This window comes from Tachypleus tridentatus, chromosome 2, assembly GCF_004210375.1.
Source record: "Tachypleus tridentatus isolate NWPU-2018 chromosome 2, ASM421037v1, whole genome shotgun sequence".
NCBI lineage: Eukaryota > Metazoa > Arthropoda > Merostomata > Xiphosura > Limulidae > Tachypleus > Tachypleus tridentatus.
The window spans coordinates 33439959-33716798 of NC_134826.1; the positions used below are offsets into that span (position 1 = coordinate 33439959).

Here is a 276840-nt window from a genome sequence, read left to right on the forward strand (position 1 = left end):
AAAAAGGAAGAATACTGACAATTTCCACAAGACATGTGAATGTTCAAGGAGCATGCTCATAATCTGTAAACATACCTTTGAATGTGAATGCTGAGGTAACTTGCACAAAACAGGACCCCTTTACTCACTGTTGTTGGAATAAAATATTTTCTTTAGGTAACAAAATAACTCAACCATTTTAGTTTTTACTTTATTGCACATTCTGAAAAATAATACTGAGTGCAAAGTGTCAAATAATGTGAAAAATAGCAGACTGGTAGCAGACTGAAAAATAGCATAACTGGTAAAAGTATTAATCTTCCAGTAACATTAACCAAGCTAACTTTAGTAAGTTAGAACCTTAAAAACTAGATGTGCAAGTCATAATAGAATATGAAAGAAATAACAATGGTAAATATGACTATTACAGTAATTAAATGAAAGTAAAGAAATTTGGTGTCAGCAGTACAACTTCCAAACAGAACAAACTACCTAATTAAAGCAAAATTAAACACTTGGTAATGAGTACAGCTAATTAATATATAGTATAGAAGGAATAATTATATAATTTATTTTGAAGAACAGATAGGTTTAACTAACACAAAGTTAAACCTGGTTGTCTTACCAAAGTTGTTCATTACTTTCACATATAGTTAACATATTAAGGTGTAAACAAAATAGTTTTGGAAAGATATAATCTACAAAAGAAAGACTGTTGAACTTACCAACAATAAGATGACATCGTCTGTACACCCGTTGGTCAAGTTACATTCTCCAGAAGACAGAAATACTACTGACCAGTTGCGAATAATACTTTATAGTTATAGCAGGGTAGATACCGTTATACTTGCACATATTACTGGCGTAAAATATACGATAGTATATAATTATTAACTCAAAACAATGTTATAAATATAATGAATATCGCTGAAAATAAACATTACAATATCAAAGAAATAGTTTGTTTTTAAGCACCACGCTACACATGAGGCTATGTTCTGCCTACGCAGGAACCCGGTTTCTAGTGATATAAGTACACAGACATAACGTTGTACCAACTGGTTGCAAAAACAGAAATTAGATTTATAAACAAAAAAGTGTATCTAAATACACATGTTTATAGACGGTTTCGTCATTTTTTCGTGCAGCAGAACTGCATCAGTCTGATTATCACCTGTTAAAAAGACATAATACTTATATTTGAAATGTAACATTTAGTGTTTATTGTAGACAAATTAAAAAAAATTGGTATGTTTGAACTTATAACCGAGTTTATCAACGCTCGTTGGAAACGGATAACTCTGTCACCATTCGAATGCATAATTCGTTGTGTAATGAAATCTTGCAGATTTTACGTTTATTTAGTTTAAATATATATAAAATCGAATCGACCTTTTATTTTGAATACTATTCTAAGTCAACTGACAGAGTCTGAACTTCTGACCAAAGTACGTAATAATTGTAAGCTAACTGTAATGTTCCGTCAGCTATTGAGAATATACATTTAGTGTTTTGTATTACTATGCAAAATGGAAAAACTATATTTAATGACTTAAGCGGCAAGTATGATGAACATTATACGTGTGTTGAAAATTTTCGATTATGTAGAGGTTGAACCATTTATTTTAAAGTCCATAGAGAGAGAGACTGTATTATAACTGGCTTTTCTTTTATGCGAAAAAGACTTGGCTCACTCGGAAGTGACTTTTTCTCATTAGTTGCATATTAATCAGCCATCAATCTATAAATTTTTCTCTGTCTACTCTTCCCGCGTGACAGACTGTATTTTTTAACAGACAAAAATTAGTTACATTGACTTCAACGATGTGTGTGATATTTTACTAATAGCAAGTCATTCATTTATTATATTTGTTGCGAAATGAATTGGACTCATTTAAATATTGGATAATATGTATCATTGGCTTGTGGAAACGAGCTATGGAACATGGTCTGAAAGAAGCTTGAACACTTTAGAAATTTATTGGATACGATACTATCATAAAATTTGTGTACACAAAAGAAGTTTGGAGGTGAGTTTGACAATGATAAACTACATGCTCATGCAAAAAAATAATTTTACATCGTCAAACTGGATTCGAGTTATAAATATTGTACTACTTCATGCTTTGAAGTTTTGCTTCTGATATCTTATTTAGATTCATGAGCCAGACTCTGAGCAACTAATCACAAATGTTTGTTACAATGTTAACTGCTCAGTAGTTCTGAGATTTATTTAGATACATTTTGAGTTCTGTAGTTGGGAGATAATCATCAGTTTTATAAAAGTCTGGTTAAATCTCAAGTTGAAGTACTGTTTACAGTTTTGATCCTTTTATTACATATTTACTAAAAACTTCGAGATAGCTTAACAAAATTCTTTGTCTGAGATATAAAGAGCTAAAGATCACTTGAGAAGAGAAGTTCAATTAATTGCTCATGGGAGGATTGTTAGCATTGTGGAGAAAAAATGGTTATTTGTTGAATTTTGCATAAAGCTACTCAAAAATATCCTGCACTAGATGATCCTAATTTTGAAGTAATAGACTAGACAGAAGGCATCAAGTTAACACCATCCACTGCAAATTCTTATGCTACTCTTCATCAATGAGTAAGTCCGGCATGGCTAGGGCACTAGGCGGGTTCTAATCTTTGCCCTACCAAACATGCTTGCCCGTTATAATGTTAGGGTCAATCCGATTATTTATTGGTAGAAGGATTGGCAGTGGGTGGTGTTGACTATCTACCTTCCTTCTAGTCTTTCATTGCTAAATTAAGGACGGCTAGCGCAGATAGCCTTTGTGTAGTTTTGCGCGAAATTCAAAACAAATACAAACCAGTGAATTGTGGGACTTATAGTCAGGGTTCGATTCCGAAAGTATCAATAGCCATCAAAAACACAAGGACCTGGAGAAGATGGAATACAAGCCATCCTTCTAGAAAACGGTATTCAGAAATTATATGAACATCTAACAACTTTATTTAACTCATTATTTACAGCTGATATATCCCTACTCCTTGGAAGAAAGCTGTAATTTTAATGTTCCAAAAAAAAGGAAAGCCAGCAAATAAACCAAACAACTATCGACCGATTAGTCTAACCAGCCGCATAGGAAAAATATTAGAAAAATTAATTAGTAACAGAACCCGCTATTTAGAAGCAAACTTAAAATTACCCGAAATTCAAAGCGGTTTTAGGAAATGTAGACAAACTACAGGCCACCTAATCAGATTAATGGAAACAAATCACTAATAGTTTTAACAAGAAAGGATGCACTGTCTTGGCATTGAGAAAGCATTCGACAGTCACCACGGATTACGATACCGCTTAACGGAAATGGACGTACCCCAGGGAACTATTCGTTGGCTATTTAATTTTCTGGCCAATAGAACATGTAAAGTCGATGTTAATGGGGCCTACTCAGAGTTTTTTTTTTTTTTCACCTGAGGCAAGCGTCCCACAAAAAGGGGTTTGCTATCCCAATCTTATTTATCGTGTATGTGAGTAATATGACACTATCGGAACTGAAACTTAGGTTTTGCGTCACAATGTGCTGACGATGCAGAGGTCTGGAAAAGTGCCCCCACTCCTTCAATAGCAGCAGCAACTCTCCAACCAGTCCTGAATAATTTAGAAGAATACTGTCAGAAATATAGAATAAAAATAAACATACCGCAAAATCACGTAATACTATTTCCCAATTAAATAAACTGAAAAAAGATCTACCGAAGTTATACATGAACGGATCATTTTTACAGACTGTTACCTCGGCAAAATTTTTAGAATTAACCTACGATATCAAGTTAACATGGATACAGCATACTAACAATATACTTACTAGAATCTGGAAAAGAGCAAATTATGCAAGAAGCCTATCGGGTGAAAATCAACGCACATTTCCAGATAATGTAAAAAAAATCTACAAAACATACATTAGATCTATTATAGAAAACGTATACCTATCCTGAATAAACATATCACAAAAACTACCACGCAAACTGCAGAAAATACGAAATTCAATCATCACCATATAAAGTACTGCGCACCACTTCAACATTCGTGAACAAGTACGCAAACTTAGAAACAGAATCCGAAAAACTATTGTATAGTATACTAAATTATTTTACTAAAAATTGGTATAAAATGATTTATTGTGTGACCACAGATACCATGTACATGATGAACATAGTCCTAAGTAGCACTCTCCTGTGAATACATATTTAAGAAGTAGAAATTAGGCAGGCCACCAAACATAGACTTTTAGATTTAGTACTATATACATAGTTGATAAATATTTTTATACAATTTGATTTAAAAAATAAACAAAAATTGTGAACAATATATAGACATTGCCCTGAAAAGGGCCAGAGTAAGTGTGGGTTACTCTGGCCCTCAAACACTACAACTTCAAAATAGTAGTAGCTGAGAATTGAAGTTAGAGATGGAGGAAGAGGTCTTTTTGCACCTGACCCTCTTGAGTATATAATTATCAACTGCCCAAATACCCATAAAGAAAAAGCGAAGTGGGATTGAAACGGAGAATGTGTTTGATGATGAAATTTGATAATTAAGTGGATACGAGAAGTCATTAAAACGAAGCTGGGTGGTTTTTTGATAGAATTGGTAAAAGGTCCACTGGCATTATTATGCTTATTTTTCAAAAATTACACTCTTTTTTTACAGTTACAACACTAACACTTCTTTTACATGCACACTTTACTGAACAATTATTTTTAATGAAGTTTTATTCTAAATACAACTTAATATAAGAATTTACAATGGTTTGTTGTTGTCATTGTTGCCATCATAGGCATTAAGTTAGGTTTAGGATGAGTGAGGATGAAATGAGAACCTTACAATTTTAAAATAAATTAATACACACATATATATATACATACATAGAAAAGTGTGTGTGTTTTCGTATAGCAAAGCCACATTGGGCTATCTTCTGAGCTTATCGAGGGGAATTGAACCCCTAATTATAGTGTTGTAAATCTGTAGACATACCGCTGTACTAACGGCTGGCGTATAGAAGAGGGAAACAGAGATAAATTGACTTCTTAAATTCAAATATCAGTTAAGAACTTTTACAAGTTTTATATTAAAAAATATTAATATCAAAATGAAGTAGCGATCTTCTTATAACAGGTAATGAAACAAGAATTAAAACAATCATAGTCTTATAAAACTTATTCCTCACACTGGCCTAAAGATAAATGCATAAAGCTGTCAAAGTAGGAATTAAATTTTGTAAATTTGTGATAATGGTTTTAATTCTTGCTTCATTATTTTTCATATCAGGATTTCTACTTTATTTTAAAAGTAATTGTTCTTAATGCTCTTGTTTGTTTACGTTTTGTTATATCTGTATGTAAATTATACACTTAATCTTAAGAAACTATCCATCAGTATGTAGCGTCATCCGTTGGATTGAAGATATTTAAGCAGGTGTATGATATGTTTACCATTTATATTATACCTGTATATAAATGAATTTTTATCGAAGTATCAAAAGCGGATGCCCACAGGTCACACAAGCAACCTGGCGAAATCTTGTAGTGATAATCCGAGCTGTCTAAGCCCTACATTCGTTGACGTGGTCATGTAGATATGTAGGTAGCAGACGAAAAAGTTGCTGTTTTACAAACTTTTGAATTGTTATATTGGGATGCTAGCGACCTTTTTAGCGTATTATTAGTATATATGCGCATAAATATATCGTAACCAATACAATGAATCGTCGGTTTTGTATGTAGAAATTCAGTTGGGTGTTTTTCGGCGCGTGGTTTATTTGGAATCATTGTCGATACCTACAATTGAGTATTACCATACTTAAGAAACTCCTTTAAGAAAAAAAGTAAGTAGTAGACGCTCTTTCTCACAAAAGGCGAGAAACAAATATTAAATTCTTATTCTTTTCAAGCGTTGGGCATGATAACGGTCTGTTAGTCAGAAGGCCCGATAGTCCGAAGATCCAAGTTTGTTTGATTTTTTTTAAACCGTTAGAATGTTAAATTTACTGTTTGGTTAAATTTGTGAAATTTTATTACAAAACACCTAATAGTATAACCTAAAAAGGCTGCAATATCTTATGAATAGATGGATAATGTTTTATCACAACTTCCCCGATGTTATTTGCTTGTGTAGCTTCATAACACTTGTATAAGTATTAGCTGTATATCTTGCGTAATTACGTATCATGATTGAATTTAGAAATCTATCTCTCCTAACAGAATAAGCATTTCAGATTTTTATTCCATAGTGCTGTGACAATAAAGAAAGAAAAAGCCCGAAAAAATCCAACGTATTTGTTTGCCGATGTGTGTTGTCTGTAGAATATACATTTAGTATCAAAATACCTAGTTATCGGCTTATTTAATCTATTGACTACCTAAAATGAACATAACTCACATGCTTGTATGCCTGTATATAGGACCCATAAAAATCCAACGTAAATTGACCCCAGTACGTCCAAGTAATTGTCAAAATCCTTAAAATTATGCTTTTTGTGGCAAGCTAATCCCCCTATAATTACAAAAGATGGACAAGTCCATTAATTTCGTTTGTCAATGTAGAAATGTTAGTGTTTTTTTTTTATTTTGCGTAAAGCTACTCGAGGGTTATCAGTACTAGCCGTCCCTAATTTAGCAGTGTAAGACTAAATGGAAGGCAGTTAGTCATCATCATCGCCCGCTACTATTTTACAACGAATAATGGAATTGACCGTCACATTATAACGCTCCCACGGCTGAAAGGGCGAGCATGTTTGGTGTGACGGGGTTCGCACCCGCGATCCTCGGATTACGATTCGAGTGCCTTAACCAACCTGACCACGTGGAAAAGTATCTTTGGACCAATTGCTATGTACATTTATCAAAAATGGCCGAGTAACTGATCAAAAACCCCAAAGTTATGGTTTTTGTGAGTTCTGACCAATCTACAAATAATCAAAATGGATAAATTTATGAAACTTTATATTTATGCTAAAGGATCTTAAAATATACATTTTTGGATTGTTTGCCCTTTGACACTACAAAAATCCTTAAAAAAAGGACTAAGTAAAAAAAATACCGAAAACATTGGAGCAAGGTACAATCGTACCAATTTCCAAGTCAATCCGCCGGTTCAAATGAGGGAAAGGCGATTGATTGTAAAGTGTTTTGGAAGAAGAATAAATAATAGAAAAACAGGATGTTTCTCTAAGGAAATATGCAGTATTTTTGAGGTAGAGGAAAACATCTTATCATGATAAAATACTGATATTGATATTTATCATAATAAAACAAAATTATATTTGACCCTATAATGCTGTCCTTGCACACACAATTAAAAATCATTCACCATTAATATTTTTAGTGAATTATCGGTTTTCCTAATGAAGGTGCTTGTTTTCAGTACTAGTGATAGTAGCTGTATTAAAAAGAGTCCCTCAAATCCTTTCTAACACTGGAATGAACATTATAGATCTCCTCTGATTTATTTCTAGTAAGATCTTTATTTTAGGTAAGAAGACCAAAATGTATACAGTATTCAAACTTAGATCAAACTAGTGATTTGGTTAAAGATAATTATCTCTTTATCAACAGTAAATATATTTCTCGATACATATTAAAGCCGTTAACATTACCGAAAACAGAACATTGTTTCAATGGTTTGGGTGTCTTACTCACCACTGTGCAAAAATTGTTTTGTTCAGTCCCGGCATTGAGTTTAGATTAAATGTGTGATTAGAATACAGTAACCCAAATGCATTACTTTACAATGACTGCATGTAAACAAAAGTACTATGTTTATATATTCCTTGTTTATAAAAACTCCAATGCAAATTACATTGGTATATTCATTGAAACTGAATTAGCATTAAAGTTTCTCTGGATAAACCAACTTAAACCCAAGCGTATCATATACTTTCTACCTTCTTTAGTAATATAGCAATTTTTAACATTTTCGATTATTAGGTTTTTCATTCTGTAATTGTGGCAACACATTGTGCAGGAAGAGTTTAGTGTATAGTATTCCAGTCACTCTCTTTTCTTTATATTACAATAGCTATAATTATTGGTTTCTCCACTCACGGAGTTTCTGCAGGGAGGCGTATCTCCACTCGTCAGGACGGAATTATGCAGTTCATCAATGTTTTAATTTTCACGTTTGCATCATCACTTTGTCAGAGTGATTTATCTGAACTGTAAGGTATGGCCATATATTCCCAATCGTTTCATTGTTAGCAGTTTGATCACTCGAAGACATCATGTTGTAATTCTTTGATGTGTGCTTGTTGTGGTGGTAAAGACCATGATGCCTACGAGTGTGAATTGGATCCTCACTGTGTTAATTGTAGTAGCTCTCATCCCCTCTTACTTTCGTTCTTGCCCTAGGTGGGTAAAGAAGAAAGAGATATAGCATTTGAAAAAGATTAACATTTCTTACTCTAAGGCTCAGAAGTTATTATTCTCAACTCTATCTCAGACATATGCTTCTGCACTACGTTCCACTGATACAATGGGAGTGCAGACAGATCTTTTCATACTTTCAACAGAGCTGTTCTCAAACCATGTGAGATTTTGTTCACTAAGCGAGTTAACAAGTCAATGTCTACTTCTGTCTCTCTTCCCATCATCTCTTCCAGTGACTGTGCAGGTACACTTTTTTACCTCAGCTTATGGTTTCTGCTTGGATCCACTTTTTTGACCCAAAGATGAAGAACGATTATTTATTCATGTCCTCAGTTGATCAGTCTCCATCTACTGACAAAACCTATCCACTCAACCTAGGAATGAATCCATGGAGGTCAAGAGACAAATGGCGTGGCTGTCACCCAAAGGGTTCTTCACGCAGTTCTCCTCCACCTATATAATAATTGTCATTTTGATAGAGTGAAACTTTCGAGATTTCCATTCTAATTTGGATAACATTAAGGCCTTAATTGATTCCTATCATTCAGTGTCTTTCCTTACAGGAAACATTTCTGAAACTGCTGATACAACACTTCTCTTTATACTAGAATGACAGGTTGTGTGATTGATGGGCGAATACATGGATGGGTGGCAGACTGCTGATCAACCAGCAAATGTCCACCCTATATTTACAGATTGATACATCCTTGAAGGCTGTCACAATCTGTGTGTCCTTGCGTTATACCATCACTGTTTGTCCTCTCTATCTACCTTTTGGAGATACTTATTATCACTCAGACTTTGATGCTCTCATTGAACAATTGCCATTTCCCTTTTTTTAACCTTAGAGACTTTAATAGAAACAATCCCATCTGGGTTTGTGTTGATATTGATGGGAGGGATCATTCCATACAGCATATGCTTTCAGATCACAATCTTTTTCTCTTCAGTACTGGTTCTTATACTGATTTTCATGCACCTAGTCAGTCTTTTACTGCCATTGATTTCTAGATATTTTCCCGTTCACTTTTCTTAGATGGTTGACTGTGACTCACGGGGAAGTAATAATTTTCCTATTCTTTTCAAGGAGACTTGATATGACTGATGTCACCCAATCTATGTATCTCGATGAAAGATGGACAAAACCAACTAGTCCTCTTTCATTGTTTGCTCGGAACTTGATCCTGTCATGTCATCATTTGTTTGCCAACAATAGGTGACTGTGTGGTCGTGGTGACTGATTGTATTATCCAGGCAGCTGCTCATTCTATTCTTGAAACCTTGACATATTTTCCATGGTATCATCATTTACGGTAGAGTCCTGTAATTTTCAAGAGTTCGCAAAGACATTTTAATTATTTTTATCAAACAACATGAACAGTTTTTCGGTAGATATAAACTTATTAAGGGTAATTACTAATTTTATTAATATTTGAAAACATAATTCATGCAATGAAAGTTATTAGTAACCTTGTCAAATATAATGGCCATCTTTTATACTGTGCAGTGTGTAGGAATAAATTCATGTGGCAGTTAATTTATGACACATTTGTCTTTATTCTTTTAACATTTTGAAAACTGTTCAAAACACCTCACTTATACAAATCTACATGAAAGCCTTGAAGATCGTGGCAACAAGATTACTCTGTGACTGCATGTTTACAGCTTTCAGGGTTCAAGTAATCAGAGATTACCAATTTGCAAACTGAACAGTTCATATAAGTCGTTGCAAAAATCATCCCCTCATTGGGTGTAAAACATCTACGCTCCTGCAGAAGAGCATCACATGTTTGTAACTGTAGAGATGCTTACTTCAACCCCAGTTTCCCTTACCAGTTTCTGTATGTCATTACGTGTTAAACGAGGGTCCCTACTAACTTCTCTGAGAGCCTTCCTCTTGGTTCTCTCTGGAATTTTGGTGGGGCGTCCGGAACGAGGGAGGTTAGCAGTTGATCCTGTAAGCTTAAACTTGGCAATTATGCTTTGAACAGTAGATTTCGGCACATTAAGTTGTGTAGCAATACCGGAAAGAGACACACGAGACTTGTATTTTACAATAATTTAGTTTTTTTAAATCACTGGACAGTTGTTTCCTATTTGCCATGATGACCAAGCAGATAATGACGGAGACGGCGCTAAATTGCGGGAAGTACATTTTTTGCTGGCTAAATTCCAATGATTATGAACCAAGTGTCTAATTCTGGAATGGTATAATGTAGTTTATTCGCAAAACCAAACAAAATTTGTACGGGAATATCAGTTTTTTCACACGTTCTGAAATGTATGAACACTTTCTGCTCCTCCTATTTTTGGTTATTTGTTTATAAACAGTTTATTTGTCGTGTAATTTACATAAAAAATTATGTAGATTTGTTTTATCATAATTATTATAATATATACTATATGTCTATTACCCTAATCGTGATACTTTTTAAGTTATGAGCAAAAAACTACTCGGGGGTACGAACATCCTCTGTCGTAACTGTAGATTTGAGTCTATTTACGATTGTCTTTATTTTATATTTTGAAGTTACGACAAAATTGCATGTTTACATTTAAAAACATGTTTAAAATATATTACATTGCAAAGCCCCCCCAAATTTTATTTACGAATCTCGAAAAACATATCATATAGAACATTTTTTCAGTGTACGTATAAAAGTGAAGGAAACTGGTAATGCATTTTGTATACCTAGAAAACTAGAGGGAGCAATATTTTCTGAGTAATTTATCTCTTAAGATGTTATTTATCAACTACATAAAATGTAATTTCTTTAGCCAGTGTGTATAATATTAAAAAAACAACAGTTCTCTGGAATTCAAGGTATCTCTTTATAATGTTTAATTAGTTCAAAAATAATAATTTTGGCTGCTAATTACAAATCGTCAGGAGGTCTCGAGAAAGGAAAAAGATCAGAAAGTATGAGCAAATATAGACTTATACTAGAGAGAAAAGTCAATCTACATAAGTTATTGAAATGTTTCATAACTGATATTTGTAATTTGAGTATTTCATAAATGTATATAAATACTTAAAATAGAAGATTGTAAGAAGTTAATATGCATTATTGTGTAAAATCGAAATTAAGTTTATTTTCATTACGTATTCTAATATTTTAAGTTATTTAAAACTAGCATAATTTTGGCAGTAGGAAACCTAAAACTTAAATTTAAAATACAAGTTAATGAAACTAAGTTTAAATAGTTTAATTTGTTCTTGTACTACAATTTACAAATATCTTAGTACAACTTATTATAAGTTGTAGTGTAATTTGTATGAAATCATTCTATGTAGTAAATTATGTGAGAAAAATAACTTGAATACTTCTACCACAACAACAGGTTTTTGAGAATCTTGTTTAGTTCCTGCCAGAGTTGCGTTTTTTAAAAATAGGAAAATGTTATTAAATGACTCCTCAATAAAGTTCAGTGTTGTTGTTTTTATATTATCAAAAGAGATTGAGGTTTTAATTTTATAGTTTTAACCAGCCAAGGTACATGCCCTATGTTATTGGGTGTAAGAACTGAATATGCTCTTAAATCTAAAATTTGTACATATATGCATAATTTAATTCACACTTTACAACTACTTTATTTCATGCCTAATTTATTCTACATTATTGCACATTTACCTTATTCAATTTAATAATCTTTGTCTACAGCTTCAGTGTTCATATTCTGAGTACTTCTTGATAGACCATGTTAAATATTCTTCCTGGGTCAGAATAGAGATCTGATCAAGTGAAAAGCAACAGTTATCATTATGTAGTCCTGCAACTTTTAGGATTTAACTTTGTGCTTTGGTTGCCATTTTTCCCATTAATGTGATTGACTGACATTTTTAATAAAATAACTAAAATATTTTAAGAATAACTCAGAAAATTGGCCCAAGACTCTGGAATCAATTGTTAAACATATTTTTGCTGTGGGCCTTGCCCAAGGTAAATGACATTTCCCTTAATCCAGTGTATCATCCTACATAGTTTGTGTGAGATTGGTCTAAAGAATACTAAGTAGCTCACAGACAAGCAAATGTTTTATTTTTATAACTATAGATAATTTGAAGTAGCTACATTATAGAATATACACTGCAACAGTACCATGTAAATGTTGGTTATGGTTTACAAATGAGAAGTTATAATTTGAGTTTAATGTAATGATTTAAAGTTTTATTTACTCTATAGTTTGGAATGAAGATGATGACAATTAAGATATTTCACTTTTGATGCTATAATTATTTTCTAGTATTTCAAAATCAAAACACTGAGGAGAAAATGAATGGTTACAAAGAAGACATAAATTTACTAATTAAACCATCCAAGAAGTTAGTTGAAAAGATGACTATTCTTCAAGACTTATGCACTTTAGAAGTGAAGAATGAGATGAGTTGTTATAAATTAAAGGAAAGACCACCAATACCTTTTAGACTTATTAAGTATTTTCTTCAGCTGAGTAGTGGTAAGTAGTAGATGAGTAATCTCAGTATGATGTTTTACACAGTTGTAAAGTAGAATGTTAAAAATGAAGATAACCTGTTTTAAGTTCAAAGACAATTGTAACCATATAGAAGCCTATTTTATTGTAGAACTGTAATTTAACATAGCTTAGTGGTTTATGCACTTGGACTTTAAAAGGATCAATAAATTTTTTAAACTAGTGTATGCATTGTACATGGTTTGTCACCGGTTTGTTAAAACAACAAGACTTGGAACTAGTTCTCTATAACACAGCAGCTTAAATAGTACATTAAAATAATTCACTATTCTTATATATAACAATATTGATTTCTTGAAATAAAATTATTTTCAGTGTTATAATTACAATGTGATTTCAATTACCATTATTCTACATTATGGTAACAGTACCATCCACAGAAGGAATGAAGTAAAAAGAAGATTTAAATTTTTTATAAAATGTACAGTCTTACTTAACAGATATAATGCTTCATCTATTGCATTTCTAACAATCTACTGCTAGAGTGATGAGATTGGGTAGTGATTGTTTTACTCTAAGAGTTTGTGTATCAAATACAGACTACAAAAATGTTTAACATTTGAATTCTATTTGTTGTAGGTTGGATTCATTTTTTATTTTTATAGCTGAGTTTCTCTAAAACTTACTTAGCTGTTATTTAGCTCAGTTTGCTCATATAAGTTTAAAAAATTTATTTTCAAAGCAAACAGTAAATATTTTCATTTTCTGGGTATTGATACATAGCATAACTATGTTCATAACACTGTCTGTTTCTTAAGTTTAACAAGCCATAAAGTAAATATTTTGTATGTATATTCTTGCACAGATATTTTAGATTCTGTCTTTCATTATGTTTATTTCATGTGATAATTTTGAAAGATGTAGAATATGAAAGATTTTCTGATATTTTTTTAACATTCATGCAATTCTTCTGTAGCAGAACATGACGATAAAACTTACCTTCATGAAATGATGGAAGGATGCGAAGTGTTCTTACGTAGTCCAGAAATTCCTCCTAGGGTATGTTACTAGTTAAAAAATGTTGTTCGAAGAAATAGCCAGATAAAACAAAATTTTACTTCAATAATAATTTCCACTGAAGTTTCAAATAGATTACTACTTTAAAATTTAAGATTCAACAATATTCTACTAGAATTGAGGAATGGTTTTAATAATGCCACAAGATAAGAGAGCAAAAATGTTTCATAGCTCCAGTTCATCAACTGTCATCACTCTATTATAAATTAACTAGTATGCATTTACACTCAAACTGCAGTACTTTTACAAAAAGTAATTTTTGTTAGTGAATGAATATGTGTAGTTTTACTCAATCAAGTTTTTCACTAACATTTCTGCTGCACAATGAAATGGCCTGTTAAGATGGTATATAACCCTTGCTAATTGTTTTTGAATTTGTGTATGGGTGTCTTTTCTAAATCAAAAAAATAAATTTTAGTGTCAGATAATTATTGAAGAAAGGTCCAGAGATTGAAGGAAAGCAAATTAATGTGTGTATATGAATTGAGGGAGGAGAATTAATAAGCATAGAGGGTCTATGGGAATATTTGCCCTGGGTGTTTTCATACCACTGCTATGGCATCAGACATATATAAAGAAGCTGGCTTAACAAGATCATAGTTTAGCTGGAATAGATTGAGTGAATTAAAATTTAGTTTTATGATAATAACAAAATTATTAGTTTTCTGATTTATGTCTGTACTGACTTTTTTCCTTTTTTACAAACTATAGAAAACTGTTTTAAATAAGGCTCAAAACTAGTTTTAATTTATCAGTTCTGAAGAAGTCTAGTATCAAAGCACTCCAACTATTTGGAGATCTAATGAGGTTCCTTTTGTAGTTAGAAGTAAGTATTTACCTATTTCAGTCTATCCTTTTACCACAAGGCATCTGCTACAGTTAGGTACACAACTAATTGTAGTTTTCATAATAAAGTGTGAAGAAAGCCACAAAACAAATACCTGAAAAATAGACAGTGATAAATAAAATTGCATGTAGTTGTATTTTCATTCAGTTATTATATTAAAATTGTTATTCTAATGTATTTTATTGATATTATTTATATATTATATATATATTAAAAATGGCTGCTACAAAATTGAACTATTTTGCAGTATGCTATTAACATGTATGCAACACTTCATGTGAAAGTACTGATCTGTTTACAGTTACGACAGAAAGTGTTCGTACCCCTGTGTCTTGAGTAGTTTTTTGCTCACAACTTAAAAAGTATTATGATTAGGCTAAAGACGTATAATATATTAAAAATATTATACTAACGCATATCTACATATATTTTTATGTAAATTAAATGACAAATAAACTGTTTATAAACAATTTTGTTTAGTTTTGTGAATAAACTACATTATACCATTCCAGAACTAGACACTTTGTTCATAATTATTGGAATTTAGCCAACAAAAAATGTACTTCTGGCAATTTAGTGCCACCTCCGTTATTATCTGCTTGGTCATCATGGCAAATAGGAAACAACTGTCCAGTGATTTAAAAAAAACAAATTATTGTAAAATACAAGTCTTGTGTGTCTCTTTCCAGTATTGCTACACAACTTAATGTGCTGAAATCTACTGTTCAAGCATAATTGTCAAGTTTAAGCTTACAGGATCAACTGCTAACCTCCCTCGTTCTGGACACCCCACCAAAATTCCAGAGAGAACCAAGAGGAAGGCTCTCAGAGAAGTTAGTAGGGACCCTCGTTTAACACGTAATGACATACAGAAACTGGTAAGGGAAACTGGGGTTGAAGTAAGCATCTCTACAGTTATGAACATGTTACACTCTTCTGGGTTCAAAGCATGCTGTCCTCATAGAACTCCATATTTAAAGCCTGTTCATTTAGAAGCACAATTGAGGTATGCAAGAAAGCATGTAGATAAGCCCTTTACCTATTGGAAGAGTATTCTTTCGTCAGACGAGACTAAAATCGAGTTTTTGGCCACAATGATGTTTGCAATATTTTCTATAAGAAGGGGGAACAAAATCTTCCAAAGAACATTATACCTACAGTTAAACACGGAGGTGGCTCGATCATGCTATGGAGTTCCTTCAGCTCTTCTGGTGTAGGCAGCCTTCACCGTGTCAACGGAACCATGAAAAAAGAAGAGTACGTTGATATATTAGGCATTTATATCAAGAATGATGCTCGGAACTTGCAGCTTGGGCATTGTTGGATCTTTCAACACGACAATGACCCTAAGCACACATCAAAATATGTGCAATCCTGGTTGCAGAGGAACCATATAAGCATTCTGGAGTAGCCATCGCAGTCACTTGATCTCAACCCAATTGAAAACGTTTGACACTAGTTGAAGAAGTTCATCAGCATCATCTGAAAAACTTGCAAGAGTTGGAGGCCTTCTGTAAAGAAGAATGGAAGAAAATATCAGTCGAGTACTGTCAAACAATCATGGAGGGCTATGAGAAGATTGTGCCAGGTAATACAACTGAAAGGCTACACAACTCACCATTAAAGTAGATACACGTACACTTTCTGCCCCTCCTAAGTTTGGTTACTTGTTTATAAACCAACAGTTTATTTGTCATTCAATTTACATAAAAATATATGTAAATGTGTGTTAGTATAATATTCATAATATACTATACTTTCATTATCCTAATCATGATATTTTTTAAGTTATGAGGAAAAAACTACTCACGACACAGGGGTACGAACACTTTCTGTTGTAACTTTTACGACACTTAATCTGAATAATTCTTGTGACTCATTTGGAACAGTTGTTCTACCTTTGTTATAGACCTTAAATTTAATGAGAATTATCTTTGCAATTTATCTTTAATGAGTGATAATATATTCTGTTTTAGTAGAATCCTGAACTGGAAGCAAGGATTCAGCATCTTCTAGCAGAACAGGCTGAAAATGAGTATCGGCAAATGACATACAATGTTAGGCAAGAAGAGAAAACCACAATGAAGCTTTGTTCAGAGGGTAAGAAGTGTACACACATCATCTGTCAGGATCATTCAATGTTTGAAAACCACAATGAAGCTTTGTTCAGAGGGTAAGAAGTGTACACACATCATCTGTCAGGATCATTCAATGTTTGAAAACCACAATGAAGCTTTGTTCAGAGGGTAAGAAGTGTACACACATCATCTGTCAGGATCATTCAATGTTTGAAAACCACAATGAAGCTTTGTTCAGAGGGTAAGAAGTGTACACACATCATCTGTCAGGATCATTCAATGTTTGAAAACCACAATGAAGCTTTGTTCAGAGGGTAAGAAGTGTACACACATCATCTGTCAGGATCATTCAATGTTTGAAAACCACAATGAAGCTTTGTTCAGAGGGTAAGAAGTGTACACACATCATCTGTCAGGATCATTCAATGTTTGAAAACCACAATGAAGCTTTGTTCAGAGGGTAAGAAGTGTACACACATCATCTGTCAGGATCATTCAATGTTTAAAACCACAATGAAGCTTTGTTCAGAGGGTAAGAAGTGTACACACATCATCTGTCAGGATCATTCAATGTTTGAAAACCACAATGAAGCTTTGTTCAGAGGGTAAGAAGTGTACACACATCATCTGTCAGGATCATTCAATGTTTGAAAACCACAATGAGAGCACACATCATCTGTCAGGATCATTCAATGTTTGGAAGCTTTGTTCAGAGGGTAAGTGTACACACATCATCTGTCAGGATCATTCAATGTTTGAAAACCACAATGAAGCTTTGTTCAGAGGGTAAGAAGTGTACACACATCATCTGTCAGGATCATTCAATGTTTGAAAACCACAATGAAGCTTTGTTCAGAGGGTAAGAAGTGTACACACATCATCTGTCAGGATCATTCAATGTTTGAAAACCACAATGAAGCTTTGTTCAGAGGGTAAGAAGTGTACACACATCATCTGTCAGGATCATTCAATGTTTAAAAACCACAATGAAGCTTTGTTCAGAGGGTAAGAAGTGTACACACATCATCTGTCAGGATCATTCAATGTTTAAAAACCACAATGAAGCTTTGTTCAGAGGGTAAGAAGTGTACACACATCATCTGTCAGGATCATTCAATGTTTAAAAACCACAATGAAGCTTTGTTCAGAGGGTAAGAAGTGTACACACATCATCTGTCAGGATCATTCAATGTTTAAAACCACAATGAAGCTTTGTTCAGAGGGTAAGAAGTGTACACACATCATCTGTCAGGATCATTCAATGTTTAAAACCACAATGAAGCTTTGTTCAGAGGGTAAGAAGTGTACACACATCATCTGTCAGGATCATTCAATGTTTGAAAACCACAATGAAGCTTTGTTCAGAGGGTAAGAAGTGTACACACATCATCTGTCAGGATCATTCAATGTTTGAAAACCACAATGAAGCTTTGTTCAGAGGGTAAGAAGTGTACACACATCATCTGTCAGGATCATTCAATGTTTGAAAACCACAATGAAGCTTTGTTCAGAGGGTAAGAAGTGTACACACATCATCTGTCAGGATCATTCAATGTTTGAAAACCACAATGAAGCTTTGTTCAGAGGGTAAGAAGTGTACACACATCATCTGTCAGGATCATTCAATGTTTGAAAACCACAATGAAGCTTTGTTCAGAGGGTAAGAAGTGTACACACATCATCTGTCAGGATCATTCAATGTTTGAAAACCACAATGAAGCTTTGTTCAGAGGGTAAGAAGTGTACACACATCATCTGTCAGGATCATTCAATGTTTGAAAACCACAATGAAGCTTTGTTCAGAGGGTACAGAGGATCATTCAATGTTTGAAAACCACAATGAAGCTTTGTTCACACATCATCTGTCAGGATCATTCAATGTTTGAAAACCACAATGAAGCTTTGTTCAGAGGGTAAGAAGTGTACACACATCATCTGTCAGGATCATTCAATGTTTGAAAACCACAATGAAGCTTTGTTCAGAGGGTAAGAAGTGTACACACATCATCTGTCAGGATCATTCAATGTTTGAAAACCACAATGAAGCTTTGTTCAGAGGGTAAGAAGTGTACACACATCATCTGTCAGGATCATTCAATGTTTGAAAACCACAATGAAGCTTTGTTCAGAGGGTAAGAAGTGTACACACATCATCTGTCAGGATCATTCAATGTTTGAAAACCACAATGAAGCTTTGTTCAGAGGGTAAGAAGTGTACACACATCATCTGTCAGGATCATTCAATGTTTGAAAACCACAATGAAGCTTTGTTCAGAGGGTAAGAAGTGTACACACATCATCTGTCAGGATCATTCAATGTTTGAAAACAATGAAGCTTGAAAGAAGTGTACACCATCATCTGTCAGGATCATTCAATGTTTAAAAACCACAATGAAGCTTTGTTCAGAGGGTAAGAAGTGTACACACATCATCTGTCAGGATCATTCAATGTTTAAAATTTCTATATTTCAAAGTATAGAAGTTAAATTGAACTTCTAAGTAAGATGAAATGTAGTGATTGTAACTACACGTTGATGTTGAATTTCTCTTGACTTGGTTTAAAACGTGTAATACCATTTTAATATTAAAGAGTCATATTTTTATTATAGCAAAGTAATTTTCAGTGTAGACTTAAGTTGTAAGTATCAATTGGAATTTATAAAAGTCAAACTGAATCAGTTAAAATTTCTATTAAAAATTCAACTGCTCTGTTGTTTTATAAAACAGAGGGCAAAATGAAAATAATTATGAAACACTGCTTCTGACATATTCAAAATCCATGCCATCAGTTTTATAACAATTAGCTGATAGGACTGTCCATTTTACTTGAGAATGCACAAGTTGTTGCCTACATGACCTACTTGCTGTCACACAATCAGACAAGTACTGCACAGTTTATGCTAAAAGCATTAAGCAAACCATAAAAGCACTTCTACATCATCACAATTCAGTGTGAGTGGATCTAACCTGAGGCCTGTTTGTTACTTTACTAATGATAAGAATAATAGATCTAGCAGGCCTACTCTCTTAACCTAGATCAAATGTTACCATACTGTAAATTTTTTTACTATTAGGTTGAGGAATAATTCGTGAGCATTTTTAAATAATTTCATTCAAGCATTACATGCAAGACTATACAATACTTCAATGCATGAACACATTACACCCAAAACATTTATTATGATACTTTATTTCATGTAATACCAAGGTATATAGTATGCATTGTTTTAAACGAAATTGCAAGAAATTAAATGCGAAAAGCAGATGGTGTCGAAAATGCTCGATTTTGTCCACTTGACATTCCATTTAATGAGCTGAAAATGAAAGCAAAAATTAAAGACATATGAAAATCAAACACACCATCTATTAGAGCAAAAAATTATCTACCAAATGACATGAAATATTTTGCAAAAGCGTTTCATTTATGAATATATTTTTTTAACTTGAAAAAACGCTCACGAATTATTCCTCAACCCAATATGTAAATACTAACATAAATCTACTAGGTCTAGCTAGAGTATGTGTAGGTCTTACTCATCAGGTAGATTCAAGCATATATCAAGGCAGTTGTAACATGTGCAACATACAACTCCCAACAAATTAGCTGTGGATTAACATCAAGAGTGCATAATAAATAAATTATGGATAACAAATATGTAGGACAACAAATTATTGTCATAGGTTTGAATGTTTCCATTTTGTTTTAATGGTGTAACAATGCAATAAATGTTTTTTAATGTTCTTTAGGTTTTAATTTGTTTTCAGTACATAGATAAATGCTCTCATGATAATGTACTTTATTAAGTTAGTATTACTGCACTAGTATGTAAGATTACACATATTTATAAACAATTACATAAATATGATTAAATTCATTATGCATATTTATATTGCAGCATAACTCATAAGCTGTTGCTGCTACATGCAGTCTGCCTAAACAGACAAAAGTATAATTTAAGACCACAAAAAGAAAGAATTAACTGTATTTTTCACTTAGAATTATCTATTGCTGATTGTGGTATGTCTAGCCTTAGATTTGCAATAATTTGAGGGTTTCTTGCTTCTGATATGGTACTTCCACCAACAAGATTAGATATTCTCTCCAGTGCTGCCTTCTATATCCAGATTTTTTTTCTTTATGCTTATCACAAGCCTTCTACACTTTCCCATTAGAATCAAATGATTCCAGCATATTTCTCATATAAATTGTGCATCATTTCTCCACCAGTAGGAGTGTGACATTCAACTCCCTCTATATGCCTGTACCAAATTATTATTCTTCATTTGGTAGTGCTTGTGTTTAGACTTTCCATTTTTGTTTATTTAAAGTTTCATGTTTGTCTTTATTTCTTTCACTTCTACTTTAGGGTACTCAATTTTCAATCTGCTGGTCACAGGTTCAAATTGTCATCCCACCAAACATGCTTGCCCTTTCAGCCATAGGGGCATTATATGTGATGGCCAATCACACTGTTCATTGGTAAAAGAGTAGCCCAAGAGTTGGCAGTAGGTAGTGATGATTAGTTGCCTTCTCTGTAGTATTTTACTGCTAAATTAGGAATAGCTAGTGCAGATAGCCCTTTTATAGCTTTGCATGGAATCCATAACAAAATAAACCACTTCTAGTTTCTATTAAAACTATTTCTTAACTTCATAATTTATAACACGGAGAAGAGTCAATCAATAATCAAAGATATAAATAACAATGCAACTGTAATAAACTGGGATTAAAATGAAGTTCATGGTACCACTTTGTGGATCACACCTGTTACTATCACTATGTCTCAGGCCTTAGGTGCAAGCAAGGTAGCATAGGATTTATCCATGTTTATTCACCAAGACCTTGCCCCAATTTTTTTTAAACAAACTGAGCCTGTTCAGGTGGATAAGGACTTGGATTGCCTATTTTCACCTTCTGATTTTTCCATGCCTTCTCCATCAGAGAAGTTAGAGAGGCCTAATATGGTCTTTTTGGACTTTGTTTCTTAGGAATATGATGTTTTATCATTTTTTTCCTTTCAACTGTGACCTTCTTTGCTACATGGCCAGTCTTCTCATCCTACCCAGATATTTGAGTACATACTGACCAATTTGTCTCTCAGTTAAGTGAAGGGATTAGCATGCCTCAACCTCTGTGGTCTTTGAATGAACTTGATCTTGTATATCATCAAGCAGACTGTCCTTTTCTGGAGCGACAATTGTTACTTTCTATTTTGCATTTTTGGGGTATCACCTCCAAATCTCCTGTAAGCCTAAGCCATGCCCATATTTCCTGCCTTAATTTTACCCTCGCAACTCTTTTTACAGTGTATCTAACATCCATCTCCTCTCTGAAGCTCTCCACTGAAATCCTTAGGAGTTTTATGTGAACATTCTCTCCCTTCTTTCCTCCATGTTGACTTTTTTGTCGTCTTATGCTCTGGCTTTGTATAAATGTTGTTTCCTGTTGTCAGGATCTTCTAAGTCATGATACAACCTTAACTCATGTCTGTTTAACATCATCTTTTCTTTGTCATTTACATATGGCCCCATTTCTTTGTTGATACATCTTTGATACAATCTCCAAATATTTAGAATCATGAGTTGCATCAATAAAACAACATTCTGTCCTTTCCAACCTTTTTGCTTGTTTGTCTAAGTTGAAGCACAATATACCATTTCCCATCCCTTCCTCTTGTGGTGCCTCGTTTCATTTTCTTCAATAACACGCATCACCAATGATATCGGTGACCATCCAGTGAGTTCTGATTGGAAGCTTGTCTTGTCAATTTGGTTCATCAATAACATCCTTTCATTTAGGATTATTAGAATCTTCTAGTTTTTTCAGAATTATTTGTCATCCTGTTTTTTTCCCCAACTCCTGCATCTCCTATACCCTTTTCACCTCCTTTGTCTCGAGATCACTTAACCAACCAGCATCTGTTGGGGGTGGTTTAGGAACTACTATCCCAGCAAGCCAATACACCTGTTCAACATCCTTCTTTAGGATTTTATTCCAGACTCTTTGTTGTTCACATGAAAGCTGGGTATTGGAGAACTTTTATGTGTTTTTCCCACCACAGGGTTAGAAATGACTTCACAGTAAAATAGGGCAGTTAAATGAAGTTAAATCATTCACTAAAGGAAGACAAGTCCACTCTAATTGATGGATCAATCACCTCATAGTCTACTTTCATGAGTTTAATAGATTATGCTGCCAAATCATTTAAAAATTGATGTCTCAGGACCAAAAGTGTGGTTGTACCCAACAGCACAGTTGTTCCAGAGGGTTCCAGGCTTTCTAGTTGCTCTAATTCTTTTAGCCAAATTCCCAAGACATATATAGACTGAAAACAGCAGTTTTTCTATATGTTCAAAGCCCTGTAAGTTTTAATTACTATTTTCATTGATAATGCAAAAGTCATTAATGTTAAACAAGTAATGTTGATAGGGTTAGAAACAATATGGATCTAATACAAGTTGCTAAAAGTGTAAACTATTATGTAATTAAAGCTGTTGTTTTTCATTCATAAAAGCCTTATTTTTTTGGTGTAGAAGTGGACTTGGTATAATTTATTCCATACTTGTAAATTTCTAGTTGGTTGATTTGGGTATACCCACTCATGATTGCATTCTCTAGGTTTTTTAAATAAATATATTGTAATTGGTGTCTTTTTCATTCCAAATGATTCTCTCTCTCATTCCCATGATAGAGCAGCCTTGTACAAATGGAACTTTTCTGTGGATCCCTTGTCAGCTCCCATTACTCTTCTTCTTACTGTGATGGGTGATCTGCTTTGGTGGTTGGATCAGGCCCATATGTCGTCAGGCATCCTACTACCCACTTCTTATCTGGATTTACATCTTTTTAGAGATGCATAGGTCAATTACCAGGAGGATTTGGGTCATTGGAAAGGTTTTTGCATATCATGTCCTCAAACCTCTTTGAATTAGTTCCTTCCTCTCACCAACTGCAGGTTGGTGATAAATTGTTGTGATAGTTCTATGGTGGTATCCATGTCAATCACTGAGGGAGAACCCAGTTGGGATCTCCATTTTTCAGATGTTGGATTCACTGTCTTGGGGCTCACATGCACCACATTTATCTCATTGCATGTCAAATTCCAGATGCTTTCAGTCTCAGCATATCGTCATTCCTGTCCTGATCAAATATACTCAACAAAACGTTTTTTTAGATCCTCTCATTTTCTAGTTGCTTTGCACTCTGTGGGTTTTTCCCCATGTAGGTGCATTTATTACATACCTCAAAAACAAGTTCCCCCTCTTTTGGTTTCCACTACCTTATCCTTGGGCTCTGACTGTTGATGTCTTTGGGCCATGATTGATTCTACAAATTCCTTTATGTTTATCCTCCTATCTAATTACTTCATTGGGTGATCTCTCTCATGCATGCCACTTGTTGAGCCCTTCTAATCACTCATTATTGGCCATTTCAACCCTGGTTTCCATGGTTAGGACAACTGCAACTTTTCTTTTCGGTACTTTTTTGTTTTCATCCAGGCCCTTTGAGGAAATCAGGTTTCTTCTATCAAGTAGCTTTTCTTTTTGCATATTCCATACGTCCTTCTTCAGTGGAGGTGTATCAGTGCAAAGAGAAGGTATTTCACAGTTGTTCTCTGACTTAGGGATTCTCTGCTGACTGACATACTGTGGCTAAAGTGGCAAAGTTTCTCCCATGGCTTGTCAACCAGAAATCTTTGGTCTTCACTCTCAGATTATTAGGCTGCCTTATCCTATACCTTTCATTTTTCTTGATACTGTCAAGTTTTTGCTTCCCCTGTCCTTACCATACTAATGCATTCCTTTTAGATTCTTTGTCTCTAGAATAGCTAATCTTATGAGTAGATGGAAATACCTATTGGAAGTATATTTTCAGTATAGGAAAATTGTAACTTTGACTTGATGTTGACATAAATCTCTTCATAAAAACTGAAAAGTCGGAATTTAATTACTTTTTGGCAAAGAATTTTCCAACAATGCAACTTCCTCCAGAAAGTGACCTTATGAAAAAATACACTTGATTAAGTATATCAGAAAGTAAAATTGAATGTTGTTTAAGAATTAGGAGAACTAAAATACTGATGTTTGAAGTGACAGATATACTGGCATACATTACCTAGGTCTAAATGTTTGCTATATGAGCAGTGATTGGGGCACTTCTGTTGTTACACTATTAGTAAAACATGTACTCAAAACTCTGAAAGCATGGCTAATTGTTTGAGATCAAAATTTGCAGAATTTTTCATCAACATTAAGGTCAAGCAATTTTATGCTACTCATAATGAGTAATAGTAAAGAAGACAAGTATAATTATTATACTCTTTTGGAATTAAGGCAGTGCATATGTTGCATTTGTTCCTTCTAACTGATAGCATGTCAGTAGTGTTCTGCCTGAAGAATCTTTTTAAAAAAATTGCATGAATGCTGTTCATGTTCTTCATTATAAGTGGCATTTGTTGCAGAGGAAATTGAGAACAAAAATGATTAAGACTTAAGATGAAAAGAAAAATTATTAGAAAAAGTAATAACTTTAGCAGTCACAAACCAAGATGATGAAAGAAATACAACTCATATTTAAAGTAGTGTCTTACTTGTGCTTCTCAAAAAGAAGTAGACAGCATGATCCATTGGAAAAATGTATCATTTCAAATTTTCTTATGTAATGCATTTTCTATACAAGTTAAGACCATGTTTTCCAGCTCCAGTTAAATAAACTTCTTTCAATTTCTGATCCTGACAATCGGAAACTGTTTTCTAAAATATAAAGTAGAAACTTTTTTTAGAAATCCATCATTATTTTTGTTTATTAGTAAATGAGACCATTGATTAATTTATTAGTGATTTTTTTGTTACATTCAGTGTTTGTTAATGCTGTTTTGTATTTAATACATTTTTCAACAGTTTCACATGCATGAATTATAACTAGTGCAACACTATAATCCCTGAAAACTTAATGCTAGCTTTTTTTGCTGAGTCATACTTGTTGCAGGAAGAGAAAATCCCTCTTTCATATATGCATGTGCACCTTTACCATGCAATCACCAACCAGTACCTCTCACTTCTTAGTGAAGCTGTCATATTATGTCTATTTTAATAGTATTATTTGCATGTGTTTATTAACTCTCCATTATTGACTACTTTCAATTTCTGAGAATAAAAACCAATTATCTTGTGCATAGCCTACTCAACACACTCAGGGTAACAAAGAAGTTGAAAAATGTGACTCAAGGGTTATAAAACTTCAACTAGTTAAATTAGTCAATTGAAATTTAGTGCAGTTGATCAGAAATACATTTGTGACTGAATACAGAGACATAACAAAGCCAGTATGGTATGGTCAGCATATTTAGCAATTGCTGTTGAAACATAAATAAATTAAGATAATTCAGTATCTTTATTTCTCTTTTACCACACTCAGCACAGCCCCAATCTCACAGACAGATCTTTTAACCATTTTTACTTGTTATAATTTGCATGTATAGTTAAATTAGTAAGCAGAATGTCAATAAACATTATAAGACTTTCATACTCAAAATATCACACTTTTTATTAAGTTTTAAGATTTCTTAAGTAATATTTTTTTCATACCTTACTTCTTTTCAAATGTTGATCCAACATGCAAAGTAATTTTTGTTTTAATTTTAAGATTAAAAATACTGTCATGCATCAGAAAATTTTCATATTTCAGATGCAAAATCTTTATAACCTCTATATAATTATCAAGTGTTTTTAAGAAAAACTTTTGTTATTTTCACTGTTGTATCTCTGTACAGGTTCTGTTGATTTGACACACTTATGAACCACCATTAAAAAAACAAAGGAAATAAATATACATTATGCTTTCTTTCATTCTAGAAATACCACAGATTATAACCTGGAAAAATGAATTGTTAGCTTAAATCTTACAAAATTATATATTTATATATAATAATTACTTTTTTTTATTATATTGAACTTTTAACTATGCTTGTCTAATATTTCAGAAATTGCAGTGACGTGGCACGTGCACTTATTTTGCTGTATCGACGAATATAAAACTAGCCTTTTTAAAGTCACCTGTCTTGGCTATGCTTTAGTAGACCAGTATTTTGTTAAATAGTCACGTTTCAGTTATGTGTATACATAATTACTGTTTACAAATAAGTTCTTAAACTTATTTTTCTTAAAACATAGAACAGTAACTTTCAGTTACAAACTTTGTATTTGTTTACTGCTTGCCATGGGTTGTTAATTAAACCTTATCAAATTTCATACATAGAGGATAGAAACAAAATATTTTTTTTTGTTTAGATTTTATATAAAAATATCGAAATAACCAAAGATTGTAAATTTCTATATCAGTACTATTGCATTTTACTATAATTTATCAAGTTTAGTAACTGAGATGTTTTTGGATTTAAAAAAATATGAAATTTTAAGTTCACTAATGTCTTACCTTAGTGATTGGAATCTAGCATAAAAGAAAGAATTTTCTGCCCAAAGAGGCTGAGAAAGCCACTCAGAGAACATTCTGAGCTTTTGATTGGTTACACAGATGTCAAAAACTGACTAGGTGGGTGGGGCTATTGTGGTTGATTCAATAAATATATTAAATCTCAGAAAATATAAAGATAGAAGGTTCTTATTTTATGTGTCAGCTTATCAATATTGGTCTTTTGAGTATGTAATTCACAAGAACTTATAAACTTTGTATTTTAACGTCACAAAAATCTATATTTAAGGTTCTATATATGTATATATATATATTTTTGCATTTAAATTAAGAAATTAACTAAGATACAGTACTAAAATTTGAAGTGTAATCTACAATTTAATATCAAACTTATTGACATAAATCCATAAAATAGTAGTTTATTAAAATTTTGAATGTGAATCAACAAATACAATCATATGGCTTTCAACCTATGTCAATAAGTTTAAACAAAATCAACAAGTTGAAAATTTAATATCTTTATCAACAGTAAGCTCAGTCCTCATTGTCTAACTTGTGCACATTTCGATTTAAAGGGTTGTAAAAGTACCCTTAACAAATGCAACAGTAGATACAATAACTATCTTCCTGTGATTACGTGCGAGTTAATCATTTTTATAAACAGATTTTTTGTTTGGGTCCCTAAATAACTTAGTAGTATGCTTAATCACTTGTAAAACTAAAATTTTTACTCAATCTCTGTTGTAGAAACAGCACACTTCACTCAGTTGATGGTTTTGCATTTAAACAAACTTTTTTTGGAGTTATGTTTCAGGAACAAGATTTTTTTTTTCTAATATGTCAAACTTACATATGGTATGCCATGTATTTTGAGACAAACCAAATCCTACTTTCTAATTTTACTTGTTTTAAAAATTATATAATTTTTATTTGACAATTTTTTCTCCCTCCTTCTCTAGCAAAAGTTGTACGAGCTGAAGTGATGGGTGTACTCAACTTCATTCTTAGTGTAGCTGGAACATTTGTTTTTGGGTACAAGGCTGTGGAGTATTCCTTGGAATTGCCTGCAGTTCCTTTAGTAAGTAACATTTGCAACTAGGTACTGAATAATTAAATTTTAATTAAAAAAAACAAACTAAAATGACCAGTGTGTGGTAAAAATCTGAGTCTGAATTGTTTCTTTCCTTATAGTCATTTTTCTTTTCAAACATTATATTGTACTTGTTTTATTTTTTTCATAAATGATTGTAAACAGTTAACTTTAATAATTGAATTGTCTTAATGTATGAAAACCTATGAAAGTACCTTTGTACTTGCAAACTTAAACCCATGTGATACCTCATTGCTGTTGGAAGGCACTTCATCACATTTTAAAATATATTATGGTAATAGTTATGGGAAACTTTTCTAAAATACAAGTTTGCTGCTTTAAATTAATAGTTATGACAGTTCCTACTATTAGGGGTATTTAGCTATAAGCTGGTTTGTCTGCCATAAAGTACTAGAGTTATGATTGTTTTTACTGTTGGTATCTAGGTAGCAAAATTGTTTGTTTGCAGTGAATTACTTGTTGTGACTATTCTGACTTATCTAGCTATTAAGTTGCTTGATGTACCATAAGGTGATAGTATTATGACTAGCTAGCAAATAATGTAATGATTAATTTTTATTTTTTCATTATAATGCACCACAATGTATCCATAACCTTTTTAGTCTCAACATTAACAATTATTCCCAATCTGAATGATTTTTTAGATGGATAGATTATCACAGTCGGAAGTTTAATCAATAATCTAGCCATTTCTTACCACAAACATTCATTTTCTTTCACTACGTGATTTAGTAATCTGTACAAATTATGAGAGTGAAGTAGACCATAACAAGAAGAGGGGTCATAATTACTGACAACAAATCACTTATGCTGTGTGTACCAGTTTTAACTCAGTTTTTCTGAGAACAACCTTCAGAGTAGGGATGTATGTATAAACTATAGCAAATGTCAAGGGGTATCAGAATGATTTATGCTACTCAAGACATAGTGCTCCATGACAAAGGAATATGCAAGTATCAGCATCATTAAAAAGTTTCTTTACCAAAACCTTTATACCATCAGTAAATATTTTAGTGTGGAAAGAATGTTCTTATGTGCAGGACTGATGTCTTTGATAATTTGAAAAACTACTACATTTTACATATGTTTGGATTAATAAACAACAGGTTAAAAATTTACATTTTAAGTTTCCAGATGCTTATGTTTTATCTATTTTTCACAGCAAGTACTGGTTGGGACAACAATGGCTTCAGTTGTTGCTCTTGCAGAAATTTATTTCTTACTAAAGAGTTTGTGATGAAACATTCCCATTGAGAGATTGGAATATTGAGTACAAGTCTTGTGAGTACAATAACATCAATACCAGAACAAACATTTGTACATAACAAAATAGCACTTTAAAGATGTTGGTGATATGTCTTCTGTCATCATAATCAAAGTTTTACAAATACTTTGAAATGTAATAGATATGAATGCAGTGTAATGTTAAGTACTTCATTTGAGATTTATCTGTCTTAACCCTTTTTCTACTGCCTAGTTGGATTACACTGACCATTAGTTTCTGAACTATAACTTCTAAAATTTTGTGTATATCCATATATTTTTGCAACCTTATATTAGACATCACAAGTCTTTTTTTTTTTTTAGGCAAACAATAAAAAAAGTTGGTATTTTTACCAAAATTGTGTCCATGAATGTATGGAGTCAGCATGCAATGTAATTTACAATTTAAGATTAGAAATACTTTTCTTATTCTGAAAATTGTTAGATTTTTGTGAAATTTTGTGAAACTTCATAATTACTAAATGCTTTGTTTAATTAATATTATATTTTATCTGTTATTTTCTGTACCCCAACTCTCTCTACGCATTCAGATAGATTGAACCATTAAAAAAGTGCAAATTAAAATTAATGGTAGTGTTCTGTGTGAGAGAGAGTTGTCTAAAGTAATAGATATGTGGAAAAATGTAGATGATATGGCTGTGTTCAAAGTTTGGAACAATCCAATAAACTGAGTAGGTATTTGGATGTTAGTTATGTTTTCAGGTTGGTTGAAATTTTGTGGTAATGGCAGAGATGCCAACTATTTCAAATGACTGAGTGTAATGATTGCAGACAGAGCCCTTTACCATATGTGGCTACTAGGCCTGACCAATGTCTCTAAGCTGTTTATTATTATATTATTATTATTATAACTATTATTATTTATTACTGCTATAGATTGCTCATTTATGACTGTGTTTTGTGTATTTAATAAATAAATTTTAAAAAATTATTTTGAAATTATGTCTTTTTAACAGAGTAACAAACATACTGGTAAAACAACATTGAACATGCACAAACAGTAAGCAGGAAAAGCCTTTGTGTAAGGACTAGTTTATAACTCCCAACCATCCAGAGACATTCTCATGAAAGCAAAGGCTGCAACAGCTGCGAAACTATTACAATAAGTGTAATAAACATGATATAAACTCAGTTTTGAGCAGTATTATAACACACAAAATGTGCTCAAGTTTGGTCTGAACTTGCTTTTGTTTTTAGTCACTAAACTAAATATCCTTTCACTGTCAGCATAAGAATGGAATATTTTAAGAATTACAAGCATAACCCTACACAGAATGTCATACTTCTGGTTGCCATTTCCATCCTTAACTGTAGACAGATGAACCCAAAACTTGTCAACATTCAACTGAAGGACAGTTTCTGAGAAAGTATCAATTTGATAGTTCAAATATTGCCCTTCCAACTCATCAATAGTGTCGTGCTCATGTGTATTGACAAGGACAGGATACCTGTCTCTGAAGAAGCGTAGAGAAAAGAAATCTTTGCTGACCTTCAGTTTTGGATCAGCAACCTCTGCATGAATCAGAAGTTCATCATTTAAAGGGAAATGTTTCATCATGTAATTTGTAGCTGCAATATAGTATTTCTTAACACTGGTGTAGAAGCTGATCAGGTCCAGGTCCTTTTCATATTTAACAATGTATTCCTTGGCAGCATTTCCAATAGAAACTGTCTCATCAGATTTGTGTAAGGATTCATTGTTGTAGTCAAGTTCATGGCTTGATGTATCTGACAAGTGTATTTTTAACTTGTGTAATCAGAGTTCTATGCATAATGTGTATGCAAGGTTCTTCTCTTTGCAATATCAAATTTGCTTGCTCAAATAGAGAAATTGCAGACTGAAGAGAAAGACAAAATAACAAGTTTATTTTATTGTCCAAGAAAACTGTTAACTTATCTAACTTGCTCTGCACATAACTTCTCTTGGTTACTTCCTTGCTAGCTTTCGTTTTCTTCTCTTTTTTATTGATTGTCTCTTCTTTAGTTCAAGGTCAGACTGCCTAAACATATATTGAGTTATATAAAATGTTTCTTTGTCTGCTTTTGGAGACTGTTGTCTTGTGCCCCTGTCTGGCTGAGAGGGGATATCTTGAGCATGTCCCTGTGTGGCTGGGAGGGAGTCTTGACTGTGTTCCTGTGTGGCTGAGAGGATATCCTGATTGTTAAAATCTTGCTGCCTGACTGAGCTGCATGTTTAGATTTTTTTTAATCTAGTTTTTCCTTTTCACAGTGAAAATACTTCAATGGCTTCCACATGTTTAATATTTTGTTGAGACACAACTCAAGTGATAGCCATCTTGTGTTAAGAAGTTGTATTTTTTCTTGTTTCTTTGTCATACAATCCTTGAAACTCTCTGAAATGTTGTTTTCTGCTAGCACTTTTGTCCAGAAAATAGTAGATATCTATCAATGTATCAGAAATTGGGCAGGGCAGTTCTCTGGAAGCTTTCTGGGCAGCAATATTCATGAGGTGACAGGCACAGCCCATGAAGTAAATGCTAGGCTGCTGTCTTGAGATGTGTCCCATCACACCTTTACCTATACCAGACATAACTGAGGCATTGTCTGAAGAAAAACTAAGGCAGTTTTCCCATGGAATTTTCCTCTTTGTCAGTTCGTGGTCCAAAAGCTTGAAAATATTCTCTCCCCTTAAGCTTCTTTCCATTCCACCATTGTCAAAAGAGAACAAACAATTTTTCCAAGCAAAGTGTCAAGATATCATACAACCAATGAATACAGTTTTGAGTCATCCATGTCTCTAGATCCATCTGTGGCTAAACTGTATACACTGTTAGTAAGTATGCTTGAAATCATTTTGTCATCTTCACAACCCAACATTTGTACAATGGCTGTAGTTTTGGTTCTAGCACAGCCATATTTTTTCGCTATATCAGAGTCTGGGAACATTTTTCTGAATAGATGTCCTGCATGATTGGCTACAGCTAGGGGTAAATTATGGAGCAATGACAAATTTCGTGGACATCACTTCTGCATTTATGGTTTCATATTCTGAATTCTTACTCATAAATGTCGTTATCTTCATCGTTTTTGTCTTCGCCTCAGCCTTTTGTTGGTGAGATGCCAATTTTGTGTCTGGAACAATCGTTTATCCTGCCATGCACCACAGAAAAATCGATATGACAAACTGTACAAAACACATGACTGTCACTGACTTTTTATGCAATGACCAGATATTTTGCACCATACTCTTTCCTAAATTTTTGATTCACAGTTTTAGTCCTTTTAGATTTGCAAGAAACAAGACAATCTGGTGAATGATGCCTCTTTTTTTTTCCATCTTGTGAACGATCACATTGGTGTTTCTATGCCGCTTAGAAAACGAGAAATACCCATTTACGTGGGTGCTGATTGGCTGACAAGCACTGATGACGTAATTATGGATTCTCACACGTACCCAGTATGGAGAAGCACAGCACTCAAAATATTTTATAATAGATTTATAATAATGATTATTACAAATAGTTATCACAAATACTGATTTATATTTTTAAAAATTTACAAATTTACACAGGATATTGAATCTTCTACAGTGCCAGATTAAGGGCAACTGATGCCCTAAGCATAGCCCAACAACAGTGCTCCCCTTGGCCTCTCCACTTCTTAACTGACAGAGAGATTAGTGCTGAAAGTGAAATAAAAGTTTGAAAATTTATAACCCTTCTTCAGTTTTCTTTCAGGTCAGACCCCATAACTACATAAAATAAAAACTTTTTTATTTTACTTATTTAACAGATTGGGCATGGATCAAAATCAAGCAATGACTGAGGCCTTTTATTTAGAAATGATGAGAAAATCTCTTCTTTGATTAACAATAATGAAGAATAATTATTTTTTACTGTATATTTATTTTCACTCTGAGTTAACATTTCTCACTTTAATGTCAACAAAAATGAAAAATTTACTCAAAACCCTTTTATTAAAAAAATTATCATTTTGATGTTAACACTTTGTCACTTTGAACTTAAAACCCTGTAAGCAAATTATTTACTAACACCTCAACATTTATTTTAAAAAGTTTTCTTCTAGATTTTTTAATTGCAAAGTCTTTGATCAATTCCTCAAAACTAATTTGGAGTAACAAATCTGCTTCTATACTTAGCAGAGACAAGGCATCCAGCATGTCTTGTCGCATAGTTGTTCTGTTGAGATTTTTAATATGCTTTAGTTCAGAAAATTAATATTCAGCTCTGCAATTTGTGACCATTAATGTTAAAAATATACACAATGCAATGTCTACGTTTGGAAACTCACACTTGATTTTGTCTTCTGAAATTATTTTATAAAGTGCAACATGACTGAATCTAGTTTTTTACAGTTTTTGTTGCACTGGACTTATGACGCACATATGAGTGAAACTGCTGAAGCTCGGCAGAGAGATTAGTGTCCAAGTCCTCTGGGTAAGCATCAATTAGCTTTTGGGAACACTGAGAGTACCTTTCAGTTACAGCAGATGAAGTGACATAATTTGGCACAGCACTTACGAAAGAAAATCTGTTTGTTTCTTTGTACACCTCTCCTTCTCATCTGGGTTTTTAGTTTGTCAAGAATTGTATAGAAGGTGGTGTTATGAAATTCATCTCTGGCATTCAGATCTACTTCTTGTTTATCTTTGTCACTGAGTACCTTCTTTCTGACGCATTTGCGAGTTTGAGCTGCATTGTAATCATCATCTGGTAGTATTTCCATTGCAACTGCTTCAAATCTTTCAAAGTCATCCCTTAAAGTGTGTAGTTGGTCAGCTAATGACCCATGTCTTTACGGGTAAAGACCTGCACATGTTTTTAAGTTTACACCCTCATTTTGCAGAACTTTACTTGCTTTATGAAACTTTTGCAAAATATCATCCCACGTGATCAACATAAAAACAAATTATATTTCTTTGCATCTTATTTGCGATATTGTCTGATTCTCTTTTTAGTGTCTCCCTTTTGTGACTGGTCTTCAACTAGACATTTTGAAGCTTCCAAAATGTTAAAGAAAGACTTCAAAATTGCTGTTGTTGCCATAGCGTGTGCATTCCATATAGTATCAGAGAAGGATTTTAACACACTTTCATTTCCAAGACAAACTTTACGAATTTTCCACTGGCTAGTTGAGACTGAAAAAAATGTATAGGGCAAATGCATTGTAGAGAAGGAATTAACTGCTACTTTACAGCAGTCCACAGTGCTTCAGCCTATAAGATTTAGTGAATGTGCTTGCATAGGGCACATATATGGCAAACTTATTTTCTTCTAAAATCTTTTGCTGCATCCCCTTATAACGTTCACACATGTTAGCAGTGTTGATGTAAGACTGATCTATACATTTGGAAAAATTAAGTTTGCAAACTTCACATAAGTACCGCAATTCCTGGTTTGCCATTTCCTCACTGGAATGGTTTTACAGTTCCAGAAAGGTTAAAAAGCGTTTAATAGGCTGCCCATCTTTTAAGTGTCGAAGTACAACACTTCATTGATGTATATGTGATAACTTTGGCATTGAGTGAACTGACAAGCTAAAATAAGTAGAAGAATTTACTTCATCAACTTTGAATGTGTGAACCTTTTGAGTCATTGGATAAATGAGTTCTTCACAGGTGGTTTTGGACAAGTAAGAAGCATATCCTTTTCAAGAAATTCCATATTTCAAAATGTGCCCTGCTAAAAATGGATCAAACTGACTTATGAGCTCAAGCACCCTAAAAAATTCCCATTATGTAGTGAACCAAATTTTTCATCTGTTTCTCGAAAAGCCATGCCACGTTTAGTTGACTTAAAAATAACAGCTATTACATGCTCCAAGGCATGTTCCCAGTAATTGCACTCTTCTTTAATTTGTTTTTCCAATTCTTACTGCAAGCCTAAATCTTGTCTGTAAATTAAGTATGTTAGCATAACGTCTTGGTGAGTAGTACTTTTTTCATGATGATCAATTACAATTGTATTTTGCCAGTCACTGAACCCTTCTCTTTCAACAAAACGTGAGGAACATATAGGGGCAAAAAGTTTTCAAAGCAGTAAACTGACTCTCTCTTGTATTGCTCACCATTGACTTTTATCCCAAAGAAAAGTTTTTGCAAACAGTATCTCATTGGTTTGCTACTATTGAAAGTCTGGCAAGATTTACCAAATGGCCCATTGTGGTATTGACAGTCAGTGGGTTCACAAGCAATCCAATAAGCCACATCATCAACAACGAAATCGAGCCACAACCCTGGACCTTTAGCTTTAGTTTCTTTATCTTTTGTAGACTGAATCACTTTACCATAGTCCAATAGATTTTCATTTTCAGCAATTATTTCAACTTCAGACTATCTTGTAGAGTAACTTGCATAAACATTAACACTAGAGATATGAAGAGAATTTACAGGCAAAGTGAGATCAGCTGTGACACTTACGCCAGTTGAGCCAACCTCTGACACCTCAACGTCAACATGATGTTCTGACTTTGAAGTGGACAAAGCAGTACTTGTAGGTGTGAAGCTTGGTTCAACTTCAATCTTATCAGAGTCAGATGCAGTACAAGTGACTTTTGATGGTGGAGATTGGTCTCGAGTGAAAGTATTAGCTTTCCAGTCTTGACCACTAAATCCAAAGTCTTTTGTTGGTTCTTTTTTGCTAGTTTTACCTTTTGTGTTCCTCTTAATTAAACACGTTTCATCTTGTAGTTTGAAAAATACAGAAACAAAAATTAAAAAACACACAAAAGAATATGGATCATATGTATATAGTTATAGTGATTAGAAAAACAAAGAACTTCATAAAGAAAAACAGTGGTAAGACAGTCAAACATACAAAACTCTAGGTCTACATTTGGACAAAGATTGTCAGAAAGTTATCCTAGGATCTTGGTCCATCAGCACATAAACATGAATTCATAAATACCTTTATTGATTTGCTGCATTCTGATTAGTTAAACCATTCTAGACTGGCTTCAATCCATTTTAGAATAATTCGTTTTCACTCATTGCAAAAGTTTTATGAAGGTTGTTGCTATGGTAGCTGTATGCAAGAAGCAATGTCAGTAGCAATATGCAAATCCATTGTGAGCCAAAAAGTATTCGAAGACAATTTATGATCAACAACCCGTACTGTAGTTGCCTATATACACAGTGACCATTCTGTACTGGTACACATAAGTAACATACTAGGTGACTCGTAAGTCCCTACCCATCCATATAACTTGTGTATCCAGTGTATCTGTGTGCTGTCCCTCATTCTCGCTGCATAATATTATGCGACGCCATGTTCTGTGAGACATTTTCCTCAACATAGCAGAGGTTATTATTCCAAATGCCGCGGTAACAGCTGCCTTCAACTCATCATTACTATTATAACGTTGTTTATAATAACATATGGATGGGTAGGGACTTATGGGCCACCCTGTATAAGCAATTGTAACCTGTATTGCACATTGAACTACTAAATACTGTGTTAGGCCTAGGTTAGAGTAATTTAATCTTAATCAAATATCTGTAGAATGAGTTGTAACCTCAACCTTGAGCTTAATTTTGACTTGGGGACTTTAGATGAGCCAACATACCATACATCAACAAAATAGGCATATATATGAAACTTTATCTGTATGCCTGTATGCGAAGGAAAATTCAAAACGACGGCCTTAAATTGGGAATAGTCCACTTCATTATTCCAGACTATAGTAGCGTTTCCAATGTATTTCCACTAAACAAGTTAAAGTATTTAGGCTTAAGGTTATTGTCACTAAGTTTTCAGATAACAAGACTAAAGTTAGGCCTAATGCTAATACACCGCAACTGAGGCCACTAACGTTAAGTCTAGTACTCAGTACTAGCCTTGCTCGCATGAACTTTTTCAATTCATGCATTTTTTTTCAGACAATCCTAAATTGATTTTGTTGAATTGTCGGTTCATTACAGTATCTTTATATGACCACGGTGAACAGCACTGTACTGCTACTAGCAGTATTGTGTATAAATAATAACGTTGAGAATCATGTTGTAGTACATGTCGAAGTCTTATGAAATTTGACCTAAAAGGTCGAATTATCGCCTTTAGACTGTTACTATCAGTCAGTTGTTTTCCTAGCTTTTCTGAAGTGTAATAGAACAAATACTGATCTGAATTTATTGTCGCAAAATCGTTAAATTACACCTAAAAGTTTGTCGTCGTTGTCTCTGTGTTTCAGTTTCGGATTGTTCGTTCGTCTCGCAAGAATATCGCCAGGTAGCCGGGCTGGGTTGGGGCATTATGACGTCAGGATAGGAACAAGGAAAAAGTAAGGAAGATGTAATTGCGATCTCCATTTTTGGGTCTAAAAATGACATATTTGACAAAATTTTGTTGGCTATTTATGAATAGGTATAAAAACAAGGGTGCCCGGTTTCAAATCACCTTTAAGACTGGGCACTCTTGTATTTATCCCCTAAATAAATCTGAGCTTCAGATCTGTTTATATTATTACATAATCACTAGGGAATACATACATGCACAAATATTCCTATAGGTTACATGTCATTTATGAATGGTGGCATTGCTATAGTGGCATTCCTTTCTAATTTTTTTTTTTTTTTGGTATGATAAATCTCGAAACATGTATTCACACAAAAGGACGTTTTTTACAGCAAGTTGTTTGAAGCCGAAAAAATTACGGCTCAGAAACGCTTCAGTGAGAAACACTTATAAAAATATTACACAGCACACATGAATAATGCAATAGTAACACAAATAAAACGAAAACAAACGAGACAGTGACCCAAATATAACGTACAGATACAGAAGCCGAAAAAAACATGAAACTAATCATGTCTTTGTACACACTTGTCACCATTTCGTTTGACTTATGTTTCTGTGGTATTATACTCTTAATTATTTTTTTTGTAGCTGTGACAGAATAAAAAAGTAAAACAAAACAGTTTCACTGCCTATAATTTCTTATAAATAGCCACAACAGAAGTTATGATTGATAAAAAAATATTTCATCTTCAAGGTCAGTTTGTTTGTTTGTTTTTGGAATTTCGCACAAAGCTACTCGAGGGCTATCTGTGCTAGCCGTCCCTAATTTTGCAGTGTAAGACTAGAGGGAAGGCAGCTAGTCATCACCACCCACCGCCAACTCTTGGGCTACTCTTTTACCAACGAATAGTGGGATTGACCGTGACATTATACGCCCCCACGGCTGGGTGGGCGAGCATGTTTAGCGCGACGCGGGCGCGAACCCGCGAGCCTCGGATTACGAGTCGCACGCCTTACGCGCTTGGCCATGCCAGGCCTTGAAGGTCAGACATCATAACACATGATCATCTTTTACCTGAAGTTTTATCAACATTTTGTACTACTCTTTACAGTACTCTTTCGCAAATCACTGACTTCTTACTTCAGATACAAAGTTTAGTAGTTTTTCGAAACCTTAGTCACTCACCGACCCAAAGAAAACATTTTTTGTTTTTTTTAACAATACAGAGTAAAGTCGAACACGGCAGAAAAGACAATTACAAAAAATCGACTAAAGTTGAGTGTGGCAGTGAAAGAGTTAATGTATGATAGCTAGCGGAAAAACTCTGTGGTGCCTCCTTCCCTTTGTATTTTTTTGCTTAATGGTTAATCCAGGGCTGAATTATTCTATTTTATCGGGAACTTCATTGATTTCATGTCGAAGGTTCACGACGAGTGAATTAATTCTAAGCTGATATAAGCACAGTTCACTTGACGGGTTCTGATTAGCTCTTCAGTGATCACATGAGTTTTTCACAGCTGAAGTTATATAATGTCTTCATAAAAATGTTAACGTATGATGGCAATCCGATGAAGTTAAATGGTTTGTAATGTTCGAAACCTGTAAACGTTCCTAGTCAAATATCTTTAGTTTCCTGATAAATAAGCGTTAATCATTTTCATAGCTTCTGAGGTATACCAACTTCAACTGATCGCGTGTTCAAAATCCCGTCATACCAAACATACTCGCCGTTTCAAATGTGGGGCGTTATAATGTTATGATCAATCCCACTATTCGTTGGTAAAAGAGTAGCCCACGAGTTGGCGGTGGGTGGTAATGACGAGCTTCCTTCCTTCTAGTCTTACACTGCTAAATTAATGACAGCTAGCGCAAATATCCCTCGTGTAGCTCTGCGCGAAAACTCAAAACAAACAAGCAGTATACTAACTGTAGCATATAAAAATATGTATACAATATACATTCTCTCTACGTGTTGTGATGGCTACCTTTTATAATCATTAGGCGAGATTCTAGAAGGTTCAGCTACAGCTACAAAATTTTCGACAAATTTAATTAATAGACGGGAATTTCACAATATGTATTTAACAGAATGAATTGCGTCATTTCAAAGTATGTATTTGTTTAGAATTAAGCACAAAACTACACAATGGGTTATTTGCGCTCTACCCTGCGGTATCGAAACTTAGTTTCTAGCGGTGTGAGTATGCAGACACACCTCTGTTCCAGTGGGGAGCAAATTCATATATTTAACTAAAATAAACATCGATATTAAATTAAATATATAATAGTAAATGTGACGCACTTGCAATACAAATTTGCACCCACAAACAAGACTTAGTTATTGAATTAAACTACTTAAAGAGTGTAGCACTATCTTGGGGGTTTTGACCCAAACATCATAGATAGGGTTTGTATAAAACTTCAGGATAGTAAAATATATCATGTGAACTCTAAGCTTTCAAATGTTAACAACAACATAAAACACAGCAAATTAATTTTATTTCCATTTTGCCAGAAATTATTAGTGAATATTATATAATCCTATTTAATCATTTGAGCATTGATTTAATTTTTTTATTCAAATCTTTACATAAAATTTAATTTTTACCACCTAACCTGAAAGAATCCCAACAAAAGGAACAAGAACAAGGCATATATAGTATCTCGTATAAATGTGAAAAGAAATGCGTAGTTCAAATGACTTGCTTCGGAGAAATAAGAGGCAAATTTCTCCGAGGTCACAGATGTAGGTGAATTACGTAACAGATATTTCTGTGAGTAGCATGACTTATAATATCCTACCTAAACTTTTGAAACTAATATATTACTTTTATCAACTTCCTACAGATGTTTGCTCTAAGCATGTTGAATACGAGTGGTATAACAATTCGTTAATCTCCATTGTTCTGTGCTAATATTGTTTATGGTTTTAAATTAAGTATTTTTCAAGGTGTACACGCACTTTTCGTTCACAATAACATTTTGGCGTTTTTCTGCATATTTTTTTACAAAAAATGTGGTGATTAAAGAATTACTTTAAAATTAATAAAATAAGTGAAGAGTATGTGCATTTTGGAAGTACAGACAAATTTCTTCTAATTCGATTCTGTAATTTTTGTTAATCATTCAAAAATGGTTTCCCGTCATTTTTGACAAGTTTTATACTAATAATAATAATGACAGTAATAAGTGTTAATACACAAGAATTCAGTGTTAAATTTTTATTTTAAAATCATATGTGTACCAGAGGCCAGAGACGTAATGATAACTTTTAGGGGTCGGTCACTTTAAACTGCTACCCTCCAAAAAAAAAAAAAAAAAAAGACAAACAAAGGAATTTTCGTTATTAAAGAGAGTAAAATAACTGTTCGATGTTAAAACAAACAAAATAACTATACAAGCAGCAAAGAGCCTAACTCCTTTGTTGTAGACTCACATTCATCAATTATACAATTTTTCTTGTTCCGTAAGTTGATAACAATGTCTTTTTTTTATCGCAATGAGCATCAATGCCCCCCACCAAATTTTGCTGTGTTGTTAATACACTTAAGCGAGTTTTTAAAACTTTTACTTTGGTAAAAGCATTTCTCACATGAACATTAAGTAACACTAAGTGTTATAATATACTTGTATGCTTCATACAAGTTTTCACGAGCAGAAGAACACAATCTGTAACTGCATAAAATTTTAAATGCACAAGAAAAAGAGTTTCCACATAAATGTCCCTTCATGGGCGGATGTCGTTAAAATTTCATCCAGCACTTCAATTTTTGTGACATCACTTTCATACAAGCCTCTTTTCACGTGCTTATAGCAAATGACACCAACTCTTCATGCAGTGAAACAGAATCGATTTCTGGAATTACTTCACATATCAATTTTTTGTGCCTTAACAATCATTTCTTTAAACCGATTGGGATCTAAACATGAAACTTTTCTGTATAGATTTTTATAAAAAGTAAATCGATTCAGAACTGCGTCAAAAACTACATTGTGCCAGGAGATTTTCAAAGTTTGTTTCGGCGTCTTGGACAAAAACAGATGTTCTTACTTTGGTAAAAGCCTGTTGTATTACAAGTTATTCTTCTAGAACTTTTTCATTGATTGAGTCAACGAATGTAGACATATTTTCAAACGAATTATCAAAATCTCTAGAAATAATTTTCAAATTTAAAGTAGCATCATCTATCACATGCCATGTTTGAAGAAAGTCAAGCCCAGGTGACTGTAAATAGTCAGAAACTGGGGTTGTAATGTCAAACATTCTAATGTAGACGAAAACCATCAAAACCATTTCAAATTTGGTCTTATTTTCATATAGATTCTTGGCATCATATCGCAATAAATGATCAAAATCACTGACTTGTTTCAAGACTATGAGCACATCAGAAAGCATCTCATTTAAATACTTGCCATAACTGTCTAAACCTTTTCTAAATGCTTCGGCTCTACTGGACCATTTCGTTTGCCTAACAATTTCAAGCTTTCTAAACTTCTCTTGTCCAAACTCAGAAGATTTCATTTCTTCCAACCATACATGCATGTTTTTGTATTATTCTTTTAAAAACTTAGACAGTTCATTGAGTGTTCCAAAAAGGATAACTGGTGCAATACAAGCATTACTTGCATCACCAATTACCAAGTATGTAACGTGGACATAACACAAAGTGTGGACGTGACTTGGACATACTTCTTTCATTAGTGCTCGCTTGTAAGCCATTTTATGCACTGCTCTTATTAGCAGTCCCACAAAATAAGTCTCCAATGCACATTTTTAGATCAAGTTCTAAAGCTTTTCCCATCAAGGACTCTTACGACAAAAAGGCGCAGACATCTTTCCTTGGTCTGAGCATCTGCAACATATTTTAGAACAAAGTCACATTTGTCATGAGCAGGATATCTTGTGTACAGTCTTGTTATATTGAATAAATTCCAGTTTTCTTAGCTTCCATAGCCACAATATCTTTGATCATTTTTTCAATCAGATTATAAAAAAAAAACATTGTGACAGTTGGTTTGCTTACGAATGTAACCACTTTTTCTCCAATAATCTTGGATGGTTCCCGCTTCTTTGCCTTCTGTGTGATATCTTTCATGTGATTTTTCAGAGATGGGTTATATTCTGACATCAGTATAAAAGCTCTAAGAAATTTCCATGATTTTTAAAATGGTCTTCATCAAACACGTGTGCTGCTATTTTTGAATATTTGCTTCGAAAATACAAAGTTTGAAATGAAGAAAATAATGTCGATAATACAATTATAGACTGTTCATGTTTGAAGCACTTGATTCTGTTTGACTAACAGTTGGTTAGGCCACAATATGTGTCAACAGTTTTTGTCTTGGATGTCCATAAAATACGCTTGTGTTGAGTCTTGTGCTCAGATATTCCTGTAATGATGCGTGTCCAATCCGAGCTTTCTATTGTCAGTCGATTACCACAGTTTCTTTCAGATGCAAACATAACAATATTATCAATCAAACTTTTACTCGTTGTTATTGGTCATCAGGAGTGCTTGACATAATATTCATTACTATGAACATCTTTGCGATTGTAAACCACTCTACTGTTGTAAGGTAAATCTCTATTTGTGTGACGTGGATGAAAATTCAGTATTTTTTAAAATAATTTTCGGCTTTTCAAATAAATTCCTTGGTGAATGAGAAGCCACACTTATTTCTGGGACATTTCAGCAGGAAACTTTTACAGGCGATTCTTGTGTAATTTGTTTTGGTATAGTGGTATTTTTAATTAATTTACTAATACTACTACTACCACCAACAAACACTTTCTTCCGAAGCATTTGAGGGTCAAGTTTTAAGAATATGAAATAAGACTCCCTGCTAGTACAGCGGTATGTCTCCGGATTTACAACGCTAAAATCAGGGGTTCGATTCCACTCCGTGGGCTGAGCGGATAGCCCGATGTGGCTTTGCTAAAAGCAAAACACACACGCACGCATGTAAAACGATAATATTAGTTCTTCTTCGATCTGTATAACTGATATTGAAAGCACCTGCACCTAAGAGTATTATTTTCTTTTGGCGAATTTTATCAAAGTTTTCAACTTTATTATCTCGTCTTGTCTTTGTTTGCGATTCTGAGCACCTTTTTAGTGTTTATATTTTCATCCAGTTTTATTCATTTGTGTTATTTTTCAAAAACAATGTAATTTCCTTCAAAAAGATATTTTCATGTCATACTAATATCAGATCAGTAAGAAATTATTATTGATTTACTCACGATTAAAAAGACTAGTAAAAATTTCATGAACACCTTAAAAATAGTAAGATAAAATTACGACTATCAGACATAACATCTACACTTAGAAATGTATACTTTTAAAATTAATTAATTTTAGGATCTTAATTAAATAAAAAAAATTCCATATAAAAGATGTTTGGTAATTCTAAAGTATAGTGTTGGGTTGATTTCAATTATATAAACGTAAGAACAAATTTAAACAAGTAAATTTGTAAACACAATAAATGTAAGTGCATTATACAGTACGCTGTAGTGTTTGAAAGGGTGAATTGGCGTGCCAAACTAACATGTCACCTACACAATTTTTAAAAGTAAAAGTCAACTTCCGACTGTTATTTTATCTGCTGTTCAACCATCCTACATCTTTCCATGGTAATGTCAGAAAACATACACATAACGACTCACAGAATCAAAACAATTATTAAATATTCTTCATAAGAATCAATAAGTGGCCTAACGACATTAGTTACTCATTATTTAATTTTTGTTGCGTATAAAAGAAATAAATGACCTTTTAATACCAAATCCTTTTTTTATATTTGACACTTAATGTTTCACTTAACAGTTTCATCAGGAACGTCTCACAAAGATATAAAACACAACAGACAGTAAAACGATTGAATGTACAATTGAATAAAAACAACAATTTCATATTATTTGCTAATAGAAGTTCGAATCCCGTCACACCAAACATGCTGCCTTTCAGTCGTGGGAGCATTATACTGTAACGGTCAATCCTATCAGTCGTTGGTGAAAAAGTAGCCCAAGGGTTGGCAGAAGGTGATGCTGATTAGTTGCGTACCCTCTAGTCTTACACTGCTAAATTAGGAACGGTTACGTAGATAACCCTCGTGTAGCTTTGCGCGAAATTCAAAACAATAAACAATACTTATAACAACAAAATCACTAGAAGTAATTAGTAGCTTCGATGTCAGTCATTATTAAATCAGTGAGGTCGTTTCATCTGGCTTTACTAAATACATGATTGGTCAATGAGGATAAACACATATCATATATTCAAATAACACGTTTTATAGAGTAATGCTGTGATCTGTACCTGCCACAAATATTAGCGCGTGTAATATATCTTGGTGTAAGTTTCAATTTTTTTTTAAATTCAGGCGCTTTTTTAATAAGTATCTGTATCAAAACAATGTAAATTATTTTTATTTAGTGAAAAAATTACATATACACTGCTGGCCAAAATCTTAAGGCCAATGAACATAAAGAAAAATATTCATTTTGCGTTTTTAGACTCAACCACTTATTTGCGTAGAGCTTCGAAAGATGAAAATAAGAAAAGGGAAAATAAAAATAAAAAACTGTTTTAGCATTTAATAGGGAAAATGTGAATACTATGAAATTAGCCTAAATACTAGCTGATCAAAAGTTTAAGACCATACTGAAACGAAGCATTAATCGGGAAACACGTAACGAAATTTAGTCATTTGTGTTCAAGCATTATCATTGTCAACATCTCCCACTGACATCTCCTGTGTTACATTGGGTAAAACATGGCAAAGGCTAAAGAGAAGACAGAGTTTGAACGTGACAGAATTGTCGAGCTGCAAAAGCAAGGTCTCTCTCAACATGCTATCGCTGGTGAGATTGGGAGTCGTAAAACTGATGTTGAAAATTTCTTAAAAGACCCTGAAGGACACGGAACGAGAAGTTCAAATGGTCGGCCCAAGAAAATTTCGCCGGCGTACAGCAGGAGGATTCGATGGGTTGTCCGGCAAGACACCAGCCAATCGTCGAACCTGATTAAGGCCCTTACGGACGCAGAATGCAGCTCAAGGACAATATGACGACATTTACGAGAGAAAGGCTTTAAAAACCGTAAACGTCTTCAAAGGCCAAGCCTCCTTCCACACCACAAAACAGCTCGATTAAACTTTGCTTAGAAGCACCAAACATGGGACGTAGAAAAGTGGAAGAAGATTTTGTTCTTTAATGAGAAAAATTTAACCTGGACGGTCCATATGGCTTTCAACGTTACTGGCTCGACAAGGATATCCCACCGGAGACATTTTCTACACGACACAGTAGAGGAGGCTCCATCATGATCTGGGGTGCTTTCTCCTTCCATAGAACAATGGAGCTTCATGTTATACAGGGGCGTCGAACAACAGCTGGCTACATTGGTATGTTGGAGAGAGCAACCTTATTGACTGAAGGCTCTAGCTTGTATGGAAATGACTGGATTTTTCAGCAGGATAATACTGCAATTTACAATGCCCGTAGAACAAAGGACTTTTTTATGACGAATAACGTGATTCTTTTGGACCATCCAACGTGTTCGCCCAAAATGAACCATATTGGAAATGTTTGGAGGTGAATGGCAAGGGAAGTCTATAGAAATTGATGTCAATTCCAAACAGTGCATGATCTTCGTGAAGTCATCATCATCACTTGGAATAATATTCCAGCCAGCCTTCTGCAAACGCTTATATAGACCAGGCCAAAGCGAATGTTTGCAGTTATTCGTAATGACGGCCGTGCAACCCATTACTGAGACCTCTTGTTGGGCATTTACTACCCTATTTAGGACTTCTTTTTGGTATGGTCTTAAACTTTTGACCAATTAGTATTTAGGCTGATTTCATTGTATTCACATTTTCCCTGTTAAATGCTAAATTTTTTTATATTTTTCCTTTTCTTATTTTCAGTTTTTGAAGCTCTAATCAAATAAGTGGTTGAGTCTAACAATGCAAAATGCGTATTTTTTCTTTATGTTTATTGGTCTTAAGATTTTTGCCAGCAGTGTATAATTGATAGTCATTTTTTCTAAAGTTTTCCATCGAATAGCATACTTTTTACATTAAAAAGTACCGCACGCCATGGCCAGGTTAGTTAAGACGTTCAACTCGTAATCCGAGCGTCGCGGGTTCGCATCTCGGTCGCATCAAACATGCTCGCTTTTTCAGCCCCGGGGGCGTTATAATGTTACGGTCAATCTCACTATTCGTTGGTAAAAGAGTAGTTCAAGATTTGGCGGTCGGTCGTGATGACTGGTTGCCTTCTCTCTAGTTTTACACTGCTAAATGAGGGACGGCTAGCGCAGATAGCCCTTGAGTAGCTTTGCGCGAAATTAAAAAAACAAACATTAAAAATTTTGACTAATCAAAAATAGGTACAGTGATTCTGAATGGAAAAGACAATATACATTCTGGATTTTATAAACAAAGACCTTTCTAACGCTATGAAATTTGAAGCGTTTGACTGAGAAATTTGCAAGAAAAGAGAGGCTAACGCAAGCGTATTATTTAAATAAATTTACTTTTAGAACTGGTCTGTTTTAGTAGCTTACTTTTGATTTATGAGTTTCGGAATGCACTCATTCCATCTTCAGTAAAATTTGAAAATAGTGTTACGAATACATTATTAAATGCAACTATAGTATCATCAATCACTAGTTTACTTATTTATTAAGTAAAGTTGTTTTTGTTTTATCCTTCTGTTTACCACTTTACTTAATACCTCAGTAAACTGGCGATAAATGACACTATATTAGCAGTTAATAAATATCTTTGTAACACAGTTTTCAGATTTTGCTGAAGATGGAATAAGTGTTTTACGAAACGTTCGAACATTGTTTATAAAATTTTAAATGTTTTTGACAACTTTTTATTAGAATGTATTGATAATTAATATTATTTTATTTCAATCTTACAATTAATTGGGTTTATGTGATTTCTTTCTAAATCTTACAAAATATTTGATGCGTTTTTCTTTTGTAAATTAAACTCGTCGGACACAACTATGTGACAGAAACGAAGGGACGAAAGGAATAAATTTTAGTTAAAAACTAAACTTGTAACGTTGTACCAGATGGTGTCGCTGAAGTATAACCGTTGAGGCCATTCATTTAGAAGTTTATAGTTCATTTAATAATAATTATATTGTTGATCGCAAAAATTAAAAAGTTTTAATGTTATGTAAATTTTAAATGTCATTTTCGATAAGCAGTATGTATATAATAATGCTCTGAAAAAACATTTTCATGTTTAAGCTTGTCAACGTTTGTAATTTATAGCGAAATGTGAGTGTTTTGTTGATTGTTAATGATACACATTTTTGTGACAAAATGAAACATAATGTGTTCTGTATTCTTGTAATAGTAATAGCGGTAATTGCCCAGCTAACCAATAAAAATAACTAATTGAAGACTTACGCTAGTTGAATGTAAATACTTACCAGTTTAATTTTAATATCACTAAGCAATGCAAAGTATTTTAAAATTAAAGTCAATAAACTGTAAGGTTATTAATGATGAAAACTCAATTTTTATATTGAAAAAGTCACTGAAAACACAGTTTTAAATTGCTATGTAGCAGTAATACTAATAGTACTAACTGTTATTAGTGTAATAGTAATCTAATCGTAGTCTAGGTCTTGACTTTGACCTTAAAAATTAAATATGCGATTTTTAAACATCTATGTTGTTTTGAATTAAGCACAAAGCTACACAATAGACTATCTGTGCTCTGCTCGCCACGTGTATTGAAACCCGGATTTTAGTGTTGTTAGTCCGCAGACATACTGCTGAGCCACTGGGGGGTAAAATCGAGTTCAAGTGTGTTTTGTTAGAACAAAGCCACATTGGGCTATCTGCTGAGCCCACTGAGGGGAATCAAACCCCTGATTTTAGCATTGTAAATCCAAAGACATACCGCTGTACTTGCGGGGACAAACATCTATGTCCTTTATTTGTTGCTAAACAAATCCTATAATTCCCATTTACTCGAGTTATTATACTTATAATTTTTTAACACACAATTGTGACTATTTACTGGCTTCCTTTTGATAAATATTATTTTTAAAGTGACTTATTGTCAATCACAAATAAATGTTGCAGGCATAGAAGTGACTAGTATACAAGTTAAGAATTACTGTGCACAATTTACTAAAATGTTTGAAACTTGTATTTAACAATTCTATTGATCTGCAAGAATGCAGTGTGTACTCATTTATTCTTACTGTATTTGCAAATTATTTTCATAATAATATATATTATTTGTTGTGATGAAATGCTGTGTTAATCTTGCAATAATTTGAGAAAAGGAATCAAGTAATTTTTGAGTAAGTGTGATATTTTAGAAATAAGGAATAATGAAATAAAGCTTAAAAGTTTTATTAAGTGTTAAAATAGTAGCAGTCATGACTGTGAGGGGGATGTTACCATTGTTTTTATAAAATCAGCAGACTGTTAAATAATATTTTTAGGTAACTTGCTAGTCCAAAGTGTGCTTGTCAGTTATTATGGTCTAATCATTAAAATAAAAGAGAACTAAATTTGAAAAATTAAGATACATCATGTCATTAGTTCAGTTTTTCATCATTTCTGTTTTTGCCTCCAGTGACCAACTAAATTCACACTTTGGCTCTTCTTTGAAGCAGTAGTAAATCTGATTTTTAATTTGAAAAAATAATATAATCCTTAGCAGTAATAGCAGGCTATTTGACCCATAGAGTTTACATAATCTAATACATAAGGCTCAAGTTCTCATACTGAATATGAATGTATTGTAAAAAATATTTTGTTCTCTCATCAAAAGACAGCTTTAGGCAAATGTAAGGAGTGCAGCCACATCAAACCACATTCTTATTGAGGCCCTGCAATTAAAACTTTTCTTTTCACTTATGATATGGTGTTTTATTTATTATGTTGATTAGAGTTATCATTGCTGTTGTATAATGATTTAAGTTTAATACTATACTAGCCAAACTCAAAGTAGAAACTTGTCCACTGACATAGAACTGATATTTTATCAGTTATTACATCAGATGCATTATTTATAGGTGTGGGCTGTTATGCACACTATTAAATTTTATTTTCAAATCATTATTTACTTACAAGAAAATGCATGCTTAAAATGTTTATTCAGTCTGTAACTTCTGTCAGTATCTTTCCCTCTTTTGCATAATAGCTTTTCTCCATTTGTGCTCCCCTACATATGCACTCATATTCATTCCTCATTATCTTTAATATTTACACCAGTTCTCATGTGTTTTCAAATGAGGCAGCTGCATGATAGCATGCAACAATCCTCTACAGCTCTTAGCACAGCTGACTCCCTGTATGCTGCATGACTCAGTTTCACTTTTTGATTTGAACTCATGATGTTTAAGCATGTTGCTTGAGCTTTACTAACAGAATTTTAATCAATTACTTGTTTCTTTTTTCTGATAATTTAGTTTTTGTTTTACTTTGTTATACTTTAATTCTTTTACTTTTTTAACATGTCTTCAATTTTTTAGCCCTCTGTGTGGATATTTTATTAATTTCATTCATAGTTATTACAAATTCTGAGTTTGTTTCAACTGTAACTGCTGCTGCTTCTACAACAATTACTCTTTGATTCGTTAGTTATGGCCTTAGTTTACCAGGAATTGGCAGCTTTCTTACAGGCTTCAGATTCACCTGAAGATTATGTTGTTGAAATCATTGTCATTTTGACTGAATAAAAAGACAATGATTTTACAGCCTATTTTTCCCCTATCTTATGACACGTAGTAATGTTTAGCTGCAGTCAATGTGCTCAGGCCTCCTACTTCTTTTGTGGCATTGATAAACCAGGTTTGTTATGTTTTGTCTATGTTTTTCATATTTTTTTAAATGAGACATTTACATTCTGAGGTCAGTATGCCTTGACCTCCTTGTAATATGGAAGTCCAAGCTTTGGCTTACTATTGATGCGAGTTTCCTGTTTTGGACTTGTAGCATTTGGACTCTATTCTTGATGACGAGAAACCAAGTTGAAGTAAAAATGTATCTCAGAAGGGCCAGCATGGATATTAACACTTTTACTAATAACATAGAGAATGATGTTATGACCATTCTAGGTCACCTTCAGGTTAACAGTAAGAGAGTTTGCAACTGACCATTGCCAGGCACATGTCTTAGGAGCCCTATTTATACAACAATTAAAACCAATTAAACCAATATAAAGGAACACCTTTATACCTATGCTAATTAATAACCTAACATCTAACTACAGTACCCTATATAATCCTGTACTCTCGACCTAAGACGTGCTTGGCAGGCAATAGTCAGTTGCAAACTCTCTTTGTTAACCTGAAGATGATATAGGAAGGTTGAAACATTGTTCTCTGTGTTATTAGTAAAAGTGTTAATACCCATACTAGCCATTCTGAGATACATTTTTAGACTATTCTGCCTCTGTGACATTTGGATCCCAGTAATTTTGCTATTTTTCCAACCTCAATTATACCACATCCACCTTCTTTGTCTGTTCTTTGTTCCTTTTTTCAATTCACCTATTGTCTAGGCCCTTTGTTGTTTGCCTGAGGGGTTTTTGGATGGAGACTTGTGCACTAGTCTTTCCCACTTTGGCACAGTTCTTTTCTATTCTTTCTTTTTAAACAGGGCTCCTCTGTTGCTAGGATCTTTTGGCTTAGGATGCTCTTTTGTCTCAAGTCCATATACTATTAACTTCCATAGGGGACTTGTGTGTGTTTTCCTTTTTAATGCAAGATTTCTTTAGGGACTTTCCTGTCTCATTATAATCCAGAGTTCAGTCTGCCTGTTTGCACATCTCCCTTTCCTCATTGCCTTTCTGTTCATTTCAACTTCCTCCTAAACTTGTTCCTGTCTCTTGTCTCCCTCCTACTGCTGACCTAATCTAATCATTATGGCTGGGACAAATTGATTGACTTTCACTGTGATAGTTATTTTATTAAAAAGAAAATTAACAGTTGAAGAGAAGTCTGTTTCAGCTTTCCCAGCAATCAAATGATGTTCATGGTACAAAACATGCCTTACACTGTGTGATTGCTACTTGATTATTTCAGTGCTGGGACAATGATTTGATCGAAAAACCAGTGACTGATCTCTAATGTATAATGTGACTTGTAATAGAATGTATATGGAATATATTATGTGACAGCTTATTAATTACTTTCACAGTTAGGATGACTGGTTTAAAAATCTTAAACTAAAAGGGCATTATTCAGAAAGTTGGTTGATGGCAACATTGGTTGCTATATAAAAAAGGTTAAAATTAGCAGTCAAAGATGTGTTGGAGATAAGAAAGGGATGATAGTACAATGATTGAAATAATCAAGAATTTTACCATTTCTTAACTTCAAAATATATTTTTATTCAGAAAATATGGAATTTTTGAAAGTTTTGTGCAGATGTTCTGTAAGTTAAGTGAAATTCTTATTGATTGTATGTGAGAAATCTGTAAATTTGCAGGAATTGTTTTACCAGTGAGTCAGATAAAGCTTGTATATGCATTTGTTATAAGTTTGACATCACATCTGACCCATCAACCTTAAAAGTATATGATTTAGGGTTTTTTTGTTTTTTTTTACTGTAAATGTTGTTTGCAAGAGTTGGGAACACACAATGGTGAATTTTGGTAAACATACTTTAATGTACATTAAAAAAATACTGTATTGTTCAGTATTTTTTGCCTTCCATTCTTCTGTGAGGGTTTAAATTTATAAGAGTATTATCAAAGAAGCATTTAACTGTACATTGTTTAATGATGCTGTAACATTAAGTTTTTTTGGCTTTGTAGTTATTCTGAAAATAAAACATGGCTGGTGAAAGTGGAATCCCTTCTGAACTTGAACAGTATCTTCCACCTGTGTATTGTAGCTCAGATAAATGTACAGAAGACAACACACCTTTTGAAAGTTCCTTTCTAGTTGAGGCACCAACAAAAAATGATTCATATGCATATTCCTTCTGCTCTAAAGAAAATATACACCAGTCTTTATCATTCTTAGCTCGTGTAAGTATACATTCTATTTCATGCAATTTGTGCTCATTATATTGTTTGTCTGTATCCATTTTTCTGTTTTTTAAAAGAAATATTTTATACAAGCATTTTTCAGTGATACTAAATTTTCATGAATCACTAATTACTTGTGATTATTTAAAAGAAAACTTCTGACATTTCTACTTTACAGGGTTATAAACATCAGTAAATAATATATATTAGAGAATAAGAAATTTCTCATTTTTTCCAAAAAGTGATCTTTCTCAAAGACTTGTATAGCAATGTTATGCTAAAGAGATTCAGGGCTAAGTTTGGAGTCACAGATTAAGTTTGGAATGTTGTTTAAGCATGACATAGTAATTGAAGATAAAGTTAGTGCCTGTATTCTTAAAACGGCTGGTATGGGTATTAAAACTTTGATTGAAATAAAAGTACAGAACAATGTTTTGACCTTTTTAGGTCATTTTCAGGTTAACAAAGAGAACTTGTAAATTCTCTTTGTTAATCTGAAGATGATCTTAAAAAATTGAAACATTGTTCTGTACTTTTATTTAATACCCATACCAGTTGTCTTGAGAATGAATACATTTTTACTTCATGTGGGTTTCTCATCATCACAAATTACAAAAGTTAGTACCTGTAAGTGTTTTTGTTCAAAGGATGAGAAAAGTGGGAGTTTTGAGTGTGAGAAAGCACTCTCTAGCATCACATATCAGAGAATGGTGTGCAAATGTGATTCTGATCATATACAAGAGTTACAGTTTTTTCAATGGTTTTAAACAATTCCACCACGAAAATTGTTCTAGTGTAAATATGTAGATTGAGGAAAATTCTAATAATGGAAAAATGATTCACAGCTTAACACACTGTTCAAAAAGAGAAATGTACAAATTTTCAAAATTTACATGTATAAAGTCTTAAGTTGGAACAAATAAGAAGAAAATTCAAATAAATGTAACTGTACTTTACTGACATTTTACTGACACTGAGAATATATTTTGAGAAAGTATTTAGAAGTGTGCAAAAAATTGATGTTAATCTAGACCTTGTTAGAAATAAATTGATATTTTGAAAACAGGTGAGGCTCCTGGACCTGGTAATATTTAACCTAGAATCTAAGAAGAGGCTAAGAAACAAGTTTCTAAGCTACCAATTGTCATTTTTAGTATGTTATTTAGTATAAAACAGGTGTTGGATGACAGAAGGGTGGATAATATTACTCCACATTTTAAAAGCATAAATAAGCATAGTTCAGGCATTTTCAGCAAGTTAGTATTACTATGTTAGTACAGAAAGGTATAAGAGAGTTTCATAAAAGTTGTTGCAGATTATTTGATAAAGCTCAAAATTTTGTTATACAGACAATGTAGATTTATAAACAGAGTTTTATCTTGCTAACTACCACTTTTTTGAGGAGGCTACTTATCTGGATGAAGGAAGAGGGGTAGAGGGATGGATTTTCAGAAAAATTTTAAAAAGATTGTTGACAAAAAATATATCTTGGCATTGGTGATAAGTTTAAGTATATTGATTGTTGGTTTATTCTGAGGAAACATTAATCTAACTAGAGTAATGTTAGAAGTAGTGTGTAGCAGGGATTTATGTTGCAGACCCTTTTACAACTCAGTTACATTAATGACATAGAGCATGGTTTAAGTTTGCTGATGGTATTGATTATAAGACTAAGGAGACAAATTTTCATAATACAAATTATTTTCCTTATTTGGAGTATTGAGTTGGAAAAGTTTTAAAGGAAGGATCCTATAATAATTCTGTGTAGATAGGTTGTCATGTGAGGATAGGTTTCAGCTTTCATCTTTCAGCTTGTTCTCTCGTGAAAGTAGAAGATTCATAGTGATCTAATGGAAATGTTCAAAGCTAGTGAAGGAATCAGCTAGATTTTTCATGTGAGATTGTAAGGGTAATAGGACAAGCAGTCATAAGTTTAAGACTTGGACAGATATAAACACACATCCAGTTATTTTACTGGTAAGGTAGTAAGTCTGTGGAAAAAATTTCTGTTTAGAATGACAAAGGCTGCAACTATAGAAGATTGTGTGTTATATCCAAATTACTTTGAGTACACAAATTGGCAACTCTCGGTGCAAACACAGTTCAAATGAAGTCACAGTGAAATGATGTGTATTAGAACTACATTTTTTCAAGGTTTAGCATTCAGTAGGAAGAAAGATACCACTGAAATTTAGTTATTCTTGTGAAGGATATGTGATATTCCTTTTTATTTCAAAACATTCAACACTCATGCCATAAGGATGTGTTCAAGTTAGGGATTTAAAATTTCTGAGAGAGGGATGTTTGTTGTTCTTAATGGCATTTGAGAACAAATGAATAGGGACCATCTTCTTCAACTTGGACTATTCAAAGAATGCTCAGAAAAAGCAACATCTTTTTGGTAAAAGTGTGTGGTAAAAGTAATCTGTAAACAACATAATCGAAAATGATCTTTACATAGAAAAATTACACACTTTACATGTACAAATTTGCTTCCTCAAAATATCATTTCAACTGTTGTGTATTTGATTTTCAAAGTTAAGACATTAAGTTCACAGCACAAAAAATGCCACCATAAGTACATTAATAAGAATAACACCATGACAAGCATCATTTATTCATCCACTTAAAGAAACATTTAATACATGATTGGATATACAAGGTATATTTTTCAATATTAAAATATATAATTTTTGACATTTGTCAAATTAAACTTATATTTCTTAATAATATTAATATATACTGTGTTGTTGAGCTTAGGATTCTTCTACAGTAGGTGTTTGTGACTTGGTAATGATAAATTCAGGGATACATGAACAGCATGCACTTTATTTGTTTTCAAAATAATATATATATATTTTGAAGAAGTTAAATGTTTGTACATCAAATTCTTCACACTAAAGTTATTAGAGGCATATCATAAGCACTATATACATGGTTCTCTTCTTATTGAAAGTCCACTTAGGCCTATTAAATTGCTATAGAATTTTAGTTGGTAAGCTAAACTATCTTCTCTGTTACTATTGCACAAGTATTTTGTATGTGATTCATTTACAACTGTAGCGTGAGTTATCGCAGTCATATACTATTCTTGTGGTAATTGTATGGTCTTCTTTCTTCAAAATACTCTGTTCTTTTGTCAAAGTGTGCTTAGGTTGATCCAATTACTTTAGAACCTTGTTTTGATGTAATAAATTTTTCTTGTTTCCTTTTCTACTGTTAGTCTTACATTAACATGTTAAACATTAGGTTTGTCACTTCAGCAGTTAATTTTAAACTAAACCTTTCAATGGCCATAACATTGCTCTCTTCTGTTATTGTCTGTTTGCTTATCTCACACTATTTATATTTTTGTCACTTAACTGTATGCTTGCCTTCTAGAAATCCATATTTTTAACATCAGTGTATTGCATGAAACATTCAGTAGTCTCAGTATCAATGAATTATAAACACATCTTCCAACATTTCTTTGCATTAAATCCTTATTATAACAAAACTAAATCATAAGGTATTAACTTACAAAATAAATCAGCCCAGCATGGCCAAGTGGTTAGGGTGGTCGACTCTTAATCTGAGGACCATGGGTTCAAAATCCTGTCACACCAAACATGCTTGCCCTTTCAACCGTGAGGGCATTATAATGTTATGGTCAATCCCCCAATTTTCTGGTAAAATGAATAGTCTAAGAGTTGACGATGGGTTATGATGAGTAACTGTTTTCCCTCTAGTCTCACATTGCTAAATTATGGATGACTTGCACAGATAGCCCTCATGTAGCTTTGCATAAAATAAAAGAACAACAAAAATTAATATCTAAACAAAGTCTTTTATGTCATGACAACCCTCTTCAAGATGATTTTTTTAAAAACTATATACAAAGACTGTTTATAGTTTATACACAAAGTCTGCTCTACCTTTTGCAGTGCCTTTGATAGTTTCAGTGTGGAACTTGTTATTTTGAAGCTGTAACACCCACCTCATGATCCTCACACTGTTAATCTTGTACTTTTGAATGTGTGCTAGTAGTTGATGGTCTGTCTGCTGTATGATAAACTCCTTCCTGTATAGATAGTTCTTTAACTTCAGAATGACAAATATGATAGCCAGGCATACACATTCAATCATGGAATAGTTCTCCTCACTAGTTAATGACTTGTTACTTATGTTTTACCAGAAATAATTCATCTTTATGTTCTTGTGATATTTCTGCCTCAAATCTAATGCCTGAAACATTAGCCTGAACAGTGTTTTTTTTTTCTTAAAGTTTGGCATTCTAAGAATTGGTGAGCTTCCCAACATGCTCTTTAATTTCCAGAATGCCATCTGGAGTGGTTGTTCCCACTTCCCTGTGTTTGGTAAACCTTTTTTGGTCAGGTCAGTCAGTGAAGCAGTAATTTCATCATAATTTGGGATGAATTTTCTATTGAGTCCCACTAGCCCCAGGAAGGATCTGGCTTACTGTTTGAACATCAGAACTGGTATATCTTGTATGTAGATTATCTTTCTTTTTCCAAAGCTATCTGTTGGTCTTCCACTTTACATCCAACAAACTCTCACACAGAATATTCAGTGTAGCACTTGGATGGTCTGATGGTGAGGCCTGCTACACTCACTTACTGGAAGAACTGTATAATTCTCTACAGGTGGTCTTCCCATCTTGCAGTGTACGTCAGAATGTCATCCAAGTAGTACTCAATGTTGGTGGTGTTGTGCAGTATCCTACTCATCATGCTGTTGAATGTTGGTGATGAATAGACTAACTTAATGACATCAACTTAAATGACTAATATCCATCTGGTGTCACAAATGCTGTCCTCTCTTCAGATTTCGTCTTCATCAGAATTTCTCAGTAACCTTTACTTTTCTTTGAAAAGTACCTGGCTCCATTTAGTTTTGCCATGATGGCCTTTGGGTTGTCCACAGGTTTGGAGCTGAACTTTGTATGAAGTTCGGCTTTCAGAAGTCTGTGCAGAAATGGTTTGACCCGTCCTTCTTCTTCATGATTACAACTAGTAAACTGTAGGCTGAATTTAAAGGCTGATTCCAACTTCCAACAACAACTTACTGTTTTATCAGGCCTCATTGCATGAGGCATCTGATAGGGCTTCACTTTGATTGTATTCATGATTGTGCTCTCAATCTTATATTACTCAAGATCTTTGTTTCTTGATTTATCTGTGAAGATATCTGCATACTCAAACAGTAGGTCTTGTAATGCTTTTCCTTTGCTAATGTTGACATCTTTATATGTCTCATCTCCACCAAGTAATTTTAGGTCTAGTACAGGGTTTCCCAACCTTTTGGCACTCGCGACTTGAAAATGTAATTGATGAAATAAAATTAATGTTATCCCAAGCTACTTCTAACAAGGCTTCGTGACCCCTTGGGGGGTCACTACCCACCGGTTGGGAACCCCTGGTCTAGTAGGTCCTCATTTTCTAAGACAAATTTACTGTCTTCTGGTTCATTAAATTTCCATGAAACACTGTTTGAAAGAAATAATTTAATTATAATTGTTATTGAGGCCTAACTTGTACTCAATCCAAATTTGATAATCTTTTACCAAAAATTAACCATCTTGTGCACTAACTTCTATTAATATGAAGCTAGAAATCAAATGAAACAAATCATAAGAGAAAATTGTGAAATCAGTATTGTCATCTCAGACTAAATAAATATATGCATACATACATGTTCCTGGAAATTTAACATCTGTAAAACAATTTTGATTCTAGGTTGTCTTCAAAAATTAGTTTTAATGTAACTGAGCACAAAAAGATATATAATGTTACTAGAAACAGACTTTGGTCTTATTTAATAACAAATAGGTTTTAAGTTCACAAATAAAATGGTTAATTTTGTGAAAATTTGTGTAAAATTTAATTTTTAATTCTAACTTTGTTTACAAAAAATTATTTGTACCATTTGGAAATAAACAAACTTCTGTTAGCAAGTATTGTCACAGATGTTTTTGATAATTCTTTTAATAAATGTAAACAGTCTATCATTATAAACTTAAACACATTATGACACACACACTCACACACATTTTGCAGACTCGCACCACTAGAAACTGGGTTTTGACACCCTTGGTAGGCAGAGCACAAATAGCCCATTGTGTAGCTTTGTGCATAATTCCAAACAAACAAACACTGCTCTTATTGTAACTTCCAGGTATAGAGAAATTAACATTCAAGAAAAATTAGCTAAAATACAGGAAAGTAATCTTCACATTTTTTCCCCTCTGTGTGGATTCCTGTACATGGTGAGGGGACCTCCCAGAGGAGGTAAACTGAAAGAACAGAACTGTCAAAGGGAGGAGAGGATCCTGATGGTTGAGGGGTCCAACCTTAACACACCACATTGGCCCTTGAATTCCTGTAGATGGCAGTCTTGGAGTAGTCCTCCTAGGGTCAATTGGCTGGTCCACTTAGGCTTGGGACAACCAAGTACCAATGTTGGATGCTCCTAACAGGTGTTGTGGACATTGTCTGATGTTGGTGTTTCAGTGAGTAGTGCTCATGAAAACCTGGAGTTGCTGCAGTGTTTTTGTTTGGCACTGTAGTGCTTCCCCTTGTAGAGCTTCATGGTGGGTGTGGTCAGTGTTGACTGAAATGTAGCTTTTTTATTATGGATACCCCTCTTTCTGATAAAATAAATAAAAATGAAGAAATAGAAAAAAAACAGATCATTGGAAAACAACCACGCATGGATGACCCTGTTGTACAGTCAATATTACAGGTAAATTCTGCACCTCAATTTCTGGTTATCCATTCCTTATTTGAAAAATCCTTGGGGTAGATGTCTCAATTTTTCATTCAGAAGGGATTAGAGGGACTTGCTGGATCCCCAAAGTCAGTAAAGAATATGTTCTATGGAAATATCTTGACCACAACATACCAAACTTCTCTTGAAATCAAAGGCCATTGGAGATATACTTCTTGAAAAGTTATAGTTGAGAGGGATTTAAAGAACATTCCCGAGTCAGAAATTCTCACTAGTTTCTACAGCCAAGGTGTTACTGCAGTGCTCCAAATCTTCACTCATAAAGACGGAATTATGGACCCTACCAATGTTCTGATATTAATGTTTACATCACCACGTCCTCCTGCCACAGTCAAAGCAGGTTATCTGACTGCAAGGTATGGCTTTACATTCTTAACTTTCTCAGATCTTTCCAGTGTCAGCGTTTTGGTTACTCAATAACATCATGTCATTTTTCTTTGATGTGTGCTGGTAAAGACCACAATGGTTACAAGTGCAATCTGGAAACACACTGTGTTAATTGTAGTGGCCTGCAACCCTCTCATTCTGTTTCTTGCCCTAAATGGGTTGAGAAAGAGGTGCAATACTTAAAGACCGTTAATAATATCACCTATCCAGAGGCTTGGAAATCATTGTCCCAAACTTCCTCTTGAGCACCTGCTGTTGCACTCCATTTCACTATTGCAGAGTTGTTTGCAAAACATCTTAATCTTGTGTCATCCATAATTAAAAAAGTTGATGCATCTATGTCTAATTCCATCTCTGCCTTTACCACTCTATCACCCTTTGGAAATTTTCCTTGTATGGAAATGACAGGTCATGTGATGGACTAGTGCATGGTGGGGTGGCATTACTGGTTGATCAGCATGTGCCCATCCTGTCTTTGTCACTTGATACACCCTTGGAAGTTGTAGCCATCCATGTTTCCTAGGGTCATACCATCACTATTTGTTCTCTCTACCTGACTCCTGAAGTGACCTATAGTCAGTCAGACCTTTATACCCTTATTGACCAGTTATCATCCCCCCCCCCTTTTACTATTGGGGAATTTGAATGGGCATAATCCCCTGTGGGATGGTACTACTATTAATTGGAGGGGTCATGCTATAGAGGATATGCTCTTGGAACACAACCTGTCTGTCTTCAGTACTGGTTCTTATACTTATTTTCATGCACCTAGTCTGTCTTTTACTGCTATAAATTTTTCAATGTGTTCCCCTTCACTTTTCACTTACTTTTCTTGGAGAGTCGACAGTAATCCACGGGGCAGTGGTCACTTTCCTATCATTTTGAAAGAGACTGGCCATGACCAATGCCATCCGACCCATGTGCCTCCAATGGAACTTGATCCTGCCATTGTGTGTAAGCTATTGATAGATGACTGTGTGGCAGCAGTAACTGACTGTATTGTCCAGGTAGCTGCTCCATGTATTCCTGAAACCTTGACAAATTTCCCACAGTATCCTTGTCCTGGTGGAACCCTGCCTGCCACATGACAAGAAAACCTTAAAACCCAGCTTGAGATACCTACAAATGGTATCCCACATTTCTAAACCCCATTGTATTTCAGCAGGCTCCTGCACGTGCTTGGCAGGTCAGACGTCAAAGCTGGAAGGAATCTTGGATTAAATACACCTCTAGCATTTCTTCCACTAGTTCAAAAGTGATATAGGACAAAATTCAAAAGGTTAGTGGCCAGATAACTTCTGCTCCTGTTTTGATCTTGTATACTAATGGCCAGGATGTTGTTGGTGCCTAGAGCATTGTCAATACTCTTGGCAAAAGCTGTTGTCAAACATCTAGCATTTCTGCTTCATCACTCATCTTCTTAGCCATTAAAACATGGGCAGAACAATCACCTCTTTCCTTTTGGGTTGATTGTCTCTATGACTATAATTGCCCCCTTACACTGGTGGAACTTACACTTGCTCTTCATAGGTTTGACAGTACATCAGTTGGACCTGATGATATTCATTACAAGATGTTACACCATCTCTCTCCTGCCTATTCTGCAGTTATTCTGGTTGTTTTTAAATGGATCTGGCAGGAGAATGTTTTTCCCAGTGCTTGGTGCCATGCTATTCTACTCCCTTTTCCTAAACCTTTAAAGGACCTCAAGATTCCTTTGAACTACCATACACTTGCTTTGACAAGCTTCTCTGTAAGATCTTAGAGAGGATGGTTAATGCTCGTCTTGTTTGGTTCTTCAAATCAAACAACCTCCTCTCACCCACTCAGTGTGGGTTCCAAAGACAGCGTTCCACCATGAGCCACCTGATTCGACTTGAAACATCAGTCAGAGAAGCTTTTCTCAAGTGACAGAATCTTGTTTCTGTATTTTGTGACCTTGAGAAAGCTTGTGATACAACGTGGTGGTATGGTATCTTGAGAGATTTCCACTCATATGGGTTGCAATCAATTTACTGATTTTTATTAAACAATTTTTAATGAATAGACAATTCCAGGTCCACGTGGGTTTGGCACTTTCCCACAGGGACTTAGTCTCTCAGGGCTGTGTTTTGAATGTCACACTTTTCATTATGAAAATTAATACCATCAGTGGATAACTACCCTCTATAGTTGCAAACTGTCACTTTCTCAACTACTTCCACATCTCTTGTCAGTCACCAAATATGAGGTATATTGAGCAGCAGCTACAGACTGCCCTTAATCATTTACTGAATTGGACCACAGCAAACAGTTTCAATCTTTCTCTCTCCAAAACTGTTTGCATGCACTTTTGCCATTGATCAGGTGTTCACTATAATCCTGAACTCCATATTGGTGAAGTTGTGGTCCCTGAGGCAAAGTTCTTGGGCTTATCTTTGATCATAAGCTGATCTTTATTCCAGACATCAAGCAGCTATGTGTCAACTGTAAAAGGGCACTGAACATCCTCCATGTCCTTCCTTCCACCACTTGGGGAGCAGATTGATGTTCTATGCTAAAAATCTATCATGTTCTTATTTGATCAAAACTAGACTATGGGTCTCTGGTCTATGGCTCTACCAGGACTTCAGTCTTGAAAATGTTGGACCCTGTTCACCCTCAGGGGCTTCAGCTCTGCACAGGGGCCTTCCACACTTCTCCAGTCCAAAGTTTGTACATGGAGTCCCATGAACCCTCTCTATACATTTCGTTGTTTGCAGTTGTCTTTAATGTGTGCTTCAAAACTTCGATCCTTACCACAGCATTTCACATGGAATTGTGTTTACCTTCCTCAGTGGGCCACACTTTTTCATAATAGATGGTCTGTCATTGTTCCATTTAGCCTTTGTATCCAGGTGCATTTGGATGAATTGAGTCTATCTTTGGATGACACAGCAGAATCCACAGATCAGCCCATCCCACCATGGCTAATTACTATCCCCAAATGCGATCTTTCTTTGAGTCATCTGAAGAAGGTAGATACTCCTGATTGGAAGTATTGCCTTTGCTTTCTATTTGCTGAACATCTTTTGAACCATCCTTCCATTCCCATTTATACAGATGGTTCAAAATCAGATGACTCTATGGGCTCTGCTATTGTTTGCCATGGTTTGGTTGTTGCATGCAGAATCTCGTCTAGAGTTTCTGTGTTCTCTGCCGAATTGCACTCCACATCTCTTATCCTGGATCACATAGAAGCTATGCAGTATACAAACTATACTATTTATACTGATTCACTTAGCTCTCTGTTACCCCTGGAATTGCTTCATGTCAGTTCTCACCAATATTCAAAACTGACTGGCCCATTTCTCTTTAACATCTACTTCTATCCTGTTCCTCTAGATTCCTGTCATGTTGGTATTCATGGGAAAGAGCTTGCTGACACCATAGCTAAGTCTACTCTGGCACTATCACTGCTGTGCCTATTCCCTACATAGACTATAGTCCTGTATTCAAGGCTCAGCTACGTGCTAGTTGGCAGTCGATTTGGAGTGAGCAACATGAAAACAAGCTTTTCCAAATAAAACAATTTATTGGACTATGGCTATTTTGTTTTAGTAAGGATCAGAAAGAGGAAGTTGTCCTAACTAGGCTACACATTAGTCACAGTTTTTTAACTCATTGTTTTCTTTTATTTGGGACTGATGCACTAATGTGTTATCTGTGTGACAGTTAGGTCATAATAAGCCACGTTTTACTGTCTTGCCTTCGTAATGACTCTCAATAATCACATGTTTTGTCCCAAAGTTTATCCATAACATTGGACAGTGCCATCGATAATGGTGACACCATGCACTTTACAAATGCTTTTAGTTTTTTAAAGGCCATTGACTGTTTTAACACTAAGTTTTTAATTGATAAATTAGATCTTGTTTTTTAATATGATTCCTAGTTTGATATGAAGTTAGAAAATGACGTTAATGCTGAAAAAAAACAAACTCTAAACCAAGACTGGAAAGGCCAACTTCAGGTGACTAACACTGATGTTTGAACTAACCCGTTAATCATCCTGGCGAGTTGTAATAATTAAAATTATACTACAGAAAATCTTTTAAAACTTCTATTACTTTACTTTCTGAAAATGGCTGTGACATCAAATAACTCAACCAGGATTGGAAAGGCCAACTTCAGGTGACTAACAATGTTGTTTTAACTTATCCATTAGTTATCCTGGTGAGTTATGATAGTTTAAATTATGCCTCAGAAAGTCCTTTAAAACTAGTATTACTGTAGTTTCTCTCTCACTGCTGTAAACAAGATATAAAAATTGGATTTAATGCTGTTTACGTTGTTAATTCAAAAATTAAACTTTTTGTTTTACCTTGATTCCTTTTTGTGAATTTTAATAATTTTACTTTACTTTTAACTTTTTAACAGACATTTGACACAGATAGCCCACTTGCTTTGCACAATAAAATGCCAACCAAATCAACTTTTTTTTTTTTTATGGTTCCAAGCAACTACGCTAACTGCGCATTAAAAGCTCTGGAAACTTAAGTACGTGTGTGCATATGAAAAAGATAAATCTGCTTTAGCTTTATCATGTAAATGTAACTAATTTTTAATTATTACAAACTATATTTATATATATGACTTTCACTCACCATTCATTTCTTTCTCACTTAGGTTTTTTTCTCAGGATAGTTACTTAAATGTTTAACATTTTTTTTACTCCTTAAGTCTCTATAATGAATACTTTAATTATAGTCATGTATTTACAGGAACTTTCTAATATTGGATTCCCAACTATAAAAATCAATGGATCTTCGAAGTTTGACATCATTCAGCTCGTTAATGCTACTTATGATCTCCTTCAGTTGAACAAGCAAAATATAAAACTAAGGGATGATCTGGAGTATAGGTAAGATGGGTAATTTTTTAGTTTAAACTTTTCTCTGAAAATTTTGCTTTCTTAAAGTGTCTTCATATCTTGCTCTACACCTTTATCTTTATCATCAAATTTTTATATTATGACAAGCATAAATTAATTTGTTTCTTTTAAGCCTTTTATTTTTGCCTTTCTGGAACCTTTCCTGAGGATTAAAAGTCTCAAATTCTCTACTTGATTTACTTTACTGGAAACTTCTGTCTTAAGATATGTTATTTTTAGTATTCCAAATGTTATCTGTATAGCTTATTTTCAAGAGGATTCTATTTTGTTTTTTGTGAACATTATTTTAAAGCTGAGGCTAATTTTTCTCATAAACATCCTTGCAAAGCTTAATTTTGACAAGTGGTTTCTGATAAATTGACTCCTCAGTAGACTATTTAAAACTTTTTTTTACATTAAGTTACCATTTTTGTGATTTAGTAAAATTATTTTTGATCTCAGTGTCATTTCTGCTGTTAATTTCATTGGCACATCCTTTACTTGCTACATCTAATCTAGTTTGAAACCTATTAGCAGACATTTTAAACTTATTTTTCTAGCCAGGTTTATATTTTATACTTGTAATTATTTCACTAAAGTAACAACATAAACCCACTTTTAATAAGTATGTACTCCTTTGGTGTTTAACAGTTTAGTGTTGCAAACTTAAATTACTGTCAGCATTTTTCTCAGTCTTACAGTAATACTGGAGTTGGATAATGTAATTGATATTATCAATTGCCTGTCAGCCACAATCACATTGAGTAGGAGAGTTTAAGGTAGTCTGGACCCCCCTGTTGTTTTTAGAAATTATTTTAATGTTGTCTAATCAGACATAGATGTGTGGGAGTAGCCAAATCTACTCCATCCATTTCTTGAGGATTTAATTACTATATTGTTTAACATATAAGTTGGTACAGGTGAGAGGGAGTTTGAACACTCTCCATTCTTTTCCAAAAATTATTAAAACCAAAAGTCGTTTTCTTACGCTAATATTTCATATCAGAAAAATTTTATGTCAGTGTTTTTATTTGCTTGAGTTTTTAATCACCCTTAAATCTTTTTTTTTTTTTTAAGTTTTCGGAAATCAACACATTTGGAGTCTGTAGCAGTACAGTTAAGATTTCAGTCAATAATTACTTCTAAAGTACTACAATAATAGAACATTGGTTAATCATTGCCACTTGAATTCTCATGCATTGGCTTTTTACATACTCTAACAAAATTTCTGAGTTTCAAAGATTCATACACGTGAACACTTTTCTAATCCTTGAAAAATCCAAAGGGTCAACATAAAGAATGTATTGTTTAAATATATATAAATGAATAGTGTAATTATAGTCATGCTTTGCCAGCTTCCAAAAGGCATTAACTCCCTAGCAATTGTCATTATTATAAAAAATAGTTTAAGTAATATTTCAGTCACTTCTATGTTTGTTGTATCACAGCCGGCTGAAAGAACTCTAGTTCAAGGAAAACACATCATCAACAGTGAATGTGGCAAATACAGTAGGATAGGAATACTATATTTTTAATCCTTTAAAATTTCTAAGGGAGTAGATAAAGAGTGTGATGTTTAGGAAACAAATATGTATGTATATGAAATAGGCCTAATTCTAATGTCTTATTACAAATATAATTATAATATTGGCTGAAATTTAATTGAATGGACAGCAGCTGCTTTATTGTAGAAGCACACGTATGGAGGACAACATTTTAAAAGATTTATGCCATTTGTCTTCAGGTTGGTATGTGTATGGTGTCCTCAATCTTTATAGTATTTTGGTGGATTGTGGAGAGTGTGTTATGATTACTTGGATTATCCCTGTTTCTGATTGATGGGGAGACTTACTGTAAATTCATCGAATGGTAGCCAGAGGCTACTCAGCTTTGTTCTGAAATCTCTTTTACACGAAGGTTTTATTATGTTAATGGAAAAGGATTCTTTAATTTTCTCTTGTCTTCCAAAATTTGTGTGTAGAGTAGATGATTCTAGTTTCTTCCCAGTATATATGGTGTGTTCTGCAGTGTAGGGTTTTCATGAGTCTTGTACTGTCTTTATGTTCTTGTTGTGAGTCTTCTTCCTATTTCTCCAATGTATGTTTTGTTGCAGGAACACAGAGTTTTATAAATGTGATTCTTGTGTCCTTCATTGGTTGGTTACTGTATGTTTTAATGGATTTTAATGTATTGTAGGAGTTTCAATGACAATCTGTGTTGAACTTATTGGCTTTGTGTTTGATTTTTCACTAAAACTTTCCAAATATGGGAGGTAAATGGTTGTAGTGGTGGTATTTTTCTTATTTTTCTTTCTGTTGTAGTTTTATTCAGCGAGTTTTTGATGAAGCAGGAAGTGTTACCATTTTGCTTAAAGTACTCTTTGATCTTTATTACAAATATGGTTGGTCTGTGTGATTAGCTTGGATATCTTGTTGCAAATGTTTTCTGCTCTCTTGTTTGGACATTAGATGATGCAACATTTTATTAAGATTGGATGATAAGACTGGAAGTGTCGGTATTTGTATGTGTGTGTGGGCTTTCTATATACAGTGGTAGTGATTTTTCTCTCTTGTCTGGTAAGTATGATAGTGAATGGTTTGCTGTTAATTCATTTGCAAATACCACTAATCACCCAGTTCTAGATGTTATATTAGTTAAGTATCTCTGTTATAGATTAAGTTGTTGAATGTTGTTTGATAAATTGTTTTTGCTCTTTGTTATACATTTATGGTAAATTTGTTTAGACATTGGTAGTTATTTGGATGTTATGAATTTTTTATGTATACGTAAGGCTACATTTAAATCTTCTACTATAAACATAGAAAAGGTTTACTTTGAAACTTTTAACAAGTAAATATTTAATATACACAATAGTTTTCCAGTAGCACTAATTGCTGTTGTAAACATATTTCTCATACAGGTATATACAAATTCAAATTTGTTTTTAAAACTAGTTCTGATTTTCCAAATGTCATATAATGTATTCATGAATGGAAGCTCCACTTAATATTGCTATGCATAAATATAGTTCTTTGTTTGAAAATTATAATATGAATAAAATTGTGCATAACGTTTTATCTAAAAGTTTTTTCAAGAATGTTTTTTTTTGTTTTGTGGGATAAAATATACATACTGAATGGAGATTTCATGATATTACTATACATAAAATAGGCTGAACTGGCAATTATTACATCTGTATATGCATGCTGAAAGGAGTCTTTATGGATAAGTGTGGCTTGAATATGTAAAGAATCATTTGTAGATCTCTATACTATAGTTCACATTCACTTGTATTGAATTTTTGTTTACAAAACATATTTGTCCATTCACACTACAGTTATTACATGACTGTTAAAGTTTCTTCACCTTTGCCCCCTCTAAGTATTTGTCTGATTTTTTCTTACATGCTCCAGTCTTTTGTTCCCTACTTTAATTGTCTTTAGCAATATCTGTCTCAAAACATTCTCCACCTACATCAGTGTGCCTTTCTATCCTGGTACTGTATACAAGTCACTTTTTTTTGACAAAGCATTCTGTAAATAGTTTCTCTGTAGTACATCCATTGGACATACTTTAAATGTTCTTCATAAAACCTACTTTATTTTGGTACATAAAAAAAAAAAAAAAAAAAATTGTTTGCAAGCTGGTATTCAGCAAGAATTCCCAAATTGATGCATCAGGTATGGAAGCAAATCAAGTCTTTCCTGTTTTACCTCTGACATCTAGCATTACTCCAGAATTGCAGAGGGGGTTGAGACTGTCTTTGAGCAGCTATGTCCTTAATGAGATGAGATATACATTTGGTCTGGTGGTGTTTCTTTGAGAGGCTCTGAGTGAACTGCACTTGTGGTGATCCTGGATGCTGTGGAGAGAATTTATATTTGCTTTTACAGCACCTTCTTTTATTATGTTGGCTTCTTATGAGGCCAGTTTGGATCAGCTGTGTGCAAGTCCTTTTCTTCAGTTGGTAAATCAGTTGTGTGATTTTTTTTTAGATCTTTCCACTGTTCTTCTGCCTTCCTAGATAGCAGAATGGTCTCAGGGTTAGTACTTAGTTCTCTCTCCATCCCTTGATATTATGGTTCTTGAACAGAATCTGTAGTCAATTTGAATAAATCACAATTTTCTAGGATTTGTCTCATCTTAACTACAGTGCTGAGGTATTTATTATCTTTATACCTCTCTTTTCTAAGCCTCTCAGTGCTCACCACTTCAATTTGATTATGAATTGGGACTGTTTTATCATTCATCTTGGTTTGATTGATAACTTCTGCACTTTCCCTAGTCTGTTAGTTGGTATGTTGTGGGCAGTTCTTGGATAGAAATGCATATTGGAGGGCATTCATCTACCTGTTGCCACACTCTCTAAGTTACATTAGGTCACCCTTCTCTGAATATTGATTTTGTGGACATTCTAGAGACTTTGGAGCCAAGGGTACATGTTGCTAATCTGCATTCATTTCTTTCATCATTGACTTCTTGATTTTCCTTAGCTTCTACAGAGGGTCATAGTTCTGCCTCTATTCAAGTACATTCTGTTGGTAGCACTGGATTGGCTGGCTCAATCCTGGTTTCCACTTTAATGGTACCTTCAGGAGTACCCACCTCTTCTACTTTCTTTTTGATTCTCTCTTCTAAGGCAGTCATAATTCAACATCTTGATGCTCAAGCTTTATACATGGAGACGTAGTCCTTTACATGATATTGGGGTTTAATTTCTAAGAGTGCCATGTTCCTTTCTCAGTCACTGCATTGTCCTACAATGGTCTTCATCAACAGAAATGGCACACATATTGACACTGATGTATTGTGAGGAGGTTGAATCCACTTTGTCCAGACATGCTGACTATAGTTCATTTTTTGGTCTGGCTCTTTGAGAGGGGTTTCATATCTTCTGCAATCACTCTATTTAAAACAGCATTATTGGCTACCTCCAAGTATTAAAAGAAATGCAACTTTGAATTCCTGGTACTCTGGTCTCTTCAAGTTATTTTGGGTTCTTCTTCCAAAATGACCATTTCAATTACCTGAATGGTATGTAAAAGAGATATTACATGCTCTTTCTCAACATCTCTTTGAGCCCTTAGCTTCATGTACCATATGTCACCTTATCCTTAAAATTTATTTTGTTGTTGTTTCTGGCCTCTAAATGTTGCTGGTCAGAGTTGTTTGCACTGCACATGCACAAGATGCTTTACCATACTACCTATGTCCTTCTATATCAAGACAGGTTCTTATCCAATACACTAGCAGCTAGAGGAGATAATAAATTATTTTCACTAATTGATCTGACTGCTATTTCTCACCTCTATAACCAATCAGATCCTGATTATTTGTTATGCCCATTAAGGGCCTTAGTGTTGCTGCCTACATGAAAGCTTTATGAGGTGCTAGACAAGGGCTTTTTAGTCATTGTGATCCTTCAGTTTCCCAGAATGAAGTGAGTATTAAAATTGATCCATATTGCTTATTCTGGGCTTGTGAAGAGGCTTCTGCAAGTCACATCTCATCAGATTCATCACATTGTTATCTCCTTAGTGGTCCAATTGAATTGCCTGTCAGAGGACATTGTGTGGACAGGTATGCAGACCTCCTTCAATACTTTAGTCTCACTTTATTTGCATGATCTGTTAGCATTTTACTCTGAGAGGTATTAGCTACCCCCTATGGCTATATTAATCACATCTACTGGATTATAAAGAGGAGTGAGTACTTTCATTTCTAATCTTGTCCCTTTTTTCTTTTTCAGGGTCCCTTACCTCTTTGTCACAGGATCTTACTCTGTGGTAAATGTCACAATCAAGTGTGCTTTTATCAAATCAAATCCACACTAGTAACCACAAACACAATATACCTTATCTAGGTTGTAACAGGCTCTGTAGAAATAAAATGTTCCATAACATCATCTCGAGGCAGACCAGGTGATATTACTGGACCACCAATCATGGATTATTGTGAGTAAAGCATAAGGGAACCCTACCCATCCCTGCTGATTGCTACATTTAATAAAAATCAGTTTCCTTTTAAAGATTTATGGAGCAATGTTCACCTATTCCACTGTTTCCAGAGCGTTATTATTCAGAACTCCTTATTGTTCATATTCCCCCTCCCCTGGTATTCTACTAGTGGACCACTAAGGAGTCCTTATCATTCCTGGTTTCCAGTCACTGGGGCAATAGAAGAGGTTATTTCTTTAAAATGTTCCAGTAACTTTTCTCCATTTTGGGGGAAGAGGCCAAAGTTGGGAACCTTTCTACCCATGACCCTGGATGCTTTTTCCCTAGAAGTTGCAACAGCCTACACAGGAGCCTACTTGTAATACTAGATCAGATTTGATGCTCATCTGTCTGGTTAAATTAAACATGGTATTTCATTTGTTATCAGTATTGGTTCAGTACATTGTTCATGGAAGAAGGTTTATAATCTCCTCATAATTGTGAATGAGTAGTCCCATCCTGAATTCTTGGTTGGGCACAGTTTAATTCCTGTCCTCCACATAATTCTGGGAGGCAAGTGAAATTTACCTTGTCCACATGGTTAAAGAGTGAGGATAAGTGTTCATAATAACAGACTGGTTGAATTCTGCTTCTTCAGGTTAAGTACAGCATACAGAATCCCATCATGTCAAGTTTAGTGTTTGCCTTTTGGGTTTCTTCAGGTTGAGGAGAGGCTTTGCCCACTTTGGTGTTATTTACCTTCTCATTGTAATTCAGGTGGATTGAATTGCATCACTTTATATAAATATATATATATTGCAGTTCGAATATGCTTGCCACCATTGTGGGATTTAAGGGCCAGGCTGGTATTATTCCAACCCTGAGCAATGAGACCTTGGCCACAAGGTTGAGGCCTGCCCAGTGGTGATGGATCACGTCAAATTCCACCCTCAGTGCACGATTTAAGCTCTGAGTTAGGATCATAACTTTTCTGGTTGTAGTGAAATTCTCCCTAATCCTCTTTCTTTTGGTATGCCCATGATCTATGTGAGAGGAAGTAAGTATGTTTTGTAAGTTAACATTTTATTAAATCAAAAATATATTTCTAATAATACTTACCTCCACTAACACTATCCTGTCTTTCTTCCTCATTAATAGTTAGTGTTAAAGATTGAGAATTTGATCAATCTCAGAAAAGTGATAATATTATCTGAAGGAAGTGCTTATATACAGTACAAGGATACGCTCTGCACTGATGTAGGTGTAGAGTGTTACAAGACAGATTTTGCCAAGAGCAGGTAAGTGGGAGGAATAAAGTGTGAAAAAATCAGACCAGTTCTTATATGGGTAAGTGAAACCCTAACAGTTGAGTAATAACTGTTGTATGAGAGAAGGTAAATAATTATTGGAAACACATTTTCAATTTAAAAAATGCCTTGTGATGCACTCATTTGATTGCCTGTTAAGGTTATATTGCCATCTCATAGTTAACCATTAAAGTATGTGGAATGTACAATGTGAAGTATTGTTCAGTATTCATAAACAGTTTGGTTCATTGCAATTATTTGAGAAATGTTAAATATTTCTTTTGAATTACATTAGTATTTGAAAAAAAATCTAGAAGACTGCTTCTTGTGAATTGGAAATTGAGTTTTGGCAACTAGGCATGACTGGTGTATGTTTGTTTATGATACTAAGAAACAGATTGATACATTGTAATATAATTGTTATTATATTACAATGTATTATTCATATAATAGTAACAGTGTCATATACTTAGTATCTCCCATTTCTCAAAGCCCGTTCCCTTGGATGTGGTTTCGCTAGAAAGTAGATAGGGACAGTGGGAATCTCGTTAATCCATTCATGCCAAGGTTGGCATTTGAAATTGAGTTTGTGGCAACTAGGCATGACTGGTGTATGTTTGTTTATGATACTAAGAAACAAATTGAAATATCACTTTTAAAGATGCACAAGATTAAAAGTGTTTTGCACAAAAATCAATAGTGCAAAATAAATAGGAATGGAGCTTGGAATGTGTTATGAGCCAATGTATTTGTCATTGCTCCAACAGAAAGTAATTGGATTATTATAAAGGATAAGAGCCATTAGATAGATTATGTTAATTGCATCTTAGTAAATGTTAGATGTGTACAGCTATAAAGGAATTCTTAGAGCTTACAATATTCTTTGAAAGTTTCATGCAAATTTGGATTTCTCAAAGAATTAGTTAAGTAAGTAACTAAGTTGTTTAGTAATGTGTAATTCCATTTTCCAATACCAGACATTTGAGAACATCAAGTGACCTAGATCAAGTTCATAAGTCCCATAACTGCCTCAAAGAAGAGTTGGAGCAGAATAAAAGAACTGTTTCTTTTTACCAGGAAAAAGAGAGGCAGTTATTAATGAAGAATAAAGATTTGCAGATCAAACTGAAGGCTGAAAGAGATGAAGTAAGGTTCTTTTTTTTATTAGACATGTTTGTTTTATTTTATGTATTACATGTCTTGAAACTGGTATTTGGAAAACTAAAAATATGCTTTGACACCCCTTTGTCTTACAGTATAGTTCATTTTAATATACATGTGAATTATAAGGGAGATTCTGAACACCAGAAGTGTTTGTATATAATATACAATTATCTACATGCAGTGTGGACATTAAAATAATTTGTCATCTTATGACTAGTATTTTGTCAACTCTTATACGTGAGAATCTAACTTTGAGAGTCAACAATTATTTATCATTAAAAAATACACTATTTCAAAAAATGTGTATATGTATATATAAACCATAGGGGTGTTGAATGAATTGATAATTCCAAGCAACATTGTATCTTAAATCAATTATATTGGTCATAAAAGAGTAATATTAAACTAACTGCATTTTCAGACAATATTACATATCTAATCCCTTTGGGTTTCCTGAAAAGAATAATGTACAATTTCTCAGGACAGCTGGTTGGGGTATTAACACTTTTGCTAATAAAGCAGAGAACAACGTTTTCACCTTCTTGGGTGATCTTCAAGTTAACATGTGCAGGGTAACAGTCAGTTGCAAACTCTCTTTGCTAACCTGAAGATGACCTAAGAATGTTGAAACATTGTTCTCTGCTTTATTAATTAAAGTGTTAATACCCATACCTGCCATCCTGAGATATATTTTTACTTCAGTTGAGTTTCTTGTCACCACGAATGTACAATTTCAGTCACAGTGTATCTTGCTCAGTACCAAAACTTCTCAGGCTTGGTGAGATACAAGATAGTAGTGGTTGGAATGTTATCTTTAAAATAACAGTTGATATGGTATGAATGTCTTATACTTATTGTATTTTTAAACTTTCTTTCTTTAACCAAATCCTCAGGATAGATGTAGTGGGTTGGTTCAAGTTGAAGAAAAGTAAAGTGGTGTAAAGTTGAACTGAAATAAGCACTTTGTTTTTTGGAAACAGGAAATATAAAGGTGACTTCATTAAATGGAAAACTATTGAATTGTAGCATGGATTGAATTAAAATAAATTGTAATTGATTAAAAAATAAAGGAAACTGTATTCAAATAAATAAAATAGAAAATAAAAAAAGACTTTATAACAAAGACTTTTGCTTTTCTGAAACAGAAAACAACTTGTGCACAAGACTTAATTATGAAAAATGTTCACACTGTCACAAAGGTTTTAGCTAAACATCTAAAATTTAAAAATAAAAACAAATTGCAAAATAATTCCCATTTAATATATTAGTATCTCAAAATATTAAATATTTACCTTTACACAAAAGGTAAATCCTCTAAAAGTCTAGAATTTAAACTTAATGTGCATGCAGCCATAGCTGCAAATCAAAACCTTTCACTGTACATACAGCAACTACTATAATGTACATTAAGAAACTCTTGACTAAATGCTTTCACATATATATAAAAAAATTATAATGGTAGTGAAATATGAAAAGGAGGAAAACATATTAAAAAGGGTAAGACACCTCTGATTGTGTCAGTTATTTAACAGAAATAAGTCAAGCATAACACTGACAAAAAATAACACATTTACTCAAAAGCTATGTTTAGAAAAAGAATAAAATTGCAAGTTTAAAAAAATCTATCATATCAAATGTGCTTATACAAATAAAAGTTTAAAATACTGCATTAATTGAAGTATCCATTTTAAAGCTGGCAGATATGTATGTGTATGTGTCAGGCCTTGACAAATCCTGAAATCCAGGTTACCTTGGTGATCAGAAATTTCCCTGTGGAGAGGCTAGTCTTTTTCTCTCATGTTATTCATGTGTAGGGATGTACTAAGTAGAACTCAAATCTAGAACAGTTCTGGACTCTTGGAAGTTCAGAATGAAAGTTATTTTTTCCTTACCTTCCTTGTCATTTCAATCTCCTTTGTTGATGAGGATGTTTCCATGTGACTTTTGAGGGGCTCTGTGATTTTTTTTCAATTTCATCAGCTCAATAAGTTGTTGATTTGGTTTCTTCAAGCTGAGACAATCCCTCACTACTTTGGTTGTTTTATCCCTGTCTACTCTAACAGACATGAAAATATATTTTTTAGATTGTGACCTCTTCCTGCTGCTACAAAGGTCAGGATATTACATTTGATTTGAAATATGAATTACTTGAGGCTTGTGAACCCCTAGTGCAACTCCACTATCCTTTATCCTTGTCTCCAGAAAATGGAAATACCATTAGCAAGAAAGTTAATGGCACATCCATATCAACAAATTTAATGATAAGCTATCTCTTACCAGCAAGAAAGTCCTTCAGCATTTCCATGTTTGTGTTGTACAGTGAAATTATACTCCGACAATGTTGTGATCCATGTAGTCATACTTTCCAATTATTTAAAGCTCACCAGCGAGTTCAATGATACTTAGTCTACTCTAGAAGTAAACTATTTACCATTCAAATAGTGTTTAAAGTGCTTGATGAATACTTTGATGGCAAGCATTTATTTTCAAGTAACAATATTTGGCTGATGTGTTCAGTTCATGTCCACTGTAATATGTTCCACAACTTCATGTACCTATGATAGCTTTGTTATGCTCTTACTTTTAAAGGCATTTTATCCAGGATAAAGGGAACATTTGTTCTTGGATAAGCTAACACTAATATATACCACCCAAGTCATATTTAAGAGACTGAATGACCTCTGATGATCATCAGTATGTACAAAATGAGATTTTGTCTCAGCACTAAAAGTGGTGCTACTATAGTACAAAAGTAGGCTATGAGGTACTTATAAAATGGCTCAAGACTTTGAAAGATTTGAATTCCATCATAAATTTCAGTCAGTCTACTCTTGCTTCTGTGTTAGTAATATGTAGAGTCTGTACTTATTCACTGTATAGTTTAGAAACTTTGCCTGCTTTAGATGAGAAAAGTAAACCACTTTCATTTGTAGACTTCAAAAATTGATAACTGCTCAAAAGCAACTGGCATTTTGCAGAAGCTGAATTTTGTTATATAACACTTATTTATATAAATCTTGCCGATGCTTAAAGCAATCTTGATTCTGCTTTTGGTATCTAACATGGTCTGTGAGAAGCAAAATTTATTGAACTTAAGTAGCAGAATCTGTCCATTATTGAGAGTTTCCTCCATACAAAGCAACTGAAACACATCTGTGCACATTACCACACTGATACATCTGAAGTGCATAAAACTTCAATGTGCCTCCATTCTTTCTAATAGTTACTATTTGTAATGATCATAACCTCAGAAGGTTTAATGATTTCATGTTTCATCATCTACTCTTTTTCAACAGTGACTGTATCCATTGTGCTTCAACTAAATCTGTGTAGCGTTGCTTTGCAGAAAATGTATCTACATGGTGCTGTGTGAAATTATTTTTTTTGCTGACATTTGTTTTATCAAACAGTACTAGAAATAATTATATAAATGGTGAAGGAAATACTATGACAATAAAACCCCTTCACTATATGAAGATGAACTGCACCAGAATGCAGTCACAATTTGATAAGTGTACATTGTGAATGATGGACATCTAATCATTTGGAAAGTGCCATATCAGTATGAAACCTATACAAATTCAGGCAGTAATTCTACACCCAGTAATAATAATGTGTTGTAGTTATGATTCCCAGGGCTTAAATAGCATATAAGAAGTATGTAGAAAACAAAGTTTTTGTTTCTGGTCAGGGATGCCCAGTATGAAAAATTGCAGCAAGACTGAAAATGATACATGAATCTGGTACTGTTAATAACAAAAGTGGTCAAGTTACAAAACTGAAACTCTCTGGAAGATGTGTTTTTCTGTGAAACAAGTAACAGGCAGATACAAGCTGCTACACAAGTCCATCAAGAATAGCTGATAATGTTGTCATTCTTAATCATATTTACTGAGTTTGAAGAGAATGGTAGAAAGTCACAAGAATGGAGTAAGCTGTAATGAGTGTATGGTCAATCTGTGGGTTTATTTAAGGAATTTTACTTTACACTTGTTGCAAAGCAGTTTATTTGGATTTTGGGCCATACTGTCATGAACATACAAGCCCACCAATGTGAGGAGTTTCACATGCTCAAAGAACTTGCTCAGAAACAACTAATTACAACTTGAATAACTTGTTTATTTATACGCTGTTGAACAATTTACTTAGAAACCCTCAAGGTTATTTTGAGATAACACTACTTCTGAGTTATTGATTTCTTCATGTCGAAAGTCTAGATGTTTGTTAATATGTTCTTTTATTATATTTAGTAACATAGAGAATTCTCCCAGTAACATAGTGGTATGTCTGCAGACTTACAATGCTAGAAACTAGGTTTCAATACCAATAGTGAGCAGGGCACAGAAAGCCCATTGTGTAGTTTTATGCTTCAACCAGTAACAGAGAGAAAACATTAGTTAAGCTATTGATTAGGGTAACATGAGAAATTCATTTGATCATAATCTGTATAACTGCATTAACAATTCTAAGATACCCTTTAGTAGTTCCACTGTAAACACCATTAAATCCACTACTACTTTAGTATAGAAACATGGATTCATATTCACAATTTTTAGTGCTTTTCCTATTGGTCAAGAATTTTAGATCTCTATCCAAAAGTTCTTTTAACTAGTGGGATCTTCCAGCAACAAGTGAACTATTCCATCACTGTTACCAAAATGCACTCTTATCGGTCTTTACAGAACTTATTTATCTCTTATCTAGTATTTGGCAAAATCATCCAAGACAATTAACTTATGGCATATAGCAATAAACTGTATAATACTGGACTTTTCACCCACCTCTCATCATTGCCTTTTCATTACTGCTTTTCTTTTACATTGGCTCATTTCATCATGTATTTTATATAACTGTTGAAGTTTTTTCAACTTCCCACATCTATGAGCTGTGAATTCTTGCCCTTTGGTTCATAAATGGAATTTTGTTATGGGTCTCAAGACAGCATCTTCTCTAGCTAGTATTGTGATTCATGCTTTTTTTTTTATATAACATTTTGTATTTGCTATACATTATAGAATAAAAATGTGCTTTTTTTAAATTTGAAAACCTTTACATGTTTAATATAATTAGTATTTGTTTTACATAAATACCTCAAAGCAACTGCAGTTATGCTAAAATCATTTAGAGCAGTATGTGAAGCAAAAGTTATAGGTCAGCATTTCACGTTCATGAAATTTCAGCTTGAACAGATCCCTTAGAAGTGGCTAAAAATTAGTTGCTTTGGCTACAGTGTTCATCAGTCTGAACCTATTCCAATGACTAATGGTAAGTTAGCAATGCATCCAGGGCATGATATACTGTGATTGTGGTTAGTTATCTTAGTAAACCTCCTCATAAAGGTATATCATAAAGAACATGGGGTTTGAATGGCCTCAGACAGTGATGCTGATCTGTGTTGATGAGCTGTACAAATAAGCATAAACATTTGATATTTATCAGAAAATTCAAATTTTTGCTACTAAAGAGGAGTTTATGCTTATGTTTTATTTATTAGTACAGATAGGCATAAGTAATAGAAGATTGGCCAAGCTGTAATCAGCAGGAAGTAAAAGAATATTGCATTTTGTTATTGGTTTAATTAAAAAAGGATAAATTATATAATTTTATAAATAATAAAATTTATAATTATTTAATTTTATAAATGTAAAGAAAAACAAATTTACATTAAGAGAAATAAAAGTATGAATGAAAATAAACCAAGAATTGTTTCTATGACTAAATGATTAAAAGAATAATACACACAATCAACAGGTCATAATTGATGCAGGAACTGAAGACAAAACTTCATAAACAAGCTAGAAATAAATGTGTTTGAAAACAATAAAAGTTGATTTGGAACTCAAATTTTGAGTTATTTCTGTGAAAAACTTTCATTAGCATCTATATAAATATAATTGTACCATTTGTTGTATATTCATAGAACTACTTTGCAGGGTTTGGATGGATATCCACCAAAACTGGTGTAGAGGTTCATTAGGTCCATGCAGGAAAACATACAAAGTTTCAGTTTTGTGTTTTTTTATTTTATGTGTTTTATGGAAATTTTTATATCTTTTACCACTGCTTTGCCCTTCATACATGGATATTCTCCAAATTTGATATGTATGTGTATTGAGTGCATGGGAAGATAAAAATATTTAGGTTTGTGTTTTCCAATTTTTATGGGCATTTTTGCATTTTTCTACAACTGTATGTAAGAAACATGACTTTCCATTTCCTGAGATAGCTTTACATTAATCTTGAATTTACATTACTTCTGTCCAGGAGATGAGTACTCCAGTTAGTTCTTAAATACGTAATCCTTTTTTATGCATAAGTATAAAAAAGATAAGGTTTAATAGAATAGTGTGTACATGTTTCTTCATGGTATTTTCATTCTGATTGTAGGTGAAAAGATTAACATCTATAATTCAACAAAAACATGCCCAGTACCATCATGATCTCCGGAAGAAAGAAAGAGAAATTAATCAGTTAAAGGAACGACTTCACCAGTCTTTTAATGATAAAGGTTTGGAAAAAAGACTAGGTGAGTTTTTTGGGGTCTTTTCAGAGATATTTTTAAAGATAACATTTAACAGACAATTAGCTAAAGACTATGATTTTAAGCATTTGGAACTTTGTTTAAAAATCTTTTTTTTTAAATCTAAGAAGTTAGATCACTTTTTAATTTATGTTTTAAATTTATTATAAAAGCTATAATCTATCAAAGTTCCTTCAGCAACCATTGTAAAATCTGAAACATTGTCAATTGCTATAAATAGTAATAATTAAATTATCAATTCATTTAAGTAGCAAATTTAAAAAACAGTTGTATGTAAAATGTATCATACTTGTTTTATAGCTACATGAAAGTAAAACATAAATGTTTTGAAAATTGACAATGTATCTTGATCAGAAATAGTTTAGTTGATATATTGTCATTAATTGTTAACATGAAACAACTGCTGCTATTCTATAGCAATTTAACTAGGGAGATTTTTTTTTATATATATACTTCAGTACTTACAGTTCCCTCTTCCTTCACTAATCTTACTTAAAAAGAAGAAACACAGTTAAGGTATTGATATGGCTTCACAGTCAACCTTTGTCACAGATTCTGTTGGTTTGCTACCAGATGTTGTTTGACAAACTTTAAGGATACAAGTTGCTGCTGTTTCTCAGGACTGATAATGAAGATGAGAAGGCAGTAAGAGTGTATCTCAGTAAAGAAAGTTACTAGAAAGCATAAAAAAATTTTTTTAACATGTATCAAGGGAATAGATAAAGGAACACTAGTCTAGTGATGATGAACAAGCTTTGTAGTATGTGGCAATATTAAGGTCATTGGTTGCCTACCAAAAATGAATTCAAAAAGCATTGCTTTCTTTATTCAAAATGCCCATGGGAAGAAGTATGTATACTGCTATTTTTACTTGTGTATTACCACCTGTAAGAGACTGCAAGTTATACCATATTTCATAAACACATACATGTGCTTAGCATTATTAGGAATTACATTGTTTAGTTAACATAATTTTTATAGAATTTCCTGTATTAGCTTTCTGGATAAAAAAGTTGTGATTATTTCTAATATCAAGTATATTGAATAAAGATCTAAATTGATCTAATCATATTACCTTTTAAAGAAAAAATAAAGAACCTGACGATGACCGGAGAAGGTCGAAACGTTGTTCACTCCTTTACGTAAAAAAAACAAAAATCTTATAAGTTTCAGTCATTTTCTTCCAATACAAAGAGTAATACTTTATTTAGCTACATGTATCAGAAACCATAGCCTCACTTTTTCCACATCACATTGAGCAACGTATGTTACACATCTTTACAAAAGCTTTTGTTTTTATTTTGGTATACGTAAACAATGCTATGTTGGCTCACAAATAACTAACACTGTTCTTGCAATACATGAAAACAAGATCATTAAGATGTGATATTCTCTGCTGCAAATGAAAATAGCTTCACAATAACATTCCTAAATGGAAACATGATATAAACTTTCCAAGCTTTCAACAGAAAAATCCCCATGAAAAGTATATGTAAGGGAAACTATATAAACTGATTTTATAACCGTGTTAATGTAGTACACTGTGAGGCTTTCTAAGTTTAGTATGTTTGTTATGCATTTACATCTACGTTGATAAAGAAATCATAGACTTAATCCATTGTTTCTTTCCCTAATCCCATCTAAAATATTTATATAAACAATAATTGGAACACTGTAGACACAACAATATTAACAGACAGGAAAACCCTAAAAAACATGTGGTCAAACTGACTAAACTTAATTATAAGCATTCTTTCTTTTGTAGAAAATGTTAGCATACTCTTTAACTCTCTCTCACTTTTGGCTCAGTCCAAGAGACTAACTTCATGACTATTTTCTGCTTCTTTTAGTTTTCATCCTGTACCTTTTAATACAGTAAGTGTAAGTGTATCTTCATGAAATTGTGCAGATTATTAGTAAGCATTACAAGGCTTTTGTGTGTAAAATATAAGATTTTATAGTAAGTTGTTTTTTTTATACAATGTTTTTCCCATGCATTTTTTCTTCTCAAATGTTAACTATCCAACATGCAAAGTAGTTTTGACTTTAAGATTAAAAATATTTATAGAGATCAGAAAGTTTTCACATTTCAAGTACAAAATCTCCATAACCTCTAGATAATTATCTAACCTATTTTTAGAAAAAAAACTTTGTGTTAATTTTCATTATTGTATCTCTGCATGGGTTTGGTTAATTTTATCAACTGTGTTTGCATTTACATCTATGTTGATAAAGAAATCATAGACTTAGTCCATTGTTTCTTTCCCTAATCCCATCTAAAATATTTATATAAACAATAATTGGAACACTGTAGACACAACAATATTAACAGACAGGAAAACCCTAAAAAACATGTGGCCAAAGCTACAATAAAAGCTATAAAAGTATAGTTTACATATCAACTAAGCCATTGGAAATGGATAAAAATTATACTTCTTTTGTTGTTGTCCTAAAATGACTACAGATTATAACATGAAAACACAAATGTTTAATTTAATATCTTAAATTTCATAACATTATATATATAATATTTATTATTTTTATTTTATTGATCTATCAGCCTTGCCTGACTGACATTATAGAAGTTGAAATGATGCAGTGAATATGCATTCATATTACCATATTTGATAATATAAAACTGGCCTTTACAGTGTGACCTGTCTTGCTTTGCTGTGTTCTAATCAACTAGTATTTTGTAAAATGTAGTCACATTTTTAATATATTATACACCTGTATATATTTTTGTTCTTTACAAACAAGTGCTTAAATGTCAATTATTCTTCTTAAAATATAAAACAGTAAATTTAAAATAAAGTATAGAGAAAATTCTCTTCTAGTTAAAAACTTTGTACTACTTTGCTGCTTGCTGTAAGTTACTAAGCCTTATCAACTTTACCACATAGAGAATGTGAAATGAAATATTTTTAGATTGCATATATACATTTTGAAATTTTAAAAAAATCATAAATTAAGATATCAATGTAACAAAATTCCACTATAATTTATCAATTTTAGTAACTAAGCTGTATTTTTAACCTCATCAAGGTCTTACCTTACTGCTTGGAATCTAACATGAAAAGGAAGAGTTTCTTGCATAAATGCTTCACAAAGGTTTAGAAAACCACTAGGGGAGCATTCTGAGCTTTCAATTGGTTATACACATCATTAGGTGAAGTAAATGCATGTTAGGAAGTATTTTCAAAAATGTAAGAGATGTGCAGGGCCAACTTGGTTGATTCAATAAACATATTAATATCTCATGACACAGAAAAAATAGGTTTGTATCTTAAGTTCTAACTTGTCAGTATTAATAAGTTGAGTATCTAATTTGTAAGAAATTATACACTATGTACTTTGACATCACAAACATCTGCCTTCCACTAGTAGAGCAATGTCTTTGGATTTACAATGCTATTATTAGTGGTTCGATTCCTCATGGTGGGCTCAGCAAATAGCTTGATGTGGCTTTGATGTAAGAAAACACACACACACAAATATCTAGTTTGAACCAATTCCATACCATGTGACAGAAAAATCAATATTGAGGTGTTTTTTTATATATTTACTTTTAAATTAAGAAATTAACTAATGTATAGTACTAAAATTTAAATTATAATCTACAATTTGACACCAAACTTATTGTCATACTTTTGTAAAATAGCAGATGAGTAAAATTTTTAATGTAAATCTACAAATGTAATGAAATGGCCTTTGACCCATGACCATAGGTAGGCCTGTGTTGGTGTGGTTAAATAAATCAGGTAAAGGTTAACATGAAAGACAGTAATGAAATCATAACTTTGACATAACTAAATTCCAAAATGTGCCATCTGCTGAAAATAGCCATTTTTCAATGTCGGCTTTCCAGTGTAAGCATTGGTATTGCATGCTTCACCCATTTTATACACCTTGACAATATCTAATTTGTAAATTTTTTTTACCCTCGTCAGCATGCTCTCTATCCTGGAACTGTATATGAACACCTTACTTAAATAATGTAATAACTTTTTTTTTTTTGACAAACTGTCATTCATTGCTTTGTCCAACAAAGTGTTACATGTTGTCCCTTTATGGATTGTAATGTTTATACCACCTTGTGGATTTCTCTATGGTCATAATTTAAAAAACTAAACCAAATTAAATGTGATATTTGTGAGTGTGAATTCACATATTACTGGTGTCAGCAATGTGAGTAATCTGATATTTCCTACTCCTTTGTTTTCTAGTGTTTCTCTATGGTTAGCAGGGTTAGGGGATCACTTTAGACTGGAGTTGTCCACATGTTTATCTGCTGAGTGATGGCCTGGAGTGTTTTGTTTTTTCCTAGGGCTTCTGAAATTACATATTTTGTTGATCGTGAAGAGAATTTGGATTCTGTTTTCTAACACTTTTCCTTACTAAATAGGTTTATTGTGAGGTCATTTTGGATCCTATTCCTTTTCCTCAATTAATCATTTGGATTTGTGAGATTTAGGGAGATTTGTTACATTTGAGTTTACTCCTCCCTTGTGAGTGGTAGAGGGAGATTCTCCTTCTGTCTAAATTTCTTGTTCAGATTGAGAGATTTTACTGTTTTATTACATAATGGGACAGACAGACCTTATACCCTCCTTTGTCTTTTTGCTTTCCTTGGTTTTTAGCCTCCTGGTTGAAGTGTATTTTTTGGCTGATGACAAGTTGGAATTGTTGTCCACGAGGAGTTATTGTTGAGAGGGATTTGAAGAACTTCCTGAGTCAGAGATTCTCGCTGGTCTCTCCACTCGAAGTTTCTGCAGTGAGGCACATCTCCACTCGCAAATATGGAGTTACACTGCCGACAAATATCCTCGTTTTGACATTTACATCACCACGTGCACCTGCCACCATCAAGGCAGGTTATTTAATTTGCATGGTACAGCCGTACATTCCAAACCCTCTCCGATGTTTCCAATGTCAGAGGTTCGGCCACTCAAAGACGTCATGTCGTGGTTCCCCAACATGTGCTCCTTGTGGTGGCAAGGCCCACGATACCTATGAGTGTGATATGGACCTACATTGTGTCAACTGCAATGGTTCTCACCCTTCCTACTTTCGTTCTTGCCCAAAATAGTCAGAAGAAAAAGAGATGCAGCGTTTGAAAACGACCCATAACATCAGTTATACTGAGGCTCGGAAATTGCTGTCTGCCACTCAATCTCGGACATATGCTGCTGCACTTCTCGTTCCACAACTACAGTGGAAGTACAGACAGATCTCTCTGTGCCTCCAAGAGAATTGTTTTCAAAACAAATGAAAAGCTTTTTGACCTCCATGGTTAAAAAGGTTGATGAATCAACTTCTACACCCATATCTTCCTCCCACACATTCCAACAAACCTCAAGATCCACATCCTTCAGTTTCAAATACAGGCATTTCTTCTGATACATCTTTTTCTCCCACCCAAAGATGCAAAACAATCATTCATTCGCATCCTCAGTTACTGGAATCCCCTTCCAACAACAAAGACCTGCCCAGTCGACCCAGGTTAGGATCCATGGAGGTCGATAGACCTCCTATGAATAAGGACAGTAAGGAAAAAAGACATGGTCGTAAACAGAAGGGTTCTCCATGCACTTCGCCTACCCATCATTAAAAATGGCCACCTTGATACAATGGAATTGTTGAGGTTTATGTTCTAATCTGGATGATATCAAAACACTGATTGCTTCCAATCATCCTGTATGTCTTTCCTTACAAGAAACATTTCTAAAACCTGCTGATACAGTCACCATTCAGCAGTTTTCTCTGTACAGAAATGACAGGGTGTGTGATGGACAAGTACATGGAGGGGTGGCACTTATGGGTGATCAGCATGTGTCCATCCTGTCTTTGTCACTCACCACACCATTGGAGGCTGTAGCCATTCGTGTTTCCTTGGGCCATACCATCATTGTTTGTTCTCTCTGCCTGTGCCCGGGAGAGACATATGATCAATCAGATCTTGATACTCTCGTTGAACAGTTGCCATCTCCCTTTCTAATCCTGGGGGGACTTTAATGGACATCATTCCCTCTGGAAAAGTGCTGTTATTGATAGGAGGGGTCGCTTTGTAGAGCATATGCTCTCTGATCACAACCTTTCTCTTTTCAATACTGGTTCTTCCACTTATTTTCACGCACCTAGTCAGTCCTTTACCTCTATTGATCTATCGGTTTGCTCCCCTTCATTATTCTCCCATTGTTTCATGGAGGGTTGACAATAATCCACTAGGCAGTGATCATTTTTCTATACTTTTGAGAGAGACTGGTCATGGCTAATTCTACCCTACCTGCATGCCCCTGTTGAAGCTGGATCAGGCTTTCTCTGCTCATACAGAACGTGATCCTGCCATCATAAATCAGCCATCAATAGACAACTGTGTGGCAGCAGTAACTGACTGTATTATACAAGCAGCTGTTCAGTGTATTCCTAAAACCTCAACACATTTTCTACGATATCCTTGTCCGTGGTGAAATCCTGTTTGCCACTAGGCACAGAAGGCTCAAAAACGGGCCTGGAATACTTTCCATAGATATCCCACACTTTCAAACTGCATCCCTTTACAATGGGTCCATGCACATGCTAGATGGGTGAGATGTCAAAGCCAGAAGGAATCTTGAATTAAGTTCACAACTAGCATATCTTCTACCACCAGTTCCAAGGTCATATGGGACAGGATTGGAAAGGTCAGTGGGCACTACAATTCTGTCCCCCTCTCGATCTTACTCACTGATGGCCAAGAAGTAGCTGATGTCCGGAGCATCGCCGATACTCTAGGTGAAAGCTTTTGCCAGGTATCTAGCACTTCTGCTTGTTCCTTCACCGTCTTGGCCATCAAGACTGGGAAGTGTTCACCTCTTTCCTTTCGAACTGTCTGACTATAATCGTCCCTTTACACTAATGGAACTGAAAATGGCCCTTCATCGGTCTGGCAGTACATCTGTTGGACCTGATGATGTACACTATGACATTCTGCACTATCTCTCTCCTGCTTCTCTTGATATTCTTCTACTTGTTTTTAACCGGATCTGGCAGGAGAATGTTTTTCCTGATGTCTGGTGCCAGGCTATTATCTTACCCTTCTCTAAACCTGGGAAAGATCCCAAGATTCCTTTACACTATTGTCCAATTGCTTTGACGAGCTGTCTCTGTAAGACCTTGGAGAGGATGGTTAATGCTTGTCTTGTTTGGTTCCTTGAATCAAACAGCTTCCTCTCACCCACTCAGTGTGGGTTCCAACGACAGCACTTCACTACAGACCACCTAATTCAACTTGAAACGTCAATCAGAGAAGCCTTTCTCAAACGCCAACATCTTGTATCAATATTCTTTGACATTGAGAAGGCTTATGACACAACATAGAGGTATGGCATTTTGCAAGACCTCCATATATATGGGTTACGTGGCCATTTACCCATGTTTATTAAAAAATTTTAATGGACAGGAGATTCCAAGTTTGTTTGGGTTTGACACTTTCCCATTCTTTTGTACAGGAACTTGAAGTCCCTCAGTGCTGTGTTTTGAGTATTACACTTCTCAGTTTTAAGATGAATGCCATCACTGAACAACTCCCTCTCACTGTTGCGAATGGGCTCTATGTCAACGACTTTCACATCTCATGTCAGTCATCAAACATGAGATATATTGAGTGGCAACTACAAACTGCCCTCAATCGAGTACTGAAGTGGACTACAGCGAATGGCTTTAATTTTTCTCTCTCTAAAACCGTTTGCATGCACTTTTGCTGCCAATGGGGTATTCACCTTGATCCTGAACTACGTACCAGTGAAGTTTCACTGCCAGTGGTCTCTGAGACCAAGTTCTTGGGGCTTTTCTTTGACCATAAGCTGACCTTTATACTGCACTTAAAGCAGCTACGGGTCAAATGCACAAGAGCCTGAACATTCTCCGTGTCTTCTATACCACCAGTTGGGGAGCGGATCAATGTTCTGTGTTAAAGATATATTGTGATCTTATTCAATCAAAACTCGACTATGGATCAATGGTTTATGGCTCAGCCAGACCCTTGGCCTTAAAGATGCTAAACCCCATTCATCATCAAGGACTTCGACTCTGCACTGGGGCTTTCTGCACCTCCCCACTTCAAAGCTTATATGTAGAATCTCATGAACCTTCTCTGCACTTTCACTGTTTGCAACTGTCTTTACTATATTCTTTGAAACTTCGTTCCTTACCAAAGCATCTCACCTGGGGATGTGTTTTCCTTCCTCAGTGGGCCATACTTTTTCAGAACATATGATCTGCCATTGCTCCTTTTGGCCTTCGCATCCAGGCACAAGTGGATGAATTGGGTCTGTACTTGGATAACATTGCAGAATCCACTGGTCAGCCCATCCCACCATGGCTTATTACAGCTCCCAAATGTGACCTTTCTTTAAGTCATCTGAAAAAGGCAGATACTCCCGATTGGAAGTACCATATTTTATTTACTGAACATCTTTCAAACAATCATTCCATTCCAATTTATACGGATGGTTCCAAATCAGGTAATTCTGTGGGCTCTGCACGCAACCACTGAACTGCAACAAACCATGGCAGAGTCCCCTCTACAGCTTCTGTGTTCACTGCTGAACTGTATGCCATATCTCTTGCCCTGGATCATATTGAAGCTGAGCAGTACTCCAACTGCACCATTTATACTGACTCGCTTAGTTCTTGACTGGCCCTGGAATCGCTTCATGTTAGCTCACACCCTGTTCTCGCTGATATTCAAAACTGACTGGCCCATTTCTCATTAACATCTACTTCTATCCAGTTTTTCTGGATACCAGGTCATGTTGGTATTCGTGGGAATGAGCTTGCAGACACGGCAGCTAAATCTATCTGCTCCGGCACTATCACCACTGTGCCTATTCCATACATGGACTATAGTTCTGTATTTAAGGCTTGGCTCCGTGCCAGCTGGCAGTCCACTTGGAGTGAGCAACGCGACAACAAGCTTTTTCAAATAAAACCCTATATTGGGCTTTGGCTGTCTAGCTTCTGTAAGGTTCAGAAGGAGGAAGTTGTTCTAACTAGACTATGCATTGGTCACAGTTTTTTAACTCATTGTTTTTTTTTATCTGGAACTGTTGCACAAGTGTGTAGTTTGTGTAACACTCAAATCACTGTAAGCCACATTTTACTTTTTTGCCATCATTACGACTCTCAATGATGGCACTATTTTAAACATGTTTTGTCCCAGGGTTTGTCCGTAACATTGGACAGTGTTATTGCTGATGGTGACACTGTCCACCTTGATAAAGTTTTTAGTTTTTTAATGACCATTAATCTTTTTAATCTCATTTAAGTGTTGGATATTTATTCATTACACCTTTTTAATTGTGGTTCCCTTTTCAGAGTCTCAATCTCTCTATTTCAATTTGAAATTGGAAAATGGACAGAACATTAAATAACTCAACACCAGGACTGGAAAGGCCCACTTCAGGTGACTAATGCTGCTGTTTGAACTATTTGTTTGAACTACCTGTTAGTCGTCCTGGCGAGTTGTTATTACAGTTTTGTTGCATGTCTTTTAACACTTTTATTACTTTACCTTTTGGTACTGGCCATAATGACACAACCCGGAACCAGGTCTGGAAAGACCAACTTCAGGTGACTGACGGTGGTTCTTATACCTACCTGTTAGTCTTCCTGGTGGGTTATGATCATTACCATTTTGCTACAGGAAGTACTTTACAACTTTGTAGACTGGATGTCAACATTGGTTTTATGCCATTTCCTGTTTTTAATTGCTGTTTTGTTTTTACCTTTGCTTCCTTTTACTAATTTTACTACATTTACTTTACTTTTACCTTTTTACTGGACATTTGGCTAATTATTATTACGATTTTGCTATATGTCTTTTAAAACTTTTCTTATTTTACCTTTTGATAATGGCTGTTATGACAACATAACCCAGAACCAGAACTGGAAAGACCAACTTCAGGTCACTGATGGTTGTTCTTGTACTTACCTGTTAGTCTTCCTGGTGGTTATGATCATTACCATTTTGCTATAGAAAGTCCTTTACAACTTTTCTTACTCTGCTTTCTCTCTTAACATTGTAGGCTAAGTGTCAACATTTGGTTTTATGCTTTTTCTGTTTTTCAATGATGTTTTGTTGTACCTTCATTTCCTTTTATGTATTTTACTACATTTAATTTATTTTAACCTTTTAACCGGACATTTGGCGCAGATAGCCTAGCTGCTTTGTGCCATAAAACACTAAATCAATCAATCAATCATAATTCTAGGCCTCATAAGTTCTATTATTTTGATTTGAGTACAGCATGCATGTAATGCTGTATTAAGATAATGTGATTGTAAGGCCTAGGCACCTTCTGTTTGTAGATCCTACCATCCATATAAGTTAAACCAAAAGTTAGATAAATTATAGATATATATAAATTATGAATTATTGTTTGAAATTTATGTATTTATATGTGTATAATGTATACTTGCTGTTTGTATGTTGATGTTGGCTGTATATTTATGTGAATGTGAGTACACAAACTAATGCATATAAACAAAAATATATTGTATAATTTAAAAATCTAATAAATTTTTTACAGTAAAATGTGTATTTCATATTTTTATGCTTATTATTTTATTGGTCCTCTAAGATTAGTTTTAAGGAACTTTTTCATGGGTCCATAGTTTTTGTAAGCCCTGTTGTCCCTAATAAATAATCTGACCCTGCATATATGATCCCATCATTCTGAGTCTGAGATGTTGCCTTTTAGACTTCTTCAGCCAGAGGAAAACATTTTTCCATTGCTATGTTTCTTACTTTCTCATTGTGATTCTGGTGGTGCAAAACACATCACTCTAACCAAAATTTCTTAATTCCAGCCATGAATTGTAGAATGTTAAATATCTTGTTGCAGATGGCCTATAATTATGATTACTCCTGAGTTATTCCCCCCTTGATACAGGATCTCAGTTCCAGGTGAAGAGCATATCTGTCTTGGATATAGTTTGGTTCCCCCACTTGTGTACCATTTTCATTGTGGTGCATCACTGTTCTATGCAGACAATGTCTATATGGATAATGTCCCCACCAGTCCCTTCACCTTCTCAGTCTAGCTATATTTTCAGCACATGACACACTAAACTGATAATGTGGTTTCATTAATATTTACATCTGCTGACACTCTCCTGCTCTGGCTCCCTACTAAGTGCCAGTGTCAGTCTCAAAAAGTGATTACATTATCTAAGTGAGTGCTTACATATGATACCAGAACAGAGGGTGCATTGACAAGGGTGAAGAAATTTGCAAATCAGATTATGCCAAGGACATTTAAGTGGGGTATAAAGGACTGAAGCATGTGAGACCAATGCTTACAGAGGCAAAGCTGATGTTGACAAATAGATCTGTAATCAGCAGAGAAGTATTACTGGAAATACATTTTCAGTTTAGATAGATGTTAACTTCTTGTTCACCCCAGGAATAAACTTTATACACATGCTAAGATAACTGTACAACAAAATCAACCCTTCAGGAAATATTTATAAAATACAGTGTAATAACTGCTTGGCCTGTTTTATTTGTGAAGCATGGCATAATTTATAAATGTAGATAGGAAAACACCAAAGTTCTCTGTCTCTAAAGTACATTAACACAATAGTAAAAATCAAAATTTTTCTATAATATACACCACCATACTATGTGTCAGGCATTAATAAAAGAAGAATTAGAGAGCCCTTACTAGTTATATTTAATTAACCTACTATTAATCAACTTCCAGGCACTCCTGTAATTTTAATTACCATTTCCTCAGATTATTTTAAACTTAACAAACTTGTGATGTTTAAAATACAAGAAGTTACATTACATTTTAATCTTATCTGTATGTACATCATAATGATTGCAACAGTAATTGAAACTTTGTGAAAATAAACAAAACTGAAAAAGAAAATACTGAAAAAATTGTAACAAATAGATTATTTAAATCATGTTAACCACCACTCATTGCTTTTAAATTTTTTAATGTTTAATCTGACATAATGGGTGCATGCACTGAAAGAAAATTAACATTTTCTCAAATATTATGTTTAGTCATTGGATGAATTTGTGTAATATTAAACAGTGATGTTAGAAAATAATTTTAGGTTAAGCAGTTGTGGGTGAAAGGTTAATTTGTTAAAGAGAACTTACAAGTTAGTCAGTCTGCCCCCAGAGCCTTTTAGAGGCAGTTACATAAAGTAAAAAATAACTGCTTTATTTTCACATACAGATTTTCATCATCTGATAACTGGTTTGAATTCTTCAGCAATCAATTAAAATTTCTCTTATTGTTGCTTCCATTTATCCACTTTTTTGGGTGTGTGGTCTAAATAAAATTAGTACTGACTTATTTATGTCTTTAAAGTACATAACTTAACTTATGTTTAAATTTGTACCCATGCACTATTTATCAGATTCATTTATAAGAATATTTTAAATATATGTTCTGTTTTCCAAACAAAGGAATAGATATTATAAATCAATTGCCAAGAAAAGATGGAAGGAGAGGCCAATGGAAAACAGGATTAAAAACGAATCTGTAAGTCACTATTTTTTTTAAGTAATAAAATGAAATGTACAGTATATCAAAAAGTTATGCCTCACTGGATATTATATTTAAAATGTGGGCCACCTGCTGACAGAATGAAAATGCATTAATATTTGGACAGTTTTGCCATTCATCTTGCTAATTATCTTTGTATTTGTGTTCATTAGTAGTACATGAAGAGGGCATGAGTGTGAATATACACTGAATTAAAGATTAACAACCTTTCTTGGTGTTTCTGATGTCTATGCATGTTGCAATTAGCCATTCAGGGTTTTATTAACCATTATCAGACAGGTAGGTTGATGTAATGCCTTCCTTCCTGTTTCTTTTCTCCTTGCATTTAAAATGTGAAATTTAATTGCATGCAATTTGACACATACATTCTACATAATATCTAGTCTATGTTTATAAAAAAAAAAAGACTGATTAGATTAAGTACTTGTGTAATATTTTGTGTTGTGAATTATTAGAAAAATTTGGGCAAAACATTAATCTGTTATTGATGTAAAATATTTAATGAATGCTCCTGATGTTTAATTTTCTTGTATGGTTCCAATTGATTTCTTGAAAATCAGGGTAAACCAATTTGTACCATTTGGTAAATCTCCTTCTATTCAAAATTAAATATTTAATCTAGTAATGTTAAATGTGCACAAAAATGGGATGGATCAATAGTGAGTAAGAGTTGTTTTGTTATGGAAAAATATGTTTTGGTAGCTAATACTTTAATTGTGAAACTTGTATTCCTGAGATTTCCCAAAAGTAAACTTATAAATAAATGTGTTGGATTTAGACCTTTTCAGAAGGATGTCAAAAGGGGAAAATTGTAAAAGGTTTCTTCAATTCAAAGTAGTTATTACAAGTTTTAAACATTCTTTACGACAGAAGAAAATAAAAATAATTTGGATGGCTTATTATACATCAAAAGGATAGTTGCAGCATTTTGAAAGAAAGAGTAAAAAAAGGATAGATAGTATGTGTATATAATTAACTGGATAATAAAAAATTAGAAATAGTAAAAAAACAAAACATCCAAAAAATTACTTTAACACAAAACATTCTAATACATTTCTCTTTTTAGGATTCTGATCTGGTTATCATTAGTTTTCTGTATATAAGTGAGGTAGAGATTAGTTTGGATTACCACCTAAAAATTTGAGATCTGCAGAGAATTTGGTAAATTATGAAACATTTTTATGTGAATTTAAAACTGTTAGTAAGGAATTGTATAGGTTATTGTAACACAAAAGAGAGAAATTGCTTTGACATCTTTTCATAAATACAATGAATATAAGAAACCACTTCATGTAAGTGTGAAATAACTAGAGACATTTAAAAAGTTAAGAAAAGTGTAAAAGATACAATGACAATAAAAAAAATAAAGGAAAGAGAATTGTACTAATGAGTTAAATGGATTATGTTAATAAAGTTCAAGATATTTTAAAATATGAAACCAAATTGAATAAAGATCCTGCAGAAACAAGATAAAATAATTTACACACATAGGCACGGACGTATTTTTGTAGTGAGCTGCTTCTATAAAAGAATTTAACACTGTACAGCATAGGTTTTTTTTTCCTTAGTAATTTAATGTAAGAGACATGAACTAAAATAAATTATTAGCACTCATAGGAAGGTACCAAAGAGATCCATATATAAATTGTGCCTATAATATCAGTTTTGATAACAAGGTTATTTAGTTTGTATATAATGATATTATTTTAAAATAAAGGTGAACATTATTGTGAATTTTAATTAAGTGTTAATTTACATCTTTTGTTCACAAATAAAGCAGTCTCCTCAAAGAGCTGTACTTTAATCACTGGTCACACCAACAGTTTACAATGTGAACACATCTCATAAAAACAGTAGTTTTGGTTTATGAGTGTTTAATTAATGAAAGCTTCAACTGAAAACTTACATTTTAATCTTTGACTGCTATGCTATTAATAATTGCAGTTTATGAAAGTAAAATAAAAACCAAAAGTTATGTTGATTGCTGATGTATATCTTAAATTTTACTGAGAAAGATTTTCTGTGTTAGACACACAAAGGAAAATTTAAGATGGAAAAATACATATTCATAAAATGCCATTTATATTTAAAGTACATGCAAATATTTGGAAATATTTGTGACTTGTTCGTAAAATGTATGATTTTAGCTTATCCTTCACAGTGAGTTGTACATTTTGTAAGTTTTCTAAACACTACATACTTAACCACAATTGGTGTCAATGATGAAGCTGCATTTCAAAAATTCAAGTTCAAAACCTGAATTTGCAGTATCAAAGTATCAAAAGGTCTTACCATGTATAGCAGGACCACATAAACAGTGGGAAGGTCCTACCATGTATAGCAGGACCACATAAATAGTGGAAAGTTACATCATAAGATGGGAATTGAATATATGAGACTTTGCATATTTTCTTCAGTTTAACCTATCTGTTTAAGTGTGGATATGTTAAAAGAAGTTGTATTAATTTTGACTGATTCAGTTATTCTACAGGCAGTGCTGTTAAAATGCATACTATTAGACTTATCCATGGAAGGGTTTTATGTACATGAGGTTGATGCAATAAGCAGATAGCCTGTAAAGTTGCTGATGTAATAAATAGACAACACTGCATCATCTGTAAAATACATTTACACCTATGTGCATTAGTGCCTCAAAGTATATGGTGATTATAAAGATAAGTGTGCAAAAATTAGATGATGCAAGAAAGTTTTCATCACTGTATTTTACTTTTGAAATGTTCATTATTTGTTCTTGTTGGAGTTTTATTTGTGTGTGTGTGTATATGTATATATATTATGTTCTAGACAGGAAGAACAGTTTCAGCAGGAAGTCTTTGAAAATTATGAATCTAGATACCAGGAACTCGTGGAAGAAAATGCTAAGCTTCGTGACACTCTCTGCTATCTTCAAGATCAATTGCAGGCATTATTTGATCAACCTTTAGAGTGTGGAGAAAATCATAATGGAGTGAAAGTAAGAGAACAGATACATTAAATATTAAAAACAGGAATTATTTTATTAGCAAAATATACAGTGTAACTATAATTGCAAGGGTATCATTTCATAAAATATCATTTTTACATATACTTACATTTCATATTAATTTTTATCTTTTAATTAATTTTCATCTTAAAACCTGAATACCTGTGTAATATTTTTTTTATTAAATTGCTCTGATTCTTCAAGTTAAAGTTTAGCAAGATGCATCTCTAATGGTCTTTATCAAGCTTTTGCTGCAAAGAATGACAACTGATCTTTTTTGTTTCTGGGCAAGTTGTTAAGACACTTGACTCATTATCTGAGGATTGTGGGTTTGAATCCCCATCACATCAAATATGCTTGACCTTTCAGCCATAGGGGCATTATAATGTGACAGTCCATTCCACTATTCATTGGTAAAAGAGTAGCCCAAGAGTTGGCAGTGGATGATGATGACTAGCTGCCTTCCCTCTAGTCTTACACTGCTAAAATAGGGATGGCTAGTGGAGATAGCCCTCAAGTAACTTTGTGCAAAATTCAAAACAAACCAAACCTTTTTGTTTCTTCTTTAGCCAAAATTATATTAAATATCAAAAAACAAAGTGCATAAATCTCAAATCTCACAATTTTGTCATTATAGGATTTAAATTTGTAACAGCAATATCAGAGTTTAAGTCAATAGTAAATTGTATGCTTAAATGTTCAGTTATTTACATTCTCAATTGCCTCCTGCTGGTACAGCAGTAAGTCTACAGATTTACAATGCTAAAATCAAGGGTTCATTTCCCCTTGGTGGGCTCAGCAGATAGCCTGATGTGGCTGTGCTATAAGAAACACACATTCTTAACTGAAATATATGACCCTGCTACTGAATACACATGAATAAAGTGGGTTGTAAGTTATTTAGCATTTAAATTTAACCAGGTATGGAACATTTGGAAGCTATCTGCATTACGTAATCACAGTTTGTCAAACTAATTGTATAGATACCATTGAAATAACATTCTACAAAAAATGAAACACATTAATTGTGAAATGAAAAGAAAACAAATCTTAAGTTATCTAATAAAATAAAACTTTTGGTTTTTAATATTTTAATTGCATTTCCTTATATAATGAAAATAACTATTAAACTGTTACTTTTATAAGGCTATATATTTGTCTTTTAGTTTTATATAATTCACTGTCTGTGTGTCACATAACTCTTTTTAAATCACTAGCTCTTACCAACTACTCAATTGTACCAAATAAATCATTTTGCTCCAAGAATTGCACAAGGATAAAATGTTTCACTCTATGCCTTGGGGAACATGGGGATTTCCCCAAAAAACCTCTTCTACTAAACTGTTGGACTTACTAAATTCTAAATAGTGCTAAACAAATTGCCTCTGCCCCAAGGTTTGGTTTGCACAAAGGTAAAACTTTTCACCCAACCAAGGGAACATAGATATTTTGTGAAATCACTTTTACAGCATTCTCTAATAGCAGACCCCAAATTTGGCATTGATGTAGATGGTTATAGGATTTTCAGCTTGTAGATTAATCTCTTTTCAGTCATTTTCTTTTGTGAATGTCTATTGGAACATGAATAAATTCTAGAATTGATAAGTCATCAACTGTATGATTATTGGTGGTGAAATGTTGGCCTATAGATGTCTCAGTTCCCCAGTTTATTATGATTTAGGTGTTCTTGTGGTCAATTGCTGAGTCAGTGACCACTGCATTTTTTTTGCAAATTATGCACTGAATTATACTTCCGATACAATATCTTATCTTCATTCACAAAATAGCTTTACTCAATAGTACTGTCCTCTGTCAATGCAAATTTAAATGCTCACCTTACCCTTTTACCTCCCTATTCTGCATATCCACATGTAAATAATTATGCAGCAACTTTACACCATTAGGAACACAACATAACCACTATTGAAACTAGTGCCTTCTCCGTGTTTGCATTTGTTAATCACTTCTCAAGTGGCAGTAGTACCATCAGATGTGCTTGTGTTTCCTACCAATTTTTTTGGTATTTTCCATTATACTACAGACTTTGTTTTTCATTAATTTTTCACATCCTTAAATTGTGAAAAATTGGTTTTCTTAATTTTCTAACTTATTTTCTTTAAGTTTAGAATTCTCACTATGTGCTCGCAGTTGCCTGTAGTTACAATTCTTCAGCCGTTACTGCTGTTGTGGGCTTCCCAACTGCTACTATTGGGTTGAGGACTCAATTATTGGCTGTGGATGTGACAGTAATTATTCAACAAGAAATGTCCACATTCATCCAACCTTCACCATCACTATGAGGAATATCTTGTCATATCTCTGGGGACAAGGATTTGGGCATTCTTCTCCCTCTCTCCTGAAGTCATAAGTGATACCAGAGGATTTACTCAGCCCTCCTTCATCCTTTGTAAAATTAATTAATCAGCTCTGTGTTGTCTTGTCCTTTCCTCCTATATCCTGTGGTTCTCAACTTAACCTCCTGGGTGAGGAATCTACAAGTCAATATTTAGTGATCCTTCCCTTTTTTTACACTGATTTTGTTCACACTTCTTCATGTATTTGCTGGCTCAGGCAATTCACTTGTCTTTTGAAGAGTTTTCAGATAATGATCAGAGCCTTTTGTTTACTACAATGGCATGTGTTTTATCTTTGACCCTGGTTCTTTATTCATGGCTTATATGCTGTTCGTAACCTTCAGGGTTGAAATGTCATTCTTTCATTTACCTGAATCTTTTAGGGTTCTATTTTTTTTCCCATGAAGATGTGTTTGGGTGTTTTCCTGACTTATTGGAGGCCCAAGTTCCATCCAGTCATATGTATAATTCATTATCCTTGTTAGTTACTTGTTTGTTCTAATCTTATTCTGTTGTTTCTGTTTTTCCCTCTCCATCTAACTAAGCCTTTGCTGGTGCTGTCTTCTCATTCTTCATCTATTTTAAATCAAGTTTTGCTTGGGGCCAGACAGAGTTTTTTTGTTTTTTTTTCACTATGTGTGGGTCTGGCCTTTCACTTATGTTCCCATCCTGCTTTGCCCTACACCCAGCATCTACAGAAGGCAGTTTGGAACTTACTTTTGAAATAGGCCATAGGATTTGAGGAACCTTCTCAACTGGAGCTTTTACTTTAATCTGTTTGTCAAACCAGAAATATGAGACATTAGCTACTTGTTATAGATTTATCATCCTGGAACCATTTCACGATCATATCCAAATTCAAGTTGAAATCTTACGTAACCCTTTGGTGAGTTTTGAGTCCAGATTGGAGATGACAAAGGTTGACATGTCAAATGCCTATCTATACATTGCCATCTCCAAGGCGTCCTGGTACTTCCTTATTTTATTATCAGGGGTGTGTGTTTATCAGTTTCAAGCTCTTCAGCTTGGCTTGGCCTCAGCTCCTTGTGCTTTCTGTAGAGTAGTGAGATTGTTCACTCAACTGCTTCATGCTAGAGGCCTGGACAACCGAGTCCTTTTCATTTCTTCTCAGGTCGAATCTGTTGTTCATACAAAGTTGCTTCCCGGTTTTTGGTCATTTTTTTCTTATCCTTTATCAGAAGCTGTAAATGCTCTCAGCCAGTACTATAAATGATATTACTAGTATGCATATCCTACTATTTGTATTCCTCTTAGGGTCCTTTCAGTGATCCAGACCACTCCATGTCGTGTGCTCCTAGTAGTTTCATTTTGGTGTGTTCAGGCATGGTTTCCACTTCTGCAGAGGCTTTCAGTTTGACTTCCACCTCCTTTGCTTTTTTTCTCCCACATTACTTTATTTTCTTCATTCAGTTCCACCCTCCAACTTCATGCATGGATTTTGTCCAGTCCCTTTCCTGACAATCTGGATTTTCCTTATCCTCCAATTCTCACATTTATGACCGTGCTTATCCTGACTGCTTCCTGTGTCTGGTCTGGGCCTCTAATGTTATCTTACTTACACTGCTCCTTTACATGGTTTCTGAAACCACTTATTTATTACATAGAATCCATTCCTGTCCTGGGAACTCTCTCCCATTAACCTGACAAGTTGTATTCATCTGCTCATTAGGTAGGTGTATTCTTCTTTTTTTGCCTTAAGGATTTTGCTTTTTAAAAATATCTTCTCATCAAATCCTTCACATCACCATGTCCTTGGCCACCTGTTTCTACCTTTGTTTGAAGGTCATAATTGAATCTGGTATGTGGACTACAGCTCATATCTGTATTTCATATCATTTACATCACTTGGCCATTTCTTGCTGAGCAGATTTTTGTTTACCTCCAATGAACACCTTGTACACTATGATGTCATTATGACTGGTGAATAGTATGTTTTAGTTATTTCTTCACTTACAGGGGCCTTTTTGCTGATGTATTGTGAGTGGTGAGTGGTGCCTGATATAGTTTTTTTTTGGGGGGGAGAGGGGAGGGATATGCACAATCCATCCTGTGGCCAGACTCATGGAAATTACATTGTATCTCTACTTATTGTAGAGCTAATGTACAATTCCAGATGCTGGCAGGTGTTAATTGTGTGTCTCCATTCAATTGTCATCTTTGCTAAACTAATTATATTGTAAGATTAGATTACATGCACCTTTTAGGGGGGGGTGTTCCATACAACCAATAGTGGTCTTTTGCTTCACACGTATATTTTTTCCAGACTTTACACTTGTGGATAATCATTATTAAAGCAGAGAGGGATCACTACCTTCTCTCGTACTCTGTAGCCTTAAGACTCTTTCTACCACAAACAGGATACAGATTTCCAGATGCCACCAGATGTTCATTGATTGACTTCAATGATGTGGTAGCTCTACTTTTCAAAATAGGATATTACAGTTGCCCTTTGCACTTTCTCCTGTGATTGGTCCTTCAGATTCTCTAACACATTTTTTCCCTTTTATCTTCTAATGGAGTATGAGAGTCCTTTCAATTTACCATTTCCTAACCATTGGGGTGATGGACCATAAAATCCAGTTTGCTTGAGTGGTGAATCATACAATTCAGTTGACAATAGGTAACATTCTGCAGGTGTTAATGGCATGTTGTAATTACCACATTCCTGATGTACAGTTCTAGATGTATTCAGGTTTTGGTTGTAGTATCATGCTATATTAATATTTATACACTTCTGGCCAAAATCTTAAGGCCAATGAACATAAAGACAAAATATGCATTTTGTGTTGTTAGACTTAACCACTTATTTCAGTAGAGCTTCAAAAGATGACAATAAGAAAAGGGAAAATAAAAATAAAAACTTTTTTAGCATTTAATAGGGAAAATGTGAACACTGAAATTAGCCTAAATACTAGCTGGTATTTAGCTGGTGTCATATCCTCCTGCTCAACGCCAGCAAAAATTTCTTGGGCCGACCACTTGTAATTCTTGTTCCATATCCCTCAGGGTCTTTTAAGAAATTTGCAACAGCAGGTTTAATATGCACGATCTCACCAGCAATGGTACGTTGAGAGAGACCTTGCTTTTGCAATTCAACAATTCTGCCATGTTCAAACTCTGTCAACCTTTTAGCCTTTGCCAATTTTTTACCCAATGTAACACAGGAGATGTCAGAGGGGGATGTTGACAATGCTAATGCTTGAACACAAATGACTAAATTTCATTACGTGTTTACTGATTAATGCTTCATTTCAGTATGGTTTTAAACTTTTGATCAGCTAGTATTTAGGCTAATTTCATAGTGTTCACATTTTCCCTATTAAATGCTAAAAAAGTTTTTTATTTTTATTTTCCCTTTTCTTATTTTCATCTTTTGAAGCTTTACTCAAATAAGTGGTTGAGTCTAACAATGCTAAATGAATATTTTTTCTTTATGTTCATTGGCCTTAAGATTTTGGCCAGCAGTGTATATTGCAGATTGCTTTTTCCCACCATGACATTCCTCTTTCCTACCACCTTGTGGTCTGTGGTTGGTTGGAAATGGCCTTGCATAAAAAAATAATATATAATTAATATAGAGATTCCAAACTTGGTAATGTAATTCCATAATTTTAAGAAATTGCTTAAAACATTGGAATAGTTCCTCTTTGGCCATTCAACTTTCAAACTTTGAAGTATCACAATGTATAAACACTTATAGTTGTTGAGGTTGCAGAAAGTAAGATGCATTAGTTGTGTTTTATGAAGTTAAAACATATTTAATATATTAATGAAGTTCTGTTGAGTAACATAACAATGTTCTCAAACACCAAAAACTGTTTATAAGATCATTACATTACCCAATACATATAGTTGTTTAATTTTAGTAACCAAATGAAACTGTAACTCTGAAAGTATCATGTATTTTCTTGGAATTTTATTAGTGCTTAATATTATATTACAAGTGTGTTGTACAGAATAATTCAGCAATTTTAATAAAGTATTTTACCAGAGATTAGTCTGTGAATTTTTGAAGACTTTACTGAGTGAGGTTGAGATTTCTGATTGCATATTTTAAACACAAAATTCATTCAATGCTGTGGAAATTCAACATATTATAGATTTAAAAGTTTTACTGAGGATCATGGCCTATTAAAAGTTTTCAACTTAACACTTGAATTCCTTGGGATATTATTTAGTGTAATGGAAAACCATCTTAGAATACTGAGTACCATTGTTTTTACCTCCTGTCAGCTAAGGTTATTATTATTATGTACAGTTATTATTAGTTATATGAATAATCCTGTACTTAGTATGACATTACATCATTAGTTATTTTTTGATAACTGTATTCTTTGCTGAACTAATCAGTGCTGTAACTTTCTTTTTTAAGTTGCATTTTCATTGAACCTTCAAGAATTGTAATGGGTTTTCTTTTTTGCTTTTACAAAAGAATGACCATTATTTATTTCCTCCTGTAGCTAATTGTATGTGTTTGTTAAGAATAATAGTGTTAAACACACAGCCTTGGGATGCTCTTCTTTGTATTGCACTTAAAATTTTATATTTTCATGAATTTTATGAAGTGTTTTGTATTCTTATTTATTATGTCTGTCTTCATGAACATTAATTTATGGTTGTACTATAGGGAAATTACTGTTACTATCTCAATACAGTTTAAACAGTAATGTATCATCATCAATTTGTCAAAAATGTTACAGTAAGAGTGGCTTAACTAGTTTCATTGGTAACATTTTTCAAAGAACTTCAAGTCAACAGCTAGTGTTTCTAAATAAGGTATACTACATTATTTATTTATTGTTACTTTATTAATAGTATTGGTTAAACTATTAAACATATGAAATTATTTTTTAATTTTATTTTGTACTATAGAGATTTTTATACATTCTTAAATTAATACTCACATTTAGGACTAACCTGAACTTAAGCTGACCAAACTCCATTAGTTATTAATGGGATTACAGCCAAAAATATTTTTAATGGCAGGGGTGACCAACTAATGAAACAGTACATTCTAATTTTTTTACAAGTAGAAGAATAAGAAAAGTATACTTAAGGACATCTGCTGTTTGTGAGGTTAATTTTAATTTTACTCTAAGTACATATCTTGATGTCATAAGAAGGTAACATTAATTTATCAACTCCTAAATACTAAATGAGTATTTCTAATACTAACTGTAATAAAAGGAAAAGTTCAAAAATGTGAGATAAAATCAAAATAATTTTTTTTCCAGAATAAGTACAGATTATAACAAACAGATACAGTTAGAAATCAAGGATAATTAATTGTTTTACATCTTTTATTTTAATTTTATGGTTTTATTATTGTACTTCGAACCATCTCTTGGCAGTAGATTAAAGAGTTTGAGGTTGCATCATGTGATATCAAACCCTGTACATTCTTTGAGGAGTGATCACAATAAATTTTTCTTTTAAGTTTTTTATCTAAGCTAATAAGTTTATCATTTTTACATTTTAGTTATTTTTTTAAATATACTTTTAAATATATGTATATATCAATATAAAACAAGAAATATAGTACTCACCTTAGCTATGTGCCTGTTTGTACACAGGAATGTACTTTGATAAGATTATTATTTTCACATTAAGTTAGCTATCCACAGATAATTCATGCAGCTTTCAAATAGACATTTAGGAACTTAAAAAGTTTATCAGGCACTAGAATAGAATATTGTAAAACTACTATAATTTATTTGGCTTTTTAACTAAGCTATAAATAGGTTCAAACTTTTCCATTACTGCCCAGAGCATTGACTTCAACACACATCAACATTTTATTGGAATCTCCTGTGACTGTCAAAATATAAACAAAGGAATATAACAGGGTGGTATATTGTATTGTTGTTTTTTTATTGGTTAAAAATATGTATATTTAATATACACTGTGTGAGCTAGAAAATTCACTAAAACTCTGACAGAATGGAGGAACTTGGTTTAACGGTTGTGTTTATAATTGATTGAAAACTTTGAAACCTATAAGTGATTAAAAAACAAAACAACCTAAGAAGATCAGAGCATCAGATTCCACAGAATAATGAATATTTAGAATTTATTAAATATTTCATTTTAAGATTAAGAAATTATAACATGAATTATAACTGTGATTTGCTTGCAGATTTACTGACATAAATTGGTTAAAAAAAAATTAAATGCTAAATATACCTCTGTAGAAATGTCAAAACATGTACACATTGACCTATCTGTAAAAACGTTGAAGTATTTTGAGGGAAATCATTTGTTACTTACTGTTTAAATCACTGAATATAATAGATATGAAACATAAACTTTCCCACATATGAATCTCAAAACAAAGGTAGTCTCATTACTATTTTAAGAATATCACTAAGTTTTAACTGTGGCAGTTCAGTAAATAAACATTCTAGCTAAACTAGGATCATGGAATGGCTTTGTGGCTAGGGACTTACTAAATTTAAATAGTGAATGATACTAAGAATTAAGGAGTTATCTGTACTCGTATTAAAGTCATGCCTGATGTTGCTAATACTTCTTCCAGTAAAACTTTGTACAAGAAAAAGTTAAACAGTTTTTAGCAACTTGGAAATTTATGTAGTTTAATATTCAGATAAAATATATTATTTAATTTGCTTTGACAAAAATGTGAACATTTTTAGATTGAATAATTTACTTTTTCTAAGAGGTAGAATTTTTGTTTTCTATACACACTCTTCCTGGTAAGGCTTTAAAAATAATTGTAATTTGCTAGAAAACATAAAATAAAATCTTGTGTTGTTTGAATCATTGCAGTCTCATGGCAGAATAAATGCTACTTTAATGACTTAAGTTTTGAAAACTATGTAAAACACAACTTATGTTCGTCAGGTCTTATACTTTAATGCAAGTCTAGATATCTGCTTTTACTTTGACTATAATGTTATTGCAGCATGTATTTCCTTGTGGATTGGCTAAAAGGTCTTTGCCTTTGGTCTCCTTTCATCTTCTGTATATGACATAATAATTTTAGATACCCATTTCACTTCTGTATTTCCTTCATCTTGTACATTTCTGAAATGTTATCTGCCTTAATTTTTTTTCTCAGAAAGCTCTATTTGTGTAGGAAAAGGAATTACTAAATTGTCTGTGAACAAATCAGTGAATTGCATATTCAATGAAGTACTTAAAGTAAATTAGTAAAAGATCTTACATGCAGGTAGCTACATCTATCTTGTATCTTCTTTGAGCTATTTAAACAAAGTAACGTGTATTAAGATAGAAGTAACTCTTGCTCTTTACTTCAGAAAGAAGAAGAAGAATTCTCAGAAGTAAAGTTGCATTCTGCTAGTGTAACATCCAGAAATATACTACCCAGTCCACACTTCCAGATGCCATACAGTATTGTTTGTAACAGAATTGAGGAAATAATCAGCACTAAGTGTCAAAAGATAAAAGAGATCCTCAAAGAAAAGAATAACAATCTTGGTATGATTTGTTCAAATTTTCTCTTGTAATAGTTATGATATTCATAAAGAACTATATTTCTCTGAATGAAAAATTTGCATATATACATTTATTATGAGTAATAACTGTTTATTTAAATGTTATCAACAAAACCTTGTAAATTATGGTAACTTTCACATCTTATCTCCTCGAGAATGAGTACATGTGCGTTACAATTGTTAGAAGTTCTAATTTCCACCAAATAATTTAGACAAAACCATAAGTAGCAAAGTTTTTTAATGACTTCTTTAGTTATTTCAAGGATCATAAAATTTGTTTTAAGTTCACATTTAATTTTGCTTTAAAATCTGATGGTCTCCACTAACTTTCAAGAACTATATCATGTTCTTTTTTTTATGGATCTCAACTTTTTTTAATTCTGTGTTTCTAACTTCCATGAACACAATTACTTATTCTTCACTTTGTAAGTTTCTGTTTTTTGTTTAACTATATACATATAAAAATTTGAGAAAAAAAGAAAAGGTTTTCTGACGAAATGTGCAACATTTCTTCAACTAAATAGTATCCTATTCCTCGAATGATTATGATTTCCAAAACATTACTTTCCCTACTTACCCAAAGCTATCTCAACCTTAATTTGCCATCTAAGCATTGCTGAAATTTTCAACAATAAACCAGTCTTTTAAACTCATTCATTTTTGCAACATTGCAACAACATGTGCTTGATCATATAACTAGTTAACTGATAATACTGGACCACGTATACGAGTGCAGATAGCTCCCTCTACTGTTCCCCCTCAGTGTGGATTCTTGTATGTGGTAAGGGGGCCTCCTAGAGAAGTTTCTGTTCTTTCAGTTTACCTCCTCTGGGATATAAACATCCACTCACGAGTTTGACATGTATGTCAACCTATGAAGGGGAGGAGAAGATCCTAGTTGTTGAGGGGTCTAACCCTAACACACCACTTTTGCTTTGAATTCCTGTAGACGGGCAGCCTTGTGGTGGCCCCACCTAGGGTCAATCAGCTGGTCCACTTGGGCTAGGGTTAACCAAGTACCAGTGTTAGATGTTCTCAACAGGTGTTGTGGACAATGTCTGATGCTGTTGTTTGGGTATAGTCCTCACTTCCTTCCACTACTACAGTGGTAAAGCAAACAGATCTCTCTGTGCCTCCAAAAGAATTGTTCTCAAACCATATAAAAAATCTTTGACCTCCATGGTTAAGCAAGTTGATAAATCAATATCAACATCTACCTCTGCCCCTAACATTAATTCCAGCAAACCTTAAGATTCATTTCCTTTGGTTCCAGGTATGGGCATTTCCTCAGGTACATCTTCTCCAATCCCAAGATGCAAAATAATCATTTGTTCATGTCCTCAGTTTTAATGGCAAAGACCTGCCCAATCAGTCCAGGGAAGGATCCATGGAGGTCGATAGACCTTTCTCAGATAAAGAAAAAGGACGTGACCCGAAACAGAAGGGTTCTCCACCCAGTTTGCCTATGTATATATCAAAACAGCCACATTGATACAATGGAACTGTCGAGGTTTATGTTCTAATCTGGATGACATCAAAGCAGTCATTGCTACTTACCATCGTGTATGTCTTTCCTTACAAAAAAAACACTTTTAAAACCTGCCAATAAAGTTATCTTTCAACAGTTTTTTTTGTATAGAAATAATAGGTTGTGTGATGGACGAGTGCATCAAGAGGTGGCACTGTTGGTCAGTAAGTGTGTGCCCACCCTGTCTTTGCCACTCAACACACCCTTGGAGGCGTAGCTATCCGTGTTTCCTTGGGTAGTACCATCACTGTTTGTTCTCTGTACCTGTCTCCTGAAGAGGCCTATGATCAACCAGACATTGATGCTGTCATTGAACAGTTTTCCTCTCCCTTTATAATATGGGGGGACTTATGGATCCAATCTCTTCTGGGGAGGTGCTGATATTGACGGGAGAGGTCACTCCCTAGAACATATGCTCTCAGGTCACAATCTTTTTCTTTTACTATTATTGATCTCTCAGTTTGCTCTCCTTTACTATTCTCCCACTTTTCATGGAAGGTTGACAGTAACCCACAAGGCATTGATCATTTTACTATCACTTTGAAAGACTGGCTGGGGTTGATGACACCTGACCTGCATGCCCTGGTGGAAGCTGGTTCAAGCCAGCTGGCCATCTTTTACTGCTCTCACAGAACTTGATCCTGCCGTTGTCTGTAAGCCATCATAAGATGACTGCGAGGCAGCAGTAACTGACTCTATTATACAGGCAGCTGCTCAATGTATTCCTAAAACTTTGACACATTTTCCACAGTATCCTCGTCCGTGGTGGAATCTTGCCTGCAACGTGGCAGATAAGATGTCACAGCCAGAAGGAATCTTGGATTAAGTTCACAACTAGCATCTCTTCTACCACCAGTTACAAAGTCATATGGGACAAGATTTGGAAGGTCAGTGAACAATATAATTCTGTCATCTTTCGATCTTGCACTCTGATAGCGAGGAAGTATCTGATACCTAGAGCATTGATACTCTACGTGAAAGCTTTTGCTGGGTACCTAGAACCTTTGCTTCATCCTCCACCTTCTAAGTCATTAATACTCAGGCAGAGCAATCACCTTTTTCCTTTTGAGCTGATCGTCTCTTTGAAAATACACTGGTGGAACTCAAACTGGCCCTTTATTGGTCTGGCGGTACATCAGCTGGACCTGAAGATATATGCTACGAGATGCTGCATCATCTATCTCCTGCTTTTCTTGCTATTCTTCTGATTGATTTTAACTGGATCTGGCAGGAGAATGTTTTTCCTGATGCCTGGTGCCAGGTTATTGTCCTACCTTTCTCTAAGTCTGGGAAAGATCCCAAGATTCCTTTAAACTACCATCTAGTTGTTTTGATGAGCTGTCTTTGTAAGAAGTTAGAGAGGATTGGTAATACTCATCTTGTTTGGTTCCTCAAATCAAACAACCTCTTCTTGCCCACTCATTGTGGGTTCTGGCAACAACACTCCACCATGGACCACCTGATTTAATTTGAAATGTCAATCAGAGAAGCCTTTCTCAACTGCCAACATCTTGTATTAATATTCTTTGACCTTGAGAAGGCTTGTGATTCTACATGGAGGTATGGCATTTTGCAAGACCCACTTATATGGGTTGCATAGCCATTTGCCCATTTTGATTAAAAAATTTTAAATAGACAGGTTGTTCCAAGTTTATGAGTTTCACACTTTCCCATTCATTTCTACAGGAACTAGGAGTCCATCAAGGCTGTGTTTTGAGTGTCACACTTTTCAGTATAAAGATTTAATGCCATCACTGAACAACTCCCTCTTACTGTTGCAAACGGACTCTATGTCGACGACTTTCACATCTCATGTCAGTTGTTGAACATGAGGTATATTGTGCAATGGCTACAGACTGCCCTCCATCATTTACTGAAGTAGACCACGGCAGACGATTTTAACTTCTCTTTCTCTAAAACCATTTGTATGCACTTTTGCCACCAAAGAGGTATTCACCCTGATCCTGAGGTCTGTGTCAGTGATGTTGTGCTTCCTGTGGTTCCCGAGAACAAAGTTCTTGGGTTGAGGCTTATCTTGGATCGTAAACTCGCCTTTATATCACACGTTGAGCAGCTATGAGTGAAATGTACAACAGCACTAAACATCCTCCATCTCCTCTCTTCCACCACTTAGTGTGAATCGATGTTCTATGCTAAAGATATATCAAGCTCTTATTCAGTCAAAACTAGACTATGAGTCTTTGGTTTATGGTTCTGCCAGGACCTCGGCCTTGAAGATGCTGGACCCCATTCATCATCAGGTACTTTGTAGCTGCACCAGGGCTTTTTACACTTTCCTAGTCTAGAGCAAACTTTGATCCTTACCATGGTATCCCACATGGGGATGTGTTTTTTCCTCAGTGAGCCATGCTTTTTCAGAACAGATGATCAGCTAATTTTCCTTTTGGCCTTCATATCCAGACACAGTTGGATGAATTGGGTCTGTCCTTGGATAACATTACTGTATCTACTGGTCAGCCCATCCCACCCTGACTTATTACAATCGCCAAATGTGACCTTTCTTGAAGTCGTATAAGAAAAGCAGATGCTCCTGATTGGTAGTGCCATCATGTATTTGCTGAACATCTTTCACACCATCCTGCCATTCATATTTATACAGATGGTTGAAAATCAGTTTGACTCTGCCAAGGTTTGTTGTGGTTCAGTGGTTGCATACAGAATTCCCTCTACAGTTTCTATGTTCACTGCTAAAGTGTATGCCATTTCTCTTGCCCTGGATCACATAGAAGCTAAGCAGTACTCAAACTGCACAATTTACACTGACTCGCTTAGTTCTCTACTAGGCCTGGAATCACTTCACGTTAGTTCACACCCTGTTCTCGTTAATATTTAAAACCGACTAGCCCATTTCTCTTTAACATCTACTTTTGTCCAGTTTTTCTGGATACTGGGCCACATTGGTATTCGTGGGAACGAGTTTGCTGACACCACAGCTAAATCTATCTGCTCTGACACTATCACTACTGTGCCTATTCCATACATGGATTATGGTTCTCTATTCAAGACTCAGCTCCATGCCAGTTGGCAGTTGACTTGGAGTTAGCAATGTGAAAACAAGCTTTTCTAAATAAAACCCTCTATTGGACTTTGGCCATCTTGTTTCCATAAGGATGAGAAAGTTGTCCTTACTATACTACACATTGGTCACAGTTTTTTAACTCATCGTTTTATTTTATCTGGGACTGATGCAACAGTGTGTTGCCTGTGTGACACTCAGGTCACAATAATCCATATTTTACTGTCGTGCTTTTGTTACGACTCTGAACAACGACACCATTTTAGATGTGATTTGTCCTAAGGTCTATCTATAACATTGGACAGTGTCAGTGGTGATGGTGACACTGTCCACCTTACAGATGATGTTATTTTCTTAAAGGCCATTGGCCTCTTTAATGCTATTTAAGTTTTTAATTCATAAATTAAACTTTCATTTTATTTCTTTTTACAAATTAAACTACAATTAGTTCAGTATGAAATTAGAAATGGCTGTAATGTCAAATAACTCGAAATCAGGACTAGAAAGACCAACTTCATGTGACTAATGCTGATGTTTGAACATACCCGTTAGTCATCCTGACTCGTTATAATAATTAAAATTATGATACAGAAAGTCTTTCAAAACTTGTATTACTGTACTTTCTCTCTTACTGCTGTAAACTAGATATACAAATAATTTTACTTTACTTTAAACTTTTTACCAGATGTTTGGTGCAGATGGCCTAGTTGCTTTGCATCATAAAATGCTAAACCAACCAACCATTCAAGCACAATCCTCATTTTCTTGATTTGGCATTTTTGTGTATAAATGTATGTTTTAACTCATTCTCTATGTAACTACAACATTTTGATTGTGCTTGATCACTTATTTTGACTTATGTTTAATTTCCCCTGTTTCTTCTCACTTGTTTTAGAAATGTTTCTGTTTTTCAAATCCTATTTTGTTCACATGAATTCCACATCTAATATGGCTAATGATAAAATTCCTGCCATAAGTAGACAATTGTTCTGATGCTGGCTCTCAGAGTCAACAATTTTGCTGAGAAAGCACAAGCTTTAGTTTATGAAGAATTCACATCTTACATTCAATTGGCAATTTTTTTTCCTTTCACATTGTTTTTATGAAGAGGGATATAACTACTGTGTGGAAACTTTCTTTCTATGGCACTTTTCACCCATTACCACACCTTCACCTAATGTGCTAGGTTAGGTATTTCTCAGAAAATATGAAGTACATTTTTCAGTGTGTTTGTCACTCCCCATAGGTGTACCCATGTTCATTGAGTTTATGAACTTATGGGATAAACCAGCTTTCTGCAGTAATTTAGGCCATTCATATTTTCTCTGCTCATTGATGGCTAAGTTAGATTTTTATGCTTATTTTCCTATCTTGTTTACTTTAGTTTAAACTTGCATTTGGAATTTAATTACTCTTTTTTTCTTTAATGTTTACTTCTTTTCAGAGCTAATGTTAGCTAGTTTGTAAGTTCCTTTTTCTGTGTACTAGCCACTAATTACAGGTTAGATTTGACTCAAATTTTGTTTCTATTCTGAGCAAGCCTTTTTATTTGTATGTTCTTCAGAGTAGGTTTTAATTTCTTGTTCTTTGTCTTATAAATTCATTTGATGAACTTACCTGTTTTATATATCAGAATCATTTATCTTCTGTACTTTAGGTTAACTTGTTATTTTATCTTTTATGTACTTTTATGTACTTTTTTAGTTTGTAAGTTTTTTGTTAGTTTGTTAATGAGTACTTTATCATAAGTTTGTTTCATTTATGTATCTTCACAACAGTTCTGTGGATTCTACCAGAGGGTTTCTGCCTTCCATTTTGCTCTCCCTCTATTCACTTTAACTACTTCCCAGACTTTTGCCCTTCTTCTCAGGATTGCACCTTGTCCAGCCATCTTGTCAAGTGTGTTTGAGACCTACTACACAAACGAGCTATTTAATGGGTAGCAGCCACTCAACTGGGATTATACTCTCATGTATTTGTTGTCTCCTCAAAAGTGGGAGATTGGAGGCCCATCATAAATCTTTCTTGGCTATATACTTCTCTGGTGACTTCTCACTTCACCATAGAGTGAAGATTTATTTCACTTATTTCACTCATAAATCACATTCCACATTCCTCTCACTTCTGTGGAATTTTTGCTCCAGTGTTATGGTGTATTTCTTCAGTTTGTCCATGCGAGTTCTGTTTTCCAGTCTTGGGCACTGCCTTTTAGTCTGTCTTCAGACCCATGTGTATTTTGTCAGGTGGTATGCTCTTTTGCATGTTATCTTCAGTCACTGGGCCTTCAGACTCATTGTTATACGGATGACTCTTCTCATGGCCTAGTCAGTAACTCACACTTGCTGACTTGATCAAGAAATTACTCGGGTGGTGTATCTCATCAAGCTGGAGAAGTCCTTTATTATCCCCTCACAGTATCTTATTCATTTGGAGGGTTCTCCTCACTTCCTCTCTCAGTCGAGCCCAGCTTTTTCTACTTTAGCTCCAAGCTGTTGTGAAGGCTCTACCTTTTCTGCCTTTATACAAGAGGTTCTATCTCTATTTGGAGATGTGGGCTTCTTTGGAAGCTGTTATTCTCTTGGGTTTAGTACATATTTTTTCATTGTATGCTACTTGTTCTATTGAACTTCCCCCACAATCCCTTTGACCATCTCATCTCCCATCTGGAACCAGGCTCATCATTTTTTGGTAGCTTAACAGCATTGACCACAGTGGAGGTGCACATTCCTCTGCCTGATTATAGTTCATTCTGACAATTATACTATAGTCAGCTGTGTCACCAAGCAAGGGCAAAACCAAGTTCAGAACTGTGTTTTCAGACTCTGGATCTTCTGTACATGGCCAAATAACCATGACGTAAAAGTTCTGGCATGTCTTGTTCCCAGAGTTATGAATCTTGTGGTAGATCACTTATCACATTCCAATTAGTGATCCCTTTATTCTCAGGTTTTTCTGTGGGTGTATTCTCAGTTGGGAATGCTGCATATGTATGTGTTTCTTATTCATTGGAATGCTAAACCCCCTTCTTTTTTGTCTCCTGTTCCTCACCTCTCAGTTCTGGAAATAGACATTCAGCCAATACTGGTGGGTCTTCACCTATAAGCCTATCCTCAGACTCGACTCATCTCCTGTTTCTTTTCCCTTATCTGGACCTCTCTTTGTTGTATTCTGCTGGTTGCTTCATTTTGTAGAGCTTAGATGTGATTCCCTTTTCTATGGATTTACCCCTGATGCTGGACAGTGTCATTGGTGCCTGTGACACTGTCCAACTTTCTTGTGTTTTTATCTTTTTGCGAACCATTGGTCTCTTTAATTCTAATTAGATCTTTTATCTAAACTTTGGACATTGTTTTGCTTCAAAATGATTTATTGTTTTAACATTTATAATACTTTTACCCTTCTTACCAGTTGTTTGGTACAGATAACCAAGCTGCTTTGCACCATTAAATGCCAAACAACCAACCTTCAATAGCTTTTGCTAGAACAACAGCTCCTGCCCTTATCTCTGTTATGGTTGTTCCTCCAATGACTGCAATTGAACGTTGTTCATCCCAATGCCACCACACTTCACCTTCCCATGTGACTTTTGTCTGGTTCCATGCCTCAGCTCAGGAGTTTGACATTCATGTAGAGCCTTTCCTTTCCTGTACCATTTGTCTTTCCTCCCTGTGCATGTACCAGAGGTATTAGACTTACTTCATACTTTAGTCTGTATGCCTTGTCTTCTGACCATCTTGTCCTGTTTCTTTACCTTGTTGTTTGATCAAGGTTTATCTGTTGCAGCTATTGCTACTTAAAAGGTTTCCCTGTGAAACACCTTCTGTTGTCGAATTTCTGGAAAGTCTTCTTTTCACCATGTATTTCCCTCCTTTCATTCTTCTGGACTGGGATCTCCATGTTCTCTTTCTTGCCATGTCCATTTCTCCCTTTTAATGCATTGCATTGTGCTCCTTGTACTATTTTTCCTATCAAACCTATTTCCTCCCCCTTCTGGCATGCAGTTATCATTCCAGTATTTATGCCATTAATGTTTCCTGCAACCTTTGCCATTCCTCTTATGTTATCTGCTATCTAGATTGGTCCTTCTATCCCAGGACATCATCTGCCCAAGAAGGAGGTTGTTTAGTCTTCTATTCTAATTTCTCACCTTCATTTTTCTACCTGTTCTCCCACTCAGAGCTGATTTGTCTAATTTATCCAGTTTGCTTTCCCCAATATTATATGGTTGTTACTGACTCCTTTTGTGGTTCTTTCTCTTGTCTATTTGTTCCATGGATTTTACCTGTTACGTAAACTCACTGGCTTTGTTCATCAACTCATACAACTGGCATATTCTGACATATCTATGGAAGGGTCACTTTCAACATAATGTTTCTTCACACAAAATTCATTATGTGGATATGTCTTTTGCTGTTTGACACCACTGTCTTTTGGAGGAAATTGTTCAGACTGTAATATGGACAACTGCCAATACATTTGTTGTTCTTTATCTGCACAACATAGCTGTGTCTTCCTTGGGCAGATATCATCTTCCTTCTTGTGGTGATTCTACACGTCTATTCATGTTTGACTGGGGTAAGTTAACATTTTATTGTTTAGTATCTATTTTGTTGATAAACATCATATTTTAGGATCCAATCTTGGTAGCAAGTATTGCATTGGAGCTTTTGTCAATACCTTCTCTATTTGGCAGACCACCAAAGAAATATATGTTTCAAACTCTGGATCTTCTGTACTATGCCAATCTTCATGACATGTTAGTTCTGGCAAAACATGTTTCTGGAGTTTTCATTTTGGACTTGACTTGGACTTCTTTACATCTGAAGCAACTATCTCTAATATGTCATTAACAGAAGGTTTTTTTGCATTCTTCTTTCTCTTTATGTTGATATAAACTATGAGGCAATACTGCATCACATCTTGATAGGTTTGTTATTAATCCACAATCTTTGTGTCACTATCATCTCAATATAAAAAATTTAGTGTCTTTTCAAATCACAGTAATCAGTCGTTATTCGATCACTATCAGTATTCAATCACTGTTACTTTGAATCAAAATAACATCTATTAACATGTAACATTAAGTAACATACAGCACAACTATTGCATCATGTTAGAATCTAAATGAACAGGGTAATGAATTAATTGAAATAAGGGATTGAATGGTACTTAAATTCTGTAAGAAAGGAAACTTGTGTTAAATATTGGAAAAAACCTGTATTTAGATTGTATTGCATTAATCTTGTATTTGTCTATGATGTGAAAATAACCATTCCTGTACCTAATACACCTATATTGTTTATATTAATCATATACAAAGGAATAAAGTAATATTTGATTAGAAAATTACTCCATATAAATTCTATGGGAAAGTTGTATAGTAAAATGCTGCAGTATTAAAGAGTGCTGGAGCAACATGAAAATAATTTTCAGTTTGTCCACACATTGAAAATTAAGTTTCAAAAAATAATTCTCAACTCGCCCTACTTACCACATTTATTGATCTAACAAATTTATGCAAGGAGCTTCCACTGATGTTTTTGACTTGATGGACCACACTTGGCATAATCCAGCATATCCTAAAGCCCTTCCCATAGATGCTTTTCACTTGGCCTATTCATAAATATTTTATGCTTCTTTAGCTCTAACCATGTACACCTTTCTATATTCTAATTCATTATGTCACATGCTTATGCTTGTTCCATGTACGGACGACTTAACTACTATCTGTTGTCCATGGATGGAATGTGTATTATATGGCATGGTGCCTGACTATTATTTTCCACCTTATATGTTTTATAGTGTCCCTTACTGGGAAAAGAGCATACCTGTTTCACAAGTAATGCTACACCCCACTGGTGTGCCTTCTTTTCTAATTATGGTACACCTGTTCTTTTCTGACAGTTCTTCACTTTTTTTGACTACTGTTGAGCCTTCACCATCCCTTTCACCTTTACTGTTGGGTGTTCTAGCTTAGTATAAGTGGAGGTAGTAGTGTTTTGGAAGTTTTAGTGAGTAAACAAATTCTAAACAAATAAAATAAATGGAGTAACATCACCAAACTGAAAAGCTTTTATTGGATAAAGGTTTCTTGAGAAATCAAGTCATGATTGCAAAATAGATGAATACTTACACTAGTAGTTTAGACAGTTACCATTGTCTGGACAGTGGCAGCATGTTTGCCATGTGTGCACAAACTTGAAATGAGCTAACAAATTAACAGTTTGACCTGGGGGTTTGCACTAATTAAAATTTTTTTTCTTTTCTATTAGGCTTTACTCATTCACCAAGAAGTAGTAAATTTTCAAAAATAATTGCATTTAAAATATGTGGGTAGCATCATATCATATAGTTTTCACCAGAGTTTTGTAAACAAAAATTGAGAGTGCAAAGTTTGTGAAAATAAAATGAGCTTAATGGGTGCATCTTTACATACTTGAAGGTATATTTTTTCAAAGGAACTCTACTTATAAACATTAATTAGCTAATGTGCAGAAGTTTGTACATCAGTTAGTACTTAAGATGAAGTTGATTGTAGAGAAAAAAGTTTTTCCAGTGCATCCAAATTTTTATAGGCATTTGACACTGTGAAACACTTCCCAGAAAGATTAATTTAAAATATATATATCATAAATTGACTAATATATGATTTTCTCATTAACAATACAAAATTGTTTATTTGACTTTTATATCGTTTGTAGGTTTGTACTTCAAACTTGTAGTACTTGTACTAATCAAATTTTAAAAGTTAAAGAAAAACTGTCAAGATATTGTCTCAGTATATGTGACGATTATAAAGAAAAATATTTTGTTTCTACCCTGCAGATCTTGTAAATTAATTTTTTTATGCATGTATGTAATGACTGTAATGTAATAGCATATTTTTATATTATTTTTGAGCTAACTCATATTCTATACTTTGGTAATTTTTCAGTAGCGAAGGAGGTTACTCAAGAAGAGGAAAACCTAAGTTCAGAAATCCTAGCTTTGAGAGAAAAGATAAAGAAGTGTGAACAAATCATTGATCAGCAGGAACAGTTGTTGCAAGTTAGATTAATAATCACTGACTTGTGTATTTTTTACTATTAGTACTGAGAGACTAACAAACTGATTGTCGTGCTCATTAGTTGATTATTCTCATATAAGACTTTGATAGTTCAAATATTTGAAACTATTAATAATGAGAAACATTAAGTTTGGTTACTTGATTATTTTTGGTACATTATCCTTTTAAAACAGTACTTTACATGATCTTCTAACCAACATATAAGTAACTTGAGATCATACAAGAGTACATACTGTAATTCTGAAAATTTCAGTAAACATGATTCTTTTGTAGACAATAAATCGGAATATCTCATTTACACACACACACACCCTGCATGGGCTTGGTCGAATTGGCTGATAGTGTGACCTCTTTGTACTTTTTTAATGTCATTATGGTTTATACTAAAAATGTTTAATACAGTATGCATAGCTTCACAAAATGTGGAAAACTTTCAGTAACTGTTAAGTCTTATTTACAGAAAGCCAGATTGTTTTAATGAAATATTTGTAATAAACTAGAAAAGACTTGTTTGTAAATATATTGAGTCTTTTTTTTTTTAAGACTAGTCCATGTGTAAAATGACTTTCATGTTAAGATTAAAAAATTTTAACATCTCAAAAATCTGAAATTTCATTTGTATAAAATCTAAAACCACCTTCCTTCTTCTTTTCTTCCTCCTATTCTTCTCTTCAGTAAAACTGTAACTGATATAGTGGTGGGTGTAAGGCTGAATTTATCTCTTGAGATTCAGGCTGTGTCATGAAAATATAGGCTAGAACTGGTGGCATGGGATTCTCATACTTAGCCTATTTATTTGAAGGTATTTTTGTTATTGAATAAAAATATAGATTTGGTGGTAGTGAATTCTATAAGGGTTGCTGGGAATGTGTAACAATGGGTTGGGTGGGGTCTTGGATATATAAAGTTCTGTGGCTATCTTGCAGACTTCAGTTGTTGGAACTTTCTGTGAAGAGGGAGATTACATCAAAACTGTTCATTATGGCTTTAATTCATTAAGAATATATATAAACTTTAAAGAGTCTTTAAAAAAGGCATGGTTAATAAATTAGAGAAGATGGAATGCCTAGAGAAAAAATGTCACATTTTTCACACTATGGAAAATTCAGAATTTTTCTAAATATTGCCTCATAAAATTGAGAGCTTAAAACTTGTATATTATTAAAATATGAATTACTAGCTATGGTTTATGCTGTACTAATTGGTATAACATAAACAAAAAGTAGTTTAATTCAATTTTGAAGATAGCTCACAAAAACCTCATGACATGTATTAAAGTAAAAGAACAATGTTTCAACTTTTGTAGGTCATCTTCAGGTTAGTAAAGATAGCTTGGAACTGATTGTTACTGGGCATGTCTAATGAACGAGAGTGTGAATGTGTAAGATATTGTAGAGAACGTTGCAGTTATATGTTAGGTGATTAATTAATATAGATATAGAGATGTTCCTTTTGGTAGATTCAGTTTTGGTTTGAGCTGTTGTATCAGTAAAACTTCTGTCATTTTGCATTTTGTTTGATGTGCAGTGTTCAAAATATGTGGGAAGGTGCTTTTATATTCATTGAATCTGGGTTTGTTTGTTTTTTTTTGGCTTATTTCTCCAATATAGAAATTGTGGTAATTGTTAAATTGTATTTTATAAATAATGTTGGCATTACATTTGTCAGTGTAGTTTTTACTTATTATGGGGTTCAGTTTTGTATCCAGTTTTTGGATGAATTTAATGTTTACTGGAATGTCATGTTTCATTGTAAGATTTCATTTTAAATGTTGATTATTTTATTGCTGATATGAGGAATATATGGTTGCAACAGTGCAGGGTTTTATAGTGAGTTGTTTCATTGAATTTATTATTTGTATGCTGTTGATTGTGTTGTTGGCCTAGTTGTATGTGTATGTGTAATTTTTTCAGTTTTCAAAGGAAATTTATTGAAGTTGATGAAATGTTGTTTTAATTGATTTCATTGTTAACTTTGCTAGTTTTGTGGCTGTATTTATTTGGTTTTGAATGTGTTGAGTTTTTGTTTTGTTTTATGTGCATAGTCCAGTATGATGCAATTTTTCTGTGGATTTCTGTTTTGATTTGTATGTTGGTTCTTGTGATCTCGAGTTTGAGAAATAGTATTTGCTTAAGTTTCTTGTGTTCACAGGTGAACTTAATGTTGAGGTGTGTTCTGTAGATGTGAATCCAGCGATTGTAATCATCAACATACTAACAGGTACTCTATATTCATACACTCAGTTACACAACCCCTTCAAACATGTGGTCAGCTATTGGCCAGTTACATCTTTCTTTCTTTGTGAACCTGACGATGACCAAAAAAGGTCGAAACGTTGTTCGCTCCTCTACATAAAAAATTTTCTCAACCCACACCAGCCGTTTTTACATATATATGTTTAAAATACTGTTTCAGGTGTTTCTGGGAAATAAGTATTTACAGTTCTACCTGGAATGATAAGTTGTCAATGGAATTACTGTTGATACTGTTTTCTTTCCAGTGACTTTTTTCACTTATTTTGTTGGTGTTTTTGCTTTATGTAGAATGGATCACTAGCCTTCTATTTTCAATAGATGGAATACTTCTTGGTGTTCTTGCAAAGTTGAGCAGATGTAGCTCTTCAGTGCTTACTTGTCAGTCAGATCTGTTAATTGTAAGGTTGGTTTATCTTGTTTGTATCTTTTCTATTGTTGGTACCTTAATTGTTTTATTCTTTTGTTGTGGCAAGTCATTTTTTCTTTGACCTACTTGCTTTTGATTAGATTGATGCTGCATTGTACAAGTCCATTAATTTCTGAATGAATGCAGCAGGCCAGTTGATGGTGTAGATTCATTTTTTGTATTTGCATGTCATTACTTGTATTTTGAATTTAACATAGCTTTTAACAATTTTTTTTTTTTTTGTAGGCTGTGGATAATGTTTGTGTACTTATTAAGATTACTGGGTCCTTTTACAAAATTAAGGATAAGTTTTACATTTTGGCACTGTTGGATAAAAGAAATGCTATTTCTTCTATTGATGACTTTGTGGGTTAAGTTCCTTTGTTTCATTAAAATTGCATGTATAGTTAATAATGGGGTAATGTAAGTAAGTTGAAAGGTAGTTTATACAGATACACAGTAAACAAAGAAACACTATAGGCTTACTCATTTAATTTAATTGTCATTGTGAAGTAATTTGTGATGACGAGAAACCCACTGCAGAGACAGCTAATAGAATTAAAACTTATAATTAAAATAAAGTATGAGAACAACATTTTGACATTCTTAGGTCACTTTCAGGTTGACAAAACAGGTTGAAAGTGACTGTTATTCAGCACATCTTGGGGATGAGAGCATAACATGTATGACAGTGTAGGGGCATAGCACCTGACTCTAAATAATCTCTTACATGTTCAAACTCTTGTCCCAAAAATGTGTGCAGTAACAGTCAGTTACAATTGCTTTTTGTTAACTTGAAGATGACCTAAGAATGTCAAAATGTTGTTCTTGTACTTTACTTAAAGTTTTTAATACCCATACCAGACATATCTGCAATACATTTTCACTTCATATTAATTTTTCATCATCACAAAGAACCTTGTGACATGTGCAAAAAATGATGCTCATGGCAAAAGGGTTAAGTATGTTTGGAAAAAAAAGTATTCAAAGGTATGAAGTGAAAGTGTTGACTTCTCTAAATTAAGATTAAAAATAGTTTTCTTTATCTGACAAAATTTTGAATTGTATTTGCATTATCTATGAAATCTAAATAAATATCAGTTGTTTTTTTTTTTTTTTTACAGAAAAACAATATATTTTATCTGTTATTTCCTGTACCATAACTATGTTATCAACCAATTTCACCAACCATGTAACCACTATTAAAAAAAAAGAGAAAAATCTAAATTACTATTTCTTTCTAAAATGACTTCAAATTATAACAGGAAACCATAAATATTTATCTGAAACAGCTTAAAGCTTGTAACAGTATACATGTGTGTTTTCTTATAACAAAGCCACATCGGGCTATCTGCTAAGCCCACCGAGGGGAATCGAACCCCATTGTAAATCTGGAGACATACAGCTGTAAACAGTATACATACCTGATTTTATTATTTTATTGCTCTTTGAAAGTTGTGTATAACTAAAACCCTGACACACATTGTTAATCATTCATAAAACATGCAGCTCACGTTACTGTATCAATTTACATAATGCAACTAATATGTTTTTTATTTGTACCTCTTAGTTTTATTATAATAAATAAAAAAAACTCATGAGAAATAAGAAATGCAGTACTTACCTGGGCCTTTCATTTTTGCTGTTGATGAAACCTAGCCTTTTTTTTAATACTAATGTTATTAAACACAAAATAATTTTTTCTTCAGTTATATACCATATCTAAAAACAAAGAATAATAGCATGCAAAAAGCAAACAATTCCCTATAACTATTGTGATATTTCTGGCTTTCTAACTGTGCGATAAGAGCTTTTAAAATTCAGTTGAGCTTGTCAGTGCATTTCCCAAATTTGAACAGTAAAATGCTCTTTATAGAAACATTATATATGTTAGTTTGATTAAAACTCTAAATTTCTATTATTTGTAAATATTATTACAGTGTTAGAGAAAAGTATCAGAAATTTGTGAATGAGAGGATGTGACAGGTAGATGTAAATGTTATTTACCTCTGTAAACAAATAAGATTGAAGGCCATAAAAATATTGATTTGCCACAGTAATATATATTAAAATCCATACTTCTCAGAGGGGTGGTAAATAAATTCTGCAAGAGGGAAGTCCTAAAGAGCAAATGTCACAGTTCTCCTACTAAGTGAGATTATTTTTTTTAATACTTCATTATAAAATTGAAAACTTTAAAACTGATATATCATTAAAGTCTGATTTATTGACTATATACTGATGCTACATTTAGTTGTATACATTCATAGTAAAGTAGTTTAATTAAATATTTATGTAACTCTAAGAAGTTTTGACACACTGACTTTGACCTGCTATTTGTGAAACAGTTATAGTTTATCACTCAGCTCTAGTTACTATTGTATAATACATCAACAAAAATCTGGAAATAACAGTGAATATACTCCCACTAACAAGAGTACTTAATAGTAGCATTTTTATATGCAAAAACGGCTCGTTTGGGTTGAGAAAATATTTTACATAGAAGAGCGAACAACGTTTCAACCTTCTATGTAAAATATTTTCTCAACCCAAACGAGCCGTTTTTGCATATAAATTTCTCAACAAGTGGGTTTCTCGACATCATTAATAGTAGCATTGTTGTAGAGGAAATTATTTTGGTTTACTGTAACATATAGATATCCATTTTGGTTTTGTAAGGGGTAGGTAGCCTCATGTATTGCAAATTTTACTGGAGTTAACATTAGAATAGGCTGTAACTATTGTTGAAGCATTATCTATTGCAAGCTGTTATACATGTAAACCAAAATCAAAGTTAATTTTTTGTGACATTTGTATGATGTGTAGTTTTTCATAGTTTTCCATATTTTCCATATTCTTTTTTGATTTTGCCATGAAATCAAAGCTCTCCAACCTGCTACTGTTAGAATTCATTCCATGTTTGTTAATTGCAGAGTTTTTCTACTTGTATCTTTGTTACGTATGCTACACTGTAATTACAATTTTGTAAATCCTAAGGCTGTTGTCCAGGTATTTCAAATAATAAACCCTTCAACTTCATTGCAAAAATATGTAAATATCATTATTGAAATAGAATTATTAGATATTTTTCTTTGAGCAAATGAATAGTTTCAAAAACTATGTAGAACAGTAGATGGTTATGTTTAATGTACTATATCAATATCTTTTATAAAGTATTTGTGGTTTGTGCAAAAGATGGTGTAATAATCACCATAAATGTGTAGTTGGAAGTAAGATGTCTATTATTATACAATAAAAGAGGTAATCTTAGTAGTTTCATTTCATGAAACTGTCTTGTTGTGTGTATAATAAATTCTAGTAATAATATCAGTAATTTGATCTTAGGTAAAAGTGAGTGATGAAGAAACTGAAAATCACAAACTGAAAGGTGAATGTATATTAAATGAAGAGGAGAGATTCGTAGAGGAAAGAAAAATGTTTATGGGACAGAAAAGACACTTTGATAAGGAGAGAGAAGTTTTCACAGAAGCTGTAATTCGTCTTGGTCAAGAAGTAAGAACTAATTTGCTATTATTCAATGAAGATAATTCTTATATATTAACTGAGTTTTACCAATGTCATAGTAATAAATGTCTACAGAGTTTTTTATATATAATTGAGTAATTTTAAGGATGGCCTAGTAGTTAGGATGCTAGACTTGGAATCTTCAGGTTGTGAATTTGAATCCCATCACTGAATATACTTCTCCTGTCACCAGCAGTTGCATTATAATGTGACAGTCAGTTGCACTATTTGATTAGAGTAGCCTAGGAGTTAGTGGTGGGTGGTATTGACAAGCTGTCTTCCTTCCAGTCTATCACTTTTAAATTAGGTACAGCTTGTACACATAGTCCTTGAATAGTTTTGTGGGAAATTCAACAGACAAACCTTCATGGGTAAAATATTTATCAAGATGTTAGAAGAAACATGAAGAAAACATCTGTTACTTGAATGAATAATTTGTTTCACTGTCTGCCATCTTTTGATGTATAAACTTAAGTAATTAGAAAAAGTAGTTCAGGAAAATGTTAGTATGTGAAGTTGTTTAGAAAATTCAAACATTTATTGTGCTTGTAGATTACATAGTGTGAAGACTAAACAATTTTAATTGTTACCTGTTGAAATTTCAAATGATCCACTAAGCTTGTTTTATTTTTGCAACTGATATTATCATAATAGAATGTCAATTGTAAGTAAATCTCAATATCTAGAATTTTTTAATTTCTAATCATCAGTGAACAAAGGATGTCTTTTATGATAATAATACATTGGTGTGTATTTATTGGAGGTCTCATGTTAATAAATCATTCAAAGCAAATGTTATATTCAAAGTTTGGCTCATAGATAAATACACTTATTTGTTAATATCTACCAGAAATGTTTTTTGGAACCCAAAGTTCTTCACTGACTTTGCAAATTAGAGAAAAATATACCTGTATTAAAGTCATGACTTAAATCAAAATTAATTGTAAATGAAAGATACTTGGAGAAATACATTTATAGCCAAGAGCACAAAAACATGTGACAAAGTAGTAAAATAATTCATAATAGTTATTCACTCTGTTAATATAACTGGAACATTTACTGTTATTGTAATTCTTTCAGTGGCCATACCAACAGCCAAATCTATTAAATGAGATTTCAATTTCAAACCAATTCATAGCATTGTAGATATTTTCGATAATATTTTCACTTCTATGAAGGCTCTTCAAAAAGTATTAGAAGTAGGTCAAGAATGTCATCAGGACAAGCTTATAAGGAGCAGTAACTTAATGATCTACTAAAAAGAGTAACAATTGGCATTTTGAAACAACCATATCTCACGTGAATGAACAACTGGATCTGTTACTTCAGGTACTTTTCTCCAATCAACAGTAAATTTTGGTATGTTACTATATTTCGAAGCTGTTTGTTTATGCAGAATGGAAATGAGTTTCAGATACAAATTCTTTCATGTTTTCAAAAGGATAATGGACAATGTTTTCTTACTTATTGGTTAACTTTATGAAACGATTCTCCAAATGTCGCTGACACAATTAGAAGTTATCTTAAGAAGAAAATGATACAGTCTGAATTAAACTTCCTAGGGTTTGCAGACATTGAAACCTAAAATATGTCATATATTTGTCATAATACATTTGTTCAGAACAATTTGGTAGGAATTGTGAAAGCTTTAGCAACTCAACATAATCCTTTTAGCTATTCTGTAGCAAGAGTAGAAGATATTGAAGATGGATTTGAACCTTGAATGCAAAATGCTTATAGAACACTCAAATTTGAGATTTTTCTCTTTAGCCCTAAATGAGAAAATCATATCATTAACTAACTGATGTGAAATTTGTAAGAAAAAAATTCAATGCATGTTCCATCAAACAAAGACATAAATATCATCAACTGAACAATTTTGTTCCAATGTTTCACAGATTTTACACATAAGAAATCTCATCTACACATTTTGTATGAAATGCAACACCTCATAAAACGTAAATCTTTAAAATCCCTGAACAACTAAGACTTGCATTGTGAGACCAAATCATTAGCACATGAGGAGTAATAATTATTGGTGAAATGAAATTAAAAGAGTTCATGAAAATTAAAGTCGGAATATCACAGAAAATCTTCACTATTTGGTATTATGGAATTTTGTAATAGCATCATGAAATATTAAAGGTGAATTTTCAACAAATTTAATAATTGCCCTAGAAACTGTACTTTGGTTAGGTATAATTCCTGTGCGGTTGCCATATTTTTAAACACTTTAGTTTTTGAGTAAAAAATGAAACAAAATATGTGGGACCTTGAACTCAAGTTCCTCTTGGTCGTTCAGCTGTTTCCGTGACATTTTACAACTATGATGTAATAGTTGCCAAACACGCTTCGTTGCACGCACCGACCATTTTGTTCCTTTCAGAGCTGGTGTTTTATGTAAATCTATTGGTCCTTTTTTTCAGATTACATATTTTGTGAGACACCTTGTTGTATGAGCAACAACAAATGCATTCTCTCCTGGTTGGCATCTGCTCGCATAAACCACACCTACACCTTGCACAAACGTACAGAATATGTCATATAAATTATACATTTATGGTAAATATTAAATTAACTATTCAGACTGCTACAACTAGTTTGATTTTATAGACAGAATTATGATGTATAATTAAAATTCATTTTATTACGAGTCATAAATACCCGGTACAATGATTGTGGAAGGGCTGAGTATTAGTTACCATAGTCGACAAAGTATAAAGAAATAAAATCCAGTCTGTAATACCAATAATTTATTAGCACCAGACAGGTTTAGAGATGCTTATAATTGCACATGAAATAATACAGACCATATTTGTTGTCATGACTTAAGCTTACCATTCTTCCACTGGAGATATGACCGACTTGCAACCAGCCTGAGCACTATCAGTATCACTCACAGTTCCGCTACTCTCGCTCGTGGAACTGTCCTCCTCACTAGAACTTGTCAGACCTGTGTCAAAAGTAACTGTTCTAGGTTCGTTCAGAGTAGGTTTGAATTGATATGGCGCTACTCGACACTGTTCAGAACACAAAGTCAAAACAGACTCCACCTCTGTTTCTCCGTATGCACTGGCCATGTTTATTTACATTCAATGCACTGGCGCTGGCATTTTGTTTGTCAACTATTACATCACAGTACTTTTCCCAGCAGCAAACGTAAGAACTAAAACGCTTGGATTGCTGCTCGGAAAGGGCTCTTTCTGCACCAAGTTCTACGTTTCATTTATTAGCACACATTTTTTATAAAAAAAAAATGTGAACCTGCAAAATTAATCAGTATGAGTAGTTCTTTTGACTACAAAGTTTTCTTTTTTTCTGTAAAATTCACCTTTAACAAACATTGTCTCATTTAGATAAATATTTGTTCAGATGTGATTCAACTTACCAGTCTTAATGTGACACTTTCACACATGAGTGTTGATCAGGATATCGTGCATTGACAGACTAAGCATTTTACATTAGAAACTTAAAAGATTTTTTAGAGGCTGAGAAAGTGAAAGAAAAGTGAAGACATTATTGACAAGGACAATTTAGGAGAAATGTCATTTTAAACAGGAGGAAAGGGAGCTCAGTTCAACAATGTTAATGAACTTCTGAAAAATGGAATTGATAAAGAGCAGCTGTGGCAGAGAAAAATTACACCAGAGTCTGCAGAGATAAAATTATTGACACAGCAACCAACTAGAGTACAAAATTTTAAAATAAATGTTCAAAAGTCAGACATGGCCAGAAATAGAGGCAATGATCAGAGGAATTCTGAACCAAACTTTGAAAGTATAGGAATCTTTGAGCTCATTTCAGCTTCAGTCTTCAGAATATTCAAAATATCAAAGTTCAAAATCAAGTAAATTTGACTAGACTTAACCTTCATATTTAGAGGTTTTAAGTTCAATTCTCACAAAATGTCTCAAGATCTGGTAAAAGAAATTCTAGATGCCAAGTTGAAGGTGAGGCAGAAGAAAAGAGCATGAATAAAAATTGGGCAGAAGTGATAAAGATGATTGGTGATAATAAGAAGAGGTTATCAAAGGCCAGGCCTGATTGACATTAGTTTATAGGTTGCTGAGTTGTAATTACTTCCAATTGTACATTTTCTACAGTTTCATTTAACTATAATAAGTTGTCTTCAACTTCAAACAGGTTTATTTATTAGAGTTACAATTTACATCTGTTGCAAATATAAAGAGAGTGACTGTAATTACTAAAAAATTAATAAAAGTTGTATTTTTGTTTTGACTATCTCTAATGTGGAAGGGACAGCAGTGTATTATAGTAGAGGATGAAACCAATAAAGCAAACTATACAGTAGGGGCCAAAATTATGTGCTTGTAGAAGTAGTTCTCTCTCTGCAATTAAGTATAGTGACTGTAGATCACAAAATTTAAACAATTTGAATGTTCCTTATAAAGATTTTTATTGTATGTAAAAGTGTTTCAAAGCAACTTATTTGCATATTTTAAAAAGCCAGTTTTCAAGTAACCTATAAAGACTCAAGAGAATATTTAATGTCACTTCAAAGATAATTCTTAAAGAAGAATACAAATACTGTTTATTGTATTTGTTATCAAAATTGTCAGAATATTTTGATAAATCAGACCTGCAGTTGGAAAGATGATTGTTAAAGAGCTTTAAGATTAGGTCACACTTATAATTAAACCACAGCAAAATGTATTTCTTATGAAATTCATGATGTTAGCTGGTTGGCCCTTTCTACTTTATTTATGGAAATTAAAATTCAAAAGTGTGTTTTTCTTGAAGTCTATTCTCTTGCTAAAGATTATAATAATTTTAATTGAATTTAGAGAAGTAGCCAACATTCACCACTTTGTCATCTCTTTCCTAACAGCTCCAAGTGTTGGTTTTGATTTTACTTGTTAATATAATTTGTTGTATGACTTAGTTTAATGAGTTATATAGTTCCACTTTGATGTAACCCTGATGGTCAGAGCTGATAAGTTCTGAATACATTGGGTTTTTCTGATAGAAAAAAGCTCAGCTTGTATGCTTTTTTAATATTTTGTTTGATTCCCGGTTGTCCTTTGATTTTTGTAAAATTCTATTTTAATAAACACTTCTGTTTTTTCATATTTTTGGGCATCAGAGCAAAGTATTTAACAGGTTATGATAAGTACAATTTTTGCTCCACACAGTGAATTTAATTTTTTTGTGTGTGATTAGAGACAAGCTTTTCAACTGGAAAAAACTGAGTTCCTGAAAACCCAGTTACTGGCTTTGAAGACTCCTCCCAGACCTGAGTCTCACCTGAACCCTGGTACACCTATATTTACCTTTCCTGATGGAAGAGTTCATCCACTTCAATCTACTCCAGAAGTGTACCATATGTTATCCTGCACTCCACTCTCAGGATCAAGGTATTGTCTAGATGTATCATCTGAATGACAAAATTGCTTTTGGACAAGGTGTGGTTTCAACTTCTTTATCCATCATATTGTATTTATTATATTAACCTAATTACACAGTTTTTCATCACTATTGCAAATGAATAACAAATAATATTGTAAAATTTGATGCCTCATCTCTGATATAGTCAGTCACGTTGTCAACCATCTGTGTTACTGAGAAAAAAAAAAAAAAAAAATTCTATGCTACTTGTAACTCTTAACTGTTTTGCAATGGACTTGATATAATATACACAAATTCTTCTACACATTTGCACTCGTTAAGTATCATGTACCTTCACAAAATTTACTAGACATTTTTAGTAAAGGTTACAAGTATTTTGTATACAAAAAAATCAATTTTTTTTAATCAAGTATTTTCACTAAAAATTTCTTTGGGAATATAGTATTTTGTTACTAGTAGTGAGTGCAAAGTGATTTCATGTTATGATAAAAAAAAACAACTATTGTTCATCCCAAAAATCTCAAATATTATTTGCATAATCTCTTAAACCTCCTAAATACATTTCAAATGTTTGTTTTCAGTAAGACTTAATATTTTGTTGTTTTCTATACTCTCACTATATGGGGTCTATCACTTAACCAACCTTGTAACCATCATAAAAAATTAGAAAATATAAATTATGCTTTTTTTCATGCTAGGCTACATATTATAACACAAAAATACAAATGTTTCATCTCAGTAGCTTAAGTTTCATAGTGCTACACATATGTGTATGTATGTATTATTTTTTATTATATTGACTTTCCAGTCATGCTTAGTTAACATTACATAACTTGCATTCATGTGGTGCACATACACTTGAGTCATGCATCCAGTAATATAATACTGACCTCTAGTCTTCCCTATCTTGGCTGTGTTTTAGTGAACTAGTATTTTGTAATATACAGTCATATTTCAATTATTATACATTATATATGTATATAGCTTATTACTATTTAGAAATAAATTATTAAACTTATTTTCTTTAAAATATAGAACCCTAAATCAAGAAGTAAAGCAAACAACTATCTTCTTGTTACAATGTTTGCACTTGGTTGTTACTGGACATAGGTTGTTAAACATGGAGGATGTCAAACAAAATTTTTTTTTAGGCTCTATACATATAGTTGAAAACCAAAAAAAACATAAATAACTACACTGGTACCACAAAATTCCACTATAATCTATTAAGCTTAGTAACTAAGATGTATTTAGATTTTAAAAAATATGAAACTTTGATCAGACGAAAGACACATGGTAGCTTTTTTCAAATATTAAAATGGTTGATAAAATCACTCTGGGGACATTCTAAACTGTTTATTGGTTATTAACATGTCATATACTGTAGTTAGTGTATATAAGGGACCATTTCCAAAAAAATAGAAAGAGGTTAACAGGGCCACTGTGTGTGATTTGGTACATAAGCCATATCTTGGCAAAATAACATTCTAGCTTGTGAATATCAGTGACTGGAGTTTTTAATTTGTATGAAATTATAGACTTAGTATTTTGACATCATAAACATCTAATTTTAAACAGCACTGCATTCAACATACCACGACTCACTAAAATCTATATTTAAATGTGTTCTTTTAAATTTAGAAATTAACTCATATATAAATATTAAAGTTTGAATTATAATCTACAATTGGATCCCAAAATTATTGACATAAATTTGTAAAATAGTAGTTTAATAATATTTTGAATGCAAGTAAACAAATGCAATGACATGGCCTTTGAACCCCGATTTGTTGTGAAAGGGTTAACTTTGTAGTTAGGTATGTATTTGCTGTGACTTTATCATTTCTGTAATGCCTGCTTCATATTATCCATTAGTAACAACTGTATTTTTTCCTATACTGTTACACATAACCCATTAATAAGGTATTCACTGTTACTAAGGTTTTCCTGCACTATGCTATTTGTTGTAATTGTTTCAGTCATGTATTATCTAACACAGGTAATAACTAATCAATAAAATATTTGTGGTAATTTTGGTTCATTCCTGTTGTTTTCTGGATAAGTATAGTCACTGGTGTCTATATGTATTAATAATTTACTTAAATTGTGTATCATTCTTGTTACTTCCTGTTCATAATCAAGTACTAAGACATTTGATATGAATCTGGATTATTATTATTACTGCATGGTATTGAGATGCATTGATTTCTAACAGGTAAGTTTTAAATTCTACAGATAATAGAACCATAGTCTTGATTTTTAATTCAACCAAACATACTGGTAGTGTCTGGTTTTGAACATCTACTGTTTAACACTATACATAACTAATTTCAGACTTGTTGCTTTCAGTCTATAATGTGATATTTGTAGGTATCAGCTGCAGGAACTTTAACATTTCTGACAAGGCAGGAGATTGAAGAAATTCTAAAAAGTAGCTGTTAAGTTGAACATCGTCTTTGTTCAGTATACCCTAATCCCTTTTACCCACATCAAAAGTCATGTTAATTTAACTTAAAATTGAATCTTCCTGCTAACACTGACCAGTACAAATTATTGCATTATCTCATATTTGTGTGTGTCAAACAAAATCATACAACAGTTTAAACAGGCAGTATAAACTACAGATTGCCTTTCTGGTGTGTTACCTGCCCAGGACAAGTATTAGCAATTGTTAGAGCTAAATGTATTCCATTCAGAATATCATCTAACTAAATACTGAACACCTATATGAGATTTTAAGAATTTTACCTGTGTAAAAATATAATTTTCTAGTTTTGAAAGAGTAACATATTGACAATTCCAACTAATAGTTTTTAATTTCATAAAAGCAAACAGTAAAATTGTTGTGGTCCTGAATTATTTCAGTTGTCTTTTTTTACATTAACCATAGAGTTTTTATTTGTGATTATAAATTATTACTCTGTGCTATATATGTATCTCATCAGTTAGGTAGTAAGGTATTCACTGTAACGGAAGATCATTCTTGATACAGAAAGTTCAACTGTTAGATGTTCTTTGCATGTTTTGATACATAAATCCTAGCAGTTAGGTGTTCTTAACATTTTTTGCTTTTTAATATCCAACAGTTATGTTTGCTGTGATTGTGGATTGTTCTTGCTTATTGATAAACTATTGGGTATGGTCAGAATGTAAAGTTCCTTACAATATTAGCTGTATTTGTGTCATATTTCAAGTATATATCTCAAAAATATTTTGTAATAATTATTCATTCTCATCCTGTTTCATTGTTGTAATTCTGTATGTTGTCTATTGATCTTTCTTATATATTGTATGATAATTATCATGCACCTTGTATTTACAGCATAGTCAACCGTATTAATCTTCAGTATATCAAGCACCCTGAAGAAACAAATGTTACTCAACTATCCTCTCACGGGTGCTTGTTTGTGTATTAAGTATTTTCTTCACTATGTACATGTGTAGCACTGAATAATTTTGTTATATTAAGCTGGAAGAGGTAACCTAGTATAATGTCTTGAGTGCATTTGAAATATGTATGCTAATTTCAATGCTTTTTGGTATTAGGGTAAGGAGAAAAAAAAATAAAGATAAGAAAGGTGAAGAGAGTTCCAATAATGAAATATTGTGGCCACATCATACTAGAAACAATGTGCAGCATGATAAACTTTCAATGGGGAGTGACCAGAGTCATGAGGAACCAACTTCAAATTACAGAAAGTTATCTATTGACCAACATATTGATGGTTTGAAGATGGCAATGTTTCAGTGTAAATCAGAAACTTTAGCTAGTGAATAATCAGTAATTTTGTGAGAAACTACATCAATCTGATTTTTTTATATATATATATTGAAAATAGTTTGATCTCAATCCACAACTGCCATTTATCAATATAAATCAATTAATTTTCATAAATAACTTATTTCTGTTATGAATGTATTGCTCAAGTGCTGTATCATAGCCCAATTTTCCATTTAAATTATCTATTTTTCTTAATAAAAAAAATACAGTATTTGTTATTCTTTACATTATGTAAAGTAGATGCATCAAAATTTTGTTATAAAGTTTACAGTAGCATTGTTACAAAAATAATTCAGCTTTCATTAACTAGAATTTGGAAGAGAATAGTAAACTGGAAACAACTTATCCTTTTATCTTGCAAGATGGATGTATATATGTTTCTTTTATCATGTGATTAAAAGTACTGGTTTAATATGTGAAAGTGTATTAAATGATTCTTTCTACTCCATTCAGGAGTTCCAATGTTGGAATAAATATAGAGTTAATGTTACCACATTATATAAATTTTGCATTTCTTTATAGTAAATTGAATTGGAGACCTCTGACCAGTTTTAGTAAATCTGTAGTGGAATATCTATGATAAAAATTTAATTTTTCATTTATAACGTACCAGTATTTCTTTCAATAATTTGCTGTGTAATAAAGAAAGTACCGTTGAGAGATTTAACATACTTCTTACAAGCAGGTTATTGGTTTGTATTGGTGGTTCTAACCAACAACCACTTTAAGATTAGCTTTATCTACACCCTGTTTTTGTAAACCTACCAAATGAGTTATTCATAGGAATATTTCACATACTGAAAATAGATACAGGAAACATCCTTTCTTATTATAAGTAAGAAAATGATTTTGTTAATAAAGCTTCACAGATATGTTGGTATTTATAAGTGGATTATTTTCTTTAATGATTTACAAATACTTGTGTACCATGTTGTGTTAGAAAATATTTTGTACCTTTACCTTAAAGAATTATTAATTCCCATATTAATATAATTAGTAGTTTAAATGCTTGAGCTGCAACTTGCAAAAACATTTTATACAGTGCCTTTAATGTGAGAACTTGTCACAATTTTTTGTAGCGAGCTGTTAACTCAAAATATATGTCTTCCATTATCAATGCATGATGAATAGCAAAGTTTTTTTGGAAGTTGGATACTGTTAATATTAAAGTATGTCAGCTTCATATTGTATGTTATTCACTTATGCTGCATATCCATATAACCAAATTATTTTTATTTGAACTCTGATAAATATTGAAACAAACTTTAGTAGAATATTCAATTTTTCCAAAGTCTTAAATATCTTTTAAATCAAATGTTACACTTAGCAACCCTAAACGATGTACTTTTCTTATGTAATCACCATTGTATATAATTTGATATGGCTGTTTTCACCATTTAATATCCTTTCCTGTTAAGTTCAACTACAAATATACCATGAGCAGTTATGGATAATATTTTACACATTAGTAAGTGATTATAGAAATTTATTATTCAGTCTTGGAAAAAGTAATTTTTACACTTGAATATTTGATAGTGCAGCAACTTATCAGTTGAATTGCTATAGCTCAGATATGTTGAATAATTCTTAAATACAGCAGTGATTTCACGTGAGATATATGCAAAAATATGAGAACTTTTAGCCTGAGTTCAACAAATCATTCAGATGTAACTTTCCAACCCAAAGTAGTTGATGTTTTTATTATTTCTATTATTCATAACATATGGATTAGCATGTACATAGAAAATCTCTGATGTATATTTAAGAAATTGCATATTGTTCTAACCTTTCCGTGGACTTTGTGAAGATTAATTTATTTTATACTAAAGTGAGATTAATTTAAGGTTTTTGGGTTGGTAGTGTTTGGTGGGTCCAGTTTAATATACTGTAATTAACAGTGCAATCATATGGAAATAAAAGATTTTAATCTTATTTTATTCATCAAGTTATTTCATAAAATGTATCCATAATTATCATATCAAATTAGTACAACGTATTAGTGCTAAGCTTTTTCTAACTTTAAAATATAAATTTGTCTAATGGGCGAGTTAAAAAGAACGTTTTACCGTGAAATTTAAGGCTTATTTCTTTCTTTTATCATACCCTGACACTGCCTTACCAGTCAAATATAACATAATATAGAAAATAAGTTACTTTGTCGTGAGGTAAATGTTAATATATTATTTGAAAAATTACATAGGCTTGGTGCTTAAACATATCACACATGCAAAAAGTCTTATCGAATTGTTTGGAACAACGGTGAACATGTTAAAGAAAGCTGTCTCTCTCCTTTAATGTCCTTCTCTTCAATTTGCCAAATACGTAGAAGTTCTTCAGACGATGCTGTAGCTGCACAAATAAGACACTGTATAATTCATTTATATAGAATTCAACAATGATTTTTGTTTATTATACTTGTCATAAAGTCCATTAATAGTATTTATTTATCAAATTCTTTAAGGATTTTCATGAATTGAGTGCATAATAATAGTAATTGTCCAACGACAATATACTTTGCCATATGCATAATAGGCATAACTAATGTCTTACGCTTAAGACAGTAATTATAATCACGCTTCGCCCACTTCGAAAGGCGTTCACACCATAATGATTCTTGTATTTATTGACATAATTTACTTAGATTTAGAACTCTTTAAATACCAAATCAGTTTCCTCCATAGTTATATAACAGGTTTATTTGAATCAAATTGACTTTATAATATTTAACACCGTCAGTGTAACAGTGTTCTGTTTTGTTATCAAGTTTTAATTCATATCCTGTTAAAGTATGGATGAAATCTTTTCTCTCTACAATCCATGCAGTATATTTATATCCATAATAATAAATAATACTAACAGACAAGAAGTACACAAATACTTATTTATCACAACAACTAAAAGGTAGTGAAGAATAAGATCTTATTTCTATCGCTTACATACGATAGCAATTCGAAAATAAAAAGGTTAAATTACCACTTACCTAATTGAGTTCCACAAGGACTCTTGACCATATGAAGAATTCGTCCTTTGCACTTTGGAAGTTTCCCTACACACCGAAAAGTCGGATAAGCCCATAAAACTACATTATTTTCGTCTGTTGTTTGACTAGAAAACAAATCTTGCTTGCGTGAACCCCAGAGCAACGAATATATCTGAAAGAAAGTCACCTAAGTTTACTTGATCAAGATAAGCAACAATCGGGACTACCTACAACTGCTACAGAATATACTGCAATAGTACATATTTTAACGAATGATTACATTGAATGCATACATCACGACACCCTAATACTTGAATAACTTTAGAGTAAGCTGTGACCACTCGTATAAATTCATCTATCGTGAACTGCTTACTCCGATTCTTGTGTCATACACAAAAGATAAGAGCTTGACCAGCAAAACATTCTATCAAACTCGCAGATGTTTAGCGGTTGTACATACTGAAACTTTTGCTTATTTTATTGACCAGGTGTACTGGCATCCTTAATTGATATACAGTAACTGGGGGTAACGGAAATAAATTCAAATGTCATTCGATATTGCTTGAAGGACAAATTCTTAAAAATCAGATGTTGAAAAAGTACATTCGCGATATTATCCGTGATAAATTGTGTGTAGGTTTCATTCATTTTATTCCTATAAACATCGCCAAAATGGTACTTTGATACATTTTAACAGGTTTTAAAAAAATCAAATATCTAAAAATTGCTTGCACGTAAACTGTTTGAAATAAATAGGAAATGTTGCGAAAACATAAAATCCGTCTGCCATTTTAAGTTTTAAAGATTAATAATATAGAAGTGTAAATGAAAATGCGAGATTTTTTTTGTTAGAACTATTTGTAAGTTGACTTTTCTGATCAATCTGTCATGTTTGGAAGAGTACAAGTGTGAGAGAGATCCAGTCTCACGTGAAGCAACGAGAAATGACATTAGTAGCAACATAATATTTGTTTCTCGAAGTAAAACATTTAGTACAAGGAAGTGTACAGATATACGTTTCTTCACACCATTACGTGAATTTACAAATATATTTCTGTCTCTGTGTATGTGTTTTCTTATAGCAAAAACATGTCGGGCTATATGGCGAGTCCACTGAGAGGAATCGAACCCCTCATTTTAGCGTTGTAAATCCGTAAACTTACCGCTGTACTAGCGAGGGGCTGCTCTCGCGTGTCCAGTATAGTTTTAGGAAAAAGTCAAACACCTTAGATTTATGATTAACAAAATGCCTGTTAGTACATTTAAAAGTGTATTTCGATTAGAAAAAGTACAATCAATTAGACCAGAAGTTCTCTTAAGTTTTTCTTTTTATGAACCCTCAAGTTCTTATTCGCTTGTAATGAGCATAAACGTTCTATAAATTAAATAATTGTTCCTAGGTAGTTGCCAAATAAACTTCTTCTGTGCAGGTATATTAGCATTTACTTCAGGGAATTTAAATAAAGTATTCAACTAAATTTTATGTTGTTTGCGTGATTGACACCAGCTTACCAATGTGGCTTGTAGTTCACTTGTGTTTATTTGGAAAGTCAGCAACAAGAAAAATAAGTGGTATTATAAACATCAGATAATTTAATAAAACCACTGTGATGTGATTGGTTCCAGGTTAAAACTGGCATGACAATCAAGAATAAAAGTCGATCTGTAACGTACTTTTTCAAGTGGATGTACACTAAAAATAGAATAAGTGGTTGAACGTTCAGTGTTTTAAAATAATAGCGGTCACTAATAGGAATTATGCGTGTGCATGGTTCGATGAGAGAGTTCACATTATACAAACCAATAAAAAAATAACAATTATAAATGTTCATGTAATTCATTAACAGACAGCTACAGCAAATACTATACAACAATGGCAGTTTGTTTGTTTGTTTGTTTTGGAATTTCGCACAAAGCTACTCGAGGGCTATCTGTGCTAGCCGTCCCTAATTTAGCTGTGTAAGACTAGAGGGAAGGCAGCTAGTCATCACCACCCACCGCCAACTCTTGGGCTGGCTACTCTTTTACCAACGAAAAGTGGGATTGACCGTCACATTATAACGCCCCCACGGCTGGGAGGGCGAGCATGTTTGGCACGACTCGGGCGCGAACCCGCGACCCTCAGATTACGAAGCGCACGCCTTAACGCGCTAGGCCATGCCAGACCCCAACAATGGCAGTAGAACAATCCGGTGTCAGTTAAAAATAGATTTTCTAATTAGTAAAATAAGATGAATAAATAAACACCCGTTGCATTTATATAATATTTCATTTATTTTCTTAGGGTAAACGATAAATAAATTAGTTATTTCGCTTTTCTTGTATTTTTCTGGTTGGTGATGTTTGAGTAATATCCTGAAGTGGCTGATGTTATGGTCGAATGACTCAAATCTTTAGCCACAAATCTGTATGTATGAATTTTGAATGCTGTGAATACGTTCATTTAATCTTGAAGCCAGTTTCTCCTGAGTAAATGGAACTGTGCCATAAAACAAAGATGCTGCACACAAAAGCGCTTTTCTCCAGCAGAGTATATTTTCGCTTTTATAAACACATACGTTCTACTAAAGTGCAAGTATCTATGAAATGGTATTTAATGTTGAAAGTTACTTCGGATTTCTTCAATCGTGGCCTGAATTCTTACATACAGTTCCCAAATATAAGTTTTGGTGGGATAGTAACCATTTTGTTAATGTTCCACTCGCTTTGTTTTAAGTATACAATGTTTTACCAACTAGATTATTAAACTGGCAAAACCTTTGGTATTAGAGATTTTGAAAATTGTCAACTAATTTAAGAAGTCAAAAATCCCCAAGTAAGGTATCTAATCATAGGTGTAATTATCTGGGGGTAGGGGAAGAGGACATATCCTCGCATTTTTTTTCAAGTAGTCTGTTTAAGACCGTCACCTACCTCACATACCTAAAGTAAGTAGAGTGACAGAACAACTACTCACCAAACTATGATGTTTGGTCAAGAAGTTATGCTTTCCTTAGACTATGTACATTTCTCAAATAATTGTCAGATCTCTTAATATTCGTATATGTTTATAAGTCACCAATTATTATAACTGATACACAACTGAGTTTGTGATAAGGCTGTGTTTCGCTTGTATGCAAAATAATTGGTTTGATTCTTGAATCCGATTTGACTACGAGCGTGATGCGTGAAAACAGAAATGGAGGACAAGCATCAGATATTGCTAAAAAAAGAGAAATACAGTAACCGTATACCAGATGGTGCACAATACAATACTACAAATACATATATTGTGGTTTGTAAGTGCAGCCTAATTATTCAGAAAAATTGCCACAACTACATCGTTATCTTGCATATCGTAGCTTCGGTTAACTAAATAATAAAAGGTAGAACAGTCTCAAATAGCACACGTTACAGTAGATATATGTAAATCTTAGTGCTGAAAGGGTTTTGCATCCTTTTTTCGTATTTTAGTTATTAAATGACATGTGACAGTGCAATTATGTCACCATCTTCAATGCATATAACATATACCTGGTCAGAAATGGAAAAAGAATTAAACTAAGACAATTTAGTTACAATGTAATGTTTCAACATCTTGATAAATACGAAGCACTCCCTGCATCCGGACAGGACGACTCAGTATGAATCTTTCTCAGAGTCCTTGCCAAAAAATGGACCAATCATCACTTTGACTCACAGATTGACAGCGGATATCATAAAAAGGTGACATGTTATACGTGCTTTAGTTTCTCATTACAAAAGAGTTAAAAGTATCTTCAAAGAAAGTAAGCTAGGGTTTTATTTAGATTACTTCAAGAAATACCACAGCAATGAGCAAGTAATGAAATGTAATGAAGTATAAGCTGCATATACTGAAAAGTAATGTAATGAAGTAGAAATTTATACAATAAAATACAAGTTCATATCGTAAAGTGGGTGAAATGGTGTGATGGTAACATGACATCACTGGGCATACGTTTTCCTTGATAAAGTCAATGGCCACAGCAGAAGGGCTACTGGATGAGCTCAATGGCTACGTGTTTGGGCATGCTACATTGTATGGTGGATCTCTGCTGTGGTTAAGCAACTGGGAGAGAAGATGGGCACCACTAGGTTGTAACTGGCTAAGACACAGCCCAGGTTATCAATAACTGTACCTTCTACCTCACACCAAGATGGAAGTGATAAATATGATCCTGATGCTCCTACCATCAATGTTCCATGGAAGACAAAAACATTACCATCAGTACATAGGATGTAAGGACATTGAGAGGTATAGAGAAATTAAAAGCACATACACATGAGATGGACAGGTACTGCTGGAACCTCCTTGGACTGTGTAATTTGGAAACACTTTGGGAAAACATAAAGCGAGGAAGGACAGAAGGTTTACTTTAGTGGCAAAGAGGATAAACATGAATATGGCATTGGATTCCTCATACACAAAAACATTGAACACTTTTGGGTTGCCATCCAGTTTTCAAATAGGCTCATCACCATCTACCTATAGGCAATTTCATTCAATATAACAGTAATACAAGTGCATGCCTCATAGTAAGACTATAATGGCAATGAGATGAAAGACTTACAACCAACTACATAGCCTAGTAATTTAACCACCAAAAAAATGACATCTTCATTGTACAAGGAAACCAACTACATAACCTAGTAATTTAACCACCAAAAAAATGACATCCTCATTGTACAAGGAAGTTGGAATACCAAAGTTGGAGAGAATACACAGACAAATTGGCAATCATACTTAATCAAACAAAAGAGAACACTGACTCCTGGGGTTTGCCACATGTAACAATTTTGTTATTGACTAATACTTTTGTTCCTAAAAAAATCAAGATAATAGATCTGACACAGTACAGTTGAACAACATATGACCAGATCGACTACATCATGGAGAAAAAGTGCTTTCAAACAGAAATCAACACTGTCAGAACATCAAGTTTCCTAGAAGCAGATATCAGAAGCAATCATGATTTTATTGAGCATAATTTTTCATACCCATCTAAAGAAAAGCAACAAACCAAAGTACATAAGAATCAAGTTTGACCTAAAGAAACTGAAGGGTTCTGATGTGGCAGAAACCTAGAAAATGATTGGTGGTAAATTTACTCCTCTTACCGTCCCGAGTGACGAAAACACTGGCCTAGATTCCATGATCACCACCTTCAACACGGGAAGAAATAGAAAACACATTGAGGTCATCGAAGAAAGGAAAGTCAGCTGGAGTTGAAAACATACCAACAAAACTGGTTCTGGCCAGGAAGGGAAACTTTGTTCACCGCCCTCACAACAATCTGCAATAAGATCTGGTAGACAGGAGAGTGTATCAACCCTTGGACCCAGTCTGTGGTCATCATACTTCCCAAAAAAGGTAATCTACAGCTTTGTCAAAACTACTATTATGCCATGCAGATCACTTATGAGAATACTAAACTGATAACCAATAGCATCAATGGCATCAGCATAGAGATCAGTGTACGTGGACAAAGACATGAAACAGTAAAAAGTGTAAACACCCGGGATAAATTGTCACAGATGGAGGTTCCAAACTTGAAACAGGATTGTGCAGAAAGCAACAGTATTGATAAGGTTGAAACCAATATAAAACAGCAACATCATGACTCTTAGTTACAAAATTAGGCTGTTCTTCTGCCTTGTAATACCCATATTTCTGCATGCTTGTGAAACATGGATCCTCACTGCATTTCTAGAAAGAAGAATACAGACCATGGAAATAAGTTGCTACAGAAGAATCTTGCACATCTCATATAAAGATCATGCTACCAATAAAAGTTAACAATAACATCAAACAAGCTATCGAACCATATGAAGATCACTCGACCACAATAAAAAAATGTAAACTGAGGTGGTCACATCATACGGTCATCTGGCTTGGAAAGGCACCTTGAAAGGGAAAAGAAAAGGTTTATTGTTTGGCGTTTACTGGCGCAAAGCAACTGGGCTATCTGCGTCAAACATCAGTAAAAAAAGTAAAATCATTATAAAATGTAAAAATGAATCAAAGAAACGAAATAAACTTTAAACAGCTGCTAAAAACTTAGAGTTAAAAAGGCCAATGGCCTTTAAAAATTTAAAAACAGTAGTAAGCTGGACAGTGTCATCGTCAATGACAATATCAAATTTCAGGGTAAACCAGTGGTAAAAACATTTCTAAAATGATGCCATTGTTCACAGTCGTAATAACAGCATGAAAGTAAAACGTGGGCTGTTGTCACTTGAGTATCACATAGGCCAAACACTGGTGCAATAGTCCCAGATAAAAGAAAATGAGGACTTAAAAACTGTGATCAATGTGTAGCCTAGCCAGGACAACTTCCTCCTGATTCTTACGGAAACAACACAACCATATAGCAAAAGAAAGCTTTATCTGGAAAAGCTTGTTATCACGTTGCTCATTCCAAATCCACTGCCAACTGGCGCAGAGCCTTAAATACAGGGCCATAGTCAACGTATGGGACAGAAATGGCCATAATAGCACCAGAGCAGATAGTCTTAGCAGTGGTATCAGCGAGCTTGTTCCCGCACATACCAAAGTGGCCCAGTTTATAGAAGAAATAGATGATAAAGAGAAATGGGTCAGTCAGTTTTAAATATCGACGAGAATAGGGTGAGAACTCGTCATCACTAGTGAGAACTAATGTGAAGCAATTCCAAGGCCAGTAAGAGAGCTAAGCTGGCAAGTATAAATAGTACAATTCATGTACTGCATAGCTTCTATGTGGATCCAGGGCAAGATAAATGGCATACAATATTTGGCATGGAACATCAATCCACTCCCCAAAAGGTGGAAGGGAAGACACGAATAATGTTCAGTGCCCTTGTATACTTGACTCGTAACTACTTGATGTATGAAATATAGGTCAAGATTAGCCCAAGAACTTTGCCTCAGGGACCATGGGAAGCACAACTTTGCTGACACAGAGTTCAGGATCGGGATGGCGGCAAAAGTGCATACAAATTGTTTTAGAGAGGTAGGTAGGTATTTCATGTTTATTGGCACAAAGCTACTGGGCTATCTGTGCCAAACAAGATGTAGTATAGTATAACGGTGTATAAAAATGAATGTAAAAATAGGTCAAATATGTAAAATTAAGATCTGCCAGGAAGACTGAGGCATTAAGTTCAAATTTGCTGCCAGTCACATGAAGGTGGCCTTTCCAGTCCTGGGTTCTGGTCAAAATAAATTTAAATGTGTAAAAAAAATCATGCAAAAACAATGTATAGTAAAAAAAACACCTTAAAATTAAATTAAAGACCAATGGCTCTTAAAAATGTAAAAACATGAGTGAGGCAACCAGTATCACCTATGACATTGGCTAATGTCAAGGGCAAACCTACCTTTAAAATATGTTTAAATAGCGTCGTCGTTCTTGGTTGTAACGACGGCATGATAAAATATGTACGATTTTGACCTGAGTGCTGCACAGACCACACATTGGTGCATCAGTACCAGATAAAAGGAAGTGGCGAGTTAAAAAACTGTGACCAATGCATAGTCTAGCAAAACAATATCCTACCTTTGGTCTTCACAGAAGCAACATGGTTAAGGAGTTTAAGAAGACTTGACTTGAAAAAGCTATTATTTCACTGCTCACTCCAGGTCGACTGACGAATGGCGTATAGTCGGGTTTTGATAACTGGACCATAGTCTATATGGAACAGGGATAGTGGTGGTAGGGCCAGAGCAGATGGACTTTGCTGCTCTGTCAGCTAGCTCATTCCCACAAATACCAACATGACCTGGTATCCAAAAAAATTGGACAGAGATAGATGGTCCAGTTTGTTTTGGATATTGTTAAGAATAGTATGGTTACTAACATGGAATGATGTAAAGGTCAATAGACAGCTGAGTGAATTGGTATAGATCGTACAATTCATATACTACATAGTTTCAATATGATTCAGGGCAAGAGAAATGGCACAAAATTTGGCAGTGAATAGAAAAATTGCAGAGGGAATTCTGTGTGCTACAACCAACTGGAACAAACCATGGCAGAACATGCAGAGTCATCTGATTTTGAACCATCTATATACGGGAATGGATGGATCGTTTGAAAGATGTTCAGTAAATAAAGTGCAATCGGGAGTACTGGCCTTCCAAGATGACTCAAAGATAGGTAACAGTTGTGGATAGTAATTAGCCATGGTGGAAGAGGCCAAACTTTTGATACTGCTATGCTTTCAAAGATATATCAAATTTTTCCGATTGTGCCCGAATACAAAGGCTAAAAGGAACAATAGCAGATTTTTATTAGAGAAAGTGTGGCCCACTGAGGATGGAAAACACAACCCCAAGTAGGATGCTGTGGTTAAGAGCAAAGTTTAGAAGCATACATAAGAGACAGTTGCAAACGGCAAATATACAGAGGTGGTTCATGGGACTCCACATACAAACTTTGGATACCTGTCCTGTGTCAAGTGGACAGGTCTCTGTTAGTTGACAAAAATTTCAGCGACTGAGAGCGTGAACAAATAATCGTTCTATATCTCGGGGCTGAAGAAGATGAACCCGACAAAAAGCCAGAACCCAGAGCCAAAGAAATTAGGGATCTAGGGATCCACTAGAAGGAGTGATGGGAACAGAAAATGGGAGAAGCCGTTGACTCGTCATCTCTTAACCATGAAAGGTGAAAGATTCTTCACACGTTTGATAAACGTCTCTGTTGGAGGCACAGAGAGATACATGTTTGCACTCCCATTGTATCAGTGGAAAGGATTGCAGCAGCACATGTCTGAGAAAGAGTGGGGCAGTAACTTCCAAGCCTCTGGGTAGAAGATATTCGTAGCAGTTTTCAAACGTTGCATCTCTTTCTCCTCGACCCACTTGAAGCGAGAACGAAAGTAAGAGGGGTGTGAACCACTGCAGTTAACACAGTGTGGTTGCAGTTTGCATTTACAAACGTCGTAGTCTTCTTGTTTCCATAATGAGCACATATTAAATATTCATGGTCTTTGAGTGACCAAACCACTGACACTGGAAACATCTGAGTGGGTTGGAGATGTATGGATGTACCCTACAGTTCACATATCCTGCCTTGATGGTGGCAGGTGGACGTGATGACGTAAACATCGTTATAAAACATCAGCAGCAGCATAATTCCATCTTTGGAAATGGAGATTCGGTACACTGCAGAAATGCCTTGGTTGAAAAGAAGAATTCAAAGTTACATAGGAACCTCGACTTCAAGTGGAGTTTGGTATATTGTGATGAAGATGTTTCCATCAAAATGTATCATAAGTACAGCTTCCTTGGGGGAATCAGCAAGCCTCTCTAATCTCTTCTGAATGAAAAAGGAAGACATTTGCCCTAAGAATTTTTCAAGCAATTAATGCAGAATAAGAAATCGAGACGTCAAGTCCGACTGTCATGGTACCTGTCTAATAGAATCATTCATGCATGGTCGTTTTCCAGTAATTTTTTTTTTTCTTCAATTAGGTCATTTTTATTTTTTTCAATAAATGGGAGAATCCACAGTAAATAGAATACATTTCAGTGTTCACTGTCCCCGCTCACCATGGAGCCCTACAAGTGGACGCAATGCAATGCCAAATAAGGACATTTCAGTATTGTTTTGTTTGTTTTTGACTTTCGCGCAAAGCTACTCGAAGGTTATCTGCGCTAACCGTCCCTAATTTTGCAGTGTAAGACTAGAGGGAAGGCACCTAGGCATCACCAACCACCGCCAACTCTTGGGCTACTCTTTTACCAACGAATAGTGGGATTGAGCGTAACATTATAACGCCCCCACGGCTGAAAGAGCGAGCATGTTTGGTGCGGCAGGGATGCGAGCACTCGACCCTCAGATGACGAGTCGAACGCCTTTACCTATCTGACCATGCTGGGCCTGGCATTTCAGTAACACCAGGGTTTTGTGAGCACTATACCCAAACAACAGCACCAGACAATGTCCACAACACCTGTTGAGAACGTTCAACACCAGTACTCGGAAGGTCCTAGCCTAAGTGGACCTGCTGATTGATCATGGGCCACCCCAAGGCTGCTCATGTAGAGGAATTTAAGACCAAATTGGTGTGCTAGGGTTGGACTCCTCAACCAGTAGAATCCTCTCCTCCCCTTCACGGGTCGCCATGCACGGTAAAAAAAATGGGTGGATGATGTTCAAATCCCAGAAGGGGTAAACTGAAAGTATAGAACCTTCTCTGGGGATCACCTCACCACCTCAAGGGTAAAAAGAAATCAGATAAGAAGAAAGGTGGGAAGACAAAATCATGAAGTAGACAGGTGTGAAATGCCAAATAAGGACATTTCAGTATTGTTTTGTTTGTTTTTTGAATTTCGCGCAAAGCTACTCGAAGGGTATCTGCGCTAACCATCCCTGATTTTGCTGTGCAAGACTAGAGGGAAGGCACCTAGAGGGCAATGGAAAACTGGAAAAGATGAAGAGATGATTGCAAGGTTATTAGTGGTACCCCAACGAGCCCAAGAGGTAAGGGAAAAAGTGATTGACTATTGTCATGCTCGGTAATGTGATACATCATCTGCAACTGAAAGAACCACAATTGAACCACTACTTACAAGAGAGAATACAGAAAAGGATGTGTCTAATAAGCCCAGTCTGAAAGCTTTTTATTTGCATTTTTGTCGATTCCAACATCAAGTTTTCTCAATCAAAGAGTGTGGTGACGAGGGTTGTGTGCTAAAATAAGTGATCATGAAAATCATACATCTTCCAGACTTAGTGATGGGTGACGATAATCACTATTTACTTCTCCGTGATGCTCTTGAACAAAAACATCTGAAGAATGATTGTTCTAAAGCCTACCAGAAAGCACAGGTCTCTTCCTTTCTGAGCGAGTCTGCAGTATGTTAATGGCATTGGGACTGTGTTACAGTGCAAAAAGTATGATCACTGGAAGGTTTTTTTTTATTACTCAAAAGGAAAGCTATCTACTCGTGGCATAGCTGACATTGAAGGTTTCTTTCATGACATATCTTATTTGTGTGAGTCAACCCTACATGAACTTGATTTCCCAGACTAGTTTTAGCGTGTACATGTTTAAAATCATAGCTGCTTCGAAATAACTGAAGAGTTACATTAACTCTGCAAGTTTCGAACTTACTGTCATCTTTTCTATTACGCAGATGCAAATGTGGTTAAGGATATATAGAATAAAATTTATTTCCTATATTTATCTATGAAACAAAATTAGTAAGAGACTTGACAATGATGTTTTTAACTGTGATGGATTCATATTTTCGTATGTGAATTACAACCTGCTTTTAATAATAATAATAATAATATTGTTTGAAGGATTAGAAGAACAGCCCAAATGAATAATGATCTCCTTCCACCAAAAATGAGGCAAGTAGTGAAGAGAAACAAAGAATCCAGCTTCGCTAGCCTAAAGTCTCAATAAACAGACAAATATGGCATTTACACATCCCTCTACAGAGCCAGCCTTTTTGTTATTAAGACCAACAGAATCATAGCCAACACCACAGAAATAGTTCTTCACTGAAGATAAGAGCAAGTTAGTAGACAAAAAACAAGAAAATTAGTTAGTAATTGGTATTTAAAATTTAAAAAGGTGACAATAACTAGTTATTATAACAAGATGCTTGTATAGGCTACTAAACATGACAACCGATTTAGTAGAAAACTTGCATTTTTTATTACATTTCTTTATACATTGAGTTTTGGAAGGAGCAGAGGTGGAAAATTAAGTTTTGGTGTCGAGTTATACGTCAAATATAATGATTCACTTACGTTAAATAGTCTATCATAAACAAATACCTTAGATGTGGTGTTAACTTCAGCCACATTTTGCCCCGTGTAAACATTCCACAAACGGATAAGTCCGTCTTTGTTACCATTTCCTCCAGTGGCAAGAAGCGATGCTCTCCATGGATACCAAGCCAAAGCCTGACAACATTTACAAACAATTTAAAAATAAGAAAAATAATTTTAAATATTGTAAAAGTGCGTGAATACTTTACACCACTGTCTTCTAATGAAATTGGATTCATCTCTATCAGATGAATACAACATGGAATCTAGTTCACTTTAAACCAACTAATCCACCTTAACTATAGTTTTATTAACTTGTAAGCTATGGTTAACTAGTGTAGCAACTGATTCAATATAAAATTGTCTCACCGAATTAAATGATCCAATAAACCCCTGCTAATTAAAAGGCATCTTAAAATATTTTATACTTTGACATTTTTTTAAAATATATGCGCTATTTTAAAGAGTAAAGTACAATAGGGTTTTCCACAATTAATTCAATACTGAAAATTTTATTGCATACTACTTTAAAAACATTACAAGTTATTTTACGTTGTCAACAAGCATTCGAGTTACACAATATATTCCATTAGGCTAGTCGCAATACTCGAGCAATGTGGTTTCTTGGCACACAGCATTTGCAAAATGTAGTTAAGTCACATTTTAAAATCAAAACATTCTGTTTAGAGCTACCTGCCAAGTTCATTACGACGTTCAAACATAAAAATATTTTAGATATTAAAGAACTAACGACAAGTTACAGTTTAAGAAAAAGATGGGGATGGCGCACATGTTTGTTCTTGTCAGTTTGAGGAAAGCATTCTAGTGTTAAAAATAACAGAAAATATGAACAGAAGCTCATATCTTACTTCTGATAGAACAATGACATTAGGAACGAAACAAAGTAAAAATTAGGATCACCATTGTCCTACCTTTCAAATGTTAGATGTTACCACTGAGGGCTGAAAATGAAAACTGCAAATTCTTTCAATCCTGTTAAATCTGAGATAAACAAATAATCCTAACTTTTTACTTTACAATACCGCCCGAGGCTGGGCATGGGCAGGTGCGTTAAGGCATGGGACTCGTAATTTGAGGGTCGCGGGCTCGCATCCCTGTCGCACCAAACATGCTCGCGTTTTCAGCTGTGGAGACGTTATAATGTGACGGGACAATCCCACTATTCGTTGGTAAAAAAGTAGCCCAAGAGTTGGCGGTGGGTGGTGATGACTAGCTGCCTTCCCTCTAGTCTTACACTGCTAAATTAGGGACAGCTAGCATAGATAGCTCTCGAGTGGCTTTGTGCGAAATTCCAAAACAAACAATCAATACCACCCGACATCTCAGAAAGCAAGGATTGCAACATCATTACAAACAGTAGCACTTCAACTATACAGCCATCCTAACGTATATCTTCAGGTTTAATCACAACATTCGTGAATAATTTGACTCATCTTACGCAAGTGGATAAATATATCAACTTTTCCACTTAGCATCAGGGTTGGATAAGGATAACAGTACTTTTGGCTTCTTCCAATTCAACTATCTCCTCTTTTGACTCTCTTGATCAAGCCAGTTCACAAGATGTTCATCGGTTATGCACGAACACAAGCAATTAACATGTACTATGTGCTTCTGCGCCCAAATATAGTATTTTAACTCTCACATTAATGATTGAGTCGCAAGATGGAGTCTGGTCTGGACAGAGCCAAGAGGCTGCTGGCATACCCAGTCTCCATTTTGCTACATTTATTCATTCACACTTTTATCATAGCACCTCTGTCGTATTGTGGCCTTCCTAGCTGTAGGTACACAAGTTAATCTAGAGACTGACATAATGATGTGGAAAAGTGAGATGTTTGATGTGATACATCAACATCAACTTATCCCATTTAGCTTGGTTTAAAGTAACAAACTTTACAAAAGTGTGACTGACAGTCTACATTATTTTTTTCACTAGTCAATAAGATTGTAGTTGATAAGGGAAACCGTATATCTTCACCACATCCATCACTTTACACAATTCTAATAACAGTTTGATAATCTGATGGAACCTCTTCAGATGCTCAAGCTGCACTGTCCAATATTCCACAAACACATTATCACTGACTGTGTGAATATTGACTAAGAGGACAGCTAGGCCTACCTCACGAAGTGGTTGATGACCAGAGTATAAACAGGTAACAACTTCTCATTTCTAGAGGTGTATCAACAATATCTAATGTTATTTTCTTTTTAAAAAAAGAACCACCAAATCTATGCAGAAATTTATCCCTTTTAAATCACTTTTTTTTTTTATCTGGGTGATAGAACCTCATAATAGTGCTGAACGTCTCGAATTAAGTGTGGCCAAAAGACACCCCTCTACTCTTGTATTAAACAAGGTTAGGAAGGCCTTGTGTGTCAAATCTCTGGATACCACTAACTGTAATTCAGGTTGAGCAACAATTAATAACATCGATGTAACCGACCTTTCTGCACTTGCAACTAATTCTACTAGTACCACAGTTTCCTCAAGTCTGAACTGGACACTTAACTTTCATGTATGACAATGCAACACTAGGGATTTTACAAAAAGCATTTTAAGAGCTATAATACTTGTTTTCGTTCTTAACTCAACCGGGAGTGCGTTTTCCTTTAGTAAGTGCAAAAAATGCCGAGGCAATCTTACAGAAGTGGGCTACGAGCCATCAGTAACACAATATAAATCAAAAGAAACTGTGGATTTCTCATCTGGTCACAGCTTAAGGTATCAATACTATTTTAACATCTATGGAACTTATCTATCATCAATGACTAATAAATTCCATTCTTGTGCGTATATTTTCCCAGGTTTCAAGCTAATCTTTTTTTTTTTCTACTGAAATGTAATTTTTAGTTTTAGTCACTGATTCAAAATTGTAACAAAACATCAAGACAACAAAGATTTGGTACTTCTTCCATAGCATTCCTTATAATGTGATAGGAATGATACTTAAGGTAGTGCCATGACATCAAACTCGTATAACTCATCTCTCGTGCTAAAAGTAGTCTTGGTTTGTTCTTGCCATCCTTTCCAAGTTGCCAGTATATGGATTGATGTTAGGTCTAAAGTAGTGAACTAAAAGACTCCTAACACATCCATGGTAATAGAAAAGCGTTAACACAAGTTAATCCATCCACCAATTTCAGAAAAATGCAAAACATGGGTATGATTCTTGATGACGAGAAACCCACTTGAAATAAAAATGCATCTCAAAACGGCTGGTATAGGTATTAACATTTATTGATATCTGGAGAGCCATGTTTCAGAGAATTTGCAACTGACCGTTGCCGGGCACGTCTTAGAGACGAGAGTATAAACGGATACGGGATTGTAGGGGGCGTTGCAGTTGGATGTTAGGTTATTAATTAGTATTGGTATAAAGGTGTTTCTTTACATTAGGTTTAATTTTGGCTTTGGTTGCTGTACAAGTAGGGCTTTTGTGATTTTGAGTTTGTTTACCTACTTAATATCTGGGTTGATTTGCAGCGTTCAAAAACGTGTGAAAGTGTCTTTTGTGTTCTTTGAATCTGATTTCCATTTTACTGCTTGTTTTTCCAATATAGAAGTCGTGGCAGTTGTTGCATTGGATTTTATGAATTATGTTGGTGGTGTGTTTGTCAGTGTAGTTTTTACATAGTATGGACTTTAGCTGTGCACCTGGTGTTTGAATAAATTTGGTGTTTACTGAAATATTGTGTTACGTTTTTTCCAGATGTCGGTTATTTTTTCGCTGATGTCGGAAACATGTGGTATGCAGCAGTACAAGATTTTGTAGTTTGTTGTATCTTGGGATTTATTGCTGTTTGTTGTTGATTTAGGTGTGTGCGTATAATTTTTTTCCACGGTTTTTGAGGAAGTTTGTTGATGAGATATTGTTTTATTTTGTTGATTTCATCGTTAATTTTATCTGGTGAACATAGTTTTATGGCTGTTTTTATTTGGTTTCTTAATGTGTTGAGTTTTTTGTTTCATGTGACAAGTCTCCGGGAATGTATAATCCAGTATGGGCGATTTTTCTGTGGATTTCGGTTTTCAGTTGTGTATCAGTTCTAGTGATCTTGAGGTTAAGAAATGCTGTTTGGTTAGTTTTTCCTGTTCACAGACGAACGTAATGTTAGGGTGTATCGTGTTAACGTGACTGAAAAAACTAAGTGTGTGTTCTGAAGATGTGAATCCAGTAATTGTATCATCAACATACCTGTACCAGTATAGTGATGGATGTAAGGCTGAATTGATCGCTTGTAATTCAATCTGTGTCATACAAATGTTGGCTAGAACTGGTAACACGGGATTCCCCATACTTATGCCATCCATTTTTGGGCAAGTTTCGGTTACTGAACATAAAGTTAGTTTTGATGGTGGTGAATTATATAAGGGTTGTTAATTGGTTGCTGGGGATGTGTATCAATAGGTTTGGGCCTTGGAAATAAGGTTCTAAAGCTATCTTGCAGGCTTGAGTTGTTGGGACTTTTGTGAAGAGGGAGATTACATCAAAACTGGCGATTAGAGCTTTAGGATTAAGCTGATTAAGAATATATTTAAAGGTAAAGAGAGTCTTTGAAAAAAAGAGTCTGCTGATATTACATATTTAGAAAATTCCCACGCTATATATTTACTGAGATTATAGTTAAATGATTCATAGGTCGACATTACTATGGATCGTAGTGAACAATCGGGTTTGAAATGTTTGGGGGGTGCCGTATAGTTGTGGTGTGCGCGAGTTGGTCTTTCATATACAAGAATAAATGTTTTCCGAGATTGTGTTGGCTTTTTTCATTTGTAGTAGTATTTTGTTTAATTAGTTTTCATGTGTTTCTTGTTGGATTTCTGTTTAATAGTTTAAATTTGTTAGTATCTGATAAGATGTTCATTTTTTAATGTATTCATATGTGTTCATTATAATTATCTGCTTTTAGAATTTTGATGTCTTAAGTTGTTTATAGAATTAATATCTTTTTGTGCGAGGTTGTATTTTTAGTTTTCTTTTATGTGAAATTATGTTGATAGTTTTGTGTGAACATTCTTTGAAAACATTGTTTTAGATACTGTTATGGGGAGTTTCGGGGAAATAGATGTTTTCAGTTCTACCTGGAAAGATAGGTTGTTGGTTGTCGGTGGAATTGTTTTCGAAGTATTTTTTCTGCGGTTGTTTTTTGTTGTTGTTTTCAGTTTGCGTAGAGTGGATCACCAGTCTTCTAGCTAAGTCTTCTAGGCAGGCTTTCGTTTCGACGGATGTAATATTTTTATATGTTACTGCGAAGTTGAGTCCTTTGTTGAGTAGATGTATTTCTTCATTGCTTAATTTTCTGTCAGATCTGTTAATTACGAGCTTTGTTGGTAGTTCGTCGTGTTGGCGTCTTTTTGTTGTTGGTTGGTACCTTAATTTATCTGGTTTCTTGTTGTTGGTACCTTAATTTATCTGGTTTCTTGTTGTTGGTACCTTAATTTATCTGGTTTCTTGTTGTGGTGGACCTTCTCTTCCTTGTCTTTCTTACTATTGAGTTGATTGATGTTGCGTTATACGAGTCCATAAATGTCTGGTTGAATACAGCAGGTCACTTGATAGTCTAGATTCAATTTTTTTGTTGTTATTGTTTCCTGGATTATACTGCTGCATACTATATATGTTTCCAACCTCAGCGAAACCAACCAACATTTGGGAAAAAAATTGTACATTCCAGTAAACACCAAATTTATTCAAAAACCAGGTACTAAACTAAATTCTATACTAGGTAAAAACTATACAACAATCACAACACCAACATAATTTATACAATACAATGCAACAACTGCCACGACTTCTATATTGGAGAAGCAAGCAGAGAAATGGAAACTAGATTAAAAAAACACAAAAAGAAACACCTTCACAAGTTTTTGAACACTGCAAATCAAATAAACATTACCATAGAATACTCCCAGATACTAAGTAGGAAAACGAATATAAACAAACGCAAAATCAGAAAAACCCTACTTATACAGCAACCCAAACCAAAATTAAACCAATATAAAGGAACATCTTTATACCTACACTAATTAATAACCTAACATCCCGTACCCGTTTATACTCTTGTCCCTAAAACACGTGTCTGGAAACGGTCAGTTGCAAACTCTTTGTTAACCTGAAGATGACCTATGGAGGTCGAAACGTTGCTCTCCACTTATCAATAAAAGTGTTAATACCCATACCAGCCGTTCTGAGATGCACTGGTATGATTCTTTCTACCCAACACCCCACTATTGGAGATTGCCCAACACTTAAATGTACGGTTCTATCCTTTAACATGCTCTGTATATCAAGGCTTTCAATATCACAACTACTTTAGAGAATCTTGTGCATTGATTGTCTAATCAGACGTGCACCACGTGTACCCGGTATGACGTGTGAATGTGGTTTAACCCAATCAACAACTGGTCCAATAATAAACAAGGTTCTGCCAACAAGTCACTTAGTTATTGCCTTCGCGTTGAGTCTCAGTTTTCCACACAATTCTCAACCAGCGATTTTAACTGTATTTGTGTCCTATTATCTACTTCTGGATGTGGAGGAATGGACACAACTCTAGTGTTGCCATTGGTATTGGTTAGTTACACCTTTTTTGGTGTGTTGATAACCATTCCAGCATGCAACTGGATAACTGATCACCTGTAATTATAACAGATACTTCACCCCTTATCGGACAGATAACTGCCCAAGCTAATATTGCTTGCTTTTTTTTTTTTTTGGACAAGAAGTAGCTTATTTTCTGCATGGCTTCAATAACTGCATTACACTGGTTCACTAGGCAGAACACCACTGTGTTCATGTGACTTTGTTTCCCACATGTGCAGATCAATTTCACCCGTGCAACAAGTGAACTAATGTTCGTTGGTAGAATTATTCGATATCACCCAAGTATACTCAGGGAAAATTGATCCCAAAGCCAGAACTAGGTCTTTTGTTGTTGTTGTTTTTTCTGCAAGCAAACGCTGCTAGAAGTAATCGGAGCATAACTTGTTCAAAACACATATAGTTTATCTATTTATCGGAACGATATTTATTTCAACAGATCCAAGTAATGGTTTTGCTTAAAGTAGTTGATATGCTACGAGATCTACCAGTGTTGTGACTGCCCCTGTATAAGCCAAGAACTGTCTCTCGCCCCTGTATTACAACAAGCAAGTATTAATAAGACCCACTCAGTCCTCAAAGCACTCGTCTTCCCATCATACTTTTGGGTGCAAGTTGTTTCCTGCACTTCAAGTTAGTGACCAGACTTCACTTGGTATATTCTAGTTTCCTGAAACTTAAGCCACAGTAGTCATTGTCTGCCGTTGGTTCTCCTGAACATGTTACGTTTGATAATATTATCTACCTATTTCGATAGCAGAAAAGGAATATTTTCCAGAATCTTGCAGAATTTAAATTAATACAATAAATAACTTAAATGTGTATTCAGTTACTTGAATTTAATACTTCAAACTACATAAACAAAACTTTGTCAAGTACAAACTAGATATCCACAGAACAGCAACATATACTAAAGACTCTTAAACTACTACCGTTTGATCGAATAGAAAAATTAACTGCCTTCTTATAAAACCATTTACGATCCAACAGAATAGAACAAGTTTTTATAGGCTTGGGATGCGATCCATGAATCTAACTTCATCCAGGCCCAATAAGTCCATTAAACACATTTTACCGACCGACCTGTTACATACAGGTGGTAGATTTCTACCGTTTAGGTTCTGAATGTCATTTGGTTGGTTTTAAGATATTTTCTTAAAGAGCTAAATTTTGCATAATTCTAAAGGAATTACTAGTAAAGCGAGTTGTATGGAATATCTTATTCTTGAACTTTTATTAGAATGTTTACACTAGGTATAGTTACTTTAAATTTCAATATATTAAACTGAGTTATAGTCAGTAAAAATGTCGCTTTTCTTAAAACTTCAAATTTTTATTGATATGTTACTTGCAATATCTTGTTTTTCTCTTCATACTTGGTAATATCTAAGCCATATTTAACTACAACTAATGAATTTGATTAAAGCAACACTAGCAAAAAACTTAATATCTTCAAATAAAAGCCCATTTGATTTTTCAGGAATAAATATGAAAAAAAAACTTAAAGGAAAACTTCCTCTGCTTTTCAAATAATAAATATTTCAGCAAATTTCAACACTGCGACTTTAATCAGGGTTAGAAGTACGTCAGTTCTTTAATGTGAAAAGTTAGAAGCTAATATTTGATTTCTACGTGACCAGTTCCTGTATTACTAGCCCTGGTGCTGCCACACTGAAGAAACATTACCTGAAATAAAATATTTTTGTTCTATTATATGTAGAGTAAAGATCATTTTGTTTTCTAACTCCATTGACAAAATGTCCAAATCTCCCCAGTATGGAACACAGAATCTTAAATGAAAATAAAAAAAATTGAAGAGTTTATGAAACATACATAATGTTTCTGTCAGTAGACAAATGGAAGACATCCAATCCCAGGAGATTATCGATATAAAACATACATATGTTTCTGTCAGTAGACAAATGGAAGACATCCAATCCCAGGAGATTATCGATATAAAACATACATATGTTTCTGTCAGTAGACAAATGGAAGACATCCAATCCCAGGAGATTATCGAAAGTTTGCTATAAGGTTTCGAAAATGGCAATAATAGAAGGACAATTGCTTATAAAGAAAGGTACAGTTGCTTGGACATCCAAAAAACAAGCCATTTCTACAACCAAAACGATAACCAGTATTTCGATTTTTGTTTACAGTAACTGTAGTGTACCTATAAAGACTAAATCACTTGTACACAAGCTGCAACTGAACACTATTTGATCGCACCGGAAGGTATAAACAAACATAAAAAAGACATGCAAGCAGCTCACGGTAGAATACAAGTTTCCTCGTCTAAAAAGGCGCCAAAAACATGTCTATATGTGAAGCAAAATTCCTTTTATGGATGAGTCGCACTTCACTGTTTGTTTGTATTTCAGATCACGTCACCCTTCACGATATGCCCTATTTACATCAAAATGAACTGAGAAGAGGATTGCATTTCTTTCATAGCACTGATTTTCTTTGTCTTAGCTAAACTATTGTAAAGTCTAAATATACCTACTTATGCACAGCGTAATCAAAATTTCGAATTAGTTATTTATCCATAACTTGGAAGTCATATTTGTTATTTCTTTCGAACACATGCATTTATAGTCAACTCAAATTGCAGAAAACAATAAATCCAAACTTAATAACTCATGTACACCTGCAGTCGTATTTAGTGGAAATTGTGCTATCAGATCAATTACATGTTGGCTACATAATTATGTATAAATAAGTATTACAATTTCACAAACGGTCCCCCAAAGTACAAACACTAACTACTACAGAAATTACTGATATTATATATAGAGAATCACAGCATTTTGTAAATAAAAAAAAAAACACTATAAAAATAAATTAAAGTGTGTGGTTGCTAAGTACCATAAAATGAAGGACTAATGTTATAACTTAGAAGATACACATCTCGAAAGCACCACAAGTTAGCGCATTTAAATTACTTTCATGATAAAGTAATTCAAACAATCACTTCGGAATTTTAGTAACGAGAATTTCTTTAGAGGTCATTAGAATCTAAAAAACTTCATTAATGATTATGCAATCAATTAGTAAATACTGCGTAAAATGGAATAGCTTTAAAAGAAATAAATACCCTTAATGCCCCAGAATGTGCTGCAGTTTTTGAGAATGATGTCGTCCCTGTTCTTCCCTCGTTGACGTGTAATGTTCCTTCATATCCTCCACAGGCCAGGTAGTTCCCGCTTGTAGAATACTTCATCACACAGACTGGATGTCCTAGTTTTACTGGATCATTCTTATGAATTTGTTTTCCGTTATGTGGGTCCCAGTGCTGAATTTCGCCCAGTTGGCAACCACTGTATTGAAATAAAAATATGTTTATAATAAATCATATCTTCTATTTCAGAACTTAAGCCTTAGATTATATCTGACAGTCTTTTCTAATGTAACACCATTTATGTTTACTTAAATAATGTTATGTCATCATGCAATTTTACATTGCAATTGCACATTCATATGTAACTCAAGTCCACGTAATTAAATGCACATAAGCTTGATTTACCAAAAATATACTGTAACTAGTATGTAAATAAACAAATTTTCTCTTACGATGACAGAATATCGGTTGATGGGTTCCATGTCAAACATATGATACGACAAGATGGTCTGTTTTCTTCATTGGAAAAAGCAAACGGATGTTTATGTTTGTGGCTGAACACATTTTTTAGCTCTTTAATATCCCACACCTGTGTTTGAATAGAAATTAAGATATCTTTCTACAGTTATTTAAAGGTAACCTAATCTGAAAAGTAAAAGCAGATTTTAAATTTGTTTGAAAACAAAAATTAAATTTAAATTAGCTACATAATAAGAAAAATTCAGTAACATTTTGCTGTTTAAATTCGGTTTCTTTTGAATAATCAGAAAACCCTCCTTCGCCTATTACATTATCTCTTCTTAGTTTTCCTGATTACTTTGAACATGTTGGGAAATGGGACAAGGAAGGCTGGAATCTAAGCTATGCTTCTAAAGAAACAGATTAAAAAAATGGCTACTGAACTTTTACTCGCAATTCAGTTAATTGAATTTTATTCAAATATTAACGTTCTTGTGTGTAATGTTTAAATTGCAAAACAACAACAAAAGGATATGTTGAAATAAAGCAATTTTCAAAGTAATTTCTTGAAAATTGTGTACAGATTTTTATGCAAATATATCGTTGATTGCTTTAACAGCCATAACAGTTTCTTTTAAAATTACCACCATTAAATGTCATGGAAAAAAAAAAGTCCAAAACGTATTATGACGAAGAAAAAAGACCCTTATGTTTAATGTTCTTTTGGTTTTTGTTTTTTTCACTTTTAACTAAAATTTTAGATTGAAATATTGCTGAAAGATGGGAAAAATTAAGCTGTTCAAATTAATAAACCTAAGCTTTTGCCGTTTATAATTGAGAAAATATTTATGTTTATTTCGAATTTCGCGTAAAGCGTTCCAATTTAGCACTTTAAGGCCAGGGGGAAGGCAATCCACCGCCAAATCTTGAGCTACTCTTACCAACAAATATTGGGATTGACCGCCAACTTATAAAGCCCCCACGGCTGAAAGGATAAATATGTTCGATTTCACGAGGATTCAAGCCGCAGTCATGAGATTGCGAGTCGAGCACCCAAACCACTTGGCAATCTGAACGAAAATATTTATGTATAATTAAATAGTTACAGAAAACTAGTCCATTAAAATTGTCTTTAAACATATTTCGGCAAACTAAAATCTACCTTCTTATGATAATGTTTTATTAATCCACAAACGTCAATTAAAACAAAACAGTAAATTCAATGGCAATTTGTAATACTACACACTTTAGAAACCTAAATAGATTATGTCTGTGGTGCATAATCAAAGTAATAATAGTTCCACGCCTATTTGTTCCTGGTGTTTGAGCATAAATATTAATATACAGTATTATCACAAAACTGAAATGTTTGTGTAGAAACAAAGTGGAGGGGTTTTAATAACGACGTTTACATAACTTAAGTTTATAATACAGCCAAAGATCTAATTTTAGAGTTAAAAGGAAGGTAGCTAGGTGAGCTGCAAAAGTACTATTAACGAAGTTCGAAATTTGAACAGTTGCTGATAGGAAACGTTTTAATAAGCCTGTATTATGAAATTATCTATATTCACAAAAAATAAGAACGATTCAACTTCAGTTTTGTACTCAGTATTAAAGCTCAGTTGGGTAATAGCGTCCCATAAGCGGATTGTTTCAAAAGATGGTGTTAGATATACGCGACTTTTTCATTTAAATTGAATACGAGAGTTATGTTTTAAATGGCTATAAAAGGCGAGCGCTAAATCTGATATTTTTAACTTATCGTAGCTTTCTTTACATAATTGTATGCAAATCCTACGTTGTGTAGTTCACTACTTGGGGATTTCTATACTGTTGCGTCGTATTACTCAAACGTTACGAAGTTTCCAGTTGCTATATTTTTGTTTGTTTTGTTTGTTTGGAATTTCGCACAAAGCTACTCGAGGGCTATCTGTGCTAGCCGTCCCTAATTTAGCAGTGTAAGACTAGAGGGAAGGCAGCTAGTCATCACCACCCACCGCCAACACTTGGGCTACTCTTTTACCAACGAAAAGTGGGATTGACCGTAACATTATACGCCCCCACGGCTGGGAGGGCGAGCATGTTTAGCGCGACGCGGGCGCGAACCCGCGACCCTCGGATTACGAGTCGCACGCCTTACGCGCTTGGCCATGCCGGGCCCCCAGTTGCTATAAATAAGTATTAAAGCCAAAACAAAATATGCTAATACTTCAAGAGAATGTGAACTATGTAGAAAATACTAAATACCACAAGTAGTTGCGCTATAATTATACAAGTATAATTTTTTACATCACAAAAACAGAATGTTTGGTCGAATCCCCTAAGTTCATGGTAACACTACATAAAAAATTAACGTATTGAATGATTGTTTGAATAAAGATTGTAATACTTTATTAAGAAACTAATCAGTTCCAAGGAATCATAATTTAGTTTCAAAAGAAAACGTTTGTGCTGCTGAATAAGATATAAAGTCTAGTTGTTAACCAAGTCACCCTAAACATAGGTTTGACAGAGAACATCGTGACATACAATCTCTCCTGAGCACATGCACGAAACTACCATTTTTAAAACATAAGGCCTACCTCACAAATAAGTGATTTTGTAGCTCAGTCATGGAGCTGTTTTTTTTTTTCAAAATAAAGGTTTAAATACAAATTTCTTTCTTTACAGTTATTTTTAACCTTGCTATTGATGCTAGTGTCGGTTTAAATACTGTTTCTTTAACCTTGTTTTCCCACCTATTTTTTGCAGATTTCGTTCCGTGGGTATCACCGTTTAGCTGCAGTCGAGATTACTAGATTATGTTTATATTCTCGTACATTATAGTTTTTTAATCTTTTAATTCATACATTACCTAGAAGACATATGACGTTAGGGTCGATTAAACTTAAGTAATTAGAAAGTTACCATAATGTTAGTAAATACTCGTGGCCGAGGAACGGCAAAATACTTAAAAATAAAGCTGCTTTGTAAATACACACGAAATGTCAGATCTGCAAATTAGTTGTATACCGAAGATCGGGACCGTTTCACAGCAGATGGTGTTGCCAGATGAAAATCACAGAGGCCTCTGAGAAGCAGGTCTTAAGGTCTCAGTTTTATTGCATGATGTTATAAAGTATTACATTGTCATGAAACATTAGTATAAAACTTATATTTTTACCACGACATTATTTGATTAGTCTTTTCTGTTTGTTTGTTTTTTAAAGCAACTCATTAGACCAGCTCAGGTACAACAAACAGTACTGATGTTTAGTGAGGAACCATTAAACCCCAAAAAATTGTCTAAAAGTATAAAAACACCTAATTTTACAGCAGAAAATTCTGGTTTTAATTTTTACAAGTCATTGTGAGGTGAACGTTACATTCAACAAGGCAGTTGAATTCCAAAGAAACCTTCATTCATTCTTGATGTCAGGACAAATTTGTAGATGGTGGTAAATTAGTTTTTGTTGGTTTCTTTTTTTAGCGAAATGAGGAGAACAAAACATTAATATAGATAAAAGGAGTTTCCCCAAATGTTTATATGATAAAAGGAGTTTCCCCAAATGTTTATAGAGTGTTAGCTTTGATTACCTTACAAGTAGTGTTTCAATTATTTTTGTTTATATCTGCTTCTCTTTAAATGATTTTACATTGTTTCAAAAAAACACAACTGAGGAGGAAAAAATTGTTACTGCGTAAAATAGCAGACCGTAATGTCTTCCCCCATTCTATTTTGAGTTTTACTAAAATTTGATAAGTTGGTGCTGTCGAGAGTATATTCAAACCTAATTTCCGAGCTTAGTTACAAAATCTTAACATTTCATTAATGATTTTGATCACACTTTAATGCCTAAATCTTATTATGGTAGCTTGTTATTTGATTTTCAACATACAGCAGCCTATCACCATGCGATCATACCTATAAACGTACAAAGTACGTACCTGACTAGCTTCAGCAGAGAATATCTACAATTCTGGCGAGTATCCAGATGTCTTTTTAAATTAAACCTAAATAACTATTTTTACTATGCCATAAAATATCGTCGCCTGCAAACTTCTGTAGTGATTTCAAGCGCATATAAAAACAGCATTGAGCAACAACGATGTGGTTTGTTGATGAACCTTTAAAGACATTTAAAATGTTCGTACCATATGATGCGTTCTTAGCCCATTAAGACAAGTAATTCATGCTAGGGAATAGAAAACAATTTTGTTAACATGTTTCACATAGATCGTATATAGAACATTTCAACGATACTTTCTTAGCCTAGTTTCAATATATCATGGTACATACTGCCTAATGAAGTGCGCATTTTGTTTAGTTCACCACTTACTCTTCATTCGAATTGTTTCTTCTCACGTACAGTTACTCAAGAACGTATGATCACCGTACTTTACTCATGTCATCAGTAAAATATAGACTGCAGGAAGAGTAGCATCTCTTTTTGAAGGTTATAAATAATGCGAAAGTGAAGAGGTTTACAAGCCAGTCCTCCAAACACGTCTATGTTTAACATGCTATATCTATTCACCTCATAAACAGGGGTGGTCTTAGTCATTCTGCAGTCCCATGATAAGAAACCTCACGAGCAGATTAAAAGGCTGGTTGGTTTCGTGTTTTATGGCACAAAGCAGCTAGGCATCTGCGCCAAACATCCGGTAAAAAGGTAAAATTAAAGTAAATTTAGTAAAATTCATAAAAGGAAATTAAGGTAAAACAAAGAGTAAAAACACAAATAGCATTAATACCAATGTTTACATCTAATCTACAGTGGTAAGTGAAAAACTACAGTAATACAAGCTGTAAAGGACTTTTGTAGCATAATTGTAATTATCATAATTCGCCAGGTAGACAAACAGGCAAGTTCAAAAAACACAGTCAGTCTCTTGAAGTTCGTCTTTCCAGTCCTGGTTACGAGTCATTTCATGTTACGGCCATTTTCTAATTTGAAATCAAACGAGATAAAGTTCTAATGTATAAGTTTAAAAACTTAAGACATTAAATAGATTAATGGCCTTTAAAAAATTAAAAAATCTCCAAAGTGGACAATGTCACCATCACCAATAACACTGTCTAACGTTATGGATAAACTTTGGGACAGAACATGTTTAAAATGGTGCTGTTGTGGAGAGTCGTAATGACGGCAAGAAAGTAAAATGTGGCTTATTATGACCCGAGTGTTACACAGACTACACACTGGTGCATCATTTCCAGATAAAAGAAAACGATGAGTTAAAAACTGTTACCAATGCGTAGTCTAGTTAGAACTTCCTCTTTCCGATCCTTATGGAAGCAAGAAGTCCAAAGTCCAATATAGAATTTTATTTGAAAAAACTTGTTTTCACGTTGCCTACTCCAAGTTGACTGCCAAATGGCATAGTGGAGCCTTGAAAACAGGACCATAGTCCATGTATGGAACAGGCACATTAGTGAGTGCCAAAGCAGATAGATTTAACTGCAGTGTCGGCGAGCTCGTTCTCGCGAATACCAACATGACTAGGTATCCAGAAAAACTGGATAGAAGTAGATGTTAAATAGAAATGAGCCAGTCAAGTTTGAATATTGACAAGAACAAGGTGTGAACTACCATGAAGCGATTCCAGGGCCAGTTGAGAACTAAGCAAGTCAGCATAAATAGTGCAGTTTGAGTACTGCTTAGCATTTATGTGAGCCAGGGCAAGAGAAGTGGCACACAGTTCAGCAATAAACACAGAAACTGTAGAGAGGGTTCTGCGTGCAACCACCGAACTGTAACAAACCATGGCAGAGCCCACACAATTACCTGATTTCGAAAAATCTGTATAAATAGGAATGGAATGTGATTCGAAAGACATTCAGCAAATAACAGACAGTATTTCCAATTGGGAATGCCTGCTTTCCTCATATAACTTAATGATAGGTTATAATTGGGGACTGTAAAAAGCCATGGTGGAATGGGCTGACCACTGGATACAGCAGTACTGTCCAAGGACAGACCCAATTCATCCAACTGTGCCTGGATATGAAGGCCAAAAGAGCAATGGTAGGTCGTCTGTTCTGAAAACGTATGACCCATTGGCGAAGGAAAACACAACCCCAGGCGGGATGCTTTGGTAAGGAACGAAGTTTCCAAGCTTATAGTAAAGACAGTTGCAAATGGCGGAGGTGCAAAGAAGGTTCCATGAGACTATGTATAAGCTCTGAAATGGGGGAAGTGCAGAAAGCCTCAGTGCAGAAAAGTCCTTAATGACGAATGGGATCCAGCATCTTTAAGGCCGAGGTCGTGGCAGAACCGTAGAACAGTGATGATCCATAGTCGAGTTTCAATCGAATAAGAGCATAATATATCTTAAGAATAGAACATCGATCCGCTCCCCAAGTGGTGTAAGAGAGGACACGGAGAATGTTCAGTGATCTTGTACATTTGACCCGTAGCTGATTGATGTGTGGTATTAAAGATAAGCTTAGGTCAATGATAAGCCCAAGAAACGTTCTATAAAAGACCACAGGCAGCATAACTTCACTGATACAGAGTTCTGGAGTAGGGTGAATACCCCGATGGCAAAAAAAAAAAATGCATGCAAAAAGTTTTAGAGAGAAAAGCTAAAGCTGTTTGCTGTGGTCCATTTCAGTAAATGATTGAGGGTAGTTTATAGCTGCCGCTCAACATACCTCATGTTTGACGACTGACATGAGATGTGAAAGTAGTCAACGTAGAACCCGTTAGCAACAGTAAGAGGGAGTTCTTCAGCGATTGCATTAATCTTTATACTAAAATGTGTGACACTCAAAACACAGCCCTGGGGGGATTCCAACTTTCTGTAGAAAAGATAAGAGTGTAGAACCCACATGAACTTTGAATCTCCTGTCCATTAAAACATGTTTAATCAAAATGGGCAAATGGCCACGTAACCCATATATATGGAGGTCTCGCAAAATGCAATACCTCCATGTTGTATCATAAGTCTTCTCAATGTCAAATAATATTGTTACAAGATGTTGTCATTTGAAAAAAGCTTCTCTGATTGACGTTCCAAGTCGAATCAGGTGGTCTATAGTGGAGTGCTCTCATCGGAAACCACACTGGATGGACGGGAGGAGGTTGTTTGATTCGAGGAACCAAACAAGAGGAGCATTAACCATCCTCTCTAAGTTCTTACCTAAATAGCTCGTCAAATCTATTGGATGGTAGTTTGAAGGAATCTTGAGATCCTTCCCAGGCTTAGAGAAAGGTAAAACAATAGCCTGGTGCCAGACATCAGGAAAAACATTCTCGTGCCAGATCCGGTTAAAAACAACCAGAAGAATAGCAAGAGAAGCAGGAGTTAGATGGCGCAGCATTTCATAGTGTACATCATAAGGTCTGACTGATGTACTGCCAGACCAATTAAGGGCCAGTATAAAGGGACAATTATAGTCATAGAGTCTAGAGCTCGAAAGGAAAGAAGCGATTGCTCTGCCCAAATCTTGATGGCTAAGAAGGTGGATGAAGAAGCAGAAGTGCTAGATACCTGGCAAAAGCTTTCACCTAGAGTATCTACTTGCCAGCCAACAGAGAACAAGATCGAAAGTGGGCAGAATTATATTGTCCATTGACCTTTCGAATCTTGTCCAATATGGATCTGGTGGTAGAAGATATGCTGCTTGTGAACTTAATCGAAGATTCCATCTGGCTTTAACTTCTTACCCACTGAGCATGTGCACGAGCCTGCTCGAAAGCAATGTTGTAAGAGAGTGTGGGATACCTACGAAAAGTATCCCAGGCCCGTTTTTAAGCTTTCCATGCCATGTAGCAGGCAGGGTACCACCACTGACGAGGATATCGTGGAAAACGTGTCGAGGTTTTAGGAATACATGGAGCATCTGCCTGTATAATACAGTCAGTTACTGGTGCCACACAGTCGTCTATTGACTGCCTCGTGGATTATTATCAACTCAAGAAAAATGGGAGCATAGTGAAGTGGAGCAAACTGAGAAATAAATAGCAGTAAAGTACTGACTAGGTGCATGAAAGTAAGTGGAAGAACCAGTATTGAAAAGAGAAACGCTGTGATAAGAGAGCATACGCTCTATGGAGCGACCCCTTCTATCAATAGCAGCACTTCCCCAGAGAAGATGATGTCCATTAAAGTCCCCCAGGATTAAGAAGGGAAACGGCAACTGTTCAATGAGAGCATTAAGGTCTGATTGATTATAGGTCTCTTTAGGTGACAGGTAAAAAACAGTGATGGTATAATCCAAGGAAACAGGGATAGCTTGGGCCTCAAAGGATATGTCAACTGGCAAAGACAGGGTGGGCACAGTGCTGATCAACCAACAGTGCCACGCCTCCACCACACAGTCTGTCATTTCTGTATAAAGAAAACTGCCAGAAGGTGACTGCATCAACAGATTTCAGAAATGTTTCCAGTAAGGATGGTAGGAAGCAATCAATGTTTTCATGTCATTGAGATAAGAATATAAACATCGACACTTTTATTGTATCAAGATGGCCATTTTTATTTATGTGTAGGCGAATTGGATAAAAAAGCCTTCTGTTTACGACCACAGCTTTTTTATTTACTGTTTTTTTATTTGAGGGAGGTCTATTGACTTCCATGGATCTTGCCCTGGGTCTATTAGGCAGGTATTTGCTGTTGAAGAGGATTCCAGCGATTAAGGACGTGAACAAATGATCGTTTTGCACCTTGGGGTAGTAGAAGATGTACCCGAGAAAATACCTGTACCTAGAACCAAAGAAATAGGATCTTTGGTTTTGCTAGATGTTAGGGACAGAGATGGGTGTTGAAGTTGATTCATCAACATTTTTAACCATGGAGGTCAAAAGACTTTTCATTTGCCTTTAGAATGATTCATTTGGAGGCACAGAGATCCACCTGCACTCCCACTGCAGTAGTGGAATGAAATGCAGCAGCATGTGTCCAAGATGAAGTGGTGGACAACAACTTTCGAGCCTCAGGGTAAGTAATTAAGATAACCTGCCTTGATGGTGGCAGGTGAAGATGGTGAGGACATTGATTGGCATCGAAATTCCATCTTGGAAAGTGGAGTTACGCCTCACTGCAGAAACTCCTTTGGTGGAGAAACCATCAAGAATCTCTGACTCGGGGATGTTCTTCAAATCCCTCTCAATAATAACTCCTTGTGACAAATTCAAAGTATATCAATTGGTATATCCTCAATTGCTTTCGAATGCAAGAGGAGTTCACTGTGTTGAGATGTGGATGTTTCCACCAATATGTCACCAGATCAAAGCTCCTTCACTGACTTTGGAGAGCCAGCAAGTCCCTCTTGTCCCTTCTGAATGAAAAAGGGAGACATTTGCCCTTAAAGTGTGTCTGAAAGAGAATGTAGTATAAGAAAATGAGGTACAATAGGTGTTACAGATGTTGAAGATTGCTGCTCATAATCTTCAAGACGTGGTAGTTTACCTATGGACTGTTTTTTCATTATTTTATTTAAGTTTTTGGAGGATCCATAATAAAAAAAGAATATTTCAGTGCCCATTGACCCCACCCAAGGCCGTCCGTCTACAGGAATTAAAGGCCAAAGTGGTGTGTTGGAGTAGGACCCCTCCACCACCATGATTCTCTCCTCCCCTTCACGGGTCACCGCGCACGGAAAACACGTAGGTGGATATTTAGATCCCAAAGGAGATAAACTGAAAGAATAGAGCCTTTCCTGGGAGACCAGACAATTGCCCATTAAGTAATACCGTCTATGCTTATACGTACAACTAAAAGTATGAAAACCTTGTTGGTATAGAATTTAAGGCATTTTATCAACATTTCATATGGTTCTACGAAAGGAAATTGAATTTCCAATGTGCGCCACATATACATATTAACGAGTGTATAATAGAAGCTTCTTAAAGACGTTTATGTGAAAGGTCAAATGACACACATTGACAAACTGCGACATCCGATATCGCAGCAAAGAAAAGACACATGAAGTTTGTCAACTTCACTGATCACCCAAATGGAGCAGTCAACAAGAAGGAAAGATACATCCAAAGGGTCAGCAGATTAACAGCTTCTGACATTGTGAAATAAGTGTTTAGTTTTGGTTCAAGGAGTAAACGGTGAGTCAGCATAACTGAACAAATTAGATAAAGGACATACTTGTGGACTGGACCTGGATAGTTATGAGAGGTATCTTAAGAGTTTCCTAAAAATCATATACAACCCCATGTTTTGGGGTTTAAAACAAATTCTCTCCAGTATTTCATGAAGCAAGTTTTGTTACCCGTTTTCAACACTCGACAGAGTTTCGCGTGATTAATTAATTGACGATCATTAGTCACAGAAGTGTCTTTATGGCCGAAGTTGAAAGGTCACCAGTCGAAGTAAGAAGTAGATAATAACTCAAGAAACGAAGTTATATCAGCCTTATGGTGGCTGTTAAAGTAGAAACTTCAGCTGAGATTATGTATAATCGTTTGTGCTCCGTCCCTTACACTGTGTGTGTGTGTGTGTGTGTGTGTGTGTGTGTGTGTGTGTGTGTGTGTCATTTTAAATAACTATTAATAACAGTTATTATGAAATACATTATTTTATATATATTAATATATTTGTGTTAAAAAGAAAACTGTGTGCATCAATCTTGTTAGCAAATGAAGTTTCATACGTGTCGAAATTAAAATTAAAATTCTGGTTGTTTGAAGTTGTAGTACACGATGTATGAAACATTATAAATCGGAGATTCTTCCGAAATCAATTATAATATGTAATAACTAAAACTTTGCTATAACGTTAATACTGATGATATTGGATGCCATTGAGGTGACATGGTAACATCTTACAATTCTCGCTACAAAAAAGGATGTTGGGAGGAGCCATATGTTGGACCAAAAGGAATTAATGGTGTGGTATACAGAATTTAGAAGGATAGACGATCCTGGCCAAATGTAATTCCCCGTGACTGTCTTTGGAAGTATGTTGGTAAGAGAACAGCTAACAGGGCATCTCCAAATGAGATATTTACAGTGGAACCTCAACCTAAAATGTATCCTGGGGTCCTATCAAGACTAGGAACTTGCCCAGGTTACATGGCAAGTAAATTGGACTTGCATGTTACATTTAACATAAACGATTAAGTTTTGAAATAAATTACAATAGTAATAATTGTTAATATTTAATAAAAATAGTATTAAATATCGATACTATTTAATATTTCATTTAAATAGCAATATCTAGGTCACTAAAATTTCTCCAAGCCCATACTCTTGGCTGTGGAACATTGTTAATATATTAACACCTGGTGTAAAAAACTTATAACACTACGCTTAAACATCTTTCACTTTGAGGTAGACCTTTTGTCTTAATACTAGTTTCGCGTATTCACACAATAAAAAATATTGTCTCAGGTCTCAACAGCTTGTATCTGTCTACCGGTACACAGCCAATTCTGCATATGGAGGAGCTTTCACTTTTGTTGTGAGCTCGTATAAAAATTGCCTAAAATTTGAAAACATATTTTGCTAGTCTTACTGTGAAAATTAAAAATGATTACATTTTTTACTGAAGCTCAGCATTTTGAGTAAAAGTACCTCACCGTCTCACCTCAATCTCCCCGCTGTCTGTACCGCTAGCAAGAAGTCTTCCTTTAGAATTCCAAGCAACGGCAGTATAGATGGTATCTTCACGGTAGTTTACAGTTCTGGTGGACATATCCTCGACTTTGCATATGTATAATCCTCCTTTCAAAGCTGCTACAATATAGCCACGGTTTCCCCAATCGAGAACATGTGTAACTTGGAAAGGAAGTTTACACTCAACAAACGGAAAACAATATAGTAATAACAAAAACATCGACTAATTTCCAATATGGAACACGTTTACAAACTATGAAGTTTCAACATGGTCTGGATTTATACAATTAACGATACTCTGATCATTTAAAAAACCACAGTTATGAGTCGAAGTGTCATTTTTCACCCTAGAATAATAGCTCATATTACATAATCCCAAACCACTGTTACGCAGGTTGGTTACAGTGAAGAGTGGTATATGGAAGAGTCCATAAAGCGAACTTGTATATAGCCATAAGATTACCTTATTACACTATAATACAATCACCCAAACAAGGCGCATAAATACTGAGGATATTGGTATAAATACACAACAACGTCGTCAAAAGAAAGTCAACACTATAAGTAAGAGAAATTAACTATAATTCAAATTGTATGGTTAACACCAGGTAAAAGAAAAAAGTGCAAATTGTATAATTGTAACAAATTTACCGTTATACGTTTAGTACCTACGCTTGTTTCATTATAGTTTTCCTTTTGCATGTAACGTGTATTGTTGACTATGAATTGCGCAAGTCCTCCCTATTCTCGAAATTTGTAGAACGTTCGTGTGCGTGAGAATCAATAATGTGTATGTAATACTAGTGATTTAGTGTTGTCGCGAGCTTTGGTGAATGTTCTAGGGTCGCGTGATACCCATTAAAAGCGGCCAGCCTAGAGGCGGGTAAAGAGATTATTATTAGACAGCTACAGTCAGTACGCTATTGGTCTGTAAACTATAATTGTCATTAACGTCTGTTAATTGGAAAGCTGCAATATTTGACCGGAAGGTCATAGATTTTGAACATTACAAACCGTTCAACTTCAATGAATTACTTCAGACTTTATTGTTTCTATGAGGACATCAAATATCTTCTTCCATACGAAATGACCTTCTAGCTGATGTGAGGCAAGCCAAGAAAGGAGTCGTTAGTTTAAGCGAGGTGCAAAAATACCAACTCGGAATTAATTTGCTTGTCGTGGAACTGGATCGTCAGTAAAATAATCAATTCTAGACCATATACAAGAATCAGTGTTGTCTTTAAGTTTGTAAAACTATTGTATATAAATAATCATTTGTAATAACTATTGGTAATAACCGTTATTATAAATTGTATTGTTTTTATGTATGTTAAAATGTTTAAAAAAAAGGAAATTGTATGTAATCTTATTTCCAAATAATTTTAATATACAAACATTTAAGTAACTACTAAGCTAAAATTCAAATTTCCTGTTATGCGAGATAGTAATACGTAACGTATATAACGTAATAAATCGTAGATTCGTCTGAAATAAATTATAATACGGAACAAATTCTACACATACGATTCATCAATAGGACTAAAATAGTAATTATTTTTCAAAATCGGGCAAACATCGTCACAGAACGTATAACATTATCCCCACATCCACAGATGTTCTAGTTCTTCACTACAATCATCGTCTAAATACCATTATGGAAACGATAATAACCCTTTATGGTAGTATCATTTAATTTCAGAATTGGAAAAACAAATATACAGATACACACGGTTAAATGTGAAAATTTTCCCCAACTATTTATTCATGTTCAGGAGTTGCAGTTTTTAAATTTTTAGGATTATAATTTTTTCAATGTATAAAAGGTAACATGGAGCAGCTTCGATACAATAATATGCAGTATTATCACCTAAAAACTGCGAGACATCACGCTAAAAACTTGCATATTTAGTTCAAATTGAAAAATAAGTATTTACTAGTAAAATCAACCAGGATATCTGGAACTAGTGTAGCTACTTGATAGGACAGTTTTTTTTTAAATCAGGAAAACTAGGACTCGTACAGCCTGTACTTAAAAAATAATGTCTTGACAAGTAGTAAAGTTGGTGAAACAGTGTAAAGAGGACAAATCTGAACCGTATAATTAATAAATAGACTTACATTATACGACCGTAAATTCAATGTTAGCAAAGGAGGCTTTAACAACTTACATTGGTCGTTTACCAAATCTGGTAAATCTAGCACTTTTACGGGTGAAAATGGAAGATGGCGTTTTGGTTTTTCCTTTGGTGGTGTTATGTCGTAGGAATTATCTGCAAAAATAAATAAATATCTGCACGTTAATAATTTCACACAAGTCAAATTCTGCGTAAACTAACCAAAATTTTAAATTTTCACGATAACTAGTTTTAAGTTTCCTTTATTTACTTTATTTTAATTTTTACATTTGAACATTGTTTCAGATGTAAATATTTCACTTTTTTCTCCATATAAAAGCAATACCGTTTTAAAATTGAACATAGCTTTTCATTTTAGCACTTTTGATCTTGGTCTTGAAACAAACAAGATGATTTATTGGATGTGCAATCTGACCAATGTGCTTAAGATGCTGTAGAAATATTAAACTTGAGAAACTAAAAGATTATTGTAGGCCTCTTAGTAATTGTGTAATGGTCTTCCTTGCCCTTAGATGATGCAATGATGCTTAAACAAACCTTAGTTTCTTTACAGAACGATAACGCTAAGGAGTTTTTTTTTAATTTCGCACAAAGCTACACGAGGACTATCTGCGTTAACCGTCCCTAATTTAGCAGTGTAAAACGAGAGAGAAGGCAGCTGATCATCACCACACACCGCCAACTCTTGGGCTACTATTTTACTAACGAATAGTGGGATTGACATTATAACACCCCCACGGCTAAAAGGGCGAGAAAGTTTGGTGCGACGGAGATTCGAACCCGCGACCCTCAGATTACGAGTCGAGCACCTTAACCCACCTGGCCTTGCTGGGCCTAGGATGAAGTTATTTGAACTAACCGTTTGAAAGTGTACTAAGACAGGTTTATTTGGCATACGGAACAGAAATTAAACCCGAGAACAATGGTTTGGTTTGTTTTGAACTTTGTGCAAAGCTACACGAAGGCTACACGAGATAGCCGTCCCTAATTTAGCAGTGTGAGACAAGATAAAAGACAACTAATCATCACCACCCACCGCCAAGTCTTGGGCTACTCTTATAAAAGAATTGTGGGATTGACCATCACATTTACGCCCTCACGGCTAAAAGGACGAGCATGTTTAATGTGACGGTAATTCGAACCCGTGACCCTCAGATTTCGAGTCGAGTGCCTTAACCACCTTTCCATGCCGGGTCTGAGAACAGTGTAAGAAAATTTGTCAATATAGTGTTAATACTCATACCACCGTTCTGAGATACTTTTTTACTTTAAGTAGGTTTCTCGTCATCGAGAAGACCTTTCCTAGTTCATACAAAAACGACGAAAATACATCAAAAATATAATATAATCTATAATAAGTAATTTTTCATTTTCTTTTTTTTTTGCATTCAAATTGTTTACTTATTTAAAATCTATTAGTTTTAAAAGTCCACTGAATTTACTAGGATTTCTACAAAGATACGAAAGAACAGGAATTCTAATAAAGAATAACGAGCATTCTTTCCAAACGAATTGAAGAACTTAAATATATATTTTCATTTAAAAGATATAGGCATTTTAAATAATTTTGACAACAATATTTTCCAGAGTGATTTTGCATTTGAAAAATGTACTAATTATTGAACATTTCCGCTAGTCTTAAAATAATGTGTCCGAAAAGCTATGTGTATTATTTTAAAAAGGAGGTCAAATAGCAATTACAGTACAATTTTCAATATGAATCAAAAATCAACCATAAATGAAACGTTTTTCATGCTTAAGTCACTTTAATTGTAGTTTAAACTGACTTTAAAGTTACTTCTACTTATATCTGAAATAACTAAACAAGATTCAAATATTTAAAGAAACTTCTAGATTATTAGGGTTACGATTTGTTTAACAGTATATTTTTAATGTGGTACACCCAATTAAAAACAAATAGTTTCAAAACTGATCTTGCAAACATAGATTTTTTTAAACAATAATGTCTTTCGAAAAATATAAAGCCGAAATTATATTTAAAAAAGCAAGACTAACATTATTCTGAATCTAATTGAATGAATCAAATTAAAAGAAAAAAGGACAAAATTTTCCTTGTATATTTTTGTTATAGTCCTAATATTATAAAGTTTGGTGTTTATTACCAAAAGCTAACTACAATATAAAAGAAATGTGCTTAATTGCAGTGAAAACTTAGCCCGAAATGACAAGACATAATATTTGCACGGTACAACACTGTTTGGACGCCAAGTCACTTAAGTAAACAAATTTTCTCCGGTGCACAAAAGGCACGGATTCAATACTTCGTTGTTAGCCATATCGTCTTAAAGGAAAGATAGCTGTGACATTTTGATGTAGTCGGCTATCAATTCAACAGTGGCTGTAACTGCCTCACCCTACCACTTGGCAGTAGACGAAGACTTCTTGTGCAAGTTGCAGTTGTAACCAAAACTGTTATTCTCAGTGCATTTATTACTAAAGGCATATTACCTCCTGTTTGGGAGATTTTAAACACTATTCAATTTTTAGACAAAAAAAAATCTAATGTCTTTATTAACTACAACGTTTCATTATGTTACTGGGTTATGTCACTTAATATTGTGACTTTTCTTTCTACGTAGTTTACCGAGGTGGAGGTGAAGAATACACAATACTAACAAAATAAATCCATTAAATAATCCTGTTGAACACAACAACGATAAAAAAAATACCCTTTTTGGCATGCGTTTGTAACTTTTAATGATGTCACTTGAGGTTGTTTTTAAAAGGTTTTATGTTTTGTTTCTTTCGTTGTTGAAGAATTCGTTTAAAGTCCAGAGAGAGAGAGAAGAGAGAGAGAGATGAAAATGCGGATTCTGTAGCGTGATATACTTCAAGATTACATGTAATGGATCCCAACCAACTGCTTGCAGAAAATTCGCACGCCCGAAGATAATATGCATACAAATATTCAGATCGTTACGAATATAAAAAGGTACACTATATTATTTGCTTTGACAGGTTTCTTAAAATATAATTCGTACATTTACTTTAATAGGAAGTATCAAAAAACTTGTGAAGGGATAAAGGAGTCCTCTTAATCACGATCTTGTCTTCCACGATAAGAAAACATAGTTGATTGGAACCGTTAAGATTTATTTTGCTTTAAAAAATTACAATTTTGAGAAAATAGTAATGAAGATGATTGATGTAATAAAATTTTTCCAGTTTTTTTTTACTCATTTTAATATTTATTGTTTACCACTGAATAAAAAATTATTTGCAGTGGTTTCGAAATGAAGATTAGTACACAAATAGGAATGATGTGTAATTACGACAGCATGGTTATGTTTTTTGCTCATTTTAACTACGAGATTCGTAACATATCTACACAAGTAGCGGTCTTAGACTGCATTACGTAAATATACATCCATGTTCCCTCTATGTTTAATATTTTAAACCTACATGACAAACTTGTGGGGCGTTTGTTCCAAACAGCCGTGTCAGAGACAGAAGTACTCGCTTCTTGCTCTTATCTTCAGCAGTTCAACGTTTTCATGGGCCCGGCATGGCCTAGCGCGTTAAGGCGTGCGCTTCGTAATCTGAGGGTTGCGGGTTCGCGCCCGAGTCGCGCCAAACATGCTCGCCCTCCCAGCCGTGGGGGCGTTATAATGTGACGGTCAATCCCACTATTCGTTGGTAAAAGAGTAGCCCAAGAGTTGGCGGTGGGTGGTGATGACTAGCTGCCTTCCCTCTAGTCTTACACTGCTAAATTAGGGACGGCTAGCAAAGATAGCCCTCGAGTAGCTTTGTGCGAAATTCCAAAACAAACAAAGTCAACGTTTTCATACTTGAAATAGTGATGCTCGTCCAGCAGATTATTAAAATTCGAAATTTAGATTTTACATTTCACAGACTAGAATGACCAACCTGTTTCGAGTTTATGAGGGGTTACCAATTTCAATTATCAACCCCAATGGTCTATTTTTATGACCCATTTGGGTAAATAATATTAAATACTAATTTAAATCAATTGCTGTTATGTAAACGGCTTTATCAAGTTGGATAAGAACGGTAATGTATTTGCTTTTAGACATAAACATTAGGCCTATTATATCATTAATATTACTTTAGATATACACGACTTTCAGTTTAAGTTTAATGCATATGTAATGTGTTAAGTAAATTATACTGTGCAAGTGTTAAATGTAGTTATTTTTAAAGCAACAATTCATCGCAGGTTTGTTTACGTAACTGTTTACGAACATAGGTGCCCACAGATAGGGACCAAAGGAAGCATTTTCTCCCCTTACATTTCATAGAAAATTGCACTTTTCATATAAACTTAACATAGTAGTTGAACTAAATACTCTTGTTTTTATTGAAATTGTAAATCTGTGTATGCGTTCAAACACACACATCCTTTTAGTCTATTGATTTACACTATAAAAACGTTTTGCCCCTTTTGAAAATATTTCTGTGGCCACTAATATTAGTGTGGAATGTTCAAGATCTTTGTCAAATCTAAATTACGAGTCAAAAATGTAGCTCTAAAGATAGATCTAGACTCCATGATTATGAGTGTGACAATTAAGAGCGTATAGTGGCGATTTCTGAAGTGAATTTATTACATATTATACTGTAATAACAGAGTAGATAAGAATAATTCTGACCCACACAAAACCTGATAGTAAGAAGCCAGTCAGGATCCACAGCAGCAGATAGGTCTATCTATGCACAGCGGTTGTGGTGGCGAAAATAATGTAAGGTCACAAACACATCATATAAGCATGTGGACTGACTAATAACTGTATAGGAGGAGTAAGCAACTTGGGCTCAAATGTGGCAATCTACAAAACAAGGGTCGCTGAACAGAAGTAGGATGACACCAAATGTGACAAGAAATCAGCAAATAAAAAGGAGGCAAAATGTCATGCTTGTTATAAAATTGAATACATTATGAATGAGTGCAATTCTATTACCAACAAGCAGCAACAAAAATCTCAACATAAAGCAGCTAGAGTTCCCCATAAAGATGGTGCTAAAAATAAACAAGAAAATAAGTGACTGTCTTCAAGAATACTGCTGCCAGAAGAAACAGAACGAGACAACTCGTCATAATACCCAGAAAAAGGAAATACCATCACTATGATTAAACAGTGCGTAATTTATAGGCAGCCCAATTTAACAAGTGGGTTAACAGTATCAGTTGTGATCGTAGCATGTGACAAATATCGAGAAAGGTGTGAATTTCACAATACAGATTTAACAGTACAAGTTATGCAGATTTTTCAATATGTAATTTAACTTGAACAAACGTCAGTATTAAAATAGATATATATAATAGCAATTTAAGTTATCTGTTTTCCTCTTTATTTGGTTCAAAAAACGTCAACGGGTTATGATCAGTGTAAATGTTAATAGGTTGTTGTAGTGCAAATACAAACAGAAATATTTTAAAGCTACCAATAAAGCCTATGTTTCTTTTTCCACAGTAAAATAATTCTTTTGGTGATATTTAAGCATATTTGAAAAATAACAAACAGAATGTTCAATATCTTTATCGTCTAAATGTAATAGAACAGCATCAGCACCAAAATCGCTGATATCGACAACTATTTTTAAACTTATCAGTCAGGTGCCATCAACACAGAGAGAGTGCACAATAAGAGATTTGACCTTTTCAAAAGTAGATTGAGATGTTTCAGACTACTTGAACTTTCATTTTTCTTCAGTAGGTTTCTTAATGGTACAGTGATGTCAGCCATACTTTCTGTAATAACCAGCCATTTCCAAAAATCTCAAATTTCTCTTGTTTGTAAGAACTGAAGAATTCACAATACAATGTACTTTGGCTCGAATGTCAGAATTACTCATTTCAATATTCCATTCATCTCTGATATTTTCAAACTGACGGGTGTCTGAGTCAAAATGATTATCATCAATATCAGAATATATTTTCTGATGCATCTCGAATGTGATAGTGTTTAAACATATTCACTTGACAAGCTTGGTAGCCTTTCGACGACCAGGAGTTTTTACAATATAGACCATGAGGCCTCGCTTTGAGTGTATGTTCCATAATGAGTAACAATACAAGACCATGCCACGTGGACAGAACTTGTGCTCATCAGGCTTGCAATTACAAACATTTTTAATTTTAGTTTGGAATGACTTGAAATTTTTCCGAGCCAAATCACAAGCGCATAAGAGTCTGGACAGAAACTTGGAAACGCAATCCAATAAGTGCATTTCTTTCGGGTCATCTTCCAACCATTGTTTTATAAGCAATTTCAAAGGGCCACGCATTGAATGACCAAACATCAACTCCAAAAAGTTAAACCGTAACGTCTCCTGAACTTACTCCTGAGCAGAAAATAATACATTAAGTTATTCCTCCTATCCATATTCTTATGAAGACAGTAAGTCTGCATGATATTTTGCAAGGTAGAATGAAATCTCTCAAGAGCACCTCGCGATTCTAGATGATATGCACTAGATTTGATCTGTTTAGCACTGAACTGATAAATTTTGATCCCCGATCAGACAATTTCTTTAGGCAAGCCAACAAAAGCATTAATTAAAGCTTTAGAAACTTCTGGGGCTGAAAGGTTTCTCTCAAGGGAATCGTTTCAGGGAAATGAATGGAGGCAAATATTAGTCAATAAATACTTTTCCCCTGATAGTTTTGTATAAAAGTCCAACGCAGTCAACAATTACACAACTGAAGCGTTCTTCGAAAGCTAGAATAGGTTTCAAAAAGGCAATAGGAATTTTCTACTTAGGTTTTCTGGCCAATTGACAGGTATGACAAGTTTTACAAAAGTAGGAAACGTCTTGCCTAATTATTTAGTCAAAAGAAACGTGTCATGACTTTGCCACACGTCTTGTTAACATCTGGGTGGTCTCCCAGGAAAATTCTATGTGCAAATTTCAATATTTCAGAACAATAAGCTCTTGGAACAACAATTTGATAAACTACAGTCCAGTTTTCTGAAGTTGGTACATTTGGTTATTTCTATTTTCTCATGAGCACACCATTTTTGAAAAGTAACAATTCGGAATTTTCTTGAGTGAGTGAGGAATTATGTGGATCCTTTTCTTGTTCGGCGATCAGTTTACTTATCACAAACGGAACTTCACCAGGTGAAACATATCACTCACGTACATCATTGTCACTCAAAGACTTGTCCGTATAACAATCATTCAAAAGATCCATGTAGGACCCAAAAATTGTACCAGACAAATCTATAACCACGTCGGCTGAATACGTGTCTATCATGCGTTTTTGGCTTAATTTCTGAGCCCGAGTCACAGCATAAAGAGAAACTCAATATCATCACACTCCTTAGATGAAACAATGGTAGGCTTATTAACCATTTTGGGCTTAGCAACAACACTTCCCAACAATAATGATACACTTTTACTTAACTGAGTAGGTCTTACTCCAACCAAAACTGATCCTGAAACAAAGTTGATGCAAAATAATTTTTATGAAGATGAACAATAACAAAGCCACCATCTATAACTTGAACAATAATAGGCTCAACAGTACCAGAAGTCAAATCTAAAGGCAATATACCTTCTAATACCAATGATTGATTGAGTTGTCCCTGTATCACGTACAATACATATGGGTATTGGATTAGCAGTGTTATTTGTCAAAGCCTCGTAACGAACAAACACACAATGTCTAAATTCTTCTCTAACTACGTCTGTATTTTTATTTTTGTTATTAGCGGTCAAATCAACAACATGATCTGGTGAAACTACATTTGTATGTGGACACGAACGCAAAAGGCATTGCTCCCTTTTTCTTTTACAAATACTAACAAACACAAGTTTTCTACAGAAATAGCAGAAAGGTGTTACATGTTATAGTTTATGTTGTACGAGTCTCCGATTTATTATGTTACGTATGTTAACATATTACGATTTCAAAATAACCGGAAATTTTAATTTTAATTTAGATGTTAACTGAATGTTAATGTGTATCAAATGCATGATATTTTCTGATAAGATTGATAAATACAATTTTCTTTCTTAACATAAATATATTTTACTATACAAAAGCAATAGAATTTATAATAACGGTTATTACAAATATTGATTTTTGTACAAGATTTATAAACCTATAAACAATATTAAGTCGTCTATCTGGTCTGGAACAGAATACTTTGTCGACCGTCCTCGAGACGCAAAGTACTTTTTTTGTTACGACATAGAAACATTTCACTTGATAGGAATGATAGCTAGCTTTATTCTTCACGCGCGTGTTTTCCCCGATGAAAATATCTAATATCCTCATAGAAATGCTACCGTCTGAAGTTAATTCATTGAAGTTTGTAATGTTCGAAACCTATAAAAGTTCCTGGTCAAATATCTGTTGTTTCCGATTAATAAGCATTTGTTACAAAGATAGATTCTGAGGCTTACAGTGTGCTGTCTGAAGCAGACCAACAATATTATACATCTTTCTCTCTGCGTGTTGATTTATAAACTTTAAAGCGACATTCTCGAAAGTTCACTTGGCAACAATATTCGAAGATATGCTAGTACTTTCGTAAAACGTATAATGTTAATTTCTACACTCACAAATCTCTAACTTTATAGAACAGGCAGGATACAAAAAATGTCTGAGACTAATGTATAATATAGTTCAATGAACAAGTGTCTGTCATTTGTTTTCAGCATAATTTTCTCGCCTGAGTTCGAGTCACAGCACACAAGGGAAACATGCTTGGATTCAACTCAACACTATCATCCTTGAATGAAACAGTGATCAACTTAGTAAACATATTGGGTGCGGCAACAACTTTTACCTAACCAAATCGTTTCCTAACAATAACGATAGACTTAATTAGCAAAGTACGACTTACTCCAACTATAAATGATCTCCAAATCAGATCTGATGCCAAATAAATGTTATGAATTCGCAGTGTCATTTGTCAAAAATATTAAACAAAACATAAAATGGTCCAAGTTTCTCCTTGACTACTTTAGCCGTTTTATCAGTGACCGTAACAACAACATTAAGTTATTTTGACATAAATGCATGGGGTGCTGTCTCCTTTTCTTTTTGAAACGCCAACAATTGTATATAACATGACCAGTTTTCATACAAAGATGGCAGGTAGACTTTGATGGTTTTGAAGTTTTACCCTATCTGTCAGAAGATTTTTAACTAGAAGAGCCGTAAAATTTAGAAGTTTATTATCTTGCTGACGATAATCTTGAAACTTTAGGTGACAAGCCTTTGGTATTAACTCGTACACTTTGAGAAGAGTTCTTTAACTTTCACATAACTGGTGCAATAATCTAGAGAGAGAGAGAGAGAGAGAGCAGCATAGGCTTCTTGTGCTTTATTTGTTAAAACACTTTGTAATAATAATGACCAATTTTGGATATATCATTTCATGGCTTAGGCAACGTTCTCAACATGTTGGAGACTGTAAGAGAAGACTATGTGCTTGAATTCAAAAAACCTTTGTGTATAATGTGAAAAAATAGTGTAAATATTTTTCTTTCATAGGAACTTACTGTTGGATATTGTGACGGATTTACTATCACATGTATATTTTAATATCGATGTTTTAAGTTACATTTATACTTAGAAATGTACATAATATATACTGTTAAATCTGTATCGTAAAACTCCCGCCTATCCATTAAAGTTGCAGAAAATTTTCAAGTACAAGAATTAGCAATGCGTGTATACATAAATACTTGTTCATCGTCTATATTGTTTTTTTAATTTTGCGCAAAGCTATACGAGGGCTGTCTGCGCTAGCCGTCCCTAATTTAGCAGTATAAGACTAGAGGGAAGCCAGCTAGTCATCACCACTCACCGCCAACTCTTGGGCTACTCTTTTACCAACGAATAGCGGGATTGCCCGTTACATTATAACGCCTCCACGGCTGAAAGGGCGAGCATGTTTGGTACGACGGTGATTCGAATCTGCAACCCTCAGATTACGAGTCGAACGCCCTATCCCATCTGGTCATATTGTTGTGCAAACTTTAATTTCTAGAATATATTCTCACACCAATAAATATAACAGACGCGATTCGTCAAAAGACAGTATATATTGTCGGTTTTGCTACAGTTTGTATACCCTAAACCTCTAAAGCTGTAACTGTAATAATGTTTATTAATCGGAAACTTCAGATATTTCATCAGGAACGTTTATAAATTTCAAACATTACAAATAATTTTACTTTATCGGATTCACGTCAAACATAAGTAGTTTTACGTAGACATTACATAACTTTAGTGGGGAAAAACTGATGATTAGCGAAACAGAAAAATGCAGAGCTCGCTAGATTCATATTAAGCGAATTGTATCGATATCAAATCAAAGTTAATTTACTCAACGTAAACTCTTGTACTATAAATATAAACTGTCTCACAATAAACCAAGCATACTGACTTGTTACTCTTCAAAGATTAGGATATGGAAAGTGATAGAGAAAACATTGTCAAAGAAAAAAGAGAAATATGGCAATAACAACTGCAATCATTAGCGTGACATAAAATAAAAATTATTGAAGATAATTTTGTGTTTTCCTGTAGCAAAGGCACATCCAGTTATTTGCTGTGTTCACCAGGGGGATCGAACTTATGATTTTAGCATTGTAAATCCAAAGACTTACTACTATCCTACCTGGGAACAGTTAAAAATAAAAGATCAAGTAAACAGAGTGGCTCAGACAGGCACTAGAGAACGTATTGATTCAATTATTTGTGAATAATGGTTACAGTAGTCTAAATCCTTTTCATCACACTTGTAGAAAAATTAGTGATTTCTTGTAGCAAAGCTACATCAGGCTATTTGCTGAGTCCACCTGTGGGGAACGAACCCCCATTTTTTTTAGCGTTGCAAATTCAGACTTACCGCTGTACCAGCGATGGACGAATTCAAAAATACTGAAGTTCAACAAATAGAAATAAAACTCAGCCTTTTGATACGTAGCTGGTGAAAATCATCCCTTAAAACGATATTGATTTTTGAAGTACTTTGAATAATACCTGTAAAAATAGTTTGTTAAATCATCCTAATCAAGTAGTAATTTACATTATTATGTTCAGTAAATTAGAATAAACATGGCACTTAATGTTTATGTGAAAATCTTAAATCATATTTTGGGTCGTAGGAAAAAATTATAAAAAGAGTACTACTATTATTACTACGCCTTTTAATTTTATATAAAATTTTTGAATGAAATCGTTGCAGATATAGAGTCGTCTACCATAACATTTATAACTGGTAATAATTTTAGAGGTTAGCTTGTTAACATTTCAGTGAAAATTCCAAATTTCATAAAAATTATGGAAAACTTTAGAAAAAATGTCTATCAATTATACACTGCTGGTAAAAATCTTACGGTCAATGAACATAAAGAAAAAATACGCATTTTGCATTGTTAGACTCAATCACTTATTTGATTAGAGCTTCAAAAAACGAAAATAAGAAAAGGAAAAATATAAAAAAATTTAGCATTTAACAGGGAAAATGTGAACACAATAAAATCAGCCTAAATACTAGTTAGTCAAAAGTTTAAGACCATACCAAAAAGAAGCCCTAAACAGGGTAGGAAATGCCCAACAAGAGATCTCAGCAGTGAGTTGCACGGCCGTCATTGCAAATAACTGCAAACATTCGCTTTGACATGGTCCGTATAAGCGTTTGCAGAAGGCTGGCTGGAATGTTATTAGAAGTGGGGAAGATGACTTCACGAAGATCATGCACTGTTCGGAATTGACGTCCATTTCTATAGACTTCCCTTGCCATCCACCCCAAATATTTTCAATGGGGTTCAGTTCGGGCGAACACGCTGGATGGTCCAAAGGTATCACGTTATTCGCCATGAAAAAGTCCTTTGTCTTGCGGGCAATATTGGATTGCAACGTTGTCCTGCTGAAAGATCCAGTCATTTCCACATAAGCGAGGGCCTTCAGTCAATAAGGATGCTCTCTCCAACATGCCAATGTAACCAGCTGCTCTTTGATGCCCCTGTATAACGTGAAGCTCCATTGTTTCATGGAAGGAGAAAGTACCCCAGATCATGAAGGAACCTTTTCCACTGTGTCGTGTAGAAAATGTCTCAGGTTGGATATCCTTATTGTGCCAGTAACGTTGGAAGCCATCTCGACCATCCAGGTTAATTTTTTTCTCAGAGAACAAAACCTTCGTCCACTTTTCTATGTCCCATGTTTGGTGCTTCTCAGCAAAGTTTAACCAAGCTGTTTTCTGGTGTGGAAGAAGGCGTGGCTTTTGAAGACGTTTACGGTTTTTAAAGCCTTTCTCTCGTAGATACCGTCTTATTGTTTTTAAGCTGCATTCTGAGTCCGTAAGGGCCTTGACCTGGTTCGACGATCGGCTGGTGTCTTGCTGGACAACCCCTTGAATCCTCCTGCTCAACGCTGGCGAAATGTTCTTGGGCCGACCACTTGAAATTCTCGTTCTGTATTCCTCAGGGTCTTTTAAGAAATTTGAAGTTCTACTACGGCCAATCTCACCAGCGATGGCACGTTGAGAAAGACCTTGCTTTTGCAGCTCGACAATTCTGCCACGTTCAAACTGTCAACTTTATAGCCTTTGCCATGTTTTTAGTTAATGTGACACAGGAGATGTCAGTGGGAGATGTTGACGACGCTAATGCTTAAACACAAATGACTAAATTTCGTCACGTGTTTATCGATTAACGCTTCGTTTCAGTATGGTCTTAAACTTTTGACTAGCTAGTATTTAGGCTAATTTCATAGTGTTCACATTTTCCCTATTACATGCTAAAACAGTTTATTTTTATTTTCCCTTTTATTATTTTCATTTTTCGAAACTCTACTCAAATGAGTGGTTGAGTCTAACAATGCAAAATGCACATTTTTTCTTTATGTTCTTTGGCTTTAAAATTTTGGTTGACAGTGTATATTTCGAATACCTAATTTCTGATTTGTTCCATTAAATTTCACTTTCCTTTGTTGGATATTGGAGTGGGAGGGAGGCTCATACCATATTAATCAACGGTTATTCAAAATCCCATTAGTTTTATTTCGAGATGTGTTGTTCATGCATCAATTTACTGTCACTAATGAAGTATTAATGCTGTTTTATTCTACTAAGGACGACAGAAGAAAATTTGTTAACAATATACAGCATAACGGGATAAAAGGGAAATAAATTCGCAAAAATAGGTATATGTTAGTTTTCTATCGTATAATCATAGCTTGTAACTGCATTCATTTCATCGTCAAATACAATTAAACAGTGCTATACTAATATTTTTCAAAACAATTTACTTGTATAGATTCTCAGGACAATGATTTTATACATTCGTTTATCAAACGACTGATCTTGTGTTGTTTTATTAGGGTTTTTTTTTAGAAATACTTCCTGTCATCTTTTAGGGTATTGAAGCCATAAAAAAGGTCAGAGTAATATCAAATAAATTCTGTTTTCAAAATGAGACATCAAAATAACTATTAAACAGACGCTTCAGATTGCACGTACAAACTTAGACGATTATCATCACACGTTTCGGAAGAGTGCGAAACATTAGTGGGAGGCTCTAGAATTTTCACCAAAGCTCGCTTGGCAACAATACTGTCAATCACTAGTATTAGATACACATCTAGTACATTGTTGATTCTTACGCTCAAGAACCTTCTACACATTTCCAAAACCGGCGGGACTTGCGCAATACACAGTCGAGAATATACGTCACTTGCATTAAATGATAACTATACAGAAACAAGCACAGCTACTAAAATAAATCTACAACAGTAAAGTTCTTGCATATTAAATAACATCAGCCATCCCATCCATATAATAATAAAGTGGCATCACACTTTATAGTCAAAGCCACTTGATATCTCAGAAAGCAAGATTGCAATTCCCTTTCAGTTTACAAAAGTTTAAGCTCATAGTGATTATTTCCTTTCACGCGAATGAATAACTTTTTATGTATTACATCTACTAGCAACAGTTATACCAAATCTCAGTAATCACGTGGCTTATGTACTGTCCTCCTGTAGATATTTAGCATAAAGCATAGTTTGAAAACTAATGAAGACCATTTGCTTCATTCTTTTATTCTTCATTTAAGTGACTATTCTAACTCATGGTGAGTAAACCAAGATCGAAATGTTACTGCTGGTGTCTCAAACAAATATAAGAACAGTTTTACTATTCCTTCAGTGTCAGTTTCTCACTTCACTATCTTTGGTTTGTTTTTATTGTTATAAATTTAGCGCAAATCTACAAGAGGACTATCTGCACTAGCCGTCCCTAATTTAGCAGTGTAAGACTAGAGGGAAGGCAGCAAGTCATCACCACCCACCGCCAACTTTTGGGATACTTTTTACCAACGAATAGTGGGATTGACCGTAATATTATAACGCCCCTATGGCTGAAAAGGCGAGCATGTTTGGTGTGACGGGGATTCGAGCCCGCGACCCTCAGATTTCGAATAGAGCGCCTTAACCACCTGACTATGCCGGACCTAGTGGGAGGCAATCGTAAAAGAATAAAATTTTCCTGACAGTCAATACAAACACTAAATATTAAACAACTTCAGACTATAAGAAATACTGTACTGTACATAATATAAATTAAATTGTTTGCTGTATACTTAAAAATCCTGAGTAGTAGCATTGGTAATTGTTTTAAAACAACTAATGTACATATCATTCAGAAAACGTTAATAGCAGCAACGTAACGTTTAAAATTACTAAAAGGAACTGTAATCCCCTTTCACTTCGGTTGACAATGTCACCTTATTACACAGAAAACGACTAAATAAGAAAAATTGTCGATAAATCATTATTGGGTATAATGCAAATTTAATTTAGCATATTTTCCGTTTAGTGATCATTGGTGCTATAATGCAAATCTAATTTTTCAACCAAGCTACCTACAGCAGTTAGCAAGCCTTTTATTTACGTGCTCTAATGAAAGTCAACGTCCAAATTTGATGTCAACTTTCGCGAAAACTCTTTACGGAGTTTTCGCGAAATACCGTTGTGCAAACCTCGAGGGCAAAACGATTAATTCGACACCATTTAAAAGTTGGAGAATCCAGCAATTTAGGAGTTACGTGACTTTGACACTGAATCTTACAATATTAATGATAAATTTACAAACGTTTACAACATTAAAAATTCTATAAACGTAATAAAATCTATCGTAACTATTTCGGATGTCATGCATTTTACTCAAAGTTTTCAAAAGTAATGAAATGAAATACACGTCCTAAAGTCAAGCAATATGGAACTTACAAATTGTTAATATTTTGCATAACTGAACAAGAATGAGTTGAGTTTATTGCCAAAACCTTTATTTTCAAGAACTGTAATTTTCTATTTAAGACTACATTGTTTATAAAATTTGGCTAAATTACTTGATAAAAGTATTATGATATTTCCTTTCTTGATTACTGATTTGAGACTATTAAGTAAATTGCTGTATAAACTATAATAAGCACTGAACAACAAAAATACATACATTTATGTCTTCTTTTCTTGCAAACGGGTGTAAAGGAAAGAATTCTTTGTTTGGATGCACCTTCGGTTAAACAAGTCATGCGTCTTTCATACGTTTCACAAGGACTACTGAATTCTGACGAAGGTTTTGCCACTTGAGAAGGCGACGACTTTTGAAAAACATCGTCATCCAGTTCCTTTTGCGATAACTCCGAAATGAGTTTGAAATACGAGACGTCCAAGTCCAAAGAGTCTCTTCGGGGAATGAAGCGATCATATGAATCAAGTCGAGGTCGACTACTTTGATCATTGGAAAGACACCTTGATTCTCTGAAACTCAAAATACAACTTTTTCTCCTGGCCATTCCGCAGAACAAAACTGAATGGCATAAATATTTTCACGAAGAAATTAGTGAAAACTAAACGACATCGGGATTTCTTTTATTCTAATTTTACTCCGCCCATGTATTCTTCAAAGACACCTTGTGCTAGTCCAGGAAATCATCTTTAAAAGCAACAGCAAATAGGGGTGGGAGGAATTTAAGAATGAAATGCACCAATTTAATTTTGAAATATAAAAATTTTGTTTTATTACTTTATCTTTAATTGTCATTTAAACTTCTTTAACTTAAAGCTAAAACGCACAACATAATGTGCAATTGTCCTTTGTTCAATATGCAATTTATATTGAATTTAAATAGTTTATTATATTATTACATAACTGGAGAAATGTGAAGTTTTGCTATAACTAATACTACGAGCTTCCTAGTTCTTCAAAACAAAGAATTAATACTCAAATTACATTTAAGATTACAAATTACTTTCCCCTTCCCGTCCATTTCATTTCACCACTACATGAACAATCATAGATTAGTTAGTACTTTCTAATTTAACATAGAAAGGAAAACCTACTAATGGCTACAACTATAAATTTAATTTGTGGTCGTTTTCAAATAAGTTCTTTCTCAAAATTAAATTAATACAAACGTTTTATGGTTTATTAAAAATCACTTACATTAAGCCTTGAAAATAAGACGAACCTAGAAAAAAAAAGTATGAAATACTGAGAATTAGACTAAATAAACTGTATTACGTTGTTAGATACAGAAAAATGCAAATGACAGAAAAAATAGTTTGTTTACTCTCTCAATAAAAATTATTTAGCAAACTAAAAAATGCATCCTCTGGTGTTGTCTCAGTAAATTTTCAAATAAATTGAAATTTCCTTCGTATTTGTTAAGTAAATCGAGAAAATAATTAGAGACTAATACATATAGTTATCTGAGTTTTTAACCAACAAACATTTATGAAATATCTCGTATTTTGGTTAACATTTCTATTTAAAGCTCTTGATGTTGATGAAATAAACTACATAAAGTTTTTTTATTTAGTAAAAATATATTATATAAATCCTTTCAAATTTACAAAAGTTATTTTACAAAGAATACAATAAATATTAAAATAAGCGCTGTCCTTTAAAATTTCTAAAATCGTTGGAATCTCATCTGAATTCCAGAATCTGTATTATGTTGTTATTTTTTAAGAACTGTGAACTGGCCAGTGTTAGTTTTGAAACGGTTTAACAGCTGCACTACTTGAGGAAGTTCAATGTTTTCCCCACTAGTAATGTAGAAAGATAAGTGCTAGTTTATCTTGAAATTTTCTAAATGTTTCAGAAATCCGTCTCGCAAGGTAACAATCTCATATCATGCTGCCTGGTGACGTTGTTGAATACAGCATGAAAATGATGTATCCATTTTATTTAGTAACATCAGTTTGTTTAAAGTTTAAAAGTATTGACGCTAAGTCAACGAGTTTATTTTCAAGTATGGGATAATCAGTGATATCAGTAAACGTATGCGATATGGTAGAGTTTATCATTCATGTACATATGTAGTGAATAGTTTTCTTAATCTAGAACAGAATATATCCGAAGTACATTGGAAATTCATAAATTTTATTCTGTTATCTAAAAGTGTTATCCGACGTTTTGTGCACTCGTCAGGGCCTGGCATGGCCAAGCGCGTAAGGCGTGCGACTCGTAAACAGGGTGCTCGCCCGCGTCCCATGCCGCCCTCCCAGGTGGGGCGTATAATGTTACGGTCAATCCCACTATTCGTTGGTAAAAGAGTAGCCCAAAAGTTGGCGGTGGGTGGTGATGACTAGTTGCCTTCCCTCTTGTCTTACACTGCTAAATTAGGAACGGCTAGCACAGATAGCCCTCGAGTATCTTTGTGCGAAATTCCAAAAAAACAAAACAAAAAGCATTCGTCAGTTTTAATTTGCGGTTTTATATTATTTATACTGTATCCAATCTCTTTTCTTCAAATTCAGCAATTGCCCTCCATTGACTCATTAGTACGTTTGCAGACTTACAACGCCATAAATCGGGTGTTTAAATCCGTGGAGAGCAGATATAAGATAGTCCAATGTATAATTTTGTATTTGATAACAAATACAAGACAAAGAATCAGAAACATTATTTAATTGTGCATTACATTTTTGTCATTACTATTCCAACTTGTAAGGCTATCAATAAGCCTGAAAATGTCATATAGCAATTATTAATTTTAATTTCAAATTATTATGTAGAACAAGCTTTGAAATTATGAAAAGCGGAAGTTTGACTTTAGAAGTAGATCATTATTTGAGAAAGTAAAAAAGTCTGGGAAAATTCCTGGATGTCGACAATACGTCACTGCTCTAGGTACTGTTTCTTAATCCTTATGTGGCTGCTAATTCAGGAAGAAAAACTGCAGCCCGAAACCTCCAAAGCTAGGGACTATGCTCAATCATCGTCCTCATTTTACAAAAGGCATGAATGCCTAAAGGTTTTCATGATGACAAGCAGGCTGGTGATTCTGATGGGTTGTGCAAAACTGGAAGACATACTTCCTATACCAACTCATCATTCTATTACCGAGATATTGAAACCAAGGATTCACTCAAAACTTTAGGGTCTCTGAATATCACACTTCACAATGTGGGTGTTTCAGCCTGGTGTTGGCCGAAGCACTGCTAGAAATCTCTTATTTCTGCATTCACAGGTCACTGTGAGCAAAGTGAATCATGTTCTTCCTATGGTAGTCAAGAGTATAGTCAGAAAATACTTGGGCTATTCCTTGGAACAGCCAGACTCAAAACAAGCAATTCTATACCAAATGTTGAGTCTGTATGGCCATTGCTTGATTAATTTGACCAAGAAACTAGATGAGGATGAAGATACTGGTAGAACTTGTTTCTATCTCCAAAGTGAGTCTAGCCAGGCATAGCCAGATGGTTAAAACACTCGACTTGTAATTCGAGAGTCGCGATTTCAAATTTACGTCACACCAAACATGCTCCAAAAAATTAAAAAACAAACCAAAAATAGTCAGGTGAGAAACTGACACTGAAGGAATAGTAAAACTGTTCTTATATTTGGTTGAGACACCAGCAATAACATTTCGATCTTGGTTTACTCACCATGAGTTAGAATAGTCACTTAAATGAAGAATGAAAGAATGAAACAAATGGTCTTCATTAGTTTTCAAACTATTAAGGAATGCTTTATGCTAAATATCTACAGGAGGACAGTACATAAGCCACGTGATTACTGAGATTTGGTATAACTGTTGCTGGTAGATGTAATACATAAAAAGTTATTCATTCGCGTGAAAGGAAATAATCACTATGAGCTTAAACTTTTGTAAACTGAAAGAGAATTGCAATCTTGCTTTCTGAGATATCAAGTGGCTTAGACTATGAAGTGTGATGCTACTTTATTATTATATGGATGGATGGCTGATGTTATTTAATATGTAAGAGATTTACTGTTGTAGATTTATTTTAGTAGCTGTGCTTGTTTCTGTATAGTTATCATTTAATGCAAGTGACGTATATTCTCGACTGTGTATTGCGCAAGTCCCGCCTGTTTTGGAAATGTGTAGAAGGTTCTTGAGCGTAAGAATCAACAATGTACTAGATGTGTATCTAATACTAGTGATTGACAGTATTGTTGTCAACCGAACTTTGGTGAATGTTCTAGAGCCTCCCATTAATGTATAGAAACTGATGCGCCGAGAGACAAATATTATTATTATTCTCCAGCTACAGTCAGTGTGCTATTGACCTCAGAAACTATAATTGTAATTAACGCCTTTTAATCAGAAAACTGCAGAATGTGACTAGGAACGTTTATAGATTTTGAACAATACAAACCGTTCAACGTCTATGAATTACTTTTGACGTTATAATTTCTTCGAGGACATTAAATATTATCGGTAAAAGTCAGCAGTGTGATAACAGTTAAGCTAGTTAGCTTAAGCGAGGTACGTCAGTATCAACTCAGAATTAATTTGATTGTCGTGCACCTGAATCGTCCATAAAATATTCAGTTCTAGACAAGATATAAGATTTAGTATTGTCTGTAACTTTGTAAAAATGTATATAAATCAGTATTTGTAATAACTATTGGAAATAACCGTTAGAATAAATTCCGTTTTTTTATATTTTTATGTTAAAAGATAATTGCATTTTAAAAAAAGGAAATAGTGTGTATCAAGCTTGTTGGCAAATGGAGTAAATTTAACACATTAATATTTAAATAACTTCTGAGTTCGAATTCAAATTTCCAGTTGTTTGAAATAGTAATACGTAACATAATAAATCGGAAACTCGTCCGAAATAAATTATAATACATAACAGATATAATAACTTGAACATTTAAACCTGCAGGATTGAAACTGACCATTAGGGTTTCTAACATATATAAATGCTGAAAGAGCTTCGAGTATGAGCATTGGTAGAATATTTATGGAGAAACCCATCTGAGATATCACGAGTGCATAAAAGTGTGAAATTTTAAGAGGCATTCGCATAACAACCATACGAGATTTGTATATGAATCTTAAGTAGTTGAAGCCATCTAGAACAGTAAATATATTTTACTCTTGACTGACTGTTTGTTTATTTCGAATTAACACAAAGATACACAATGGTCTATCTATGCTCTACTCACCACGGTTATCGTAACCCAATTTATAGCGATGTGAGTCTGCAGACTTACCGCTATGTCTGTATTCATATATGCCCTAGTGAATAAAACAGCTTTTAATCCTAAATAATTAAATCAAGGTAACTAGTGCAATACATTTTCAAATTTTATGTAACTGGTAGCCAAAATTAAAAGACTCTAGATGTTTCAGTAGCTAGAATAAGGGTGATTATATTTGACATTTATAATGAAATGAATTGTACACTTACCTTTAGAAGAACAGTAAAATTCGTATTTTCTCAGTCTAACCCAGAACTTAAAATTTCTACGAAGAAACAAAACTCAAACAATCTCTGGAACTTATAGTAAAAGCATATTTTCTAACCACACTTATCAATTTGCTTGTTTTGCTCATTGAACAATGATTGTTTGTACATTATTTTACATTTTGCACAGTCAGTATTGAGCTGCACAGTTTATTTTGCAAAATATATTCTAATTTACTTTTTTGTTGAACCCATTAAATTACTTTCACAGAAAATTAATGCAGTTTAGCACACCAAATAGTAGATAGGAATAAAAATCATTTGATGCTGTGACTACAGAATTTATTGTTTGTTGCTGCTGTTGTTTTTCTCTTAAGTAATATATTTCCTTACGCTCTTTTGAATATTTGTATTATTAAATTGAAGGTTTTTTAAAGGAGTGAATATTATATTTAGTGATTTAGAATAGTTACAACTTGGAGGAAGAGTAAATCACTAAAAATAAATTACTTTCAGCGAAATTTGATGAATTTCATACTTTCACTAACACTTCATAGTAGTGACATATTCACGGTGGAGAAATGCCAAAATGCGGTATACCCAGATGAATGACGGAGTTTTTTCCATGACGATCAGTCACAATGCACTGAAGAGATAAATAATTGGGATCTTCACATTGAGGTGCAATCTGGTAAAACCCAGATTGAATAGGACAGTCTCTGCAGAACTTTCAGGAATTTATCATCAAGGGTAGTCTAACTCCATTTCTTTTCAAAGCCATCTGAAATCAGTCAAGCAGTACTAGAAGTGCATCCGGTGAATGATGTCCACCATCCTGAGAAGTCCTGTCAGTAGCAGATACAGAAAGTACCTTCTATTAAGATGGTGATCTATGGGACAGAATAAGCCTCTACATGAAGAGAGAGATATATGCCATGGTGATCATGAGTCATTGAGAGGCCTGAAATTTTCCAGAGTACAAAAGGTAGATCAGGATCAACAGTGAGCTGTAACTGCTGCCACTTTGTATCTGGCAAATTACTGGAACTCAGTTTGGGTCTAAGAAGAAGTTTTGGTGGTCAGCTCAAAGATGAGTAGCTTGTAAAAGTAGAAGCTAATATTAATAAATTAAATATCATTGAGGAGGTAAGTTTCTCACTGCATTTAGATGTTGTCGACCACAGTATAATGGTAATTACGTTTGACACTTCTTTTGGCATTAATATTCTAGTGGATGATGTACTGTAGAGATTATCAGTCTGTTTTGCCTGTGTAACAACTGAACTGCATCTCCATTTAAAATTTGTTGAACCAGCCAGACCAGGCTCACGAACAGTGAACCACATAAGTGTATATTGCAGATGGAGTCATAGTACTTTCATTAAATGGATACCTGTGATGTACTGTGGTTTAATACAAATGAGGTCTGTTGTGTTACTGTAATGTCATATGATAATAAATCCAATGCATAAAATGCACCCTTTCCTATCATTAAAGCAAACAGCCCTAGCAAGAGTAGTTACTTGGCCAAGAGAAAATGAAGTCCTGGTGTCATTCATCAATTATGAACTGTTGGCTATTCAGCTTCCTGCTGAAATTATCATTAGCATAGAAAAGGAAGAGAAGATGGCTGAAGCTAGCAGTATCATTAATATTGCCATATTGCACCTGGAAGCAAATTGTGGTTGCTGACACATTTAATGTTGCTTGCTGATAGCAAAAGAACGTCAAAAACTTGTTTGTTGCACATGGTAATGTCTTTTCTGTGATTTGGTCGTACAAACCTAACTCACCATCACTTAAATAGAGACATTTCAAGCCTAATAAAACAGGTAGAAATGTAGCATTTTGAGATAGGTTGAATTTCTACAAGAATAAATTAAGTGGGTCCACCATATAACGGTAGGCTCACGTAGATAAACTACGAAGTGATTCTCAATCTCTCTGAAAATGACAGATTTTTAGAAAGACTGAATACAAATATACAAAAACTAATTAAATATTCTTTATTTAAACTCATAATCAAAATAACATGTGCTGAGAACTTATTAGGCTGTTTATTAAGAATTATTTGACATCCATTTGTTTAAGTTTTAAGGCACAGCATGGCCAGATAGTTAATGTACTCGACTCGCAATCTGAGGGTTACGGGTCCAAATCCCAGTTTCACCAAACATACCCACGCTTTCAGTCACGAGGGCGTTATAATATTACGGTCAATCCCATCATTGGTTGTTAAAAGAATAATTCAAGAGTTGGCGGTGAGTGGTGGTGACTATCTGCCTTCCTTCTAGTCTTTCACTGTTAAATTAGGAATTGTTAGCTCAGATAGCTCTCGTGTAGCTTTGCTTGAGATTACAAACAAACAAACAAGTTTAAGTTTTAAAATGGCTTGGCATAGCCAGAGTGTTAGGACGTTTGACTCACAACCTGCGGGTCGTAGATTCGAATCTCCATCGCCAAATATACTCGCTTTTAGCCTTAGGGGTGATATAATGTGACAGCAAATCCCATTATTCGTTTATAAAAGAGTAGCATAAGAGTTGGTGGTTGGTGATAATGACTAGCTTTTCTCTTTATTCTTTCACTGCTAATTTAGGGATAACTACAGCAGATAGCTATCGTCTTGTTTTGCGAGAAAATTAAAAAAAAAAAAACCTTCTCAAGATCTTTACCAGCCAACCATTAAATTGAAAATTTTTGATCAGAATTAGATTAAAGTATTCTATGAGACTTTGGGCGTGGTCAAATACATCAATCAAAATAGTTTGATCTCCTGGTTAGATCTTAAATCGGCCAGAAGATGACGGAGCTTTGAGCTAAAAGTTTGTACTTGAAAAACGAAAACAAAATAAGAACCATGCTGTGAGCCACTATGCTAACGTTAAAAAATGTATCATTTGTGCTAACTAATGATCTTTAAGTTAAATTTAACCAGTTGATGCTGAATAGGGTAATTGCAATATATTCATGTGGAATAAACACTCGAATGTTTATCCACACGCTGCTATGTTATTAATAGAAAAGGAAAAAGATTTTTCCAGAGTGCACAGTTATTGCACGAAATGTACTGATGTTATTGGAATCAACGTATTAATTATTTTTACGAGATGCAACATAAAACTATTTCACCCTGGTCAGAAGCTAAAGAGAAACAGTAATAAAGAGCAAGAAACGAAGGTGACAAGTTAACTGTTCCCTCTTAAACTTTATAAGCATGGATGCAGGGGCGTAGATTTTTTATACCCGATAGGGGAGATGATTTTTGCAACCACTTATGTGGACTGTTCAATTTGCAAATTGGTTATCTCTGATTACGTTCACCTGAAAGCTGTAAACTTGCAGTCACAGAGTAATCTTGTTGCCACGATACTTCAAGGTTTCCATGTAGGTTTGTATAAGTGAGGTGTTGTGAACACTTTTCAAAATGTTAATAGAATAAAGACAAATGTGTCACAAATTAACTGCCACATGAATTTATTCCTGCACACTGCACAGTATAAAAGATGGGCGTTATACTTGACAAGGTTACTAATAACTTTCATTGCATGAATTACGTTTTAAAATATTAATAAAATTAGTAATTACCCTTGATAAGTTTATATCTACTGAAAAACTGTTCATGTTGTTTGATAAAAATAATTAAAATGTCTTTGCGAACTCTTCAAAATTACACATCAATACAATATAGCACATAATTATTCATACTTTTCATTGAAGTAAGATTCATTTAGTCCTCTAGTCTACACGTTCTCAAACGTAGACCTCTTTTGTGATGATCTGTTTATGAATTATTTCATAAGCTCTTCTATATTTATCTTGTTGACCTCATCTTTGTGAGTGTGACAACCTGCCACAGGTTGAGGCGGCACTGAGACATAGTTGACCTTAATTACGTTTTCAACCGTCTTAATGCAGAAAAGCTGCGTTCACATTCACAACTGGATACTGGACATACAAGCAAACTTTTCATGAGAAGAAACACTTCACTAAACATCTGCTGGCTTGTTTGATGCATCTTACAGTAAGCATCCTTCACACCTTTCAGAGATACTGCTTTTGTTGTTCCTTTGAACATGGGCAACTAAAACTCGAGTCGTTGTGCAGAGATTTCTGGATAGAAGTTTATAACCGAGTTATCAATCTTGCCAGATGTGATTATGTTCTCAAGTGCCAGATATTGCCTCAAATCATTGTTGTCTGCATTGAATCTAGTGGTCAGATGTTCTATGACTGTGTCCACAAATTCAAAATATTGGCTTCTGTAGTAATCTCTAGCTGTTACAGAATGGAGTGCTGAGCCACCTGTGATCTTTCTGGGGTCTGCGAATGCGTGGTAGTTCAATAGGCACCAGATCTAGGAAAGTTACCTTTTTCTCAGCTTCATCAAATATCTTCTTGTAATTTTCCTCTGTTCGCAATACCCGCAATTGCTTAACTGTCATTGCAGATGCTTCAATCATGCCAGATACTGTCGCTGATTTTGCTTGGAATGCATGGTTTAGTGCTTTCACTGCTACATCTGATTTTCCATTTCCTGATTCATATAAAGAATCAACAATGTCACTGTAGTGATCATTAGCACATTGTAATTGCAGATAGGCGGCACAACCAGCGTGTTGGACAGAGTGGGCGGATGTATTTAACTGGACCATTATGGCTGTCTAACAATACAATATTTTCAAAGATTGTCTTGTATTTGCCTGACCTCTGAAGCAAAACACCAAGTTCATGTACCCATTGGATAGAATCTCGAACACATTCACAAGCTTCAACTGCATGTTGCATTATTAAATTATCCTTGTATGCTCCGCAGTGAAAAAACAAAGCTGGCGGTTGCTTCTCTTTTATTTTTGCCTGACTTCCACTGTACTCACCATTCATGTTAGCGGCTTCATCATAAGTTTCTGCTCTTAATCCTGACAGTGGTAAATTGAGTCTAGTCAGTATATCAAGTATAGTCGAGGATATTGTTTCACCAGTTGTATTGGAAACACTGTACAAACCAAGAAATGTCTCATGGACGTCATCTACGTATCGTACACATATTGCTTCCTGTTCGGCACCTGTAACATCTTGAGTGCCATCAACCATTAATGCAAAGATTTTACTTTGCTGCACTTCGTGTGCTATGTTCCTCAGTATTTGATGGCTGAACATCTCCATTATTTCATTCTGAGCCTGGGGTGATGTGAATGTGGTTTTCTTTGACAAGTAGGCCGTCAACTCAGGATCTTCCTGTTCCAGGAGCTTCATTAACTGCAGGAAGTTCCCCTCCGTATCAGTATGTCCACGCAATGCTAAACCTTGACGCAGTAAGAAACGTGAACTTCTGAATATTTTGGCTAGACTTCTTTTGCATTCTTCCTGCTTCTTCTTTTTTTCCATCATGTTGCTGGACAGTCACTGGAGTTACATCAAGTGAACCTTCTGGAGATATAGCAAATCTGTGCTGAGAGGAGGATTGGTCTTCGTTGAATTTCTGTTTTGCCTTTTTCCAGTTGCAAAAACCGATGGATATGAAGGTATACTCCACTGGCCTCTCCAATTTCCCTGTAAAAAAGGCCTCTACTTTCCGCCTTTGCACAATGAAAGCATATGACTTTTTGAGTCTGATTGTCGAAATGCAGCCATGGGAACTCATCAAACCACTTGCCCTGAAAGTTGATATTTTGAGAATTTGCTTTCTGTTGTGGTATTAGTTGTGCGTCTGGATGATATGGCTTTCCACACTGTATCTGTGGAGTGTCAGATTTTTCATTATTGCACAAACTTGTTTTACAACTAACTGGCGGTTCATGATGTGCAATAGTTGCACAAGCATTTTCAGACTTGTCCTCTGATGAACATGGTATTTCCTCTGTATGATAAGTTTCTATTCGTTGCTTGAGGTTGTTGGATTATCTGCATCTGCAGTGTCACTTGTAGTACTAGTAACTGGCTTGCAGAACTAATATCGCAAAGTTTCAGACGCTTGCTTGTCATAATTGGAATCTGTTCCCAGATGACTCAACAGGCTAAAATACAGTGTTATTGAAAAACTCTAACGTACAACGAACGAAGATAGAACAGAATGGAAGTAGGACTGAACTGTACAATGTATTTAAGTCGAACGCGCGAACCTCACAGTGACTACCGAGCCGACTGACCACCTAGGCATCGCTGGTACAATAATGTGTGCTAGTTACAACACAAGTAATTGCAAGTTTGTCGAAAAATACTTAAACAATCACAAATATATTATATTCCTGTTAATGCTCATCAAAAGGCAAACACGTTGTGATATAATGTCTATAAGCATGTCTATTAAATAAAAACACCTAAACAAAAACTAGCAATACAATTCGAGTAGAGGCTTCAGGCCGTTGAAATCGCTCCTTTTGTGTTCTAATTATACAAGAAAATACAATATTTTTACTATCTATGATAAGAGAATATACTGTTTTTTTACCATAAAGCACCAGCACTTTATTAGAGGGCAGTGATAATCTGAAATTTCATGGATTAATGAGGGCCACAAACACAGGTCTAATGAGCCCTGTTGTAAAATCGAGACTCAGATTAAAGGGAGCGGAGGGGAAAGACGTAGGGCGCGTCTGGATCCGAGCGGCCCGAACCAGTCGTTAACTGTACACTAAACGTACACTAGCGGCTTCGGCAGCTAAGGAGAGTAAGGCGTTCGAAAATAAAAACGGCTAGACATGCATAAGAACAAATGGCATAGGAAAACCGCACAATATACACATAAGATAGATGCAGCTACAAGCTACAAATGGCCTGCCAGATCTATATCACAGAAGTTTACGCATGGGAGTAATATTTTCGAATTTCATGTTTGTTCAATCTGTTGTGATAAAAATTTTACTTAATCTTGCACTACGTACAAGCACTTACAAGTCAGTGTTTCCTCTGTACAAAATAATCTACGTAGGTAGATTCTGTGATAGTGCTTGCAAGCCTTGCATGTATACTTACACCTACTGACTGATACATAGAACTATCGCTTAGATCGTAAAGCTTAGAAGCATGCCTACATTAAAGATGTACATTTCAGCTACTGAAAAAAAATTACATCTAGGCCTAATTATGTAATTCGATTGGTAAGAACACGAGAATCACAAGAACAAACACACAATTTGTAGGCCTGTGATGCAATAAAACAATTCAACAGACAAAACTGTAGGGGGGGATGTTTGTGTGCACCACATCCCCCACCTAAAATGAAGGGGGGATGTATCCCACCCATTTTCCCCAGGATCTACACCCCTGCATAGATGACTGTTGAGGTAAGCCGTTAGAATTGTAGAAGGCTGAATAAAATCAGATTTAGTCCCTGCTGACGCAAGTTAGGCCAAATAATCACGCTTAACTAAGAGCTCACTGGATGTACACTGTGATCAAGAGGGTTAGTGTCAATAGTGTACATGCACAGTAAATGTGAATCGCTCCATCACTATGGTAATAAACTTGTGTCAAGCTATCATCTTCAGTCAGGGTACAAATCAGAAATCGAGTTGTCAAGTCGAGAAAGAGCTGTAAAACTTTGTCATCCTTCAGAATGAATTTGCAAAGTTCTTAACATTTTCGAAAGCAATAAGTGTTTAATTGCTCTATGGAAGAAAAGCAGAAGAAGGTATAAACTTTCTATAAAAGAAGTATACATCTTAAATTGATTTAAAGGAAAGCAAAAGTATTAAAATAGATAAATATCGCAATAGATTACAGATAAAACGATACGGAACCCAAATATATTTTGTTTTAGCATATGTAATACATTTTTCATGTGTATCATGTGGTTTCTCTTACTATATACATTATTTAAAGTCGGACATATTCATGAATCATGGTTCACTAGTTATATATTATTTGTTCATGACCTAATGGGAAAAATAGCCTTTATCTCCATTTATGTATGACATCAACAAAATGAGTAAGAACAAAAGCTTCTAAGATGAAATTACTTCTCAACTTTCTTGACCATTTCTTATGAGAAAGTTTCATGGCTTTAGAATAAACAAAAAGAAAGTTCTAGAGCCCAGTATAAAGAAGAAAATACATAGTATGTTTGTATAAACAAAAGTAGGTAATATCGAATTATATCTTGAATTCAGGTGGATGAACCTATTAATATTGTGTTGAAGCATTTTCCCTTCCACGAACATCAAACACTACTTTTATGGTAGAAATGTTACTATTTAAGTATTCCATATGCCACTAAACCCTAAAAACCAAAACGGATCATTGCACATTGGATATTGGCATTGAAAGAGTACGAATATACTGTAATATAATGTCCAAGATCAATGAATATCAAGATATTTTGTCTCTTCGTTGAATGTTAAAATACTGGACAACATGTAGGAGCTAAAGCTGTTTCTATCATTTTGGCATCACGTTATTTGGCAAGAGATTCTACTAGCGTTTAGATACCACACTTAAAACTTCCATATATTTCCTACCAACTTGAGTTATACATGAAATTTTAAAAAATAATTCATGTATCTAGTTTATATGCAGTTTTTGAATAAACATGTGGTCCAAAAAGTCATTAAGTTTGCCTTCTTCTGCTTGTTTTGTCTATGATGAAAAAATGAAATTATCACTAAATAGAAAAGATATGTAAGATTGACTACTAAACAAAGCTTGAAAAAAAAAAGGAAACAAACAAGATAGGTATTGGAGTGAACATATCATTTGCTTGGCTGAATTATACAGCAGAGTCTTACACTGCTAAATTAGGGATGGCTAGCGCAGATAGCCCTAGCTTTGCGCGAAATTCAAAAAAAGAAACAAAAAAAAACTATCCTGAGAGAAATAAAGTTATAGGATTAGTTACAGCCTAGACTCACAACGATTCTTCTACTTAAACAATTATGTATGTTATATTTTCTTTTGTTTGTGAAATAGTGATAATTGTTTACATTTTATAGAGTTTCATTATTTTACATATACAAAGAAGACCCAGTTTTCTTAACACAAGCCTCTTTTTATTTCCTGAACGAGGTCAGCGGTATAAACACTCAATATTCAAGGGAACAACAAAAGAGGATCAGGATCAATTCCTGAAACGTTCCAGGCAGATAACTGGCTAGAATAGATAGAGTTAGGAGTAGGCTATGCACTACCTGGTTGATTGTTTGTTTTTGAATTTCGCACAAAGCTACTCGAGGGCTATCTGTGCTAGCCGTCCCTAATTTAGCAGTGTAAGACTAGAGGGAAGGCAGCTAGTTATCACCACCCACTGCTAACTCTTGGGCTACTCTTTTACCAACAAATAGTTGATCGTCACATTATAGCGCCCCCACGGCTGAAAGGGCGAGCATGTTTGGCGCGATGGGGATGCGAACCCGCGACCCTCAGATTACGAGTCGGACGCCTTAACACGCTTGGCCATGCCGGGCCTCTACCTGGTTGAGTTTAGATGTTCAAGCCTTCGACACTTTCTAGCAAATTGGTAAAGATGTGACTCAAATTCTTAGTGTATAAAGTCAAAGTAACATATTTAAACAAAACAAACGGATTCATGAAGCCTTAGTTCTTTTTATTGTATGGATTTTAATCTTCACTTTGAGAATTATATTTCGAAAAATTCATTCAGAATTTGTCAGAGCCTGTTTGTCATTTTATATGTTACAGAAGAATATATTTATATGTGTGTGGACAATAGATTTTCTCTTTCACGCGAATAAAGTGTAAGGAAATAATACCTTCCCTGTCGTATCTTCGGCTTCTTAAGAAATTAACGCATGAGTTACTTGTACCGCTGGTATTTAAACGATTACGTCGCTCTGTAGTTTGGACAAGATTAAGGATGGTATTTTCACATATGACAAGCTGGTTAGGTAATTCGAATACGTGTTTGTTTATTGTGTATTTCTTCGTCTTTTTTATTTTTATGTTTTATGGCTAATTGATCTGATATTAAATAGATTAGAAATTAAGATGTTTTAAGTCACTACTTAATTCAAGAGATGTTAGGCCTAAGTTAATGTAAACATATGTTTTTCAATATCATTATCAGTTACATTATGTCGCGCCAAACGTGCTCGCCCTTTCAGCCGTGGGGGCGTTATAATTTACAGTCAATCCCACTATTCATTGGTAAAAGAGTAGCCCAAGAGTTGGCGGTGGGTGGTGATGACTAGCTGCCTTCCCTCTAGTCTTACACTGCTAAATTAGGGACGGTTAGCGAAATTCAAAAACAAACAAACAGTTACAACATACATTGTATCCCCGACTCAGTTAGACTCAACTGGATTAAAGGTGAGACGAAAATTATTAGAACATAAAAGAAAATAAACTCAGATGATTTTTGTACTATACTATTGACAGTATCGCCACAAATTGCCATCCAATCAGAGTAAAAGAATCGTGACAAGAAAAACTGTTAGACAAATAAAACTGTTTCATTTATAACCTGGCTTGTTTTTATAAATCAAAAACTTTTGTACTTTTATTGTCTTCATAATTCAGCATAGAAAAATTTGGTCTTTATACTATCATTCCCTCTGATCATAAGGATAAGATCAGTGAGAAACTGTACGAGATCAAGATTGTTTTTTAATAAGAATAATGATGCAGTATTTATGGGATAATTTAATTTTAGACACATTGATTAGAAGTTTATGGAGTAAGTTTGTTTTTCAATTTTGCACAAAGCTACACAAGGGCTATCTGTGCTAGTTGCCCCTAATTTAGCAGTGTAAGACTAGAGAGAAGGGAGCTAGTCATCATCAGCCACTGCCAACTCTTAAGCTACTCTTTTGTCAACAAATAGCAGGATTGACTGTCACATTATAATGCCCCCATGGCTGAAAGGGCAAGCATGTTTGGTGCAGCAGGGATTTGAACCTGCGACCCTCAGATGATGTTATGAAGTAAAGTGGTGAGGGAGAGAGGTTTCATGAAGAATGTTATTCTATGCCACATCTTCACAGAGCCAACCAGTGGAGATGCTGTTTCTGGTTTATTATTAACCAATAATGAGCTCATGGTTGTAAGTGTTGAATTTTAGGAACATTTGAAGAAGTGCCCAATGCATAATTATGTTGATGTATTATTACATATTAAGATGAAAAAATGAAATTTTAGTTTCCAACTTTCAGATAATAAATTTTTGGGCCATGAGACAAGAATATTGAATTAAAAGTTAACATGGGAAAGATATGAGAAATATTTAAAAATGAATTTCTTTTAATTTAAGGTAGATATATATCTAAAAAGAACAATGGAATAACAGAGTAACAGAGAATGTCAAATCTCATTGCCACACTAAAAGCATAAGACTAAAGTTAGGAACAAATGACACAAGTATAAAAAGTTTTAAATTGATAGATAAAATGGAAATATGATAGAACTGTGGGAAAGCTTGGGATTTGGTAATAAAAGAAACTAAGAAATCCAAAATGGCTTGTGAAAATAACTGGTGTATACATTAATATTAACAATAAGAATTTTAAAAGTATCTTAAAGTTAAGCAAAAGGTAGAATTAGAGTACTGGGCCCTTAATAGATGCTGGTGACATGATTTTTAATGAACACTATGAGGGTAAAAGCATATAAACCTGGTACTTTGAGGTTAGGTTCTTATAATATTTTTGGATAAAGGGCAGTTCACCATTTTGCATTCTCTTACCCCTCACATATATTTAATGTTTCAGACCTGATGTCATTTAATAAAGTGAATGCACCTCACCTGATGATGCTAAGTACCTATGAGAAATGGTAATGTATTTTTAAGAATAGGGAGCAATTTTAAATCAAGTGACTTAGACATAAAATTACAAATCAAAAGTATTAATTTTTCAAGTAGATAGCTTGCTCTGATCAGAAATTAATATTAGTTACTGTTCACTGAAACCACTTTCTTTGCAGTTCTTACATTCGAAACACTGAAGAATCTATTTTCAGGTTACAATATCGGTTAGAGTTATGTTCTGATATATATTTGGAAGTCTGATTATATACTTCCAAAGAAAATATTTAACAGTGTTGTAATTGAAAAAGTGGAAAGCCCAGAAGAATGCACATCATAAATAATTTGATATACATAGTAAAGATTTTTCACAAATAAATCCTTAACACACACACACACACACATATATATATCTATGTAAATAACGTTAAACATTTGGCCTGCTGCATAATGTTGAATAATGAATTTGGTAAAATTCCTTAACATTATTCACATATCTAAATTATTTTAAGTTCTGTATAGTGAAGTAAAACAGACTCAAAAACCCATACTATACATTTTCAAATAGTAGTTAGGTCCTGAATATATAGTTCAGGGGGGAAAATAAGTTTTTTTGTTTTTACCCCATTCTTCATGTGCATTATTTTTATGTTCTTCTGCTTGTGTTAATGGTGGTGACAGTATTGATTCTACTACATTTATTTCTGGAAATGACACTTGCTTTTAAACAAGTTTATTTGGAACATTTGTGGCTAAAATTAAACCTTTGCTAATAATAAAATAAATGTGCTGTAATGTTAATTTTATCAACCATCTAAGCAAATTGGCTAGTTACAGACTGGTAACCTGACAATTTTCCATACATTCAATGGAAATTTTTCTACTTTGAGTTTTGAATAGGCCATAGCATGTGCATTACTTTATGACACAACTCTCAATAGGTCACAGAGTGGTATAATTAGACAGCCTAGCCTGTACTTGCTTCACTTACAATGACTAACGTGAACAATGCTCACATGAGGATTTGCCAGAGTAGCAATGTGGCCAAGATTTCTCTAAAGTAAGTAACACCAACAGATTTTTCTGCCTTGTCAGCCAAAACTTAATAATCTTACAGTCCCAAATAAGTATCATACAGGGTGGAAAAGCACCTAAAATAAATAATTGTACACATACAATTGCTTGGAACTCTATAGGAAATACACATCATAAATAGATTTCATGTAAGTGTTTGAGGCTAAAAATAAAATGTTAGGTAAAATTTGATATATTTATGGATAAGGCATAAACTCAAATGAGTTGTTTTATCTTTATTCCTTACATATCCACAATATATTTTTATTTAGTTTCCCATTTATAATGTAGTGCTTCTGTATTTTGTGGCAGCAGTAATCACTCATAAGCAATACTTCATAGATCCAACGAAAGGAAAATAAGGTAAATAGAAATGCAAATACTGGTTTGTCTGTAGATAGAGTATTTTCATGAAAGTACTACTTTCTATTATGAAATATTTTTATAAGATTCTTTAAAGTAATATACAGTTAATGTTAACGAATATTTATAGTTAAATGGATAAATCCTAATTGTTATTATAAAACAGTTGGCCCATAAATTCAGTTATAGCTTCAAGGTACTGGACTCTTTGACTTGAAAATAAAATTTAATGTCTGCTCTTTAAATAACTGGATCTTCATATGGATCTCACCTTCTTTTAAAACATGTTTTACTAAACTATAAAATACTAATGTATCAAATTAAGTTGGGCTTTCATAACAAAGAAGTTAGTTAAAGGTATTTAAATGAAGTAATCAGGAATATTCCAGTTAATCCTGTTTTTTTTGTTCAATTCTTTATGTTGAATGTTGTAGTAGATAAAAATGTAAAATTACTCTCATCTTGTGACTAACTTGTCATATTCTGATGCTTTGGGTTAACTCTGTTGCTATGGATTATGGGTAAAAGGCCATACCATCATGTTTGTTAACATGGGTTAAAAAGTTTATTGAACTACAATTTATGAATTTGTGTCAGTATGTTTGGTATTAAACTGTTGATTATAATTCATATTTTAGTATTATTATACATTATTTAATTTCTTAATTCAAAAGTAAATATTTGAAGAAACACACCTAAACATCGATTTTTGTGTGTCATGTGGAATATTGAATGCAGCACTGGTTTAAATTAGATGTTTGTTATGTCAAAATATGAAATCTATAGTTTTATATGAAATAAGAATGCAAATTACTGATATTAACAAACTGGAATATAAAATATAATCTTTTTTATTTGCTGAAATATCACTTGCATACTAAATCAAACACAGTGGCTCTGCTCTCTTCATTTTTGGAAACATGTACATGACATTTGAATCTCAATGTCCCCCTTGTGGCTTTATCAGCCATTTTAATGTATTATGATGCCGTCTTGTTCTTCAAAACAAGATTTCAAGGAGGTAAGTTGTGTCTTTAGTCTGCTTGAAATTTAATATTTTTAAACAAAAATACAGAATAGTTACTAAACTTGATAAATTATAATTGAATTCTGGAACAGCGATGTAGTAATTCATGACGTTTTTGTTATTCAGCTGTATATATATAAAACCTAAAAAAATTGTTTTGTTTCACATTCTCCATGTTCATAATTTCTTGAGGCTTTACTAAATGCTGATATATATTTGCTCAGTTCTCGATAACATAAGAGTAATAGTTTTGACTCAAACTCACTATTTAGAAACCTAAAACCTGCACTTTAATTAATTACATTTGTTATGAGACAGGATTTAAGTGTGTTTTTTTTTTCAGTTTAGCAGTTTGTTTGAAATAAATAAAATTATCTTCTTTTTTTTCTGTTATATTTACCAAAGCAACAAATTATCAACATTAGTAAAGTTATTCATGCTAACTGCAACATATATTTTATTGGCTTCACCTGTATAAGGGTACAACAAAGTTTTTCATTCTTGTGTGGAGTATATTCTATAGTGAACCAAGTTATTACTGTGTAGAAACATTGTATGAGTATTAGGTACAAGTCCAGGCCATAAACACAAATATTTTGATTTGACTAAACAAAATATTCACTCACATAAAATCACTGCCTAAATGATGTCTTGTACTGGGCTCAGTAATTAGCTTGTTTTTTATTTTCCCCTAACTCCACAACACGTTTGAGTGATTGGCTGTTCACTGATGAAATATGTATTTTAAGACAAATTTACCAGACATTCAAAGACCTACCATAGTAAGTTTCTTTATGTTTGAGTCCAGGAGATGTCGTAGTAGTCAAACAACTCAATGCAGTAAACTTCAAATATTACCACATCTTTCTGCACCAATTTATTATTTATTTTGGAAATAAGGTTGTTATATTTACTTGTGGCTAAAAAATGCATAACATTTTTTTTAATCAAAAGTAACCAAGTTTTTTCAATTATGACAAAAACTCTTAAAGTGTAATAAAGTTGAATGTAGTATACTCAATATTAGTCTCAAAAGTTAACAATGAAAATATTTTCTGTCTTTATCAGTCTGTTTAATTGCTCAAAAAGTTGTTCAAGTAAAGTTTTTATCCATATCAGTCTGTTATAAATGCACAGTATTAATATCAAACATCATTTCATTTTTATTTATAGATTAAAATGTAAATTTGTTTGTGAAATTATTGTTATATGACAAAGTACGACTATTGATATTGTTGTATATCCAGGTAAAGCTGAATTAATGTTATACCAGATAGGTGCACTTAACTAGTGATATGATCAAATCTTGAAAAGGTGAAATATAAAATGCACAGTGATATATGTATCTGCTAGGATGTTAAGTCTCATTGAAACATTGTACTCACTGGATTCTCTCAGATGTTTACTCTTCCATATATGCTGGTAATTTACTCAGTTAAGATTTTATACCAGACTTGTTGCTAATTAAAGGTGAAGTTCCAAATGTAATATCTAAGGTTTTTTTTTGTTTCAAAGAAACTTTGAACTTACCCTGTACAAAAGATGCTACCTACTCAACTGGTTATTCCAGTTACAACATTGGTGTTGTTGTAACCTCTAGAGATCACCTGAATAACTACTGAAGAAAAATCCTGTTCTTTTTTGTACTTGTATTTACTCTACATACATAGGAGGACAAATTTCACATATCAAAGCCTTTATATAGTATTAACTTCAAAATTTAATGAAACCATCTTAGTACTAATGTATGTAAATAAGCTTAGCATTAGTACTTTTAATTTGTAATTGAAGTCTTGATATAAGTTTTAATTTCTTAATTTCCAAATGAAATACTGAAGTAACTTTACAGTTTTCACTTTTCTGTGTCATGTGATGCACCTGTGTTCTGAATTTTCCATTTTACTTTTTCTTTCTACCATTTGATGAGTATCACTATGTCTAATTAATTACAGTCTCATACTATAGATATTAGCAAGCCTAAATGTAAAATGTGAATGTCATATTATCTTGCTTCATTGAGATTCCATTAAATGTGTGATATCCACATGACACACTCCCCTCATTCTCTCATTTTCTGTATAAACATATGTCATTTTTACTGGAATTGGTGTTAGATATATGTGTACCCCAAAAGAAAGCAGAAATAAATGTATCACCTTATATTTTTCTACTTTAATTTTAGCAAAACATGCAGTAGTTTCCCAGAAAGTATTTTGTACTGAATGATGTCAGTGCTCCTAGTAAATAATGACTGGACCCTTTTGGGCCTGTGGAGTTTCAGACTGGAACTTGTGATCACTTTGAACAGATCACAGTGAGAAGGGTGCTTAACTTGTAGTCAGTGGGTTGCATGGTTGAATCACTGGGGAATTATAATGTGTGAAGGTCAATCTCAGTATTTGTTGGTAAAAGAATAGTCCAAGAGTTGACAGTGGGTAGTGATAAGTAGCTCCCTTCCCTTTAGTCTTTTATTGTTAAGTTAGGGACAGCTATCACAGATTGCCCTCTTCTAGCTTTTTACAAAATTAATAACAAACTGTTTTTACCTATGTCCTGCTGTATCTAAATAGGATTTTACTTTCGAAGACTGGCAACCAGGGAAGGGAATAAATCCTTCTCACCAATTCATTTGCCAGCTATTTCTGACCATTACAACTATTTGGACTGATTGATTATTTTTGTCAAGTCAGGGCCATAAGTTGTTATGTTGCTTTCATTAACTCCTTTCTTAGTACTAGGAATTTACTATTTATTTGATGGGATCTTTGGGGTTTCTTTGATTTATCCACAGTAACCTTGACAAGATAGCTTCAAAAGTTGGTCCACATTGCCTATGTTAGACTGTCTTTACAGGAGAGGAATATGCTACAAGTTGTATTTCATCAGATTTGTTTTTAGCTGCCCATCTTAATTCCCCACAATCGGGCAGTTGTTTTTTGTTTAGGGTTTTTGCCTAGCCTCTATAGCTCTTTTGACCACATCTGCTAGATTCTAACAGGAGGTGAGTCCATTCTTTTCTCTTTCTGTGGTCTCTTTTTCTATATAGGGTTCCTTTACTTTTTTTTTATTGTTGTTGGATCCCACTCTGGCAAGTGTTGCCGAGGCTACTCTTATCATTCCAATTTTACATAAGTAACCACTTTTCACTATTATTATTACTGGTTGGAACAGGGTCTGCAGAAATGAATTGTTTCATAAGACCACTTAGAAGCTCACCAGGTGGTATTGCTATTTTATGCTATACTGCCATTCGTTGACTATAATGTATAAAATTACAGAGGATTCTGCCCATCCTTGCTGATCTTTAGATTAAATAAATTCTGACTGGTTTGTTTTAAAACAAGTTTTCAGTCACTGGGATGGTGGACAGACATTTTTCCTTCGTAGTGTTCAAGTTCATTCATCCATGGATATTTTTCCTATATGTTGGTAGAAGCAGAACTAGCCTATATGGGAGCCAACTCATTATACTGGTTCAGGTTTGGTTGTTTATTCAATTGAGGTGCACCTGGTCTCTCTTTTAGGTCAATTTTGATTTAATACCTTGTTCATAATGGAGGGTTCACCATCTTTTCATAATTCTGAATGCATAGTGATCCCATTCTGGGTCCTTGGTTGATCCACTTGGTGTGGATACCTATACGTGGTGAAGGGACCTCCCAGAGATGGTTCTTTCAGTTTGCCTCCTCTGGATTCTAAACATCCATGGATTTGCCATGCATGGTGACCTGTGAAGGGGAGGAAAAGATCCTGGTGGTTGAGTGGTCCAACCCTAACACACCAGTTTAGCCTTGAATTTCTGTAGATGGGCAGTCTTGGAGTGGCCCCCTTAGGGTCAATTGGCTGGTCCATTTGGGCTATGGTCAGCCAAGTACCGAAGTGTTGGATGTTCTCAACAGGTGGTGTGGACGTTGTATCTAATGCTGGTGTTTGGGTATAGTGCTCATGAAACCCTGGCATTGCTGTAGTGTCCTTGTTTAGCATTGTAGTGCTTCTCCTTATAGGGATCCATGGTGGGTGGGGTCAGTGGGCACCAAAATTTTCTTTTTTATTATATATCCTCCAAATAAAAACTTAAATAAATAGTGATAAAACAGTTCATAGGAAGATTTTGAGCAGCAATCTTCAACATCTGAAACACTTGTACCTCATTTTCTTGTACTGCATCCTCCTTCAGACAAATCTTTAGAGCAGATGTCTCCCTTTTGCATTCAGAAGGGACAAGAGGGAGGTGCTGGCTCTCCAAAGTTAGTAAAGAAGCTTTGCTCTGGTGAAATATTGTTGGAACATCCATATCTCAACACAGTGAACTCCTCTTGCATTCAAAGGCAATTGGGGATATACCTGTTGATATTCTTTGAATATGTCATGAGGAGTTACTGTTGAGAGGGATTTGAAGAACATCCCTGAGTCTTAGATTCTTGATGGTTTCTCTACTCAAAGAAAGTGGAATTATGATGCTGACTGATGTTCTTATTCAGACATTTACATCACCACATTTACCTGCCACCACCAAGGCAGGTTATTTTAATTGCAAAATACAGCCATACATTCCAAACCTTCTCAGATGTTTCCATTGTCAGCAATTCAGTTACTAAAAGACATCAAGTCGTGGTTCCTTAACATGTGCTCATTGTGGTGGCAAGGAGCATGATACTTATGAGTGAGAAATGGACCCTCATTGCTTCAACTGCAATGGCTCTCACCTGTCCTACTTTCGTTCTTTCCCTAAATGGTTAGATGAAAAAGAGGTGCTGTTTTTGAAAACAATTCAAAACATTACTTACCCTAAGGCTTGAAAGTTGCTGTCCACAACTTCATCTTGGACATATGCTGCTGAACTTTGTTCCACTACTACAGTGGTAATGCAGACAGATCTCTCTGTGTCTGCAAAAGAATTGTTCTCAAACCAAATTAAAAGTCTTTTGGCCTCCATGGTTAAAAAAGTTGATGAATCAATGTCAACACCCATCTCTGTTCCTAACATACATTCCAGCAAACCCAAAGATCCACTTCTTTTGATTCTGGATACAGGTATTTCCTCAGGTACATCTTTTCCCACCCCAAGATGCAAAACAATCATTCATTTATGTCCTCAGTTTCTATAATCCTCTTCCAACAGCAAAGACTTGCCTAATAGACCCAGGGCAGGATCCATGCAGATCGATAAACCTCCCTCAAATAAAGACAGTAAAGGAAAAAGACATGGTTGTAAACAAATGGGGTTTTCCACCCAATTTGCCCACACATAAATAAAAATGGCCACCTTAATATAATGGAACCGTCAAAGTTTAAATTTTAATCTGGATAGCATCAAAACACTGATTACCATCCTGTATGTCTTTCCTTACAGGAAACATTTCTGAAACCTGCCAATACAGTCACCTTTTGGCAGTTTTCTTTGTACAGAAATGATGGGCTGTGTGATGGACAAGTGCATGGAGGGGTGACACTGTTGGTTGATCAGCATGTGCCCACCATGTCTTTGTCACTTGACACATCCTTGGAGGCCATAGCCATCTCTTTTTCCCTGGGTTCTACCATCACTGTTTGTTTTGTCTACCTGTTACCTAGAGAGACCTATGATCAATCAGATCTTGATGCTTTCATCGAACAGTTGTCATCTCCCTTTTTAACCCTGGAGGACTTTAATGGACATCATCACCTCTGAAGAAGTGCTAATATAGATGGGAGGGGTTGCTCCATATAGAGTATGCTCTCTGATCACAATCTTTCTCTTTTCAGTAGTGGTTCTTATACGTATTTTTGTGCACCTAGTCTCTCCTTTATTACTATTGATCTCTCAATTTGTCCCTTTCATTACTCTCCCAATTTTCATGGAGGATTGACAATAATCCATGAAGGAGTGACCATTTTCCTATAATTTTGAGAGAGACTGGCCGTGGTTGATGCCACACAACTTGTGTACCCTGATGGAAGCTGGATCAAGTGAACTGGCCCTTTTTCACTGCTCTTGCAGAACTTGATCCTGCCATTGTCTATAAGCCATCATTAGATGACTGTGAGGCAGCAGTAACTGACTGTATTATACAGGCACCTTCTCAATGTATTCCTAAAACCTTGACACGTTTTCCACAATATTAAGTTCACGACCAGCATCTCTTCTACCACCAGTTTCAAAGTCGTGGGACAAGATACAAAAGGTCAGTGGGCAATATAATTCTGTCTCCTTCTCGATCTTGCTCTCTAATGGCCGGGAAGTAGCTGATACCTGGAGCAGTGCTCATACACTAGATGAAAGCTTTTGTGCAGGGTAAGTAGTAGTTCTGCTTCTTCCTCCACTTTCTCAGCCATCAAAACTCAGGAAGAGCGATCACCTTTTTTCTTTCGAGCTGATTGTCTCTATGACTATAATTGTCTGTTTACACTGGTGGAACTCAAACTGGCCCCTCATTGGTCTGGCAGTACATCGGTCAGACCTGATATTGTACACTAAAAAATGCTGTGCCATATATCTCCTGCTTCTCTTACTATTTTTCTGATTGTTTTTAACTTTGTTTGGTTCCTTGAATCAAACAATCTCCTCTTGCCCATCCAGTGTGGTTTCTGATGACAGAGCTCCACTGTGGACCACCTGATTTGACTTGAAACATAAATCAGAGAAGCCTTTCTCAAATGACAACATCTTGTATCAATATTCTTTAATATTAAGAAGGTTTATGATACAACATGGAGGTTTGGCATTTTGTAAGACATCAGTATATGTGGGTTATCTGGCCATTTACCCATTTTGATTAAAAAAATTTTAATGGACAGGAGATTCAGCATTTGTGTGGGTTTGACACTTTCCCATATTTTTCTAGAGGAACTTGAGAGTCCCTAAGGGTTGATGACCCTGCTAGTACAGTGGTAAGCCTACAGATTTACAATGCTAAAATAAGGGGTTTGATTTCCCTTGGTGTACTCAGCAGATAGACTGATGTGGCTATGCTATAAAAAAACAAAACAAACCCTTAGGCTATGTTTTGAGTATCACACTTTTCAGTATAAAAATTAATGCCATCACTGAACAACTCTCTCTTACTGTTGCAAATGGGTTCTATGTCGACAACTTTCACATATCATGTCAGTCATTGAACATGAGGTATATTGAGCAGCAGCTGCAGACTGCCCTCAATCATTTACTGCAGTGCACCAGAGCAAATGGCTTTATCTTCTCTCTCTCTAAAACCGTCTGCATGCACTTTTGCTGGCAACGGGGTTTTCACCCTGATCCTGAACTCTGTATTGGTGATGTTGTGCTTCCTTTTGTCACTCAGACAAAGTTCTTGGGACTTATCTTTGACCATAAGCCGACTTTGGTAGCGAATCGATGTTCTGTGCTAAAGATGTATCATACTCTTATTCTATCGAAACTCGACTATGTATCACTGGCCTATGGCTCTGCCAGGTCTGTGGCCTTAAAGATGTTGGACCCCATTCATCATCAAGGACTTTAGCTCTCCACTGGGGCTTTCTGCACTTCCCCAGTTCAGAGCTTATACACAGAGTCTCATGAACCTTCTTTGCACCTCTGCCATTTGCAACTATCTTTAGTATATGCTTCCAAACTTCGTTCCTTACCAAATCATCCCACCTGAGGTTGTGTTTTCCTTCCTCGGGGGCCATACTTTTTCAGAATAGATGATCTGCTGTTGCTCCTTTTAGTCTTCATATCCAGGTGCAGTTGAATTGGGTCTGTCCTTGGATAACATTGCTGTATCCACTGGTTGGCCCATCCCACCATGGCTTCTTGCAGTCCCTAATTGTGACCTATCTTTAAGTCATCTGATAAAATTAGAGACTCCTGATTGGAAATACTGTCTGCCATTTGCTGAACATCTTTTGAACCATCCTTCCATTCCTATTTATATAGATGGTTTGGAATCAGGTGACTGTGTGGGCTCTGCCATGGTTTGTTGTAGTTTGGTTGGTGTGTGCAGTATTCCCTCTGCAGCTTTGTGTTCACTGCTGAACTGTATGCCATTTCTTCTACCCTGGATCACAAAGAAGCTAAGCAGTACTCAAATTGCACTACTTATACTGACTCGCTCAGTTCTCTACTGGGCCTGGAATCACTTCATGTTAGTTCACATCCTGTTCTCACCAATATTCAAAACCGACTGGCCCATTTCTCCTTAACGCCTCCTTCTATCCAGTTCTTTTGGATACTGGGCCACTTTGGTATTCATGGAAATGAGCTCGCCAGCACCACAGCTAAATCTATCTGCTCTGGCACTATCACTACTGTGCCTGTTCCATACATGGACTATGGTCCTATATTCAAGGCTTGACTCTGTGCCAGTTGGCAGTCAACTTGGAGTGAGCAATGTGAAAACAAGCTTTTCCAAATAAAACCCTGTATTGGACTCTGGCTATCTTACTTCCATGAAGATCAGAAAGAGGAAGTTGTTCTAACTAGACAATGCATTGGTCACAGTTTTGTAACTGATCATTTTATTTTATCTGCAACTGATGCACCAGTGTGTTGTCTGTATAACACTCAGGTCACAATAATCCACATTTTGCTGTTTTTCCTTTGTTGTGACTCTCAATGATGGCACCATTTTAAGTATGTTTTGTCACAAGGTTTATCCGTAATGCTAGACAGTGTTATTGGTAATGGGGACATTGTTCACCTTAGAAGTGTTTTTAGTTTTATAAAGGCCATTAATCTTTTTTAATGCTATTTAAGTTGTTTTTTTAAATTTATACATTAAACCTTTTTTAAATGTGATTCCCTTTTAAGAATCAAAGTGCATCTACTTCAATTTGAAATTAGAAAATGTCCATAATATCAAATAACTCAAAACCAGGACTGGAAAGGCCAACTTCAAGTGACTAACACTGTTGTTTGAACTACCCATTAGTTATCCTGGCAAATTATAATTAAAATTTTGCTACAAGTTTCTTGAAACTCTTATTACTTTACTTTCTGAAAATAGCCATAATGTCAAATAACTTGAAACCAGGAATGGAAAGGCCAACTTCATGTGACTAATATGGGTTTTTTTTAACTTACCTGTTAGTCTTCCTGGTGAGTTATGATAAATACAATTATACTACAGAATGACCTTTACAACTTGTATTACTGCAGGATTTCTCTTACTGCTGTAAACTAGATGTAAAAATTGGATTTAATGTTATGTTTTTAATTAAAAAATTAAATTTTGTTTTGTTTGACCTTATTTTCCTTTTATGAATTTTACTAATTTTACTTTAATTTTAACTTTTCACTGGATGTTTGGCACAGATAAGGGGTTGGATTGTGGTTTAGTAACCCCAATCTAACTTAAACTGAAAACAAATATGGTCGTAATTGTAGGAATGGGCTAATGTTCAGTATAAACTAAAATCTCAAACATATTGCAAGTGGTTCATAAACAAAACTTTATTAGCACTCCACACACACTGTTCAGTTGTAAAAAACCAACTGCAGAGCAGCAAGCCACCAAAGTATTTAAAAAGGTCGGTAGAATAAAAACAAAAATTCCAAAAAAATTATGATTTTGCAAACGTAACTGACTAACTGTTGTTGTTGGACAGGCAAAACTCTCCTTCCTTCAACCTGTGCAAATCTCAATGCATTTGATTAAATTATGCATTCTTGGCTAAATGAATTTTTCCTAATTTTACATATAATCTTGGTAATAGTGAGTTGTAATAATAATCATTTTGCAGCACTACTAACAAGCTAACAATGCACTGATAACTATAATTTTCTGATTGATAGAATGCTCTGAGAGTTGCCAAATAACAATCTACTCTCGTATCATGTGGGTGCATGATTGATTTTGTACATGTGCCACATAAGCTTGCAGTTGTATCAGGTAGATTCTGTAGATCAAGGTTCAAACTATAATATAATCTTTAAATGTGAATATTGCAGTTCCATATATCAGACTCAATGGTTCTGTGTTGAACACAGCAATTTTGTCATAACAGTAGGTGCGTAAAACATGAGTCTCTTACATGAGAATGAACTTTGTCAGTCCTGAAGTCTGACATAGTTTTGCTTGTGCACTGTGAATCAAAAACAAGAATGATAAATTGTATAATTTTCCTTTGCATTGTTTTTAAATTAAGTATGACCTATTAAAATCTCAGGCTGTACTTGAAACAATGCAGTTTTCAGAATATGCCTTTGAAGGAAACAAAACAAGAAAAAAGAAGAAAATCCTATGTTTATAACCTTGAAATGTCTTTGTTCCAGCTGAGAAGGCATCAACTGCAAGAATAGAAATAAGATTAGAAACACCAATGCTGAATAAGGGAAACAAACATCAGCCATTAATTCAACCAAAGAAAAGGCTGCTACCCTGGCTAGATGGAAAAAAAAAAAGTTACCAGCAAAAGCTATGAGAGGAATAGGCCTAATAACCCAGTTATTCTTGAGATTTCATACAAAAAAAAACCTATTATAAAGTACACAAAAAACCACAAACTAAGAATAGGCAGAATAATAGCTACATCTCACTTTGAGGTTGCACAGTGTAAAAAATTGCCAAGAGTTATAATGTTAACCTGCCCATTCCTACCTTGTTCCCTTACATTTTAGTACTCCCACTCCTATTTTCTAATATTTTTTATTAAAAAAATTATCATTTGTTAATGTGCATTCACCACATGAAATCACTGCGTGTCCTGAGGACATGTTTTAGATTTGATGTGTTCCATTTTATAAAGGGAAAATGATACAAATTCAGTTTTGCCATATTGATATTGTGGATAAATGTTATACATTGTCCCTTTTAATTGGGTTAAAAACTGTCAATAATTTCATGTTAAGCAAAAGGACCAACATTTTTATACATTTAATCATGGTTGTTGTGGACTTCATTAAAATATTTTTATAACAGGCTAATTTATTAATTATTTTGAAAGACAATAGTGTCTTATCCTTCTTAGTTATGACTCAGAAAGACTTTCTATAGAAAGTCTATAAATAAACAATTTTCTGCAGTTGGTAATGTTAAGGAGGGAATTTGGTAGATAGACTATAATTTCACTGGGCAAAAGGGCCAGAATGTAATTCTGCAAGTGAAAATAGAATGCCATTTAATGCTTTAAATTTGAAATAATCCATTTTGAGGTATGTGGAAAATGCATATTTTAAATAATTTTCATTGAAACTTACTTCTTGAATAAAAATAATGTTTTTGCTGATTGTGTGTTATGGTGTAGATAAAAAAAATAAAAATATTGTGCGTCTAGAAAAACGAGTTCTATCTGTGATCAGAAACAGTTAAAAACAAAACTAAAACTATAACAATTTGACATAAATTTACAAAAGTAGCATACACAAAATTTTTCAAATTTATGGAAGTTGTTCTCTTAAAGTATTGCATGACTTTACTCCTGGTTTGAAGTTGAATAATTATTGAATCACTTTGCATATCCCATCTTTCAATACTTGTAAATAAAGATAATTGTATTCACTTTGGAAGCTGATTTGTCTGCACTTCCTATTTCTGTATTATTTTCAGTTTCTAGATTTGTTAATAATTACAGATTGATGCAGTAACTTCTAATATTGAATACAGAATGATTATGATAACACGTTGTTTAGGGTATGATGTTTTTCTTTAGAAATATACTGTTTAGTATTTTATTTAAAATATTTGTGTCAATATTACTATATTTAGTAATTTTGTATTAAAAGACTTTAGTCTGATTCTCAGGTACCATTTCTCTAAGATTAATGCCTTCAGTCTCTGTGTGGAATTCTGGTTGTCGTAGTTGCAGTTCTGCATGGGCTGCTACAAGAACTATTTTGGACCAGGAATTAAAAGTCATTAAAAATGCAGGGACATGGAAGGAGGAAAGAATTATTACTTCCCGTCAAGGTGCTTTGATTGATGTGGAAGGAAAAACTGAGAAAGTCTTGAATTTTTGTGCAAATAACTATTTAGGACTTTCAGTAAGTTTAAAATGTTTTAAGATAGTTAATTTGGGAAATAAAGTAATGATAATTTTAAGCAGTAAGAATGCCACATTGAGTAATTGGTTCACAGTATGCATGTAATGATGAAATAAAAACCAGTGTACTTTCCATTCATATATTAATTATTTCGTAATTTTGTCTATGCTAAACATAATGTAAAAAATTTAAGTTTATAGGTATAAAAATAGAATGTTGCAAAAAACAACAATCCAGGTCTGATCTGTTTTCCTTTTTTTCAGTCTAAATTTAATTAACTTGTAATTTTTGTGTAAAGCTGGATTTATACTACACCCTCATAATATCCTATGGAGACCATTCTTTCAGAACATATTAGATAATCTTAAATGTTTTTTGACAACTAAAATTGCATAATTTTAAATTATTATTAAAACTGTTTTTAAAAAATACTGTTTCACTGTAAGAACTTCTCTAGGCCTGAGGCTCAAATACATTCATATCAAGTTGTGAAATACAGTATATCTAAACATTTTTTTATTCTTTGTGTGCCTGTATTAGTTTTTTGTTCTAAGTAAGGAAGTGAGGTTTTACAGTGATTATTTTGTACTGAATTTAGATAATGATAATAGATTGTTTCATAATGAAACTTCAGTTAAGGTTATTTTAGTGGCATAACAGAAAGCATTGTAGAGTTTTTATATTGTTTTTTACTAATATCCAAATGAAAGGACAATTTACAGTTTCTGTCAGTGTTATATCCAAAAAAGAGAAATTATAAGGAACTGGTATAATTTAATTTAGTAACAGGAATTCAGCTAAATGTTAAATTTTATAGAAACACATCATGCCTGTAGTTTTCTTGTCTTTATTTTTCTGAAGTAGAATACATATGTGAATATATGTTGTAAGTTATTCTTTAAAAAGTATAAAAACTTGAAATATGTTCATAATTGTGAGGAAAATATCAGTAAAAATATCTTAATATATACAGTTTGATTCAAAGGTTAGAATTAGAAACTTTGTCTCTACTTTGACTAAGCAATAAAAATATTTAAATGTTAATTTTGAAATACTTTAGTTTTTATTGTAATACTAAGCATTTTATGGTACAAGCTAAGACTGTTATATTAATGATGGATGAAATTAGTTCTAAATCTGCTGACCTCATTAAGAAAGTATTAAATGATTGAACTTTGAAAGATATTTTGATAGGTTTACAGTGAGAAAAGATATAGTTTTGTTATTCAGTAATGACATCAGTATAATTTTTTTGTAGTATTCCAGCTAATTTTTCTAATTGTGTTCATGTCTACTATAGTATTATGTAGCTGTAATCAGAATGGCTAATTGGAAATTTGGTTTATTCGACAGAGTCATCCAGCTGTTGTGGAAGCAGGCAAAAAAGCTTTAGACAAGTATGGGGCAGGACTCAGTTCTGTTCGATTTATTTGTGGAACACAGGTAATTTAACTGGGGCTAATGTATGTATCTGCTCTCTAGGAGAAATATTTTATATATCTCTCAAAACAAATTGTAGAACAGATTTAACTGAATAGGTGTTACCATGAAATTGAATGTTATTTAGTGTTGTACAATGGGTGAACCACATGTTTTTGTTATTTTTTTGTACTTGTGATTTAATATATTATGTTATTCTATCTCAATAACTCTGATTCTTATGATAATAGAACATTAATTAACTATCCTTCAATTTAAAAAAAAAATTTTTTTACTTACTGTCCAGATATAAAACAAACCAAAACTGAACTTCATATAAGCACTAAGCTTGTTTATTGGTAATGTTTTACATTGTGAAGAAAACACTTAAAGCTCCATGTTAGAATTACAAGTGTTTCATATATGTAATAATGGATATACAGTGTTATTTGTGTGGAATTTGTTAGGCATGAAAATGTAAATTCTTTCAAACCATTTGATGTCATGTGTTAAATTTATGCTAAGTACCAAAATAAGGATTTGTTTTTCACTTCTGTAGCTCACTTTTTTATCATCACAAACATACAAATATAATGAACTGAACACAATGTTATTTATAATTTTGAGAGCTCAATCTTTTAGAACAAACAGAGTATTTAAATAGAACAAGTTTTGTCCTTTTTTATATATATATTTTATATATGTTCATTGTGGTTGAGTTGTTGTAAATTATCAAATGACTGTCTTATTTGTATTATTTCATCACTATTATAATTTGGTGTGTAGTAAGTGAAGGACCTGTCTTCACTAATGATGAACATGCATTGCCTTACATTTGGAGACCATATTAGGAAGACGTAATATTAACTTGAAACAAAATAGGTAAATATGCTCTACAGAGATTTCCGTAGTTTTGGTTGTATGTAGATAATTGAATTATAGTATATTAGTGCACTAGTTTGTTTATAACACCTAGAATCTTACTTGAAATTTTAAAGTATATGAGCTTTCACTGATTATAGAGCAGTTGTTTCCAAACATTTTTAACTGACAACACCTTAACCAGCTTAAATTATTTGTACAACACCCCAGCTGCCATATATCTGGTCACCTCATCAGTAATATCTGAAAATTTAATACAGAAAGTGCATCATCATTTCTTTCTTTGTAGAAAGCTTTAATGACTAAAATATGTAGTAGGACATGTATAAAAATGTTCAGACAAATAAATGAAATTAAGCCAACTCCACTTTTTCAGATCATTAATCAAATAAACCTTTATGAAGATTGATGCGTCTGAGGAGCACATTAGGCATATAATGTTTTATGATGTAATAAAAGCAATAGTGCATCAGAAATTACATGAAATATTCAAGGTTTGTGGTGCAGCGTCTCTCGATGAACGAAAATATCAAAGGTGGCTTCAAAAGTTTAGATCAGGTGACTACAGCTTGAGTGATGTGCCACGTTCAGGTTGTCCTGTTGAGTTTAATGATGAATGGCTTGCTGTTGGCTGCACTTTGAAGATTGTGCTGTAACAGTTGAAGAACTAGCACAGAAGCTCAATTCGACTCATTCAACAGTTCACCACCATCTGCAACAGTTTGGAAAGGTGTCAAAACTTGGAAAATGGGTCCCCCATGATTTGACAGAAGCCAACCTTAGAGCAAGAGTGGATATTTGAACTTCTCTGCACCCTCATTAATGTAACTTACCTTTTTTTGACAGGTTAATGACTGGAAATGAAAAATTGACATATAAAAATGTTAAGCACTGCAGACAATGGCTCATTGCAGGCAAATTGGCTAAAGTGCAGCTCAAAAAGTATTTGGTGGGATATTAATCAGTGATGACGAGAAAACCCACTTGTAGAGAAAAAATATATATTTAAAAATGGCTCGTTTGGGTTGAGAAAATTTTTTATGTAGAGGAGTGAACAATATTTCGACCTTCTTCAGTCATCGTCACCAAAAACAGTGGAAATGTAGTTCGCTCCTGTACGTAAAATATTTTCTCAACCCAAACGAACCGTTTTTAAATATATATTGGTGGGATATTGTTAATGTGATCCATTTTGAGTTGCTGCCAATGTAACTGTTACATCAAACTTCTACTGTCAACAGTTAGAGTGCTTGAATGTTGTACTGAAAGAAAAGAGGCCTGCTTTCATCAATCATCAAGGTGGTGTATTACACCAAAATAATGCACAGCTCCATACACCAAGGATCACATCTGCAAAGATTGAAGAGCTAGACTGGGAAAAACTTCCACATCCTCCTTATTCTCCAGACCTTGTCCCACCTGATTATCATTTATTCCAAAGTTTGCAGAACTATCTTGATGGAAAAGAGTTTTGAACAAATGAAAATGTCAAAACTACCATCTCTACATTATTTTCCTCCACACCCCAAGAATTTTATAGAAGTGCATTCATAAACTTGTGAAACATTGACAGGAAGTAATTAATAATAATGGAACATACGTTATTGATTAAATAACATTTAAAGCATTTGAAATCTTTTCTATTTTTCAGAACCTAAGATCAGACATTACTCGAGGGATGACCTGATACAACAGTTTTTTGTGTTTTTAATTATTTTTAACATGGTGAAACCTGCAAAACACCCTTAGCAATGTGCCATGACATACAAGTGTGTTATGAAACCACAATTTGGAAACCACTTTTATTGAATAGCATATTTCCTGATAAATGCTATTTAAGCAGTGAATACTGGAAAAGCTAATCCATATTAAATGTGATGTTGTGACTGTAGTTTATTTATAGATTGAAATGATTGATGGAAAACAAAATGTGACCAGTCAGCTCAAGTGAAAATAACTACTATAAGGCAGTACAGTAAGAGAGAACTGAAATCTGATGCTGTAAATGTACAAAACAATTTATAATTACAGTATTAAAATGCCACCTCAAAGACCATGGAAAAAAGTGATGGTTTCTGCTGATTTTTTATGTATATTTACTCTTTAAGAATCATAACTTTCACTGATGATTAAGAGTATCATGCCAAATTTCCAGTGCTAGATGTATCTGATTCCCTGTAAGCTGTTGTCATGTATAAACATATATTGTTCTTTGATAATAGAAAACTGGTCATTGTTGACACGATTGTTATATATAATGTTTCGTACATAGTTGGAAAATTGGTGTTATTATTTAACCTCAGTCCTCCTTTAAGTATTATAAATTTATAGTTAAGGAGAATAAGGTACTAATTATAGTATATACAATTTGAATGGTCAAGAAGATTGAATACATGTGAATGTGGCTAAACACAGAAAAAGTTCCAGTTTTTACTCACAGCCAGCTGTTATTTTCTGGCCTACACTTCTGTAACATGTGGTTGTACTGAAGGCTGTCTTTTATCATGTAATCTCCTTCATTTGAATTTCATTTCTATTACAAATACTAGATTATAAGTAAACATTTCAACCATGTTGTGAAAATGAAGTGTCCAGAATTAATTAATAAAACTATATTGTAATACATATAATTGTAATCTTGATCAAGCTGGTAGTAAATGAGGCTCTAAGAAATAACAGCTAATAATGTAAACTATGTAAAAAAAAACTATCATGAGCTTGAATTAGCTGTTCAAGGCCCATGTGTTTAATCAAAATGTGCTTATTAGAAATTACAAAAAAATTAAGAAGTATCACTATACAACTAATAATACTTTTACACTAGGCACTATAAAGACTTCCAGTTAGAGCATATAAACCCAGTTTCTCTTTTGCAACTGCTAGTAGGGTATTTTGTATAGTTCTGAAACCCAACAGATAATTTGGGTATGAAAAAGCCCAAGCACTTGTTGACATGATAACATAATGTGAATGATATGGTAAACTGAAAAGAACCCTGTGAATATTAATTGTAAAATATATTTAAATTAAAATAATGATAAATAATTAATGAATAACTGTTAAAATAAGTACAGTTTATATTCATTATAGTATCTAGTATTTTAAAATACTTTTTCCATTATACACTGCACTTAATTTTAAAAACTTGCATTAAGATATAAAAGTCTGAATGATACACTTTTAAGTAGTGAAGATCTGGTAAGGAATTATTTATGTTAAACTACACTTAGAAAAACAGAAATTTTTAAATGGTTTTTGTAAATTATAGATGAAATTATGGGATATGTTATTGGAATATTCATTCTTTGATAGATTGTTTAGGCAGAGTATTCATGGTGAAACTTTGTAGAATGGATGGCAACTGTGTATTGTGGAAACAAGTGCGGAGGACAACATTTCAAAAGGTTGAAGACTTTCGAAACATCATCCTCTTCACTTGTCTCCACAACAGGTAGTTGCCATCCATTCAACAAATATTCATTCCATTTTAACAACATGTAGTAACTTTTCATTATAATACTTCAATTGGATATTTAATTTAATTTAATAACAGGATCTTCATAAGGAATTGGAAAGAAAAGTAGCTAAATTCCATGATCGAGAAGATGCAATATTGTATGCTAGTTGCTTTGATGCTAATGCTGGTTTGTTTGAAGTTCTTCTGGCACCTGAGGATGCGGTCATATCTGATGAGTTGAATCATGCTTCTATCATAGATGGTATTCGTTTGTGTAAAGCCCAAAAACTGCGTTATCAACATCGAAATATGAAAGGTAACCTAAGGACCAAATCAAAGCAGGTGTGAAATTTAAGGCTGCTAGTTACAAGTAAAACTTTCAAACATTTATTTATATCACAGTAGAGTTTCTGACTACAATATTTTAGTGTGAATGTAAACAGAATATTAATAAATTAGTAAACAGGTAAAGACCATTAAAAAAGGTTGTGTGTAATCCTTTTACGTGCTACTATTTGTGGTACAATGGACAAAATGTTAAACAAAAATTTGAATGACAACTGGATACATATTTTTTGCTTGTTAGCCAAAGCACAAAAAATTTAATATTCCTTGTAGAAAATTTTGAATATTTCTAAGATAAAGTTGCAAAGCTTATAAATTTTACTGATATACTTGCATTCACAATTCTTTCAAAACAATTCAGCAGTTGAGGAAAATCACTGATTATTATAGTGACAACTACTTACTAACTTTAGTGTGAAATATGTTGTATATTAAATTATTTTTCTAATTTAATTGTCTATCATAAAACAGTTATATAAGATAGTGATTGACAATAGGAAATTGCAAAACCATTTTTTTGGCACAACGGTGGTAAAGCATGTATTATTACTCACAAAAGACTGGTTTTGGTAGCACAGTTATTGCCAATCATAAGGGCTGATGTCTGCAGTGTTAGTTTAGAATATATCCAGCTACAAACCACTAAATAAAGATATAGTAAAAAAGATATAGTATAAAGTGAACATTGGACAAACAAAAGTTAAATTGAAAACAAAGTTCAAAGAACACCAGCATAACATAAAACATTGCAACACCAAGTTTTCTTCTGTAACCAGACATTTTTGCAACTGTGATGGTAATTTCGGCAAGAAAAATGTAAAGCTCTTAAGAAATGCACAAATAAATGTAGAAGGGAAGTTCAGAGAGAGTGGTTGTATAATTAGAAATAAACGTGTGTGCATGTAAATAGAGCAAATGGACCAGTCAACATGTCCCATTTGTAATTAGTTAACTTAAGTGTTCTTTCATTTAGGATTAACTTTCCAGCCATTAATTTCTGACCTTGGTTTTGAAAATTAACTCACCTTTAGCAGTTTGTAGCTGAATATATTCTAAGCTAGCACTGTAGATATTAGCCCTGATGATATGTGATAACTGTGTTACTGAAACTAATCTGTTGTAATAATAAATATTTTACCTGTCCTTTCACCAAGAATTGTCTGTTTTTATTCTTAATATAGTAGCACAATGTGCATGAAAAGAAATTAGAATAGTCATATAATGTTTTTAATTGTGGTGTATTTGTGTCATATCAGTGACTGAGAAAATGAAATTTTGGTTTGGCTGAAGTAACTATCCAGTATTGCTCCATGTAGAGTGAATTATAAATTTTACTTTCAAGCTATGAGCTCTGAACGATGACAGAAAGACTGCATGGTTGGTATTTGACATAAGACAGTATTAAATATTGTACCAATGCAGGTATGTTTTGGAATAGAATTAGAAAATCCTGAAGTTATTTTTAGGAATATTCATCCTGTATAAATTCAACTTGTAGTTTATAAATATATATCCAGTCAATTCTTCCAACAGTTCTGAAGTTAAGACAGACTTGAGGTGTCTTTATTGATATGAAGTAGCTCTTAGAAAGTTGCACAAGCATGATAGGGCTTATAAGTATCTTTATGTGTTAATGGAAGAATTGTTTAAAATTATTAACAAAAATAAAGTCTCTGTAGAAACACCAATATCACTAATTAATATCTAGCAAATGAGACAGGTATTTGGTAATTGATGCAAAAATGAAAGATTAAAACTGACTGAAGTTCTACAGTAATACTTCAAGTTTTCTAACTTGTATTCTTATATTTTGTTAGGATTTTTCTAATAATGATGTTTCTGTATGTCAGTGTTGAAATCATATCATTTAATGACAATGGATATATGGAAACAATTATTTGTTGTTTTTTGTAGCTTTTTGTTATTTTTTCAACAACCACATTTTTTTAGTTTAATGTGTGTTTCTCTAAAATCCAACATTTTTAAAATACTTAAATATGCCACTATTTACATTAAATTAATAGATTTAGAAGAAAAACTCAAGGAATGTCAAGGAGCTCGTATAAAACTGATTGCTACAGATGGAGTTTTTAGCATGGATGGGAATGTTGCGCCATTAAGGTAGATTTTTTAAAAATCAAGATACATTGTGATAGTTTATTCCTTAAAATGCAATGTATCTGACACATTCCAAAAGTTACAAAGCTCACATTGTTTCTTTGAATCCCACTTTCCTAATATGAAACCTTACCTCTTTTCATATAATAACTTTCTTGAATTTATGCTGCTCTCTGTGTGTGCAATTTTTGCTAATCACTGGTCCTGAGATTCTCACTTAATATCACATCTTTACTTGTGGTATAACTACAAACGAGCATGCAACAACCCTCCACCAATAAGAGTGAAATGGTCTAAAACATCTGACTCCATCTATACTGTAAAACACAATTATAACTTCTCTGTTTGTTACTTGTGTGTAACAATTTGTCTTTTTTTACTCAAGAATTTTTCAGATATAGGTATTCTTCATTAGGAAGTACCTGTAAAGACATTGATTCACAATTATCAGTAATTTCCACTTTGTTTAGTATGAAGAAGTGTGGCTTTACTCAAGCTATTCTACCAACTACATGGGTTTGTTTATGTTTGCTGGGAGAAGTAATGGAGCATTTCCTTCAGCATGAGCCTTTCTTTGTCCCTGATATACCTCCATCTACGTTTCTCACTCATGGTGGAAGAGCTTTTGTCTTTTTTTTTTTTTCCATCTACCTTTGTCTCATTATATGCCCTCAGCCTTTTTCCATGATTTCGTGGCTAAGTTTCTTGAACATGGTTTTCTATGCATTCAGTTATTTTTACTACTACTTTGGAGCTTAGATACCTTGTCTCTCTTCCCCTCAGTGTGGATTTCTGTATGTGGGGATGGGACCTCCCAGGGAAGGTTCTGTTCTTTCATTTTACCTCCTCTGGGATCTAAACATCCACCCAAGTGTTTGCTGTGCATGACGACCCAAGAAGGGGAGAAGAGGATCCTAGTGGTTGAGGGTCCAACCCTAACACACTACTTTGGCCTTGAATTCCTATAGACAGGCAGCCTTTGTGTGGTCCCCCTTGGGTCAGTCGGCTGGTCTACTTGGGCTAGAGTCAACCAAGTACCAGTGTTGGAAGTTTTCAACAGGTGTTGTGAACACTGTCTCTGATGCTGGTGTTTGGGTATAATGCTCACAAAACCCTGGCATTGCTGCATTGTCCTTGCATGACATTGTAGTGCGTCCCCTCGTAGGGCTCCATGGTGGGTGGGGTCAGTGGGTACCGAAATTTTCTTTTTTTTCTATCAATCCTCCAAATACAAATTTAAATAAAATAGTGAAAAAACAGTTGATAGGTAAACAACCATGTCTTGAAGATTCTGATCAGCAATCTTCTGATTCTGATCAGAAGATTCTGATCAGCTAAAGATATATTATGCTCTTATTAGATCAAAACTCTACTATGGATCACTGGTCTATGGCTCTGCCAAACCCTCGACCTTAACGATGCTGGACCCTATTCATCATCATGGACTTCGCCTATGCACTGAGGCTTTCTGCACCTCTCCAGTTTAGAGCTTATATGTAGAGTCTCATGAACCTTCTTTTCACCTTTGCCATTTGCAACTGTCTTTAGTATATGCTTCATTCCTTACCAAAGCATCAGTTGTGTTTTCCTTCCTCGATGGGCCATGCTTTTTCAGACCAGGCAGTCTGCCATTGCTCCTTTTGTCCTACATATCCAGGTGCAGTTGGATGAATTGGGTCTGTCCTTGGATAACATTGCTTTATCCACTGGTCGGACCATCCCACCGTGGCTTCTTACAATCCCCAATTGTGACCTGTCTTTAAGTCATCTGAGAAAAGTAGAGACTCCTGATTGGAAATACTGTCTGCCATTTGCTGAACATCTTTCAAACCATCCTTCCATTCATATTTATACAGATGGTTGAAAATCAGGTGACTGTGTGGGCTCTGCCATGGTTTGTTGTGGTTTGGTGGTTCATGCAGAATCCCCTCTACAGCTTCTGTATTCACTGCTGAACTGTATACCATTTCTCTTGTCCTGGATCACATAGAAACTAAACAGTAGTCAAACTGCACTATTTATACTGAGTCGCTTAGTTCTTTACTGTCCCTGGAATCGCTTCACATTGGTTCACACTGTGTTCTCGCCAATATTCTAAACTGTCTGGCCCATTTCTCTTTAACATCTACTTCTGTCCAGTTTTTCTGGATACTGGGCCACATTGGTATTTGCATGAACAAGCTCGCCAACACTGCAGCTAAGTCTATCTGCTCTGGCACTATCTTTGCTGTGCCTGTCCCATACATGGACTATGGTCCTGTATTCAAGGCTCTGCTCCATGTCAGCTGGCAGTCGACTTGGAGGGAGCACGTGAAAAGAAGCTTTTTCAAATAAAACCCTATATTGGACTTTGGCTGTCTTGCTTCTGTAAGGATCGGGAAGAGAAAGTTCTACCTAGACTATGTCTTGGTCACAGTTTTTAACTCATTGTTTTCTTTTATCTGGAACTGATGCACCAGTGTGTAGTCTGTGTAACATTCAGATCACAATAAGCCACATTTTACTTTCTTGCCATTGTTATGACTCTCAACGATGGTACCATTTTAAAAATTTTCATTTGTTTGTAATGCTAGACAGTGTTATTGGTAATGGTGACACTTTATAAAGTTTTTAGTTTTTTACAGTTCATTAAACTTTTTAATGTCATTTAAGTTTTTTGATTTATACATTAAACCCTTTTTAGTGTGCTTCCCTTTTAAGAATCAAAGTCTCTCTAGTTCACTTTGAAATTAGAAATTCTCCGTAACATTAAATAACTCAACACCAGGACTGGAAAGGCCAACTTCAGGTGACTGAGGTTGGTTCTTGCACTTACCTGTTAGTCTTCCTGGTGGGTTAAGATAATTACCTGTTTGCTACAGAAAGTTCTTTAAAACTTCTCTTACTATAGTTTCTCTCTCAACATTGTAGACTAGATGTCCACATTGGTTTTTTGCTATTTATGGTTTTAAATGCTGTTTTGTTTTACCTTCATTTCCTTTTATGAATAGTAAATGTGTTAAAATACTTTTACCTTTTTACTAGATGTTTGGCACAGATAGCCTAGCTGCTTTTTGCCATAAAACACTAAATCAACCAACCAGCCTTGTCTCTCTTCCTTTATTACGTCATATGGTTTCATGCTTTGTTGCTTTTTTTGACTCGTATACTTTTCTTCAGGCTTTGGGGTCAGATCTTCTGTCTTTTGTTTGTCTTTCTTAGGCTTTTTTACATGCATAACCCTTTTCCATTATTTTATTTTTAATTTTTTTCCATAGAAATTAAATTCATCCATAGGGTTTCTGGCTAATGCATACTCACTTATCTTTTCTTCAGTGGTGTGTTTCTATTCTCCTTTGTCTATTCTCCTGTTTCCTCTTCTCTCTGTGTCCTTACCTGTTGTTCCATTTTCTGTCCATCTTTCCTCTGTTTGTAGATTTCAATGCTGTCAGTATTGGTGGTGAATGGCCTATAAGCTTACTGTCTGTCGGGCCTGTTTTGTTTGATTTATGAACCTGTGCTCTCCACTTGTGACCAATTTTTGAGCACTGAGATTTTTTTGAGAGTGCCTTAACCTTTCTTTTTTCCCTGTTCTTCTCCACTGTCTCCTGTTCTCATTATTTTACATCCTCCAAGAGAGATAGTTTCTTAGCAGTGTTGGTTCATAATGATTACAATTACTATGAGATGGATTCCTCATCCCAATTTTTATTCCCATCTTCTTGTGGTTTTTAGTGAACCTGTAAACAAGTTGAATCTTACATTGTTCATTTCTCAGTCACTTTCTAATGGGAATTTATACCCTGTGGTGATCTGTTACCCAATATCTAGGGATATGACTAAGGTGGATATCTCGGATACTTCTTTTCTTGTCTGGGTTGATTGGTTCAACTTGGAAGACTCGCATCTCCCACACATTCGTTTCTCATTCATTTGGGTTTTTCCTTTTTTGTACATCTGCAGGACTTAGCCTTCTACTCATCTTATGAGCAGTGTAGAGTGATAAATTTCCAATGCCATATCCTCTCCTTCCCTAACAATGTAGGAAACTTTTTCTCTTTTGAGAACTTGGACTTCCATGAAATCTTGTATCCCATTGAGAAGCATACAATGGACTGCATGCTTACTAGATCCTTACTTGTAATCCCTTGTACTCAACAATTTTCATTCTTCCTTTCTTACTCAAAGACTTTGTCTGATGGCCTGATAAAACTATTCCCATAGTAGGTGTTCCTCTTGTCTAGGTGTTTTATTTCAAAATGTTTCTCTGACAAGATTTGAAACATGTCTTGACTCTCACATGAATTCAGGTTCTTGGTCACATGAAATATTGTCCCTTCAATTCCATATCTTTCAATTTTTGGCAGTACATCACATTTTGGAACTTTTTTTTTAAAGATGGTTCATAGATGTTTCCTGATGGTATACACAATCAACTTTGTAGTTGTTTACTTTATCAATCACCAGGGACACACTTCTCACTCTCTTTGTTTCCACACTGTTTACCTCCTTTCTTAAGCCCATTCTGTACAAGTACATTTAAGAACCTGATCTATTCTGAGTGCCCTGAATCTTGTTGTGGACCATCTCTTAAGACTAAGATACATCCCAGAGATTTGTTGCTCAATTCTGTGGTGTTCAATGACTGTGCTGTCATCTTGACACTCTTCTTATAGATGTTTTTGCCCATCATAACTGTTCTGACTTTTTATATCATGCTTATCCTCCTACTCTTTCCCCCAACCTTATGATTTCCTTCATTCTGAATACTACATGTTGAGTCTTTCTTATAACTCTGTTCTGCCTGTTAATTTTCCTTTCATTTCTCAAGATTACTATCATTCTCTTCCAAAATATTTTCTCTGTCTTATCCATGTAGTTCATCATCATTTGGCCTGATCTGCTCCTTTATCTTTAATGCTGCCATCTAATTATTATTTGAAATTACTCATTATCTCAAGATAGTTTTTCTGTTGTGCTCACAGGATGACTACAACTACAAACTCTTTCAAGTTTCCTCTAACTAAATGTGATATCTTACTCTTTCTCTGGCTCTCCACTTATGTTTGTGTGTGAACTACCCCACTTACTTTTGTTGCAGATCTTTCTCACCTTCTGGCCATCTCTTTTTCCAAATATAGGTTCTGAATCTGTTAATTCTTTTTTTTTTGTATATCTGACCTCCACAAGGATCCTACTGAGTGACAGATGGTACTTGTCTCAGTATACTTAGCTCTTAATCTGCACCATGCAACCTTTAAAAGGTCTGTAGTGCTCAGTGATAAGATGGGGTATTCTGCAAGACTGCTTGAGGGTTCCTCACAGTATATTATATCATAAGTTGTGCAGACTGTACCAACTCTTGTCCTATCATGAGTAGAGCAATATTTGGATTGCTGCCCATACCTCTGGTCCTAGTTGAATATACCAAGACTAGTCTACTTTTTATGTTCATTCATTGTACAGTCTTAAAATGTTTCATTTCTCCAGTATCCCACCGCATGACACCCTCTCCCCCTTCAGATGCCTATATTATGTCACAGTTCCTAGCCACAAAAATGGTGAACTGTAGAGGCTTCCTCCTGGGTATGACCATTTTTACTTAGTCAAAAGTAGAGCTGTGATGTTCTCTTGATGTAGGTGATGAGTACTATTCTTCTACTACAAACTGAAAGATAAATACCCAAAGCCATTTGATTTTGAACAGGAAGAACCCACCATATGCAGTTCACCTCTCTAGCTGGACTTTCCAAGTGATTTGATGTTGAACTTGAGTAGGTTACATTTGCATTCTTTCATCCTATTGTTGCCTGGATGTTAGGTTCCTAGGTGGTGTGGTGTTGGTTGTGTACTGGGTCCACACATGTGTCATGCATGAGTTGTTGGTTTGGAAACTGCTTTTCCCTTCTGCTCCTGGGTCTTGTGGTGAAGACACTTAGGATCCTCCTCCTGCTATAGACTGGAAGACAAATACCCAATGGCATCTGGTTTTGGACTGGAGTAGAGCCACTGACTATTCTTTGATGCAACCTAGCTGCCATTTGGCATGTTCATTTATGAATTGTACTTGCATTCTTTCCACCCAGATTAGTACCATGTATCTTTACACGTGGCACAGATGTGATATGGTCACAGGTTTGACCCAGTATATTAGGGTATCACACTCCATGAACTATCTTTGGATGTCTGCTGAAGAATGCTCATCTAGTTGATTTTTTTATCAGTCCTTACACCATTTCAGTGTGGAATTCTGACTATCATATGAGTGGATGTAAAGTATTGTATTAAAAGTTAACATTTTTCAAAAGTGCCACATTTTCCACCCATCATTCTTTCTTTTTCTTCTTTTTACCTTATCATGGAGTTATGATTGTGTTCTACAATATAGATAGAGCCAGCAGCACTAGGGGGATGAGTTGCTCACCTATTGTTGGAGAGTTTTTGCATCCTACAGTGCAACTATATCACATACGTGATGTCAGGTGAGAGCTTTGTAGCAAGTGGCAATCAAAAATTGGGCATGTAAAAGGCATCACAAATTAAGAAAAGCTATTATGTAGGAATAGGTATTTATTGGAAGTACATTTTCAGTGTTGGAAGTATTAACCTTTGTTTCAGTATTTATTGCAATAGATTAATTATTGACTGAAGTCTTTCTTTGTAAAGAGAAGATGTGTTATTTTTCAAGAAACCATTATTTTATATATTTCCTTTGAATTATGATAAGGCAGCTGAAAAGAGAAGTTTTTTTTTTTTGAACAAGATGAGGTAAGCTTAATTAGATAATTTAGCACATTAACATATCAAGTTTCATTTTTCTTACATGGTGCTTTTGTTATGCTGTGCTATTGTTAAGAGTGGAAAATGAATTATAATCTTTAGAAAACGTAAGTAAAGTGATAATTAGAAAAATACTGATTGCTAAGTTGATTTTTAGTTTCACTTGAAGTGGATAGCTTGTTTTAATCAGAATGTAATACCAATTGCAAATCTGAATCCAGTGGATTTACTACAAAATGGATTAAAACCCTACCAAAGGATTAGTAAAGACAGACTTTGAAATTACAAAACTCTTGAAAAGTGAGAGGAGTTTTGTTTCACAAGACTGTTGCTGTTAAGACTTAATAAAAATTTCAAAGCTGTAATTAGCATCAATGATTGACTCACTCCTCATTAAAAATGTAGTTTTTGTAGCAAAATATGAAATTCATCACCACCATCTAATAATATTAGTAGCATAATGTAGAGTTGCATAAGGAATTTAATTTGTGTGTGTGTGTGTGTGTGTGCACTGGGTATTTTACAAAATATTATTTAAATGCTCTAATATATGTTGGTGGAAAAATTTTAATAACAAGTAACTACACAATTAAAATACTGAATAATATTACCTGCTACTATATAGGTCTAATTAAGTTTCTCAAGTACGTAGCTGTAAGTTTTTTATTGTTTGCATTTATAAATCTAAACATTATGTATGTAATACATCTTTCAATGTTTTTTGTATATTTAAATTGCTTTTAGACACTTTGAATGATGTAAAAAAAAACATTATTTTAAGTTTTTCATTTACATATATTATCAGATCAGTATCTTTGGTCCAAACATATTGAGCTTTGATGGCAAATGATTGACTTTTACTGTTTAAATAAAACAGACCTTCAAGTACTTGGACAGTTTGGTCTTTCTGTTGTTTTTAAACAAGACCAATAGCAATGTCTTTTTTCTTTAAAGACAATAGAGCAGGAGGAGCGTGGCAAGTGGGTTGTTTATGTCTCAGTAAACTGAGAAACTTGGAGGCTAAAATTTTACATTATGGCTTAGCGGTATATCTGTACTAGAAATTTATAATTTGTGACAAACTCAAAAGATCATATAAAGTAGAAAGAAAATATTCAGTGGGCAATTTATAGCAAAGAAGTATCATGTGGTACAGGAATGTGAAGACTTTATTTGTGTATGTTGTTCTGAAATTAAGAAATTAAAACTTGTATTAACATAGGAATTATAAGCTACATTTTTATACCAAGTTTATTAACATTCAATAATAAAGTTGTTTCATTAAATTTTGATTTAATTCTCTAGAAAAGTTGTGACATCCACATTTTGGCTGACCAAAATCAGTAGCGATAAGTAATGTCATAAATTTCACTTTGACAGTGGTATCTAAGCTTCTTTTTTTAATAAATGTATTGATTTATGTTACAGTATTTGTTTATTAAATACTTTGAAATCTATATTTTATTTTCAAACAGTTGTTAAATGAGTATATTCACTGCTGTTTGTTTCATATTTTGTTTAATTGCATTTCTTCTTTTCAGAGACATATGTGATCTGGCAGAAAAATACAAAGCAATGGTCTTTATTGACGAATGTCATGCTACAGGATTCTTTGGCAGAACTGGAAGGTTGGCATTTGAATTTTTGTTTTCCTTGTTTTTGTTTGCTCTACATATTCTATAACAATGTACAGGTTTTGTTCCAAACAAACTTAATTCACATGTACTTAATGCAAACATTTTTTAACATAAATATTGTATTCTTTGAGAGAATATTAATATTGTTTTCATTCAGTTGATGACAATTTTATAATTTTAATTATTTTTCCCATTTGTTTATTTTTTAAGCAATCACATTTTGTTCTCCTTTTAGAGGCACTGAGGAGTATTTCAGTGTAACAGGAAGAGTAGATATAATTAATTCAACCCTTGGAAAGGCTCTTGGTGGTGCTGCAGGTGAAGTGTTTTGTACAATAAATAATGTAGCTCTGTGAAGTATTCTTTGTTTCATTGTAAATAATTTGCATTTTGCCTTTCATACCAGGATGTTGTAATAGGGTATTTAGATAGTGCTTGTGTAAGAAAATGTTTTATGCTTTTATATAATCTAGTTTACCAGTAAAATCCATCAGCTTAAGAAGGTTGTTTTTCACTATGTAATAAGTCTTTATTGTTGTTAACAGTGAACTTTCAGCCATTTTCTGATGTACTTCCACTAAAAAATATAGCTGTTCTTGTTCAGTGCTGTCCTCTATATACTAAAAAGGTTTTTACATGATACAAGCCTAGCATTTTTACATATTCTATGATTATCATGATTCAACTGTTTCTTTCATGTAAATCATCATGCAACAACACTCGACCAATAGAAGTATGTGCCACACCCTTTTGATGCTTGGTGTTTGATTCTGCTGAACTATCATTTCTCATTAGTCAAGACATGTTTTTATTGTGCTCTTGTTATGGATTTCTCTTTTTAATTTTCTCATACAAAGTTTGAAGATCATTTATTTCTTTTACTACTTTTTTATATTTCAAGACCAATCCTGGGACATTGATAACTCTATGGATTTACAGTGATAAAAAATGGGTTTAATTCCTCTTGATGGACACAGCAGATAACTTGATGTAGCTTTGCTTGTGAAAGTTTTCAGTGATAACTTACCTTTGTTATTTGTATTTGCAATTTTTTATCAGTTTATGATGAAAATTGAAGTTAGCGTTACTTCAGTAGAGTGCAGACACTATCTTCAATTTGATCATCACGGACTTATATATTAGTTTTGTGCCTAGACTTTTGGGCTTGCTTTAGCTCTGTATTTCTTTTATTGGGTGGTCAAAGCTTTTGCATGCTGAGGAATTATGCATACACCTCTACATGAATGACTGGCTTCTTTGCATCACATTCATCTTCTGTCAGAAGCTACTTGAGTGGGTTGGATTATCAAGTAGAAGTCTTTCCTGTCCCATACCTAATATCTTATTGATTTATGGTCTTTTTCAACTCCTTCCTTTTGGCCCATCCTTCACTCTTCAACTCCGTACAGTGGAGTTTTTACTTTTCCACACCCATACTGCTTGCAAGGTTCTATCACTGTGGGAATGTGGGCTTCTCTGGAAGCTCATGCCACACCCACCTGCCACATTTTTTTATCAGACATGATGCTCAATACTATATTATTTATAACCAATAGAAAGCTAAGGTTTTACTTAATAAAATTACATATTATTAATTATCATGTTATTCTTTTTGCACTGAAAATTCAGTCTCACTTCTAGTTAAAGTTTTATACCCACTGGAAACACACTGATGAACTTCACTGAATTTCTTGTCACTTGGTTTGAAAGCCAGAGAAATTATATTTATCAGAAGTTTTCTGCATTTTGCTTGATATTGTTCTGTGTTCTTTGGTGCATTATTTAATTAAATAAAAACTTTACTGTAGTAGTCTTGTTAGTACAAAAGAGTAGGGTTAAGTGTCATTGAAAGTCAACAGCAAAGAAAAAGATCCAGATAACTATTATATTTCTTGTTTTTAAGTATATTCTTTATTTATTGTTGTAAGATAAACTAAAATTTAAACATTATAAATTGATTACATTATATACAATTAGACAGGGTATGATAAAAAAATAATATTAATAAAACATTTTTATAACGTGTGCCTACTAGCAGCTTGCTAGTAGCTCATGCCTAATGTAATTGGATAGGATAAAATGAGCTACACATTTTCCAAGTGAATTATGACTTGTGTGGTAGAATGACTAGCTAGACACAGCTGAAAGGGAAATAAAACAATAATATTTAAGTAGAAACAGATGAGTAATGTTACAATATTTTTTAATCTATTTAGGATAAACAAATGTATATTCATGTTACAATTTGAAGTCGTTCTAAAACGAAAAAAGGATAAATTTATTTTGTATATTTTATAGTGGTTACAAGGTTGTTCAATTTTTAGAGATTGTGGAAATGAAATTAGACAATTTTTGGAGGAAGAAAAGTGCTTTTAATTTTAACATGAAATTCACATTACTCTTGAAGCAATCCACACTTTTACTGTTAGGAAGTTATTTTTTTATTTTATATATTAAAATAAGTACATGGGTGTGTTTAGCTAAGGATACTTCTGTTGTAGGTATTCGTAACTCATTAGTAATACATTCAGTAATAAAGAAACAGCATGCACTCCACTTACTTTTAAAATGTATATATTTGAGATAAATTAAATGTATATACAAAAATTCTTTACATTATGAAGATCATAGATGTATGTTAAACACTATTCATTTCTCTTCTTGTCAAAAGTCCACTTTGGCCCATTCAGTTGCCGAGTTAAATTATTTTCCTCTATTTCTTGTTGCTGTAGTGTCCATGTATAGTTCATTTAAGTTTTTCTTCAGTTACTTCAGTTGTATCTTAAATTTTAAAAACATTGTTTACTTTTTGTACTTTCAATAATCATTTGCCTTTTTGTAAAGCTCCACTTAGGTGGGTTCAATTACTTTAGATTACCCTTTGACAAGAGAACTTAGGAATGTATTTTCCTTATCTCTTTAAAAATTGTTAATCTCCCTAATATATCAACTGTTAAGCCTTTCACTCCCACAGCAGTTAACTTTACATTTAACTTTCATCTGACCAGTCTTCTCTTTGTCACGACTTTATTTTTTTCTTATTCTGTTCCTTCTTGTCTCATTTTTGTTATTTATATGTCTATCACTAGGGCTTCTAGAAATTTCTATAACCTCAATGTCAGTGCATTTAAAGTAAAAAATAAATAAATTAATAAAACTATTTTAACTAAACAGTCTTTTATATCTGATAGACTCCATATTTTCATGGATGAATTTTTGGGTGAAAGTACTTCATTAAAATTCTGACTCTTTTGTGTATAGAAGACTTAATCCTTGCTGAAATCTTACAAAAATTTTTGGAGGTAAAAGATTTTAGGAGTTATAATATTAAAACGGTAAAGTTTCATTTGTGGTCAGAAACTTAGCCAGTTCAACCAAGCCTGTAGGAAAAGAGTTAGTTCCAGTACCTTGTAACTTGAGCAAGCATCGAAACAACAAAGCAGAAAATCAGAACAGGAGCCATTAACTGTTTCTGGCAAACTATAACATGTGAAATACAATACATAGCTTAACATATTTTTTGCCTTTAGATGTTTTATTTTACTAAAGTTTCATAAGGCTAAAATGAAAAGTTTATTATGTTTACGTATGTTCTTTTTTTTTTTTCTAAGTATACATAAAAGCAAAGATTAGTAGCACTCAATGTGCTATCAAATTGGGGTGCATCTGTGATAATCAGAAGCTATTTTTTTCTAAGCCTCATTGAATCTCGAAAATTTTAGTGTCCAAAAATTAGTTATATAGTTTTCAAATATTAAGAATGTGTTAGTCATTAGAATATAAGTGTTCCCTGCTGGTACAGATTTACAATTCTAAAATCAAGGGCTCAGTTACTCTCAGTGGACACAGCAGATAGCCCAATGTGGCTTTGCTATAAAAAGAAACACAGAGTATATGCATATACAAAAACTGCTCTAAACTAGCTTGCTTTCTACTAAGGTAAAAATTGGTTTACAAAATTCTGTTATCTATTCAAAGTAGCACCACGCTGTTGGTACTATGGAAAACACAGTGACTGAAACATTAAAATGTTATAAATTATACATCTTACAAACAATGATTGTTTATGGTTCTAATGATTTTAAGTGAATATATATATTTTTGGAATAGTGTGTTGAAACTTTGGATAAATAGTAGCAGTTAACCTAATACAGACTGGGGACTACTTCCAGTCCTGTTGGAACCTGGCCCTCGTTCAAGCAGTGCTACTGTTTTTGTTAGTAATACATGTTTAGAAGATATGGCTATCATGTAAGAAACAATGTTATTCTGTGATCTTCTGTATGTGATTTTGATCAATTATTATTTCTCATACCAGGAGCAGTCCACAAGATTGGAAGGTTTTTTTATACAAAATGTGTGTGTGTGTATACTACTCATATTATTGCTAGTATGAAATACGGGGACATCTGTGAAACACATTTTGTTATTGAACTGTGCAATTTAAGTTAATTTGCATTTTTACACCTAGATGGTTCAGTAATGCTCATCCACTAAAAAAAAGTTAATGTAGTTTTGATTTGTTAAAAAAGATAATTTTTATATCATTTTTGTGAACTTTACATTTAATTTTTGAGTCTAACACATATCAGAAAAAAATAAAATTTTACTTAAAATTTCTATTGCATAAAGGTGGATACACTACAGGTAAAAAAGAACTTATTGACTTGCTTCGACAAAGGTCAAGACCATATCTGTTTTCTAATACTTTGCCACCTCCTGTTGTTGCTTGTGCCAGTAAAGTAAGACTTTTTTATTATTAATATTTTGTAATTACAGATCAATGTTGTACTGATAGTTGTTTTTAAAGTCTTAATATTTTATATAGATATGAGCCTCAAGATTTTTTATGTTGATCTTGTTAAAGATCAGCTTCCTTAAAAAACATTTTCTAAAACTTTAGTTTCATTTCAAAAATGCTATGTTTGTTACATGTATGTTGTGTAAGTTTTGGTAGTTTTAATGAAAAGGCAAGAGATTGTTTATAATGTTTTCCCTAAGTTATTTTGGTATTGATAATTTGGTACATATGTATAAAAAACAAAATTTTTTTTTCTTTCAATTGAAAACAGTCTTATCCCATCCATTATGGGCTGCAGTAACAATGCAGTTCAACTTTTTATACCCAGTTTATAAAAGTCTACTCTTTTAGCCATCTATAGAAATTAGTAGAAATTACAAATACCATTTAAAAAAGATATCCAAAAATACTTACTGTAGATGTGCAAGTCTGGTTTATTGTTGTGACAATTGGATGTTACGTGTTCCATGACTTAAGAATATGATTTACACTTTTGTAACCCATTACTACGTGCTTTGTGACTTTTGCTTTTGTAATGCAATATTGTTATGTACCATATGGCTTGAGAATAACAGAACCGTGGGTAAATTTATTATTTAAACTGTTTGTGAACATGTTACATTGCAGAAGAACGAAAACTTGTAGCTTTGAATGTAAAGGAAAGTGTGAATTGTTTTTTACCTTACTGCTTGTGGTAGTTGTGTGATAATAATTCATATGTACTTGTTTTATATGAGCTGAGTATGAATATGGTGTGTCTTTTTATACAATTAATAATTAATACTTTTGCCCAAGATAAGTTATTTTACCCTTTGCATCTTATAGTTTGACTAGGTTGATGTAAAATTTGACATGACATATTAACAATCCAACTTTCTCCATACTTTAGTTTATTTCAATAATTTTATTAGTAATATGTAATGTAGCTTTAGAGAATTTTCAGGTTGTGAGTAAATCTGTGATAAAGTTATGATAGATCAAAAAGTGTGGCTTATCTAAAAGAAACTGTTGGCATACTGAACCTTTAAAAACACATTACCTAACCTAAGTTTAACCTCTGTGTGATTCACATACTTTATCAAAACCTCCATCTTCACTTACGATATGAAGCTTCCTGAAAATTTTCATTATATCTGTAGTGTAACATTTTTCATTAGAAAGTTTTTAATACATTTTCTAAAAAAATTAATTTGATTGTTATGTAAATATATCAATTTATTGAAAAATATAGGTTGAGCTTTCTTCAGTATGTGGTACTGAAAAGTTTTCCTAAACATGTAATACTTTGGTAAATGCAGCAACCCTTCTAATGAATTTTGTTACAAAATAATAATGTTTTGGTATATTTTGTGTTTTAATATGTAGATAATAGATTTAGATAGAAATAATGTGTTTAGGATTGTTGAACCTATGAGTATAGTAAATGAGAATAGGATGAAGTAGTTTATATAAATATTTGAACATTTCAGTATAATTTGTTTTGCTTTACACTTAAAAATAGTAGTTTTAGTACACACATACTATTTTCTGATTTTCTTTTTTCTTTTAGGTGTTTGACATATTGTTGGACAATTTCAGTTTGACTGAAAAAGTGACGAAAAACACACAAAAATTTAGATCTGAAATGAAAGCTGCAGGCTTTAATATTATTGTAAGTAAAATATAATGTGTTATTGTACTTGTGATTTTCTTCAGTATATTTTTAAGAAATTGTGCATTTAGGCTTTGTTGCCAGTGTGTTTCTTTTAGACCAAACATAAATATGAAAAGTTAACAACTTGTTTTACTCCATAATGTTAAAATGTCCAAATATTTCAGTTATACGTCTTTATTAAGAGGACCATAGAGCAGAGTAATAACTCTAGAACAGCCATAAGGTAATGTTTCATAGAATGTTATTTGTTTTTCTGTGTCACTTATGTGTTGGGAGTGTGGTGAAATGACATCAAATAAGTTAGAAGAAAATGTTTTTAAATAATTATACAGTTTGGAAAAGATAAAGTGAGGACTTCTAAAAGAAATTGTTCAAAGATAATTGGAGCACAATTAAAACATTAATTAAAAATAATATAAGTTAATTTTGGATTGAGAGAAAAATGTATTGGTGAGATTTGTTTGTTTTTGAATTTTGTGCAAAGTTATACAAGGTCCATCTGCACAGGTGAGGTTTGTATTGTATACTTTAAAGTTAGAAGCAAAGAAATATTTGATTTTAGATGGATAATGTTGTATATATATTCCATTGTGTAAGTGTAACTCTCTTGATAATTTAAGGTATCATGCTTTTTTTGATTTTCTTTATTTAATATCCTTATTAGATAAATTATACTTCTGTTGATTATTTCTCTGTATAAGAAGTGTTTGTTATTGGTTTTTTTTTCACACAATGTTGGTATGAAAGGCATGTACACTAAAAGTTATTTGAATTTTCTACCCAACCATTCTTATTGGTGGTTCTAATTTTTTAAGTGAATTTTCTACCTAACCATTCTTATTGGTGGTTCTAATTTTTTAAGTGAATTTTCTACCCAACCATTCTTATTGGTGGTTCTAATTTTTTAAGTTTTTCTTTAATATTGGCTGTGATCATACTTGTGATAAATGGTGATTGTGGGATTTGTGGTGTTATGTGTTGAAATATTTTTTTCTTTCATTATTTGAATATGTTTTTTTTCTCAAATAATATGTGGTTGATTTATTGTTTTGAGTATTTTTTTAAAGATGTTTTCACATCAGTTAAGGTTTCTATAATGGAATTTTATGGCTGGTACGATGTGAAGTATAGTGAAGAAAAATAGGTTAAACCTAGAAATATGCATGTCATAATTTAATATGATAACATGTAAGACAGGTAAACTGTTCTTTCTAATGAAAGAAGATGGATTCAACATTGAACTATGTATTTGTTTATTGTTGCTTCGTGTGAAAACGTAAGAAAAGCAAACTGTTCTAGGTTTATAATAAAGAAAGGTAGGTTAAGCATTGAACTACATATTTATTTTAGTACTGTTTGGTATGGAAGCATAAGAAAGATGATCTACTCTGTGTTTCTAATGAAAGAATGTGGCTTAAACATTTGAACTATGTTTACTGTTGTTTGTTATGAAAACATGTTAACAATTTAAATTGCTCAATGTTTTTAATAAATGAAGAGGGTTAAATGTTTAAACCTTTCACTATGGACTTGGTATAATATACACAAGTTTGTCTACACATTTGCACATAAGTATTTGCATTATAACTTTTGATACAAGATGTATGTTTTCACAAAATGGTAGACTTTTAGTAAAGGTTACAAGTATTTTGTAAACAAAAAATCAGATTTTTTTAATCAAGTATTTTTACTAAAGATTTCTTTGTAAGAATAGTCTGTTTTGCTACTAGTCTTGAGTGCAAAGTGTGTTCGTGTTGTAATTAAAAAAAAAACTGTTCTTTGGCCCAAAAATCTTAAATATAAATTTGAGTAATGTCTAAAACCTAAATACATTTCAAACATTTGTTTTTAGTAAAACTTTATATTTTTTTGTGATCTGATGTCCTATACTCTAATTATGTAGGCTCTGTCACCACTTCACCAACCTGATAACCATCATACAAAATATTAGAAAATAACTACAATCTTTTTGTGCTAGAATGACTACGTATTATACATGAAAATACAAATGTTTAGTCTAAGTAGCTTAAGTCTCATGATGAGTTATGTTTGTTATTTTTCATTATATTCCAGTCATGCCTAGTTAACATTATGTAATTTGCCTTGATGAGGTACATGTGCACTCATGTTATGTATCCACAGATATAAAACTGGCCTGTAGTCTTCCCTGTCTTGGCTGTGTTGTAATGGACAAGTATTTTGTAATATACAGTCACATTTCAATTATTATATATTATATGTGTGTGTGTATATTTGTATGTGTATATGTATATCGATTACTACTATTTAGAAATAAATTATTAAACTTATTTTTCTTAAAATATAGAAAAATAAATCAAGAAGTAAAGTGAACAGTTATCTATTCTCACCACAACCTTTGTATCAGTTGCTGCTGGACATAGGTTGCCAAGTCTTTTAAAATTTTGCATATAGAGGATATAAAACAATATTTTTTTAGGTTTTATATGTATGGTTGAATAACCAAAAAGTCATAAATAACTACACTGATACCATAGAATTCCGCTATAATTTACTAAGCTTCGTAATTGAGGTGCATTTAGATTTTAAAAAATATGAAACTTCAAGCAGTCTAAAGACATCACTTACCTTCTTGAAAACTTTGTTTGAAAGAACATGGTAACTGTTTCATAGATTAAAATGGCTGAGAAAACCACTCCGGAGACATTTTAAGCTGTTGATTGGTTATTCACATGTCATATATTAAAGTAAGTGTTTATCAGGGACCATTTTCAAAAATGGAAAGAGGCAAACAGTGCCACTGTGTTTGATTCAGTATATAAGCCATATATCAGTAAAATTAAAAGATATGAGGTTCTTATTTCATATTTTAGCATGATAACAGTAATGTGAGTTTCTAATTTGTACAAAACTATAGACTTAGTATTTTGATATCACAAACATCTAATTTTAAACACTGCCCCATTTAGCATTCCACGTAACTCACTGAGATCTATATTTAGATGTGTTCTTTTAATATTTAATTTTAAATTAAGAAATTAACTCATATATTATATTAAAGTTTGAATTATAACATACACAATTTGATTTCAAACTTATTGACATAAATTCATAAAACAGTAGTTCAGTAAAACTTTAAAGGTCAAACAATGTGATTATATTGCCTTTGACCCATGCAAAAGAGGTAACTGCATATTTGTTTATCATTGTTTTGTATGAAAATTCAGATGAGAGGTGAATTGTTGTATGTTTCTAATGAAGGAAAGTGTGTTAAATGCTGAACTATTTATTTGTTTATTACTGTTTGGTATGGAAACATGTCTTTCTGTATAATGCAGGGTCCACTGAAAGTGTGTGCATAAAAACAGTTGCAAAAGTAGTGGGCACTCTGTTCCCCAATGATTTATTTTTTAGAAATCGTTATTTGACTGATATTAGTTAAATTAATATTTTCTCCTAAGGAAGTAATTGATGATACTGTTAATACTTATTTCTATTGGAATAAATGGAAACATGCAGTAAAATCTTAAATGTACAAAGCTGACTTTGATGTTATAAAAAGTTTCTGCACTTAAGTATCTTTAATAGTTCAAAGGTGTTATTTAACCTGGTCATGACCTGTAAGCACCTTTCACTATCAAGTGCACACCCACATATTCAATATTAAAATTTAAGTAATACTAATAATGCTGTTTCAACAATTTTCAGCTTAAAAATGTTTTAGAATTGATATTTTTACATTTTATAAGATTTATGATATTCACAAAGAAAAATGTTCACATTTGTCCACAAATGATGCATTTAGAAATATCTTTTAGATTATTTCTGTTCATCCCAAAGTATATGTCAGTATTTTCTAATAAGCTATTACCCATTGTGAATGTAATTACCCACCTTATTTCTGATGTAGTGTTTCCTCTCTCTGTTAATGGTTTTATCATTAGAGCCCTTTGTTCACATTTCCTTTTATGATGTCATAGCATGTGACCTGAACAATTACTGATGAAGCTTGGCTTCCAAAATATCTTTAAGCAAAATTTAAATATAATTATGTAAAGCATATTATAAACTATTTACATAACTGTATAATAAAATGGTTGGAGAATTAATTTGTGGTTTCTTGATCTTTTGATTAGCTAGAGTTTCTGTAGGGGGTAGCAATGGAATCTAATGTAAAGTTTAGAAATATTAGAAAGAATACAACACAGATTTGAAATTTTTTAAAAACTAGTTGTATTTTTTCATTTTTGAAAATATTTTCATGTTAAATTACATCTGTTTTAAAGCTATAGAAAATTTCTTTTATGACAAGATATCATGTAAATATATTTAGTAAGTATAGTAGGCAGTGTCTAAATATTCCCATAACTGAAATCCTTATTTATTGACTTTTGTTGTTAAATTTGTTTTATTCAAGTGATACACATTGGTCTTGTGGTGTGTCAGTGGCAAGCTTATGGACCTAACAATGCTAAAATCTAGGGTTTGATTTCCTGTACTTCATAGAGATTACACAGCATATTGTATTGCTTTGCATTAAAAAAAAATTATATTAGCAAAAATTTAATAACGATATAATTTTTAACAGTCAGGTACCAAGTCACCAATAAACCTTTGGTAGTTTTTTATGCTTTTTGTAAGTAGTAACTATTTCATTTAGTAAAATAAAAGTACAAGAAAGTATATGTCAATGAATGTAAGTAACCGTGAAACTGACTTAATACATAAAATAGAACTTTCTGATCAACAGTGAAAAAAATTGAAATTCTAAAATGAAAAAAAATACTTTTTTGTTTTTAAAATAGTCTCACAACAGAGCTTTGAAAATTTCACAGCCTAAATGATTATAAATGTACTAAATCTAATTTATTGAACATTCTTTAATCTAAATTCTTCATAGTGCTTAATAAGTAATTGAACTGAATTTTATGTAATTTGATTTATTAAGTATTTCTGAGAAGGAAATAATTCTAAGATGAAAACTTACTGTCATTTAGCTCTCTCTCACATCTCCCAGAGATATTTGCATGCCACTGGTCTTAAGGCAACTTTCACCTTATTTGATGTCACTTGATTTGTGCTGCCAAATGCAACAAAAGCCCTTCACAAATAGTGGAGCAATTCACCTACATACAGAATAACATTTGTAGCTTTTGGAGCTTCTTTCTTATCCTCGGCATTGTGTTGTTCATACATATTTAAATGTCCTATCTGAAATCAATTTATTAAAATTTTTCATTGTTTCAAAACCTTTTTAATTTCTTTGGTTTTTGTTTTAAAAGCTCTATTAATTTTTCATGAATTTTCAAATAATGGTAATTTACACTTCATCATGAGTGAATGATATTATCCTAACTTAGGCATTATTTCTAGTATTTTCTTTTGGAGGCTTTTAAACTCTCAGAATCATTGCACTCATTGTTCAACATGTTGTGGATTGTCACTTGAATAATAGCTTCTTTCTTCTGTCCTGTCAGACAAGTTTTTTTCTTAAATGGGAACGACCTTATTGGCCTTGAACGTGATATAATGAGCTCAGGAAAGTACCTTACCATTCATGAAATGGTCTTAACATTTATCGTTGTGGATTTTATTGTCAGGTATGTTCCCTTCCCATTCCTATGTCAATATTATTTATTATTTTTTGTTTTTTTACTACCTGATCTCTGATTCGTAGATTTTACCTTTTCTTCTTGTTATTAGGATTTATCAGTTTCCTTTCTCTAAAGGTTCCTTTGTCATGCCCTCATGCTTGTTCCTCCTCACATTCATGAGTACTTTGATTTATAGGCCATTCTCTATCATTGGTATCTGTTTAGCCAACTTGGGATTTGGGTCTTTTAACTTCTATTTCACTTTTTGGTTTTCCATTTCCATGTTTTTGTCTTTTTTCTCTCTATCTTCAGGTATTCCTACCCCTAACTCTATTCGTTCTCTGAAATACTTCTTAAGGCTGTAGATGCTTTAATCAGTGTTTGTTTCCTGCTCTTTTTGATGTGTTTGACTCTTTCTGATCTGACTTTCCATACTTGTTCTTTGTTCCCCTGCTGTTGGAACTTGGTCAGGATACATTATTATTTACTGTAATCCTTTCTTCTTCTGTACTGGTAACTTCTCTGGTTCCCTTTCTTTGTCCAATGTCTTCAATAGGACACTTTTCTCCTTGATATTCTGGGCTGATGGTATATGACTTCTGTACTCATTTTCTTTTCAGGAATTTTTCTTTTGTATAGATCAATCTACTTCTCACCTTCCATTTCCATGTTCCAGACCTTTTGTTTACTCCTCATTCCTTTGGAGCACACACGTCTTCTGCAGTGGGCAGATCCAGAGTTTTCTTCCTAAGGGTCCATAGTCTTCTTTTATGAGCCTTTTATTGAAGAATTGTCATACATAGTAATTGAACTGTGCCCATACGACTTCCTTCATTACCCTATCATCTCTACAGCCAGATCTTTTCCTTCTTTGATGCTTCTTTCTCTAGTTGTGACACATTTCTGAATGAGTGTAGGACTTCAGATATTTTGACAGTGGACAAACATTCATTCCACATCATTGTGCTTGTCTTTCTTGTTCTTTGTTGAGTGTGTTTTTATTCCTCCCCTTAATGCTGAAACACTTGGTCATGTTCAACTCAGTCTTTTCCATAGCCCTTTGCTTGTACCAATCATTCATGAGACACTCATTACAGGATCTTTGCTTTTGGGCATTAGGCATACAGTTTTGTACTAATTTTTATCAGGTTGCTCTTCTTGTCTGTTATTTTCTGGGAGCTTCAAATTTGATGGTGGGCCACTTCTTTCAGCCAGTCTACATGCCATCCATGAAATGGTCTTTATAACCTCAAGGTCTTCTATGGATTTTACAGTTGGTTGTATGTGCCATTCTTGGATATATTTGCCACTCTTCTCAACTGTGGGTTTCATCCTATATGGTCTGTTGTTCCTTATCCTTTAGCTCTTGCTGTCAATTTTCTCATTCAGGCCTTGTTTCACTTTTGCAAAATGCCATATTTTGTCTCATCCCTCTGGTCCTCAGCTTTCTACACTCCTATCCTTCCTCCTTATTGTTGGCTACTCTTTGGTCACCTCAGCTTTGGTCTGCTTGACATTTGGTCCTCTATTTTCCTCTTCCCATGATACCTACTCTCTCTTGCTTCACACTCCTGTTTTGCTTTTACATTGAAGAATATCTTTACACATACACTATATGTAATTGGTTTCCTATTTGGTGGAACTTTCCAATTATCTCGCATTTTTCTTACCACATTTTGTTCCTGTTTTACTGCTTTTATCTATTGATGATTATGGCAGGTATTATGTAACTGGTCGTTCTGCCAATCTCTTCCTCCTGACCATCATACTGTAAACTGTTTTTCTGCATTTTTTTCTTATTTCACTGTTTCTCATTGGCTTGTCATTCTTTGCCTTTATTTGTCATTAAAGTGCCTGGTCCTTGGCATTTTACCAATCCTCTTTGCTTTGTTCTCACCTTTTGTTCTCATTGGACTCTCATGCTCATGTGAGACCTTGTTGAAGTTTTGCACAATCTCATGTTTGCCACATTTCTTCACTTTATCTGTTGATTTTCTACTTTTTTAGCAATTTTCCCTCTCAGTTTGTTTCCTTCTCCTTTTCACCTGTGATTACTGTTATATGGCTGTCTTTCCTACAGATGCTTTTCTCACATTTTTCCATAACTATTATGTACTCCTCTCTCCAAACTGATCTTTTATTCCTCAGCTAGGAAGTTGGTTGTAGTTCTGTCTCCTTTCCATATGTCTCTTGCCTGTTGGATTGTTTGAGTCTGGATTGGCTCCTGTGTCCTATTGGACTGTTCAATGCACCTTTTTGCAGACTTCCCCTTTTTGAAATTCCTGTTTTCATCTATCCCCACCTTGAGACTCCTCTTTTTTCAAGGACCTTTCTCCTATCACTCTTGCTGGATGGGTCTGTTGACTCTTCCAGTTGGTATGTTCATTCTGTAATATGGATGCTTAGAAGGTACTTCACATTTCAACTGTCACTTTTCTCATCCTCTTGCACTTTTTATTCACCATCCCTAAGACAAAATCTTCAAGGTGAGCATGTGAACATTCCACACACTTATCTCCTCCTTTAAACCTTTTGGCTGTTTTACCCTCTAGTGGTTTTCAGCTTTAATATTTGCCATTCTTCAGTCTCCTCCCAATCTTTGAGATTCTTACTTCTCTTTCAGAGATCCTCTCTCATTTCATAGCATTCTGCTAGCTGACTGGTGTTGTTTCCCAGAGTATACTTACCCCATATTCACATTGAGCCAGGAAAACTGAAAAGCACTAATACCATCTGTTCTGCCTGTACTTGAGTCCACTGTAAAATGAAGTGTTTCACAAGGCCAATTGAGGTATTAACATTGTATGTATGTGTATATATTCGCTTACTGTCCAATCCAAACTGTACCTATTCCATGTATTATCATGAAAAAGCCCATATCAAGGAAGTATTCTGCATACATGTTTGGCTTGTGCATGTTGGCTTTTAAAAATGAGGTCTGGAAGTCATCCATAACACCATCTTAAGTGAAAGACCTTTCTGGTTGAACATCCAATTGGTATCTGGACACTTTTCCCAGGTCTTCCACAAATTTTTCCCCCTTTATTGAGTGGAGCATGGAAGACCTTTGCCACTTACCAGTTCTTAGGCACTGGGTTTGGGGATCATGGAGAACCCTCATTAGTTGGAATGAATGACTAAGGCAATACAAAGGAGTACCAATGCAATTAAAAGTGGGGTGATAGTGATAGCATTTATCAGGGTAGTGCAGATCATTTCTTTTATACATACCTTATACCACTAGTTCCCTCTCCTTTTGCAGCCTGAAACTGTTCAGTAGAATTGAGCTGAGTACACATACTGCTACTGTGCCCTACATCTGCTGCCTGTTTGGTAGTCAAGGTGAGCACATACTAATTGTAATCATGATACATAACTGAAGCCCCCCTTCTTCTGCAGTCTGTCTGTTTAGTAGAATGAAGGTGAGAATATTGTATGAAACAGTATTGTATATCTAACATGCTTCCTCCTGTGATTGGAGTCTGTCCCATTGGATCTGATGGTAGAGTTGAGATGAACACATTAAACTTATTGTTTATTCTTCCACTTGTATGCAAGTACTTGGGTGGTCATTATTGTCATTCTGTCTGGTTATATGAAACATGGCTCACTTGCCTCATTCTTCCTCCCTTTACAAGATGATTAGTGTTCTTCCACATGTGTACCTCTGTTAGACTCTTGCAACTCCAGGAACTTGCTTCAGATTTTTTCTGAAAGTAGCTCATCTAGGTAAAATTTTCACTAGTCCCTTTACTAATCAAACATGAGATTCTGTCTAGAATGTACACAAAAGTGAGTTACTGTCTTAGAAGTGAACATTTTTGTGATCTGAAAATGTATTTCTGATAGATATTCACTTGTTCACACATTCTCACCCACCCTCCTCATTTCTGGTGCACTTATTTTACTTGATTCATCAAAGAATGAAGTTACCATGAGTACAAGTACATAGGAGGAGCTATTGAGAAGCATGAAGGTGTTTCACTTTCCTGTTAGTAAAATGCTTTTGTTGCATGATGAGGTAGGAGTTGCCTGAAAACTAATAGCATACAAACCTCTCTGGTAAACATGTGATGAAGATAGCTGAACTGTGTGTGTGAAGGTATGTATAAAAAGTGTATTTTCAGATAAGGAGAATGTTAACATCAAAGTCTGTCACTAACACTTCTTTGGTTTGAAAATTTCAAAAAATTGTACTGACTGATCAGCTAACCAAGATGGTGATTCTATTGCAGATCTAGTCATAATCATATACTGCTAGAATAAGGGGTAAATCTGGTTTATAATCTTCAGGTACTGCAAATAATTCTAAAGTACAGTGTGAGGTGGCTTAATTGCATCACTAATATCTTTGGTAGAAAGATTTATTTTATTTCTTTTAAATTTTGTTATGTTTTCATTGGTTGATATATCATGCAGGTGTTCTATTTTATTTACGTAGTTAGTGCATGAGAGACTTTCAAAACCTTTTCTCTTACATATGTTATTATTAAGAAAATCTTCTCTGGAAAAAAAAATATTTCTTTGTTTTTTGAAAATTTTGTAGGTGACAAAGATATATTCTACCTGGTGTTCTAGACAAGTAACTGTTCTATAATAATTTATGTTGATATTTTATTCAGTAAAAGTGATGGTTTCTGATTTTAATGTTGAAAGAACCATGGATATATTCTAATTAATATTGAAGAGGAGAAATTGTTTATTACGGTTAAGGTTAATACTTTATTGAGTCAAAAAGCTGGTCTGTGATTTTGATATTGAGAGAGTTTTTAATGTATTATTATTGTTAAGATAAAACAATATGTTTAATTTTTCAGTGTCAAAATTTACACATTCCAACACAAGTGACTTAAAATGTTTTCATAGCACATACATTTATGAATATGCAACAACAAAAATTACAATTCTTAATATGGAGATGAAAATTTATACATATTATGTAGAGGAAATGAAATAAGTAAATTATACTTAGGTTAAGAATACAATTTAATAAAAATATTATATCAAAACAAAGAGATCTGAAAGGAAATGAAGTTACTTGTTTGAGATACATGGACTTTCTTTGACCAGAACTACCTTAATTCTCAGCATCTATGTATAAAATTTAGCTAAGAAACTGAAGCTAAAAATGGTGTCATTTCTAGATACTTAAGTTAACCATTTGAATAACCAATTTATCAGATCCATCTATTGATAGAACTCTGCTTATGGTCTGGACACCTGCTGTTACAGCTGTATACCAGATATACCCAAATGCAGTCTTATATTTAATCATCTTAATGCCTCCACAGTGACACAGCAGCATGTCTGCAGAATACTAAAAACCAGGTTTCAACACCCGTGTTGGTAGGACACAGGTAATTCATGGCATAGCTTTGTGCTTAAGTTCAAACAGTAAAAATAAATCTTCTAAACAGGTAAAACACAGTTTTGTTATAACAAAATAGGCAAAACCAAAAAGCACACTGTTCATTACTTTTTCTTGTGCCTTTCTTAAGGAAAACACAGTTTTGTTATAACAAAAAGCACACTGTTTCAAATTGTTCATTACTTTTTCTTGTGCCTTTCTTAAGGAAAACACAGTTTTGTTATAACAAAAAGCACACTGTTTCAAATTGTTCATTACTTTTTCTTGTGCCTTTCTTAAGGAAAACAGAGTTTTGTTACTAGAACACAAGTTGAGAATACTATAACAGAATTTTACCCACAGGTAAAACCTACAGCTAGTTTTCAGATATTCTTTCTGAATTGCAACTTTTTTTAAACTAAAAACATTCTTTCTGCTCCAGTATGTTCAAGGGCCATATACAAATACACTTGTGGTGACTGGAAAGCCACCAGTGCTAACAAAACAAAATGCCTATTAAAAAATGTGTATATAAAATATGAGTTTCTAGTGGAACAGTTCAACCACTCCAACTTCCGTGTGTTTCCTCCATTCATGCACATTTTCAAGTTAATAAGCATGATTTATCTACTGATAACTTTAAAATTCTAATATTAAAATTATCAAACTGTGAGTTTCTTGTCAAGGTGGGTCCATTTATCTCAAAAGAACATCCAAGATTAGGTAATAACCTAAATTCTTTTCAGGTTTTTTTTGTTTTGATATATTCATTTTATGTACTTATTTCTTCCTCTCTATAATATTTTCCTTTCTGTATTAACACTACTGTTTTACACACACACACACACACATATGGAAGTTTCAGAATTTACATATTCCATCATCAACCATCTAAAACATTTATATGGAACAAACACGTAAATTCTGAAACATCCAAAGATTAAACATATTATTCTGTTTTACTGTGGTCATCCTGTTTTCAGTTGGACTTCATTTTCTACCCACTGAATATATTATAAAAGACTTTGTTCTGTAAAGGTTGAGACTATTTTATTGTATCAAAAAGGTGGTTTCTGATTTTTTTTTTTTTTGAAAGAACCTTTTTCTTTTGTTTTGTGATTTTCCTTTGTGGCATCTTATTTTGATAGGTTTTGTTCACAGTTTTGCCTGAGGTTATTAAGCAAGGTTCTGATAATCATTTTCTACATGTTTAATGTTCTAAATAGTCCACTGATAGTTTAACAGTCTGTTCATAAGTTGTTTTTTCTTTCCTCAGGACTGTACATTAACTATTAAACAACGTATTTTTCTAAATTGTTTGATTTTGATTTCCTGCATGCTTGACAAACCAAAGAATAGAACAAATTTTGAAACCTTATATTAGAGTTATAACTGTTATTGCTGTATTGTAAAGTTTCTTGTTAAAGCTGTATAGCCAAAACCTTGAAGCATAAAACATACTGGAATAAAAAAAGGTTGTACCTATTCTTTTAGTATGTTCAAACATCACTGGTCAGCACTACTGTTTTCTTAGCAACTGACAAGATTGTGAGAATTGGAAATATAGAGTAAAATTTTCTATTATTCAGGTCCAATTTTGAAAATTATATACATAAAGAGAGAGTGCTGATTTTGGTTGAGTTAATGCCAATAGAAATCACAAGCTGTCTTTGTTACTTTACTGGGAAATAAAACCTTGGCCATCCAAGATTGTGGAAATTTACCTATTGTTTATAGCAACTAGAATAAAGTGTGAATGAACATTCAAGTGCTTCTGGAATGGTATAACAGAATCTTTATTCGTGAGACTAAAAATTATCAAAAGAAGGTTGGAAAACTCAAAAACAGTTTTTCTTGTAGATAATTTGCCATCTTAGTTAAAGTTCTGGAACATGATGACATCTTCAAGGTTATATTTCATCCACCAAATGTGACTTCTGTAATACAGCCAATGGGTAGAGAGTGATTAAAACATTTAAATATCTGTATAGGAAAAATACTTCTTCAAAGACTTTCATTGGCTGATGATAACATTGACCAAGTAGGCATTATCAGATTTTTGTAAAATCTTGATCTTGAAGGATGCTATTACATGGTGGCTAATTTTTGGAAGTTATACAAGAAGAGGAAGAACCTAGAGAAGAGGATGATGATGATGATGGTAAAGACTATAAGAGACCATCACATAAAGTGGCTTTAAAATGTTTAGACATGGTTGGAAGGACATAAGAAATGAAACTTTTTCAGCTCCCATGTTTGAAAAGGATGTATGATACAGGTGTGAAAAAGGTCTTCTGTGAGCAGCTGCAAATCACCTCATTTCTTATCATAAATAAATGACAGTAGTGTACATATATATACTAAGTAGTGGTATATAGTCAGTTGTTTAGAGTGTGTATTACACAGATAAGTAGAATTATTCCTACTTATTCTTCAACTTTGTTTTTTTGTTAACTGTATATTTTAATGATATTGTAAAATATATGCTTTAAGATTCAATTTTCTTTTATATTTAAGACATAATTTTCTTAATGTCTAATTATCTGGACCACCTTTAGTCCCAATTAGTCTGGATAATTGGCAATATACTGTATATGTTATGTAGTTTCTATCCTTTAAAATCATTATTCAGGTTAGTTCTTTCTAAATGTTGCCCTGATGTGAAAAGATTAGTGGTTGTATCTTGCAAATAAGTTGAAGATTTGTAACTTTACTTTCCAACCTACCCACTTATCATCAGTTTTTATCTTTTACTAATATGATTTAAATTGTCGTCGTTTGATGATCAATGAATAATATGATTTAGTTTCAGTTTTTGCTGTAAATGTATAAATGATATATTCTAGGGTGATGACCATCCTATTTGCCCAGTGATGCTTGGTGATGCTCATCTTGCTTCAATATTTGCTAATGAAATGCTAGGTAAGTGGTTCAAGACCCTGAAATTGTTAGTACAAAATCAACATGAAAAAAAGTTAACAAATTTTAATTAGTGTGCCAACAGTGTTTGCTTTATTTTTGTATAATTCTCAATAATAATCCCTTGCTTATTATTAATAGTTTTAAACTTAATAGTACTTATCTATCTACAATTATCTATTTGAAATAAAGAAATATCCATAGAAACATAGGTAAATGTACTCAAAATAATTTTCTAAGCTCAATAGATAGAAAGATTCAAATTCTAATTTATAAAATATTTGTATATTTTACTATTTATTAAAGAAGAGGTGTTATTAAGGTTTGATTCCACCTATGGTAGCCATGTGTTGCTGACAAATTTAATTGGACTTGTTGTAAGTAGGCCTATGTTGGTTATACTGTATACCATTCAAAGAACACATGAAATCGAATGGAGGAAGTCATTCCTTTATATACATACACTTTAAGAGCATGTAATGAGACACCTTTTGATAGAGGTGAGTATTCTCTACACAGCAAAGAATAAAAGAACATTGTAAATAAAGGAGCTTTTATTAATTAGATATTTCAAATCAAGCTGTAATGAACCCTCTTCATCTCTTCTAATACTCTAAGAATTGTAGTTCTTCAGAAAAGGCTTCACTAGTCATATGTAAATATAAAGTTGTATAATAGTGGTTGAAAGATTTCCTTTGTTGGTGTTTTAAAACACCTTTACAACTTTCACTTGAAGTCTACGTGCTTTTTTGTTTAAAATTAATAACTTTATCTGAAAGAGCAAAAAGGAAGTGTGGTAAGAAACTTGTCCAATGAACCACATCTTTCCTTATGTCAAAGTGTGCAAAACCAGCAGTTTGTTTACTAAAATAATACACTTTTTCACAAGAAATCAAGACCAGAAAGTGCTCAAGACTGTACTAAAACTTAATTAAAGCAAATAAATTGTTACTTTTTTTTATTATTTAAATGTAAAACTTAAGGAAAATGAATTTGTTCAAGATAAATGTATGTTGGTTGGTTATAAGAGTAGTATCATACATGTTAGCCATTGGTACTAAGTGACATAATGGGGGACTAATTACACCCACAACAATTTTGGTACTTCATAAAATATTTTGGATCCAGCTTTAAGAGATACAAACCTTATTTAACTTAAACAAATAAAATATATTAACTACTAAAAATGCCAACGATGCAACATGTGTATTACATGTATAACTATGTGCTTAGTTGATATGACTGAGTTTGACTCCAATCTGACAATCAGAATTTCTGCACTATAACTTTTAATGTTATTTGCATCTTCATGAAATCTGACAAACTTTCAGTAAAAATTACAAGTCTTTAGTGCACAAAAAATCTTATTTTTTAAGTAATTATTTCTTCAAACAAATGTGCATGAATATAAGAAGTCAGATTGTTGACTACTCCAAATACAAAATGATTTTCATGTTAAGTTTAAATGTATACTTTTCATCTGAAAGTTGTGAAATTTCTTTTGTGTAATCTCTAAAATCTCCTAAATAAAGTTTAAACATTTTTTGTAAAAGGAAGCTCAATTTATCCTACATAGCTTAAAGCTTATAATAGTATACATTTTTTATATTTTATTTTTTTGCCCTTTGAACCATGTCTATCTCCACCAAACAATTTGTAAATCACTTGGCAAATATGTATCACACATTACCATATCAAATTAAATAATGCATGAGTTACTCATGAGCATACCTTTTGTGAAGAATAATTATTTTTTTTATTATCTTACCCAATATAACTTAGTACGTTTCTAGATTTTACATTTTAGTTTATTTTATAATGATGTAAATAATTAATACACATGAAAAACAATAAGTATGTTACTTGCATGGGTTCTTTTGTATTTTGTTGCCAACTGTCAATAGAACTTAAGCCTATTCTTTTATACTAATGGCACTAATACTACACTAAGTAATTTTTATTTAATTCAATAATGCACTAAAGTGTGCTGAATAATAACACACACAAAGTAAACAATGTCCTGTAACTATCATAATTTTTCTGACTTTTTAACTGTGTGATAAGAGCCATAAAAATTCAGCTGAACTTGTCAATTTGAATACTGTAAGAAGTGTCAAACTGAAGATGAAATAGACAATTCACTTTATAGAAAACAAAATAATATAATACATTATTTGATATATTAAAACTGTCTTTCTGTTAGTTATAAATAATAAATGTAACATTAGTGAGAAGTTTAGTAATTTCTGAAACAGAGGCTGTGACAAGTGGATGTGGCAAGTGGGTCAGATTTACCAGTTTATGACTATGTAAACAGCTAGGAATGAAGGTTACATAAATTCTCCTTTGCCTGAGTAGTCACTGTAATAGAATGAGTAATTTGTGTTCAGCTTTATACTTCTCAGAGAGAAGGTAATTAGTTTAGAGAAGAGTAATACCTAGAAAGCAAATGCCACAATTTTCAAAGAAGGGGAGATTGGGCATTTATTTGAAATATTTCCCTATGAAATTAAATTAAAGCTTCTATAATATAAACATTTGATTTATTTATTATGTTTTGATGCCAAGTTTATTTATATACAATGAAAATAGTTTAATGAAATGTTGAATGTAACTCTGAAAAAGTTTTGACATGCTCATAGCAAGAGAGTGAAATCATCTTTATTCAAATAAATACAAAACGCTTATTTTTATGCATATGATTGGCTATACTTGTATGTTCAGTACTAAATAATTTATGTTTAGGTGGTTGGGAAGCTTGACTCACCAATTTATGGATTTTGAGTTTGAATCTTCTATCAAACAAGTTCATCCTTGAGACATTATAATTAGCTGTCAATCCCACTTTTTGTTGGGAATTGGTAGTGTTAACTAACTGCCTTTCTTCTAGTCTGTAACTTCTCAAGTATGGACATTTAGTGCAAATAGCCCTTGAATATTTTTTACATACAATTCTAAAACAGTCAGACAAGCAAGACTTGTAGAAATATAATTTTTCCTACTACCTTGGTTAACAAGCATTTTCAAAAAATATTAGCATGAATATCACTGGAAAAATTGAAACCAACAAAGCACAGATAGAACTATGTTCTAGCAACTTAAGATATCCTCAGGTAGAAAGTACAAATTGAGTTTTCCAAATGAGCAGTACATTACAACATGCATTTCAAACATATTTTGCACCATAATATAATAATGAATCTAAAAATGAACTTCTAAATACTTAAATGAATATTAAAAGAATATACCATCAAAATGTATCAGTTCTACAATGAAGCTGCTGTAGTATATTTCAAATCATGAAATGGTCCCCCCTTCAATGTTATTTCCCTTCATCTATGCTCTTTGGACTTTGACACCACTAAAGTATGCTTCTTAAGTCTAAACAGTGTTAAAACAAAACTCCCGAATTATTGTATCTGCATTTTAATTTTATTCTTAAGCCTATATCCTGAAAGAATATCTTTACATAGTTGAATGGTGTTTAGTGATTTTTTTGGGCATGTAGAGTATTAGATCCAAATGTTAACAAACATTAAAGTAATTGCTATTATTACACTGTATTTATTTTAGTTGCTACTAGTAAGTCCATATAGGTGTTTTAATTTTTTCATACATAAACACACACTTGGTAAATGATCTTTATTTTTTTTTCCTAAATTAAAAAAGTATATGGGGAAAAAACAAACAAAACTTATTTCAAGTTTATTTCATAACCTGTGGAATCTTTATAACAGCTCAAAAGTGCATAGTATATCAAATCATCAAACTGGTAAACAACTGAAAAAAACTGCATCATCAAAAGTAGATCATGTTTTAAACTCCTTACTAGTATCTTCAGTATTTCCACATACCTTTTAATATGTATTGATTACATTCAACTTATGTTGTGCATTAGTTCAATATAAGGAAGTGTTTTTGTCTTTCAGAAAGAGGAATCTATGTCATTGGTTTTAGTTTTCCTGTTGTACCAAAAGGTAAGAAACTGAACATTTTTCTATGTTTTTTTATTGTGTTCTAAGTATATAAAATTTAAATGGTTTTTTCTGAAAAACAGAAACTAAGCTTACCAGAAAACAGTTCAACTGAAGAATTCTATGTTTTGTATTATTCAAACAAGCCAACATTTTAAAACTATCATTTTGAACTGAAGTTACATGCGTAGTGGAAGAAATGAACTGAAATCCCACCCAAACATGGGCCATCTGAATAATTTATTTAATGTGTGAAAGGTTATAATATCTATTACATATATTTAAGTTGCTTGTAGTGAAACATGGAAAAAATAATTAAAGAAAGTTATTCAAGACATGCTTTATTTTGCTTCTTTGTCATCACAACATTATCATTAATAACTTGCTATTTTGTCACATTCCCTTTGTAACTTTCTTCTTTTATTAATTCCTTGGGTCATACTATCACTGTTTGTTCTCTCTACCTGTCAACTGGAGAGACGTGATTAATCAGACCTTGATACTCTCATTGAACAGTTGCCGTCTCCCTTTTTCATTATAGGGAACTTTAATGAACATCATCCCCTCTTGGGAAGTGCTGATATTGATTGGAGGGGTTGCTCTGTAGAGCGTATGCTCTCCAATCACAACCTTTCTCTTTTCAATACTGGTTCTTCTACTTATTTCCATACACCTAGTCAAGTAGTCAGACCTATACTGCTATTGATCTCTCAATGTGCTCCCCTTCGTTATTTCCCCATTTTTCATAGAGGGTTGACAATAATCCACGAGGCAGTGATTATTTTCATATAATCTTAAGAGAGACTGGCTGTGGTTGATGCCACACGACCCACTTGCCCCAGTGAAAGCTGGATCAGGCAAACTAGTCCTCTCTCACTGTTCTCACAGAACTTGATTCTGCCATTGTCTGTAAGCTGTGTGGTAGCAGTAACTGACTGTATTATACAAGCAGCTGCTCAATGTATTCCTAAAACCTCGACACGTTTTCCACTATATCATCGTCCATGTTGGAATTCTGTCTGCCACATGGCATGGATGGCTCAAAAACGAGCCTTGGATACTTTCCATAGATATCCCACACTCTCGAATCGTCAAACTCTCGAAGACATCAAAGCCAGAAGGAATCTTGGATTAAGTTCATAACCAGCATATCTTCTACCACCAGTTCCAAAGTCATATGGGACAAGATTTGAAAGGTCAGTGGGCAATATGACTCTGTCCCCCTCTTGATCTTCCTCTCTGATGGCCAGGAAGTGACTGATACCCAGAGCACTGCTGATACTCTAGGCGAAAGCGTTTGTCGAGTATCTAGCACTTCTTCTTCCATCTTCTTATCCATCAAGACTCAGGCAGAGCAATTACCTCTTTCCTTTCAAGCTGATTGTCTCTGGGACTATAATCGTCCCTTTACACTGGTGGAACTCAAACTGGCCCTTCATCAATTTGGCAGTACATCAGTTGGGTCTGATGATATACACTATGAGATGCTGCGCCATCTATCTCCTGCATCTCTTGCTATCCTTCTGATTGTTTTTAACCAGATCTGGTAGGAGAATGTTTTTCCTGATGCCTGGCACCAGGCTATTGTCCTGCCATTCTCCAAGCCTGGAAAGAATCCCAGTATTTCTTCAAACTACTGTCCAATTGCTTTGATGAGCTGTTTCTGTAAGACTTTCAAGAGGATGGTTAATGCTCGTCTTGTTTGGTTCCTTGAATTGAACAACCTCCTCTCACTCACCTAGTGTGAGTTCCAACAACAGTGCTCCATCATGGACCCCATGATTTGACTTGAAACGTCAGTTAGAGAAGGCTTATGATATAACATGGAGGTATGGCATTTTGCGAGACCTCCATATATATATATGGTTATGTGGTCATTTGCCTATTTTTATTAATTTTTTAATGGACAGGGGATTCCAAGTTCGTGTGGGTTTGACACTTTCCCATTCTTTTCTATAGGAACTTGGAGTCCCTCAGGGCTGTGTTCTGAGTGTCACACTTTTCAGTATAAAATTTAATGCCATCACTGAACAACTCCCTCTCACTCTTGCAAACGGGCTCTCTGTCGTTGACTTTCACATCTCATGTCAGTCATCAAACATGAGGTTTGTTGTGGTTTGGTGATTTATGCAGAATCCCCTCTACAGCTTCTGTGTTCACTGCTGAACTGTATACCATTTCCCTTGCCCTGGATCACACAGAAACTAAGCAGTACTCAAACTGCACTATTTATAATGACTCGCTCAGTTCTTTACTTTCCCTGGAATCACTTCACGTTGGTTCACACTGTGTTCTCGCCGATATTCTAAACTGTCTGGCCCATTTCTCTTTAATATTTACTTCTGTCCAGTTTTTCTGGATATTGGGCCACATTGGTATTCGCATGAACAAGCTCGCCAACACTGCAGCTAAGTCTATCTGATCTGGCACTATCTTTGCTGTGCCTGTCCCATACATGGACTATAGTCCTGTATTCAAGGCTCTGCTCCATGCCAGCTGGCAGTCGACTTGGAGAGAGCACGTGAAAAGAAGCTTTTTCAAATAAAACCCTCTATTGGACTTTGGCTGTCTTGCTTCTGTAAGGATCGGGAAGAGAAAGTTCTACCTAGACTATGTCTTGGTCACAGTTTTTAACTCATTGTTTTCTTTTATCTGTGTAGTTTGTATGACACTCAGATCACATTAAGCCACATTTTACTTTCTTGTCATCATTATGACTCGCAACAACAGCACCATTTTAAGCATGTTCTTTCCCTAGATTTGTCCATAACATTAGACAGTGTTATTGGTGATGGTGACACTGTCCACCTTGTTCATGTTTTTAGTTTTTTAAAGGCCATTGATCTTTTTAATACCGTTTAAGTTTTTATTTATACATTAGACCTTTGTAATGTGGCTCCCTTTTAAATATCACAGTTTATCTAGTTCAATTTGAAATTAGAAACTGGCTGTAACATTAAATAACTCGAAACCAGGGTTGGATAGGCCAACTTCAGGTGACTAACACTGCTGTTTGAACTACCCATTAGTCATCTTGGCGAGTCATTATTATAATTTTGCTCCACATCTTTTAAAACCTATTTATTACTTTCCTTTTTCAAAATGGCCATAAAATCAAGTAACTCGGAACCAGGACCAGAAAGGCAAACTTCAGGTGACTGACGATGGTTTTTGTACTTACCTGTTAGTCTTCCTGGCAAGTTATGATTATTACAGTTATGCTACAGAAAGTCCTTTACAACTTAAATTACTGTAGTTTTTCTCTTGACATTGTAGACAAGATGTAAACATTGGTTTTATGCTATTTCATTTTTTTTAAACTTTGTTTTGTTTTACATTAATTTCCTTTTATGAATTTTACTAAATTTACTTTTAACATTTTACTGGATGTTTGGTGCAGATAGCCTAGCTGCTTTGTGCCATAAAACACTAAATCAATCAATCAACCTTCCCTTACTCCACTGCTTTGTCTGTGATTTTTCCCTTCATCCTTACCTACTGGATTTAGGTTGTGATTTGATTGGCCTTTTCTTCCTTGTATTCTTTTTCCATCTTCACTCCTATCATCTACATTCCTGAAAATTGCAGTTCATCTCTTTGATTGGGATCCCTCATGGATGTCAGTTCCCAGTAGCTGAGTTTTGGATTAAGAGTAGAACCAATCAACGTAAGTACTCAACCATGTTACATTTGTCTGTATTTCTCCCTCATTTATACCCCATCAGTGGGTCACAGTGGGAGGTACTTGGGACTGTCATGGTTCTTTTATTTCTGTTGTCCCTCAATGTATCTTATTTCAAAGATGTTATTGTGTTTCAGTTGCCCAGCCATCCTCCTCCCCATGCAATGTCAGTTCCCAGTTTTGAATGTATTTGTCTTGCCATGTAATGTTTGTCTTGCTGTAGCCACACTACACTTTGTGGCACATTCATTTCTTTTACCCACTTTTATAATTTCTGAAGATTGATCATTTATGTCACTAATAACAAGTATTATGTACAAGATTTATTGTACAACAGGGTTTTACTTTAAATTAGACAGACAAATAGCAACAGATCAAGAAATCTTTTAGTCTTATTCTGAACACTGTTTGTTTATCTTTTCTCTTATTGTAATGGTAAAATAAGTTCTAAAACATACTGTTCTGGAAATTATTGTAGAAACAACAAGTGCAAATATTATGGGATTTCTTCTACTTTTCATTACATTTTGAAAAAGAAGTGCACAAGAGTACAATCACATGTTGATAATTTACATAAGACTGGATAATAATCCAACCAGTAACACAGTACCACAGTAGCATAATACCTTTAAAATGCAAGCAGCCATACTGTTTCCAGCAGAAGCATAATGATTGCATTCTTGGCTTCAAGGATGAAATCACCAAGTGACAAATTTATAAAATGTAAATTTTGGCTAATGAGGACTAAACCATTTGATAAAATTTCATATTTCAGAAGGTACTGTATGGGAAACTTTAAAGAGTGTATGAAATTAGTAGTGTTGATAATGGAAGAGATGAAAAGTGATGTTACATAACTCGGTATACTCTTTACATGCTACATGACATTCCAGGAGAGATTTTGTTTATTAGTTATGTATTGGTTATTATTAATTTAATTATATATTAATTACAAGTATTTTTATCCCATGTTTTAGCTGCTAACCTCTTTCCATCTTTAAGGAAATCCAGAGAAAGACTATTTCTGTGTTGGTAGTGGCTTGCAATGGATCCTGAATCTTTCTTGGTTGAAAGTCTTTTGCATTATCCATTATCCTATTAGACCTTTAATAACCATCTGGTGATTTTTCAAGAGGGGTATTAAAGTTTTAGCAACATCTGTGCTGGGTTGACTGAATTTGTTGTCAGTCAGATGGATATAGAAGGTTTTGTTTTTTCATTTGATGTTCATATCCTACTATATTAGTAGTATTCTGTCTTATCACAATTCTTCATATGTATAATGTGCTGTTACAAATAGATCAGTATTATTGAGTATTACACATCTGTTGTGTTTCTGAATTTTAACTGTTGTTGATCATTTTCTTTCTCCACTGTGTTGTTACAAATAGATCAGTATTATTGAGTATTATACATCTGTTGTGTTTCTGAATTTTAACTTTTGTTGATCATTTTCTTTCTCCACTGTGTTGTTACAAATAGATCAGTAATATTGAGTATTAACATCTGTTGTGTTTCTGAATTTTAACTTTTGTTGATCATTTTCTTTCTCCACTGTGTTGTTACAAATAGATCAGTAATATTGAGTATTATACATCTGTTGTGTTTCTGAATTTTAACTTTTGTTGATCATTTTCTTTCTCCACTGTGTTGTTACAAATAGATCAGTATTATTGAGTATTATACATCTGTTGTGTTTCTGAATTTTAACTTTTGTTGATCATTTTCTTTCTCCACTGTGTTGTTACAAATAGATCAGTAATATTGAGTATTAACATCTGTTGTGTTTCTGAATTTTAACTGTTGTTGATCATTTTCTTTCTCCACTGTGTTGTTACAAATAGATCAGTATTATTGAGTATTATACATCTGTTGTGTTTCTGAATTTTAACTTTTGTTGATCATTTTCTTTCTCCACTGTGTTGGAGTCCACATTCATAAAGAATGCTGAAAATAGTGTTTTTCATCTTTATTGGGTCTTAAGGTGGTTTTGTGTATATTAACTATGATCTTGTAGTGTTGTGTCTTTCAAAAGTCATCATTAACTATTTTACAACAGGCTCAGTATAAAAATGTGTACCTTTGCAAAATTTGAAGACTTTTAGTAATGATTCCAGGTCTCTTGTACACAGAAATTTAGATTTTTTAATGAAGTGTTTTTACTAAAGATTTGTGTGAAAATAGTTTGTTTTGTTACTACTTTGAATGAGAAGTGATTTTTTTCATGTCATGATTAAAAATATATTATTCCTCCCAAAAGTCTCCAATATTATTTTTACATAAATATAGAGATCACATTCTCTAAAACCTCCTGAAGACATTTCAGACGTTTAATTTTAGTAAAACTTTATATTTTGTCTGTTATTTTCTGCACCTTAACTATATGGGATTTGTCAGTTTGATCAACCTCATAACCACCATAAAAAATTGTGAAATAAAGATAAATTATGCTTTCTCACTCTAAAATGACTACAGATTATAACTTATGAAAACAAATGTTTAGTCTAAATTGCATAAATCTCATAACATTATACAGTTGTGACTTTATTGTATTGGCCTTCCAGTTAATATGAGTTCTTACACTTATTTTTCTTAAAATACAGAAAAGTATATGAAGAAGTAAAGGAAATAATTATTTCTTTTTGTTGTGACCTTTGTATGTGGTTGCTGCTTCTTCTAGAGGTTGCTAAACCTTGAAATATTTTGCATGGGGAGGATGTGAAATGATATTTTATACACAATTTGAATAACAAGAAAATAATAAATTACTATATTGATACTACAAAATTCCATTATAATTTATCAAGTTTAGTAACTGATCTGTATTGTGGTCTACAAAATAAGAAATTTCAAGCAGACTAAAAATATGATCTACCTCTTTGATATCTTGTGACAACCCTGGTCTTGAACAAAGTCTCCACTTTTTGATGAATGAATTACAAATGATGCTGTTATGTATGTTTCTCTGTAATGATGGTTGAATGTGTTAATGATAAAGCATACTTCTTCAGTTTGAACAACTATGATTGTTTGTATTAATTTATTATAAAATTTGTTCACCACACATACTATAAAAAGTAAAACATTTTCAAATGTTAATTTTAGAAGATTTATATACTTGTATTATGACTACACTTTGATTTTAGTAAACCTTGATTATAGCTTATTGACTTTTTTTTTCACAGGAAAAGCCAGAATCAGAGTACAGATCTCAGCAGCTCATTCTGAGCAAGATATTGATAAGACTGTGGATGCATTTATAAGTGTTGGAAAGAAACTTAAAGTGATTTAATTACAGATAATTTTGTTTCTAATTATATGTAGTTTCTATTTTGTGATTGGAACATTTCTATTAATTTACATTTCCAAATAAATAGTATTCATTAGCATTTTTTGTTTTTTCTATCGAAACATAGCCATCTGTGAAACAGAATAAAATGCACAACTCAAAAATAGAAGTTTTTAGATGCATCAGGTAGCTTCAGTTTCTTAAAGTACTATACGTTTTAATTGATAATTGAGCTTGTATATGTTTGTTACAAAGAAAAAAAGATTTTCTAATTTTGTACATGAGTTTATAACTTATAAAAAAATAAGTTAAGTAAACTATGAATAGAAAGAAACCTATACACATATATAGGTTTGCATATATATATGCAAATATCTCTCTCTCTGTGGGTCTGTTCCTTATGCATGGCCACAACTCTTAAAACTCCAAACTTAGGGTAGAGTACAGATACAACTTTTCTGAGGCTGCAAATTGAGGTTAAAGTGACCAATATAGCAATTTTTGACAAACAGGACAACCAGTTGGTCTCAAATCGAAAAAGGCTGGAATTTTTTGCTATATTGTGTGATAGATCAACATGGCTATTTACATTTCTTCTCTGTGTTGGAACTTCTAATCCTTCTATCCATGATCAATTATGTATTAAAATGATTTAAAAAAAACTACAAGGAATTTTTATTTGTGCTCTTTTCATCCCTTTATCTTTCTTCTACACACACACACACACACACACACTATTCTGTAACTGTGTTGCAATGAAAATAAAATTAATCAATTCTTCCCTAAATGGAGTGCTAATAAAGTTGGAATATGCTGCAAACATCTCTTGACCATACAACAGAAATAAATTTTGCTACAAGTCTTGTAAAATGTTTATTACTTTTTGAAAATGGCCATTAACATCAAATAACTCTGAACCAGGACTGGAAAGGCCAACTTCAGGTAACTGATGGTGGTTTATGTACTTACCTGTTAGTCTTCCTGACAAGTTATGATAATTACAGTTATGGTACAGAAAGTCCTTTACAACTTGTATCCCTGTGGTTTTTCTCTTAATGCTGTAGACTAGATGTAAACATAGGTTTTATTATTTTTTTTAACTTAGTTTCCTTTTATAAATTGACATCAAAGATAATAGCAAGAAGAATGAATCTGAGTTTCTGCTAGTGGATATAAACGTATTTCTTATAAAAATAAAAAGGTGATTGCAAGTAAACAACCAGGCTAAACTCACAAAGGGTTAAAATTGAAGAAAAGCATCACAAGTTTAAGAAACTGAAATTGACTGGTATAACAGGAGACTTAGGTGAAGAAAGTTTGTCAAACAAGGAATTATGGCATTAAAAACCTTATTGTATGAATAAAGGTTAGCTGATAATGTTAAAGTTAAGGATTTCTTTAAATACATTAAAGATAATGTTAAGATGGAGAAGGATGGTCAAAGACTCGTATCTGATAATTATAAGGTGGATGGGTTATTAAATTCTGCTTTTTCTTCAATGTTTAATAATGAAGGTTTAAGCAATATTCTTCATTTTGTACAATTGATGAACAGAAAAAGGCTAAACATGATGATCACACTGATTCTAAGCTTGTTAATTAGAATATGAGAAGTTTAAAAAATCAAATATCTCCTTGGCTAGATAATATTTCCCCAAGAATTTTGAAGGAAGATAAGGATTGGATATGTGATCCACTTACTACTACTTTTTGTAACTCCTAAAACAGAGAGCAGGTCCCAGAAATTGGAAGTTGAAGAATGCTACTCTTACTGTTTTCAAGGGAAGTGATAAAAAATGTCCCAGTAATTTGTAAACCTATTAGTTTTGCATCCATCTTGGGAAAGTTTTTGGAATGTGATAAAAGATACTTTACATATTCATTTAAGAAAGCTTAGAATCTTAATGGATAGCCGAAATTGTTTCACTAAGGGAAAATCTTGCCTTATAAGTCTTTTGACATTCTTAGAAAAGAAAAAGGAGAAGAGTGTTGATTTGGATTTTCCAAAAAGCATTAGATAAGATGCTACATAAAAACCTTGAAAAAATTATTTCTTTAGCTGTGGGGCTGAGTTAGCTAACTTGGAAGAAGAATGACTGGATGGAGAAAGCAGAGGAGTGTTATAATGGATTAATATTGCAGGTGGGGTACCTACAGGCCCAGTCTTAGGACTTTTGCCCTCTTTAATTTACATCAGTGATAGATGAAGGTATGGTCAATAAATTATTTAAATTTTCTAACGATATTAAGGCATTGTTTGTTGCTGGCTGTCAAGAGGACATTGTTGCTTTATAAAAGGATTTAGATTGTTTAGCAAGTTGGACAAATAAGTGGCAGATGGATTTTAATTGTAAGAAATGCACAGTAATACATGTTGGTTATCATAATTTCAATTGTAAGTATAATTTGGATTAGAATAACCTAAACAGTGATATAAAAGAAAGGGATTTTGATGTAGCAGTGGATTAGTTTTGTAAGCCATACAAGCAATGGTGCTGTTGCTAGTAGTGGAGCAAGTACAATTCAAGGTTATATCTACAGAAATACTGAATACAAGTCTAAAGAGGTTGCAATTTCATTATATAGGTTACTGGTTAGGCCACCTTTGGAATATTGTATTCAGTCTTAGGCTTCTTACTTTAAAAAGGGCATTGAATTGTTGGAAAGGGCTCAGCAGAGGGTTACTAGAATGGTGCCTGCAGTGAAAGAGTTGTGACACAAGGAGAGGTAAGATCTCTGAAAAAAAAAAAAAAGTTAGAAGGGGATCTCATTGAGGTGTTAAGGATTGTAAAGGGAATTGGAAGTGCTAATGCATTATCTTCTTTCATACTTCATGGTGAGAATAGTAGGACTAGGGGATCCAAATATAAATTTTGCAAGATAGGAGTCATCCTGAGCTAAGACAATTTTATTTTTTTAACACAGTGGCTGATCATTGGAACAGGTGTCTTCAGATATTGTGGAGACAGTAAATTTAAAAGAAATCTTGATAACTATATGAATTATAAGAGCTGACTTAGAGGATTTTTTGTTTATTTATTCAATAGTTCAGAGGATGAGACAGCTTAGACAAACTAGTAATTTTTTGTTGTCACTAAACATTGTGTTATTTTGACAACTTATCTTTCAAAATATTTTGCAAAATTGTTGGCAAATGCTGTACGTATGGTGACAACTCTAACCATCAGTATTTGACAGGTGACATGCTTTATCTCTTATTCTTGGCTTTAAACTAGATTTGTAACATCTCTTAACACTATAAGGGTCCCCTATCAAAAGATGTATTAAATTTTGAAACATCTTTATGTATTATTCAAAGAACCTAGAAATTATCTAGAATAGTGATTCATAACTAAATTTTCGTGATTAATGAATAATAACTTGGCAGAATTGTAAAAACTATATTATTGTTTGTGCTAGCAGCTTTGTTGATATTAAGAGAGAAGGGCATTTTAAGTAATGGACTGTTTAACTTTGAAAGTGATCAGCAAGCTATATACCATGAGACAATTGTAATGTTCATATTTAGGCCCTCCTAGAACTTCTGGATTTTTAATTAATACCTTAAACAAGTCAGTGAGAATTGTAGTTGTACTTAGAGACTGTAACTTCTTGGAATACCAAGAACTATGGCATAATAATTAAAAAATGCAGAGGAAATTATGAAACCTAAGTTATTGAGAAGTTTATTCAGCTTGGTTTGCCTATGTTGTTTGAATGCATAAACACACTATATGCATTTATAAAGTAAAACTGGTGTTTGCAGCAGTAAACAAGATAATGTGAATTATAATTTGTCACAAACAGTTATTCCTGGAAAAAATAAATTTTCAATGATTTAGTGGATTACTGTGAGAGATCTATGTTGCTATCTAGTTGCAGACATGCATATTTAAATTTAGCACCAAAATTTCTTCGACAATTATGTGTTAGCTGAAATGGTTGCAAATAGAATTATGATGAAAGACAATCTTCTGTGTACATTAATTTTACCTAAATTATCAGATAAAAAATTAAAATCATATTAAAGGTACATATTTGTAACATTCTAACCTGTTAGTGATTTTGCTCTTTTAGCAAAGGATATCAAAACATCAATGAAATTGGATATTGGCATTGGAAGCCAAGAATAGTAGCTAAAAACTACCACTATCAGAATATATTTACAACATATCTTATTAAATCATATTCTAACTGACATAGAAGCCATTCCTGAACCCACCCCATTTTGTTTTATGAGATTTGAATTGATCTTGATGCTGGAAAAATCAACAGAAAACAGTGGATTTATGAGAAATTCTCATCCCTGAATTAGTAAATGCAAAACAGGCCTAACAATGGAAAACATTGCATAGTAAGTGTCTACCTTGAACTTGCTAAGTTATGTTTTCCATTATTAACCTGTTTATAAGTTTATCAAACATTGAACATATTGATGTATGTTTGTTTCTTTCACACATATCTCACAGTTAATATCAATTAATACTATATATTTTTAAAAATGAAATCTTAATAAATCTAATTCTTGATTCTGTCTAAAGTGGGGCAGAGAATGGAGCAAGTGCAGTGTATTTAGATTTTGTACTCAGCTTATTGTTGACCACTTGGAATCATAATCCATATAATAAAGTATATTGAATAAAAAAAATGTTAAAAACAAAACTTGAAGTTCATACAATTGGTAGTTTGTTATTATTAAAAAGTGACATTTTACTCAATGTGATAAATCTGTAACAGTTTTATGCAGTATTAGACTAAGTTTCTCTTTAGAACCACTAATTATTTAACTGTCAGAACATTTTGTAAAATCTAGTGTTTGCAAGATTGTAGAAACAAAAAAATTACACATTTTATTAAAGTATATATTACAATACAATGTTACTTCAATCTAGATGTCTCAGTATACTCAAACAAATTTCAAAATAAAAGGTAAAGACTGATAAGAAAGAGAAAATTCCATACACAACTTGAACTACTATAATATTTACTACAGTGACAACGGGAGGCAAAGAAATCACGACTGAGGAAATTGTCATGTTGTTTTGTTACTGATGCATGCTATATTGGTGGCCAAAATAAACAAGAAATAAAAATCAAACTAATAAACTGGAATACTCAATCCTACAAGTTGTGTAATCTGCCTGTAATTCATTTAGCTTGAAATATAAAAGTACAACCAAAGGTACAGTTGGATGGTATTAAATTTTAACAAATTAATTAATTACAATCTATAAAACACAAACCAGAAGTTTGCATTTTAAGTATGTAATAAAATATTCAAGAATTGCAAACCTTTTTAAAATGTCTTATCTCTGTTATCATGCATTTTCATTGTTTAACAAGACCAATTTGATTTACTTTTACAACTGTAAGGTTGAATTATACTTAATAAAATACTTATGTAATTTATTTGGGTTATTAAATTACTCTAAATTAAGTGTAATGTTAATTGTTTCTAATGAAGTGTAAGAAATGCTTTGTTAATCTAAGTATCTTGGAATGAGGTGGAGACAATTATGAAATAGTAATTTGTTATCACAAGATAAACAAGCCTTAGATCACTCATAAATATAATTGTGGGATACATGTTCTGTTTTTGTACCCATAAAGTGTTTAGTTAGCTGCATAGAATGTAACTTTTAAAAATGATTCTGAGTGATATAGTATTTATTTAAATATCACAATAACATCAAGGGACTAATTATTGTAATTACTTTCTTAAAATCTAATATAAAAGTTCTAAAATAGGCAAGTATTTAAATTTATTTGGGGACTGGTCAACCTAGTTCAATCATTTTAACCAGTTTTTTTTTTTTTAATTTTGCACAAAGCTACTCAAGGGCTATCTGTGATAGCCGTCCCTAATTTAGTATTGTAAGACTAGAGGGAAGGCAGCTAGTCATCACCACCCACCACCAACTCTTGAGCTACTCTTTTACCAACAAATAGTGGGATTGACCATCACATTATAACACCCCCACAGCTGAAAGGGCGAGTATGTTTGGCACGATGCGGATGCAAACCCGCGACACTCAGATTACGAGTTATACGCCTTAACATGCTGGGCCATCATTTTAACCAGAAAAAATAGTAACCCCTCCAAGCTTATGCTAAGATATGAACATTAAAACTAAATGTTAACATAAAACCTTTTTATGTGCATGTTAATATCTGTGAAAGTTTTAACAGCTTCTGGGTGTTGTTTTCAAGTTTTTTTTTTATACATTTTGGGCTAACAAATATGTTTTTGAAAACTTACCTAACATAACCTTTAAAAATGATATTTGATAAAAAGGTGATTTAATGTGAAGTATTTTCACATTTGTTTAATGTCAAATTATTAAAATTATCATTTTAACTTTGTCTTTTACAGTAGCTTTAAAAACAAGTTCCTACCTAAGAAAAATTCTGTTTATTATTTAGTCCATTTATATATTATTTAAAATAATATGTCAGTAAAATAAATAGGAATCTTATAATGTACCTATGCCAGAAAGTGTTTGTTTAATTATCTCTACATATAAATAATGAAATTAGTTTTATAGTAAAAGAATGTTTTACATTCTGAATTTTGATATCTGTAGAATAACTTTTGGTGGTTTACTTCAGTGTGAGAACTACGTTAATAAATAATCTTTATAAAGTCCTTTGAATATGTATATTAACTGTGAACAGTTATGATAATCTAATCGCCACTTTTCAGTAAGATGATAATACAGTGGCAGTCAAAAGCAAGAATATGTAACAACTGCACTTTATCTGGACAAATATTCCAGTTACTTTCTATAAGAGCTAAACAACTAAAGAATTATTGAAGCTTAAATTGTACACTTAACAAGATCTAAGGTTTGTACAGTGCACAAGTTTTAATGTTAAGCCATAGGTTGAAGGCAATACAGTGGAGCGCCATTAAGCCGCGAACCAGTAAACCGCGAAATCGATTAAGCCGCTGTAGCAAGTCTTGTCCCAAAATTTTTGATGTATTAAATCTACTACCTGGCTTTTTAAAGTTTCTCACACTCTCCTTGCCTTTATAACTTCAAGGAGATATTTAAAAAGGATCTGCTTTAATTTGGGAAATAAATAAAATATATTACAATAGAAATCGACCGTTAATCTACCTTATCCGCTCTCTATGTCAGCTTTATGGAGGCCGCCATTGTTACCAGTTTAACCTCTCCATACATTAAAGTAAATCCGTGAAAAAAGTGATCAATAATTAAAGTATTATTTTTAATTCGATGATCCGATATAATGAACACGCAATGTCCCGGATGAGGCTCCTCGGCGGAGCTGTTGGCGACTTCGGCTTTTCAGTCACAAAGGTTTAAGCCGCGGTTAAGCAGGTTGACCCCCAAAATACCGCGGCTTAACGGCGCTCCACTGTATCTAAGAATAAATGTAAATTAAGTAAACTATATTTTCTTTATCCAAACTGCAAAATAAACTTATGTTAAAAACATATTCTGTGATAGTAACTACTCTTATGAAAAATTGAAAATAAATTATTAGTTTTTTTTTTAATTAGATAAATGTGATTGAGCTCACATTTAGGGAAACTAAGGTTCTCCATCTACTTCAGAAAATTAAATTAATACAAGATGCCTTAGATAGGTAAGAAAAAGTGCTTTGCATCAATGGACGTGCAAAGCAGATACTGGTAATTTGAAATTGAGGAAAGAGATAAAGCTCACACAGAATATATGTTATCATTAAGAAAATATCAGTTCAATAGAATACCTTCTGATTTACAAAATTCCCTTCCACACTTCAAAGATAGAGGAATCTATATTATCATAAATACAAGATTCTGAAGGTTTTGTTGCTAATATGATGTAATCGTTTTCTAGAGAATTTCAAACAACACAGAGAGAGATTGAGACATTAATTTGAAACTACTTCAACCAAGTGTCAACTTCTCAAAAAAAAAAAATATTTAGGTCCTATGGTAATTGCATAATGTACAAAACCATATCCCAAAAGTTAGGATTTTGTAACAGATACCCTGTACAAAAGACAGTTAAAGATATTCATGCATTTTTTAGGTTTTGTAAGACCTTACAGAAAATTTATACTACAGGGTGTTCGGAAAGTCACTGTGCAGTTTTGTAATCATATACATATATAAGTGCACAGTGACTTTCTGAACACCCTGTGCATTTTACAGTACTCACAAGACCTGTAATGGAGTTAACAGAGAATGAAGTAGGTTTACAGTGAACAGAGAAGAGGCAAAAACATTTGAAAAGCTAAGTACCAGTTTTGAGAAACCTGATTCCACATAATAGGAGAACTTCTACTCCAGTTAAATAAAAATGAGAAAAACTCCTCAGAGCATATGAGAGAATAGGTTTAGAAAAACCGAAATAAAATACTCAATGCCGGAGAAAGAGTATTTAGCCGTAGTACATTGTATTTATCATAACTTCAGATAATGTACACTTACTGTGGTTAGTGACACCAAATATTCAAGTTTCTAAGTTAACAAGGTGGTCGTTACCAGGAAGAGATTGGGAGCCTAAAATTGCCAGGTCAAGTACTAAAAAATCAGGATGGTATATATATACCTGGTGGCCCGTAAGTCCCTACCCATCCATATATCTTATGTATCCAGTGTATCTGTGTGGTGTCACCAGTATTCTTGCACTCGTGTACCCACGTACTTGTCACAATACGTTCTTCAAGTGTAAATAGGCTTACATCGGCCATATTTCTCTGAAAAAAAAATACATGCGTAATTGAATATAACATAATAACATGGATGGGTAGGGAGTTACGGGCCACCCTGTATATAGGGAGAGTAGGTAGGTATTTCATGTTCATTGGAACAAAGCTACTACGTATCTGTGCCAAACTAGATGTAGTATACTATAATTGTATGTGTAAATTAAAGTAAAAATATGTAAAATTAAGACCCGCCAAGAAGACTGAAGCAAAGTTCAAACTTGCTGTCAGTCACCTGAAGTTGGCCTTTCCAGTCCTGGGTTCAGGTCAAACTAAAAATTAAAATGTGTAAAAGAAATAATGCTAAAACGGTATATAGTCCAATAAAAACCTTAAATTAAGTTAAAAACCAATGACTTTAAAATGTAGGTGGGCAGTATCACCTATGATATTAGCTAATGTCAAGGGCAAACCTACCTAAAAATATGTTTAAAATGGCGTCGTCGTTCTTGGTTGTAACGACGGCATGATAATAAAATATGTACGGTTTTGACCTGAGTGATACACAGACCACACATTAGTGCATCAGTACCAGATAAAAGGAAGTGGTGAGTTAAAAAACTGTGATCAATGCATAGCCTAACCAAAACAACTTCCTCCCTTTGGTCTTTACAGAAACAAGATAGCTAAAGATGACTTGATTTGAAAAATATTATTTCGTTGCTCACTCCAGGTCGACTGACAAATGGTGTATAGTTGGGTTTTGATAACTGGACCATAGTCCATGGATGGAACAAGGACAGTGGTGATAGAGCCAGAACAGATGGACTTTGCCGCTCTGTTAGCTAGCTCATTCCCACGAATACAAACATGGCCTGGAATCCAAAAAAAAACTGGACAGAGAGAGATGGGCCAGTTTGTTTTGGATATTGATAAGAATAGGGTGTTAACTACCATGGAATGATGTTAAGGCCAATAGACAGCTGAGTGAATCAATATACGAGTAATCGTACAATTCGTATATTGCATAGTTTGAATATGATTCAGGGCAAGAGAAATGGCATACAATGCGGCAGTGGACACAGAAACTGTAGAGGGAATTCTGTGTGCTACAACCAAACTGTAACAAACCATGGCAGAACCTACAGAGTCACCTGATTTTGAACCATCCATATGCGGGAATGGATGGATTGTTTGAAAGATGCTCAGCGAATAAAGAGCAATCGGGAGTACTGGCCTTCCTCAGATGACTCAAAGATAGGTCACAGTTGGGGATAGTAATTAGCCATGGTGGAAGAGGCCAAACTATTGATACTACTATGCTATTCAAAGATGAATCCAATTTGTCTGATTGTGCCTAGATACAAAGGCTAAAAAGAACAATAGCAGATTTTCTATTATAAAAAGTGTGGCCCACTGTGGGTGGAAACAACAATCCCAAGTAGGGTGCTGTCGTAAAGAGTTAAGTTTGGAAGCATACATAAGAGAGGGTTGCAAACGACGAATATACAGAGGGGCTTCATGGGACTCCACATACAAGCTTAGAACAGGAGAAGTATGAAAATACCCAGTGCAAAACCAAAACCCCTGGTGGTGAATATGATCCAGCATTTTCAGTGCTGAGGTTCTGGCAGAACCATAAACCATAGACCCAAAGTCAGGTTTGGATCAGATAAGGGCGCGATAAATTTTAAGCATGGAATATCGATCCGCTCCCCAAGAGGTGGAAGAGAGAACACGGAGGACGTTCAGTGCTCTTCTACATTTGATAGAAATTTGCTTGATATGTGAAATAAAGTTTAATTTACAGTCAAGTATAAGACCTAAGAACTTTGCCTCAGGGACGACAAGAAGTACAACATTATCGAAAAGAAGTTTTGGATTTCATGAATACACCGCCAAATTGGCGGCAGAAATGTACACAAATAGTTTTAGAGAGAGAAAGTTGAAAACCATTTGCTGTGGTCCACTTAAGTATATGATTGATTACAGTTCGTAGCTGCCGCTCAAAAAACATCATGTTTGATGACTGATATGAGATGTGAAAGTCATCAACGAAAAGACCATTTGCAATTTAAGGGGGTAGCTGTTCACTGATGGCATTCATCTTTATAATGAAAAGTGTAACACTCAGAACACTGCCCTGAGGGAATTCAAGTTCCTGTGGAAAAAAATGGGAAATTGATGAGCTCACACGGACCTGGAATCGGCGGTTCATTAACGAATGCTTAATAAAAAGTGGTAAATTGCCATATAATCCGTATACGTGTAGGTCTCGCAAGATGCCATATCTTCGCGTTGTATTATAAGCTTTCTCTAAATAAAAAATAATAAAAACAAGACATTGTTGCTTCAAAAATGTTTCTCTGACTGATGTTTCAAGGCGAATTAAGTGGTCTATCGTGGAGCATTGTGTTTAGAACCCACACTGAGTGGGTGAGAGAAGGTTGTTTGATTCAAGGAACCAAACAAGTCGAGCATTAATCATCCTCTCTAAGGTCTTACTGAGACAACTTGTCAAAGCAGTTGGCTGGTAATTCGAAGAAATCTTTGGATCCTTTCCAGGTTTAAGAATATGGAGTACAATAGCTTGGCACCAAGCATCAGGAAAGACATTCTCCTGCCATATCCAGTTAAAGACAGCCA

The 276840-nt window shown here is 33.8% G+C and overlaps 4 protein-coding genes across 13 annotated transcripts; 3 read left to right on the plus strand and 1 right to left on the minus strand.

Annotated features, from left to right (window-relative positions):
* Positions 1–10494: 10494 nt before the first annotated feature.
* LOC143240554 (vacuolar ATPase assembly protein VMA12-like) lies at positions 10495–29935 on the plus strand. 5 transcript variants are annotated; one of them, XM_076483214.1, is made up of 6 exons: positions 10495–10654; positions 12619–12831; positions 13784–13866; positions 16711–16831; positions 28201–28319; positions 29515–29935. In XM_076483214.1, exons 2-6 carry the CDS (start codon positions 12648–12650, stop codon positions 29587–29589), a joined length of 582 nt encoding a protein of 193 aa, XP_076339329.1. In that variant the 5' UTR covers positions 10495–10654; positions 12619–12647; the 3' UTR covers positions 29590–29935. The 5 variants fall into 5 exon arrangements, with proteins under 5 accessions (XP_076339329.1, XP_076339338.1, XP_076339307.1 ...); XM_076483223.1 differs by lacking the exon at positions 10495–10654 and adding an exon at positions 11031–11293 and having other exon boundaries at positions 13787–13866; XM_076483192.1 differs by lacking the exon at positions 10495–10654 and adding an exon at positions 11039–11293.
* Positions 29936–47936: 18001 nt separating this feature from the next.
* Positions 47937–134194, plus strand: LOC143240572 (afadin- and alpha-actinin-binding protein-like). Of its 3 annotated transcripts, none has more exons than XM_076483243.1 (12): positions 47937–48160; positions 52668–52883; positions 64799–64938; positions 73168–73336; positions 79742–79880; positions 92365–92440; positions 95270–95438; positions 105100–105280; positions 116800–116909; positions 122935–123102; positions 128296–128489; positions 132028–134194. In XM_076483243.1, exons 2-12 carry the CDS (start codon positions 52686–52688, stop codon positions 132257–132259), a joined length of 1776 nt encoding a protein of 591 aa, XP_076339358.1. In that variant the 5' UTR covers positions 47937–48160; positions 52668–52685; the 3' UTR covers positions 132260–134194. The 3 variants fall into 3 exon arrangements, with proteins under 3 accessions (XP_076339358.1, XP_076339349.1, XP_076339364.1); XM_076483234.1 differs by having other exon boundaries at positions 47938–48160; positions 116797–116909; XM_076483249.1 differs by having other exon boundaries at positions 47938–48160; positions 116797–116909; positions 128296–128537; positions 132028–132165.
* LOC143240583 (uncharacterized) lies at positions 134177–187540 on the minus strand. Of its 3 annotated transcripts, none has more exons than XM_076483273.1 (9): positions 187370–187536; positions 186377–186859; positions 170949–171050; positions 168752–168942; positions 157219–157355; positions 156743–156965; positions 147020–147148; positions 135243–135414; positions 134177–134627 (listed from the first exon to the last, which is right to left on the minus strand). In XM_076483273.1, the coding sequence occupies exons 2-9, from the start codon at positions 186717–186719 to the stop codon at positions 134596–134598; spliced, it is 1329 nt and encodes a 442-aa protein (XP_076339388.1). In that variant the 5' UTR covers positions 186720–186859; positions 187370–187536; the 3' UTR covers positions 134177–134595. The 3 variants fall into 3 exon arrangements, with proteins under 3 accessions (XP_076339388.1, XP_076339378.1, XP_076339398.1); XM_076483263.1 differs by having other exon boundaries at positions 134177–134611; positions 187370–187532; XM_076483283.1 differs by lacking the exon at positions 147020–147148 and having other exon boundaries at positions 134177–134611; positions 187370–187540.
* Positions 187541–201265: 13725 nt separating this feature from the next.
* Positions 201266–265630, plus strand: Gcat (Glycine C-acetyltransferase). Of its 2 annotated transcripts, XM_076483305.1 has the most exons (12): positions 201268–201437; positions 217436–217674; positions 219028–219117; positions 223529–223748; positions 225802–225898; positions 234196–234282; positions 234527–234609; positions 238924–239033; positions 240642–240743; positions 254513–254588; positions 258515–258562; positions 265427–265630. In XM_076483305.1, the coding sequence occupies exons 1-12, from the start codon at positions 201407–201409 to the stop codon at positions 265531–265533; spliced, it is 1290 nt and encodes a 429-aa protein (XP_076339420.1). In that variant the 5' UTR covers positions 201268–201406; the 3' UTR covers positions 265534–265630. The 2 variants fall into 2 exon arrangements, with proteins under 2 accessions (XP_076339411.1, XP_076339420.1); XM_076483296.1 differs by lacking the exons at positions 225802–225898; positions 234527–234609 and having other exon boundaries at positions 201266–201437.
* The last annotated feature ends 11210 nt before the right edge of the window (positions 265631–276840 follow it).

Bases quoted from the DNA above. Each gene is read 5' to 3' on its own strand.
- LOC143240572 (XM_076483234.1), top strand. From the start codon at position 52,686: ATGGCTGGTGAAAGTGGAATCCCTTCTGAACTTGAACAGTATCTTCCA. The intron at 73,337-79,741 runs GTAAGGTTCTTT...TTCTGATTGTAG, and splicing joins TGAAGGCTGAAAGAGATGAA to GTGAAAAGATTAACATCTAT. The intron at 95,439-105,099 runs GTAAGAGAACAG...TCTTTACTTCAG, and splicing joins AAAATCATAATGGAGTGAAA to AAAGAAGAAGAAGAATTCTC.
- LOC143240554 (XM_076483214.1), top strand. From the start codon at position 12,648: ATGAATGGTTACAAAGAAGACATAAATTTACTAATTAAACCATCCAAG. The intron at 12,832-13,783 runs GTAAGTAGTAGA...ATTCTTCTGTAG, and splicing joins TTTTCTTCAGCTGAGTAGTG to CAGAACATGACGATAAAACT. The intron at 28,320-29,514 runs GTAAGTAACATT...TATTTTTCACAG, and splicing joins AATTGCCTGCAGTTCCTTTA to CAAGTACTGGTTGGGACAAC.
- LOC143240583 (XM_076483263.1), bottom strand. From the start codon at position 186,719: ATGGCCAGGAGAAAAAGTTGTATTTTGAGTTTCAGAGAATCAAGGTGT. The intron at 168,943-170,948 runs GTAAGTTGTTAA...TTCCTTTCCAAG, and splicing joins AGATTTGGTAAACGACCAAT to TTACACATGTTCTCGATTGG. The intron at 157,356-168,751 runs GTGAGACGGTGA...ATTCAAACACAG, and splicing joins CAGACAGCGGGGAGATTGAG to GTGTGGGATATTAAAGAGCT.
- Gcat (XM_076483305.1), top strand. From the start codon at position 201,407: ATGGTATTTTCACATATGACAAGCTGGTTAG. The intron at 219,118-223,528 runs GTAATTTAACTG...ATTTAATAACAG, and splicing joins GATTTATTTGTGGAACACAG to GATCTTCATAAGGAATTGGA. The intron at 240,744-254,512 runs GTAAGTAAAATA...GATATATTCTAG, and splicing joins CTGCAGGCTTTAATATTATT to GGTGATGACCATCCTATTTG.